This window comes from Eretmochelys imbricata, chromosome 12, assembly GCF_965152235.1.
Source record: "Eretmochelys imbricata isolate rEreImb1 chromosome 12, rEreImb1.hap1, whole genome shotgun sequence".
Taxonomy (NCBI): domain Eukaryota; kingdom Metazoa; phylum Chordata; order Testudines; family Cheloniidae; genus Eretmochelys; species Eretmochelys imbricata.
This window is the reverse complement of record NC_135583.1, coordinates 16,567,850-16,845,582: the sequence shown is the minus strand read 5'-3', so window position 1 is coordinate 16,845,582 and position 277,733 is coordinate 16,567,850. Positions and strand designations below refer to the sequence as shown.

At 41.2% G+C, this 277,733-nt stretch overlaps 3 protein-coding genes across 6 annotated transcripts; 2 read left to right on the top strand and 1 right to left on the bottom strand.

Annotated features, from left to right (window-relative positions):
• The first annotated feature begins 28,396 nt into the window (after nucleotides 1-28,396).
• TENT4B (terminal nucleotidyltransferase 4B) lies at nucleotides 28,397-80,866 on the top strand. Of its 2 annotated transcripts, XM_077830986.1 has the most exons (12): nucleotides 28,397-29,004; nucleotides 53,239-53,362; nucleotides 56,553-56,599; nucleotides 60,479-60,599; nucleotides 61,657-61,764; nucleotides 70,361-70,489; nucleotides 73,812-74,025; nucleotides 74,845-74,971; nucleotides 75,070-75,173; nucleotides 75,957-76,144; nucleotides 76,731-76,895; nucleotides 78,149-80,866. In XM_077830986.1, exons 1-12 carry the CDS (start codon nucleotides 28,493-28,495, stop codon nucleotides 78,326-78,328), a joined length of 2,019 nt encoding a protein of 672 aa, XP_077687112.1. In that variant the 5' UTR covers nucleotides 28,397-28,492; the 3' UTR covers nucleotides 78,329-80,866. The 2 variants fall into 2 exon arrangements, with proteins under 2 accessions (XP_077687112.1, XP_077687113.1); XM_077830987.1 differs by lacking the exon at nucleotides 76,731-76,895.
• A 26,631-nt stretch (nucleotides 80,867-107,497) lies between these two features.
• ADCY7 (adenylate cyclase 7) lies at nucleotides 107,498-227,215 on the top strand. 3 transcript variants are annotated; one of them, XM_077831519.1, is made up of 28 exons: nucleotides 107,498-107,541; nucleotides 116,849-116,973; nucleotides 169,788-170,338; nucleotides 171,507-171,716; nucleotides 174,243-174,407; nucleotides 181,930-182,079; nucleotides 186,829-186,977; nucleotides 187,490-187,601; nucleotides 190,443-190,570; nucleotides 192,328-192,486; nucleotides 197,365-197,497; nucleotides 202,312-202,497; nucleotides 203,635-203,678; nucleotides 205,490-205,570; nucleotides 206,649-206,721; nucleotides 208,215-208,312; nucleotides 209,839-209,923; nucleotides 211,991-212,128; nucleotides 213,099-213,161; nucleotides 214,142-214,204; nucleotides 216,590-216,762; nucleotides 218,337-218,418; nucleotides 219,731-219,886; nucleotides 220,838-220,984; nucleotides 221,514-221,621; nucleotides 222,869-222,983; nucleotides 223,695-223,819; nucleotides 223,938-227,215. In XM_077831519.1, exons 3-28 carry the CDS (start codon nucleotides 170,168-170,170, stop codon nucleotides 224,082-224,084), a joined length of 3,261 nt encoding a protein of 1,086 aa, XP_077687645.1. In that variant the 5' UTR covers nucleotides 107,498-107,541; nucleotides 116,849-116,973; nucleotides 169,788-170,167; the 3' UTR covers nucleotides 224,085-227,215. The 3 variants fall into 3 exon arrangements, with proteins under 3 accessions (XP_077687645.1, XP_077687646.1, XP_077687647.1); XM_077831520.1 differs by lacking the exon at nucleotides 213,099-213,161; XM_077831521.1 differs by lacking the exons at nucleotides 107,498-107,541; nucleotides 116,849-116,973 and having other exon boundaries at nucleotides 170,334-170,338; nucleotides 171,510-171,716.
• A 1,617-nt stretch (nucleotides 227,216-228,832) lies between these two features.
• BRD7 (bromodomain containing 7) lies at nucleotides 228,833-257,677 on the bottom strand. Its single transcript, XM_077831523.1, has 17 exons — nucleotides 257,538-257,677; nucleotides 255,178-255,386; nucleotides 251,901-252,030; nucleotides 251,389-251,446; nucleotides 250,207-250,351; nucleotides 247,397-247,507; nucleotides 244,843-245,027; nucleotides 243,355-243,478; nucleotides 242,214-242,289; nucleotides 240,971-241,078; nucleotides 239,598-239,730; nucleotides 237,239-237,350; nucleotides 233,581-233,637; nucleotides 232,232-232,340; nucleotides 231,883-232,026; nucleotides 230,247-230,390; nucleotides 228,833-229,052 (listed from the first exon to the last, which is right to left on the bottom strand). The coding sequence occupies exons 1-17, from the start codon at nucleotides 257,584-257,586 to the stop codon at nucleotides 228,988-228,990; spliced, it is 1,959 nt and encodes a 652-aa protein (XP_077687649.1). The 5' UTR covers nucleotides 257,587-257,677; the 3' UTR covers nucleotides 228,833-228,987.
• Nucleotides 257,678-277,733: the final 20,056 nt, after the last annotated feature.

Sequence of the window (277,733 nt, the reverse complement as noted above, 5' to 3'; positions counted from 1 at the left end):
ACAACTTACCCTTTTGAGTCACTGACACATCATCAGTCTACCTATCCTAAAAAACCCATTTTTATGGTCGCCATCACGTCTGCTACACGAATCTCTGAACTGGCAGCTTATCTATGCAGGAATCCCACTGTGTGTTCCATGACACGGTGGTGCTAAAAATCCCAGAATCGATCTTGCCCACAGGGAATTAGTTTTTCCATGCCTCACAGGAGATCATCCTCCATTCTATCCAAAGCAACAGCCCCAACAGAAAAGCTGTAGCACATTTTAGATGTTTGAAGAGCACTGAAGAGCTGTCAAGCACACCAAATCAACAAAATGACCAGGCTCCTTGTTTGTTTCCTTTCATTCAAAGTGCCAAGGGCTCAGGGTATCCAAGCTCTCACTAGATAGATGGATCAAGCTATACATTGCGAGGCATTAAAGCATTAGGTGCTTCTCTACTAGGTGGCATCAAGGCACACACCACAAAAATCTATGGCGACCTTGTGGGCAGAAAGAGCTTGCGGTTCCACCACAGAAGTCTGTGGATCAGCAACATGGTGATCGGTTAACACCTTTATTAGATACTATAAAATGGCCTTTCTGTCCTGTGCAGAAACCTTCTTTAGCAGAAGGTGCTGCAGGCAGTGATCTAGTAATAGCACTTCCATTTGGGGCAATTAACTCTAGGGGCTTGTGACACAGAGGCCCATTGGTGCTAACTGGCAGAAGGCTCACTGTTCTTTGCAAGCAGCTCCTGTCTCAGACCTGACAAACTCACTGCACCTGTTACACCACTTTCATGGTATTTATCCATGAAGGGTAGTATGTGAGGTCTGCTGAAAGCTTGTAACTTATTGATACCCATAATCATTGCAAGATGTGTGTATGGGTAATATTTAAGGAATAATGTAACTATTTTGACAATTATGCCTGCATGGTCTTGGAGTGCAAGTGAGTCACCAGGGAGTTGTATGTCTTGGTGATGGTCTGTTCAAGCAGGAGGGGATTATATAATGTATTGTTTAATTGCCTACTGTTGCAACAACACAGTAGAGTCAATGGAAAAACATCAGAGATATACTATACCCATGGAAACCACTTGGAAGTGAAGAAGAACAGTATGACAGTGAGGGGATCGCCCTGTCTGTGAGTAAGGACAAAAGGCTGAGTCAGTATATCATGGGGTGGAAAAAGACACTTGAGCCATTTGCTGATTAGGCACCTTGAAACAGTGGGGTGCTTCATGAAAGACTGCCCTGGCTCCTTGGGGCCAGCAAACACTAGTGAAGTTTGGGGTGAGAATCTATTTGAATCTCTATTCTTAAAATACATTTCCTTTTGTTTTACTATGGTTGAACTCGGGTGTTGTGTGTGATGCAGGAGAGGTGATCTAAGGTAAAACTGGCTAACTGGAGTGAATTGTTCCTTTGAGAATAGAAGATCTGGGACTTCTGAACAGGGCCTGGACACACCAAAGGGACACTTTGAAGGGACTCTGTAGCTAGGGTGCATCTCTTGTCAACAGTCAAGACTGGTATAGCTCAGAAGAGAGTGCTTGAATGGTTGACAGGCTGGTTGTGTTAGGGAGCTAACATTCAGCTGGCACAGACAAGATTCCCTCAGTCTACAGGACAGTGGCAACAAGGTGCCCTGAGAAACATCAGCTTTGGGTGCCCTGAGAAACATCACAGGCTCTTCCCTATCTCATTCTGTTTTTCTTATCCATCCCTACTTCTGTTCAGTGCTTGCTGCTTCCCATAACTATCATAATAGTGGGAGATGCTGAGCTTGCAAAATGGTAAATTTCTTACCAGATAATTTCCTTCCTGCTAGCAGTATCTTCCACAATTCTACCCTCTCTGGATGGCTTAATAGCCAAGGAACAGTATTTAATTTGGTAGTTACACTTGTAGGCCATAGCCTACTGTACATAATTTATTACTTGGCATTGAAGTTATTGTTACTAATCACATTGTATGACTTTTTACACAGTTTTGTAATGAATCATGTGGCAGCAGGCCAGAGAAGAGGGGCTTGGCTAGCATTGACTGTGCTATAGGTTTGAACTGCCTCCAGAACCCGCAGATAGGGAAATTGCCAATATGTATCAGAATTATGGGAGATGTTGCTAGCAGAAAGGAAATTATTGAGTAAGAAATCTTACCTTCGAGATCATCACAGTGGCCCCATCTAGCCTTATCTATAAATCTGTTTATAGGCCCCAGCCTTTAAGATAATGCAACTTTGGCCACAAGCCCAGACCCATTTTCTGCCAGGGACTTTGGTTGATGAGCTCCATGCATACAGAAACCCCATCAGGTTACATGGTGCCCAACTGCCTCGGTTTCTTCCACGGTCAGCTGGCTGCAATAGCACGGACAGCAAATTCTTGCCTAATTTTTGTCCATACCCTTGGTGCTAGGTTTTGGTTTTGCAGTTCTTAGCTTAACTGTTACTGGGTTTTCAGGTTTTTGTTTTTTCAGTATCTTTCTGTCATTTAAGCCTAGCAGCCTGTTGTGGCCTTTTCAAGGCTTGATTATGGCTGAGCCTGAAGAATTCATGAGGGAAGAGTGTTACTGAGTTCTTGCCTGGCCTGCGCTGTCCTGTCTTCTACAGTCTGTGAAGATAGAAAGGGTCATTTCAAACTTAAGAGGCTTTGTCTTCAGGAGCTGGTACCCTGGATATTTAGGGCATTGACAAGTAAGATCTGATAGGCCTAAACTGTAGGATGCTAAATCAGCCTTGGTAACTGTCCATACTATGTAAAAGCCCTTAGACATGGAAAATAACATGGCCCTTACAGGCCCTAGGATAGCAAAAAGTTAATTGCCTGTGGTCCATGAACATTCCCTTTAGAGCCAAAACAACCTACCAGTATTATTCCCATGGTCATCTAGGGAGGTCAGGTTACACACCTCAGATGTGAACAAGGTGCTTAGCTCTTTCTTAGCCCTGTAGTGTAGACCTGCCCTAAGTTGACCTAAGTTACACATCTCCAGCTACGTGAATAACATAGCTGGAGTCGATGTACCGTAGGTCGACTAATTGCGGTGTCTGCACCACTCTGGGTCAATGGGAGACTCTCCCATCGACTTACCTTCTGCTTCTCGTTCCGATGGAGTACTGAAGTCAACAGGAGAGTGATCAGTCATTGATTTAGCGGGTCTTCACTAGACCTGCTAAATTGACCCCTGCGGGACTGATTGCTGCACTTAGAGAAGCTATTAGGTGGGAGTGAATTCCTCAGGAACTCAGAAACTCCTAGATTGTTTGTAACATGATAGTATCCAGAAGTGTTATGGGTTAGGTGGTGTGGCTGCAGCATCAGGATTCCAGGCATATTCAGCTAATGGCAGGTCTCCATGGCCAGCTGTTAAAATTAATTAATTAATCAAAAATCACATTCCATGTACAATAACATGTAGATCAGCTCCATGTTGTTGTTTTCAGATTTTACAAAACACTCCCTCCTTGTCTTGGCATCAAAGTCTGGTGTTCAGGTCGGAAGGGCAGTTTTATATTGTTTACTCATTGACCCACCTTCAAATTTAGCACTCTTTGCTAATCTCCCAAAGGTGGGGCTCTGGGAAGGCAATTCTTTGAAAGATTACTACTAAGTGATGTTCCTGTGTCTGTTTCTCCCACTGATCTGCACCTCCTCCTTTCTCTGTTAGAATATAATTTACAGACTAGTTGGAAAGGAGCTGAGGCAGTTGGAAGTCATTCCCCTTCCTAGCCTCCCAGAGGTTTCCATGCAGGTGGGGTTTCATGCACCAACAGTAACTGTTAGCAATTGTTCTGGGCTCACGACCAGAGAGAAGCCCATCTCATAGGTGAACTTCAGTTATTTGGTGTGTAACTTCCTCTTCAGACTGCTGAAGATGGTTTCTGTCATTTAACAGCATTAGACACAAATAAAAAGAAGTAAAATGTATCTAGTTCTGTTTGATTTAATTTTACAATAATAGGCAGGGGAGGTGCTGGATGAATATCTAATGTCACTGATGTTAGAAATACTGTAAAGATGATAAAATATAAGAAGGCCAAGTGTTCACTTGGTGAACTTTAATGACAGCCTTTTCAGAGGTAATCTTACTATTAAATATCCAGACTGAAAATCCACTGATTGATTGGACTTGTGATAAAATAAGGAAATTAGATAATGTTTCCAATTTATCTGAGTGGAAAAAGGAAACGCTAATGAAACTCTCATGCCTCCGACGAAGTGGGTATTCACCCACGAAAGCTTATGCTCCAATACGTCTGTTAGTCTATAAGGTGCCACAGGACTCTTTGCCGCTTCTAATAATTGAAAATTGTTAGTTGGGGTACCTATCATCTCAGTTTAACTTGGGTTTATGTTTATTTCTTCTCTGAGCATGGCATTTAGTCAGTGAGCAGTCTTCCATATTGTACATGACTGCATTATCAGGACTAAATGTTAAAACAGTTTTGCAGTTACATCCATACGTCAGTTAATTTCAGATTGATATTTAATCAGTTTGGCTTGGATAATATCTGAAAGAAAAATATCTAGAATTGTTACTCCCTTGTTTTGATTAGTCTGTGTCACAGCTCATGGCAGAATTGCACTGAAAAGTTTAAAGCCTTTTACTATATGGGGTTAATTAATGTGCATGCAATTTCTGTTCCTCATCCCATAAGGCTCTGTTCAGATATACTGTTATAAGAAATTAGTATTAAATGCATTATTTACAGCCTCTTTAACCCTTCCTTTGCCTCAAAGTTAAGCGTTAACCACTTGAAAAAGATGTTTTTTAACTTCGGAGGTAGGAGTTTGGAGTCTGTGTCCCTGAGATTGTGTTATGTATGTCTTGCTTCTAACCTCTTTTATCTCTGCATTTATTCACCCACCCTTCTCTCTTTCTCTCTCTGATTCACATAATTGTCACTGCTTGGTATTTACTTTTCAGATACTTCTTCGCTTAGTTGGTGGAGGAACATCAACCGAAGTAAGAAGAACAGGAGTACGTGTGGCACATTAGAGACTAACAAATTTATTAGCGCATAAGCTTTCATTTTACTTATCAAATGTATTCATTCCTGTGAATCTATGGCTGAACCATGTTTTTAAATTCTTAAGAGCCGCCATCACCCCTATGAAAGTGTGCTCCTTTCTGAGGTGAGCTTGTGTTCATTTGGGGTTAAAGAGCAGCAAGGTGTGTGAGTTTTCTGAGCCTGGAGTTTGGATTTTAAGTTGTGGCACCCCTGTTCTCACTTTGGCCTCAGCAGTTGTTTAGAGAGACCTGCTTTAGCAATGCAAATATTTCCTAGAAGTGCCCACAATTCAGATGTTAAAGATGCTGAACTCTATCTTATGTCTTAGAAGTTTGATCATAAATGGTGTTTCAGTCAGAAGTAATATCACTTGAATGGGTCTGTAGTTCAGCACAGAATTGGTCCGTAACAGTAAACTTAAGAGAGTTTTTTAATAGTCCGTTTTAATAGTGCGGCCCCTGCGTACTGGTAATTTGTGTGGAAACATCCTTATCTGTCTGTTTTGGGTGTGGAACAGTAGCATGGTTTTGAGGTATGAAGACAGAAGAAAAGGTATCCTAATTTAGATAGCACAGAAGAAGAAACACTATTCCAGAACATGACAAGGAGCTACTATGAAACCAACTACTGTTACCACTAAAAAAAATAAATAAATGTACTACTTTCACAATAGTGTGTTCTGCAGTGTAGTCTGCTCCCTCCAGCCTTTACCTTCCTCAGTCTTTCCCTCCTGCTCTAATATCTGGTAAAATTTCCCCTTTGTCCTTGCAAGACTTGAGCTGCTTGAATTTTTCCTTCCAAAAAGCACTTTTGCTGAGTGAAAATGATCCTTCATGATCCCTTGGACTGCCATTCTAATCCAAGTTGTAAATTACTACTACTTGTAAGTTTTGAGCCCCAATACAAGCTAAAAGAGCTACCTTGTGAATTGCATTGGCAACCCTACAATGGCCTGAGTCTGCAGATCTTTAGTATGTCACAATCATGAGGCAACCAATACAAAAGAGAGGATCATATTTTCCCTGTACTATTAAAATAATTATTTGTACAATCAGACCGCTCTATGACATTTGCATCCATATCTCTGTGGGCCAGGGCCCAAATCTATGTTAAAGGCACAAATGAGGAAGACAGATTGCAGAGGCAGCAGCTTTTGCATTTGATTTCAAACTGTAGCCCTTCTTCTCACTCCCCTGTGGAAGATCCTGCTGCCCTCTTCCAAATCTTCCTTGCAAAGATTATCTATGCTTTTCAGTGTGTGTCCTATACATCCCCACTACTGTCACTTTTAGATCCTTCATATGTTCCCATCATCACCTGCGGACTACCTGAACAGCGTGCCCTGTCCTTCCACTGCAAGTTAAGATTTTTATAATCAGTAACCCTGAGCCTTGTTTTTGATGCTTCACTGAATCAAAAATGTTTTATTTAATCAAATACTAAATTTGTGTTGTGTTGTTTTTGTTCTAATATTAAAGGTTTGAATGTTAGAAAGTGTGGGTACCTTCTTTTGATTGACTTTTCTTTTTAAATTCTACTGGCAACATAGCAGAAAGAAAACAAAATAATCTATATGAAAAATGCTATATGCTTTATTATTTGTTGCCTTATCTGTTAGCATGACCTGTGTACCAAGACGATAACTGGCTACTATATAGAAGGCAATAGAAAACTCACAAGTGGATTTGTGGGATCCAGCAAATTAAAGGACCCCCTGGGAAAGATCAAGGTGTTTTATATTTAGATAGTGCCCTTCGTTCCAATTCAGTTATTGTTGGGGTGGAAGGCAGGTTAAAGAGCTGACTAAATAGTTTCAAAATATATACAAATTTTGTGATTTTTTTTTAAATACTTTGCCAAGTGAGTGAATGGGGTGGAGGAGAAAGTGAATTTAATCCAATGGAGCTGATTACAATTAAATTCCTTTCCTTCCTACTACTATTCAGAGAGTAGGTAAAATGTGCTTTGGGATGCCCCACGAGTGGGGAAAAGGGAGGGAATGAGAAGGTTCCATGGCAGTTAAGAGTGGCAGTTTGAAGTAGGAGGGGTCTGAAGGAAGTGTAATTGACTGAGGAAAGATCATAGAATCATAGAATATCAGGGTTGGAAGGGACCCCTGAAGGTCATCTAGTCCAACCCCCTGCTCGAAGCAGGACCAATTCCCAGTTAAATCATCCCAGCCAGGGCTTTGTCAAGCCTGACCTTAAAAAACCTCTAAGGAAGGAGATTCTACCACCTCCCTAGGTAACGCATTCCAGTGTTTCATCACCCTCTTAGTGAAAAAGTTTTTCCTAATATCCAATCTAAACCTCCCCCACTGCAACTTGAGACCATTACTCCTTGTTTTGTCATCTGCTACCATTGAGAACAGTCTAGAGCCATCCTCTTTGGAACCCCCTTTCAGGTAGTTGAAAGCAGCTATCAAATCCCCCCTCATTCTTCTCTTCTGCAGGCTAAACAATCCCAGCTCCCTCAGCCTCTCCTCATAAGTGAGGCAGGGAGAAAACAATGGGAAGTAGCATAGATTGTGTAAATGTGGAAAATGGAGGAAAGGGTGGACTTGTGTTGAAGGGTATGTCTACACTACGGAATAAGGTCGAATTTATAGAAGTCGGTTTTTTAGAAATTGGTTTTATATATTTGAGTGTGTGTGTCCCCACAGAAAATGCTCTAAGTGCATTAAGTGCATTAACTCGGCGGAGTGCTTCCACAGTACCGAGGCTAGAGTCGACTTCTGGAGCGTTGCATTGTGGGTAGCTATCCCACAGTTCCTGCAGTCTCCGCTGCCCATTGGAATTTTGGGTTGAGATCCTAATGCCTGATGGGGCTAAAACATTGTTGCGGGTGGTTCTGGGTACATATCGTCAGGCCCCCCTTCCCTCCCTCCCTCTGTGAAAGCAAGGGCAGACAATCGTTTCGCGCCTTTTTTCCTGAGTTACCTGTGCAGACGCCATACCACGGCAAGTATGGAGCCCGCTCAGGTAACCGTCACCGTATGTCTCCTGGGTGCTGGCAGACGCCATACGGCATTGCTACACAGTAGCAGCAACCCATTGCCTTCTGGCAGCAGACGGTACGGTACGACTGGTAGCTGTCCTCATCATGTCCGAGGTGCTCCTGGCCACGTCGGCTGGGAGCGCCTGGGCAGACATGGGCACAGGGACTAAATTTGGAGTGACTTGACCAGGTCATTCTCTTTAGTCCTGCAGTCAGTCCTATTGAACCGTCTTATGGTGAGCAGGCAGGTGATACGGATTGCTAGCAGTCCTATTGCATCATCTTCTGCTGGGCAGGCAAGAGATGAGGATGGCTAGCAGTCCTACTGCACCATCTTCTGCTGAGCAGCCATGAGATGTGGATGGCATGCAGTCCTTCTGCACCGTCTGCTGCCAGCCAAAGACTTAAAAGATAGATGGAGTGGATCAAAACAAGAAATAGACCAGATTTGTTTTGTACTCATTTGCTTCCCCCCCACCCCTGTCTAGGGGACTCATTCCTCTAGATCACACTGCAGTCACTCACAGAGAAGGTGCAGCGAGGTAAATCTAGCCATGTATCAATCAGAGGCCAGGCTAACCTCCTTGTTCCAATAAGAACAATAACTTAGGTGCACCATTTCTTATTGGAACCCTCCGTGAAGTCCTGCCTGAAATACTCCTTGATGTAAAGCCACCCCCTTTGTTGATTTTAGCTTCCTGAAGCCAACCCTGTAAGCCGTGTCGTCAGTCGCCCCTCCCTCCGTCAGAGCAACGGCAGACAATCGTTCCGCGCCTTTTTTCTGTGCGGACGCCATACCAAGGCAAGCATGGAGGCCGCTCAGCTCACTTTGGCAATTAGGAGCACATTAAACACCACACGCATTATCCAGCAGTATATGCAGCACCAGAACCTGGCAAAGCGATACCGGGCGAGGAGGCGACGTCAGCGCGGTCACGTGAGTGATCAGGACATGGACACAGATTTCTCTGAAAGCATGGGCCCTGCCAATGCATGCATCATGGTGCTAATGGGGCTGGTTCATGCTGTGGAAAGCCAATTCTGGGCTCGGGAAACAAGCACAGGCTCGTGGGACCACACAGTGTTGCAGGTCTGGGACGATTCCCAGTGGCTGCGAAACTTTCGCATGCGTAAGGGCACTTTCATGGAACTTTGTGACTTGCTTTGCCCTGCCCTGAGGAGCATGAATACCAAGATGAGAGCAGCCCTCACAGTTGAGAAGCGAGTGGCGATAGCCCTGTGGAAGCTTACAACGCCAGACAGCTACCGGTCAGTTGGGAATCAATTTGGAGTGGGCAAATCTACTGTTGGGGCTGCTGTGATGCAAGTAGCCCACACAATCAAAGATCTGCTGATATCAAGGGTAGTGACCCTGGGAAATGTGCAGGTCATAGTGGATGGCTTTGCTGCAATGGGATTCCCTAACTGTGGTGGGGCCATAGACGGAACCCATATCCCTATCTTGGCATCGGAGCACCAAGCCGCCGAGTACATAAACCGCAAGGGGTACTTTTCAATAGTGCTGCAAGCTCTGGTGAATCACAAGGGACGTTTCACCAACATCAACGTGGGATGGCCGGGAAAGGTACATGACGCTTGCATCTTCAGGAACTCTGGTCTGTTTCAAAAGCTGCAGGAAGGGACTTTATTCCCAGACCAGAAAATAACTGTTGGGCATGTTGAAATGCCTATATGTATCCTTGGGGACCCAGCCTACCCCTTAATGCCATGGCTCATGAAGCCGTACACAGGCAGCCTGGACAGTAGTCAGGAGCTGTTCAACTACAGGCTGAACAAGTGCAGAATGGTGGTAGAATGTGCATTTGGACGTTTAAAGGCGCGCTGGCGCAGTTTACTGACTCGCTTAGACCTCAGCGAAACCAATATTCCCACTGTTATTACTGCTTGCTGTGTGCTCCACAATCTCTGTGAGAGTAAGGGGGAGACGTTTATGGCGGGGTGGGAGGTTGAGGCAAATCGCCTGGATGCTGGTTACGCGCAGCCAGACACCAAGGCGGTTAGAAGAGCACAGGAGGGCGCGGTACGCATCAGAGAAGCTTTGAAAACCAGTTTCATGACTGGCCAGGCTACGGTGTGAAAGTTCTGTTTGTTTCTCCTTGATGAAACCCTCCGCCCCTTGGTTCACTCTACTTCCCTGTAAGCTAACCCTCCTCCCCTCCCCTCCCCTCCTTCCTTCAATCACCGCTTGCAGAGGCAATAAAGTCATTGTTGCTTCACATTCATGCATTCTTTATTCATTCATCACACAAATAGGGGGATGACTACCAAGGTAGCCCAGGAGGGGTGGTGGAGGAGGGAAGGAAAATGCCACACAGCACTTTAACAGTTTACAACTTTAAAATTTATTGAATGCCAGCCTTCTTTTTTTTGGGCAATCCTCTGTGGCAGAGTGGCTGGTTGGCCGGTCGCCCGCCCACCACGTTCTTGGGCGTCTGGGTGTGGAGGCTATGGAACTTGGGGAGGAGGGTGGTTGGTTACACAGGGGCTGTAGTGGCAGTCTGTGCTCCAGCTGCCTTTGCTGCAGCTCAACCACACACTGGAGCATACTGGTTTGGTCCTCCAGCAGCCTCAGCATTGAATCCTGCCTCCTCTCATCACGCTGCCGCCACATTTGAGCTTCAGCCCTCTCTTCAGCCCGCCACCTCTCCTCCCGGTCATTTTGTGCTTTCCTGCACTCTGACATTATTTGCCTCCACGCATTCGTCTGTGCTCTGTCAGCGTGGGAGGACAGCATGAGCTCGGAGAACATTTAATCTCGAGTGCGTTTTTTCTTTCTTTCTAAGCTTCACTAGCCTCTGGGAAGGAGAAGATCCTGTGATCATTGAAACACATGCAGCTGGTGGGGGAAAAAAAAGGGACAGCGGTATTTAAAAAGACACATTTTATAAAACAGTGGCTACACTCTTTCAGGGTAAACCTTGCTGTTAACATTACATACATAGCACATGTGCTTTCATTACGAGGTCGCATTTTGCCTCCCCCCACCGCGTGGCTACCCCCTCAACCCTCCCCCCTCCCTGTGGCTAACAGCGGGGAACATTTCTGTTTAGCCACAGGCAAACAGCCCAGCAGGAATGGGCTCCTCTGAGTGTCCCCTGAAGAAAAGCACTCTATTTCAACCAGGTGACCATGAATTATATCTCACTCTCCTGAGGATAACACAGAGAGATAAAGAACGGATGTTGTTTGAACACCAGCAAACATACATTGCAATGCTTTGTTGTACAATGATTCCCGAGTACGTGTTACTGGCCTGGAGTGGTAAAGTGTCCTACCATGAAGGACGCAATAAGGCTGCCCTCCTCAGAAACCTTTTGCAAAGGCTTTGGGAGTACATCCAGGAGAGCCGTGAATGCCAGGGCAAAGTAATCCTTTCACATGCTTGCTTTTAAACCATGTATAGTATTTTAAAAGGTACACTCACTGGAGGTCCCTTCTCCGCCTGCTGGGTCCAGGAGGCAGCCTTGGGTGGGTTCGGGGGGTACTGGCTCCAGGTCCAGGGTGAGAAACAGTTCCTGGCTGTCGGGAAAACCGGTTTCTCCGCTTGCTTGCTGTGAACTATCTACAACCTCATCATCATCTTCTTTGTCCCCAAAACCTGCTTCCGTATTGCCTCCATCTCCATTGAAGGAGTCAAACAACACGGCTGGGGTAGTGGTGGCTGAACCCCCTAAAATGGCATGCAGCTCATCATAGAAGCGGCATGTTTGGGGCTCTGACCCGGAGCGGCCGTTCGCCTCTCTGGTTTTCTGGTAGGCTTGCCTCAGCTCCTTCAGTTTCACGCGGCACTGCTTCGGGTCCCTGTTATGGCCTCTGTCCTTCATGCCCTGGGAGATTTTGACAAAGGTTTTGGCATTTCGAAAACTGGAACGGAGTTCTGATAGCACGGATTCCTCTCCCCATACAGCGATCAGATCCCGTACCTCCCGTTCGGTCCATGCTGGAGCTCTTTTGCGATTCTGGGACTCCATCATGGTCACCTCTGCTGATGAGCTCTGCATGGTCACCTGCAGCTTGCCACACTGGTGAAACAGGAAATGAGATTCGAAAGTTCGCGGTTCTTTTCCTGTCTACCTGGCCAGTGCATCTGAGTTGAGAGTGCTGTCCAGAGCGGTCACAATGGAGCACTCTGGGATAGCTCCCGGAGGCCAATACCATTGAATTGTGTCCACAGTACCCCAAATTCGAGCCGGCAAGGCCGATTTAAGAGCTAATCCACTTGTCAGGGGTGGAGTAAGGAAATCGATTTTAAGAGCTCTTTAAGTCGAAATAAAGGGCTTCATCGTGTGGACGGGTGCAGGTTTACATCGATTTAATGCTGCTAAATTTGACCTAAAGTCCTAGTGTAGACCAGGGCTAAGGCACGGGAATGGATGGGAGGAGTTTGTGTTCCACTCCCAATTTGAACAGTCTTGCTGCTGTGTGACCTTGGGCAAGTCACTCAGACCCTCTGTTCGTCACTCTCCCTATCTATAGCACCTAGCATATAGAGAGTATGTGTTGTAAAGTATCTTGAAGTGCTCCTCATGTCATAAAAAGAAGAGTACTTGTGGCACCTTAGAGACTAACCAATTTATTTGAGCATAAGCATCCGATGAAGTGAGCTGTAGCTCACGAAAGCTTATGTTCAAATAAATTGGTTAGTCTCTAAGGTGCCACAAGTACTCCTTTTCTTTTTGCGAATACAGACTAACACGGCTGCTACTCTGAAACCTCTCATGTCATAATAATTGACATTGTGAAGTGAGGAAAGAAAGAGGCTTGGAGAAAGAGCACAGAGAGAAACACTCAGAAATCCCCATGAATAGATAAGTGGGTTCCTGTTTCTCTCTGGACAGATGTGTTTGAGCACATTGGCCTAGTACCTGCAGTATACTCATAGTTAGAAGTTCAGTAGTGGGACCTGTTTGCAAGATTCTTTTAAACTGCAAAGCAGAACTCTGTTAATGACTTTGCCTGCTGAGCTCCCCATATGTTGCTTCTGTCAGAAATGATTTAACATTTCAGGAAGGTGACCTTCCATAGTAATCACCTCATAAATACTGAGATTAAAACTGTACTACTTAAATTTTGAAATACAGTTAGCACTTTCCACAACACTGCTTAGAAGCAATGCCTGAAGTGGGCCATGTTATCCTTATTCCCCTATAGTACCTTACTCCAGAATCTGACCCTGAACAGTTAGAATGCTTAGCCGAACAAAATCAACATAGCTTTCCCAGAGCATATCACAATCACCATCCTGGGCAGGTGGTCTGTAATATAGTATATTTCTACTGCTATAAGCCAAGTTTTCCTGTTTTCTCCGAAGCCCTCTGCAGTCTACAAATACAATCACAATTTTGTAACCAGGTCATGATATACTCATTTGACGTAGTTACAACAAAATTGTGTCCACACAGCAGCTTTTATCATAATACAACCAAGTGTCAACTGTACTGGGTTTTCCACAGCTCCCATACTACTGAGCACTATTTGTATGAGTGCGTTGGGGAAAACCTGGACAACTCTCCCATAGTGCCTCAGCTGCTGCTGCTATTAGAGAAGATTATGGATGTTCATTCCATGATGTTTCCTCTTGCCCCCCACTTCTCCTATTCAGATTCTGGGACTGATTATATAATCCCCATAATCTTCCCTTCTCACAGATATCAGGTTTACACTTCAGATTACTGAGTCTGTCCGCTTTGGGAGTTTTCTGCTTAAAAGCAAAGCAGGTCAGAAATGCTTATAGAAGACCGAGAAATCAGTGACAAGGGAGCTACACTTCAAGAGGTTTTTGTCCGATTATACTACAGAAGCAAACCACAGAAAAGCCAGTTTCTGGGCTGAGCAGACCCAGCTTTACCCCCAGTAGTGGCCAAGAAACCTGAGAATGACAAAGTTCACTTTCAACTCTGGTAACATTTAGAGCATCAAACCACTCCTGTGAAATAGTATCCCTGCTACTATGAATTGCATTAGTAGATGAGAAGCTGCACAGCAGCACTGACTATTGCTCCCTGGCAGAGCTGTTAGGTGTGGGGAATGTGACGCTGTGTTCATGGAACCCAGAACTGTAAGCCACTATGTTAGCTCTCGGCTTCAGCAAGAGTGTAGTCTGCAAGCTCACGACTCTACCATGTAAAGCCTTTTCTTTGTCTTGCAAGTAACAATACATGAACCCCCCATTCCTGAGTTCCCCAGAGACGTCTGTCTCTAGTGTCCAGTCCCTCTCACTGGCCACTCACAGAATTTGTTAAGTTTGCAGCCTCTAAAGATACACAGCACACATACCATCCTGTTTGTTTAGCTGAGGATTTACTCTTATTTGTAAGGTTATCCATACTGAGATGGTTTACAGTAAAAACTAATCACAAATTTATTCATAAAAAAGAGCTTTACATGATACTCAGCAAGAAAAAACAGGCAGGTATGATTACAAACAAAACACGATTCACTTTCTTTTTAGCATGTTACAATCTTTATTTAAGCAGTTTTTTCACATCAAATTACCAGCAGCTCTAGCCCTCCAAGGCCAAGGGCTCCGACTTTCACAGTTCCCGTTGTTTGCTAAGTGATGGACAACTAGAATGCCTTTTGGTTCCCCTTATGTTTCCCAAAGTCCATTGTCTCTGCCTCAAGGGCCAGGAAGACTTTCTGGGGGTGCAGACTCTGTCCTCCAGTGTTTTCACTAAACCGTCCTCCATCACTTGTTTGTTTGATTGCTTTGTTTATCTATATATAATTGTACTTTCATTGTCCTCTGCCTGCAGTCAAGCTAGTCATCAGACTGGTCAATTCACATTCCTTTGTCTAGGGCAGGCTTACTTTATGCACCACGTCCAAAACACGTTTTATAAATATATTTCCAGCACACATACAGAATTATTTACAAATAATCCATACATACATCACTCAAAGATATGCCTGACCAGCATGTCACCAGATACTTATGATATCTTAAAAGGTATGTTTTGGATACATATTGTGACAACTGTGTGTTGGAGATAGTGATTGTATTAGGTCTGATATGAGTTACAGTATAATGGGCCCTCTGCCCATGGGCGTTTAGGGGCTCTTAGGGTCTTATGGAAGCTCACAGTGAGCGTAATAGAGTTAAGTGAAAAAAAGCCATTTTTGATTTCCATGAGGTCATTGTGAACTCGGGATGAAATTGGAGGGATACCTGGTGAAACCTACCCATTCCATAACAAGTTTTGTTAATTCCTTCTCACCAGTAGTACTCAGCACCTTCCATTACCTGAGAGGATGGGACCCTGGACTGTAATCCATTCTGATTTATATAGGACCTGGCAAGATGACTCTACTACCCCTCCTAGATCCTCACCCTCTGTCATTGATTAGGCAAGTAGTGAGCACAGACTTCAGCTTTTATGCTAAACTCTGTTTTTATTGTTACCCCTCCCTGTTAATCTGTTCCATCCACCTATTATGCCCTCATACCTAGTTTGTAAAATCTCTGTGACATGGCCTGTTGCTTTTGTTACTTCTCTGTACAACGCCTAGCAGAATGCGGCTCTGACCTTTATTGAAATTCCAAGGCACTACTGTAATATAAATAACTAGCCAAGTGTACAGTTTGGAGAGTTCATATTTTTTTTTAAATAAACAAAGCGAATAAGAGAGCTTAATATATCACCTACCTGACCACCCCCACTGGCTGCTGCACTTTTGACCTCATAGAAGAGAGAGGTCATGGGGGAGAATGTGTTAGTGAAAGTGTAATTTAATTAGGGGAGTGTATTCCATGCATACAGGTCAGGGTGGAAAAAAATGTACGCTTTTCCCACTCACACGTCAGCAAAGAGGCTGCTCATTCCTGATGGAGTGACCTAGTGAGATAAGAGACTGGAAAAGTAAGAAGGAGCTAATTTGTAAAGATATAATACGGATTAGGAGTTGGTTTAAAAGAGGGAATGGCACAACTGAACTGATGAGCTAGGGAGATAATTTTTGAAAGTAACCTTTTAAATTGATTTAAAGTGGGGGCAAGATTACAGTAGTCCAGGCTAAGGAGGACAGGGTTGCACTAGTCCAGACAGGAGATGAAGAGGATGTAGATAAGAACTTTGGTAATCTGGATACAGACAAAGCCAGATCTTAGAGATGTTATGAAGGAAAAAGTGGAATGATTTGGATATGGCCTGCAGTGAGGATCCAGAGAGAGGGCAGAGACTATTGTGGTCTAACATCCTGTATCAAGTCATACAGTCACACAGAGTAGATATATTTCAGATGCCTACTCTGATACCATATTCATTTGCTTGTCAGTTTATGCCTGTCACCAACCCCAGTCTGTCATTTTAGATTGTAAACCCTGCAGCCTGGGGGTTGTCTTTTTATCTGTGTTTGTACAACACTCAGCATAATGCAACTTTGATCCCACCTGAGACCTTTGGGCACTCCCACAATGTGTGTTCTTGATGGCTTCTTCACACAATGCATGGTCCATCTGTGTAGCTCATTGCCATGGGATAGTTTGAAGGCCAAAGTATAACTGGGTTCAAAAAAGCATTAGATAAGTTCATGGAGGATGGGTTCATCCATGGTAATTAGACAAGATGGTCAGGGATACAACCCCATGCTCTGGGAGATCCTAAACCTCTGACTTCCAATAGCTGGGACTAGATGACAGAGGAGGAGGGATCACCCAATATGTTTCCTTGTTCTCTTCATTCCCTCTGAAGCATTTGACCTCGGCCACTGTTGGAAGACAGGATACTGGGCTAGATGGACCATTGGTCTGACCCAGTATGGCCGTATGTGTTTAATAATCAGGGATCCTAGAAATCTGCTTAGCACGGTAAAACATGGAATTTGCATTTTTACAGAGAATCTTTAGTTTTTACATTTTGGGGAAAAAAATAAAAACGTATACAGTAGAACCCCAATTATCTGATCTAATTAGGATTGGGGTCAGATCAGATAATCAAACATTTGGCTAATCCAGGAGAAATGGTGGGGCTCAGGTTGTCAGCTTAAAAATTGTAAATATATCAATACAGCATTATGTTTAACTGTTGAGTTGGCTAGGGGAACTAAAGTTCAGCGTTTCATTTTAATTATGGAAAATGTGGATTTGGGGTATTTTTTGTTTTGTTTTTTATCACAGAAAATTAGGATCCCAGTTAACAATAAGTAGGCCCACTACCCAAAAGAAAGGAATTCAGGGAAGTGAACTTCCTGCTTCACTCCCCACTCAGTAACAGTAGGGCAGGCAGTACTTGCTGCTTCTCTGCCTCTTCCTCAGTCTGCAAATTGATGCATCCCAGGTTTCACAAATAAGGAATAATTGTCGCTATTGGCTTTCTTTCACAGATGTAAAAATAAACACCAATCAGAAACATTCAAAAAAGTGTTTGTTAAAATACAGTTGACATGTCATGCTTTGACAAATTCAGAAAATGCCTCACTTATGTACATTAAAGTTAAGGCTTTAACTGATTTAACTGTCCGTTGCTCCAAAAGGCCTAACTTTTAAGCAGTATTGGTTTGTTTGTTTGTAGCATGTGATGTTCTCTCACTTAAGATACAAAAGTGAGAGCAAATTAAAGATGGGATGTGAAGTGAGAGAACACAATATTGTTATAAAAACTATTACATTAAAACCAGGATTTGTATGGAATTCTGCAATTCACTGTTATAGTTGTAAATGAAGCGCACACCTTGTGGAATATTGGTATGTTACATAAAAAAACGTACTTGAAAATTCAGTTTCTCTCAATAACTGATTTTCAGGACTGCTATTCTCAGGGGATTTATAAGGAATATAGAGCCTTGTACCTGTTGTTGCAAATTCAAATCCAGTTCAGGGTAGTACTGAGTTATCTGATGGCTCTTTTCTGGCATATGTGAAATGAGCAGTCCACATCATAAAAACCATGACACTTGACTGGAAACCCTTGTGGCAGTCTCAACAGAGGCCAAGGATTGAGGACTGACCTGCTCTCTCACTCTTAGAGGACTTCTGCATCAGGATCAGAGCTGAGGCACATTGATAAGGCTGTGTGGGAAAGCTTTTATTGTCTGTTTTTGTACTCTGAATGAAACCCTAGGGCTGTCAAGCGAGCTCCTTTCAGAAGTCCTAAAATTCATCCCAAACACCTGAATTCTGCACCAATCAAGAAGTGATTTCTGAAAACTAATTACACTTTAATATCATTTTGCTTCTATATCTTTTCCCCTAATTGGTTTTAATTTTGTCCTGTAATAAACGAGACAAGCAATCAATTACTTTCTGGTAAGGTAGTATGAAATGTCATATGTTTAAGGCCCTACTTAATTCATGATGATATGGAAATTGCAGTGTGACACTGTACCCCATATTCTTCACAGTGATATTATGATATAATTAAGGCATAATTATGATGCAATTTGTACAAGACAGGTTGTGTGTCATTGGAAAAGTTATGATTTGCTGAATATCATTATCCTATTTGTATGCATGTATCATTTTTGTATCTGAAATTATGAATATAGACTAGGGATCTGTATTTCAAATGGGCTTCCTCTGGAAAACACCTACAGCCAGCCTTTCAGGTACAACAGTGAAGAAGCCAGACGGGGCTGATGGCCCATCAGCAAAGACAATGGACCCTGGAAGAACTTAACCTTCCTGTGAACTTTCAAGACAGCCTGTAAGTAATGGCTGCTATAACTCAGCAAAATATGCAAGGTCATGTGACCAGACCACATATCTCTGGATTCCATCTTGGAATGTCAATATTTTTCCACAAACTGGTCTGGGAACCATGTTTTGAAACAAAGGGGTCCCGCCACATGCTAAAGCTATATAAGGCAGGGAGTGACATCATTGATTGTTCTTCACTCCCCACAAAAGAGGACTCCTGGAAATACCTGAGGAACAAAGACTGAGCTGGGGAAAGTGCTGGACCCAGGCTAAAGGGATTTCTAGCCTGTGTGTGAAGACCTGAGAAACCCAAGCTGTAAAGCTAATGCAGCTTGTGCCTTAAAAATCTACAAGTCTGCTTGTACCATCAGGTAGGGTGAGAATCTGCTAATTCATATCCAATCTATCTAGTATATTAAGCTTCGTTAGCGTTTTTGTTTATTTGTTAGGTAATCTGCTTTGATCTGTCTGTCATTTAAAATCTATCTTTGTAGCCAATAAATTTTTTATGTTTTAATCTAAACCAGTGAGTTTGGAGTAAAGTGTGTGGGAATCTTAGCTCAGAGGGGTTGTTGCATATTCCTCTCCACACTGAGGGGGGGAGGAACTCTATGAGCTTGCATTATACAGTTCCATGTGAAGCGCAAGACAATATAATTTTGGATTTATGCTCCAGAGGGGGTGCGTGCCTGGGGAGCTGAGAGTTACCTTGGCTTTAGCCTTTCTACTTTTGGTTTGTGCAGTGGCTAGGCAGAGAGCTTGTGTGTAACTGCAGCTGAGTTTGTCCCTATCTGTGTGTATCCCAGTGGAAGTGTAAAACCGGGAGCAGGTCTGCTGCATGTCACAGCAGCATAGTTTGAGAGGAAGCCCAGGTTGGTGCATCAGAGGGCTCAGTGGTACCCCAGTTCCAGGTGGCACCTCAGGGGGAACCCATCACATGTGGATCCCGCAATATTAGACTTCCACTGCAATTTTGACAGTGGGAGCCCTGCCATGTGTGGGGCTGACAGTGGGAGCAGGGGGGGTTAGCTAACAGCAGGAGCCCCTGCTCTCAGCCCTGGGTGGCCCACAGTGGAAAATTGCAGAAAAGTAATAATGGACCTTATTACCGCAAATAATGTCCATTATTATTTTTCCATGATTTTCCATGGCTTTTCTGCAACTCAGATGCAATTTTTGGACAATCCTCTCAGGATTCAAGTAGGGTCTTGAATATGTTTAATTTGTATGCTGTTAAATAGTTTCCTGATAGACTGTTATTTTTACATCTTGTTGAAGTTATGTTGATAACTAAAATATATATGTAATCAATCAAGAAAAATATTTATTATAGGAATTTTCACATACAGATCTTTTTGAAAGTTTGGCCTGCGTTCCTTTGCCTGTAATATTAAAGAAAGTTTGACATTGTTAATAGTATTTCAGTGACTCAAGTTGTATAACCGGAGAGCTTTGAGTCAGAGACCCTTCTAATTTGTATGAGAAGCATCTTCTATATAAGGCAAGCAAATCTGAGCTGTTTGTTATGATTTCCATAGAGGAAAGGAGCTACTAGTGGCCTGGAGCAGGAGTGGATGTAGAGCTGGGAGAAGGAAGTCCACTACTTGAGAAACAGTAGGAGAGAGAGACAATGGCATCTTGCTTTAGAAAAGTACCAGGAAAATGATACAATCCAGTAGCCAACACTCTGGCACTGCTGTATTATTTATGACATACAGTGCACCACATTTTATTTAAACGGGAGTTTGGGAGCTCCTTGCATTGTGGGATATAAGTACTGAGATGCCTCAGAATAAATCTCCATCACATCTAAACAGCAGACACCATTTTAAGTATTCTAGATACTGTTATAACTTTTGTGATTGCTAAAAGGATTTTGTTACCTCACAGGGGCATTTGTGAAGATAAATCCATGCATGTTTGTGAGGCACTTAATTACTATGGTAATGGGGGGCAGTATAAGTACTTAGATTTATATGGATTGATGGGGATTTCATTGGTGGGAGTTCCATTTTCATGCTACTGATTTGCTAAAAATTCTCCTCTGGGACTAAAACTTTCCATTCTTCGGCTTATCCCTGAGATGAATGGGTTTTTAAAAAACTTTTAAAGAAAATTATACTAGCAATTTTTGAGTTATTGAAGAGTGAAAAACACTTTCAGCATTTTTATTTATTTAATTATTGCTGTAACTGGTTAACTTAAAAATGGCTGATCCAAAAACAAATTCTGCGTGCTATTTTTGCAAGTAAATAATCTTCGTTGGCAGGTTGGCCTTTTACTAGGTTTGAGGGAGAGGTGGAGAATAAAAATTGTGATTGAAAAGTCATTTCTGAGCATGCTCAGTTGGTTTTTTGTATGGGTTTTTTTGGACACCCTAATGAAGTCTGCTCTCTTTGTGACATCACACTTTTCAGACATCCTGGCCTCACTTTGCCAGGCATAAGGATTAGTGCTGGGACACCTTTCAAATGATGGATTTTAAGTGTTTTATTAAACATACACAACATGGTTTTTCAGAAGATTCAAATATGCCCCAGTCCTGCAAAGACTTAGGGCACATCTACACTTGCCAAGTTACAGTGCCGCTCAGAGAGCGCCAAAGGAAAACCGCTGTTGTGTTCACACTGACAGCTGCCTGTGCAATAGCGTGTTCACACTTGCGGTGCTATTCAGAGTGGTACACTCTGGGCAGCTATCCCACAGAGCACTTCTTTCTCTTTTACCGCTAAGACTTGTGGGAAGGCGGAAGGGGTTGCGGGGCATCCTGGGTCCTGTCCCAATGCCCCGTGATGCATTGCTTTGCATCCCAGAAATCCCTGTGCGTCCGTTCGCATTTGGCGCCATCTTTCAACGGTTTGTGTACTGCGCACCCTGCCCTGCCTCTTTCTGGCTGCAGGAACGGATCCCGAGCTGTTGACCAGAATGCTACTCGCACTGACCAACATGTCACGAGTGGCAGTGGAGTTATTCCTTAAACTCTAAAGGCAAGAGGAGTGTGACATTGATCTCGCCACATATACTAGCTACAGCATGAGAATGCTTGTGGCATTCATGCAGGTGCTGACCACAGTGGAATGCCTGGGCTTGTGAAACAAGCACTGAGTGGTGGGATCACATTGTGATGCGTGTCTGGGATGACGATCAGTGGCTGCAGAACTTTCGCAGGAGGAAAGCCACATTCATGGGACTGTGTGATGAGCTCGCCCCAGCCCTGCGGTGCCAGGATACAAGAATGAGAGCTGCCCTGCCGACAGAGAAGCGGGTGGCGATTGCACTGTGGAAGCTGGCTACTCCAAACTGCTACCGATCAGTCACTACCAGTTCGGAGTGGGAAAGTCGACCGTTGGAGTCATGTTGATGGAAGTGTGCAAGGCCATTAATCGCATCCTGCTCCGAAAGACCGTGACTCTGGGCAACGTACATGAGATTGTGGATGGCTTTGCCCAGATGGGCTTCCCTAACTGCGGAGGGGCGATAGATGGCATACACATTCCAATTCTGGCACCAGACGACCTAGTGACCGAGTACATTAATCGCAAGGGGTATTTCTCAATGGTTCTTCAGGCACTTGTGGATCACCGTGGGCGTTTCACAGACATTACCGCAGGCTGGTCCGGAAAGGTGCATGACACATGCATCTTTTGGAACACTGGCCTGTTCAAGAAGCTGCAAGCAAGGACTTTCTTTCCGGGCCAGAAGATCACCATAGGGGAAGTCGAAATGCCCATCGTGATCCGGAGAAACCCCGCCTATCCCTTAATGCTGTGGCTTATGAAGCCATACACGGGTCAATTTGACAGCATCAAATTCTGTTCTGTTCAACAACAGGCTGAGCAAGTGAAGAATGACTGGAGTGTGCATTTGGCCATTTAAAAGCCCACTGGCAATGCCTATATGGGAAGCTGGACATGGCCGATGGCACTATTCCTATGCTTAAAGCTGCGTGCTGTATGGTCCATAATATTTGTGAAGGGAAAGGTGAAAGCTTCACTCAGGGCTGGACCATAGAGGCTCAGCGCCTGGAGGCTGAGTTTGAACAGCCAGAGACCAGGGCTAATAAAGGGGCACAGCGCAGGGCCATCAGGATCAGGGATGCTTTGAGGCAGCAATTTGAAGCTGAAAGCCACTAATATTTGTTGCTATGCTCAGGATTGCAGTGCTCGTAATGCTAGGAGGTGATTGGTGCACATGATGCAAGAAGGGGCCTTAACATAATAGTATGTTACTTTGCAGCGCTCTTTTTGCTTTCACTTAATAGACTAAAGATTGATTTCAAACAAACAATTCTTTTATTGAAAGACAACAACCAGAGGAGAGAGTCAAATGAAAAAAATCATCAGCAGGGAGCGGAATAGGGGAGGGGGTATGGAAAACTTCAAGAGGAGGAGGGGTCCTGGGATGGCTACAGATTTATGTATGTCCAGGGATCATACCCAACCTTCTCCTTTGGAGTACGATGCAGCAGGTGCTAGACTTCAGCAGGGTCAAACTGCAGAGGGATGGGCATTGAGTGCAGTGGGTAGTGGGAGTCCACACTGCTGGACTGTGGGGAGGGAGGAGTGGAATGCTGTGGGTAGAGAGTGGAGCCAGGAGGTTGATAAGTCTGTGTTGGCGGTGTGTATGGAGGGCACATGGGAAAGAGTTTTGCAACAGCGGCTGCTGGGGAGGGCGGGCGCAGAGCTGCTCGGTTTGAAGAGCTAGTATCGCCTGGAGCATGTCTGCTTGGGGCTCCATAACTGTTAAGAGCTGCTCCGTGGCTTCTTTCTGGTGTGCCACGTTCTCCTTTCATTCCCTCTTCTCACTGTCCCGCCACTCCTTCAATTCCTTTTTCTCGGTGGCAGAGTGCATCAAAATCTCATGCATAAAGTCCTCCTTAGTTCTTCTTGGATGCTTCCTAATTCTTCGCAACCATTCTGCCGCCGATAAAGAGGGAGATTGTGCTCCCAAGATCATCTCTGTGAAGTTTAAATGCAACATTTTACAGAAGCAGTATTGTTTGCAACACTCAGAACACTGATTCAGTGCTTTAAAACACATCCAGTACTCCCACACCTGTCACTAACTGGCTGACCCCAGGCAAGTACACATAAGCCACAAGACCCCCAAAATGGTGAGTAACCGCAGGGGCAGGGTAAATCACTGTTCCCGGACCCTGCTGTACACTAGAACGTGGTTCTTGGGCACTTGGGGAGAGCCAGCACTGTAGGTTGAGCCTGGTAATTATTTCTGTCCCCAGACTTTTCACAGAAAGAAGAGTACTTGTGGCACCTTAGAGACTAACCAATTTATTTGAGCATAAGCTTTCGTGAGCTACAGCTCACTTCATCGGATGCATACTGTAGAAAGTATGCATCCGATGAAGTGAGCTGTAGCTCACGAAAGCTTATGCTCAAATAAATTGGTTAGTCTCTAAGGTGCCACAAGTACTCCTTTTCTTTTTGCGAATACAGACTAACATGGCTGTTACTCTGAACACTTTTTACAGGCGGTGATCATTATGGAAGATATCTCACTGCTGAGGGTGAGCAGGGAATCAAGGGAGGATCTTCTCCAAGCCTGCGGTTTTCTCCCTGGCCCCTATGCGGCTAGCCTGTGTGCAGCAATGGTCCCTCCCACCCCCCGACAGCACTGTGGTGTGAGAAAGTTACCGTTAATGGGGCAAGAAACAAAGCAGCTCTGCCGAAGAACCTGCGGCACCGGATTGCCCAGTATCTCCAAGAAAGTTTCCTGGAGCTCTCTGAGGGAGATTCCCGTGAAGTGAGGGAGTGTTTCAACAGCCTGTTCTGCTGCTCAAATTAGGCATGAGGTGGGAGACAAACCTGCTTTCTGCAACCCACTTGCCCCCAACAGCTCTCTTCAGCAATTCACCAAATCAGATCCACTTATCAGAGGCCTCCTCTCCTGTTTGCGCGTTGCCAAGATCTGACTGCTGTGACTGGCTAGGCTCCTCCGGGGTAGAAAAGAGCTCCTGGCTGCATGCATCTCTGGCTTCCCATCCTCTGCCTCTGGTTTACCCCTCCCACTCTTCATCCAAGATTGCCTCCTCCTGGCTCGGTCCACTCTCGACTGGCACGAGCCAATGAGGTATCCACAGGGGCCTTCACAGTGGAGGTGGGGTCACCACCGACTATCACATCCAGCTCTTTGTAGAACTGGCAGCTCGTGGGCACAGTATCTGTGCGGCGGTTTGCCTCCTGTGCGTTGTGGTAGGCGTTCCGCAGCTCCTTCACTTTGCCCCTGCACTGCAATGTGTCCCACTCATGGCCCTTTTCTATCATGCATCTAGAAATCTGTCCATAGGGATCATAATTCCGACGGCTGAAGTGCAGCTGTGACTGCACTGCCTCCTCTCCCCAAATGCCAGTGAGGACCAGCAGCTCAGCACTGCTTCAAGTGGGGGATCGCCTGGTGTGTGGAGCAGGCATGGCCACCTGGAAAGATACCCTGAGACCACTGCACACATCACCGAGCAAACAGGAAGGGGACTTTCAAATTTGCAAAGGAAGGTATGGGGTGGGGATGACGGTTGGTGACCTGAGGGCAGGCCAGTAGAGTTCAAACCAATGGCCAGAGAGGTGAGAACAGGCATTGTGGGACACCTCCCGGAGGCTAACTGCAGCGCTGTAATCACCACGGTGTCTACACTGGCACCACAGTGCTCTACCCCCGGTGCAGAAAGCTCTACGCCTCTCATCGGGGTGGAGCGATGCATCTGCGTAGTTTCTGCGCACTAAATGGCTTGGCAGTGTGTACACCTCAGGAGTGACAGTGCTCAGAGCTGCTTTACTGCACACAAACTTGCCAGTGTAGATGGGGCCTTAGGCACATGCATAACTTTACACGTGAGTGTAAACTAAATCAATTTGGCTTCACTGTTTGCAAGATTGGGGTCTAAGCTGCAATTTGTCATTGTTATTGCTTACTGCCCTCTTATGGGTGACCTCAAATAATTTATTTTTAAATTCGGCTTGTGCCCATCTTTTTTTCTTCATCATATGTAAAGAGGCTGGAAGGAGAAGGCAACTTAAACAAACAAATAAATAAATAAATAAATCCTGCCTCTTTTTTAATTTTTTAAATAATTGAAATACCAGAAACATCAACTCAGATCTTCTGTGATTTTGTTGCAGAACTTGTTGGGGGTCTCCAAAAATGTATATTGTTAGCGCTTGTACCTTAATTAAAGGGATATTGAGTATTTAAAAATGGCTTCCTTTCACCAAGATGTGCTATGCTCAAGTCCCTACACTAGCTTCCAATCAGTTTGTGATGCCAGTTTAAAGGCCTTGGTCCTAATTTTCAAAGCAGTTAATGCATCAAGCCCCAGCTACATCAGACAAAATATTGATCACAGTAGCTGTGCTCCACTGCAATAATGTGGATTGCAAAGCCCAGGACAAAACATGAGAGCTGGGGACAAAGCATTCTCTGTTGAGGGGATCCAGCTATGGAACAATCTTTTAGAGGATATCATGTGAATCCAGAGTCTAATCATCTTTAGGAAATGTTGCAAAGCCTTCCTCTTTGAGAAAGCCTTTCCAGCGTAAGTGACATTCATAATTTAAACACCCCTTTTATCCCAGACCTCTCACAGCCTTCCCACCAAAAACAAAAAAACCCCAAAACCTAACCCAAGCAGAGATCTGAGGGAGAAGTGCCAGTAATTCCATTAAATACACTAAGGACTTTGCTACTGCTACTGATTTTATGTGGAAGGTATTCAAATACTATAATGATCGATGGTAGTATGAAATTCTATGGCAGATATTAAGTAAAAAATAAAAACATACAGTTAAGTCTAATTAAAAACCCTTTCTCCTTCTAATTGCTCAATTTTCATTCTCTTGGCTTTGTGATATTTCTCTCTAATTCTCCAGTCTTTATAGGCCAAGAGAAATTTGGCATCCTAACCATCTTTTAGCCCCCCAAAACATCTGTAGCACACTATATGTCCAAACTAGACATGTTCACAACTATGCACAGACTTTCCAATACAGTTTGGAGTAGATGCTTTAGGGACCCTATGATAGGAACTGTAGTCTAGAAAACTAGAGGGCAGTTGGTTCTTACTCCCATTCTGTTTCCCACATGCAGTTATGCACAGCCATAATCTTACAGGTTAGACAAAACTTGAATTTCTAAAGTAAAAATAAACCAGAATAACCTCTCCAAAAAACGTTCAGGCCTTTTTATATGTCATAACAAAACAAAAAAACCCTATTTCCCTCCCCACTTTTTTGCAGGTCACCTTTAACCCAGTCTTGCAAAGAATGATCTCCAACGAAAAATAACAGCAGCAAAGGTGTGAACTCTACTCTATCTCAGGCCTTATCTATGCTAAGAAAATAATCTATTGCTAACAGGTGTCAGCAACAAGGGCAGTTGAACATGGTTTGGACCATGAAGTAATACTTACAAGGCTTAAGTGAGGGGTCAACTTAATTGCATGGTTGGGACCATTTAATAATAACATGCCTATGCAATGCTCCCTCCCTGCAATTTAGCACTGTAATATTCTGTATCATTAATAAACTGGTTAATTTGTATGTGTTCTTCTGCATGGACTCAGAAGTTTATAGTTCACATGCCATGAGAGGGCCAGATAATTCAATTTCTACCCTCACTGCTGCTGTATAGTCCCATTTGGCCCTGAGTTCAGATTTGTTATAGTATTTTAGGAAGTAGAAACATAGTGCTTTCAAAAATCCACCAATCTGCATGTATTTTATGGAATTTATTATAACAATTAAAGGAAAAATATAATGAAATAACTACCAAAGCACATCTTCCTGTACTATCAAGAATAGCAGGGTTATAACTCAGTAATGAGACTGGACAATAGGAAGGTAAAAGTAAATATTTTAAAAACGATTAAAAACCTTTAAAACAACAAAATACCTCTCGTTACTAATAAGGTAATCAAACTTTCTTTGTACTATTTATGCAGTTTGTTTACTTTTTACATTTCAATTCCTCTTTGTTTTTAGTCCGATTCACTTTCTCATTTTCAGACACTATTGCACACATGGCGGGGTGATATTTAAATCCAAATCAAGATCTTGATGCTGAGACTGGATCGGCCCACGTGGCCCCGCCTGCTCAAGGAGCCCCATTGTGCAAAGAACCATTTGGGCGAATCCCAATAGTGCAAGATTAGGCACCATACCTGTTTTCACTGCAATGAAACGTTTCCTGGAGGGCTTCCTGTTCACGGAATCTGATTTGGCACCTGAACGCCCTAACAATTTCGCGGGTCTCGCGTCAGGTCAGAGGATAGTGGTTTCATGTCTGATGACTGAATATTGAGCGGCTCAAAAACACAGCAATGGGGGAGAGGCTGGGAGAGCAGGGGGCCCGGGGTCGGGGGTAGCGATGGCCTTGCGAGAATGGGGTGAGGGACTGGGAGAATCAACGGGGCTAGGCGCATGAAGATGGGCAGAGCGAAGAGCACCAGGCGGGAGAGGGGAGAGTTGGGGGACGAGGGCTGGGAGGCTGGAGAGTGAGGCGGCAGGGGGCACACAGCCCAGCTTGCTGGAAGGGGGTTTCACGTACTAGAGGGCCCACGAATAACGCAGCTCCCCGCCCCTTGCAGCCGCCACCGCCTCCCCTTTATTACGCGCGGCCCGTAGGCTTGGGGCCCAGGCGGGCCCCGCCTCGCTTCGCCTCGCTCGCCGTGAGGGGCGGGGGCTGTGTGGAGCGCAGGCAGGCAGCAGGCAGGCGCAGAGCTGCCTTTCCATAGGAGCCGCCATTAGCGCTGGGACCCGGTGACAGGGTCTTGGCGACGGCGGCCGGCGCGGAGCGGGAGCGGAGGCAGCCGGGGTTGGTCCCCGTTTGATGGATCCCCGGATCGCCTGGTTCCAGCCAGAGCAGCTCGGCCCCTCGAACCGCCTGTGGATGCAGATCTGGGAGACCACGCAGGGGGTCCGCAACCTGTACTTCCAGCAGCAGCGGCTGCAGAGCGCTCCCGCCGGGGTGGGCCCGGCCTCCCCGCCCGGCATGTACCGCGTCCCCCGGATCGACCCCCAGCCCGACTTCCTGCCGCTCGAGAACGCCAACAACCAGCACAACCACAGCCGCCACCAGGCCCCGCCGCCCCCGGGGCCCACCGCCTGGGCCCGGCCTGCACGGGGGGAGCCGCCCGCCGCCTCGGCCTCGGCCGCCGGCAACAAGAGGAAACGTGACAACAAGGCCAGCACCTTCGGGCTCAACTACACCATCCTCCTGGGGCCCCCCGAGCAGAGCGGGGCCCCCGCCCCGGGGGACGGGCCGGCCGCCAGCGACCAGGCCCAGCCGCTCTTCACCGACACCCCTTGGAAGGGGAGGAACTACAGCCCGGGAGTCGTGGGGTAAGCGCCCCGGCGGGGCCCTGAGGGGAGTGGGGCAGGGGGCGATACGGAGCAACTGGGGTGGGGGAGGGGTTGGTGGGGCAGGGAGAGGCCTAGGGGATCCCAAGGGGGCGGAGGGCCCCGCAGGGCCAGGGAAACACCGCACACGTGAGGAGAAGCGACCCGTGTGGGGCCCAGCCGGCCGGCTCTGTGGGGCATCTGCTCCCATGGCGCCGCCTCTCCTTGCCCTGACGGGACGCACATGGGGTGGGAGGGAGAGCAGAGCATGCTCAGTCCCCATCTCCCGCTGTCACAGACACACATCTGTGGGGGTGGGGTGGGGCCTGTTGCAGGCCCTCCTGCTGTCATTGCACAGACACCCATATTGGGGGAGGGGAGGGGGCACGACTGTTCTATAACCACCTTCTACTGTCACACATCAGGAGCATCTTTCACAGGCATTGCTTCTTGCTGCCGTTGCACAGATGCACGCTCACATGGGAGAGGAAGGGGAGGCATGTTACCTACTCTGGCATCTTCTCTTGCTGTCATTGCCCAGAGGCAATCTCACATTTGGGGGAAGGAAGAGTTATTTCAAAGGCATTTCCTCTTGATCTGTTTTCTCTTACATGCCATGGCAATAGGCTTGTTAGAAATATCTGAGAGAATTATACAAGGAAAAGTGGAGGGGTATATTGCACAACCAACATGCTGTACACCAATGAGCAGGAGTCATTGCCTTTTCTGCTCCCAGACATATGCAGGATAGGACTTTTGGGAAGCATATTGTAGATGTGAGGTTAAGGACCCTAGTGGATGGAAACCTTCTAATTTGATTGCAGACATTAGCAGGGGATAGTATCTAATTTCAGAGTATGTAAAGAAAATCTTCAATTACAGCAAAACGTATGCAGTTCTGGAAATGCCCAGGGAGGTGTCTGTATGAATACTAATGTTGCAGACACGCCTATATGCAGGAGAGAAGGATCACCTTGCAGACTCTTCTTGTTGTCACTGCATGCACTCGTGTTGTGGGTTTCACCCTTGGTTTAATTAATGAATGTCTGCAAAGCACTTTGGAGATGGGCGGGGGGAAGGGAAGCTTTAGTATATACATGTTTATTATTTGTAGAAGCCCTTCCTAATGTCAGTGTGAGTGCACATACACATGGGAGGGGTGAGGCATATTTCTTAGACATCACCTGTTGTGCGTATGGTACATGGTGAGGAAACTGTGAAACAGCCTGCCGTTGCATGCATGTATGTACACTCGCACCAAGGAGATGAGCATGTTTCTCAGAGTTCTGACTCTTCACATATCTTCTACTAAATGTGAACATGTGTTCAAATCCACTTGGTGAGACATTTTGCACCAACCTCTTGCTCTGATTGCTTTTATGTCCTGTTGTATTAATACATCAGTCCATGTACTTCACAGACCTTTCCTTCTGACACTGAATATACTTACATAGAGAGTATATTTTGCTGAGGTCTGATGGTACAGATACAAGGATGTCATTTCTGCAGTGCTCTCCAGCTGACACTGTTTCCCTCTCTGAGAGGCAGAAACACACAATCTGGGGGAATGTCCGTGTGTGGTTTATATAGACTTCTTCTAACTCTGTGTAGTGTGCGTCTGGATGTCTTGTATAAATTGCCTTCTATGCTGTATATGTATACTTGGTACTCTGTCTAACACAGCCCTCACCATCTGGTGACGGGTGAACATATGGTGGGTGGGGTAGATGAACAAACATCACCTGCTGTCATATTCCCATTTTCTATATGAAGGTGACAGTATTTGCATAGATCCACCTAATGTTGTATGTGTGGGTTTAGGGTGAGAGATCTGGGGAGAACCACTTGGACACTTTTTACTTCACGCACCCATTCACATACTCTCTTAATGGAGATTGTATGGTGATGGATGGCTTCTTCTTTTTTTTTTTTTTTTTCCTTTTTAGCTTGTATGTTGCAAAATATAGTATCTGACTTTGGATAATTGTCTTTGTAGTTAGTTGCAAGATAGGAGCATGTCAGTTGGGGAGTGTCTTTGGCTAGTTCAGCGATTTCCCTATTTCAGGTTTCAGAGTAACAGCTGTGTTAGTCTGTATTCGCAAAAAGAAAAGGAGTACTTGTGGCACCTTAGAGACTAACAAATTTGTTTGAGCATAAGCTTTCGTGAGCTACAGCTGCATCCGATGAAGTGAGCTGTAGCTCATGAAAGCTTATGCTCAAATAAATTTGTTAGTCTCTAAGGTGCCACAAGTACTCCTTTTCTTTTTCCCTATTTCAGTTCTTTGCACAAAGTGAGGTTTGGTTGCATGGTTCATGTGCTGGATGTGATGTGAATGGCTTTTCCTGAGGCCAAGTTGCACTTACTTTGAGCAGCCAGCTGTTGAGCTCAGGTATCTTCCAGAGGCTTATTGAGATGGGCCTATATTTTCAGAAATTACTAGTGCTTTTAGGTAGCTCTATTTTTGTGTGCCCATCTTGAAATGTCTCAAAGGACCCTGATTTTCAGAAAGTGGTGAGCATTTGCCTTTTCAAAATTTCAGGGTGACTCAAGTTGGGCACCTAATATTGCTGGTCACTTCAGAAAATAACTGTGTAACCAGAGGCTTCCTACTCTCCTATCAATTCTTGTATTGCCCTCTACTTCTAATTTTAGGCTATTTAGTTAAAATTTTACACTGTAAGGGATCCTGTTTAAAGTTCTGCAGTCCTTACAGAATGAAATCTTCCATAACCGTTGTGAAGAGTTTTAAGTGCTGGATAGTTTTAGCTGGGAATGGACAGTTTTTTAAAAATTATTATTAAATTACTTGGTCAGAACGTGTCAAGTGCTTAATTTTGGAAAATAGCTTTCTTTGCGTTTATTTTCTGCTCTGTCATATGTTTAGTTTGAGATGGGAGGGCTTTTTAAAAATATTTTTCTGCTTGTAAATCCAATGTAACTTTTCCCACTATTGAAGATCCAGAAAACAATGGATGAGCTTCAGTGAGATATAAGGAAGTTATTACTTAGGCCTCATGGGTGACATCAATCATAAGAGCAGAGCTCCAGTTGGATAATCAGTGTCACCAGAACCCCCAGATGGAAGTAATGTAACTGCAACTCAGTGCAGATTGTACTTTTTGTTATATGAATTAGGAGAGTTAGTTGGTTTACAATTTAATTGCTAACTAGATCAAAGGTTTTTTAGTTGCTGTCAGGGATTTAAGAAGATGCTGTCAGAGGGTATACAGGCTCCATGTTGAACCTGTCCTAAAAATAACTCTTTGTACAAAAGGGTTCCAAGATTGAAAAAAATCACAGCTTCTTATTTTAGCAAAGATAACTCCAGTCAAAGCCTGGCCATTGGGTTTGCTTGTGATTATGGTACACAAATTATTGACATGAAATTAGAAAAGCCCTGACATTGATGTTCTAAAAAAGTATATGTAATTTGAAGGTTTCTGTTTATTTTTCACTTTTGTGTTAGTTTACTTAGTGTGAAGTTATGGAATACATAATCATAATTTTCAGAAAGATTAGATCTGAGTTATTTCCAAAACTCCTTTACTTACACAGTTACCACAGTTGCAATGTGATATTTACTTTCCTGATGGGGTGATAACAATTGCATGTGTAACTGTTTGTGCAAAATGGGTGTACAAGTGTGAATACAAACAAACCCGTATGGATCTAGGGTTTCAACATTCTGAAAATCAGGTCCATAGTTCTTACCTTCAAGGACAGTATGGGTAGACACTTAATAGTATGTAATAGTGATCACTGAAGTTTAGAAGGCTAAATTAAATTAAACACGCATGTTGAAATATTGACAATACTTTGGTACACATATTGTTTATCTCTTAGTCATCATGTTCCATCAGGTATATCTGTGTTTCTGTTTTGATCTTGGATTTGGGTTGAGAAACATAATATTTGTGTTAAAATGTTTTACAGATGTAGTGAGTTTAAATGAATATTAAAATGATACACTTGTGACCTGTAATATTAAGATTCAGAAATTATTGTGGTGTGTCTTCAGTGTACATAATTTCATACAATTTTTTGCATTATCAAGGCTTAAATATTAAGCATTCAAAAGTCAGTCAATTCTAAAAGTTAATGCTGCTCTTGCAGAGTTAAGTGAGCTGTAGTATGCATTCTGAGGTATATGGTATATGTTGCTAATAAACAATAATATATTAAAGCTTGCATTTATCAAAGATAAAGGGAATAGAAAATATCACATGGCCACATTCTTTTATTCCTATTTTCTATGCTCTGGAATCCTTAATTTGGCAATTTCCTAACTGATCCTGTAAATTTCTTGACATTAAAGTGACCTGTGAAATTAACAAGTTGCTTTACACCAAAGATTTACCTTGCATATCTTATCTGCTTTTCAGACTTTGCCAATGGTGATGTTAAAAAGAATAAAATCAAAAACCCGATTGAAAAGTTGTAATCCATATATGTGTGAGATTAGTGGCATATACTTGATACTGGCAAATACTACTTAAATGAATTTGCTTTGCCACAGTACCCTTAGCAGAGTAGTATATTGTTTTGAGCTATAGTGGCAAAATAGCACTAAAGTAATCTTAGTGATATATATCTTTTTAAAGTATGAAGAAAATTAGATATATGTTTTGTAGATTTCAGTGAGTTCTAATCAAGACAAGCTAAATCTGGAGTTTCTGGCTTATACAGTCTTAAGTGTTTAAAAAAACCACACATTGAAACATATGAGAAGTGTATTTTCCTATGTTAGCATAACTGAAATGTCTCCGCCAACATTTCAGATGCAAAAGAATGGGGGGAGGGAATTAGACTGATCATGGAATTCATTCTGAATTTCAGAGGCTGCTACCACACTGGCATTCAGTGAAGCCGGTAAAATGTTTACAAAATGAATCTTCTCATCCTTCTAATTCAGTATCTGATGTTATAATACAATGGCATAAGAACTAAGGCAGAGAAAGTAAACGTCTGAGTTGGGCAGAACTGTTAGAGCATATTATACCCATGCTCTACTCTAGATTGACTGAAAATACACTTCTGGATGAAATACAAGTAGCTGGTCTCTATGTATGGTTTAGACTTAAAAAGATAGTGCTCTGTTACAAACGCTGCTCAGTAATGTTTCTCAAAGCTGAAGATTGTGAGCCGAATTTGGACTTCCTCAGTAGCTGTCCTGCGCCTTCAGAATTCACTCTATTCTAAATGCATATAACCCCAAGAGTGGCCACATTTGAGAATGTCTTGCAAGACACATCTTTGTCCAGGCTTTCCACACTCAGTTCTGAAGTTTTGGATGCTTAATTGACTGGTTAGCTTTTTCCTTTTACACACCAGAGGTTTATGGTGTATTGCAGCGTTGCAGGCCTCACCCCACCTATGACTCCTCAGTTGTCTCTCAGCTGATGGTATGAGGGTAGGGACCAGGTACTAGCTTGAAAATCACCTAGTCCTCATAAAAACCAGCAAGTAACTAAACTGAGGTGGCAAATCGCAGGGAGTAGGATGGGTCCTGCAGGAGTCCCAGGATCAAAGGAAAGAACCCAGTTTATGATTCTCAGGTGGATGGCCTAAAGAGCGTAATCCCACAGGGAGCAGGCTAGAAAGGAACAGAGCAGCTCATCCTCATTCCCAGGCAGACAGCATGCAGAGTGTAATCCTGTTGGGAGTAGATCCGTGAAGAGATACTGCATCAAGGGGAAAAACACATTTGATATACTGAATGTATTGTTTGTTTTGGGCAAATAAAACTGAAGCTGTGAAGAGAAGAGAAGTGAAATTTTGTTGCTGGAGAATGTTCTTAGGTGCACAAGCCAGTGACTTATATGGCGTATTTGTTCTTTGTTTGGAAATGTTAATGGCTTTCAATTTAAATGATGTTAAATGCAGTCAGGTAAAATGGAGAGTGACATGAAAATGTGAAGCATAGTAACACTATCAAAAGGGAATAGAATCATAGAATATCAGGGTTGGAAGGGACCTCAGGAGGTCATCTAGTCCAACCCCTTGCTCAAAGCAGGACCAATCCCCAATTAAATCATCCCAGCCAGGGCTTTGTCAAGCCTGACCTTAAAAACTTCTAAGGAAGGAGATTCTACCACCTCCCTAGGTAATGCATTCCAGTGTTTCACCACCCTCCTAGTGGAAAAGTTTTTCCTAATATCCAACCTAAACCTCCCCCACTGCAACTTGAGACCATTACTCCTTGTCCTGTCCTCTTCTACCACTGAGAATAGTCTAGAACCATCCTCTCTGGAACCACCTCTCAGGTAGTTGAAAGCAGCTATCAAATCCCCTCTCATTCTTCTCTTCTGCAGACTAAACAATCCCAGTTCCCTCAGCCTCTCCTCATAAGTCATGTGTTCCAGACCCCTAATCATTTTTGTTGTCCTTCGCTGGACTCTCTCCAATTTATCCACATCCTTCTTGTAGTGCGGGGCCCAAAACTGGACACAGTACTCCAGTTTCCACGGTATGCGTCCGATGAAGTGAGCTGTAGCTCACGAAAGCTCATGCTCAAATAAATTGGTTAGTCTCTTAGGTGCCACAAGTACTCCTTTTCTTTTTGCGAGTACTCCAGATGAGGCCTCACCAATGTTGAATAGAGGGGAACGATCACGTCCCTCTATCTTCTCGCTATGCCCCTACTTATACATCCCAAAATGCCATTGGCCTTCTTGGCAACAAGGGCACACTGTTGACTCATATCCAGCTTCTCGTCCACTGTCACCCCTAGGTCCTTTTCCGCAGAACTGCTGCCTAGCCATTCGGTCCCTAGTCTGTAGCTGTGCATTGGGTTCTTCTGTCCTAAGTGCAGGACCTTGCACTTATCCTTATTGAACCTCATCAGATTTCTTTTGGCCCAATCCTCCAATTTGTCTAGGTCCCTCTGTATCCTATCCCTGCCCTCCAGTGTATCAACCACTCCTCCCACTTTAGTATCATCCGCAAATTTGCTGAGAGTGCAATCCACACCATCCTCCAGATCATTTATGAAGATATTGAACAAAACCGGCCCCAGGACCGACCCCTGGGGCACTCCACTTGATACCGGCTGCCAACTAGACATGGAGCCATTGATCACTACCCGTTGAGCCCGACAATCTAGCCAGCTTTCTACCCACCTTATAGTGCATTCATCCAGCCCGTACTTCTTTAACTTGCTGACAAGAATACTGTGGGAGACCGTGTCAAAAGCTTTGCTAAAGTCAAGAAAAAATGCATCCACTGCTTTCCCTTCATCCACAGAACCAGTAATCTCATCATAGAAGGCGATTAGATTAGTCAGGCATGACCTTCCCTTGGTGAATCCATGCTGACTGTTCCTGATCACTTTTCTCTGATGTAAGTGCTTCAGGATTGATTCCTTGAGGACCTGCTCCATGATTTTTCCGGGGACTGAGGTGAGGCTTACTGGCCTGTAGTTTCCAGGATCCTCCTTCTTCCCTTTTTTAAAGATGGGCACTACATTAGCCTTTTTCCAGTCATCTGGGACTTCCCTCGTTCTCCACGAGTTTTCAAAGATAATGGCCAATGGCTCTGCAATCACGGCCGCCAATTCCTTTAGCACTCTCGGATGCAGCTCGTCCGGCCCTATGGATTTGTGCACGTCCAGCTTTTCTAAATAGTCCCTAACCACCTCTTTCTTCACAGAGGGCTGGCCATCTACTCCCCATGTTGTGATGCCCAGCGCAGCAGTCTGGGAGCTGTCCTTGTTAGTGAAGACAGAGGCAAAAAAAGCATTTTTTTTTAGCTCTAGACCATAGAAGAAGTGATGATTAGAATTCAGACCTTCCTGCTTTCTGTCATAACTAGATAACCCCATCACTGCTGTACTAAAGGATATACCCCCAAATCCCCATAGATGAAGGAATTTTGAACATCTGGTGACATAATTTATGATCCATGATTTCAGAAGATTACTTTGGAAGTTCATTATTATTTATTTTTTGTAGGTGTGCATCCTTTTTTTAGGAAAGGTGACCAGAAGGCTTACAAACTGAATAGTGGGTAGGTGGCTATGATGGCATCATTGATCATAAACAGTTCCATATCTTGTGCAGCTAACGTTTTTAACCAGATGACTTAAAAAGTTGTTGGTGATTAAACATGGTTTGATGTTGGATTAGCTTGCATGTTAGAGGTTTGGAAGTCCTTCATTTTTAGTAGAAAACAAAAATTGTAATAACTTAAAAACCTGTAAACTTTTACAGGTAACTAACTGTTTTTCTCAAATTAAAAGCAGTTGCATTGTTTTGCTGAATGTGTGGAGAAATTGATTTCATAATATGAAAGTTGCAGTTGAATGTACTGCATATGTTTTAATGTATGAGAATAAATTGTTTAAACAAATCCACAAGGAATAATTTGAGCTTCGTAGGAAGGCCTCATCCGTTTTTGGTAACTTGACAAATATGTATTAAAACGTGAAAATGATGGTGAGGGAAAAGAGCAAGAATGTGTCTGGGTCACAAATCCTTTTCCTTTATACATCTGACAAGATCCACCATCACTTTTGATTTTGTCGCTTCACTGCTATTGGAATTAAAGTGAATTATAGCTTGTTTTGACTGTGTAGGCGTCTCAGGGCTTGCCTACACATACAGCACTGCAGCAGCGCAGCTTCACCAGTGCTGCTGTAGGACTTCACTGAAGATACTGCTGTGCCAACAGGAGAGCATCTCCTCTTGGCCTGGTTAATCCACGAGGGAGGTAGGTCGGTATAACTATGTCACTCAGGGGAGTGGATTTTTCACACCCCTAGTGATGTTGTTATACTGATGTAAGTTTTATAGTGTAGACCTGGCCTCAGTCTATTAACTGTCTTTGCAGGAAGTCAAAATCAGAGTTTTGCTCATAACCTCAAGAGGCATGTGGTGGTGGTTCCTCTATTTCAAGAAGTGAGATAAAACAATTATGCTTTGGGGCAGGATTCAAAATGTAATGCTAAAGGCAATTTGAGAGACCTTTTTGAAGTATACTGTAAATATTATATAACAATTTTTTTTGGACATGCAAAATCTTGGAGTGCCAAAATGTTCAACATGTTTATATGGATGACTAAAGGGGACTCTGAGAGCCCTGCAGGTTTCTACATATGCAAAGAAACCATGGTTTTTTTTTTTTTGTTCTTGTGAAAAAGTACTTACTTTTTATTTCTGTTTTCATGACTTAGGCATTTCATCCCCTGGGGATGGTTCTAGGTAAGTGGTGTCTTAGTCTAAAAGAACAACAAAACACCAGGCATTACTTTGTTCTTTTTTCAAATCAACTTTTACATATTAAGCAGTGTTTTAAGGGCACCGCTCTTGTGTACTTTGGTGATTCCTCAGACTCCTAAGTGTGGACTCTTTTTTTTTCCATAGCAATATATGGTCTGGAAAGGGGTTTTAGGATCTTCATTCCTTGAATTCCTTCACCCTGAATCCTCTCTTACTATCATGTTAGGACTGTATCTTTGTCCTAGTTTTCATATGGCACATTAAGACAAAGTCCAGCTCAAAGCCTGTCATATAATTTCAAGCCCAGGCAGCTAAATTAAAATGTACGAACAGGCATACTAATTGCTAAAAATTAAAAATTACCTGATCTTTTCTTAAAGAAAAAGAAACCACTGAAAAATAATTTAACCCATAATCATGTAATATTTAACTCCTATTTAGTTTAGAAATAATAAGGTAAAAGTCAGGACTCACTGGTTCAACTCTGAAGCCTTTTTAAAAGGCATCTAGTAAATTTTAGGAAGATGTACATGTGATTTTTTTTAACTGACAAAACATGCAGTTTTGTAATATTTCATACTTGTTTTTAAACGCTTCTTATCCTCCTAATTAACAGAACGAGAATAAATCTTGACTTTTCAACATTGGATAGTTAAATGTGTTCAAAAACAACTAGTGTGCCAAAAAACCGTAGAGTTGGCTTTGACGTTAGCTTTTGTTTACGTATGCACGTGGTATAGAACTCCTAGCTGTAAGACAACAAAATGAAGACCCTTTATTATATTTAAAAAGCATTATAATAACACTGCTTTCTTGTTCTTAATGTGAAAACTGTTGGAGAGCATGTTTTAAATGCATGATGGGTTCTTAAATTAGATAAAGTCTTGTAATCTTAGATGACATGTCTCAAGTAAGAGACAAGGTGATGAGGTAATATCTTTTGTTGGACTAACTTCTGTTGGTGAGAGAGACAAGCTTTCGAGCTTACACAGAGCTCTTCATCCGATCTAGGAAACATACTCCGAGTGTCACAGCTAAATACAGGATGGAACAGTCTCTCTAATATCCTGGGACCTACGTGGCTACAACAGCAGTGCATACATGTCTAATGTAAGTTGGCTGCAGGGAAGGGGAATTTTGTCGTGCCTGAAAATGGTTTTCTTCTGATTTATTTGCATGTTGCTCTGACTTATTGATTAATCTGCATGGTTTAATGTGTCTCTCCTTGGGAGGGTGGGAGGATATCCTGATGACCAGGAGTGCCGCCTTGGCATCCTTTCTCAAGTTAAATAATTTTACAGGAGGAGCAACTTAGACCTTAAATCATCTTGAAACTTGAACCTCCAGTAGCAATCTTTCCCAAGAATACCATGACTCTTCTCACCTTAGAACAGGGTAGATACCCGGACTGAGGCAGAGGAACTCCTGTTTTTAAGGTAGCATTCCTCCGGTTCAGTACAGGAGTACTAGCACTTACACCACCTGTAGTTACAGTAAATGTTGTATATTGCTGGGCCATGGTCATGCAGGAGCCTTTGCCCCCAAAACGTGCTTTCTGGTGACCTAGATGTTAATCCTGTTAGTAAATACATAGCCTGATTAGAGTGAATCTTTAATCCATGGTTTACTGATCACTCTGACCACCAAGATGTTTCCCTTGGTGCAGTCAAGTGAGCCCTAATGCCTCTGGTACAGGAAAGCCCTTGCTTGGGCAAGGTCACTTCTTAAAACTTGTCACTAGCTTTCGAATCCTTTGTGGAGGCTTTAGAAGCAGCCAGTGCTTTCTTGGATGTTTCAAACAAAACAGACAGTCTATCTTTCTGAACTCTGTAGATGTGTGTGCAACAAATTATCGTATACTTGTATCGAGACAACAATTTTGTTTTCTTTCTATGGTTTTGGTCTAAAATTGATACATAAATTATCTCTGAAAACTGTGTTTAGTTTTCACATGAACTTGGACCTTTATGGTAGAATGATTTTATCCTTGTAGAGTCAGATACTTTTGGTTAACTGAAAATGCATGAAGGTTACTAAAGTATTGAACTCAACCTAATGCAATGGGGAAAACCGTCTTAAGCTGAATAATGATGGTGACTGCAAAGGCTCAGATAGAGTGTTGGGTCAACATTTGAGCTAGGCTTAAAACCATTGGATGTACAGCTGGATTTTTCTCTAATTATTTCTCAGGTTTTTTAGTTGGACTGTTGAATTAATGTATTTCAAGGTGTCTATGCAGAAAACCTCTTATTGACTTAGCTTGATGTTTACTTTGATTGTGGTTTGAACTTCAATATCTGTTCAAGTGTCAGTGCACACAGTGCATATGGGAAACTTTCTCCCTTGGTATACCTGTTGTGCAACTTGGGCTCCTGCTGCTGCTGCATGACACTACATGCAGTCATCAAGGGCAGAGCCCCACTCTGTTCCTTCTTTCTGCCTGTGATTTTTGTCTCATCTATACCAGAATAGTTATTTCTCTCAACCTTTGTGAACTGTATGTAGTTAGTCCTGGTCTTTAGCGTTAAGATAGTAAGTTTTAGCTGTATAAAAATAATTTAAATAATTTTTTTTGGATTTGATTTCCTCTTTTGGAGTTTTCTATTCAAGGTATACCCTGGTCACTGGGTTTCAAGCCTTCTTGCTTCAGTCATGTGCTAGCGAGCGACAGGCACAATAAATGCCTGAAGTGCTTGGGGGAAGCACATGAAGGACCAGTACCATATTTGCAGGGAGTTCAAGCCTTGGACGAAGAACGGTAGAGAGGATAGGCTGAAATTCCAGCTGGTGGAGGTGATGCTCCAGCTACTCTTGGAGCCATCCTGATCTGACTCTATGCCAAGTACTGTGGCTTCAGTGAGAAGTGATCTCCAGCTTTAGTGGAATTCCAGTACTGTTTTACCTTGTCTGAAGAGAGGAAGACATACAAAGCTTCCAGAGGGGCACTGGCCAGGGGAAGGTCTCCACCCTCCAAGTCTGGTAAGAGGGTTGAGGGAGTTGAGAAGAGTGCACCTGAAACCTAACCACTCCTCCAAATTGGTGCCAAAGCCTAGTTGGCTCTGGTTCTGCAAGGGGCACTGGCTCAAGCTCGGTCCTGGAGGCAGCACTGTCAACTTTTTTGGCACCACAGCAAGAGACCAACTTGGTGCCAATTGCCCCGGACTCATTTGTGGCAGAAAGAAACCTGCTCTCCCTCTTGGTGCAGGTGTATCCTTCCTTACAGGAGTCTGGTCCCTCAGGACTGCTGCCACTTGTGCCTGCAATTCAGCCTCCTGTACCACAGGAGGACAGGAAGCTCCTCAGTACTATCAAAGGGAAACCTGATCACTCCCATCACCCAAGACATTGCCCTTGGTGCCTTTGTGGTGGCATTACTCCATTGAATGCCAGGCTCTCAGCACCAATCCCTGGCACTCACTGGATCAGTCCTACCATTGTCAGAGGAAGGGGAATCCTTGTTGTTGGACTCAGAGGTGGGATCTTAAGTATCACAACTGCAAAGCAGGACCCACTGGTCTCCATACAGATTCTCTCTTCCCACTGTGACGCTTCAAGGGACCTGCCATGGGAATGTGGCCAGAACAATGGTGCCCTGCTCCATATCAGTGTTCATTTTGGAGCTCTTAGGGTTTTCCCCCCAGCTTCCAGATCTTTCCCACAGCATGCATACTCAGTGCCCTCATCTAGATGGGCTTAGTCTACACACTGAGAAGCTCTGTCCACACCGTTTACCACACAATTGCTACTGGCAGCACACAGACATTATCACTGCTGTTGAAGTTGCACTTGCTCAGTCCAAGTGTAAATTGTTACATCTCCCAGTACTGTGCCAACTTGTTGATGTAATTGCTGGTTGAACTGCTTCAGCAGTACACTTGCCCGATCCAGTGCAATCTCTCAACGCTCTTGCTTATCCTTCAGTTACAGATTTGGAGGCTTAGAGTACTGGTTCTATCCCATGTCAAGATGACTGCACACAGGCTGAAGAGCAACTGAGGTGATATTTGGCTGGTCTGTCTTCTGCTCAGCTATCTGCACTAGCTCCTGAGCCCCCAGAGCAGCAGAGGACATGGATGGAATGAAAATGATAACTTGTCTGTCTCATGGCATATCAGCTGGAGGGGGGAAAAAAGGGCAAAAACCCAAAGGTTGGTTCGTTGGTTAGTTAGACATGCACAAATTTTTCCAAAGTGTGCGTATTTTATTAAGGTTGCCACAGCTTTCCACTCACTACCTCCAATAGCATCTGAGACCTGAAAAAGAGTAGAAATAGATCACTAACACTACAGTGAGTAACAAAGCTTGCACTCATCTACCGTCTTACTCATCCCCAAGAAGAAGTACATCTCCCCCTTTCTCCCCATGTCCCAACTGCCTTCAGGGGAAAGGGAAGAGCAATCCTCAGTTCAACCATAAAACCAGAATGGAGAAAAAATAATTTTTATTGAATAAATGAGTGAAATGGAGCATCTTATCTTCTCAAAGCACTGGTGCCTTTGTATTGGCAGTGGTCACCAGGTCTTCATGTCCAGATATGGTCCAGCAGTTTGAACAGATGTGTGTGACTTGTTCCTTGTGCACCTGCAACTGTGAGAGTGCAGGAGAGTATATCCCATGCCTTTCAGTGCACGTGTGTTTCTCCCCTTGCAGGATAGAACATCTTGAAGCACCTGTTGGAATAAATAAATAAATGTGAACAGGTGCAATAAGTTTTAGTTTATCGCTGTGTCTGCTTTAGGGAGGCTATTGTGGGAAAATACACAGATCTTGCCTACAGATTCCAGGGTTGCTGAATGTGGATATGATGTGCATATCTGTAATACAGACAAACTGCATTGGTGCAAGTTGCAAAAATACAGTTCTCTGCTATCTGTTTTTATATATATTTTCTAATGTGGCTAGCATAGTGGCGCTGAAGTGTTGTCAGATGATTAAGAAGAGGAAAATAATCTTTGCTTTGAGATTAGATTTTAGAGAGGATCGGCTGACTTTACCTGTTATGTATTAACATTGTAAAGTATGTCTAAATAGAGCACTGGATGCAAATAATATATGTATGATTAGCAGTTCTCGTGTAATAAACAGTTCCAGTGGGGCTTGTTGGTATCAGAACTTTTGCTTGTAACTTAAATTGCATATGGTGCCTTGTTAGATTTGAAACTTCTTGTAAAATCATCTGTGATAGCTTTTAATCCTTTATAAAAATCTTTGACTGAACATTTTAATACAGAGAATCCAATTAGTGATTTTATAGGGACTCTTCTGTAGGTCACTTTAATATTTCAAAATCTAATGCAGAAAACATTTCATAAAGCTTTGACCATTGCCTTGGTTCTCCAAGTAGCAAAACAGTATATCTGATTTTACTTGAAAAGTTTTCATTGGCTACCTGTACAAATAGCTGTTAAAAGGACGTCATACTGAAATAATTGTTTTCCTGCTAATTAAATGTGAATTACTTGTAAGTTTGCCCTAAATTTACTAAAGCTTAAAAGGATCAAAATTGCTGTGACAGTCTTAGTGCAAAGGCTGAGTCTAGTTTAACTTGCTCCACGAAGTAAATGCCGTCTGATGTTTAGTTTTTTGTTGTGTAATCACAACTCAAAACAGAATTCATTAGTGAAGTTGAGACTAGCAGCATTCGTCAAACTTTTGGTCCTTATATAGCTGTAAAGCAGATCTACTACACAATCATACATGAAGCTGTTTGTTAGTATGGGACAGTATATTTTGAGGTATGACACACGTTAATTTATGGTAGTAACCATCAAAGCAATAGCATTTTTTAATAGCTTTGGGAAACGGGTTTTGGCATTTTAATTATGAACAGCCTAACCCCAAGACTGTAGTCACTTACTCATTTCCAGTATCCCAATAGACTAGCATATTTTTGAACAATTTTACTACAGATTCCTATCAGCAGAGATTTCACTGGTGCTACATTTGAGATCCCTTTCCTTGAGGGTAACTGGACCTCTCAAGCTAAACCAGTCATTTGTTCTTGTTTAGATATAATACATGCCAGACAGACTTTGCAGACATGCCAGACAGGCTTTATGTACACTCTTGTGATCAATAATGAAAACACATCTATCCAGAATCTTTTTATTACTAAGCTTGATAAATGGTTTTAAACCACCGCCTCCCACACACTATAAATGTGGAAATGGCCACTAGAATTTACTGGCAGAGCTAGATCATTGGAAATGGTTTGAAGGGTGTCTGTGTTCAGGCATAACTGTTGCAGCATAAACTGAAGTAATTGACAAACTGATCACTGCATTGGGTGCCTTCCTCTTGAGCCTCCAGAACAGATATCTGTAGCTTAGTAAGGGTTATTGTTGCTTTTTCTTGAAATAAGAAAAGGAGCACTTGTGGTACCTTCGAGACTAACAAATTTATCTGAGCATAAGCTTTCGTGAGCTACAGCTCACTTCATTGGATGCATCGATGAAGTGAGCTGTAGCTCACGAAAGCTTATGCTCAGATAAATTTGTTAGTCTCGAAGGTGCCACAAGTACTCCTTTTCTTTTTGCGAATACAAACTAACACAGCTGCTACTCTGAAACTTTTCTTGAAATTTGATGGTGGCTTAAAAGAATCTCTTTAAAGGACGCTGTCAGAAGTAATCCCACCCCATCCTCAATCTTGCTCGTTAAAAGAAAAATGTATATGATGTTCCATTCCACCTTCCAAAATAGGGGCAACAAAAATAACTTCCTGAGTGAGAGTTGTAATGTTACAATAGCAGTTCCTCACTTTGGTATCCCATTCTCAATACATACAAGATATAATAGACCTGCGGTGGACATAGCCTCAAGGAGTGATAGTGAGTCCTCTCTGGGCTTATATAAGCACAATAAGCACAAGTACTGCTTTATCTGTACTGATATAATTTGAAGTATAAAGGTTTGTATACTGATATATATCTATAGCTATTTTTATACTGGAAGGGAAATGAGCAATATGGGCATAAGGCACCTCCTTACCAGTATAGCTGTGTCTACATGCTGGATTCTAATTGTATAACTATTTTGGTGTAAAAAAAAAAAAAAAATCTTAACTGACAGTTTTTATACTTGTACAGAAGCTGCGTGTACTGCATGACGCCCAACTGCAAAACCACCAGGTAGTCTTCAGCTAGGATTTTTAACTGTTCCAGCTCTAGATTTGTAGAGTTGATATTTTTCAGTATCAAGGTAGATCTCTTTTAAAAAGGCATGTCAATTAATTCAACGCCCCTGTTCCCCGCCCTCTGACCGCCCCGACCCTTATCCCCACCCCTGCCCCCTGACCTCCACCCCGAACTCTCCTGGCCTCTATCCAACCCCCAGCACTGCCTGGAGCACCGGTGGCTGGCGGCACTACAGCCGTGCCGCCTGGCTGGAGCCAGCCATGCCACTGCGCAGCACCGAGCACCAGGTCAGGCTGGGCTCTGTAGCTGCGCTGCCCAGGAGCTCGTAGCCCCACCACCCAGAGCATTGTGCTGGGGGTGCAGTGAGCTGAGGTGCGGGGGGGGGGGAGGGGACGGGACAGCAGGGGAGTGGCCAGCGGCTAGCCTCCTGGACCAGGAGCTCAGGGGCTGGGCAGGAGGGTCCTGCGGGCCGGATGTGGTCCACGGGCTGTAGTTTGCCCACCTCTGAGGTACGCCCATATGTTTAGGCGTGTATCTCAGATTGGAATCAAAACGCTGTGCAGTTTTCTTGTTGGCTTTGGAGACTTAAATGTGAAAGAAGGAAGAAAATGAAGGACCAAGAAGGAAGAAAAGAGAGGACCAAAAAACACCTAAGTATGGACTCAGCAATGGAATTTTTCCACTGCTGTATTGAAAGCTTTAAAGATATGTGAAGTTGCATATCATCTACCAAAGAATGTTAGCAGAAGTGATGTTGTTTAGATGAAATGATTTTTAGATTTGGTGATCTGTTTTGTTTGAAACATCAGACTACAGAATAAATTTTAAATTTGACTATTGTATAATTGTTTTCTGTGACAAGACTAGTTTTTATACCCATCAAATCTGTGATTAAGGCTACGTTTTAGTCACAGGTATTTTTAGTAAAAGTCATGGACAGGTCAGGGGCAGTAAACAAAAATTCACAGCCCATGACCTGTCCATGACTTGTACGATATACTCCTGACAAAATCTTGGGTGCTCTGGGGCTGGGGAGGGTCTTGGCAGGGCTGGCAAGCTCCCTACCTGGCTCCACACAGCTCCCCGAGAGTGGCAATATGTCCCTTGGCTCCAAGGCAGAGGCACAGCCGGGGGGACGCCGTGTGTTGCCCTCACCCTGAGCGCCGGCTCTGCAGCCCCCATTGGCCGGGAACTGTGGCCAACAGGAGCTGTGGGGGCAGTTCCTGTGGCTGGAGGCAGCACACAGAGCTGTCTGGCCACGCCTCTGCGTAGGACAGAGCTTAGGGACATGTCACCACTTACGGGGAGCCCCCCAAGGTAAGCGCTGTCTGAGCCCTCACCTCCTCCTGTGCCCCTACCCCAGACCTGAGCCCCCTCCCACACCCAAACTCCTGCTGCTGAGACTGGCCCAGCAGCAGCTGGTGTGGCTGGCTTAGCGGATGCCCAAGCTGCTCAGGCAGCCCCCAGGCCAGCCGCACCGGCAACTGCAGAAGTCACAGATGTCACGGAATCAGTGACCTCCGTGACAGTCTTGCAGCCTTATGTATGATTATTCAGTATTTAATAGAAATTTCTTCTTTTCAAAAAGAAAGCAAGAAAATAAGTTGTGACTTAAGTTTTAAACTCAACTCGGAAATTTTTTCTGAACTCTTTCTAGAAGAGAAAGCAGATATCTTCAAGAATAAGTTTATTCTTATCCTGTCAGTGAAAGATAAGGCTTTTGATTCACTGAAGAAATTTGCCTGCATTCTTGAGTTGAAACAATCCTGAATGTACTAAATGAAGACAACTTTCATCCTGATTGAGGCACAGCTGATTCTAAAATAGTCTGAACAGTACTTCATATCTTTTTCGGAATAAAAATGGTCCTACAGTTCATTTTTTCCCAGGAGTCTTCATTAAAACTCCAGGAATGAGACTTTAGTTCAGATTTTAATCCTATCTCTCCTTGACACTTGCCAAATGCATACCCATCAAGCAGAATTTTTGCTTATTTTGTTCCTCTACCACTTAATTAGTTGATTTGAAAAGTTCTAAAAAATTGTGAATAATTGACTGGTTCATTTTTATGCTGTTTTGGGGGTCATACTACTTGTTCACTAATATTCATGTGACAGCCAGTATACATGAAAACATACCTGCTACAAATTTGTGAATAATGGCAGCCCCCCTCTTCTGTAGTTAAGAGAGAAATGTTCAGTAGAAAGCAGAAAACATACTGAATAACCAGTCACACACCATGAATAGTACATAGTTCATCAGCTGTTCACTGACTATCTGGAATAACTTTCAAAGGGCTCCTAAATCAGTTAGGTACCTCCAAAAATTCTACTTGGTCTGGAAACTTAATCATCTGAACTATTAATCAAATAACATTCTGAGCTGTAAGGATTGTGAATCTCTTCTCCCCCAAAATACCATATTGTAGCCTCTAGCTTTCCCATGAAAAACTGGGTTTCCTTTTTGAGGCATCTGATTTTTCACCCATTTAAATCCATAGTAAAACTTCCTTTGATTTCAGTGGATACAGAGTTGAGCCTTTTGTAAAATCATTCTTAAAGGTACAGCTAGTATAAAAATAATTTTTTAAAAATCCTTGCTTACAAATAAATGTCCCAAGAAGGGACTTTAACAAAATTTAAAAACCTAAATTGTGTCTTTAATTGAATATAGGGTTGGCATTCAGTAACAAGGTATTTCTGCTCCTGTGGATATCACATCGCCCCTGGTTGGTTGGTTTTTGTTTTTCCTCCTTATTCTGCACCCCGAGACTTTCAGCTGGTCTGCTCTTATTGAGGTCCAGAATGAGATGAGTAAATCTGAATCCGGTTACCAGATTTGCATAACTACTTGAAGCTGAAAACTGATAAGGATATGGCTATTTTCTACAAAGTCAACTTAATCTCTTAACAGGCAGGTTTGAACTTTTGCTCAGCCCCAGGATTCTGGTGAAGAAAAAATACTCCATCTATAATCCATATCTTCAGTCGTTTTTCATGAAAACCGTACAGCCCTTGATGTTCGTGCTAACTTTCACTGATCGCAGTGCTGGATTTACAGTACAATTTTAGTAATAGGTGAATTTCTAATATATGTGACTATAAATCCAATTAAAAATACAGTAAACAGTACTGTGAAGAGTGTTTTATTATGGCTATATAGCCGTTTCCTTGAAGAGAAATGTGTCTGGTTGCATCGCCCCTTCTCTGCCCCCTGCTGGAAGCACTGCCACCTGAAGAAAGAGTGGTCACCTGGAAAAAAAGAGCAGTGAGGTGAGACCACTGAACAGACTGTTTTTTGTTGTGCAGGTTAAAAAGACCAGGCATCTGTTTCTGAGTTGAATTTGAGTTGAACAACTAATTATTACTGCATTAGCAAGGGACTTGCTGCACAAGACTCCTTGCTTCCAATGAGTTTTGACAGTATAACAATTATTGTTGCAGTGTAACAATTTATTTTAAAAACAAAAACAACCAAGGCTTTGTTTTATATCCAAAGTAACTTAATGAATGAAGTGGCAATTAAATAGTAAGAAAATACTGTCATATTGCGAGAACTAATTTGTAGATACTTTTCATCTTTAAGCTAAAGATTTAGAATTCCTCGTGAGACACTTGCAAACAAATTCAGCATTCTCTTTAATAGTCCAGTTAGGGTACATCTATACTGCATGCTGAAAACACTATCCTGGCCACTATGGATGTAGAAGCCCTCTACACCAACATTTCACACAAAGATGGACTACAAGCCGTCAGGAACACTATCCCCCGATAATGTCACGGCAAACCTGGTGGCTGAACTTTGTGACTTTGTCCTGACCCATAACTATTTCACATATGGGGACAATGTGTATCTTCAAATCAGCGGCACTGCTAAGGGTACCCGCATGGCCGCACAGTACGCCAACATTTTTATGGCTGACTTGGAACAACGCTTCCTCAGCTCTCTAATGCCCTAATGCCCCTCTCGTCCCCTAATGCCCCCTTGCGCTACATTGATGACATCTTCATCATCTGGACCCATGGAAAAGAAGCCCTTGACGAATTCCACCATGATTTCAACAATTTCCATCCCACCATCAACCTGAGCCTGGATCAGTCCACACAAGAGATCCACTTCCTGGACACTACGGCGCTAATAAGCGATGGTCACATAAACACCACACTATACCGGAAACTTACTGACCGCTGTACTTACCTACATGCCTCCAGCTTTCATCCAGACCACACCACACGATCCATTGTCTACAGCCAAGCTCTATGATACAACCGCATTTGCTCCAACCCTTCAGACAGAAACAAACACCTACAAGATCTCTATCAAGCATTCTTACAACTACAGTACCCACCTGCTGAAGTGAAGAAACAGATTGACAGAGCCAGAAGAGTTCCCAGAAGTTACCTACTACAGACAGGCCCAACAAAGAAAATAACAGAACGCCACTAGCCATCACCTTCAGCCCCCAACTAAAACCTCTCCAGTGCATCATCAAGGATCTACAACCTATCCTGAAGGACGACCCATCACTCTCTCAAATCTTGGGAGACAGGCCAGTCCTTACTTACAGACAGCCCCCCAACCTGAAGCAAATACTCACCAGCAACCACACACCACACAACAAAAACACTAACCCAGGAACCTATCCTTGCAACAAAGCCCGTTGCCAACTGTGTTCACATATCTATTCAGGGGACACCATCACAGGGCCTAATCACATCAGCGCCGCTATCAGAGGCTCATTCACCTGCACATCCACCAATGAGATAATTGCCATTATGTGCCAGCAATGCCCCTCTGCCATGTATGTTGGCCAAACTGGACAGTCTCTACATAAAAGAATAAATGGACACAAATCAGACGTCAGGAATTATAACATTCAAAAACCAGTCGGAGAACACTTCAATCTCTCTGGTCACTCAATTACAGACCTAAAAATGGCAATTCTTCAATAAAAAAAACTTCAAAAACAGACTCCAATGAGAGACTGCTGAATTGGAATTAATTTGCAAACTGGACACCATTACATTAGGTTTGAATAAAGACTGGGAGTGGATGTGTCATTACACAAAGTAAAACTATTTCTCCATGTTTATTCCCCCCCCTCCCCCCTCTCGTTACAGTGTGTATAGTAACACCCATTGTTTCATGTTCTCTATGTATATAAAATCTCCCCACTGTATTTTCCACTGCATGCATCAGATGAAGTGAGCTGTAGCTGACGAAAGCTTATGCTCAAATAAATTGGTTAGTCTCTAAGGTGCCACAAGTACTCCTTTTCTTTTTGCGAATACAGACTAACACAGCTGCTACTCTGAAACCTGTCGGGAGTCCAGAGCACTTCTGACTTATGGTTGTATATCCTTGTGTTACTTAATTTTCTGTCTCTTGGCTTTTTAGCTTGCACCATTAGCAGTTAGCAAAATCAGACATGCTAATGTTTTAGAGGAAAATGGGATGTGGGTATTTTTTCATAATTTGTTTGGATAAATGACAATGTCAAACAAATACAACTACTTATAGAAGGTCCCTGATCAGGGTCAGGTGATGCATCAAACAGTTGTTGTAAATAGATCAGTTGATATTCTGCATATTATTCAGTTTAATATATAGGTGTTCTTACAGAATTGTTGCTACTTGAGTTAATAGGAATGTAATGTCCATTAAGAACTATAGGAGACAAATCTGTAACAAAGTAATCTTATTTTAAAGCATGAGAACCGAACTTTGTCACTCAGTTTACTAATCAAGTAACTGCATTAATGGACTGCTTTTTCCCATAACCTCTGGAAACATTCAATTTATCATTTTTTTCCCCCCCCTTTTTTAAATTACAAACAGGAAGAGTTAAGTTATCGTGCTTTTTTTTTTAAATTCTGGCAGACTGACTGTTTAACTAGCATCCTCTTCCTTTGTCACTGCAGGCTGTACTTAACAGTAAATCTGTACATTAATCTCTGTACTCCTGGCCGTTAGCTCGGAATCTCAGTAGTAAGTGGTAATGTGACCCAATGACTGAAAAATCAGATGTTACCTAAAAAGCTCTGTTGGCCATGGAGTATTCATACTAGAGTTCCCCAGTGTGTGCATCTCACAGAAACTTAATTATCATGATAGGGTTATAGTGCTAGAAGAACTTGTAAAATATTACCAACAGACTGAATTGTATCAGGATTTCTAAGAGGAAATATTAGTGGTAGACTAGGAGACCTTTTGAAAAACCAAATGATTAGGTAAGCAAATACCTCTAAGTAGCAGATCACAAACAGTAAATTGAAGGATGTGTGTTTTGGTCTCATGTTGAAGATTTTTGAGTGAAGAATGCAAGTGGGGAGAGGAGGAAGGAATAAGACAGTAGGAAGACAAGTTTTATAGTAACAACCAAGTGAACACTGAAAGAGCAGATTTGCTGTTAGAAACACTCTGTAGCACTACCTGAGGAATAGAATGTCATGCATAAGCATGACCTAGTCATGCTAGTGTAAGAGACTAAGAAATTAAACTAATTATACAAAGAACATAGATAAATACTAAGTCAAAAATAAAGAAAATATTTGATCCTCTAATCTCTTGTCAGTTTTAGTAATCTACAATGTTACTTGTAACAGAAGAATATTAAAATGTTTCAGGCGGATGAAATTTGAGTTGCATATCTCTTTAGTCATAATACTTACCGTTCTGTCCCTTTCGGATGTCCTTCATCTATTTCATGACACCTGTGGTATAGCTTCCATTGTGTGTGGGGAGACAGGGGCAGTGGGGGAGGCTAGGAAGACTTTTCACCTCCCATCTGAGGACCTCAATTTTGTAAATCATTCCTCTTGGCAGTCCATCAGAGCTTCCAGGAAAGATGCATTTGTTTTTACAAATAACTTTTTTTTTTTTTTAATTTCTCTTTAAAACATCTAGCTGCTATTATAATGGTCACTGTAGGAAACAAGTGAAATAAACTCATCAATCCTATGTCAGGGATTTATTTAATCTTGCAGGAATTCAGTGACTGTTTAAATTTGGTGGTGTTGACAGAGGAAACATGGTGAAAATGGGCTTTAGTTTTCTGGTTAGTCAGGAGGATGTTGCTACGTGCTAGTGCAAATGGATACACAAATTTCCTGGACTTGTGTAATGAGACTTGTGTTTAAACAGCTATACGAAGCATAATTTATTAAAACCCCACCCAAAATGTGGGGGGGGGGGCTTATTTTAAAATAATGCAGCTGATCAGCTGACTGCCAACTTCATTCTATCCTGTGTTCTGTTGATGTGTGTACACAACTCCTTTTTAACGGTAATAGGAGAATACAGTGCTTAGTGTGAACATTTCTGTTTAGCAGTGGGCAAACAGGTACGTATAACTGAGATGACTCTAACTACAGACAACTGTTTGTTAGTTCACATTTGTTTAAATGTCTCAGTTGATTTTGTGTGGATTAACAAATCGCTTGTGCTGACACAGGCGATGACTCAGTGGTGACAAGGGACTAACCGAAAAGGTTAGCTAAAAGGCTTTTGTTTAAATATTTGGATACTGTGCGTACTCTGAACTCCTCATTAGACTTTCTTGAAGATTTAAAGCTTTATATATCACGCTGATGTTAACTTTATTTAGTGGTGCTATTTCTTTCACTTTTAGTGTGAACAAAAACAGCTTTGATTAATTTCCATATTCTTTGGAAACATGATATAAGCATATCCTATATTTTGTAGATTAATGTGTTTGAAATTAAACTTCCATAAATCTGAATTTACTTTTGTTGAAGGCAGACAATAGTCTTGTTTAAAATTAATGTTCAGTGTCCTTGAAATATTTCTAAACCATTTGAGATAATAGCAGCCTTTTTAATTTTCTCTCTTTTTTAGTTAACTTTTATCTTTTTTTCTTTCTTCAGTCTTCATGAAGAAATCATTGATTTCTTCAAGTACATGTCTCCCAGACCGGAAGAAGAAAGAATGCGAATGGAAGTGGTGAACAGAATAGAAAACGTTATTAAGGAGCTCTGGCCAAATGCAGATGTGAGTAGGACTTGGCATGCTCTAACAAAAAGCTTTGGCTCTGGGTCTTTGTAAACAGCTTTTTTTTTATTTGTTACACTATCACTTTTCCCCTGATTACAAAAATAACTTTATGCTCAAATTGTGATATAAAAGATATTCACTATTTCTATGGCACCATACCTGAGCTTAGCACTTTAGATATATATATGAACAAAGGCCCTGGTCAGGGAAGCTAAATTAGACATACTAGCAACAAAGGAAGGGTATGAAATCTAACCAGAATTATATTTGGGTGTGTGTTACTATGCATCTCATTAGTTCTTGCCTCCCACTCTTAAGTAATGTTTAAAAAAAAAAAAGTTAAGGGACGAGTGTAGAAGAACATGACTGATGGGGGAGGCCTACCCGATTGCATTGAGGTGGCTTGTCCTGCTGGAAAAGAGAAGCTTATGTTCATACAGGTATAAGAGATGGTGTAGGAAGGAACATGTGACTTAGATCAGGGTTTCTCAAGACAGTTTTTTTTGGTGGCCTCAGAGTGTGTCCACCAACTCTTGCTCGTGGCCGCTCACACTTTTTCCTAAAATACTTGTTAGCTTTAGGAAAAACAAATAAATATGCACATATACATGTTCAAAATCATTGTAATTTATTTATTGCTAGCTTGTAAGTCTGTGGTTAAAAGTGATATTAACAAACATATAAATATCACTTTTCATAGCGTATTTACTCAGACCCAACAAACCTGGGGACAGATTAAGCCCTGGATTCAGGGGTAGGGGGAGACAACAGGAGCCAGGGGTGATTGGGTTGGGGGAGACAGTTGGGAGCCAGAGCCCAAAGCCCTGTGGCCGGAGGATGGAGCCCGAAACTGCATGGCCACAGCCTGGGGCCTGCCACTGTGCAGCCAGAGCCAAAAGCTGGAGCGCGAAGCCCCATGGCCAGAGCCTGCCACGCCACCATCCCAGGGGTGAAGCCCAAAGCCTGAGTCCCACTGCCCCAGGAAGGTGAGTAACTCACCAACTGCCTGCTTCTCCAGCGTTGTGCCCCAGCTGTCTCCAGAAGGGGAAGGGCCCGATCCCTACTTGCAGCCCTAGCAGCCAGCACCAAGGCAGTGCATCCAGGAGCAACAGTGGTGTAGATGATAGTGTAATGCTGTAGCTCATGACTAAAATTATTGTTGTTGTTCTCATCTTGTAAAATCTTTGCGTGTGCTTTCAAATTTAAACTGTTGACTCTGTTATTTAATTTTAAATAAAGCATTACTACAATAAATTAACTCCATAGAATGTAATTTAGAAATCCAATATCGTTTCACTTGCCCCAAGGATATTAGTTGATAGGTGTTTTACTGGGGGAAGCTTGAGTGATGCCTGGTCTCTGTCCATGGCTCTAGCCAGTGCTATTCACATTAACTTCACATGTAAGTTTGTTTGTTTGGTTTGTTTTTAAAACCCTGTAAGTCTCAGATGTGACAAATCTAGATACAGTGTAACTTGAATTTGAAATTAACTAAGATTAACTGTTCTTGTATACTTTGACACCAAAACATATAACCAGTAAGGTATAAACACTATGAACAAGCATGTGCTGAAACCATTTATGAGCACAAACAATAAAATAAAATGTGTTCCCATGAATGAAACTTTAAAATAAGACATGGCACATACATTGTATGCTTCCCCACAGCAATAAAGAAAGGGATAAAAAGTTGATTGGGTAAAACTATGTATCTTAAATTGTAACTTTATTTATAGACTTCAGCAATTGTCATTTGCTCTCTTATTTGAGGGGGATGTGCTTAGAAGGAAACATTCCTAATAAGTGAGATTTGTTCTTGGCATCAACTGGGTTCCACCATGAGAGAGGCTTTAATTACACTGAAACTGAACAACATTTAGTGATTTTAAGTGAAGGCATTTAAAATAAAATAATTTGACAAAGTGAACATTTAAATCTTGCTAGTATTGTATAAACAAAAGTTGTCATACAATGAAATTCAGAGGAAAGCTTGTCACATTATCCTTAACTGTACTTGGATATTACACAGTCCTCTGCGTTGGTCAGAGAACAGTTGACGTTGCATACCTTGTACGATTATGACAATACCATAGTTGGACACAAGATGGGAAGTAGTAAGCTTAAGTCTATTTAAATTGGCAAACATAAGATTCACTGTTTTAAATGTTGGGGTGGGAGGGGAGAAGAATATAAACTGGCTTGCAAAGGGTTCCTATTTTGCATTAATTGTGGGTGTTGTCAGGATTTGTTTTTGTTAGAATAAATACCTCTGGATACATTGCATGGTAAAGGTTTTCTCAGAAACATTAGCATTGTGTTAATGCAGTGGTTTTCAAACTTTTGTGCTGGTGACCCCTTTCACATAGCAAGCGTCTGAGTGTGACATCCCCCTCTCCCCCCAAATTAAAAACACTTTTTTATATATTTAACACCATTATAAATGCTGGAGGCAAAGCAGGGTTTGGGGTGGAGGCTGACAGCTTGCGACCCGCCCCCCCCATGTAATAACCTCGCGACCCACTGAGGGGTCCCAACCCCCAGTTTGAGAACCCCTGTGTTAATGTCTGCAAAATCCAAGACCGAAGGAAGAAGTCAGTAAGGCTTGGTCTATGCTAGCAACTTGTGTAAAACTGTTGCTCAGGGGTATGGAAAATCCTGTCATACCAGCAATGGTGTTATACCAACCTAACTCCCAGTGTAGTGATGCTTTTCTCTAGTATTATTATTTTTAAAAATAGTTTCTTACACACTTAAGTATTTTAAAATGAGAGATTTGTAATGGAAAAGCTGATGGAGCGAGAACTGTCTCAAGCAGCACTTTAATTAGAAATAATATTTATTCTGATACTCTTCTATCGTGAATATTTTAGGCCTATTGCTGCATTGCTCTATTTCTAATCTTCTTTTAAAGTTAAAGATGTAAATACTTGACTTTGCCAAACTCCTCTGTTTTATGGTCGTGTTAAATATTTCAAAAAGAAAAGGAGGACTTGTGGCACCTTAGAGACTAACAAATTTATTTGAGCATAAGCTTTCGTGAGCTACAGCTCACTTCATCGGATGCATTCAGTAATGCCTAAAACTACCAGTGGAGGGTAGCAGTAGTCAAACTTTACTAGTCTCTCGATTAGATAATTTGTTCAGAAATTTAAAAGGTGCATTCTAATGCCCTATTTCTCTGTTACAGGTGCAGATATTTGGAAGTTTTAAAACTGGTTTATATCTACCTACTAGGTTAGTACCTTTCCAGTAACTTCTTATACATTGTTCAGGCGTGTTTTGAAATCTCTTCCTCTGCTGTTTACCTTTATCCCCCATTGTTATATGCTGCATTTGTTCCACCCCAGGAACATTATTCTATGCTGAGATAGAATAATGTTCCTGGGGTGGGATATGTACTTGTCATCCTACTGTTTTCCTAACTACTGACTTATATCATGTATTTTGTATCAATATATATATTCAAAGCTGACTTGTATACAGGCATTTTTATAGAGTACCTGTTTCAGTGACGTTTAAGATACTGTCGTTTTTAAAAGACTGCCTCATACTTTAAAATGTCTGACCATCCCTGAAAACTGCTCAAGCCTAAAGGAAAATATTATACTTTTATTCAGCCCTCCCAATCAAATACATTGTAAAAATATAAAGAATGGTTGATTGATTATATGAAATAGGACACATCCACCTGTTTAGATCCTGCTTGCAATAATATAAAATTTGACCCCTTTGATAGTATTATCAAGAATAGATTTAGTTTTGTAATTCAGCCTAATTACAGGATTAAATCAAAGTAAAATTTTAGATTTCTCCCACTTCACTGTGATTTTTCCAGCATGTGATACCTTTTAAACCTGACATTTGAGGTCAAGTATTAAGGTATTTATCATATTTCTAGAAGAAGAAATTAAGCCTATTACCTAGTCAGTTTGGTTGACGTAAATGATTGTAGATGTCTTTGCCCATAAAGATAGGGGAATACAGCCTTTTTTAAGAATCCAGGCTTTTTTTTTTTAAAAAAGATGTATACAATGAGCCTAACAAAAGAGTAGGCTATTTTTTAGCTAACCAGTTAAACCAAAAGAACTCTTAAAGCTATCAGCATCTACACTAACCAGATGCTGAAGATGAAGTGTATCTATTTAGTCCCACTCAAGCTTCTATCACTGAGAAATCTAAAGTAGCTAACTGCGGACTTAGTTAAATCCATTACTAATTTCCATCTACAGAAAGTTCATCAGAAGATCGCATTAAGATCCTGTATTAGGAATATAAAATAATTTTGCCAATTAAAAATGTAAAATATAAGTAAGCTTCAAGCCCTAATGGTTACAGGATAAAGTCCTATCAGCAATTCAAAGGCTGTAGTTTATACTTTAAAGACCTTTAAAAACATTTTTTTCCAGGGAACATTTCAGAATGAGTAATTAGTTGATTCCCAAACCTTGCTACAATATTCTTCTCTGTTCACAATTCTTGTTTCTCATCTCCTGTTAGGAGGAAAATGCTTAATAAAATTAGAAACTAAATTAAAGCAACTTCTTCATATAATTAATTGGCTTTGACTTATGAAGCAACAAGAAAGAAATCAAACTGAGTTGTTAAATTTCTGACAAGTAGGCCTCTCAGAAGCACAGGTCCCCCAAGAAAATATGTTGCCTGCTTAAATTTGGCTTTGTTCTTTCTTCAGACTATTTGGATTAATCAAAAATAGATTAGGTGCTGATAATGCAAGAAAAATATGCATCGTTATTCACTTGTCTAATAGACTTAATCCCCTTGCTGTTCCAGTCTTGATGCTTGGATTTGTTCTGAGCCCTTCAGTGGTTCAGATTTTGATTACAATTTGTAAAGTTAGTTTTTATTCACTACCAAAACTCCATTGTAAGAATTTAATTGAAATCTTTCTCAACACTTGATGCAGTGGTCAGAGGCACTTCTGTCTTGCTTGCCTTTCTTCCCTGTTTATTGTTGTTGCTCTGGAGCTTGCCTACTTTGCTATTCAGAAGAACTCCAATGCTTGGAGTATTTGATTTAATAAAACAGAATTTAGGCTAGCATGGTATACTTTGCCTCTTCAATCTACTTTATTAGTCTCTAACAAGCACACCATTTTCTTTTGTTTCTTTAATTTTTTTATTCATGTTTAGTTACACAGTTAGTCTAGATCTGAGGTTTTTCTGATGAACACCCTTTGCTGGCCTTTTTTGATTGTATTGTTCTAAAATAGAATCCCTTGAATATCCAGTTACTTCAGTGCTGAGGATTAATTAGATAATTATTGTTCATCTGATGGGGGTCAAGTAGTGTTGTCCTGCAGGTAATATGTATTCTCAGAGCGTTAATATATATTCTCAGGGTGTTAATATATTGCTCTCTCTGGCCTGGTGCACACTACAAACATTTGCTGCTTCCAATCTGTATGAGCAATGAGTTTAGCACTCATTTAGCTGCAAGCGTAGATCAGAACAAAATAAGTATTTTTTTTCTGAGACGGTTTTAACCATAGTTTTCTGAAAGGTGCTGAATGGTGCTTGTTCCTGGTCAGTTAAACAGTATATAGTTGGACTGGTGTTAAACCTGTCTGTTGCTAACACTGATTGTGTGCAAATTCTAAAGTTCCTAATGTGGTTTCTGTAAATGTACAAAATTCTAAAATCTGCATGAAAATAACTTCTGAAATAAGGTAGATTTTCCCAGTATTTCTCTCCCCCTCCTGCCATAGTTTATTTGGCAAGCCAATTTATTGGTGAAGAATAATCTGTCTAGGCCTAAATCCCTCCCTCTTTACCCAAATCAGGCTGGTCTAGTGATTGGAAAGCAGACCTTAAACTACAAACCAAAAAGAAGTTTGGAAAAATATAAAGCTCAGCTTATTCAAAGCCTCCAAAAAAGTTTTCACTGTTTTTAAATTGTAATGACTCTCTTGGACCCTAATAAAATTACACTGTCATCTAGACATCTTTAAAATTTCGATTAGATGCTCATCAAGGCTGTGATTACCATTGGATGCTATCCTTACTGATTTCTGAAATCTGTTATGTCTGAGGACACTGCTAGTTCATTCACATAAAGAAATAATTGTTTTTCTTTGAAACTTGTAGTGTAATACTGGATAGTTAACAATTAGTGCTATCAGTTTGATCCACTCCTTTTCATGCACACATCAGAGAAAAATAATCCCCTGCAAATCTCATCTACAGCCCAAACTGGGCTCCTGTGGATCTCCTCTCTCTCCTGCAGCTAAAGATGCTCTGACTGTTTAATTCTAATCAGGACTAGCTATCTTCATATTCAAAGGAAAACTACTGAGACTTAGTTAAAACACCTTAAATACTTACTTAACCTTTTTCAAAACTCTGCTTCAGTATTTATTTAGTGAATAGGTATGTAATCTCTCTTGGTGAAGGGTTCCATCTTTGATATTTCTCTGTTCGTTAGGGGCAGGGTAGGGAGGAAGCCAGTTTGATGCAGACGAGGCTGGAAAGCAGTTAAAATCCAGAGGTTTCAAAGTTGTTCTATATACTTAGAAATTACTCTTATTAATGTAGTCATTACATCAACTGTTTTCATACATTAACAGCTCATAGTTCTTCTGAACACTATTTCCATTGTTTCTTAATGGAAAGATAGATTCATTTGTCCCACTTCACATTATCAAATTGTCAAGATGGTAGCTTGCTGTCTGATTTTATTATATTTACAGTGTGGTAACTGTGTTCGTCCCAGGCTATGAGAGACACAAGGGTGGGTGAGGTAATATCTTTTATTGGACCAACTTCTCTTGGTGAAAGAGTTCCATCTGAAACCTGAGGTCACCTGAAGAATAGCTCTGTGGAACTCAAAAGCTTGTTTCTTTCACCAACAGAAGTTGGTCCAGTAAAAGATATTACCACCTTGTCTCCCTTAGTATATTTTAGACATGTAAAAAATAATTACTCTGATGTTGTATTTTAATTCTTATTTTCCTCCTGCTTAAGAGAATTTAGTGAGCTGTTTTACTTATTTTACTTTCTATTGGCGTTTTCCCAATCATACACTTTTAAACACCTCCCAAACCTAGCATCAGTAGGTATTTTAACTTACTATTTTTATGTTCTCTTGTAATTTCAGTGATATTGACTTAGTTGTGTTTGGAAAATGGGAGACTTTGCCTCTGTGGACCCTGGAAGAGGCTCTTAGAAAGCACAATGTAGCAGATGAAGATTCAGTAAAGGTTCTAGACAAAGCAACTGTAAGTCTTTTGCCAATTTAATATCTTCAAGTATACTTCTACTTTGTAAAATAGTATCATTTTACTCAGATTTTGCTTTGTGATGTTCAGAATCAAATCTGCTTATTTAGTGACAATTTTATTACTCATAATGTGTCTTGTAATTTGTTTAATTTATGGACAGATTTGCTGTGATATTTGTGGGTTTGTCTAAACTGCACTGGAAACCTGTGGACCGAACCTTGTGGAGTTGATGTTTGAGCCTGGTCTTAAGCTTCCATGCTGCATTGTAAACCTGGGCTTACAGTTACTAGACTTGAGTCTCACAGCCATACTAATGCATCCATACTTCATTATACAGACCTTCTGACTCGGTCTGTGACTTGAGCTGCATCCACGCTGCAAAACGACAGAGCTTGGACCCCAAACCACCACAAAACTTGGGCTCTGACCCATCCCCTTAGCAGGGTCCTAGAACCTGGCTTCTGAGTGCTTGCTGGCCCAAGACAGACTGATTTCTATGTGGATGTAAAGGGGGCTTGGGCTCAAACCTGAGTGGGAGCCCAGAATTAGTGTGCAGTGTAAACCTACACTGTTTGTCTCTTTCCTCTTCTCATTAAGAATGTTTGCATGAAATCGGGGATCTTTAATTGTTGTGCACTTGTCTCCCTCTGGTGTTTGCTCTTCACAAGAAATTGTATTGTTTTGACTTCACAACTGTTCACTTTACAGCATTTTAAAATGTTTCAGAACAATGTTATGCATAACAGGTTTTTAAATTGAAAATAGTTTTAGTATGAGGTAAAAATCATTCACAATTCAATTAAATGTATAAGAAGGGTTGAGATCTTAAATTCACAGTGCTCCTGCAATCTTTCTCTCCTCTTTCTCTCTCCCTTCCTTCCTTCCTTCCTTCCTTCCTTCCTTCTACAAATCTATAAAACGGTTCAAATTTGCTAGTGTAGGTATTTGCACATCATCTTTTAGTAAAGAAGCTAAATATATCTTGGAAATTTAGTAGATTACTTTTCCCTTTCAGATAGATAAATATTAACTTTATCTCTTGCTCTTTTGTCAGGTACCTATTATTAAACTGACAGATTCCTTCACTGAAGTAAAAGTCGATATCAGCTTTAATGTACAGAATGGGGTTAAAGCAGCCCAACTCATCAGAGATTTTATCAAGGTTAGATAATGCTTTATACTAATACTATGGAGTTGTACATTGATAATTCACTTTATAATAAGGATGGGGTAAAGTAAAATGCAGAATCAAATATTCAAACACTCTACTTCTTTATCCTTTGTCATTCTGGAACCAAAATATTGCCACTCTTAAGGCTCAAAAAAAGTGAAGAACATGTTGCTGTCTAAACAATCTGGAATTAAATATTCATGGAAAGTATACTGAGAAATTCTAACTATATGTTTGCAAGAGAAGGTGCATTAGCATCAATATTAAATGTTGTGTCTCATTGAGAGTTCAGTTTCTTTATTGCTCATACAGCAGATAACCAGGCTCTATTAATCAAAGATAGATCAGCATAATATAGAGAAGCTTATAAATTACCAATTGCAGCAGTTACATCTTCACTCTGTTCCAAATTATGAGCTTAACTGTGCTCATATTTGTTTCCCCTTGTTTACAACACATTGGACACACCTTTTCTTTTTCTAGGTTTGTACATATTTCAGATATTAGTAGACTGTAGAGTACAAGTAGCCTTAGACCATTGAGACATTTTGCAGTAACTGTACCTAGCACAATGTTCATACTTGACAATTTTAACAGAGCACAAATCTTGCTTCTGACGGATTCTGCATGTACAAAGAAAAAAGTTTACAACAATTTCACTGGTAGTGAATTTCCACAGTAAAGCTTAGCATGAGTACAAGACATTCTGGTAATACAGTTCGTAATTATGTAGCTTAACCTAAAGAAAACGTATTCTGGCTAACTGTCTTTACTACTTTAGTTATTCATGCCTGCAATGATTAATACCAGAGGTTGGTGCAGAAAGCCAAAATAATTGTCAGGCTTGTATAGTAGTAGTAAATATGGCATTCATTATTTAATTGAAAAATGACATTTTAAGTCATGAAAATGATGAGAACAAATCTATTGCAGTTATTTTTGTTTTTTGACTTAGTCTACAGAGTCTAACTGTCTGGTAGGTTTAATAGGTTTGTGTATTAAAACCTTGTGCAAAATCTTTGAACTTATTTCCTTTCCCCTTTCTCTTATTCAGACCTTTAGACATACATGGTAAGCCTCTTTTGGTAAAGCCAAAAAAATATATGCTAGCTTGCCTTGTCTGTTCTATGTAGATACACAGAAAGATACACTTCAGTCTCATTGAGTGTTGGCTCTTCCTTCTCTAATGGTAACTGCTTTATTATATTTTCTTTCTTTAATCAAAACTTGTTAACCATGGTCAACAGTTGAAGTGGATACTTTTACAGAGACTGACCTTAAGTATTTGTATGCAGTGTTGTAGCCATGCTGGTCCCAGGATATTAGCGAGACATGGTGGGTGAGGTAATATCTTTTATTGGACCTGCTTCTGTTGGTGAGAAAGACAAGCTTTCAAGCTTATTCCTGTGTAAGCTTGAAAGCTTATCTCACTCACTAACAGAAGTTGGTCCAATAATAGATATTACGTCACCCACCTAGTCTTTTAAGTATTTGAATAGTTATAACCTCAGAGCAAAATTTGTAGACCTTTCAACTCAGTAAAGCTTTTCGCATGAGTAAGGCAAGCAGGATTTAACCCTTTATACTATCAATTTTTAGCATTGTTCTGCTGCAGTAACATCAGGTTGCGAGCCAAATTTTCAGACCTATGGGGTTTCAATAGCTGATGAGAATGTTAACCTTACCTTTCGCTTGCTAAGGCTCCTATTTTACAAATGCTTATGCATGCGCTTAACTCTGAAGCATGTGAATAGCCCCACTGGCTTCCACGACACTATTCCAGTTACTGAAGTTGTGCATGTGTGTTACAAGATAGGGTCCTTGTCTTTAAACTCGGGGAAGAGCATAGAAATGTATTTAAACACCTGTTCCAAAACTGTTCATGATCTTCCACTGGAAGAATTATTCTTTGAGTACAGTATTTGTCCACATGGATCACACTCTTAAGGGTGCATATGCCCCAGGAACACAAGATTGGATTCTTTTGGCCAGCTGTGTCAACTGGAGTTGTACCTGTCCCCTACACATCCTCATACTCTACCCCACCCATGGGCCCAGCTGCCTCTCAGATCCTTCTTAACTCCTGTGGAAGAATGATGGATCTTAGCTGTGTCCACTTAGAACCCTGCAGCTCTCCTCTATTAGAGTTAGGATTAATGTGTGTTTACTTTAGTACTATTTGGCCTATTGGCAAAAACTATTTAATAATAAGAAAATATGAGCATCCTCTGTACTGAGGCACTGACTTCATGGATGAATCAAAATCTGGGCTTTAAGTCCTGCCCTTCCTGTGAGCTGGCTATGGCCAAATGAATGGGCATCCTAAATACCTCTTTTTGCCTTAGAGAAGTCCACGTTCCTGTCAAGTGTTCCTTCTATAGATCTTTCTTCAAATGAGAAGCCTGAGATGCTCACCTGAAATTATTTCTACCAGAGTGATCAATGAAGGGCACTTCTTACTCAGAGAACTGAGAGTCAGAATGTGGTTCTGCTGCTCATAAACATCATTTGACCTGTTCTCTAGGAAGTCAGGGTGACACCTCCAGTACCTGGGTCTCCACAGCTACCAGAAGAACTCCTGCCTTGTCTCTAGGTACTAAACAATCAGTATAGGCCTCTAAGAGTCAGTCAGTTTCTCCTGCTGACCATGGCAGAAAGGGGCATCGTTCTAAGGCCACACCACAGATCGCCTTCCCTGGTACTGTCAAAGAGGAGACCAAAGAGTTGTCATACACCTCTACTCTGATATAACGTGATCCGTGGGAGCCAAAAACTCTTACCGCGTTATATGTGAAACCGCTTTATATCGAACTTGCTTTGACCCCCCTGTTCCTTGTCCCTGACTGCCCCCTCCAGACATCACCCCCAGGACCCCAACCCCTATCCACACCCCCGCCCCCAACAGGCACTCACTAGCAGTGGCGGGAAGCGGAGCAACATGGCCCCAGCCCCCCTCCACTCCGCCAGCTCCCAACTGCGGCGCTCCACTTCCCTCCGCTGGTGAATGCGGGGAGGTTGGGGAAAGGACACCCTTTGCACTCACCGGCGGCGGGAAGCGGAGCGCTGCGGCTGTCAGAGTGGAGTGGGCTGGGGCTGGGCTGCTCCGCTTCTGCTGGTGAGTGCCGGGGGCGGGGGGAGGGGAATCTCTTCCCTCAAACCCCCTCCCCTGAGCGACACGGCTGGGGCCGAGGCGAGGGAAGCAGAGCGGGCTTCTCCCAGCCCCCGACTAATCACCCAGGCCACTCTGGGCCTGCAGGGGCCCCAGAAGTGCCCTCCCCCACAGCTCCTGCCTCCCAGATCCTGGGGTGCGGGGAAGGCCTGCTTTACCGCTTTGTATGTGTTATATCTGGTCGCGTTATATCGGCATAGAGGTGTACTTGTCGCTCTACCACTGCTCTTCCTTCAAAGCCTGATCCACACTGCAGATCAGCTTTACTGCCTGATGCATGCTCTTTTGCACACGACTCATCAGTGTCAATCTTCACAGTATCACTTTCCTCTGTGCGTGCAGTCTCATTACAGTGTACATTTATAATGTCTAGAGACTTAGCTATTAGGGCCTAACTATAATTTTCTTTTCTCAACCTGACTCAGATAACATCTATAAGGCCTATATCTGGGCTGTAAGTTGAAGATTATGGAACATCAGCCTCTTTTGGTACAGATAACCGTATCTCATGAAAGATCATCCCAGGCTTTTCAAAATCCTTCTCTTCAGAGTTTAGCATTTCTATTCATCTGCTTCCTCTTCATCGGGATATTTCAGGAGCCCTTTTCCCAGGGTTATGATTCTCTTCCCTGGATCAGTTCATGAGTGGGAGCCAGAGGAGATTTCAGGACACTCTTCTACCCACTGTAAGAGACATGAGTCAAGAGGGGTTCAACTTCCTGAATCTCTCCACCTTGGCTTCACATGCTATACTACTGTGGTGTGCAGATCTGGCCTTATTGGCTACCATAGAATTATCAAACTCCATTTTTGGGACTCCGATCACCAAGACCCCTTTCACCTAGAAATAAACTGCCTCATTTTGCTGGGCCTCCTAGAACAACACAAGTACTTCAACGGGGTCAACTTCACAAGCTGGAGCAAGACATTCAGAGTAGTGGTGATCATCAAGAGGAATAGGCAAACCCTTCTGTACCCGTGGTGATTTCTTCATCCTTACTGGATAAAGCAGTTGATCCCTTTGTCCCATCCACTGTTGATGATTTTAAGTCCTACTGAAGTGAGTGGCAGACATCTTAGAGATCCCTTCAGAAGCTGTCCAAGAAAAGTCACAAACTGTTTGGTATCTTGCACTCTGTGGCTCCAGGCAGACTAGTGATGCCCATGAATGAGGGCATCCTTGAAATGGCCAAGGATCTGTGGCAGGCCTCAGCCACTTCTAAAAGACAGATGGTCTTTATCAAGTCCCTTCAAAGGGATTCAAGTATTTTTACACCCATCCTATTCCAGAATCTCTGGTAATAGCTGCAGAAAAACAAAATGTGGCTGTCCTAAGTTATTCAAATGATGAAGATCCAAGAAACTGGATCTGGTTGGAAGAAAGATCTACTCTTCTTCGAGCCTCCAAGTTACAAAGCAAATTACTATGCATTGTTAGCAAAGTGTGGTTACTTCAATTGGGACAGATCTTCCAGTTCATGGACAGACTTCCACAGGATTCAGTATACGTGGACTTTAATTCATCTTCTGAGGGTCAACTGATTGCCAAGTCTGTATTACAGACAGCACTAGATGTTTTTGACACAGCTGCAAGGACAGTGGCTATTTCTGTCACCATGCACAGGTCGCTATGACTGCAATCATTTGGTACTGCATACCAAAAGAAGTTGAGACCTCACAATTGAGGACTTGTCATTGGAAGATCATGGCCTTTTTAACGTCAAGACAGAGGAAGCACTCCTCTCATTCAAAGACTTTAGAACAACACTTCAGTCCCTCCATCTCTAGATTCCAGCTCAGAGAAGGAGACAAGGTAGACATCAAACCTTACCTATGCAAACACCAGCCTCCTTGTACTATTACCAGGAACAATCCTCAGACTCTCCCAGGAAAAGACCTTGCTACTGACCTCCTCTACTATTACAAGCCACACAGTATCTAACCAGAAGCAGCAAGTTTGACACCATGGTCGAGTTTTGGACTGAGGTATACTTCTCTGTCCCCCATTTGGCAACCATCTTTCTTTATTTTTGGAGTGTTGGAATGGAATCACTACAGACTGCTGGATCCTGGAACTCATCAACAAAAGCTATGGGTTCCAGTTTCAGTCCTTAACATCTTTTCATCCTCTAGCCCTGTCCCTCCTTGGGGACCCCTCTCATGAAATACTGCTGAAAGAAAAGGTGGACTACTTTCTACAGATCGGTGCAATGGAGAAGGTACTTCCTTATCCTGACAAAGGAAGGAGAATGATGCCTCGTTCTAGACTTCAGGCGAATGACGTATTCATCCGTTTGGTTCAGGATGATCATTCTAGCTTCTATAATACATACCAGTGTTGAGGATGTAGACAGGGTGAGATTTGACCTGCAAAATGCCTACTTCCATGTGTCTAATCAGCCCACAGAAAGTACCTCTATTTCACAGGTGGAAATGGGCACTACAGGTACAGAATACTATTATTTGGACTTCCCACAGCACCAACAATTGTTACCAAATGCTTCTAGCTAGTGGCAGCCTATTTATGAAGACAGAGCCTCCACATTTATCCATACCTCGATAATTGGCTGATTTGGGCTAACTCCTCCAAAATAGATCACCAGAGAGTACAAACAGTTCTCTACCTCTTCTCATTAGTCCTCAAGATCAGTCAGTCTGTTCTCATGCCCACTCAAACAATGATATTCATAGGAGCAGTTTTTGACTCCAGGTCAGTGAGAGCTTATCTCCTGCTGGGGAGATTTTGCACCATGGTGTATTTCATTTCAAATGTATACAGTCAACTGAGAACCGTAGAGAAGGACTCTTGGGTTGTTGGGCCACATGGCATCCTCACACTTGTGATACTGTATTACGGATTTTGCCCTCTGCCTCTTCAACGGTAGTTATAATCAACCTGGCACTTACAGCATGAACATTCAGGTTGTAGGTCCCTTAGAAGTCTTGTCCTCTCTACACTGGTGGAAAGATCCGCAAAAAGCCTACCAAGGCATCACATTCACGTTCCCATCTCTCACCAAAACTCAGTTAACAGATGGTTCTAAACAAGACTGGGGGCAGTCCTAGACAGTCTTCAGAAACAAGGTTGGTGATCCCCAACAGAGTCTCATCTATACTTGGACTGGAATGTGATATATTTAGCATGCATATCTTTCCTGCCCCTTCTCCAGGGGGCTACCATTCAAGTCCTGATGGACTACAGTAACACAGTATGTCAACAGAAAAGGTAGAGTGACATCATCTGTTCTCTGACAAGAAGCGGTTTCATCTACAGGACTAGTGCATACAACACTAAATCAGTCTCATAGCTCTACACTACCAGCTACTCAGAGCAATCTGGCAGACTAACTCAACAGTAAGTGTTTTACAAGTCATGAGCAGACTTCCAAAGACTTGGTCCTCAATCAAATCTTCCTCAAATGAGGTTTCCAACCACAGACCTGTTTGCCATCAACTTGAATAAGAAATGCTTGGCATTTTTGCTCCCAAGGACACATGAATCCAGGCTCCCATTTGGATGCATTCCTGATCCATTGGAACGGACAGTTGATGTATGCCCTCCTGCTAATCCCATTAGTCTCTAGAAGAGTAAGACGGGACAATGGCTGGCTAATATTGATAGTACCAGCATAGGTACATCAGTTCTGGTACTCCAATCATACACATAGACCCCTGGTCTGTATATCTGATGCTAGCTGGTTAAGTGCTATAGTCAGGAGCCGCTCCATAGAGGTACAAGATATATTGATTCAAAGCATAAAGGCTTCTACAAGACAAATGTATATTTCCAAATGGAAACTGTTTTCACTCTGGGATGTTCAGCATGATCTTCAATCCATGGACATCTGTTCCTGTTATGGACTAGTTACCCTTGAAACATTCGGGACATTCAGCCAGTTTGGTTAGGGTTCATTTAGCCACAATATCTGCTTGTCACTCTCCAGTGTATTCTGACATCCATCTAGGTCTACTTTCTTGAAAAGATGTGATCCACACACTTTCCCCAGTAATGGACTTTCCCCTTCCTGGGACCTAAATATTGTATTCCTGGACCTAATTAATCTCCCCCCACCCCTTTGAACCTTTAGCTTCATACTCTTTATGCCACCCTTCTATGAAGACAGCCTTTTTAGTAGCTGTTGCCTCTGCTCAAAGGTTGAGCAAGATTCAGGTGTTAATAGTGGAACCTCCTTATACTATATTTCACAAAGACAAGGTTACTCTTGGACCTCACCAAACATGGTCTCAGACTTCCTTTTGAATCAATACATAAACCTTCCAATGTGTCTCCCTTGACAGCTACAAAAACAAAAACTCATTAAACGCATGAAGGACCAAAACTAGACATGCTCTGTCTTGAGGGCCCTCTCCAACTACCTCCGTAGAAAAAAGCCTTTCTGTAAGTCACCTAGACTATTTGTAGAAACCTGGGGACGGGCCTGGAGGGTGGACTGTTATGACCCAAAGACTTTCATGAAATAGGTATTGGATGGCATTAACATCTCCTCTGAACTAAATTAATTAGCTCCACCCTCTCATATTAAAGTACACTCTACTAGGACCCAAATGATCTCCTTGGCATGCTTGAGAAATGTCCTTATCAAAAAGTTGCAGGGCAGCAATTTGGAACTTTAGTACATACTTCTGTCCAGCACTACTCACTAGTTCCAGGTACTAGATTTGATGCCTAGTGTGCTGGGGGGGGGGGAGTCCTGCAGTCTATTTAGATAAGACCCCTGAAACCCAGCTCCATAGAGAGAGAACTGGTAGCCAGAAACCCAGAGTGGGATCCCTGCAGACAAAACACCTCTTAAGAACCAGTCACTGTAAGGTAAGTGACTGTACTTTCTGAAATAGTTCGTAGATTTAATGGCTTTGTATTTAATAGGTACTTCAATGGGCTACTCCAAAGGTGTTAAGTTATAAGTGTCTGCAGGATCGAGACCTCAGTTTGTTTTGGATATCAGCTGAGAAGTGGGGAGCTTTGTTACCTGTTAAGTGTCCTGCTACACATTGGAGAGACTTTCCCTTTGTTCTCAGTGCATATTTGTCTAATCTTGTAAGAAAAGAAGTATGTCTGTGTGTTTGATTCAAACAAAACCAGCTCATTTCCTCTCTACGGTTGTATTTATTGAAATAGATATTAGTAATAGAAGACCACTTCCCCTCATTAATTTAAATGCAAAAACTGTTTTGTCTATAAGCTGCGTTAAGTCCACCTCTTCTCCGTTACATGTCCAAAAAATGCCAAAAGATGTCTTTTTTTTGGCCATCACTTTACCATTTTATATAGTGAGTCAGTGTTTATATGTTTATCTTGGTCTCAATGTTTATGAACAGCCAATTTTGGTGTAGTTTTCACAGCAAATGTGTACATATGTACAATATTAGCCTAACATCCGTGTTGTTCTTTTTCAGAAATATCCTGTATTACCATATCTAGTTTTAGTATTAAAACAGTTCCTGTTACAGAGGGACCTTAATGAAGTATTCACAGGTGGAATTGGTTCTTATAGTCTTTTTTTAATGGCTGTCAGCTTCCTCCAGGTAAGTTAAATGAAATTATTGATGCCATTAGGGCAAAAAGGATTTGTTTCTTGTTTTAAGTTACTTAAGCATTTTAACTTAATTATTTTTTGTTTTTACATTTTTCCTCAAATTTATAGTATGGTTCTACTCTGAAAAGTGACTGTAAAAATGGCATCATAGCATTGCAGGTCTGTCACTCAGTGATTTGCCGATTAAATTTGCTCAGTTAAAAAGTCTTAAAATAATATAAATATTCCCCTTAACTGCCAGCTGAACCTCGCTCTGAAAATCAAGATGTTCTTTCCTGCTCATGCAACATCAGAAACATTACCAGTGAAGGCCAGACTCTGCACTCTATGCCTGTAGACCTCATTGTCTACAGTTGAGTTGCACAGTTGTAAATGAGGACCGAATTTGGTTCTACAATTGGAATTTAGTTTAAAAACTTGGTGAAAATATGACCGATTATAATCCAGATCTCACATTCATAGCTGTGTTTTGCTTTGGAGGGTTTAACAAGTATAAAAAGTAGTCTAAACATTTTTATCTGAAGTTGGCAGATCTGATTCTTAGTGCTACTACCACATGCATGTGTGCATGCACATGGTTCTGTTGACTGAGTATCTCTTTTTATTACATAGCCACTTTTCAGAATAGAACCACATTCCAGGTAATTTCTTGGCATTCCTTTAGCCTGAAATTCTTTGTTTAAACTCTGGATTCATTCTGAACAGCGGTAGTACAAGAGACATCATGTTGTTCTGTTGGGGACCACCTTAGAGGTATGTCTACACTGTATACCACTAGCATATGCATAGCTACACATGACAGTGAAAGGCTCTGGAAGGTAGCAGGGAAATGTTCCGGCCACAGTGAGCTCCCAGAGCCTTACCCTGCTGCCTCCTTCCTGCCAGAGCCTTTCTCCGCTGCTAGAGTCTTTAGCTGCAAGCAGGGAAAGGCTCTGACAGATCCATCCTGGTGGAGTCTGTCCCTGCTGTAGGGAGCTGCCAGATCCTTTCCCTGCTGCTGGAGTCTTTCCCTGCGATGGAGAAAGACTCCTGCAGTGGGGAGACAGCGGGACACTGTGCTGCTAAAAATAGCAGTGTGGCCATGAGAGTTGCTGCTTGAGCATATAGAGAACCATGTGGAGTATAAACCCTAAGGTTCTGGCATGTATGTATATGCTACTCGCTAAAGCAGTGCCTCACTGTCTACCCTGCTGTTTATACCCATGCTAGGGAGGCATGCAGTGTATGTACACTGCACACTGCTGTAAAGAGTGTGCAGCATAGAGCTGCTCTAAGAGTGAGAGGGTAGCTTAAGTCATGACCATTTCATTTCTCTCTCAAGAAGACGCAAAAGGGAGACCGTTCAGATGGTGAGGTTTTTTGGCATGGAATACAACCATAAATTTCATTAACACAGGTGATTAACATCCATCAAAGGCTAACCATATATCTCACTAAAACCCAAAAACAAATTATGTGGTGAGGGGAAAAATTGTCTTCAGTGGTTTAACATCCTTGATAACTATGAACCTGAATCAATCCAGTGGAATCAGTTTGTGATTCATGCAGATTTATGCTTTAAATTAGATGAAAATTCCTAAGGAATAAAGACTAATGTAGCCACCAACAATGCATATTAAAGCTGTATTCCATTAAGAGGTTTGGACCATATCACAGCCATGAGTAAAGCACAAGTGGTTTGTCCATGTTAAAACCCCCAAGATCTAATAAAAGTATTAATTGTAAATACTTATGGTATTGGCAGGATTAATTTTCTTGTCCGCTTCTCTTCCTTTCCTCGATCTTGTCTTCTCTGTACACGACTTGGGCATTTGTCAGCTGTACGTAAAATATGTAGGTATCTAGGATAATTGTGTACTAATGCTTGCATAATATTATCAAGAGGTTTCAGGTGGCATTTTAATGCTTTGAGTAGAGGAGTGTATTGTAATGTCCCAGAATCCCAAAATGGCAATATAGTATTACTTTTCTAAGTTGCTTCTATATTTCTTTTATTTAAAAAAAAAAAAAAAAAAAAAAAATCCCCACTTCTGTTACAATTTAATTTTCTATTCATTCCTCCCATTTTTCAATCCTGGGAAGATATGTTCTTATACTGCAGTGATGATGTATCTTCAGTTTCCTATAGCCCAAATACTTTTAATCCGATTGAAACTAAAGCATAACATCTTCAAGACTTTTAACATTTGATTTCACACCCACAGATTGAAGCACTTTGGTATATCAGTATCAGATATATCATTCATGGGAAACTAGGCTTACCTCCATACGTTTTATCACTTTTTTATTTAATTAGCACAGCATACATTATCAGATTAACAATTAGCTGCAGATATCTTTATAATACCTGTTCATTTTGGGTTATACTTGCTGTATATTTTCTGTGAGTATGTGACTCATGGTTTTGTTTCCTTTGTCTTTGGTTAGTTATCCCACTTACATGGGATCACCTGTGTTATTAATTTCTAGAGGATTCAGCTAATTGTAATAAAATATTTTGGCACTAATTATATAATGCACAAATATCTGTATAGCAATATTATGGTACTCATGAGAAGTACTGAAGAAATTTGGAATATATCACGTTCTGGCTTTTCCATATATGTTTTAACTTTGAATAAATGATATGCTTTAATAGTAAATATATTTTCATACATTCATAGTAGAAGACTAGCTTGACGATCAGGCTTTTTAGTCTGTTCCCAGAGTTGGAACCCCACAGCAGCTGTGAAATAGTGATCAACTAAAAGAATATTCTGGGTATTAAGCAAATGAGCTGAGCAAGCATACATCGTTTTAAGAACATTTAGTTACCCTCAACCCAGATCTCGCTTTTGATGACTAATGGCATTTTTGTGATCAGTAAAATGCATTGATATCCACTTAAGTTTTTACATATTCTAAAAGGCAACTTCAGCCAGTTACTCATACTTCAGAATCCATACACAGTAGTGTATGGCCCATGTTTAGCCAGCTGGCCAGGCTAAATTATGCTTGTGTTCCAAGCACACAGGTCTGGGAATTGAACTCCAGAGCTGTAATCCATGCTCTGACACAAACTTTTCTGGTTGCCTTGGAAATTCACGTAGTTTCTGCATCTGTAAAATTTGGGGGATGCTTGCTTGCCTCACAAGGATGCTGTAAAATGCTTTGATACTGTCAACTATTAAATACTTTAAACAGCTTAAGTCAAGGAAGATAATTGCATATAGATAGGTTATTTCTGGACCATAAAAAGGAATATAAAAAACTTTTGAAGTCTGGAATCTTTAAGACAAGAGAAAACAAGTTTATTTTTCCTTGTTTAATAGCTACATCCCAGGGAAGATGCCTGTATCCACAGTGCCAACTATGGTGTCCTTTTAATAGAATTTTTTGAATTATATGGACGTCACTTCAATTACCTGAAGACTGGAATCCGAATAAAGGATGGTGGTTCATATGTGGCTAAAGATGAAGTGCAAAAGAGTATGCTGGATGGCTATAGACCATCAATGCTATATATTGAAGATCCACTACAGCCAGGTATCATAGTTTAATATGCAAAATGTCAACTATGGCATACTGAGTAGGCTCAAAAATTTAACCCAAAGGAGTCAAACAGGAAAAGTAATTTCTTTAACTATTTTTTTAAAAAAAAAATCCTCATTCAGTTTTTGAAGACTGTGTTTATGAATTCCAAGAGAAAATGCTCATTTTATTTATAAAGCATTCCAGAAATAGGGGTTAGCCTGTCATCTCTATAGAACCAACAGGATACTATGGCATGAGTTAAAGTGACCTGAATACCTAGTTTCAGAGTAGCAGCCGTGTTAGTCTGTATCTGCAAAAAGATTTGTTAGTCTCTAAGGTGCCACAAGTACTCCTGTTCTTTTTTCTGAATACCTAGTGATTTCACTGTGTGTTGTTACAACATTGATTTTCCATTAATAGGGTTCAGTTTTTGGTATAATTGACAGTGACTAAAGGGTGATTATTGCTATTACAAAGCCTTATTTATTTGAAACCTCATGTGGAAGATGACACAAAAATAGGTGCATTTATTCTTTATACAGTATATGCTTTCTTTTTCACATTGTGTATGGATTTTCCAATTTTGACATCTACTTGTATCATAGATTCCAGTTACCTCTGGGGTTTTAGATTTCTTTGTGTATTTTTCTCAGTTCATTAATGTTTGAATTTTATCCCACACAAGAAATGATTTAAGGTGGGTCAGGATTTCAAAGAAAGCAAATCCTTTTTTTTCTAAAAGCTCATTTTTCTGTGAGCTCTTACTCCAGTGTTTCAAAGTCAGTAAGCATTGCATAGAATTAATGGATTATCTATGTATTTATTTTTAAGGTAATGATGTTGGGAGGAGTTCATATGGTGCCATGCAAGTGAAACAGGCCTTTGATTATGCATATGTTGTTTTGAGCCATGCTGTATCACCAATAGCTAAATATTATCCCAACAATGAAACTGAAAGGTAAAAGTTTAAATGTCAAGTCAAACCATTAGTTACATATATTCCTGTGTATTTAAAACTAATCCGTGGTTTTGCTTTTGTTTTTGTTTTCTTTACAGTATATTAGGAAGAATAATTAGAGTAACGCAAGAAGTGGCCTCATACAGAGAGTGGATATCAAAGCACTGGGGAATGCAGAGTCGGACTGAGTCTTCATGCAATGGTAAGATTTGGCTACCCAGCGTGATGCTTGCTTTGCAAGCTTTTTGCATGGTCAGCAATGTAAAAAAATGTTGCTGCCTTTGACCCAGATCAGTTAAAGGGTGTAGGTCTAAATACGAACAGGGCATTTTACATCTCCTCTTTAACTAAAGAAGCGGCTTCTGTCTATATGTAAGAAACCGGAACAGTTTAGTTTTATACAATAGTGAGAATTGCCTTAACACAGTCTACCCTGTTTTGATGTGGCTGCTTCTCCCTCAACGCTACTCTTGCTCCTTATTTTACCACTTTTCACAAAAACACCCAGGGCGAGATTTTCAGAAGAGCTTTGCACCCAATAATTCCCATTAGGAACCCAAATAAAGAAGCCAGATTTTTTTGGACTGTTGAGCACCCAGGGGATCCCACTGAGGGAAAAATGGGAGCTGTTGGGTGATGAGCACTTTATAAATTGGGTCATTTTATTTAGACTCGTAGATAGCTGAGCATTCTTGAAAATCTATCCCAAAACAATCCTATCCAAGACAAGGAGAGCTAACGGATAGACCCCAAAAATGCTTTTTCCCTTTCGAACTTTCATGTAGTTGGACTATGCATAGTTGGTGGCAGTTTTTCCTCACATACGGTAGTTGGGTTTTTGAGTGTGAGTCCAGTCCCGAAGCTCTGACTCATACGTGCAGTTCATTGACTTCACTGGGACTACCCCTGAGGAAATGCTGTGCTATATTTGCAAAATGCAGCACTTAACAGAAATTAATACTCTTTCTTCCATTTACCCTTCCAGGTAATGGAGTAACTTTGATAGTAGATACTCAGCAGCTGGACAAGTGTAACAATAATCTCTCTGAAGTGAATGAAGCACTGGGAAAATCTAGAAGTAAAACTTCAGAAACACTCAGTAAACATTCTTCAAACTCTTCATCAGGTCCATTGTCTTCCTCATCTTCTACTTTGTCCAGCTCTAGTGATGTAGTAAGTATTAAAAGTTTTTGTTTGAAACTTGATTAGATTTTTTTCTCTTTTTTTGTATATGTACACAGTGTAACAATATAGGCATAACCAATCATTTCCTACATATCTCAGATGTATGTAAGCTGAAGCTCTTCATATAACTCCTATTTATTCTAATAAATTGTTTTTCCAGAAAACACATAACTGACATAATGTACCTCTACATCTCTATGAAAAGTGCTCTCCCTTATATGAGTACAATCACATTCTTTGCCTCCTTTTCATCTGTAAAATACCTGTGTTTCAAAAGAGATAGGTAGAAATAAATATAATGTAGGAAAAATTCCAAAACTACCTGATAAACACTTGTTTGAATACTCTCCATTTTTATTTCTTTAATCTGGTTTAATATACTAATTTAAAGATCTCATGGAATCGGTCATGCATCAATGTATTTGCAAGCCAGCACCCATTTGTTGGTTGTTTTTAGAGTCCTGGATTAAGAGGATTAATATTTAGCAGGACCAGCATGTTTATCTCCTCAATTTTGTCCACTTTAGTTTTATTTAAAAAATATAAATTTACTAATACCTATATTTGCATGAAGGATTCTGACGGAACACCATGCAAAACCTCTAAACAGTTGAGTTGCCATCAGTCTACTACAAACAGAGTGGGGTCACAAGAAATAGCACTGGAATCCTCCCAGTCCAGTGGGAAAAGGCAAAGCAGCCAAACAGCTAATACATCCAACAGCACAAACAAATCGCAGGTTTGTGAAATGTTTAAAAGAAATCTTAAACGTTTTAATTACTTTAATGGTATCTGTTATCCTGAAAGTATGAAGACCTTATGGAAAGGACAGTTTGTGGTGAAAATGTGGAGCCTTTCTTTTTTTTCCTGCTGACTTTCATTTCTATTTTTAAACCACAGTAGAGTAAGAGGGCTATTTTCCTCGTGAGGTATTGCACAAATAGAGTTTTGTGTGATTACCCCCAGAGAAAATGAGCCTGACATGTTAGCTGTCACCTGCATTTAGCTGTACTATAAGGATTTATATTCAAATTTAAGACCTGCCTCCCAAATTAAGAGTTTCTGTTTTTTTATTGGAGAAATGCATATTTAATTAGTTTAGCACAAAGATCAAACTCTCCCCTCCCCCCACCCAAAAAAAATTATGGTAAAAAATAATTTGACTGACAATCTCAAACACCAAAAGGCGAAGTCCCTCTTGTTAAACAGTAGTCCTGTGACAATACAGTAGTCTGGAAAATCATGATTTCAAAGCAGTGTTCGATTTGCACAGCTTCAGTTTATGGTGACGTGTCATTTTTTACAGGAATATAGTTAGAACAGCTTAAATATTAGTCTGGAACTTTATTCCTGAATGGTAGCGTTTCAGAACTATTTTTCTACTTATTTAGATGTAAATATTTTTACAGACATCTGTTAAAGATTTCCAGCGAATAGTAAATTAGACACTTTGCAAACTAGGCCCTATGTATCTCAAAGGGTGAACCATAAAGCACTTTCTGTGCATTGTGATGTGGGTGAATGTTGCCCTCTCCTTGTGCAAGAAATACCATTGGGTGATCCTCATCTCTCCCATTTTCTTGACTCTGAATCTATTCCAGTAAGGTATAGTGCAACTGTTACAGTTCTGGCTTGCATGTAGCACACAAGAAAAAACCAGTCTTATCCTTTTTAAAACACAGGGACTAATACTTCACTTTGTACCTTGAATTAAGTTATGTAATCCTGTCGTTCTTTTAATTGTATTATTTAAGGGCTGGAGCCCAGCATCTTGTTTGTGTCTCTTCTGAGGTTGCTGAAGTGAAAGAGAACTTCTGTGCTGCAGGCTAAGCACAGATGTGATTCTTCCCTTCATGTCAAGCTCTTTTCAAATGCACTGTCTCTTGAAGCTGTAGTGTTTTTATTTATTAACCAGTAATACAAGTGTTGTAACAGCCATATTCTATTTACTCTACTCTAATGTTGATTTACCATGTCCTTTTTCTTTTACAGCATGGATCAGCAAGGTTATTTCGCTCTTCCTCCAGCAAAGGCTTCCAGGGTCCAACAAACGCAAACCACGGTACCTCAGTGACAAACAAACAGCATCAAGGCAGTAAATCACATCAGTGTTTCCATGTCAAAAAGAGGAAACACAAGAGAGACGTGGCCCTTTCTGACCTTTGTAGATAGTTGCCTATTTTATGACTGTTCTTCTGTGTGCAATGATCTCATGCTACAGAATAGTTTGATAGTGACTCCTTGGATCTCTTGTGGAGCTTCAGACTGTTCAGACATTGATTAGCAACTGCATTTTTTTCCCAGCTCGCCACGGAACGGATCGTGAAGATTGATCACTGCAAAAAGAGGAAAAAAGCTGATCATTTGATGTCATATGCTACAACAGGGTCATTTAGCATATAAAATCTTGAATGTAAAATAAATTTATCTCCCATCAGCTCATGCTGAACTGTAGAGGTAGTATTCAGTGTGTTTGGCAGATTACAAACAAAACACAAAAAAAGGAAAAAAAAGGTGAAAAATTGTATTTTGAGGGAAACCCAGCCTTTAAAGATGAAAAAGTAATTCGTGCATGATTTTTTATTATTTTTGCATATACCATTTTATTGTGTGTATATATAGATGACCATATAGGAAAATTGACATTTGTAATAGTGGATTTGTTAATACTTTTTACATAACATTACTGTTTAAATTGTAAACAGAATTTTTCTCAGGATTAGTTTGGAAAATCTGAATTGTCGTCATAACATCTATATAAAGACACTACTAGTTATATTGCTCAGAATTGCTTTTCCTTCACATTGAAATGATTTAATAGAACATTTATGATCTTCAGAAGTTGTTCCTCTAGAAAGAAAAAGGTTTATGGTGGCAAATGAAGTCTCATTTGTATAAAGTGTACATGTACTTTTGTGTAAACACTGACCTTTTGGTCATCTCTGACAAATAACCTTCACCTTATTTTCTAGAGTTCCGTCGTCTTAGGCAGTGGGGGGTTTTCAGTTTGTCTGTCATCCTCTTCCCACCACCCCGCCAGCAGTCTCCCATTTTTAAAGAAAAAAAGCCAACTCCATTTGTTATAAATGTTTGCATTCCTGGGCTGCTCCAATCCCACTCCTTTTGTTTGTGCCTTTTTTCCCTCAAAGTCATTTTTTTTTGGTCTTTAATATATTTTTGCTAAACTCATGTGGGAGAGAAAAACTGTTAAAGCTATAAGTACATTTTCCTATTAAAATATTTTTTCTCATTCCCCTTTTAAGCATTTTTATATTGACACTAATAAAAATTAGTCTTCAAATAATAGAAATATAGTTTGTATTGCCTTAAAGACCCAAACCTTTCCTAGCCTCCTAGTACCACTTCATTGAATTTGTTACCTTTAATCAAAAGTTTTAACACTGTCTGGTTCAGTTACACTTTAAATTTTGGTTGCAATAAATTAATGCCATGAAAGCAAATTAAATGTATGATTACCTTCACGTGTATAGTTTGAAAAAGAAGTTGGGGGCACTTTAATAATAGAATGTTAAGTGGCATTTACTTCAACATTTTTTTCTTTAAAGAGGAAAGAGTTTGTGTTCAGCATACCTGCATGCATTTAATGCAGCTGTCTTGGAGATGATGTTTTTATAAAAAGTACGGTTAGCTTTTAGAACTACTTTTTTTATATACATATACAAAACATTGCAGACCAACCTGACCTTTAATGGGCAGTGATCAGTGCAATGACTTTTTAAATGAAATAATGCTAAAACAAGACCCAAACTAATGTCATCACTGAAATAAACATTTTCAACAACATATTGGTGTTTTACTTCAAAAAGGAAAATATATATTCCAAAAGATGGAAATTCATAACATTTACTCATACAAACATTAAGAGCTTAAAAAGTGATGTTAATTTGACAATGTTTTAAATTTTAGAGTCACATTTTTATTCTGATCAGATAATTTTTATTAACAAGATGTTGCGCTTTTGTTCATAGAAACTAGTACACGTTGTACCACATTATGCATAATCACAGTATTTATTTTGTTTTAGATTATTGTGAATGTGTAGATTTATGTTCACCGCTTAGGGAACAATTATTTATAAATTATATTAATCCAGTATTGTTAGCTGCTATTAGCAAAACTGTTCCAAACACTTAATACTTGCAAAGATCTGTATCGCATTTACCACACTGAAGTGTTTTTAAAAAGAATCACCCTCATTGTTGAAAGCAGATGAACTCTTAGGGTGCAGATATTAGTGTTCCAGTAAGCATGTGATAATTTTAAGGTGGTGGTAGCGGGAAGATAATCTTGATTCCGTTGGGAATCTTAGGATTGCCTCAATTTATGGTTTTCATAAATTTAATGGAAAATAGCTTTTCCAGGACTGCAAGTTTCTTTTTGGTAAACAGTATCTTTCTAAAAGAGAAAAGAAGCATGAAGGAAAAATTGAGGTGTATTTTACATTGCCTCAAATGACCAGCATTGTATTCATAAAATACTGTATATCTTGCAAATCTTTATTTAAACAGAACAGTTGAACTGTTCATTTTTCAATCTGAAGTAAAATACTTTCAAGACCTTTTAGTTTGCCTGCTCATTTGTCTTGTATATTTCATCTCTGTATTTGATTCAAGTCTAGTTCCTTTTTGAGTTTCAGTACTTTTGTGAAGATTTTGTGAATATATGAAAAAAATAAATGTTTAATCTAAATACTCTAGTTTATCAGCATTCTTGACGTTCACACATTTTTTTTCTTCTGCAATATTGTAGATAGAACAGGTTATTTAAAAGCTCCTGTTCATAGTATGATTTTTTTTCTCATTCATTTTTCCTGATGTACTTCCTCTTTGTATGACTGCTTCTTCTTTGAGTGATTGTATATGTCCATTCCACTTCAGGTGTGTGCATGCCCAGTGCACTAGCATCGGAGACTTCCATCTGCAGCACCTGATGGTGGCACACGCAACCCCTGCTGCTTCATGCTTGTGTGTGATGGTTTAAAGGGCAGAGCCCAACCCCCTTTAGTTCCTGTTTACTGCCCAGGACTGTTGTTGAAGCATTCTGCCTTACTGTTACAAGTTTTACCTTGTTCTTAGTGTTACTAATTGATAGTTGAGTATGAGGATATTTTTAATATTAGGTTTCCTTTTACTGGAGTACTTTGTGTACTTTTCAGTTCCCGCTGTTTGGGTACTGGTGCCTCAGACTCCAGACTTCAAGCCTTGCGATGGAGGCCAGAAGCCAGTGCTGGTTAATGACACACTCCAGGTGCCTAGGAGCAACTCAGATCTGGGACAGGTGCTAAATCTGCAGGAACTTTAAACCAAGAACTAAAAAGGACAGGGAGATCATGCCAAAGCACCTTCTGATGGAGGCAACCCTATGTCATCCTCAGAGCCTCCTTGTTTGGGGCACACACTGAGCATGTTTGCTTTGATTAGGAGCACTCCTCCGGTCTTGGCAGAGGCTCAACATCAATCTTTTCCAATACCGAAGAAGAGGCACCGGAAGACAGCATCAAAGAACACAGCATCCAGAACATTGGGTCCCCAGCACTGAAGTCCAGCGAACATGCTGGAAAGGAGGGTAGAGTGCATTCGATGCTGACCAATAGCACCTCAGACAGGATAGCTGACTCTGGCCTTTGTATCTGTCTTGTTGAGATCAACCTCTACGGTGAAATCATTTGGCTCAGCCGTGCCATCTTTGTTAGCTCAGCAACAGCAAGAGACTATGCCAATGCATTCAACCCCTGAGGCCATATACCATAGCATGCAATCTGCCAAGTTTCAGTACCAGCAATGCTGGTGAATCAAGAATTGTTTAACCTGCTTTGGATGGTCATTCACGAGGATTTGCAGACTACTGGAGTTCAGCACCTGGTACCATGGGCATCTCTGGGCACTCTAGTAGCCTTATACAGTGTTGCTGAAAGGCAAGCCGGCAGTGATTTCACCAATGCCATCCTCTCTGGACCGCGGCATCAACAGGAGCTGCACTTCCTTGGTCAGATTAATGTGGTTCATCGTCAGAGTTGGAAGTTGGCACTTGTGCCACAGCTGCATCACATTAGCCACGTATTTCAGTAGCAGCAAGAGACCCTAGTCAGGACTGGTGCTCTGCTGTGCTAGGTGTTGTACAAAGATATAATACAAATACAGAGATGGTCCTTGTATCAGAGTTTAGTTTTGATTTGAAGCTCTCAGTTGCCCTGAAACAGATCAATGTATTGTACCAATGCATGATCCTACAATTTTAAATACAAAAAGAGGGGAAAACCAACCAGTAGGTAGACACATACATACTTTTTGAAGATACTTCAATGCCTGTTCTTTTATGAACCTTTCAAAATCCAGAATAACAAAGCTCTTTCTGTTTTCTTGCTGCTTCAGCTACCAAGAACAGCTAAAGTATTTAGAAGAAAAAATAAGAAACATTTAAAAAATATTCTTTCATAGGATGTCAGACTATTGTTCCTTTTAAGTTTAACTTCCTTACTGGTTGTTTTAAAAAAAGTTTGAGTATTTTTACAAGGATAGAACTTATATAAGCTGTTTGTTCTCATACTCGTACCACTCTTGTAGTGTTTATAGGAAAAAAGCCTGATTCTTCTCCATACAGAGTGCTTATTTTATAAAGAAACAAATTAACCAGCCAGTAAACAAAATTTCATTGAGCGATGGTCCTTGTTGTCTTCCACTGAGGATATTATGAATGTGCACAATGTATTCTGAGCTGGAGAACTTGAAAGTAGCATCCATTGGTCTGCACATGCACCCTGGATTGCCTCATGGTTTTGTCTGAGCTGATAAAAGGGTGGACCGACTGCGTCTCCAATTTCATCTCACCACCGCATGGTTTGGATCAGAACTTTCAATGTCCTAGTCTGTGACTCACTTTAAAAAAAAAAAAAATTAAAATTGTACCTAGTTTTAGAATTTTGCAATTTATAGTGTTTTATGGTAGTTTTACTGAGTAGGATAGATAGTTTGGGTTTTTGTTTTGTTTTTTTTCCCCTGTAACCCCTGCATCCATGCGGACTATGCTGAAGACCCCAGGCTTTAAAATCTGTGCCTCCTGCCCAGGTTCCTTCTCGGTCAGCAATGAACATCAACGCTGCCTCTACTGCTTGGGAGAAGCCCACATTGTATCCAGGTGCTATATCTGCCAGTCCTTCCCTAGCTGTACCCGAGAGTGCCAGGCTCTCCACCTCTGGAACTGTGGTGCAAGATACTGTCTTCCCGAACTTCACTTTCTATGCAGGCTCCTGAGGATTTACAAGGCTTGCTTCTTATTTTAATGATTTTTTTCTAACACTTCTTTTTGTTAAACCTTGTGGGAGGTAATTTGTAGAAAAACAAATGACTTTAGAAAATATCCATGTGTCAAGTTCTTTGCTACATCTGATATTTTAAAAATGGACTCTTCCCACTTGTATGTGTGGCATTCCTTGTGATCCTGAAATAGATCACACAATTATGTGATCAGAAGTTACTCAGCCACATCCCAGTGATAAACTGGAAATAAAAATACCCAGTAATTTAAGATGAGGATTGACATTACATAAATAAAGTGTGTTGACTCCAGCTTTAGTCTCAATAGATTGACCCTTCTGCATAAAAGTGGATAACTAACTCTAGAGCCAAAGGTCTTCAACTGATAATTCTGCATTGCCCTTCCACTCTGTTCTGTGCTATCTGTACAATACTATGAAATCTTTGGTTGACATTCTATGCTACACTTTGTTTTTCCATAGACTGCTTTATTTTCTGCTTTTCCATTTTAGTCCCATCATCTCTTATTAGTGCGTCACTCTCCACTCCTACAGCTTACTCATGTCTGCCAACCCCACTGTGGTTACTCTGAATCTAGTCAGATTGAGAGGCAGAAGCATACCAACCATTTAATCTTGGGTTGCCTTAGACCATTGCCAGATCTTTCTGCAACGAGTGGACAGGTCTAAATCTTCTGTATTTCAAAGTCCAGCTATTGTAATTTATTCTTAAGAGGGGCGGATGACTTTAAGTTTCTAAATGATCTTTTGGTATGGGGTGTGGGTGTTGCATTTCTGAGAAACCTCCGTGGATATGTTTGGCAGGCTCCCAAATGGCTGCTAAGACACACAAGTAAGTGAAGAGACCTAAGCAGCACCTCAGGAAGAGTTCAGCCTGCAGAATCTCCTCCATCTATGTAGCTATGGCTTTAAATCACAAAGTAGGAATGGCAGCCAGGCATATGCTGGGGAGAGATTTGCGTTACTTCATGATTTTTCTTCTAATGTGCAGGTTTGGCCCACGTGCATATTTTCTGTTCAACTTGCATTGCTGTTGGAATAGCTGGATAGATCTTCAAATGCTCTGCTCTGTGAAATCATAAACACCTAGCATTTATTTACTTAGTGTTGTTATAGCTCTGGGTGTATTCAAGAAAGAATCTAAAGAAGCATGGCTGAGTCCCGAATTTGTCTGGTTGTGCTCCCAAATCTATGTGAAGGGGAGAGTGGCTACATCTGTTGCATCTTGGGCAGAGTTGGAGACTTGGAGAAAATTATCAGGTAAGGCACGAGTTTTGTTTTTCAATCCTGCTGTCAAAGCTTTTAATCACTGCATGTTGGAAGGGAAGTCTTGTGTGTCACAACCTAAAGAAGCTACGTTACATGGCACAGGCCTGTGCTTTGGGAGCCAAAGGTTATGAATGCTATTCCCAGTGCTACATATGTGGTTTACATTACAGGATGTCTGAGAATGTGTACGTTATGCAGCACTGGCTCATTAAAGATTACTCTGGGCAACTTCCAGCATAAATTTAGAATACAGGTCAATGATGAGGTATGCACCCCACTGAGGCCCTGAATGGGTTAATGTGGACCTTGGAGGCCAGTTGTGTTACCTGGCTGCACTTGAAGGGAGAGCCATGCTTACCTGGGGCATGAAGCCCATCTGGGTAGGAGCAGGCTAGTTATTGTAAAGAGAGTAAGTTTGTAGCAGAAAGGAGCTGCAGGGAGAGTGTCTGCAGTCACTCTTTGGCAACAGAGAGGTGGGGAGGAGGAAGCCCAGGGGAAGGAGAGGAGAAATAAGTTCAGGGAACCTAGCCCTGAAAGAAGTGTCAACCTAGGGAAACTGCAGGGAAGAAGGCTTGAGAAAGTCTGGGTAGGAAGGAGCCCAGGGAGTCTGCAGCCAGGAGTGGGACCCACGACAGTGGGAGGGCCTGGGTTCCCCTATTTGCCACTGGCAAGGTGGCATGAGTCTGGAAAAAGGGACAAGGACACTAGAAAGCCCCGAGGCAAGGGTCTGAAGAGCAGAGACCTAGAGTTGGGGTCAAAGATCCTCTGATGAGGACATTGGACTGTTTTTGTGTGAGTGTTCTGTTACCACAGAAGAGGTGGACTAAATTGTGACCTGGCTGGTAGCCCAAGTTACTGAAGAGAGACCATCGCAGTGAAGGAGTGACTGTCACCAAGGGGCACCTGAGTTGAAGACAGCTGCTATGCAACACCTGGCCAAGAGGAGATGCTCCTGCAGTGAGTGAATTCCTTTACAAGGCTATTTAGGATCATGGCAAGTGATCAGAGATCTTCAAACAATGGTGAATGGCACATGAAGAGCTCTTATGGTAGCCCCTCTCCTGAGCCCATGGTGTGCTGTCCAAATTTTCCCTCTTCGTCTTTGTTTAAGGATATAATGCAGGTCAATATTTTTAATACTGGTGTGAGTCTTATACTGCAACTCCCTTTCCTCATCTGTTAGATTTAATTGAGGATTATCATTATTTTATTACTGTTGATTCTCTCAGAGTATTTTAAATATGAAAGGTCTGAAGTACAACAAAACGGGAGTTTTTCAGGGTAAGTACAGAGGCATTGAGCAATAGGGAAGGCAGACTTCTTAATGAAGAATGTAACATAATTTCTAAAACATTGGAGATGCATCATTTCTTCAAGCCACATCACTGGGCACTGATAGTGCACAGACCTTTTGCTTGGTCTGTAAGCTTCATTTTGTAGCCAAATAGTGCTTCCACAGAACGTAAATAGCGTATCTCAAGAATGTTTTCCAGTTATCAATGACCTAAACACTGGAGTTTTTTACTGTATTTCCATGCGAGTCATTTTTCAATGGTTCTGATTCATAGTTTAGTCTATAAGTTTAAAGTTCTGGTGCCTTGGTGGTTTTTAAATATAGACCTAGGCAAACATTGAGAGTGAATTGGCTAGGATTTAAAATCCAAATAGCCTTCTTTACTCTGTATCCCATTGTACCTAATCAGCTCAGCCCAATGTTTGTGGATCCAAGAAGATCAAAATTGGGTTGTCAGCAAAAAGGGGCTGTGAGCTGCTAGCTGTACTGCTTAGCATTCCAATCCGTTTTAATTTGAACTGATGTCTGTGGTAGCGTACGTTAACTAGTAGAGTACGAGCAGCAGAAAGACCCTCAGCCTAGACGCCAGTCTTCTTCATCATTGGCAACTTTTCTTTGTCAACTGCCATCAAAGCTGTTCAAACTAACAGGCGCACTCCATACCCAGGCAAACTTGCCAAAGAACCACATACCGGGGGACTCTGAGCAACCAATCTGCTCATTTCCCAAACCAATTGGAAAGTTCCCAAATTCTGCAACAGATTCAAGGAGCTGGAAGTTCCTGCCATAAATACCTTCTCTATAGGATTGGCAAAGAGCCTGAAATCATGATTCCCCTCCCCAATCCCTCATCTGAAGAGTCCTTTTAAAAGATTTTTCTTTATAAACTCAGGCAGTCAAAGTATTCATTGCCCCAGCATGACCTCTCTGGTCTTTGGTATTACAGCCTCCAGCACTGTGCATCAAGGCCTCAGGTTGCCCGGCTTACTCCCTTCCTTCTAACTCGGGGTCCAGGCCTTCACCCTAAGCCAGAGAAACATTCTCTAATGGCCAGGAGACTGAGAATCCAGACTTCAGGACCATCATATCGACTAGGTATCTAGTCACTTCCCAGAAGTCTGGGATGGGGTGAGGGAGAGTTTGATTGTGCTCTGATAGAAAATCTCCCCCCACTACAACTCCAATCACCTCTGTCTTAGAATTTTTCAGGCAGATTTTGAATTTTGGGTTGTAAACTGGCATGCTCAAGGGACAAACTTCTGCTCTTGAGATAATATCTCTCAGGACCATGGTCAGCTACTGCACCCGAACCTCAGATCCCTTCACCTCACAAGCTGGAAGCTCCATGGCTAAATCTCGGAGAGCTGGTTTGCTCAGAGCAGGTTCATCAAGTCCTGTTAGGTAGCAGGAAGCTCTCCATCAGGGCTACTTACCTCTCCAAGTGGAAGCGGTTCTCTCTCTCTGCTTCCCAATATGGAGTCTTCTTGCTTCAGGACATCCTTGAGTACTTACTACATTGAAACCTCAAGGTTTAGCTGTCTCCTCAATCAAGGTTCGCCTTGCAGCAGTATTGGCTTTCCACCCTCAGCTGGACAACCAGTCAGTTTTTTTTTTTCAATGAGGTGTCTATCCGTTTCCTCAAGGGCCTAGAAAGATTATACTTCCCAATGCAAGAGCCTGCCCTCTCTGGGACCTAAACCTGGTCTTATTGAAACTTATGGGTCCCCCATTTGAGCCATTTACAATCTGCCCCTTATACCTTTCATGGAAAGTGGCTTTCTTAGTGGCCATTACTTAAGCTAGAAGGGTCTTGTAAATCCACGTCCTCATGTACAGTCGTCTTTAAGAATAAGGTTTAAATACGTCCGCACGGTAGCTTCCTCCAGAAGGTGGTTTCCCACTTTCATAGCAATTGGGCAATCTTCCTACTTGTTTTCTACCCGAAACCACATGCAAATAGGGAAAACAGCAGCTTGATTCACTGGGCATTGGACGTGCCCTAATGTTCTGTATAGAAAGAACCAAACCATTCCATAAATCCACCCAATTGTTCATAGTGGTAGCTGACAGGATAAAAAGTCTCCCCATCTCAGCTCAGAGAATTTAGTCTTGGATCACATTGTGCATTCGCACACGTTACGAGCAGGTGGGTATTCCGCCACCAGCCATCCTGACTGCCCACTCCACGAGAGTGTAAGCATCATCAGTGGCATTCCTAGCACAGATCCCTGGTCAGAACATTTGCAGAGCAGCAAGTTGATCATCAGTTCATATGTTCCCTGCTCCTTATGCCATCGCTCGACAGTCTAGGGACGATGGCAGATTCGGTCGAGCTGTTTTGCAGTCAGCGTATCCATGAACTCCGATCCCAGCTCCTATGCAACTGCTTGGGAGTAACCTACAGTGGAATGGACATGTACAACACATCTTGAACAACAGTTACGGAAAGGTACATAATTTTGTTTGTTTTAATAGGGCCGTGCCTGCATCACAACCTGAGAAAAGGCTTCCACAGAAAAGCTAGGTAAGGCTGCCACTTTGTGGACTTTATGCATCTTATAAGGCATGTCAGCCTTGCTTGTGGCAAGTGGGTGCTGAGTACTGATGCTTTGTAAAGGCCTTTGCCTCCAGAGCTGAGAAGCCAGTGAGTACTGTTCATCCGGGGTGTTAAAGGAGTAGGAGTTGGAAAGGGAAGCCTTTTTAAAAATTTTTATTTATTCATTTATTTTTACAGTCTATATTGAATGATTCGTTACAGAAGCTAAATTTAATCTAGAACCTCCCCATGCCTTTATAGCTGGATGCTGTTAATTAGCTGTTAGACTTATTATTTAGAGGAACATTGAAAAACTCAGTCTATATTCTATAGATCTGTTTCTGTATCTAATTGAGGTTTCTCAGAAGGAGAAGAAATCAACTGAAGAATGTGCAGAAACTAGCTTGTAAAAGGGGGGCAGCTGGGTGGTGGTAGAGGAAATCTGAAAAGTTGGTCACTCTGTCTGGCAAGTACAAACAGCAGAGGGAAACCCATTGATCCAGACTGGTTAATGCTTTGTTTGTAGAAAACCAATTTACAGATAGGAAAATGTCCTTTTTGTTCAAATTTATGGATGGGACAGGGTTTGACTCTTCACCCCATGGGTGCTTAACTAATCAAACAGTTCTGATAAATTCTTACATTAAAATAATCAACACTCTACTGCAATTCTCTTCTTCTCTGGTTCAGAGTTTATTCACGGTAGTAGATTATTTTCAGCTCTTGCTATTGCCAAAACATTCTTGCTAAATTGATTGATTGTTTATGCAGACTTGCAATCTAGCACCCGAATTACCTCTCTGACTCAAAAGCTCCTTCTCTTTCTTTAATTTCTTTTGATATCTGCATAAAGGAGATTGCTGTGTAAGATTACTGTGCAAATACTTTCTCTTGCTTTTGATTAGAACATGGCTGCATTTGATATTGTATATTGTGAAGTAAAAGACCTGAATTAATAATTGCTGTTTATATTTCCTTTCCCCCATTTATAACTTCCCAAATCTGCCATTTCTTTGCAATTCTCCTTTAACAGCCTATTCTCAAACAAAGCATTTGTTCAATCCCACAATATCTAGGAGACTGTTAGGATTTTTTCTGTTCACTGGAGTGGACCTTCAATCAAAATCAACTGTGGTTGCCTGGCAATCAGTAGGTGTGAGAAGACCACAGCATGTTAGAAAATCTATAGATGGCTAATTCAGCAGCAGCTGGAAAACTCGACTATATTTCTTTCCTCCACCAGTAACTGTGTATGCATTTTCTTTTCAAACCCTTTGGTAACACATTATCATAAATTAGCATTATTTCTGTTATAATAAAATAACTTTTCCATCAAGATTTCATTGACCTTTCTTCCTATGCTACATGTTATCAACTCATGCTAAGATCATTTTATTATGTTACCTTGTTTTCTATAATAAAGTCATGGGAATCTATTTATCAGTCTAAATACACATCATTGGAGCACCCTGACACCTCTAAATGAGTTAAAAACTAGATCAATAAAAAGCTACTTATGTACAGATACAGAAAAAAAACTACTGCATAATCTTATGATACAGTATTACCAACTGCAAGCATTCAAACATGAGTCAGGCCCCCAACAAATCATGAGATTTTTAAATCTCAGGATTTTTAAACCAAACAAGAAAAGAAACACATTTAAGGATTTTTTCTTTTCTGCTTGTTTCTGAGGTTTACGATGCACGTTCATTCATATTTTCAAGCTATGCTGTGTAACCATGATGGCTAGAACTTTCTTTTAATGAAAGGAGAGTCTCTCCTCAAACCAAATGCTTCCAGGAGTTGCAGCCTTGTGGAGACCATCAAATATTATGAGACTCTCTTGATAAAAATCAGAGGAGTTGGTGACAGCATGAACACAGCACTATTGCCAATTTTAAGGGATCAAAAATTGAGAGTCAGACCCCCCCAAGATCATGACATTAAAAATATGTATATTGTGGGCTTTTTTTAGGCCAGTCCCTTGTTTCTGAACAATTAGTGTTGTCCATTTTTTCCCACATGTATTGGATAAAGTGATTTTTGGCTCCTGCTGCAGGAGCTCTCACCCCTAACTCTGCCCGTCTCCTGCCAAGCAATTAATCCTTTACCTCAGTCCCCTACTTGGTTCTGTCCCCACCCAGCCCCTCCTCAGTTCAGTTGCCCAGCCCTCATCAACTGCTACTGCCCTCAGTTCACCCTCCCAGTACTCACCCCATCTTTCTGAGTTTTTACATGATACCTTACAAGGCATACTTTGTAAAAAGATTATTACAATGGTGTGTAGGGTGTGAATGCAGGGGTATATTCTGTTACACTCGGCCAATCTTAACCATGAGGAACTGGGATTTTCATGGGAAATGTAGGGTGCCTTGCGGGGCTGACAGCCCAAGTCCCAACTGCCCAAACTGACAGCACAAGGCCTGCCACGCCTAGGGCTGACCACGACCCTCACATAATACCCTCACAACCCCCAGTTTGAGAACCCCTGTGTATTAGAGCCCGCTCCTGTATTCCTTGCACATTCAAACATCCCTGTGATGAGGGGTTCACCCCACACTTGTCCTGAAGGGGTTAATTAAGCTAAGAAAGGGGACAATTAACCAGACAGGCCACAGCGGTTGAGAGCATGGAAGCTGAAGAGTTAAGAAATACAGAGGTTGAGAGCATGGAAGCTGAAGAGTTAAGAAAAGGGAAGGAACTTGGTTTTTTTCCTGTTACTCATGAAAAAGTCACCGTCTGCTTATCTTCTACACGCTGGTAGTTTAAGTTTAAAAAAAAAACCAACTTGATGCGATGATAGCATTTAAAAATTATTTCTGTTGAGTAAAAGAATGAATGTTTTACACTACAATGGCAATTTGAGGGTTATTTTTGAAGTACAAAACAATAGAAAATAACTGATTCTTGAAATAACACTAGTCTCATAGCTTTTCCTGCATTATTAATTTCTCTTGTTATCAGCGCTTAGAAGTAAAATCTCTGTGGAAAAAACAATACTTTACCCATGTTCTCCACACTAATTAGACTATTTGTATCTTTAAAGAGTCTGTGCAATGTTACTTATTGAAGAAAAATGATCACCATCTATTTTGGAGAGCAGTCGTGGTCACTAGAAGAATTATTAATTAGGATATAGTGTTGCAGTTTAATTTTATGGTCCCATTATTAGAAAGTGAGTCTCCTTTCATTTTTTGTCCGTACTGAAATCCTGATTGTTTCCCCTTCCCCACCCACTTCAAGTCTTCATGGAAAATCATATTGTTCACACTCATGTTCAAGCTGGCCATTGGGCTGTGCTTCGACCCTCAGAGAATATGCAGTTTCGACCTCATCACAGCTGGATGGAAAACAAGAATTCAGTTTTGCAAAAAATCTTGGGGTTTAGACAATTGTTTTAAATTCAAAGTGGAACAAACCTAAGACCTTTTCAATTTTGGGAGGGTAAGGTGAAGGAGAGAAACACCCACCCCACGTTGATCAGTAGCACGTTGGTGAGGGCAGTCACCTGGGCTGTGGGGAGACAGGTTCAAATCCCTGCTCCAAATCAGGCAGGGCACCCTTTTTAAAACCTCTCCGTCAGTTTAGACGAAACTTTCATCTGGAAGTTCTCACTGGTTTTGACCAGAAATTACATCCTAGACCTGAGAAAGAGACCACCCCCTTTCCCCCAAAATAAACAATATTTCAGCAGTTAGGGCACTCACCTGGGCTGTTCCAGTATCTGCTCCAAGTCAGGCAGAGTGCAGGGACTTGAAAACACCCCGCCCACACACACACCTGCCCCCACACACACACTTCCATTCTGCACCTCAGAAAGTTTATTTGAAATCAATGCTTCTGTGAAAAGTTTTGGTTTCGATGAATAGGTATATTCCAACAAAAACATTTTGTTAAAGTTCTACATCTTTAAACAGCTGTTCATGAACTGGAAGTATTTATGCCTTGATCTTACTTCCAGCAAGACCGTTCCACCCCCAGTTTCTCCTCCTCCTTATGCCTTGTCCAAATAGGAAAGTTCTACCAGTTACACCAACATAGTTACATCATCATAACCCCTCATAGATACTCTCTTATCCCAGTATAAGAATAACTTTTTTCAGATGATCTCAGCCCCTTTTTTTGCACAACATAAGATAAAACCAAATAAAGACACTTTTATATTGGAATAAGAGTGTCTATGGGTGAGGGTGGTGGTGATCATATTGGTAAAATATCACTTTAAATTCACACCTTAGGTTATATATAAACACCTTTCCTATGTAGACAGGGCCTGTGAATCACCTCTTTTAGAATTGCTTTGCACACACAAGATACACCGAAGAGCCAACAACACCTTTCTTATCAGCTCAATGCCTGTGACTGTAATTTCAGAGACACCTAGGCCCTTTTCTTTCTCAAAGAACTAAGTGTGAAATCCTGGCTCTGTTGAAGTCAATAGGAGTTTGCCATTGATGTCTATGGAGCCATGATTTCATCTGGGGTTTTTTTTTTCTGGCATAATTTTTCAATCTCTGTTTTTCAGTGCTTTGAACACTTGTAATTTGTTGACAAATACAACTTAATGGACAGTAGGAGGAATAATTTGAAGTACTCGTACACATTGGTGGGTTCTACATGAACCATAACCCTTCAGGAAAGAAGACTTGAGGTGTCATAGACTGTTCAGTGAAAACTCAGAAAGCAGCAGTCTAAAAGCAAATAAAAGATCAGAAGCAAAACCAGAGTCAGGAAATGAAATAATCCGAGGCATAGAAAGATGTCCATATGAAGAGAGGATGGAAAGAGTGTGCTTCAGTAAAAGCTAGCGATGCTAAGTTCCTCAGGTTAATTCTGTATTGTATACATTATTTTTTATCAGTATTAAATTCTATGCCCTTCAGTTATGTGCCCTTGCTTTTGTATTATAGAGGAGGGTAAGTAGAAGAGGCTGATTTACCTCATTCATAGTATTAATCTTTTTGTATATCTCTATCCTATTCCCTCTTATTCTTGGTTGTTGAGATTTTTAAAACAGTGCAGGAGATTTTGTCGCACATCTTCCATGTACTGCTGAATCTCTTCCCTGGCTTTGAAATTAAAATATACTTGGGCCTCCAGCATCTCCTCCTTGCCCACAAAAATCACAAAATCACCTCATTTGGCTCCTTTTTGGCAGCATCAGAAAAAAGACCAAGGGCTGAATGGAGACTGAACAATCCTCTTATCTTTGGAAGTGGTCTTTCCATTGGGTCTAGGATACTTCAGTGTGTTTGACGATGGACATGGCACAGAGCAGGGGCGGGCAAACCTTTTTGCCTGAGGGCCGCATCGGGTTTCAGAAATTGTATGGAGGGCCATTTAGGGGAGGTTGTGCCTCCCCAAACAGCCAGGCGTGGCCTGGCCCCCGCCTCCTATCCCCCACCCTGCTTCTCGCCTCCTGACGGCGCTCTCCCCCTTCCCCCACCAGGACTCCTGCCCCATCCATCCCCCCTTCTCCCTGTCCCCTGACTGCCCCCAGCCGCCCCATCCAACCCCCCTTCCTGACTGCCCCCCCAGGACCCCTGCCCATCCAACCCCCGGTTCCCTGCCCTCTGACCGTCCCAACCCCTATCCACACCCCTGACCATCACCCCAAACTCCCCTGCCCTCTATCCAACCCTCCCCCCCGTCCCCTCCCGCGCTGCCTGGAACACCGGTGGCTGGCGGCGCTACAGCCGTGCCATGCCACCACGCAGCACAGAGCACCGGCTCAGGCCAGGCTCTGCAACTGCGCTTCCCCAGGAGCTCGCAGCCCCACAACCCACAGCATGGCGCCCGTGGCACAGTGAGCTGAGGTGCAGGGGAGGGGGGCAGCAGGGGAGGGGCTGGGGCCCAGCCTCCCGGGCCAGGAGCTCAGGGGCCGGGCAGGAGGTTCCCGCGGGCCGTAGTTTGCCCACCTCTGGCATAGAAGCTATAGAGTCCCTGCTTCAACAGAGGTTGGAGAATAGGTGCAAGCCTGCACCTTGTTGTATGGACTATTATCTTTTGGGATTTTTTTTTTAAACTGTGAAAGTAGAATGAATTATATTGAATTATAATTCATTAAAGAAATGCTGCTTGAAAGGTTTGTTGAAATATAGTTCTCAGGAAGAGAAACATTAAGGAGTGTGAGACAATGGGTCCTCAAACTAATTAACTTAGAGCTCCTACTGAGCTAGGAGATTGGTAAACATTAGTATGCAAATAAGATATGTATGTATATTTGTCAGTTTCTGCTTCCTTTTGTCTCCTATGTTAAATTGGCTTTAGCTTATCTGTATAAATAAGGTTTCAGAGTAACAGCCGTGTTAGTCTGTATTCGCAAAAAGAAAAGGAGTACTTGTGGCACCTTAGAGACTAACCAATTTATTTGAGCATGAGCTTTCGTGAGCTACAGCTCACTTCATCAGATCATACCGTGGAAACTGCAGCAGACTTTATATATACACAGAGAATATGAAACAATACCTCCTCCCACCCCACTGTCCTGCTGGTAATAGCTTATCTAAAGTAATCTTCAGGTTAGGCCATTTCCAGCACAAATCCAGGTTTTCTCACCCTCCACCCCCCCACACAAATTCACTCTCCTGCTGGTGATAGCCCATCCAAAGTGACAACTCTTTACACAATGTGCATGATAATGAAGTTAGGCCATTTCCTGCACAAATCCAGGTTCTCTCACTCCCTCACCCCCCTCCAAAAACCCACCCCCATACACACACAAACTCACTCTCCTGCTGGTAATAGCTCATCCAAACTGACCATTCTCCAAGTTTAAATCCAAGTTAAACCAGAACATCTGGGGGCTAACTTCATTATCATGCACATTGTGTAAAGAGTTGTCACTTTGGATGGGCTATCACCAGCAGGAGAGTGAATTTGTGTGGGGGGGTGGAGGGTGAGAAAACCTGGATTTGTGCTGGAAATGGCCTAACCTGAAGATTACTTTAGATAAGCTATTACCAGCAGGACAGTGGGGTGGGAGGAGGTATTGTTTCATATTCTCTGTGTATATATAAAGTCTGCTGCAGTTTCCACGGTATGCATCTGATGAAGTGAGCTGTAGCTCACGAAAGCTCATGCTCAAATAAATTGGTTAGTCTCTAAGGTGCCACAAGTACTCCTTTTCTGTATAAATAAGTTAGCCTGAGCTTTTGCAGGGGGCTCACATATATCTGGGCGCATTGGCAAAGTGCTTTGCTAATAAACAGAGTGGTCTGACAAATTCAGTGAGTCTTGTATCTGACTTTGACAATTTAGACTCACTGAATATGTCAAAACCAAAAATGTCTAAATGAATCTCCAAGAAGCCAGAACCTTTCATGAGCACTATAAATTCACACACAGGGCTGGACTCCTTGCCGATATAAAATCAATGTCATTCTGTTCATTTGATTTTTGTAATGGAGCTATGTTGAGATATACCAGCTGAAGATCTGGTCCACTTTTTTTTTTAATGATTTAAAATAAACTAATCAAAGCTTGGTAAGTTCACATTATCTAGTAAGGAGAGATTTCACCAAGAGTTTTCTGCAATATGCTAATTAGATCTAGGTTCCTACAGCTCATCTGACTCATTATTAAATAAAGGTATTTTCCACTGGAAAAAATATAGATAACCACGTTGTTTCTGATTATTCTACATAGCTGCAAAAAACCCAGTGTCTTGTTTTAGTTTCTATGATGTGTTTCCAGCTGCTACCTCAAAGAAGATTTTAGAAGTGTAAATCAAAAACTGTTTGCAGTATAATTTTGTCATTCTGTGTGAAAATAAAGAAATCTGTTCTGTTCTTTCTGTTGCTTAAATCCACAACTTCTTTCATTTTGTCATAAATTTTGCCTCAGTGTTACGGAGCCAAATGGAAGGTTAATTTTTCTCTTCTCATTTCTTCCTCCTGTGTCTGTGTCAATTATTCTCTTGTTTAACATAGGCTTGTTTTAAGGAAACTAAAAAATATCCTTCCATAGGACTGCATAAGAAGGTTGGGTTTTTTTGTTTTTTTTTTTAGGACAGGGAAGGACTAGTTCTTCAGCATTTAGCATTGCTGACAAATGTTCCGATTTCAGAAGAAAATGTTACATTTTAATACAGTCAAAACAGCTTTAGCGTAGTCAATTACTGCCAGAAAGGGATGACATACTATTTGCAAGTCTCTCTATAGAACGAATACTAATTAGGGATCACTTTGGATCAAATTATGTAGTCCTTACTCTGGCAAAAATCACATATACATATAAAAATAGAAGGGATTATTCAAGTAGCCAGGCAGCCTCTCTCAAGGTACAGCCCATGAAAGAGCAAAGAACTAGTTCAATTGTTTTACCTTTTAGCCTGTCCATGAAAAAGAATGTTAATGAGTAGGAGGGAAGATAGGGAGAGTTTCTGGTTCTTAAGTCCAAGAAAGTCAAACAAAGCATCCCAGTCAAGGACACTGTTAGAGAACAAAATATTAAGATCCAAACATGACCCACATGCTCAACACTGTCTCATCCACTTAATGGTGTGAAAACTGATTCTTTCTAATCAACGCTATAAGTGTGTCATGTTGTCTTGCTGTAATAATCCATTAGTGCACCTTTGCAGCCTCGAACAGATCCATCATGCCAATGAGGGACAGCAGGGGCATGTGTCCCATCTATCACTCTTCATGCTACTAGGTGCACTACAAAGAAAGAGTGGGGTAGGACACATCTTTCCTAGCATGTTCTGCTGTGATGCTGCATGACTTCAGATGAACACTACAAAGAGATGTCTTGAAAATGCATTGTGCAATTTAAGAGCACATTATTGTACTTATTTAATAATAAACACCCCCACATGCAAAATATTTCAATGCACAATGCATTTTCAAATCCCCTCCTTGGATCTGAAAACATATGCTCAGAAATTGCAACCCTGTTCCTGCTGTGCCAACGAAGGGCTGCAGCAGAGCAGTTTGCAATCGAGGAACATTGCCCATGTTTGTTTGCACAGCAACCCTTTTCAAACTCCTGTATAGATCTGTTTGTAGAGCCATCAGAATAATCTAGGGGAAGCACTTTAAATAAAATCTGCATACAAACAAGTGTGCAACTAAAATAATGTGGAAGTGGACTTGTTGGGACCAAATTCTCCTCTCAGATAAGCACTGATTACTTTTACTGAAGTCAATACCAGAGCTGTGCCTGTTCTGAAGGCAAACTGAACCCACGGTGATTTAGTAGGAGTAGAGGTTTCCTTTTGACTTTTGATGATTAATATATTTTTCCATTTCAGCTGCTTTTTAAATTATGGACCTTTGTCTCTTTCATGTTTTAATCTTTGGTGTTTGGCATTCCAGCAGTTTAAATTTGAACAGAAATGTCTGTAAAACAGAGACTTTCTGTATTTTTTTCATTCTTACATTTTTTAAGTGACATAATTTGCATTTGGAATAAAACAGCATCACAAGAAACCTAGTCTGAATTTTAGAAAGTAAAACTTGCTGGTGTTTGATAATTTTATTTTATTAGTGTATTACATTAAATGTAGCAATTTCAAAAAGCATTTTTAAAGGAATTCTAATTTTAAAAATCATAAGTTAGTTACAGTTGCTTTTAATGAACTCTGAAAACATGAACATTAAATTTGTCTATCTCTTCCATATGCACTCTGATTTAATTATTGTAAAGTTGTAAATTTTTAAGATACTTGCTTAGAGAAACAAACCTTGCCAATAATAACTTTGTTCACAGAGGCAAATTAAAAACTTTGTTCACAGAGGCAAATTAAAAACACACACACACCACTCTGTCCAAAATTTGGCCCATGTAATTTCTGATGAGTTCTGGTGACTAAGGGCCTGGTTTTTAAAATAAACACCTAGGGCCAACAACTGCACTTTGCACACTGAAATACAGTTACACATTTATACGGCTGTTGGGGGTGGAATGCTTTTCCTATGCAAACTAAAGGCTAGACTCCGCCACTCTGATTCATGTGGGGTAGTCCCTTATTCTGAGTTCAACAGGACTACTGTTACCTGTCAGCTCTGTGTTCTTGGGGAACCAGGGTGCAGTATCCAGCATGTCTGACTCACAACTCATGAAGGCCCCTCCACCTCTGCTTGGACCAAAACCGATCAGAAGAAAGACTTACAAAAAGCAATGAAAAGGCAGTGGGAGACACACCTAAACCCCTCTGGATAAGGGTGACAGGATTAAGACAGCTCCCCTAGCCTCATTTGCATTGAAAATGGAAGAGGGAGGCATCGCCATTAGCATACCCAACGGAGAACAGGGATTCCAAGGCAAGAACCACACGGAACTCTGGGAGCAGAAAAGCAGGGAAGCACTGCATGATGGGGGATCTTTGCTCCAGCTCAGTAGTTTTCAGACCAATTCTAGTAATAAATCCTTTATTGGTATTCAAAATACTGAAGCTGCCTAATTGTATTGTGAGCTCCCTCAAATGAAGACCGCCCGTAGCCAGGAATGATCAGTTCCTTTAGTCTAGTCTGAACAAAACAACTTTGGTATACTCCCTTGAGACATCAATTTACCCATAAACACATGTAGTGTTCTCTCTTGAACCACGGTTGTTTCCCTACCCTACCCAAACTCAACTAAGTGTTCTGATGCCTGGATCCAAAATCTGCATCAATTCGATTGGGACTTCATCTTCTCCTGACTGATGGTGCTGGGGCCTCTGCCTGTCTCCAGCACTCCAGACCCTCCGCTATAGTGGTGAGAACCCAACTCTGTGTTTTTTTTCCTACTCTAGGTATAGCTTTCTAACCTTGACTTCTGTGATCAGGTGTAGTTTTCTAAACCTGACTCTTGTAATCAAATTTAAGCTAGATTTAATATTGTAATTGTTTTGTTTGTTTGGCTCTCCTTGTATGGCTATTACCTGGTGTAACGATGCTGCCTTTGGTGGGACGTTTCTGAGAGTATCCGGACAAATTGCTTAGAGCAGGGTAGTTACAGCCCAAGGCTGGGGTTTCTCCACTTCTAAGGCACACCAGACCAGCCAGACAGAGGGGACTTTGGTTTTAACCTACCGGCTAACCATAAGTCATACAAGTACTTCCTTAGACACTCTAGTTTCCCAGTATCATCACCAGTGCGACTTGTTATGGAGATGAATGGTTATGAAAACCAATACCCCAGTAAAAGAAAAAAGGTTCTTCCGATCCCAAAGGACCAAGCCCCAGACCTAGGCCAATATACAAGTCAGATCTTACCCACAAATCACGCTGTTGCCAATCCTTTAAAATCTAAAGGTTTATTCATAAAAGAAAAAGGATTAGATGAGAGCTAGAATTGGTTAAATAGAATCAATTACATACAGTAATGGCAAAGTTCTTGGTTTACGCTTGTAGCAGTGATGGAATAAACTGCAGGTTCAAATCAAGTCTCTGGAGTACATCCACAGCTGGGATGGGTCATTCCATTTTTTGTTCAGAGCTTCACTTTGTAGCAAGGTTCCTCTAGAGGTCAGAAGCAGGATTGAAGACAAGATGGATGAGATGCAGCAGCCTTTTATAGTCTCTTGCCATGTGGCCTCTGCTTTCTTTGTCCCAAAGACAAGCTATCCAGCACATGGCACAGAAAAACCTTAGAGTTTTGTCCATAAGCATGTCCCTGCATGCCTTGCTGAGTTACAAGGTGTATCTGCCTTCTCTCAATGGGTCAGTTGTATGGCTGATGGTCCTGAATGGGCCATCAAACAGGCTAGGCAGTGCTGATACCAAATTGTCTGGGGTGTCACCCAGAAGCATAGCACAAGTTTGAAATACAGACAGTACAGAGCCAATACCTACAACTTTAAATACAAAAATGATACATGCATATAGATAGCATAATCATAACCAGCAAACCATAACCTTGTTTTAGACACCTAATCTGACCCCTTTATACAAGATTTGGTGCCACTACAGGACCTTGGTTGCAACAATGTTCTATACGGTTCATGTCAATAACGTCACACCTGGCAATAAATAATTTTTATGGTTAAGCTGGTTGCTTCTCTCCCTCCCTCTCTCCGGCTTCCCCATTTGCTCTGCAGCAATGCTCCTCTTACCTAAGCTAAAGATCCCTGTAGCGGCCAAAAATCCTGTGGGGTTTGCTCATCCAGTGGGTTACTACCAGAACAAGTGTACGGTGAAAGTGGGGACAGGGACGTGCTGAGCTTGTGGCATAGGAGGGTGGCAGCTTGGAAATGCTGCTCGACCCAGCCTGCTGAGTCCAGGGGCATGTAAGGGTGGCAGCTTGAAAGTGCTGATTGACCCGGTCTGCTCAGACATGCTCTGTTAATATGTGTGTGTGTCAGGGGTGAAAGTGAGCCGGTACGGACCGTACGCAACCCACATTAAAGTGCTGTTCCCTGCCCCACCCGTTGGTGGCCCCGCAGGTACAGACCCTACTGGCAGGGCCGCCAATGGGGGAGGCAAAAGGGGCAGCAACGTTAAAGTGCTGCCATGGCAGCGCTTTAAGCAGGCTCCTTAAAGCAGGGTCCTTTTGCGCCGTTGGTGGCCGGGGGGAGGGGAGGGGCAAAGGGAGCAGCTTCCCCGGGGGCCAGCGATTTAAAAGGGCCCAGGGCTCTGGACACCGCTGTTGCTACTGAGGCAGTGGCTGGAGCCCCAGACCTTTAAATCGCTGCTGGAGCCCCGGGTGGCGCAGGCCAGGCAGCGTGGAAGGGCTGGCTTGGGGTCGCTCACTCCCCGCAGCCCTGCCCCTTCTGCCCAAGGCCCCGACACTTCCCGGGGCCGGAGCCGGGCCTGTACTGGTAAGTCTTCGGAGTTACTTTCACCCCTGGTGTGTGTGTGTGTGTGTTCATCTGATTCTGGGGCTGGAGGACTCCAGCCCTGGGGAACCTAAATCCTGCAGGAGAGCTCCATTGGGAGGGACCTTGCAGAAGGGAGAAGTAGAACTCAGTATGAAAACACAAGTGACACAAGCAGTATACTGACTGATAGAATTACAGATATCCCCCTCCCCCTCGAAGAGTAACCCTACTAAATGAGCTGTCATAAATATAAAGAGAAGGGTTAACCCCTTTAAAATCCCTCCTGGCCAGAGGAAAAATCCTCTCACCTGTAAAGGGTTAAGAAGCTAAAGGTAACTTCGCTGGCACCTGACCAAAATGACCAATGAGGAGACAAGATACTTTCAAAAGCTGGGAGGAGGGAGAAAAACAAAGGGTCTGTGTCTGTCCGTATGCTGCTTTTGCCAGGGATAGACCAGGAATGGAGTCTTAGAACTTTCAGTAAGTAATCTAGCTAGGTATGCGTTAGATTATGATTTCTTTAAATGGCTGAGAAAAGAACTGTGCTGAATAGAATGACTATTTCTGTCCGTGTGTCTTTTTTGTAACCTAAGGTTTTGCCTAGAGGGATTCTCTATGTTTTGAATCTAATTACCCTGTAAGGTATCTACCATCCTGATTTTACAGAGGTGATTCCTTTACTTCTATTTCTATTAAAAGTCTTCTTGTAAGAAAACTGAATGCTTTTTCATTGTTCTAAGATTCAAGGGTTTGGGTCTGTGGTCACCTATGCAAATTGGTGAGGATTTTTACCAAACCTTTCCCAGGAAGTGGAGTGCAAGGGTTGGGAGGATTTTGGGGGGAAAGACGTGTCCAAACTACGTTTCCCAGTAAACCCAGTTAGAGTTTGGTGGTGGCAGTGGATATTCCAAGGACAAAGGATAAAATTAATTTGTACCTTGGGGAAGTTTTAACCTAAGCTGGTAAAAGTAAGCTTAGGAGGTTTTCATGCAGGTCCCCACATCTGTACCTAGAGTTCAGAGTGGGGGAGGAACCTTGACATGAGCGTACCCCAAAGTAATGAGCAAATCTGGTAACACTACTCATCGCATGAGGTGCCAACCACTAAAATTGGCAGAATGTTGCCATTTGAAAATCAAGCCCTAAATGTATGTCAAGTATAGTGACCTTTGCCTGGAAGATAAGTCAGCAACAATAAACAAGCAGAAAAAAATGCATGAGGGGACAATCTCAGAGTAACATCTACAGTGAAATGGCGTTTGCATATTAACTAGCATGACTCCATGTTTAGCATTTCCTCTTTTATATTTGTCAGATCTGTCTGGCTAGCACACTTTCTTATGGAAACTAGTAGTAGCCACACTCAACAGTTATGTGTATATATAGTTTTTGTTTGTAGAATGGTTTAGTACCAATGATAGAACTACCCAAAGACAACACTATATTGATTGCATTGGCATTTAGAGCTGAGTTTACGATGGTGTATGAAGACAGTATTTATACATATGTATATATGGCACTGAATAGTCTGTCCACTCTCAAGCGCCTCAGAATTTTGTTAAAGTGGTAAATGAAGTCCATCTGTTCTGAAATAAGGCCACTTATGATCTCAGCACAGCAGTATACTTTCCATTTCCTGCATTTCTTTAATCTTGTAATCTAATCCAAGTTTCAGTAAAAGAAAGGAGTTCTTTTTAACAACGTCTTCACTGAGATTTTATTTTTCCCTTGCAGTGACCAGGAGACTATAAAATGGATATTTTTCGTTGTTATTGAATAATACTGTGCACTTATATAGCTCCTTCTGGCTGAAGGTTTTAATCTTTTTCTAATGCTTTTTCGACATGATGTATGGAAGTATAATTAATCTCATTTTAAAAATGGGGAAGCAAGATACAGCAAGGTTAAGTGACTTACTTCAGCTTGCATATGAAAACTGTAGAAGAGCTGGGAATATAACCAAGCTTATTAATGCCCACTCCTGTGCTTACGCCACACAATCACTCTTTCTCCTCTATATCATTTTTAATATTCCCCTAAATAGGTAAAAGTGGATCATAATTTCTTTCCAAGACTAATTTAATTCCAGAAATGTTTTAATCATTGGGCAGCCTCAGAAAATCCCTGGCTCTTTATTTGCCCACCAACTCTTCAATGAGACTCAGAGAATTCAGTCAAAATGTTGTGTGTGTGGTATGTGAGTTCTGTATTAGCAGATTCATACTTTTGATGATAAGCTCAGATACATGATACTGGCCTACAGTACTTTTATCTGCTGGCTAACATTAAGTGTACTTTTCAAGAATGCATTACTGAGAAGCCCAACTTCTGCAGCGTGGGAAGCATAAACAGAAGATACCTTATGCACCAAAAGTACAGTTTTACCTTACTAACATAGTTTTGCAAGTATCGGGGGTAGCCGTGTTACTTTGTATCCACAAAAACAACAAGGAGTCCGGTGGCACCTTAAAGACTAACAGATTTATTTGAGAATAAGCTTTCGTGGGTAAAAACTTCTGAAGAAGTGGAGTTTTAACCCACAAAAGCTTATGCTCAAATAAATCTGTTAGTCTTTAAGGTGCCACCAGACTCCTTGTTGTTTTTATGGTTTAACAAGTCCCACTGTGTTTTGTGGTTTTCTTCTTATCTCTGGTGGGGGGGGGGGGCGCGTTGTCTATACCTTTTCTGCAGCCTTAGGCAAACTCACAAGTATCCACTTTTCACAGTCTGAGAGCAATCACTCCTGACTCGCAAACATTTTGAGATAGCTAATATTTTGCTACTCTGTATGCCCCTTAAGGGTCTGATCCAATGCCCAGCAAAATCAGTGGAAAGACTCCCAGTATGGCAGAGCCAGCCTTGCTCTGAGTCAGTTACCAGATGTCCAAAGTCTAGCTAATTAGGGCTGCAAAATCCACTGGAACACCAAAATAGTGCCCACTGACTGGACACTTGCATAAGAGCCTTGTGAATGAACAAGCACTCCTTTGGTCACTAAAATAGAAAAGCAGGCTCTGATTTCATCACAACCCACCCTGGTGACTTGTTCTAATCTCTCAGAGAGATCCCAGAGGATAGGTTTAGCTAAATTGCTATTCCACATGGATGGCTCTCATCATGAGAGTCTTATGAAGGGTTCCACGCCTCCTCGTCAAAGTTTATATATGGAACTACTAGAATGGTTAGTGAGGAGGCATGGTTTAAAGTGCTTTCAATATACTGATTATACTTGCTCTATTTCTTCATTTTGTCTGATTCAAAGAGTGCATTTGAACACCATTCTCAAATGTCTGGAGGAAACTGGGGACTGGCAAGACCATACTGGCTGAGGCTCAGTCCAAAGACTGAGGTGATGGTAGATTAAGAGAAGCAAATAGGGGACGTGGCAAAGATTGTCACTCTCTCTTAGCAAGAATGTCTGCCCACAATTAGTCAGTTGAGTTTGCATTTTAGGCACCGAGTTTGTCTAATAGCAGATTGAAGTCTATTGCATAGCAGTAGTTACTAGAGCTGCTTTTTTCCTTCTGCATCTAATCAGGTGTTGTAACCCTTTCTCTCCAATGCTGACCTCACTAGAGCCATCCATGCTCTGTCACTTCAAGTTTAGGTTGCTACAATATGCTCCAAACAGGGCTACTCCTTAAATCAATTCAAAGCTGCTGCAGAATGTGGCAGTCACTTGACAGGAGGTATATTTTACAGAGCACATGTCAGCGCATCAATGGTTTGCACTGGCTGCCTGTTGGTTTCCAGGGAGGTGGCCCACTGATTTCAATGGGCTTTGGATCAGGCCTTATACTGGAGATTAACAACACAGTATAACTATTATTTTATTACTCGTAAAGCACAGGCAACGTGATTAGCCCTATGCAAGACAAAATGAAGAGTCCCTGTAAATCAATATTGTTTCAAAAAAATGGGAAAAAAATCATGAAAAGAAATAAAAAGCCCAATTTAGAAAGGTTTATTTCTATGATCCTTCAAAAGTCAGGAAGCATTGCGTTGCACAAGGGTAGGGTGACCAGATAGCAAGTATGAAAAATCTGGACACTTTTTTTTTTTTTTGGTGGGTTATAGTTGCCTTTCTAAGACAAAGCCCCTTAATATCAGGACATCTGATCACCCTGCACAAGGGCCCCAGAGGCTAACATGAACAGTAACCTTCCTGTCACTTTTGCAAGCCCAGTACCCCCAGACTATACAGAGGAAGGTGGTATATAAAGAGTCACATTTGTTATTTTGCAATCACACGGCACTTCCTGGGGCCCAGTCCCCTTTTTTATTTTCACGGTAAAATACATACCTTTCCTTTGGGAATCTTCCCTGGACTGCTATGATGTCCAGGTGCAGGGAGTGTGTTAATTTAAAAGAAATGCAGAAACATTTACAGTTTGTGGAGCAACATTAAATTGGTAAGGGATCAAATGAATATGTCCTTTTTCAGGGTTTTGTTCCCCGCTCCCACACAGACTCACTGTGTGGACTCGAGCAAATCTCTGAGGGCAGCATTTTCACTCCTCTCTAAAGTTAATTATTCTACCTGAGCTTATTTCAAAGTCACTGTGCATCTTCCTCCAGCTGAAACCAATGGGAGCTGTGGGTGCTTAGCACTGCTGAAAAAGTAAGCACCATGGAGTCTGGGCATGCACAATCAGTGGCCAGTTTTGAAAACATTGGCTGTAAAGTCTCTGTGCTTTCAGGGTGTGATCCTGTATTCAGTGGGAGTGAATGTGCCCAGCCCTGGACAGCCCTTTGTTTTCCCAGCTGTAAAAGGGGAGAACAAAATATTCAGTGTTTTCCCAAGGGTGTCATCTAATTTATTGGTAAAATGCCTTGAGACCCTCAGCTGGATATCACTAGAAAGGGGCCGTGTTACTGTTTCCACCTCTACTTTCTGTGACTTTGGGCATGTTTCCTGAGCCAGCTGACTTCTGTAATAACAAAGGAGTTTTTGAGAAGCCCAGGTTGATGAAATTATATATCTTATCAGCCCCAGTAGAAGAGTTTGCAGAAACAGGAGAGTGAGAGCAGGTTGCAAAGGTCTGTAGATAAAGGAGCCTGTGTTTAATACACTCTAGCGGGGGGCGGGGGGAGACAGAAAACAGCATGAAGGCACTTCTCCTTTTATGTGTTTTTAGAATTGAAGCAAATCAAAACAGAAAACAAAGCGTTCGGATGCATAAGGAATAGGACAGTAAATAATGCTGAAATAGAATACCCCATATAAATCCAGGGAACACTGTGCTCAATTCTGGTAACCCTATGTCAAAAAGGATACAGCAGAACCAGAGGGGATTCAAAGACTTGCCACAGACGCGATTCGAAGCCTGGAAAAACGACATGTGAAAAGGCATGGGATTGTTTAGGTTCAGAAGGCAGCTCATAAAAGGAAGATACGATAAAGGCATACGGGAAAGAGAACGGCATGGAGGCGATGAATTGGGTGGCCCTGTTCGCTCCATCCCCCGTGAACAAAGGTCAGCGGGTGTAACTGCAAAGCCGCACGCAGCCGAAGAAGGAATGGCTCTTTCACAGCCAGCCTGCGGAATGCCTGGCAACCCGGCATCGCCGCCTCAGACCAAGAATGTAGCCGGCTTCCAGGGCAGGCCACTGGCAGGGAGAACAAGGCAATGCGGGGGAGGGGGAGAGAGCCCGGCGGTGCACAGCCAGGGTGAGCCAGAGAAATCTCTACCCACAAACCAGCGTCTCCCGCAGCCTGCTGGGGCCGGGCGGGCACCCCCGCGGCGGGCAGGCCATTTGTCAACGTCGCGCTGCTGGCTTCCCTGCGACTGGCACTGGCTGAAGCATCTGGTGCCGGCCCGGGGGCACGGGACAAGCTGGCCCCGGGATCTGAGCTCGGGCGGTGAGCCCGAGGTTGCTAGGAGCTATGCCTCGAAGGAGGCGGCTCCAGGGACTTCAGTCTCCCCCCTTAGCAGGCCCCCAGCCCGCCCCTGGGGCTGCCGCCGTGCCCCGCACCCCTGCCGGCTCCACCCGTTCCCCCCGCTCCTCCAGCCCCCGGGACGCCCGCTGCTCTTCGCACGGCACCGGGCGTCCGCCTCCCAGCGGCCCCCTCCGGCTCCGGCTCCGGCCCCGCCCCGGGGGCGAGCCCCTCCGCCCGGCCCGGCCCGGCCCGCGCCGCGCTCACCTGGCTGGCGGCGGCGCCGCTAGGGGGCAGGGAGCGCGCGGCGCCTTTCCGCCCCGGCTCGCCCAGGAGCCAGACGGGAGGCGCGACCCGCTGCAGGTGAGTGGCCGGCGGGAAGGGGCCCCCGGGTCCCCAGGCAGCGCAGCCCGCCGCGGGCTCGCCGGGCGGCAGCGCCCCGCAGCTTTCGTGGGCGCGGGCAAGGGAGCGAAGGGCAGGCTCCGGAGCAGCCAGCGACCCTCGCGTCCTCAAGCGCCTGGCTCCGCGCCGCCGCGGGCAGCCGGCCCCTGCCCCGAGCCCCTGGGGCTGCCCCGGGGGACCTGCCCTTTCACAGCACCCCGCTGCTGGTCCACAAGCCGGCTCCTGGCCACTGATCGCTCCGTTGGGCCAGCCCCCGGGAAGGGGTTTGTAGCACCGCCGGCTGGAGCCGCTGAAAGGGAAGGCGAAAGGGTCTTTTTTATCCTCTGCCAGCTAAGCGGCGCTCGGAGCTGTGTGTTTCCTCCGCTTTACCTGCCCCCCTCCCTGGTGCAATATCTTCTCTAAAACTCATCCTGGGGAATAGAAGTTACTTTTGGGTAATAGGGCGAGTTGCTAACTGGACAGAAAGTCAGCCTCTTCCTAAAGCAAGTTCAGTTTGCGACAGTTGTGTGTGTATCCCTCTAGTCTCTTCCATTCTCCTGTTCCCCAAGTGTTGAAGACAAGTCCTCCAGTTCTGGGCCCGGGTTCTCCAAACACACCCAGGCTTAATTTTACTATGCTGAGTAGTCCCTCAGTGGGAGTAAAGGTAAGCAAGTGTGTAAGTGTTTGTAGGATCAAGGCTTTAGAAATGAGACTTTGAGCTGACCTAGGTCAGAATCCCTTTGAATTTCATACAAAGTTCTAAAAGTGGTAATGACCGAAATATAAAATATTTTAAAAGAACTTATAGCTTTACAGTAACCCGGGCACACATGGAAGTTAGTGAGTCAGGATGTGTCACCATATGACAAATAGCAGACAAACTGCACCCAAGGAATCTGAATAGAGATGATGTAAGACTTGCCAGAACCTGTTTCTGAAGTTGATGCACTTGATGTTAGCAAATTATAGTAAAACCAATTGTGACAAAAATATGTGGCGAAGCATGATTGAGAACAGAAAAATGGAGTGAGCCAGATCATACGTTCCAATATGCATGCACAACTCCCATTGAAGTCAGTGAGAGTTTTACATGCATACTGGAGAGCAGAAGTTGTCCTGTGTGTTTAAATATTTTCTGTGTTAGAAATTCTCAATCCATAATCAGTGATGGATGGGCCTTTCTCTGTAGAAGAGGACAGCAGCAGACAAACAGTATTATCTCAGCATCTGAGAGTGGAAGTTATGGTTTAGCTGGTAAATCTTACTTGGGTCAGGAAGTTCTAATAAAACACTGAAGATACAGAACCTTTTGGTCCTGATCAATGTGTGTTTGTAAGAGGTTTATGTTAACCGAATGGAGATATTGAAATCTATAGCAGGAAGTTCTACAGACTACTTTCTGCAAAGACTTACACGTGTGCTTAACTTGATTGTATTGTGAGTAGTTCTATTGAAACTGCTTGCAGTGTGTGAAGCTAAACAGCTGTGTAAATCTTGACAGGATCAGGGCCTTAGTTAATGTTGACTCATTTAAGGTATAAATGATTTTCCATTAAAAGCAGTTGTCTTGAGGGGAGATACCACTAATTACATTTTTACAAGCTATAGCAGCTTCTGATAATAAAAATGCCCTGCTTTTGTAGATGTGAGGAAATCTGGTAAACTCAGGGGTTGATGATTGTTCCTTGATTACATAGGCCAGATGATTGAAAACATAACTTACTGGCCTTGTGTTTTGCACAGCAGAACAACATGAAGCCAGGAAGCTGTCTTAACAGTAGTGGAGTGTTTGGGTGCCTTTTTCTAATATTTCCACATAATGTGGCCTGACACATCACTGAAAGGGGTATTAGGAAATCAGAGAGAAAACTTGCAAATGTTTCTCAAGAGATTGGTCAATGTTTGGTAGGCCAAAAGAATCATACATCTGTGATTCACTTCTAATTTCAGTGGGAAAGTTTTACACTATGGAGACTTATGTGACTTCAGCTTAATAACTGGCTAAAAACATTCCAAAATGTTTACCAGGGCAATCAGACTCTATTATTGGTACTTTTTATTTGTTTGAGATAAATCAAGTACAACATTTTGTAATGTCATATTGTCATATAGTTAATACTGAAAACAGGGATCTCTCCAAAATCTATGAAGCCTAATGCTTATTTCATAAGTAGGTCTCTTTACAACTTTATGGTCTTTGGAAGTAATTTAGAATCTATTGAAGAAGCCAGGACTTGGTCAACAGGAGTGCTGACAATTGGAAAATACATTTGAAAGCAATTTTGAACTGTTTTAAAATAAATACTAACTACGGTATTTGAATTTGGCTCAGTAAGGAAAAATCTGCTGTTTTTCAGTGAGATGTAAATACTAAAAACATTTAGACAGTGTTTTCTGATTATGATTTGCTACAAGACAAAACACTGTTTTTTCCTGTAACAGGGACACTGGAAGATGAGCAAGCATTTTGAAGATAATTGATTAGAAAGAGAAATAACCAAAGGTTTTATTGTGTGTACACACACAGTCTAGCAGTCTTAATACCCTGTTCTGTAGTTCAAAATACTGAAGTATACTCTAAAGAAGGGATATGCACTTAAGGCCAGCACCAAAATACAAATTTAGAAGACCTACAGCTATTATGATAAAATATCTTTTGAAGATAGGTAGACACTGACAATATCGTAATATTCTTATTTATGTTTTAATAACAAATACTGAGAAAGAGAAAAGAAACTTTCTAAGAGGCTTAAATTATGACCTAAATCAAAATGCCTTTTATTTAAGGCATCCTGGTCTAAGAGTATTGGCTTATGAACTTTTTATTTATTTAAGAGTATTGGCTTATGAACTTTTTATTTGCTCTTTCCATCTCCTTTAATCATAAGATTAGATTGGTATGATGTCTGCTGTTAAAACCCATGATGGATTACACTTTGTGTGTGTGGTGACACAAATGGTTAGGTTTTGAAGATATTTACTTTGCAATGGTTGCCATTAAAGTCAACAGGGGCCAACAATCACCATGTGTGATACTGCAATTTTCCATTGTACTCAGAATGGAAAATAACAGTGATATCCAGAATGCCACTGTCTGGGCATAGTAGGTTCATGTTGACTTCCACTGTATGTCATGTAGCATGCCAGAGGCTACTGAGAACAGAAATCAGGATCCGTGGGCATTCTTGTAAAACAGCCATTGCATTTTTAAAATCGTTCCTAATAGGGCTGTTTATTAATCGCAGTTAACTCACGCGATTAACCAAAAAAAGTAATCATGATTATTTCCAGTTTTAATTGCACTATTAAACAATAGAATACCAATTGACATTTATTAAATATTTTGGATGTTTTACAACATTTTCAAATACATTGATTTCAATTACAATGCAGAATACAAAGTGTACAGTGCTCACTTTATATTCTTATTACAAATATTTGCACTGTAAAATGATAAACAAAAGAAATAGTATTTTTCAATTCATCTCATACAAGTACTGTAGTGCAATTTCTTTGCCATGAAAGCGCAACTTACAAATGTAGATTTTTTTTTTTTTACATAACTGCACTCAAAAATAAAACAATGTAAAACTTCAGAGCCTACAAGTCCACTCAGTCCTACTTCCTGTGCAGCCAATTGCTAAGACAAACAAGTCTGGTTACATTTACAGGAGATAATGCTGCCTTCATCTTATTTACATTGTCACCTGACAGTGAGAACAGACATTTGCATGGCACTTTTGTATCCAGCATTGCAAGGTATGTAAGTGCCAGATATGATAAACATTCATATGCCCCTTCATGTTTTGGCCACCATTCCAGAGGACATGCTTCCATGCTGATGATGATCATTTAAAAAAAAAAAGTGTTAATTAAATTGTTACTGAACTCCTTGGGGGAGAATTGTATATCTCCTGCTCTGTTTTACTCGCATTCTGCCATATATTTCATGTTATAGCGGTCTCAGATGATGACCCAGCATGTTGTTCGTTTTAAGAACGCTTTCACTGCAGATTTGACAAAATGCAAAAAAGGTACCAATGTGAGATTTCTAAAGATAGCTACAGCACTCGACCCAAGGTTTAAGAATCTGAAGTGCCTTCCAAATCTGAGATGGATGAGGTGTCAAGCATGCTTTCAGAAGTCTTAAAAGAGCAACACTCCGATGCGGGAAAGATGAAAACCGAACCACCAAAAAAGAAAATCAACCTTCTGCTGGTGGCAGCTGACTCAGATGATGAAAATGGAGATGTATCGGTCGCACTGCTTTGGATCGTCATCGAGCAGAACCTATCATCAGCATGGACGAATGTCCTCTGGAATGGTGGTTGAAGCATGACTGGACATATGAATCTTTAGCACATCTGGCACATAAATATCTTGCAACGCCAGTAAAAACGGTGCCATGTGAACACCTGTTCTCACTTTCAGGTGACATTGTAAACAAGAAGTGGGCAGCATTATTTCCTGCAAATGTAAACAAACTTGTTTGTCTGAGCGATTGGCTGAACATGAAATAGGGCTGAGAGGACTTGTAGGCTCTAAAGTTTTACATTGTTTTATTTTTGAATGCAGTTATTTGTTGTACATAATTCTACATTTGTAAGTTCAACTTTCATGATAAAGAGATTGCACTACAGTACTTGTATTAAGTGAATTGAAATACTGTTTCTTTTTTACAATGCAAGTATTTGTAATAACAAATAGCGAGCACTGTACGCTTTGTATTCTGTGTTGTAATTAAATCAAGATATTTGAAAATGTGGAGAACATCCAAAAATATTTATATAAATGGTATTCTATTATTGTTTAACAGCATGATTAAGTGCACAATTTTTTAATCGCAAAATTAATCGCATGATTGAGTTTTTTTAATCACTTGACAGCCCTAGTTTCTAGTGAAGCTAATGACAATGGGATTAATAGAAAACAAGAAAGATACTTAGGGACTGAATTATGGACATATTGATACCCATATGGCGTGTGCTAAGTGAAAGACCAGGTGATAATTTGGAGATAATTAATTTAGATGCTAGCCTAAATAGAAAACAGATAGCAGTGTCTCCATTTAATACATATGTTTGTGTGACTGGGAGTTATACATTCATCAAAAAAGACACTATATCTTTGGGAATTACAGAAAATCCTGGGGCTTCCCACTCTGCCTGGCTACAGATTTATTTCTTGAGTTATATCTTTGATTTAGGAATAATATAATAGATTTTAAGGCCAGAAAGGACTATTATGATCTAGTCTGACCTGTATAACACAGGCCATGGAATATCACTCAGTGATTCCTTTGTCAGTTGCATACTCCTGGCTGAACTGCAACATTTCTTTTAGAAAGCTATCCAGTCCATTTTGTAGTTGGGAATGTTTATTTTGTTTGCTTGCTTTGGGGTTTTGGATTTATATATAATGTATATAATATATATAAATATATAATGAATGTGAGACTTCACTAAGCACCTAGGGAACTTTTATGTTGAAAGTCTGTTGTGGTGGTTTTAGATTAAATGCTTGTGTTTTTACTCTGATTTTATTTTTAAAAAGATTGTTTTATTGATTATAGGTGTCCAGGTACCTGTCGCTGGGGAGGGATATAAAATTATAAATAAACCGATACTGGAGAAACAGGTTTCTTTTCTTGTCATTTGCTCTTCAGAATATCAAGGGCTGTCTGTGCTGCACAAGCACGTAGACTGATTAAGAAGTGACAGTAGTATATAAGTAAGCCCCTGCGTTTGCAGATTAAACCAATTTTTTAAAATAAAAATTCCTGGGTTTTGTTTTTCACTCTACTTTTGTATCATTCAAATATATAAAAATACTTGTTTTATTAGGAAATCACAATACATTGCATGAGATAGTGTAGGGCCTTACCAAATTCACGGCCATCGAAAAATGCATCACGGACTGTGAAATCTGTGTCGTTCTTTCCCCCCGCCCATGAAATCTGGTCTTTTGTGTGCTTTTACCCTATGCTATACAGATTTCACGAGGGAGATCAGTATTTCTCAAATTGGGGCTCCTGACCCAAAAGGGAGTTGCAGGGGGTCACAAGGTTATTTTAGGGGGGGTTTCAGTATTGCCACCCTTACTTCTGCACTGCTGCCTTCAGAGCTGGGTGGCCCGAGAGCGGTGGCTGCTGACTGAGAGCCCAGTTCTGCAGGCAGCAGCACAGAAGTAAGGGTGGCAACTCCACACCAGGCCAGCCTTACTTCTGCGCTGCTGCTGGCGGCTCTGCCTTCAGAGCTGGGCTCTTGATCAGCAGCTGCCGCTCTCCAACTCTGAAGGCAGCGGCGCCGCCAGCAGCTGCTCAGAAGTAAGGGTAGCCGGACCGCAATCCCGCCGACAATAACCTTGTGACCCCCGCCCTCCCCCACAACTCCTTTATGGGTCAGGACCCCTACAATTACAACACTGTGAAACTTCAGTTTTAAAGAGCTAAAATCCATGAAATTTACAATTTTTAAAATTCTAGGACTGTGAAATTGACCAAAATGGATCATGCATTTGGTAAGGCCCTAGATATATGTATTATGATAACACATTAGTCTGTGTGTATATGCAAAGCTGCCTGTTGAAGTAAGGCTATGTATTAATCTAGAACAGAGATGGGCTAACTTTTTGTCCAGAAGGCTGCATCGGGTGCGAAACTGTATGGAGGGCTGGGTAGGGAAGGCTGTTCCTCCCAAAACAGCCTGCCCCCCCCATTCGCCCCTCCCACTTCCTGCACCTTGACTGTCTGTCTCCCTCAGAACCCCTGCCCCAAACCGCCTCCCCCCAGGATTCCCACGCCCTATCCAACCCCTCCTGTTCCCCGACCCCTGACTGCCCCAGAACCTCTGCCCCATCCAACCGCTCCCTGTCGCCTGACTGCCCCTTGGGACCACCCCACCCCTAACCGCCCCTGCTCCCTGTCCCCTGACTGCCCCCCGGGACCTCCTACCCAACCCCCCCACCCCACCGCTGCGTGCGCCGCTGCTGCCCCCTTACCATGCCGCTCAGAGCAGCAGGAGCTCACAGCCCCGCTGCTCATGTGGCTGCGTGGCTACGTGGGAGGGGGAACAGCAGGGGAGGGGCCAGGGGCAAGACTCTTGGGCCAGGACTCAGGGGCCGGACAGGATGGTCCCGCGGGCCGTAGTTTGCTCACCTCTGGTCTAGAAGATTCACACAATAAACAAACAGGCACGCACGCAAGCTCTGAAGCGTGTGTGCATCTGAACATACTGATGAATCTCACGCCCACCACGTACGCTTTTCAAGCTGTAAGCAGATAACAGTTTAAAGATTTGACATACTAAAATGGGAAGAAAATGAAAATCTATGTCAGAATACGTTTCAGAACACAAGGAAGTATTCAAAAGTTTAAAAAAAAAAAGGAGAAAAGGATGAAGTTGAGTGTATGCGCTACAAATGGTGTGACCCAATTATTACATGTAAATATTTATAGGCTAATAGTTCGATGTCTGCAACATTAAACTGTTTGGTCAAATGAAAAGTTTCATTTGGGATTAGAGAGATATTGTTTTATTAAACTCAGAGGTGGCATTGTGTTTTGAGTTCTGATTTAGTTCTGCCACAAGCCACATTGATGAACAGAATTCAGAGCATTAATCTACTGAATACTCCCCTTCCCCTGCATCTTTCCGTCCACCAAAATAAATCCTGATATTGACCCAGAAAAATTATTAATAGTTTTTTGCACTGATTTTTTACATGTTTTTGTTGTGGTGGTAATAAACACTGATAAATCCCTGGGAAAAATTAAATAAAATTAAAACTGAAAATGAAGGGCCCTATGAATGAGAAGTACCGCATACCAGCGGTGGGTATTTTCTGGCTCTCCTTAACTAGTATTGAAAATGGTTTGGTTATTGTGGAGACGTAACACCTGACACAACCCTCATGCTTCATTCTGGGTTGACAAGGAGCAAGGTTTTCCAAAGGTGGGTTATTTTTCTATCCACATGGGGATGTGGATCCAAGGGAGAGAACATGAGTAGAGATGCAATAGTTAGGATTTTCAGAGGAGATTTTAGGTGGTAGGTGCAATTCCTTGAGGCTTCTTCTGAAAATCCCAGTTTATGGGTCTGATTGAGCACAACTTTACTTCCGCGCATAATGCTTAATACTGCTACTATTATTTAGAACAAGATTTTGATACCTGTACTCTCACTCAGTTGCACCTTACTTCATGAATTGTTCCATTGACTTCAGTGTGGTACACTTTTTAACATGGGTTAAGATATTAGAATCTGACCCTTAGTGACTAGTCCCATTTGAAGTCACATGAGGACTGGACTCTCGTTGATCTAAACTAGCTTTACTATCCTCCCCACCTTCCTTGAGAAGGTGCCCAGTCATTACTAAAGTTCTTCAGGAAAGTTCTTTAAACATCTCAACAGTAGTATAGTTTCAAAAACTGAGTATTTCTTCTAGGGATTATAAGTGGTGGACAGTAAATATTAATGAAAGAAACAAAGGATCTGTATTTTAAAAAAGATAAAAGCTACAAAGATTCAAGATGATTATTTGGTAGGTTGACAGGATATTACAGCTGATAAGCTTGTATTTTTGCCTGTTAGTCAAATCGGATCATAATCTATTAAAATCAGGAAGTGCACATTCATCCTCAGCTTAATATATTTTCAAAAATAGAGTAATTTGTAAGTAATACCTCCATGAAACCCTGAAATCTAGTGTTCACTGATACATACATTTTACTGTTCGAAATGGGGAAAAAAGAGGAAACATTTTGAGTATTTCAAAACTATTCAGTAGGGTTCTTAATGGGAGATATGTAGCAACATACGTTTAAAAATTCACCATTGTAGCTTTTCCTGTGCATACAAGTGATACTGAAGATACTAAATCTTTATCATACTTGAATTTATTGATCTTGCTGCTTAGTAACCATATTGTAGGAATCTTTTTTTTCAGGAAAGTGTTAAAATCTGTATCAAGTTTGGATATTTTTGTAGGTTTTAGATCCAATCCTGTGAAGACTTATGAACTGCTTAACTTTGCGCTCATTGACTTGATGTGGCCAAACTAAGCACGCATGCAAGTCTCTGTGTGATTGGGGATTTATTAGGAATATATCTGTATTTTGAACTCCATCTTCAGCTATATTGCTTATCTTCTTTCTAACTGCGAAGAATGGAGCTTTAAGTAGGTGAACAATTTGCTGTACGCTGACTTTGAAATATGTGGGGAATTGATGTAAAGACATTACAAGCACTCATCTATTGAATGTAAGAATCCTTTACGCAATGTTTTGCAGATCCAGGCAGCTGCCTGTGCAAGTTACGACTTATGTTGGTGGACTGTATTCAGATGGAATTTAACTTCAAAGTTAAATTGTTTAAAAAAAACAAATTTTCAGTCACAAGCCAGTGAAAGTTCATGGTGAGTTTCACATTCTTTTAGTATTATCCTAAGTATTCAATTTTTTTTTTTAAAAAAGTGGCACAACTTAAACTTGACTGTGCCGCGTACACTAAAACTGATATTTCAAAATATTGGACACATTTTCTGTTACGTAACATAAAAGGCTGAGCTGTTGAACCTTATAATTCAGGTGAGTGGCTTTTTGATTGAAATTTTATTTGGGTTGCCTATATTGTTATCAGTTGTTTTGTTGAATTTGAGCAGTAAACTTCCTTTATTGAAATTTAAAATGTAAGTGGTTTAACATACCTGAGGTATAAATGAAAATATGAAACTGTGGCCCTGATTCTGCAGTGAGCTGTGCATAGACAGAAACCTCTGCTTATGCAGAGACTCACTGAAATCACTGGGGAGTATATTACAGGATCAGGGCCTTTTATCTGTAAATAAAATACAAAAATAGACTCTCTTCTGATTGATAAAATGCTGTGAAGGTCTTTGTGATCTGGTTTAGCACTGAAAATTAACTTGTGGCAGTTCTTAGTTAATTTTCAGTCTCTTGTTGCCTTAGCTAAAAGAAAAGAGCTTCCCCCCATGCTTACTGGGTCATTGTGGTTAATTTCTTGATCAGTTTGGAAGTTCATTGTTAAAGTTCCATATGCGAACTTGTACTTTTCTGTCATTGAAGAGTTCCAAAAGAGGTACTTCCCAAAACATTTGGAGAGGGGCATGTTTCCTATGTTTTTGGAACATATGGAATGTAAATGGAAAATAATAGCGGTGTTACCATATGTATCACAGTAGAATTATAGACAATAAACAACTGGTACTGGTTAGATACATGTGGCAAGTCAGTATTACTGTTAGGATTAATATTTTTGTTTGTTTACACCTTTAAAAAAATTAACTCAAAACTGCAAACTGTGCAGTTAACTTGTGTACATAGCCACAGGTTCCTATTGCTGTGGCTTTTCTTCTAGCTCCCTTCTTTTTGGGCGGGAATATACTTAAAAAGCTGCAGCTTCACCTCTGTCATGCGTTAGTAAAGATTCTGCTATGCCAGCGGGAGGGCTTCTGTCTGCACTAGGAGTTGTGCTGATATAACTGCATCGCTCCAAGGCATGGATTTTTCACATGCCTGAACGACGTAGTTATACTGCGATAAGTTTGCTGTGTAGACCTGGCCTTACTAAGCCCACCTGTTGCATTGCCTTAAATTGGACAGAACGCTCTTCAGAATATAGACTCTCTCTCGTGTGTAGGGCCCTACCAAATTCACGGACATGAAAACGGGTCACAGACCATGAAATCTGGTCTTTTGTGTGCTTTTACTCTAAACTATACAGATTTCATGGGAGAGACCAGTGTTTCTCAAATTGGGGGCCCTGACCCAAAAGGGAGTTGTGGGCGGGGGGAGGTGTCGCAAGGTTAGTTTAGGGGAGTCGCAGTATTTCCACCCTTACTTCTGTGCTACCTTCAGAGATGGTCTAGAATTCATCTATGGGTCAGATCCCTAAAATTAAAACACTGCGAAATTTCAGGTTTAAATAGCTGAAATAATGAAATTTACGATTTTCAAAATCCAATGACCATGAAATTGACCAAAATGGACCGTGAATTTGGTAGGGCTCTAATTATGTGGTTGTAAGAGCACTGATTTGGGCCTTTGGGCGATGATGCTATAGGCACATTGAATATATACTAATGTGCCTGATGAACACACAGCTGTGTGACTGGTATAATTGTTTTGTTCAATAATACTTCTAACACTTTTCATGTGTCGATGATTACCAAGGCAAGTATCCTCTCCATTTCAGGCATAAAAAGTTAAGTAACTTGCCCACAGTCATGCAATTATGAATGGCAAAGTCAGGATTAGAACTTGGGTCTCCCAGCCCTCAGTTCTTGCCCTATCCACAGGATTGCTCTGTCTCATAGCTTGGTAATGGAGTTAAGATATGTGTGTTTATGTTGCAGGGTATCCTTCAAACCTCCTTTGTTTTAATACAAACCAAACATTCTCTTCCATAATAGTTACTGCAATCCAATTGTCATAGGCTATCACTGGGTTATATTGGAATCCTAATAGTTTATTGTGCATGGGTTTTTCAGTGATTTCAAACAAACAAAAAGCAGCCCGATTCAAGGTACTGTTTCCTTCAGGATCAATGGCAAAAACTCTTCCCTCCCCATACTACTGTGCACTGGCTGCTGTCCCCTGAGTCAAGAGAGAGCTGTGTTTCATTGCTACTACGTGTACGTATGAGTAGCTGTAAGGCATTTCAGGATGCATGTAATTATTATTCTGTAACTAGAAATGAGGATCAAAGACTGTGTTTTATATGGCCCACTTTCTTTTCTTATGTGAATAAATGGCAGATTCTGGGTAAAAATAAAAATGACAAAGGCCACCAAAATTATAATGAAACAGTTAAATAACAGATAGGAACTTTTTGTTCCTGTGAACCTGACTGAACATACTCCTGGCAATGAAGAATCAATGTTGCACTGAAGTTTCCATATGCTGGAGGTTTATAGGGTATATTTGCTGGTCATACTTAAGCAGCTTTCTGTACCCTTCTACTAACAAGTTGCTGAAGCTGAATTCGAAGATGACCTTGCTATGTATTCAAATGCTCAATAACCTATGTGTTATGTATTACTTTTTGCTAAAAAGTAATACAGTCCCTTGTATCATTTTCTCTTACAAGAGCAATGTAGATAACTGCCGTTTAGCATGTGACCTGTACAAGTCAGAGTTTTCTAATTTGCAAGATTGTTATAACACTTTCTGCAAGGGAATCACATCATGGCTTTGTCAGTAGTTGAACAGGACAACATTGAATCTTTTCCTATGCATCTAGATATATTGAACACATCAAGACACCTAGTCTTGTTACCCTGCTGTATAGCCCAGCCAAACCCGTGTGGGCAGAGCTGGCAGAGGTGTGCCTGGAAATTAAGGGTATCTGGTGGTGTGTAGGGACAGCTGCATTGATGGATCTATTCTGTCATGAATCCACTGTATAGTTACTCCTGTGGAGTGGGAGCATACCAACAGCAGGGGGTTTTAAAGTACTTCCTCTGCTGCTCCTCAGCCAAAGTGGTGGGTTAAAGAAGGATTTTTTCATGCTGCTGTGCAGAACACCAGTGGAAAGCCTGGTCCCGCTGGGAAGTGGTTTGAAATATCTACCATCCAGTATACTTGTTATAAATTTACTGAAAAAATATCCCCTAAAATGGCTTGCCTAAATTTCTTAAGACTTTACAGAAAACGTCTCCTGGGACCTATGACAGGCCAAAAGTAGTCTGTGTGTTGGGGTCAGAAACAGGGCTTGAGTGTATGAAAGAGTACAAAGGGTCAAACAGCATAGCAAACTCAATCAGCAGCCATGTAAGAACAAGAACACTTTCATGCACACCAAAACGTTGGACTTTTTTCCACTCATTGGAAGTGTAAATAAACTGAAAGGCGGTTGACTAAACGAGGCACGTTGTTAGCGTTTCCTCAGCGACATTGTATTGTCAGGAAACTTGCCAGTTGCCTCTTGGCAATACGTTGTGGCATCATTGGAATAGCAGAAAGTGCTACTGAGTCAGACATGTATCAACAGCCTTTTGCAGGTGTGTGAGTCACCATGGGACTGTCAAGAATTTACCAAGAGTGAAGGAATCATCCAATGCCCCACAAAACATTCTGTATTTCTCTGAGACACTTAGTTAATAAAGTAATACATTCCTGTTTATAATACTCCCTTTGTAAAAGGCTGGTGTTCAGAGCCAAGGGCTTTGGATCTAATAGCAATAGAAGTAATGTAAAGAGTATTTTGTAAAAGTGACTTTGATTAAGCTGGGAGGTCTTAGAGTACATGTCTTGTATCAGGAGCAGCCTTATCGTAAATGCCTAAGATAGGCTGATAAATTTGAGACTACATGTGACTGATGATTATACTGGTCGTGATTTTAATCTCTCTTTTTTAACCAGTTCAAGGGTTTATTGTAATGGTATTTAGCAGCTCATGGTCTTCATTTGCACTGTATTTGCTGGATGCTGGGAGTTTGTGTCCAAATTATTGTTAGTTGTGCTTTTATATAGAATTTATTTTTGTTATGCTGGAGGCTTATTTTCAAAGAACTTTGGTGAATGATCAGATCCCACCTAGTGATGAGTCACTTTAACTCAGACATACAGTTTTCCATCCATATAACCTGCATGATGAAGAAAAAAACTAATTCCAATAAAATGGTAAGGTAAACCACAGAAGATTGAATACAAGTAGGCAGAAGTCGGAGGGCTGGATCCAAAGCCCACTGAAGTCAACGAGAGCCTTTCCATTGACTTCAGTTGGCTCTGGTCAGGCCTTATGGTCCTGATTCTTCAAGGTGTTGAGTGCTTCATGCAAGGTGCCAAACACGGTTAACTCCTTCAGCATCAATTGGAGTGGAGGGCACTCAGCACCTTGTACAGAGTGAGCCTAACAGCTCACAGGATGGAGGACTTTAATGCTGAAGCAAACTTGAGTTGGAGGTAGTGAGAGGAGAAAAACATTTATACAGAGAGAATAGTTGGTGGGTTGTGTGTATGTGTCTCTCCCATCAACCACTGCTGTAGTTAGGGTGACCAGACGTCCCAATTTTTAGGTCTTTGTCCCGCGTCCCGACTGATGCACGATCGGGACGCAATTTGTCCCGATATTGCAGCTTTGGCTGCTCCGGCGTTTTCTTTTTTTTTTTTTTTGCTTCGGCAACTCCGGTTGCTTTTTTTTTTTTTTTTTGCTTCCCCATGTGTCCCGATATTTTCTCAGTTTCATCTGGTCACCCTACCTGCAGTTGAAGTTAGATGGGGTTTAATAAGAAATATGTCCTAGCAGCAAAACACAGATCCAGCTTGAATTTCCTCAGGTTGAGTGGGAGTTTGGATCTGGGATTTGGTTTACAAGCCTGTTTCTAGCCTAATAAGATGCCTGCCTGGTTTTGCACTTTAGCCCTATTTTATAATGGCTTCAGTCTATTGCAACAGCGTTAGTATTTAGCAAATATGCAAAGAGAAATGTTGAAAAACATGTGATGGGTGCATATATTTGTTTAAATATTGATAGATTTGAAAGTTTTGTTCCAGGGTGAAAGCCCTTCTTTAAAACAGCTTTAAAAGAGGAAAATCAGATGGATTGATTCAGGTACTTTTTATTTTAATCTATGTAAATGCTTAGCATCTTGTTATATTAACTATAGGCGAAAAATGGAGTATTTTCATAGGTAGTCATCAGACATGACCCGTGCAGTTTCCAACCGGGTAATCAATTTAATGGATTGACATTTGAGATAGACGATTTCTGTGGAATAAGGTGTTATAGGTTACTGGCATGACTCATTTTAGTTAGACATCTGGACGAGAGGTCAGTGTGTATAGATAGTGTGCGCACTTGGCACCTGCTGGGAATACGAGCACCTCTGACAATCTGGCTCTCAATGGGGGGAAAATGAGTTCATGAGAAAATGATTTCAAACAGTTAATTTTACAGTAAATTAAAATGTTGGCTCTAATCTCCTTCCCCTTTTCCCTCCTGATGCTGCCTATGAAAGAGGACTATGTCAGGCATACATGGGGTTGTGGGGTCAGTATGTGGGAGGACAGCAGCTCTGTGGTATGTTCCCCCTTACTCACAGAGGGGTTCTAGAGGACTGAGGATGCTGGTCCAAAGAGGCCTGTTAGAAGCAGCAGTAAGACCGAGTTAGCTGAACTGAGCAAAGCCCATCTCATTTTTGTCTACATCTTGGGATCAACACCGGTACAGCTACCCCCACTGATGGCTGAATTGAGGCTATTTCTGAGCACAGTATCTCTTCCTCTCTGAAAGTGGAACCTGAATGTGAAGAAATTCAGTTTTTCCCCTAAATCAGCACGATCTAAAAGTAATTTCAGATGTTCATGAACTTGTTTAAGTTTGGCCTCTTGGGGCCCAAGTCTGCTCTTTTATACATCTGATGTCAAGCCATGTCCACACTACCACCTTTGTCAGTACAATTTCTCTCTCATAGGTGTGAAAAAAACCACGCCCCTGAGAGACATAAGTTACACAGACAGAAGCGCCGGTGTGGAATAGCTACCGCTGCTCATGGCAGTGGCTTTATTATGTCGACGGGCGAGCTCTCTCCTTCTGACATAGAGTGGCTATGTGAGCAATCTTACAGCAGTGTATCGGCACAGCTGTGCTGCTGTTAGCTCGCTAGTTGTAGACATGGCCTCAGTCTCGCTGAAGTCAACAGGAGTCATGCATATGTATGAAAGGGCAGAACTGGTTCTCTTTGGAATAGCCTAGAAGCATAAATGTGGTTTTGCTGTGAGAAGTGGCTCTGTAAAATGGCACCTTTTTTACTCCGGGTTTGTATTCAGAGGCACAACCAAATGAGGTTTGATGTCTGCTGGCGCTGCAGAAATGCCATTCTGAGCAAGTGGAAGTGAACCGGATTGTATTCCGGTTCAAGTATCATCAACAGAATTGTCAGCAAAATTCCAATTCTTTTCACAGATGAAAGGGTTTGTGTATTTAACTCTGCCTGTACAGCAGGAAACTAAATGTAAAAAATATTTCAGTGTAGCCTTTTTAAACTGATCTGTATTTTTTTTGACAAGTTCCTGATGAGCATCCTGTTTCAGATTTACTCATTTTTATTTTTAGACTGTGCTCCGCTTAGCATGTGCATAGTAACAACTGCCAAAAAAACCCCTAACCCCCCCCACCCCTTAGGATATTACAAACAAAAAAAACCCCCTCTTTGTCCCACTGCAGTGACAAATGTGTTGATTCATAATTGTGCTGCAGGTTAATGAAATGCATTGTGTTTGGATGTAACATTCAGTTTTTCAGTGTTCTTTGCCTGCATGCGTTTGAGATTTCTACATTTTGTAAAGTAATTAAATTTAGGAGTTACTCTGAGATTGTGATTTAAAAAAATATATATTTTTTTTAGCTTCAGCTTCTAAGGGAAGTGGAAAACAATGCAACTATCTGAAAAATCAAAATGAGATTCAATGGAATATTTGTATTTATAGTCCAACAAACGTGCATAGTGCTGGACAGACAAAAGGTCCATTCGCCAGAGAGCTTACACGTTGTTAAATTACGTATATATTCAGAACTCACTTACCGTTTTAGAACACCCTGTGGCAGTATGGGTAGATTCCTCCAACAGCACTGGTTGAGGGGATTAGCTGGATGATTCTGGTATGATGATGACCAGTGAGATAGTTTCCATGGTGGTATATAAATTGGCTTACAGTGGAATTCACAGATAATGTACAGTAGAACCTCAGAGTTATGAACAGCTTGGGAATGGAGGTTGTTCGTAACTCTGAACAAAATATTATGGTGGTTCTTTCAAAAGTTTACAACTGAACATTGACTTTATACAGTTTTGAAACTTTATTATGTAGAAGAAAAATGCTGCTTCCCCCCACCCCTTTTTTTGTAGTTTTCATTTAACACAGTACTATACTGTATTTGCTTTTTTTTGTGTGTGTCCCTGCTGCTTCTTGATTGTGTACTTCGGTTTCCAAATGTGGTGTGTGGTTGACTGGTCAGTTCCTAACTCTGGTGACAGTAACTCTGAGGTTCTACTGTACTGAAAAGGATGGTTGGGGAAATCTTGTTTTTCTTCATGTTAGTGTTGCAAAGCTCTTGGTAGATTTAAAACACATTGTTGATTGATTTGCACTGGCCTTGGCTTCACTTGCTATGAGCGTTTACAAACCATATCCAGCCAGAGTTCAAATGTGGTTGCAGCCAAACTGTTTTCTCAGACTAGCCCTAAATACTGTTTTTGAACATGGGATTAACCTATTTTGGTCTCCATCCACACAGCCTGGCCAAACCATTTTATAAACTGGTTATTAAATAATGTCTAACCGTAACCAAGTGTTCTTAGAACAATTAGAATAGCAGAATAATTAGACAATTAAGGAAATAGTAATATTGACACAATAATTGGACAGATAACTCATTCAGGCTTTAACCTATGTTCTCTATCCAGTGATATTCTTAAAAAATAACTCTAACATCTGGATATCTTGGACTGGTTCCTTTGTGCATCTAACATATTGCTCTTGTACATGTCCTTCTAGCCTGAAATCGTGCCAGTCCCCCTGTATGTAAAACTAAATTTTTGGAACCAGATTACGTTTTTGGAGTCGTGTTGTTCCAAGGTGCCAGGGATATTTCATTGTGCTCCCCTAGTTTTGTATAGATGAGTAGCTACTGCAAAGTCCCTGTACTGTGAAAATATAGCCTTGCAGATTTCAGGGCAGAAAATTAGACAACAGTAATTTAGTATTGGTTATTTATATGTTTTTCTATAATGGGGGAAACTTTTTACAAAGCAGTGACCTGGGAGGAGAGAGAGTTTTAATTACTGTGTTGAAAAAATCATGAGTCAAGACCCCAAAATCATGAGTGTCTTAAAATCCACAAGATTTTAGAAAAAATAATGTTGGTACTTATTTACCTTCTCATTTTTTGAGCCTTTATATAGACTCGCTCAAGGTTTTCTCCACCCCTCTGAGACCTAGAAACTCCCCCCCCCCCTTTTTTTTTTTCTTAAGTAAAAATGTCATCTTTAAATAATCACTCCAGGAGCTGGTGCTGTAAGAAAACTACCACATATTGCAAGACGCACTCTAAAGCCATTGGCGTCTCCAGCACTGCCCTTGTGAACGATGTTGATGAGTTTGTGTTGGCTCTTTTCTTTCTCCACAGAGAAGTCAACTGATTTGCAAGACATGTTGATGTGACACAACGCTGCTCCATCTTCCAGCCTATGAAAATATCTATGCAAATGTATACAACTTGAGTGGTGCATGAAACAGAAACATTTGGCAAGGGCCATGTACTGTAGCATGTGAGATGTCTTTGTATGGGTACTGCTACTCTTTTGTACTCGTAACGTAGCGCATAGTGGGAGTAGTTTGAGTGTATCTGAGCTCTGAACAGGAACTGGGGCTGTGGCTGGTCATGGGTTGTGGTGCAGAAACAAACATCTGTTTGTGTCAGCGCATTTCATATCTAGCATTTTGCAGTAGTTCCTGCCAGCGTAGTGCTATTCTTTTATTCTGGATTTACCAGCCTGAAACAGTGAAGTTATTCTGGGCTCAAAAAGATTTCCATGCACTCTGTTTTCTTTAATATGGCTTCTACTGAATCCTCCCCAGCCTCACTGTGCTTGTACCAAAGATAATTGCAGAAGTCCTTTCAGTTTGTACTGTGGTAGATCAGGCCTACTCCAAAACCCAGAAGCCCACACAGAGGGATAATGAAAAGGTAAAATGGGAACTAGTTCCATTGTTTTCAGTGGGGCTGGTCATGGAGCAAGGTTCTGCATAAAGCTAGGAGGATCAGAACCTAGGGCCTGGAACTTGCACTGGATAGTGAGAGGTTGGATGTTACTCATACTATGAGGAGCCCTGTTGAAGTCAGTGGGCCTCTGGAGGGGTTCAGTAGTAAAAGTTGCAAGATCAGAGCCTAAATGTCCATTCCTCATGGCACAAACCACATGCAGAGACTGGAGTTTACAGTTATCTACAGGTGTTTGTAGCTGTGAGCACAAATGCCTTTTTTTTTAAAAAAGTCTGTGTATATATATATATTATTAAATACTATATATATATAGTATTTAATAATAAATGATATATCATTTATATTATTGTTTTCTGCTCACCTCACTCAGAGAACAGATTTCTTGTATTTTCAAAAATATTTTCCTGTGGGCTGCGATCAAGCATGGAAACACCAACACAAAAGGAGAGGGTTTTCTCTTTAATAAAGAAAACAAAAAAACACAAACAAATGAGCAAACAAAAATTAAGATGAAAGTTAATTTGCTCCCTTAACTATAACATTTACTACTGTAAAGGTTATGTCTGTAAATCTTCAGTAATTCTGTATTTGGTCTGGATCATTAAAGATGTTGATTTGTATTCATTGTGATACAGCATGATTAATTTTTAACCATGACAACTGTCGTGTGTCATCATTATCTAGTGTCCACAATCCATGCAAATATCTGTGTGGAAATTTACCTTTATCTTTTGTGCTTGGAGATGGGAGGTTGCAACACAGCTTTTACTATCATGCTATCTCGTAAGTAGGGTTGCATATATCTATTTTTGGAGTGGAGATCCCAGTTTGATTTTAGTTATATATAAAAACTTATTTAGTTTATTTATATATATAAACTTAATTTTTATACAACCAATAATGATACCATATATAAATAAAAATATGGTACTATTATTGGTTGTATAAAAATTAAGTTTTTACTTCAAATGGCTTCCTTTGCATTTAATATCCTGTGCTGATGTAGTAGAGAGTTTTTCTCTTTTTCAACATCCCAAGTTTACTCTACTGGTTTCTGTAATATTGCCATTGCTTTCAGTAGAGTAATTCTTTCAGATCTTCTGCATCTCATTTTTGGCTTCCATCTCCATCTGACAGTCTTGTGTGAAATAAAATATAAATCTTTGGTTGTCATTGAGCACATTCAGACATTTTAGTGTTTTGCTTTAAAATTAAAACCTAGTCTTAAAAGCATTGAGTTCTTTGTAATTTTTATATAGTAAAACAGGTTTTGAAAGTCCAGTTGGATTTAATATCCATTTATTTTTTTCAAATGTTTCTTGTGCCTCAAAAAGCTTAAATGGATTCATAAACATACCTTCATGAGGTAGTAGCGGCATGTGTGTATGCATTTGTGTGTCTATGTACGTATAGCAAATGGCAACCCACTTTCAGTCACTTGAAGAGCTGGTCAGACACCATCAATTTGACTATTACATTTTCCCCTGAAATCTTTTACATTCGTGTGTGTGTGAGTTCAAAACAAATGACATTTCAATTTGATGGAACTATAAATGACATCTCATGCTAGGCTGTGAAGTACATGTAAAATTCTTGTAACTTGATGCTTACCTAGGGATGCTATATGCAAAATAAATGCTATAAGTTTTGAAATCATGTTAAAAACTGTTGATAACTTCCACTTTGTTTGTGGGCAAAACTTCCATTAACTTAAATGAGAGAATGATGTAGACCAGCATTTCTCAAATGCGGCCACCGTGGCTGCATGCGACCACCAGGGGCTTTTCTTGTGGCCACAACCTCATGGGCTCTGATAGAGGGTGAGGGGCAAAGTAGTGGGCACTCTCTTCCCTGTTGTTTCTGGATGCATCGCCTTGTGTTGGTTGCTGGGGCTGCCAGCAAGGTGGCTCTGCCCCCCTCTGGAGACACCTGGGGCACAGTGCTGGAGGAGCAGGCAGTTGGTTAGTTCCCCACCTTCCCAGGAGTGTTGAGACCCAGGCTTTGGACTCCAGTCCCGGGGTAGCTGGGGTTTAGACTCCAGGCCCTGGCCGTGCAGCTTCATGGTCCGTCCCCATGCCCCATCCCCAGCTGCAGGGCTTCGGGCTCCAGCCCCCTGGTGCCTCGCTTTGCCTCCCGCTTCCCCATTGCCCCTAGCCCCCGCTGCTTTCCCCAACCCCCCATCCAGGGCTTAATTTGTCTCCAGGCTTGCCAGGGCTGAGTAAGTCTGCTGTGAAAAGTGATACTTGTATGTTTGGTAATTCGCTTTTCGTAACTGATTTACTAGCTAACAATAAATAAATTAGAATGATTTGGACATGTTTATGGGCACATTTATTTGTTTTTCCAAAATTTTATTAAGTATTTTAGGAAAAATTTTAAGAGCGTTGACCAGCAAGAGTTGATGGCCACACTCTGAGGCCTCCAAAACATTTGTCCTGAGAACCCATGAGTTGAATAGCACTGTTTAGCTCAAAGAATCCCAAAGAAATTTTATGAACTAAACAGGGATCTCTGTCTCCCTCCCACTTCCCTCCCTGCACTGAAATGCAAATACTTCTGGGATGCAACACGTGGACAATTTAACAGGTCATACCGTCATACTGCAGTTTAGGCCTGGAAGTGAAGAACACTCTCCACTTGGAATTGCAAGTGTAATTTCAGGTAGGCAGAAGAGAGAAAACATTATGTAGAGGTGAAAGCATAAACCTGGCAGTCAGGAGACTTATATTCTGTTCCTGGTGTGACTTAAGGCAACTCAGCCTCTTTGTGCCCATGTTTCCTTATATTAAAAAATGGGGACAGTAATTCTTTATTCACTGATCTTTGGGATCCCTGGATGGAGACAGAAGGTGTTATAGAAATGAAAATATTATAATTTGCCAGAGGTGGAATTTGTCCAGGATACTGGCATCGTGACCTTATTCTTTATGAAAAGTAATGTGGGTTTTTAAAATAAGCACAAGTGGTTAGGTGAAGTCTCAGCTTTATGTGCCATGTGAAAGTCACCACCTACAGCAGGACAGTGCCTCCACTCTAAGGCACTGATTCAGTACCCATTCAGAAGGAAGAGAGCTACTTCCAGAATCACGGAGACCGCTCAGTGTAGAAAGATGACCTAATTCTGATTCTGCCTCCCAGACTGTGGATTATTCTAATTCACTGCCCCAGCATTCACAAACTGAGGACAAGCTATTCTCCATTCAGGAGCTCCCTCTGTTCACTCCCCTTTCTGTGCTGCGTATATCCATCAGATGCTAGCTTGTTTTCAAGGCTGTATGCAGCGACTTTTCATTTGACTCTGCTCATCTCTGACTGTTTTTTTCCCCATCCCTTTTCCATCATCTCTCGTCATTTAAGTTATTTTTTCTTTTCCTTTCTTTGGCAGAGCGGTCGACTCTGTCTGAGTCATTGAGTAACCATTTATGTTCTGAGTTAAAATAGGGAATTGCAGAACTACCCTGACTGCATGCTTGGCAAATCCATAATACTGGAGTTTTCTCGGGGGGCCTGGTCCTTGTTGCTGGTCTTTGTCCAGCAGCTTTTTGAACGGTATCTGGTCTCATAGGGTAAACAAGATCTGAGGAACTGGTAGACAGATTTTCCTGGAGAAAATCAACTGAGGGGGAGGTTACAAGGGTTTCCTCTTTAGATTTCTGTTGAAGCTTGTGATTTGAACTTTTTAATTTATTTCCCACCTTAATCACTGAATCACCATGCATTCGCCACAGTTTGAATACTACTTTTGAATTGAATGTCCATACAAATGAAACTGTCTCTCACTTTGCCAGAATGTTGCTTTTAGTGTATATTTGAGCAGCGTAATTGCCCTTTATAAAGGGATGAATTCTTGATGATGATTCATGTGGTGGCCAGAATTGTACCTAGCAGGCCCGCTGAAAGCAATTCTGGGCCCCAGGGCAGAACAGTCAATGGGTCCCCATGCATGCACAGGCTGCGGATGCGGTCCACCTGACATTTGGGCAGTGCTGCGTCTGCGCTGGCTGGTGCCCAGCGAGGTGCTGGGCGCACTGTTCTGGCATGGCCAGGGCTTCCACATGCCCGCCCGATAGGGTTGGCAACTGTCTAATTGCACAAACCCAAAGACCCTTGCCCCGCCCCCGCCCCATCCCTTCCCTGATACCATGCCCTGTCCTACCCCTTCTCCGAGGCCCTGCCCCCTGCTCAGTCCATCTCACTCTCCCCTACCCTCACTCACTTTCACCAGGCAGGGGGCTGCGGTGCAGGAGGCGGTGCGGGGTGCAGGCTCTGGGAGGGGGTGAGGGATGCGGGGTGTGGGCACTGGGAGGGGGTGAGGGAGCAGGCTGTAGGTTGGGGCAGGGAGTTGGGGTGCAGAAGGGGACCAGGGGGGTCAGTGCTTACCTCGGGCGGCTCCTGAAAGCAAGCAATGGGAGCTGCAGAGACGTGCTCGGAGTGGGGGCAACGCGTGGAGATCCCCTCCCCAGGGGTTGCAGGGACAGGCCTGACGCTTCCGGGAGTGGTGCAGAGCGAGGGCAAGCAGGAAGACTTCCTTAGTCCCATTGTGCTGCCAGAGGCAGCCGGGTGCCCCTGGGCACTTGCCCCCTTTGCACGCCCCCCCCTTTGGCAGGCCTGGTATCTAAAGAAGTTGTGGCTCCCTTGTCATAAGGTTGGAAGGAAAGTCCTAATTGTATCCCTCACCCCAAGCTACACATCCTATTAAGTTGTACTGATTTGCTTTACTGTTGCAAAACCAAACTTTCTTTTCCAAAGCACTATGTAACAAACCCCAAATGAAAGAACTGATCTGTCCTGTAATAGCATTTTTGATGTAGGCTCTGATATGCTGCTGTTCCATACGTAAACTCCCCAGCTCTTGATGTCAACAGGAGAGCTGCATGCCCAGTAGGGATAGCAGAATATCAGTCACAGCCTAGGTGTGGAATGTTTTAATTGTTATTTCACATGGTATTTTAAAGACCAGAATTGTTTTTTCATAAATTTTCCTCAAGGGATAATTTGTGAGACAAAGTAAGACCAATTGAAATGCAGTCCAATGGAATTATGAAAATGCCAAAAATTATGTTTACTGTTGTGTTAAGAACAGTCTAAATTATCTGTGCATAATAGGTAATTATTCGAATTTCTATACCCCTCAGAAGTGACTTATGAATATTAAGCTCACCTGTCAACACCATTTTGGAAAAAGTGGTGTTATCCCCATTTTACAGCTGGGGGAAAAGGAACACTGAAGCTGGGACATGCCCAAGGCCACACTTGAAGTCTGTGGCACTGGCAGGAATTAGAACACAGCTCTCCTGAGTCCTTTGCTTTAACCACACGGACCATTCCTGCTCCATATGGTCTGGTGGCTTCTGAGGTTGGTAGACCTCATGTGTGTGCCCAGAATGGAGAGATTGGATTACCAAGAAGTTCATTTGGGAATCAGTTACACTCTAACCACAGGATGTAGTTGTTTAATAATTCCTTGAGGCGTGCGTGTGTGTGTGCGCGATTGTTTTTGGGAAGGGTGGTGGTTTAGGATTTGATCCTGCATGGTACTGAGCAGTTTCAAGTGGGACATTAAATTATGTACTTAAACAGTGTCCCCTTTCATGAGAGGCTGTAAGGTGTAGTGGATAAGGCAATGGACTAGGAGTTTTGAGAGTGGGTTATGTTCCTAGCTCTGCAACTGATCTTATGTATGACTGACTCTCTGTGCCTCTGTTACCCCGCTCTTTGTGTTGTCAGTTCAGACTGTAAAATCTTTGGGTCATAGCTTGTCTTTTAGGAACATAGGAATTACCACACTGGATCAGATCTGAGGTCCATGCAGTCCAGTATCCTGTTTCTGACAGATACTTCAGAAAAAGCAATAAGAATCTTGCAGTAGTCAGATGTGGAATAATCTGCCATCTACGTTAGGCCACATCCTAATCTTTTAATGATAAGAGAGTGATTTAAGCCTGAAGTTTGAGGTTTAATATCCCTTCCAGAATGTTTGTCAAGTAATAACTATAACTCTGAGGCCTTGTCTACACTATGAAATTAGGTTGAATTTATAGAAGTCGGTTTTGTAGAAAGCGTTTTTATACAGTCGATTGTGTATAAAATCCCCCACACAAATGCTCTAAGTGCATGTAGTCGGCGGAGTGTGTCCACAGTACCGAGGCAACCGTTGACTTCCGGAGCATTGCACTGTGGGTAGCTATCCCACAGTTCCCGCAGTCTCTGCTGCCCATTTGAATTCTGGATAGAAATCCCAGTGCCTGATGGGGCTAAAACATTGTTGTGGGTGGTTCTGGGTACATATTGTCAGGCCCTCCTTCCCTCTGTGAAAGCAAGGGCAGACAATCATTTTGCGCCTTTTTCTTGAGTTACCTGTGCAGATGCCATACCACGGCAAGCATGGAGCCCGCTCAGCTCACCGTCACTGTATGTCTCCTGGGTGCTGGCAGGCGCGGTACTGCATTACTACACAGCAGCAGTTTATTGCCTTTTGGCAGCAGACAGTGCAGTATGACTGGTAGCTGTCGTCAACGTAGTCCAGGGTGCTCTTTTAACTGGGCGCCTGGGCAAACATGGGAGTGACTCAGCCAGGTCATTTCCCTTTGAAGTTTCGTCTCATGGCGATTCAGTCCTACCGGCAGTGCACTGTCTTTCAATCTGCAGCCAGCAGAAGATGATGGCCAGCAGTCATACTGCACCGTCTTCTGCCGAGCACCCAGGAGATGACGATGGCTAGCGGTCGTACTGCACAATTTGCTGCCGGCAAGATGTATAAAGATAGATGAAGTGGCTCAAAACAAGAAATAGACCAGATTTGTTTTGTATTCATTTTCTTTTCCCTCCCTCCGTGAAATCAATGGCCTGCTAAACCCAGTTTTGAGTTCTATCCTGGAGGTTTTGAGTTCTATCTTTGAGGGGGCCATCCTGTTTCTCAGAAAGCCACCCCCTTTGTTGATTTTAACTCCCTGTAAGCCAACCCTGTAAGCCACGTTGTCAGTCGCCCCTCCCTCTGCCAGAGCAAGGGCAAACAATCGTTTCACACCCTTTTCCCTGGATTGCAGGAGCAGACACCATAGCACAGCAAGCATGGAGCCCGTTCAGCTCACCACAGCAGTTAGGTAAACACCTTGCGCAGTATTGTGCAGTGTATGCAGAACCAGCACCTGAAAAACCAGGCGAGGAGGCGACGGCAGCACGGTGATGAGGACATGAACACAGATTTCTCTAAAACCGCGGTCCCCTGCAATTTGGAGATCATGGTGTTAATGGGGCAGGCTCATGCTGTGGAACGCTGATTCTGGGCCCGGGAAACAAGCACAGAGTGGTGGGACCGCATAGTGTTGCAGGTCTAGGATGATTCCCAGTGGCTCTGAAACTTTCACATGCGTAAGGGCACTTTCATGGAACTTTGTGACTTGCTTTCCCCTGCCTTGAAGCGCAAGAATACCAAGATGGGAGCGAGTGGCTCACAAGCGAGTGGCAATAGCCCTGTGGAAGCTTGCAACGCCAGACAGCTACCAGTCAGTCTGTAATCAATTTGGAGTGGGCAAATCTACTGTGGGGGTTGCTGTGATGCAAGTAGCCAACACAATCATTGAGCTGCTGCTATCAAAGGTAGTTACTCTGGGAAGTTTGCAGGTCATACTAGATGGCTTTGCTGCAATGGGATTCCCTAACTGTGGTGGGGCTATAGACGGAACCCATATCCCTATCTTGGGAGCGGACCGCCAGGGCAGCCAGTACATAAACCGCAAGGGGTACTTTTCAATGGTGCTGCAAGCACTGGTGGATCACAAGGGACATTTCACCAACATCAACGTGGGATGGCCGGGAAAGGTTCATGACGCTCGCGTCTTCAGGAACTCTGGTCTATTTAAATGGCTGCAGGAAGGGATTTACTTCCCAGACCAGAAAATAACTGTTGGGAATGTTGAAATGCCTATAGTTATCCTTGGGGACCCAGCCTACCCCTTAATGCCCTGGCTCATGAAGCTGTATACAGGCACCCTGGACAGTAGTAAGGAGCTGTTCAATATTGGCTGAGCAAGTGCAGAATGGTGATAGAGTGTATATTTGGACATTTAAAGGCGCGCTGGCGCAGTTTACTGACTCGCTCAGACCTCAGCGAAACCAGTATTCCCATTGTTATTGCTGCTTGCTGTGTGCTCCACAATCTCTGTGAGAGTAAGGGGGAGATGTTTATGGTGGGGTAGGAGGTTGATGCAAATCGCCTGGCTGCTGAATATGCGCAGCCAGACACCAGGGCAGTTAGAAGAGCACAGCAGGAAGCGCTGCGCATCAGAGAAGCTTTGAAAACCAGTTTCATGACTGGCCAGGGTACTGTGTGACACTTACGTTTGTTTCTCCTTGATGAAAACCAGCCCCCTTGGATGACTCTAATTCCCTGAAAGTCACCCGCCCTACTGCCTTCGATCACAGCTTGCTTGCAAAGGAAATAGTGACTATCCTTTAAAAAAACATGTATGCTTTATTAATTGATTATAAAAATAGGGAGATAACTCACAAGGTAGCCCGGGTGGGGTGTAGGAGGAGGGGAGAAGGGAAGGAAAAGGCCACTTTAAAACTTCTTGAATGACAACCTTCTGTTGCTTGGACTGTCCACTGGGGTGGAGTGGTTAGGTGCCCGGAGCCTTGCCCCCCCCCCCACGCCTCCCTCGCGTTCTTGGGCATCTGGGTGAGGAGGCTATGGAACTTGGGGAGGAGGGAGGGCGGTTAAACAGGGGCTGCAGCGGCAGTCTGTGATCCTGCTGCCATTCATGAACCTCCACCAGACGCCGGAGCATGTCCATTTGATCCCGCAGTAGCCCCAGCGTTTCCTCATGCTGCCTCTGATGTTCCTGCCGCCATGTCTCCTCATGTTAATCAGCCACCGTCCTGTACTCTGCTATTGTGTCCCTTCACACAGCTCTTATCAGTGCCGGACGACTGCATGAGCTCAGAGAACATTTCATCGCGCGTGCGTTTTTTTTTCACTGCCTTATCTGAGATAGCCTTTGGGATGGAGGAGGGAGGCTTGAAACATCTGCAGCTGCTGGAGGGAAGAAAGGGAGTGAAGTATTTTAAAAGATACATTTTACAGAACAATGGCTATACTCTTTCACAGTCAACAGCACTATTCACATTACATAGCACATGTGATTTTAGTACGAGGTCGCATTTTGCGTCTTATATTGAGTGCCTGCGGCTTTGGGGTTAGCGATCACACACGCCGGGCCGGGCAACAGAATTCGGCTTGCCGGCGGCCATGGTAAGCCATCGTCTTTCGGCTTCTGCAACCTTCATAACAGCAGCGCCCTCCTCTCCCATACCAATCAAAGCCTGTTGAGTTGGCCATTTAGTGCTGCGGTTTTCCTGTTAACGTGCAGCAGCAGAAACCAAACTAACCCCCTCCCCCATCCAATTCTCTGGGATGATCGCTTTTCCCCTCCCCCCACCGCGTGGCCGGTATCAGAGAAGATCCCTGCTAGCCAAACGCGAACAGCTCAGCGCCAATGGCCCCCCCTCCCACCGCGTTGCTAACTGCGGGGAGGATTTCTTTTCAGCCACAGGCAAACAGCGCAGTAGGAACGAGCACCTCTGAATGTCCCCTGAATCAAATTCCCCTATTTCAACCAGGTTACCATGAACGATATCACTCTCCCGAGGATAACACAGAGAGATAAAGAACGGATGTTGCTTGAATGCCAGCAAACGCCGGGACCATACGCTGCCAGGCTTTGTCATGCAATGATACCAGATTACTTGCTACTAGCATGGCGTGATAGTGTCCTACCATGGAGGACAGAATAAGGCTGATCTCCCCAGAAACCTTCTGCAAAGGCTTTTAGAGTACCTTCAGGAGAGCTTCATGGAGATGTCCTTGGAGGATTTCTGCTCCATCCCCAGACACGTTAACAGACTTTTCCAGTAGCAGTATTGGCCACGAATGCATCCCAAGTCCTCAGGGCTACTTAATCATTAAAAAACGCTTGCTTTTATAACATGTATTATATTTTAAAAGGTACACTTACCTGAGGTCCCTTCTCTGGCTTTGTTCGGTTGGTTGGGTATTTCAGTCAGGGTGATAAAAAGATCCTGGCTGTCGGGGAGAACGGTGTGCTCTCTCCATGCTCGTCGTCCTCCTCCTCATCTTCCCCATTTGCAAAATCCTCAGCCATGGCAGAGAGTACCCCATCATTGGAGTCCACGGACAGGGGTGGGATAGTGGTGGCGGCCCCCCCCAGAATTGCATGCAGCTCAGCGTAGAAGTGGCATTTCTGGGGCTCTGTCCTGGAGTGTCCATTTGATTCTTTGGTTTTCTGGTAAGCTTGTCTGAGCTCCTTAAGTTTCACGTGGCATGTGTGTTGCGTCCCTGTTCTAGCCTCTGTCCCTCATGGCCTCTGAGATATTTTGAAATGTTTTGGCATTTCATCTTTTTGGAACGTAGTTCTGATAGCATGGATTCCTCTCCCCATACAGCAGTCAGATCCAGTACCTCCCATTCGGTCCATGCTGGAGCTCTTTTTTGATTCTGGGACTGCATGGTCACCTGTGCTGATGAGCTCGCCTGGCCAAACAGGAAATGAGATTCAAAAGTTCCCCAGGGCTTTTCATGTACACCTGGCCAGTGCATCTGAGTTCAGAGTGCTGTCCAGAGAGGTCACAATGGTGCACTGTGGGATAGTTCCCGGAGGCCAATACCTTCGAATTGCATCCACACTAATCCTAATTCAAAATGGCAATGTCGATTTCAGCGCTAATCCCCTCGTTGGGGAGGAGTACAGAAATCTGTTTTAAAAGCCCTTTATGTTGAAAAAATGGCTTCATTGTGTGATGGGTGCAGGGTTAATTTGGATTTAACGCTGCTAAATCCGACATAAACTCATAGTGTAGACCAGAATTTAGTATTCTTGTTATCCACAAAAATGTCCAATCTGTTTTTGAAACTTGCTAAGAATGTACTATGAAGTCTTAACTACTTCCTATGGCATTGAGTCCCAGAGTTTAATTTCATACCATGTGATAAAGTGTTTCCTTTCATAAATTTTGAATTTGCCATCTTTTAATTTAATTGAATGTTCCCTTGTTCTTGTGTTGTGAGACAGGAGGCCAAAACTCCTTATCTGCCTTCTGTTATACCCTTCTTATTTTAAATTCTGTAATAAGGACCACTGTTTTGGTAAACAATCCTGATCTTTCTAATTTTCAGATGATAGATTTTTTTCCTTAGTTCTAATAATTCTTGTTGCTCTTCTCCATCTGATTCTGCAGTATCCTTTTTGAAATGGTGGGGGTAGGGAGTACATTACACAGTACTCAAAATGAGGGGAGAGCATTGGTTTATATTATGGTATTATAATACTGTTAATTTAGAGTTTTGTAAGGAGTATGACTACTTTAATCTTTCCTTCTGGTGTGTATTACTTTTCATATATCAACATTTAACTTCATTTGCCACCATATTACCCAATGACCTAGCTTGGTTAGGTCTCTGAAGTTCTTTACAGTCCTCTCTGATTTTGGACAACATAAATAAGTCTGTATCATCTCCAGATTTTGCTAACTCATTACTCACTCCCATTTCTAAATTACTAATAAACATATTAAACAACATCGGACTTGATATGGAACTTTGAGGTACCCTACTGGTAGCCTTTTGCCATGGTGAAAATTGACCATTTAATCGTACTCTTTATTTTATCTTCGAGGTGGTTTTTGATCCATGACAATACTTAGCCTCTCACCCCATGACTGCTTAGTTTCTTTATTAGCGTCATGTGAGAGACCTTATCAAAGGCCTTTTGAAAGTCTAAATAAATTATGTCAACAAGTTTTTATCCACTAGTCTATTGATGTATTCAAAACAACTCTAATAGATTAGTGAAATTTTTTTATTTGCAGAAGCCATGCTGGTTAGATCTTATCATAATCTTCCAGGTGCTTCATTATTCTATTTTTAATTATTATTTCAACCAGTTTGTCAGGTACAGATGTAAAGCTGGCTAGTCTGTAATTCCCTGGGTCACCCCTTGTGTCTTCTTTTAAATTTTAGGGACAGCATTTGCAACCTTCCAATCCTGTGGAATAGCAGGTGATTTTAATGAGAGGCTATATTGTTAGCAGCTCAAATAGAATCATAGAATATCAGGGTTGGAAGGGACCTCAGGAGGTCATCTAGTCCAACCCCCTGCTCAAAGCAGGACCGATCCCCAATTAAATCATCCCAGCCAGGGCTTTGTCAAGCCTGACCTTAAAAACTTCTAAGGAAGGAGATTCCACCACCTCCCTAGGTAACCCATTCCAGTGCTTCACCACTATCCTAGTGAAAAAGTTTTTCCTAATATCCAACCTAAATCTCCCCCACTGCAACTTGAGACTATTACTCCTTGTTCTGTCATCTGCTACCATGGAGAACAGTCTAGAGCCATCCTCTTTGGAACCCCCTTTCAGGTAGTTGAAAGCAGCTATCAAACCCCCCTCATTCTTCTCTTCTGCAGACTAAACAATCCCAGTTCCCTCAGCCTCTCCTCATAAGTCATGTGTTCCAGTCCCCCAATCATTTTTGTTGCCCTCCGCTGGACTCTCTCCAATTTTTCCACATCCTTCTTGTAGTGTGGGGCCCAAAACTGGACACAGTACTCCAGATGAGGCCTCACCAATGTCGAATAGAGGGGAATGATCACGTCCCTCAATCTGCTGGCAAAGCCCCTACTTATACATCCCAAATGCCATTGGCCTTCTTGGCAACAAGGGCACATGGTTGACTCATATCCAGCTTCTTGTCCACTGTAACCCTTAGGTCCTTTTCTGCAGAACTGCTGCTAAGCCATTTGGTCCCTAGTCTGTAGTGGTGCATGGGATTTTTCCCTCCTAAGTGCAGGACTCTGCACTTGCCCTTGTTGAACCTCATCAGATTTCTTTTGGCCCAATTCTCCAATTTGTCTAGGTCCCTCTGTACCCTATCCCTACCCTCCAGCGTATCTACCTGTCCTACTTCATACCTGAAGTCTTTCAGAATTCTTGGATGTATACCATTTGGCTCAAGTGACTTATTGCTTTTTAAATTTTCAGTTTGTTCCAGTGATTCTTCTTCTGATAGCTCAATCTCTGATGATACCTCATCTTTATTTCTGGAAAAGATCAGGTCCAGGGTGGGTATTGTTGTTAGATATTTGGTTGCTTGTGTGTATTTTCCCTGTGTGCTGCTCCAGCTCAGTGCAGACAGCCAGCACAGCAGACCTCGAGTGAACTGCCCAATGACCCCAAGATCCGTTAAGGTACGAAGGCACCAGGCTAGGTTTATTGTCGGCGAAGCATGGTAATAGCACCTGGCAGACTATACAAGGATACTAAGACCTCTATGCCGTGACAATGGATGCAGCTCGGTGAATGGTGGGACTTTCCGTTCCCATGTCAGCTGGACAAAGATAGTCCCTCTGAGATAAATCTTTATACACTGGCCTGATACAAAAAAATTACGTACTGCCTTTGCCGTAGTTACTGCCCCCCGACGTGGCTGGTTATCACCCATCACCTTGTACATGTTGGTTCAATAAAAACATTTTTATTACGTACTGTCATCCTGACTTTATCCTTTAGGAGGGGTCAGTGTGTTCCTGTTATCCTTGGGGAATGTTTTTGTACCACCTTTGATATTGAGATGTTGTGGTACCTCTTGATATTGGGCAAACTGGTTGAAACAAGAGTAAAGAACAAAATTGTCAGACACATAGATGAACATAAATTGTTGGGGAATAGTCAACATGGTTTTTGGTGAGGCATGATTTCCTTTACAATCTACTAGCATTCTTTGAGGGGGGTCAACAAGCATGTGGACCAGGGGAATCCAGTGGATATAGTGGATTTAGGTTTTCAAAAAGCCTTTGACAAGGTCACTCACCAAAAGCTCTTAAGCAAAGTAAGCAGTCATGGGATAAGAGGGAAGGTTCTCTCACGGATTGGTAACTGGTTAAAAGATAGGAAACAAAGGGTAGGAATAAATGGTCCGTCTTCAGACTGGAGAGAGGTAAATAGTGGTGTCCCCCAGGGGTCTTTACTGAGCCCAGTTCTATTTAACGTTCATAAATGATCAGGAAAAAGGGATAAACAGTGAGGGTGGCAAAATTTGCAGATGATTCAAAACTAATCAAGATAGTTAAATCCCAGACAGACTGCAAAGAGCTACAAAAGGATCTCTCAAAACTGGGTGACTGGGCAACAGCACATGAAAGCTTATGCTCAAATAAATTGGTTAGTCTCTAAGGTGCCACAAGTACTCCTTTTCTTTGTGCAAAATGGCAGATGAAATTCAATGTTGATAAATGCAAAGTAATGCACATTGGAAAACATAATCCCAACTACATATGTAAAATGATGGGGTCAAAATTATCTGTTATCACTCAAGAAAGAGATCTTGGAGTCATTGTGGCTAGTTCTCTGAAAACACCCACTCAGTGTGCAGTGGCAGTCAAAAAAGCAAAAAAGAAAGTTGGGAATCATTAAGAAAGGGGTAGATAATAAGACAGAAAATACCATATTGCCTCTATATAAATCCATGCTATGCCCACATCTTGAATGCTGCATGCAGAATGGTTGCCCCATCTCAAAAAAGATATATTGGACTTGGAAAAGGTTCAGGAAAGGGCAACAAAAATGAATAGGGGTATGGAATGGCTGCCGTATGAGGAGAGATTAATAAGACGGGCTTTTCAGCTTGGAAAAGATATGACTAAGGGGGGATATGATAAAGGTCTATAAAATCATGAGTGATGTGGAGAAAGTAATTAAAGAAGTGTTATTTACTCCTTCTCCTAACACAAGAACTAGGGGCCACCAAATGAAATTAATAGGCAGCAGATTTAAAACAAACGAAAGTATTTTTTCATACAATGCACAGTCAACCTGTGGAACTCCTTGCAAGAGGATGTTGTGAAGGCCAAGGCTATAACGGTTCAAAAAAGAACTAGGTAAATTCATGGAGGACAGATCCATCAATGACTGTTAGCTAGGATGGGCAGGTTTGGTGTCCCTAGCCTCTCTTTGCCAGGAGCTGGGAATGGGCGACGGGATGGATCACTTGATGATTACCTGTTCTGTTCATTCCCTCTGGGGAACCTGGTATTGGCCACTGTCGAATCTCTGTGCCTTACTGTAATACAAATAATTAACAACAACAGCATGTTAGGTGAGGGAGGGTTGGGCTTCAGTAATTCTCACGCTAAATTTATACAAAATGCTTCCATGAAATCTGTGAGGGTAAATCGTGTGTGTATTCTTTAAAATAGCCTAGACTGACAGTGTTGCTTAATTGTTGGTGTTTCTTAAATAAAATCATAGCAGTTCATAACCTTTGGAATGTGAGCTAAGTTTTGCTCACTAAAGGATTAAAAATGAACTCTCCAGTATCTAACCTTCGACATGAAATTGCAAACAGTAGGTTGAGTGTAAACAAGGCTCTGATTTCAGTTCTTGTGCCATGTGGAAAAGCAGTAGACACTGAGATTTAAAAGCATGTCAGCAACGCTGGATACGTTGAAACCTATCAATGCACTAGAGATAATACGAGAAAATCACGGAGTGTTTCTGGTGTCACTCTGAGGTTGACTGTAAAGGAAAAAACGCACATTCAAATTTAAACTTCCTCTGTTTAAGAGACTGGATTGACAAAATATTGCTCCCAAGTGATCTGTACTCTGTTCAGGGAGTCAGGTAATGCAGATGTATCTAGGAGATGAGCGTATAATATATTACATTTGTGGGCAGGAAGCTGAATAGCTCAAGGAGTTCAAATGGAACAAAAAATTGAAATGAAGCAAGGAAGATATTGAAGCTCAATGAGTTACAAGAAGCAGGAGCTGGATTGCTCCATAATGCTGTGCTTTGGTTCTTTTTAAAATAGCTTAAATTATAGAATGTGATGGTCCTTTAACTTCTCTTGTTCTCTCTCGTGTGCATATGGCGTCGAGAGAGCTGCTGGCACCCCAAACCCGTCATCCCCGGCCCCACCCCAAAGACCTCACCCCCCACCCTCTGCCCCAGTCCTGAGCCCCCTCCCACACACTGAACCCCTCATCCCAGTCAGAGCCTCCTCCTGCACCTTGAACCCCTCCCTTGAACCCCATCCCTGGCCCCACCCCAAAGCGCTCTGCCCCAGCCTTGAGCCACCTCCTGCACTCCAAACCCCTCATTCCCAGCCCCACCCCAGAGCCTGCACCCCTAGCCAGAGCCCTCACCCCCCCCGCAGCGCTGCAAGTTTCAGCACTGTAAAGTGCCAGTGTAGACAAGCCCTGGGTTTTTCTTTTCAGTTTCAAGTTGTTTCAGTGTTTTCCCATTACCTTTAATGGTCCACCATTGTCTGTATCTGGCTGGACAATGCTAAGTTCTTGGAGCTGGTTTTGTGTAAACACCTGGCCTGGGAGGTGCCTTCCCTGCCTGATTGCCTCACCACACTGCTGTGAGGTGATGATGCAGTTGCACTATAGTTAAAATTACAATTTTCTACATCTATATACATGCATACATTCATGGCCATAACCTGTATACATCTCTCTTAATGATCTCAAGTTCAGGGCATTACAAGCTTTCATAAAAGATCTTACTTGGCATATGATTATACACCATAACATTGTCTACCATCGGTTGACTCAGTTGCTTATTTTTAGGGTTCAGACCACCCTTTTCTCCCATTGGGGTGGCTGGACCTTGACTGTCACACCTCCTCTTGTGAGTTTGTTGGTGGAGTTTTGTTCATTGGCCATGACGTAAACTTCACCTCTGTCCCCTCTTTTCTGGACAGGGTGTCGGGTAGCTTGTTCTCCAACCCTCAGTATGATTGATCTCCATATCATATTCCTGCGAAGCTATGCTCCAGCGTGGCAGTCTGAAGTTTGGTTCCTTTTGTTTCATGGAGAATTCTTTTGTAAAGTATTTACAATTACTGTTGCTGAGAATATTTTGTATCGATAGTTGAATGGGAAAGTGTATAACTTTATCAGGATATGGAAAAAGTATGTGTTTGAGGACCTGCTTTGGATGTTGACCAATGATGTGTCATTAATGTGCATATTTAATTTTTTTTATTTTCCAAAATGTTTTGTGGTGTGTATATATTTTGAAAATACTGCTGAAAGAATAGCATTTATTTTTGTTCAGCATTAAGCTTGTTATGGTAAAATATACTACATATACACATGTGCGCACACACAACATTTACACTTGATAAGAACACTATGCCCAGCGCTGTTCCCGATAAACCAAATGAAAAACCACGTTTTAGCACGTCGAGACAGACATAAGGTAAATATCAACATTTCTATTCAGAGTCATTTTTAGTGAGCTCTAGTTTAAAAGTGTTTCTTCAAAGACTAAAGAAAATCATTGAACTTTGTGTAAACGTAACAAGTCTCAAGCCAAAGTTATGGGGGTGCTAAAATAGGGATTTATCACAGAAGTTGGCTGAAACTACAATTATACAGAGGCAGCTGCCTCTCCATAATACTGAAGATAGTATTCAGTACGGGAGTCATGTTATCGTACTATGCCAGTCCTATGTAAACTGCCCATACATACTTTCTTCATGACTCCATCCCAACTTTTGTATAGACTGGTTTAAAAAACAAACAAACTCGTAGAACTGAGATCAGTTCTGAAGTAGGCTTGTGGGGAGCTGTCATAAATATAAAGGGAAGGGTAAACATCTTTAAAATCACTACTGGCCAGAGGAAAAACCCTTTCACCTGTAAAGGGTTAAGAAGCTAGGATAACCTTGCTGGCACCTGACCAAAATGACCAATGAGGAGACAAGATACTTTCAAAGCTGGAGGGGGGGAGAAACAAAGGTTCTCTTTGTCCGTGTGTTGTTTTTGCCAGGAACAGAAAAGGAATGGAGTCTTAGAACTTAGTAAGTAATCTAGCTAGATATGTGTTAGATTCTGCTTTGTTTAAATGGCTGAGAAAATAAGCTGTGCTGAATGGAATGTATATTCTTGTTTTTGTGTCTTTTTGTAACTTAAGGTTTTGCCTAGAGGGATTCTCTATGTTTTGAATTGGATTACCCTGTAAGGTATTTACCATCCTGATTTTACAGAGGTGATTCTTTTACTTTTTCTCTTCAATTAAAATTCTTCTTTTAAGAACCTGATTGTTTTTTCATTGTTCTTAAGATCCAAGGGTTTGGGTCTTTGTTCACCTATGCAAATTGGTGAGGATTTTTATCAAGCCTTCCCCAGGAAAGGGGGTGTAGGGTTTGGGGAGGATTTTGCGGGGAAAGACGTTTCCAAGCGGGCTCTTTCCCTGTTATATATTTGTTAGACGCTTGGTGATGGCAGCAATAAAGACCGGGGGCAAAAGGTAAAATAGTTTGTACCTTGGGGAAGTTTTAACCTAAGCTGGTAAAAATAAGCTTAGGGGGGTTTTCATGCAGGTCCCCACATCTGTGCCCTAGAGTTCAGAGTGGGGAAGGAACCTTGACAGGGGTATGCTTTGAACTAATTGGAAGATTCCACAGCTGGTAACCATGCAGTGCTTGAGTAATTCTCTTTGTATTTTTTTTAACATTTTTAAACAGTTATTACAGCAAGTATCTTTAAAGTATCATTCATGTTTTGAATAAAAAATAAACTTACAGGTCAGGATAGCAAATACATCTCATAACTGGTTTTGTTTGACTTGACTTTTTCCTTTTTGTCATTTCCTATTCCCTTTTTCTTCCCTCCAATGTATTGTTAACACTATTGACATAAATACCATGTAATTAAATTTGTGTTTCCAAAATGTAGTTAATACCATGCCACTGAAAGTTCAGTCAATGACCCGATGTCTTGATTAGATCTGGTAAGGATCAAATAAGTTTGGAAATGTGTATTGTGAATCAGACAGATGTTACAATTGGTCCAGTATAAGCCTAGGGTTTATTAATACAGACACTATCTATCCTGTATTCAGTATTGTAGCTGTGTTGGTCCCAGGATATTAGAGAGACAAAATGGGCGAGGTAATATCTTTTATTGGACCAACTTCTGTTGGTGAAAGAGATGAGCTTTTTAGTTTACACAGAGCTCTTCTTTAGGTCATCTACACAGTTTGGGATTTCTATAGATTTGGGATATTAATGGTTATATAAAATTTGTTAATTTCTGTAGCTAGTAAAATATCCCTAAAGTTAACACTTAATTGCTGTGTTGTCTTGTTCTTTTGCTATCTAATCCGATTCTCAAATCTCGTTGGACAAAGGAAAGGTTTGCTCTAATAAAGTAACAGACTAAATGTGCTGTTGAAGAATAAAGAGAAATCTGCTTTATATTAAAACTTGGCTAAACAAAGTTTGTGTTTTTTAACGTTACTGTTTAATATGGATTAGTCACTTCTATTTGTAATTTTTTGTCTTAGGTTCTGTAATTGCAGCAAAGTATTGGCCCATTCAATACTACGTAAATAACATTTGGGTAAGTGTGAAAACCAGCTGCTGTTACAGCACCAACGTGCAGTGCTCCTTATGTAACTTGTTAAATGTTCTTCAGTCAAAGTGAAATTGGCCTGCAAACTGTTGCTAGGGAAATAGGTGCCTGTGGTTAGTGCTGAATTCAGAGTGGTTTGTGTGACTTGCAGATCAGAAAGTGGTTTAAAGTACACAGGCTGCATGTCGCTTTATTTCCTGAAACTCACCTCTCTTGATGAGCAGCAAGACACAGAATGCTAATGTTCCTTTGTCTCTTGAAAGCTGTTCTTCACAAACATACATAAAACCATTTTTTTTGTTCTGTCCTGTAAACTAAAATATTTTGTATATTTCTCACACTTGCTACTTTTTTCTTTTCAGTGTCTTTATTTGCTGTTAAATACTTGTTGGGTCTGATCCTGCAAACACTTTTTTGCACATGAGCAACTTCCCCATTTGAACATAAAGTTGTTCACATGCATAAGTGTTTGCTAGAGCAGGGGAGCTAGTGAACGTTGTACTTTCAGTTCATCATATGTACTGTAATGAGACTGGGTGGAATCTTGGCCCTACTATCACTGAGAGTTTTGCCACTTATTTTAATGGTACCAGGGTTTCACCCAATAATATCCTTTTCCTAGAGGCAATTTAATGTTACAAGTAGAGGTTGCTGCATTAGCTCCCTTAGGAAACTTTGAATGTCTCAACCTCGGGCTTGGTCTACACTACCAATGTATGTTACGTTGGTATAACTACGTTGCTCAGAGGTGTGGAAAATCCCCACCCCGAGTGATGTAGTTATACCGACCTAACCCCTGGTGTAGACAGCGCTCTGTCAACGGGAGTGCTGATGGGAGAACCTCTCCCGTTGGTGCAAATAGCATCTTCACTAAGTGCTGCAGCAGCGCAGCTGCTCCAAGCTGGGGCGCTGTAAGCATAGACAAATCCTTAGACACCCAGCTCTTTTAGGATGTTTTGGAGAGCCCACACTGAAGTGTTACATTGATTTGGAAAGATTTCTTGTTCCTGGAATGACCGAGAAATCTATCACTGAAGCGTTAACAAAATGCCTGAAATGTGGTCAGCCAAATAATGGCCACTTCACCTTGAATGGTCAGTTGAAATGTGTGTTAACTACTTATGCTAAACAATCTGTTCTACCTTGTGTGTCATTGTGACACTCTGAGGGCATGGCTACCCTTGCAGATGTAGAGCGCTGTGAGTTAAACCCGCCTTCGGAGAGCGCAGTAGGGAAAGCGCCGCACTCTGTCCACGCTGACAGCTGCAAGCGCACTGGCGTGGCCACGTTTGTGGCACTTGAAGCAGCATTGGGAGCGGTGCATTATGGGCAGCTATCCCACAGAGCACCTCTTCCCATTCTGGCGCTGTGGCTTGTGGGAAGGGGGCGGGGGGCATTCTGGGTCCTGTCCTAATGCCCCGTGATGCATCGGCTTGCATCCCAGCAATCCCTGTGCTTCCGTCCATATTTGGCACCATCTTTCAACGATTTTTGTACTGTGCGCTCTGTCTTCCCTTTCAGTCTGCGGGAATGGATCTCGAACTGCTGAGGAGTATGCTGACAAGTCTTGCCAGCACGTCACGTTTGGCAGTCGAGTTATTCCTTATCCAAAGTGACAATGAGGGCTCCGATGATGATATCGACTCAAGTAATGCATATGACACGAGATTGCTTGTGGCATTCATGGACATGCTCACCACCGTGGAACGCCGCTTTTGGACTCAGGAAACCAGCACTGAGTGGAGGGATCACATCGTCATGCAAATCTGGGATGACGAGCAGTGGTTGCAGAACTTTCGGATGAGAAAAGCCACTTTCATGGGACTGTGTGAGGAGCTCACCCCCGCCCTGCTGCGCGAGGACACGAGATTGAGAGCTGCCCTGATTGTGGAGAAGCGGGTGGCTATTGCAGTCTGGAAGCTGGCAACTCCAGACACCTACCGATCGGTCGCTAACCGGTTTGGTGTGGGGAAGTTGACTGCTGGAATCGTGTTGATGCAAGTTTGCGGGGCCATTAATCGCATCATGCTCAGAATAACTGTGATTCCTGGTAACGTGCATGACATTGTGGATGGCTTTGCACAAGTGGGTTTCCCTAACTGCGGAGGGACGATAGATGGCATGCATATTCCAATTCTGGCACCAGCCCACCTAGCCTCCGAGTACATTAATCGGAAGGGGTATTTCTCTATGGTTCTCCAGGTGCTTGTGGATCACCATGGGGGTTTCATTGACATTAACGCAGGCTGGGCCGGAAAGGTGCATGACGCACGCATCTTTTGGAACACTGGCCTGTTCAGGAAGCTGCAAGCCGGGACTTTTTCCCAGACCAGAAGATCGCCATAGGGGAAGTCGAAATGCCCATTGTGATCCTTGGAGACCCCACTTACCCTTTAATGCCGTGGCTCATGAAACCCTACACAGGGAGCCTTGACCACAGCAAGGAATGGTTCAACAACAGGCTGAGCAAGTGCAGAATGACTGGAGTGTGCTTTTGGCCGTTTAAAGGGCCACTGGCGCTCTCTGTATGTGAAGCTTGACCTGGACGATGACAGCATCCCCACAGTTATATCCGCTTGCTCTACCCTCCATAGCATTTGTGAAGGGAAGGGTGAACGATTCACTCAGGCATGGAACTTGGAGGCTGAATTTGAACAGCCAGAGAGCAGGGCTATTAGAGGGGCCTAGCGTGGGGCCACAAGGATTAGGGATGCCTTGAGGGAGCAATTTGAGGCTGAAAGCCACCAGTAACGTCTGGTCCCCTGCACAGGAGTGAAGTGCAGTGGTTCCAGTGTTAGTAGGAATCTGTTTTTGCTACGCTGACTTGCAGTGCCTGTTTCTTTCCTGGGCTAAGGTATCTTTTACTTTATGCAATAATAAAGAATGTTTTCAAAGCCAAAAAATCCATTTATTGAAAAGGAAATTCATTTATTGAAAAGAAACACATCTGCTTGGGAAAGAGAAAGGGCAAGGGGGTGGGGAACGGATTTGTGTATGTCCTGTTATCGTACTCAGCCTTCCTGTCTGGAGTGCTGTGCAATGAGTGCTGCACTTCAGGATGGCTACACTGCATGGTGATGGGGGTTGAGGGCAGAGGGTAAGGTTCGTAGTTTTCAGAGCTGGGTGGTGAAGCTACAGGTGTTGGGTTCTTACTGCCACCAGCTGCCTCTGAATGTTGGAGAAAGTGGGTTGGAGGCGACATGGGGGCACAAGGGAAAGAGTTTTGGGACAAGGGCTGCAGGGTGGGGTCGGGGGCGGTAGTGCCTGGCTACAAGTGCCTGGATCGAGTCAGCTTGGCGCTCCATTATGCTTATCAGCTGATCCGTGCTTTGCTGGCAGAGCACCGTGCTTTTGTGTATCATGGGACTCGATATTATGAGTTACTGGAAACATGGGGGAGCCACAATAGTTGTTAGAGAGACAAGGGGGGGTTGAAGTAATATCTTTTATTGGGCCAACTTCTGTGGGTGGGAGACAGAAACTTTTTGAGTTTACACAGGTGTAAACTTGAAAGCTTCTCTCCCACCCACAGAAATTGGTCCAGTAAAAGTTTTACCTCATCCGCCTTGTCGCTCTAATATCTTGGAAACCAAACAGCTGCAACAACACTGCATACAACAATAGTTACCATTCAGATGCATATTCAAAGTGTCTGAATAGCTAACCGAAGTCTGAGAGCCAAGGATCTAGTCTATGGGTATAATTAGCATTTGAGTTCTTTGGCTGCATAGATGGAATTGGCTTTTACACACTATCGAGTAGCTTAGCAGCACAGTATTTTGAGATTTAGAATAAATCCCTATGGGAAAAAGCCAGAAGTGGGGAATGGTGAGAGTTAGTGTTTGGTAGAAGGGTCTGTCTAACTTGTTCAGTGTTAAGTGTAAAATTGCAGGGACGATGTTTGGCAGCATTGCCTTCACTGATCCTACTAAACTGTAGCCGGAGGGGCCCCGGGGACCACAACCCAAAAGGGGAAACGGAAATGTCGGTGTCCTATGTGGTGCATGTGTTCCAGTGCTACGTGGAGTTTAGGGTGAGACGCTGCTCTGGAACTGGGGACTGACAACTTCTCGGTGAGGATCTCTCCACCTTAATCTTGGCCTTGCCTGAGCATGTTGCTGTCTCTCTCCTATTGAAGAAGAAACTGGGGCTCCATCTTCAGTTTCATTAGCTCTCTTTGTAAATATACCTGCCAGTTCTAGGCACGTTCTTTGTTGCCTCTTCAGTTGTGCTTGCCCAGCTGGCATAGGAGTTTGTAGCTGCAGTGGGGCAAAGCAAATTGTATATTAAATCCAGATCTCGTAGTGACTGGCCCAACCCAATGGATACAGTGAGGGCTCCAGAGATTCTTGAGCTGCCTGGATGTTTAAATAAATCTAAAAGATGTAAGGACACCTCATCATTTTGCATACGGTATCTATGCAAGGAGAGGTGGCCATATACTGGGTTTACTACACAGTTGCAGGAAGAAGGAGCAAGGAGAGGCAGAAGGTAGTTTTGTTATGGCCACCGACCCTAAAACAACAGTGCCATTAAAAGAATGATGCCAAAGAGAGAGTGTATTCAGTTATTGTGGAATTGGGATGGGTGCAGGGCAAGTTATAACACTCGGTGTCTCGTTGAAACAATGTCATTTAAAATGAAGAAAAGCTAGAATTAGAAAAGAAGAGAGCGGGCGCATGGATTACGTTGTGGTGGATGTGTGAATACCCACCCTTAGCAATTATATGTACTTTTAATGTCTCTTTGTTGCTAATTCTAGCATTTCTCACTTTAACTGGCACTTATGTACACCTCTGCATTAAACTAACACTAGTGATGTGCCGCCATGTAAAAATAGCAATATGACCAGAAAATAAGTCATATACAAAGCTAGTGCTTGGCTACAGTGAGATACCACTGTTTGTTTCTTTCTTTCTTTAAGTATAGGAAATGTAGTCTCTCAGATACCCCTCCTGGTAACTGTTGGTAAATACTTTTGAAGACTTACGCGCTATATTTCTACTACCTTCAGAGTAACTAAACTTGGGAATCTAATCCTTCAGCGAGAATAGTGTTGTTGCCAGAAAGACTAAGTGTTGTCAATAGAAAGTTCTTCCAGTTCCCAAATTAACATCAGTTTGTAAAGTGAGGAAGTATTTTGAAATAACACTAAAGTTAACGTTTTACTGTAAATCTTCACAGCTATTAAGTTTTCCTGAGAAAATAGGAAGTGCACAGAGCTTTGTGTCCTGTTGCACCTATTGTGGGGAAAATAGCCCTCCAAAATCACATGTTGTAAAATTTTAAAATCGATCATGCTGGTTTGTCTGTTGTGTTATGCTGTGAAATCATGTCTAACTGCAAAACTTCTGCTCCTTAGCAGAATGGCTCATGCAGGAAAGCGCGCTCTTGTGCCACTCGATTTTTCACCTCAGAAGAGAGAGAAATACTTGCTTAAGCAGAGGTTGTAGTTTTACTTTTACTTTAGTTTTGACTATAGAGTACAGATGTTGTGGTGTAACATATATTGCATGGTTGTGCTTTGACAAAGGAGCTTGAGGGGGGAAAAATTAAAATGTCCCTCTAAATAAACGCTACTCCATTACAAAGCATGTTAAAACCACACTTGAAAAACATTTACTTCATTTTTTGGCCTTTGTAACAGTTCACCTCAGAGGTGAATGTGTTCCATGCTGATGGAAGGATTCTTTTCGTATATTGGAGTATCATTTTCTTTCTTGTTTTAGGACTGTATAAACAGTGAGCAGGCTTTTTCTATCTGGAATTGGAAGGTATTTAATACCTGGATGATACAAAATATGTATCTGAGGGCTTCCTTATGCTAGGAAGCTTTTGGGTCCCTGCCTGCAAAAGCTTACAATCTGATTTGAGATAAGATGCAACTAGGGCCAATTGAGGAGGTGGGGGTGGTGGTGGTGGAGAGGAGGGGCGGCAGGAGGGCCATTTGGCCTGGGCCTCAAGCTCAAAGGGGGCTTCAAATTTAGACACTCGTTAATTTTTTGGTATTTGATAAGCTTCGCAACTTGTTTTTATGCGCATCCCTATTGGACCAGAAAAGCATTTGTTAAACAAAAAAATATTCAAATTATGTCTCACTCTTTTTTTGGTGCCTTATTTTATTTTCATGTGTTGTCATTTTTTATTTTTATTATGGCTAGGGGCCTCAAAAGCTGGAAGAGGCTCTGGCCTCTCTGGACCGCTGAGAGGGCCTGGATGCAGCAAGTGAGTGTGACTGGAAGTAGGATGCTGCTGATGTGCTTATGGTTATTCACTACACAATGTGGTGGCTTCAGATAATTCAAAACTACTTTTAAAGATGAGAAGTAATCCCAGTCAGTCTCCTTTCTCAGCAAAGTGGCACTTCCTTGCAGACACAGTAAAGCCATGTTATATTGATTTACCATGATGTCTCTCTTTTGGGGATGTCTTCACTGCAGCAGGGAGCAAGCCTCCCAGCCCTGGTAAACAGAATAGCGCCCGTGGGGCTGGAGCTAGCATGTTAAAAATAGCAATGTGGCTGTTCCGGTTGGGGCTGGAGCTTGGGCTCTCAAGCTATGGGGTTGGATGGACTTGACAGCCTGATCTTCCGCTCAAGCCTGAATGTCCACACTGCTATTTTTAGTGCACTAGCTTGAGTCCTGCTAATGCGAATCTGTCTACCTGCCCTGGGAGACTTGCTCTCCACTTCAGTGCAGGACATACCCTTTATGGTTTATGGGAGTTGTTGATTCATCTCACAGCTGACTCACGATTCGTGCTACATAAAAACATTCAAAAATCAAACTGTGGGGTCAGGCCTCCACAAATAGGAAAACCATGGAATTTAAAAAATAAATACATTTTGGGTTCTTTTTATTTATCTACTCGTTTTTGAAACTTTAGGGTGCACGTGGTCATGATTTTCTTTGCAACCATGAAATTCACCTTATTTTTCATTTGAAAAAAAGGTTGTCATGCATTCACATTAGTCCGGGAGCTGAGGCTTTATGAAAAACACCAAATATCATGATACTTGTGTTTAAAGAGTGAGAATTGGCAACAGTTTTTCAGTACAAGAGGCCAGGATCTGGACAACCCAGAAATTGGCTCTCTTGGGTAAAAAATAGCTCAAGTAGACATTGCAGCAGCAAATGAGTGTCCCTTTTCTGTTGTCTACTGTATTGACTCTTGGCTATGGCTGATTTCCATTCGTGAAACTGCCAGCATAACTTGTCTCATCAGGTTCCTCTAGCTCAGCGGCTGGTGAAAGAGGGTGCTTTGCTGTAGTACAGATACGGTGATAGTGTAGCCTAAACAGACATTTAAATGGAAAGAACAATTTTTGCCTTTGGCAGTAGGCTTGAACGCTGTTGCTATTGCATTATGGCTTATTGTTCAGCTTCGTTCTGTTTTGTTTTGCTCGTTAAATTTAATTTATTGTGCCTGAAAAATGACTTTTAAAAATGCTTGGTTCTGCTGTAGCAGTTGGTGCAGCTACAGAGATGAGATACGTTGCTGTTTTACACCCTGGAGTAGTGGCCAGATTAGGCCACTTTACTCCTGAATGAGAGGGTCCATGTGGGCAGGGAGGTGGTGCATTGACTTCACATCTTTAGTTGATTCACCTTAACTTTCCTGAGCATCCCCATGTTAACATGCCCTTTGTATTGCAGCCTCAGTGATCAAACGCCTGCTTTTCAATGTCTGTATCACCTCCCCTTCCCCTGAGTCTCCTTCCTTTCAGTGTGCCTTCTCCCTTCATTTTGCTTTCCAATTATCTTATCCCAGGGGTGAAAGTAACTTAAAGGACTTACCGGTATTTCAGAGTCCTGAGCAGGGGGCGTGGCCTCGACCGGAAGGGGTGTGGCCTTTAAAAACCCTGGCCCTTTAAATCAAGATTTAAAGGCCCCAGGACTCCGGCTGCGGCTGGGAGCCCTGCGGCCTTTAAATCATGCCCAGAGCTACCAGCTGCAGAGGCAGCTTGGAGCCTCGGGGCTCAGGGGCAATTTAAAGGGCCCCGGGCTCTGGCCGCCGCTACCACAGCGGAGCTCCGGGCCCTTTACATTATGGCTGGAGCCCTGCCGCCGCTACCCTGGGGCTCCAGCAGCGGGGCTCAGGTGGTGCTTTAAAGGACTCGGGGGCTCTTGCCCCTGCGGGGAGTCCCAGGGGTTCGGGGGGTGCTTTAAAGGGTGCAGGGCTCCCTGCAGCGGCCGGAGCCCCTGGCCCTTTAAATCAGCACTGGAACCCTGCTACCGCTACCCTGGGGCTCCAGCAGCGGGGCTCAGGGGGTGCTTTCAAGGGCCTGGGGGCTCTGGCCGCTGTGGGGAGCCCCAGGGGTTCGGGGGGTGCTTTAAAGGGCGCAGGGCTTCTCGCAGTGGCCAGAGCCCCTGGCCCTTTAAATCAGAGCTGGAGCCCTGCTGCCGCTACCCTGGGGCTCCAGCAGCAGGGCTCAGGGGGTGCTTTCAAGGGCCCAGGGCTCCGGCCGCTGCGTGGAGCCCGGGGCCCTTTAAAGCACCAGCCTGGGGAAGCCGGTCCGGTCCGGCACGGCGTACTGGCTTTTACCGGCACGCTGTACCGGACCATACCAGCTTCTTTTCACCTCTGTCTTATCCCCTCCTAACTAAAGCCACCTTTTAAAAAAGAAACTTGGCACTAACACGACGTTTGCTTCCATCCCATTGTTCGCTGGGCCTGTGTGTTCTACCTCTGCTCTCTGTCTGTCTTGTCTGTTTTCGCTTGTAAGTTATTCAGGGCAGGGACTATCAACTACTCTGTGTTTGTATCATGTCTAGCACAATGGGGCCCCATTTTTGGTTGGTCCTTAGGCCAATGCTACGGTATTTCTCCTCTAATAAACTTGGTCGTTAATAATAATGAAAGTCCACCTGCGGAAATTTGGGGACAGATGTTGAGGTGCCAAGCAACTGCCCTCCGAAGTCATTGTGAGTTGTGGGTGGTCAGTTGTGGACTATATTGCTATTTATTTTGATAGCCTGGAGGTATTGTAGACAGAGAGAGGAGGTTTTGCATTGGAGCACTTCCCTGTTCTCTTGCTCTTTTCAATCAGGCCAACAATAAATGATCTCTAATTTGCCTCAGGATAAGATTTATCTTCTCACTCCCCTGTATGTACCCCTATTCCTCTCCCACATTACAACCACACTTCACTGACTAAATACCTAGTAAATACCTAGTCCCACCTGAAGCTGCAGTGGTTCTCCAAAAATAGCTGAAATGTAATGAGAGAGTTGTGTGTGGTATGCGCTGCACTCTGGCTCATGGAGACTTTTAACTTCCCAGCCATGCTCTCATCCTCTCTTCACAGGAGGAAGAGTCAGGTTATTTCCAGTTTGCCCGGGTCTCTTATGGTAGAACAGTGGTCCCCAAACCTTTTCTCATGTCCCCCCGACTCCTGTCCGCTCCCCCTCCTTGCCCCCGGAAGCCAGGGCCAGTAGTAGGGTTGCCAACCCTCCAGGATTGTCCTGGAGTCTCCAGGAATTAAAGAGTAATCTTTAATTAAAGATTATGTAATGTGATGAAACCTCCAGGAATACAGCCAACCCAAATTGGCAAACCTAGCCAGGAACGGGGGCCATGGCTCTGGGAGGGGGGAATGTGGACAGGAGTAAGGGGACTGAGGCATGGGCCGTAGCTGGGGGTGGGGTCCCAGGTGTGGAGCCGGCAGCCAGGACCCAGGCCAGTAGCGGAGCTGGGTGGCGTTCCCTCCCTGCCCCCACAACCTTCCTCCGTGCCCCCCTAGGGGGGTGCGCCCCACAGATTGGGGACCTCTGAGGTAGAAGGTTGTGCTTCCTGTTTTCATTGCTGAGAGAGGGAATCCTAAAGCCTGCTTAGAAATCAGGATGGGGTTGGGATTTACTGGAGCAGTATCACATGAGAGAGAAAGAGAGAGAGATTTATTCCAGATGCATTTTGGGACATTGTATTACATTAGTCTTAATAATTTTCTGGTTTGCTGTACCCCTAACACTCAGGCTGTGTGTACACAGCTGTGCCTCTAAAGCCTTGCCACTGTAAGGCACGCAGTATAGCTGCTCTTTGTCGGCTGGAGAGAGCTGCCGCTGGCAAAATAAAACCACCCCCGATGTGGGGTGGTACTTTTGTCGGCGGGAGAGCATCTCCTGCCGACATAGCGCTGTCCACACCAGTGCTTTTCATTAGTAAAACTTTTGTTGGTCAGGGGAGTGTTTTTTCACACCCTTGAGCGACAAAAGTTTTACTGACGAAAGTGCGGTGTAGACATAGCCTAGGGCTTGGTCTATGCTAGCAACTTATGTCAGTATAACTACGTCATCCGGAGCAATGCAGTTATTTGGACCTAACTCCCAGTGTAGAGAGTGCTACGTTGACAGGAGGGCTTCTCCCCCAACCTAGCGACTGCCTTCGGGGAGGTGGAGTGCCTATGCGGATGGCAGAAGCCCTGTCGGCATAGGTAGCATCTTCACTGAAGTGCAGCTGTACCTTCTAAATATAGACAAACCCTAAGTGTACAATGTGCAAAACCACCATTTTTTTGTCTTGTTGAATATTCCTGTCCCAAAGTAATTTTTACTAATTAATGTTTCTAATTTAGGGGGAAATTATGTCAGTTCTCTCCTAATAAATGCAGTTTTTCATATCAGGGATTATCAGGTGGTAGGTGGTTTGTTTTTTTTTTTAAAACCAAGAATTTTCTAATTGAATCTTGGCGCCACAGCGCACATTTCTTCCCCCCCGCGGAAGTAAGAGATTTTTTTCTCACATCTTTCCACTTCAGTGTGTTCTGTATTTCAGAGTTCAATGAAGGGAGTAATTGTTTTTTTTATTAGACTGGTTGATCACCAATATAAGGCTGATTTACTATAATTGGCCAAAGTGGCATTAAAACCAGCAAGCAAACTTGTGAAGAGAGTCTCTGACAGCAGTAACTATTAACTTTTATAGGCAGTGATTGAGGGCACAGTGTTCGACTTGCGTCTTTGGGCCCAAGCATTCTGGAATATTGGACCAATGGGAGAGTAAGCAGGAAGGGGCTTTGCGAGTTGACCTCAGTTTCTGACAGCGTCTCATCTTCATTACCTGAAAAGAATGGAACTGAGGTGGATATTTCCCCAACATCCTCTGTTGTGTGAACTGATGCAAAAACTCGTTTGCCTTCTCTGTGATATCCTTATCTTCCTTAATTGCTCTCTTTACTCCCAGCTAGTCAAACAAATCCAGCAATTCTCTCTCAGGCATTCTGCTTGGGATAAATTAAACTATGACTAGATTTGGAAAAATCTATACAATGAAAAGTTGGCTAACTATTCAGGACACTGTGTTTGAAGAAGAGAATTTTAAATAGGTCACTGAAAGCTTAAAAGAATAAATGGGATATTGATTTGTACAGTGGTAAGATCAGTTTCAAACTGGCTGTGGACAGAAAAATCTATCCATAAGGCATGATGGGAAGTCTGGTAATCATGAAATAATCTCACCCCTTGGGCTTTGAAAGACAAAAAGCATAGCTGAATTTCCCCTTTGGTATGAAGTTTCATGGCAGCCTAGAGTTTGCTTCTTATCAAAATCAGTATTATGAAACGGGTATTTTTCTGCTGGGATAAAAATTGAAGTTAATTGTAAGGCTGAACAGACTTTATCATTTGAATTGTGAAGTTTATGCCCAACAACTTGCTTTAGATTACATGGATTCTTCCAGTAATCCATTCCAGTTTGGTTTGTAAACTAGTTGTAGATTACAGGTTTTCTTGGCAGTTTCCTGACCCACCCTCTAACTAGTATTCCGTCCTGCTTACACTTTAGAAATGTTCTCATGACTGTTTGGTTCACCTCCCACCCAAGCACATCACCAGCTTTGTCTGTAATGAAGCTGTGCCATGGTTCCCCTCTATATTTCTTAAGAAGCTTTCCAACATGGTAGTAATGAGGGAATTGTGACTGAGGCCCTTGGTGGCAGATTCCTGTTGAAATTGAGATTGAATTCTGCTTTCCTTAACTAAAATGTCCCTATTTTTCTTCTCTCATTGGAAAACATTTGCCACATAAAGGCACTGTTTCTCCCCCCTTCCTGTCCCCCCCCCCCCCACCTCCACTGCTGACCCTAAGCAGATGATCAAGTTTAGGTCCAGTACAGGCGCATAGTCCCTTCTCCTCCCCTTCCCCTTTGTGGGTGTGAGGAGGAGAACACACAAACTTGGATTTGTGATGTCCTGGAAAATCCTTGTGAGGCATTGGATGTAATGTTTCCCAGGATCACTGTGTAAAAACTGAGTCCGAGCAGTGGGGGTCTTATTAGCTTGGTTTACACTAGCAACTTACGTTGGTATAACTACGTTGCTCAGGGGTGAAAAGTCCATTGACTTCAATATTGTGGTTGCTTCCTAGAAATCTCTTCCCTTTCCCCTGTCTGATAATAATTTATATCTACTTCCACCAAGGAACCCCCATACTCTATTTTTGTCCCTTATTCATAATTATCAGTTTATTTAAAGCCTATGATGGTAAATACAAAAATTAGGAAGTGGTTTTTAAGTAAAGATCATATGCAAGAGAGAAACTGACCATTTTTGGGTTAATGACCATAATATATATTTATGTAACTACTGTCATCTGGAATGATCAGAACGTTTTGTATAAACTACTGTACGTAAGAATACAAAAAAATCATTTCACTCATTATCACTCTGGTATGTAAAACAGTAGATGTTAATAGCACCTAACACAGTAAGGAAGAGAATAAAAACAAATATCTTATCTATTTGAGTACTACAAACTCATGAATGCTTTAGATTTGCTGTGTAAATGCTTACAAAAACTGCATAGGACAGAGTACAGTCTTTTTTTTCTTAGCTATTTTTAATTTTATTTCTACAAGCCTGTAGTCATCTGCTTCTGCTAGTTGCTAACGGAGCAATTTTCAATTAACACTATATATAATTTGAATACTTCCGATTTTAAGAGGTATATGGACAAGGGTCTCGAGTTAAACAATTTTTTAGAATTACAACTGTGAATATCCACAAAACCAAGTTATATTACATGTGAATGTTTACTTGTAACGTGTTTAGTAGTCTCACAGTTGTGGTTCTTAAAATTTAAACACATATCCTAAGAATCTTGAAAATGTCCCATGATGTTTCATCCTGTCCTTTAGTTCACAGGCAATGGTGGTCTCAACTACACTTGTTTTGTCTACACTTCTGCCTACTTGTGAAATATTAAGTTTAATTATAAGACACACAAATATTTTGTAGTACTTGGACTTTTGAAAGGTATTTGTTTTAAAAGGTGGTACGAGGAGATGAATATGCTCTTAATGTGTAGGAAAATAGAAATAAATACTGCGTTCCCTAGGTTTCAGAGTGGTAGCTGTGTTAGTCTGTATCAGCAAAAACAATGAGGAGTCCTTGTGGAACTTCAGAGACTAACAAATTTATTTGGGCATAAGCTTTTGTGGGCTAAAACCCCCGCCTGATGAAGTGTGTGTCCACGAAAGCTTATGCCCAAATAAATTTGTTAGTCTCTAAAGTGCCACAAGGACTCCTCGTTGTTTTTGAGTTCCCTAGGAATGCCTTCTTTAATGAGTAATTAGGTTTGCTTCATATGTGATTGTGAAGTGTCACGTAGGTAGCCATTCTGAAGGAATGAAGCAGGTTAACTTTTTTTAACAAAGCTTCTTGTCTGCACTACTGATAGCAGGTAGCCACTAAATACAAAATAGGTATTCCTCACTACGCAATTTCGGATATGATTACTTAGGGTTGAGGTAACTGCAGGATGGGGTGCAAATGATAACTCTAAAAGGAGGAGCACATCCTGTTGTGAAGTCTTTTTAACACAATTGTTGCTTTCTGTGATGAGCTGCTACTAAAACAAATTCTGTATTGCAAAAATAAATTTTCATAAACTGATTCCGTTGTGGGTTTTAATAGCTTGTAGATGGTTACTTTTTCCTGAGGTTCACAGTTCATGTATTGATGTTCCTTTTCAATTAATTTTATTACTGCCTGTATGGGTTCCTGGATTTCTTTTGCTTTAACATCTGCTTGTGAGTAATTATAGTAGATAATCTTTATTATGGAAATAAATAGAAATTACTAAAGACGTTTCAGAAACACTGTAGTCATTACATTTGGACAAAACAAAAGAAAGGAGGAATGGAAATTTAAAACCATACTGTCTACCTTTTGAAACTATGGCAGCTAAAAATGGACAAACTGGTTCTGCTTTCTTTTGTGTTGTAGCTATTGAAAAAAATAGGTCAGCAAATCCTGCTTTACTTTGGTTCTTGTTTTCCTCTTTCAAAGATGAGATTTCACAGATTAGCTTTTAGAACACAAACAGAATAGTTTTGGGTGAGTGGGAACAAATTCTCAGCGGGTAAAGGCCCAGGCCCAGATGAAACAATGTGTGCACAGAAGTACATGTGTGATTACCCAGGCAGTTACTGTGAGTATGCACACAAACCATTCAGTGACTTCAAAACAAAGAACCAAACTGAACCCTTTTCAGGCTCCCATTCTGAAGAGAGTTAGTTTGGCCAGTACCTGTCCTGTGTGTGCAGCTCAGGTAGGGAGCTCTTAGCCCTCCCCTTGTCTGCAGACAACTGCCTCGGGGAGGGAGAGAAGAAATACCACCTCATGCCCAGCTCCTCTCAGAAGGGGCGGATGGGATTCTTGACCCACCTGCACGTTGTGCTTCATCGCCAGGGGAGCAGAGGTAATGTGGTGGTGCCCCTGACCACCAGGTCTCTTCACTATCCTTTATTATGGAGTTGGAGGTAGCACCTGGAAAATGCCACATGCTCTACAGACACAAGGAAGGAAGTCAGAGTCCCTGTCCCTAAGAGCATTCTGTTCTTGCCTGATCTTACTCTGATTTTCCACCCCACCAACCCTCGCTCTCTGTCTTGCCTTGCCCTGCATGTTTTGTTTTGGGAGAAGCTTGTGAGGATCCTCATTGCTGCCACAATCCAAGAGTAGGCTCTTCTGGGGTAGGCAGCCACCCATCTCCTGGTGTGACAGCACCTTAAATACTCCTTCCATTCCTGCTGTTCCTTTTTGGGCACTATGTGAAGGCAGAGATTCTGGAGTTTTCCCTTAGCTCAGTGCCGTGTGGAGTGTATATGTATATAGTGCTTAAAGTGACAGTGCAGGGAGACTGGGAAGAAGGTTTTCAATGGGCCTTCTGTTGCTGGATTTGGGGGGGAAGGGTGTGTGTGGGGGGGAATGGTGGGCCTCCCACTCACTCCCAAACAAGATGTGAGTGAGAAGTGGGTAGCTTGCCTGCCCCCAGAAGATAATGGAGGCTGGTGAGAGTAGACCACCAGCCACTGCTTTTGACCTCAGATATGTCTGATAAGGTGGGGAGCCCAAGCCCTTTTGGGGTCTGGAAGGCATCTAGGGAGCAGAAAAGGATGAAGGGGAAATTGGTGGATGGACATCCTCACCTGTCCCCTTGTGGAAATAGCTAGGGGACTTGGATGGAGCCTATTCAATTATTGTTTTAGAATACTGGCTTGCACAAAATGTGAACTCATCTTTGTTAGTTTCAAAACAATATCATGAGAGGCTGCTTGAGAAACCTCAAATCCCAGGGAGTTCACCCTTGACGTTGTGTGAGGGAGGTAATAATTCCAGGGTCAAAGGAAACTAGAGATAGCTCAGGATGGCTGACCAGACACACAAATTGATATTTTAAGGCACTGAATATAATCCTAATCTCATTGATTTCAGTAAGGCCAGGATTACATCCACTTTGTATAGACTGCTTCATTTATGCCGGCCATATTATATACACGCAAGGCAGTGCATTTCATAGTTGGAGGTGGCTGAACCCACCCCCTGTCCCCCCAAACGTTTTCTTGCTAGAAATGAATAAGGGGGCAGAGAGGGTCAAGAGCCACATGAGTCCTTTCAAGGTTAGTCACGCTAGCTGGGAAGAATGTTTGGTGTGCAAAATTTGGTGCAACAAATTGATCAGCTCAGCACACATCTGAATCTATCTGAAACGCTGTATGGATCCACTTAATGAAATATTAGACTGTCTTGGAAAATAAGGCTTCAGGGGGGAAGAAGCACTATGTTCAGTAGCTCACCAATATTATGAGAGGTGGCTGCTACCTGCAATATAAGTATTGTTCAGTAATAAATTGTTAGCTAAAAGAAAAGGAGTACTTGTGGCACCTTAGAGACTAACCAATTTATTTGAGCATAAGCTTTCGTGAGCTACAGCTCACTTCATCGGATGCATGAATACAGTATGCATCCGATGAAGTGAGCTGTAGCTCACAAAAGCTTATGCTCAAATAAATTGGTTAGTCTCTAAGGTGCCACAAGTACTCCTTTTCTTTTTGCGAATACAGACTAACATGGCTGTTACTCTGAAAATTGTTAGCTGTTAATTGGTTACATACTGAGCATTTTGTTCACTTTTGATTTTCACCAGGCTAAAGAGAGACAAGGGGTAAGAGTTCTTGCTGCTTTGGAGGAACATCAGTTAAACTCCTGAATCATGTTATCACACCATAAATTGATTCTGCTCTTGTCTCAGCCAAACTTTCTGCTTTTGCATTGATAAATGAATTGATCTGCATGGTATGTGTTCCATACCAATTTTCCCTGTGAAGTGGCTCACATTTTCCTATATTTCTTGCAGCTCATTTAAGATGAGTAAAGAGGCCTCTTTTCATTTCAGGAAATGACTTGCTGAGTATTGTCCTCAATTTCACGTTTCTGTTGGTCTGTCCATAACTTTTGCTACCCATGCTCTGCAGTGTAGTCAGTCTATTCTGTGACTGGTGAGTCCAGGCCCAGGCTTAAGAAAAATTTTGTGGTGACATGAAGCACTGTAGATGGTTTTAATAAGTCTGAGAACAAATGGGATTCAATCTGTACCCAGCAGCCTGATTATAGTTTTACCTTTCCATTTGTTGCAACAGACCCCTCCGTCTTTGTAACGTGGAGACGCTACAGAGTTTCAGAGTTGGCTATTCTGACTTTGCCTACGCTAGAAGTGTTACAGTGATGCAGCTATAGTGCATCTGGTGAAGACGCTCTATGCTGATGGGAGAGCGGGATAATTACTCCACCTGTCCAAGTGATGTTGGTGGGAAAGCGTCTCCCACCGATGTAGCGCTGGTGTGGACAGTTCTTAGGTCGCTGCCACTTGCCTTGCTCATGGAGGTGGCTTTTCCCACCCTGAACGACATAAGTTAGATCAACGTGATAGTGTAGACCTGCCCTGTGAGTGAAAATGTAGGCCAGTCCGGAATAATCAAACCTCCATACTGAGTGAGATACAAAGATTGCAGATTACCGAGACTAATGTTTTAAAATATGAAAAGAGACTAAAAGAATTTCCTTTTAAGAACTTAGGTGAGCATCCTACAAATGGAACCTTAAAAAAATCAGGAGAACTACACACGCTCAAGGTTCCTCCTGCATGTGTTTACTGTGACTCTATTTAGTGTGCTTGTTGCTGTGTCAATCCCAGGATATTAGAGAGACAAGGTGGGTGAGGTGACCTCTTTTATTGGACACACTTCTGTTGGTGAGAGAGACAAGCTTTTGAGCCGCACAGAACCCTTAGACTATGTGCTGCCTACTTATGCTAAACAATCGTTCTATTTTGCATGTTAGCTGTGACTCCCGGAGTACCTTTCCCAGACTCAAAGAAGAGTTCTGTATGGCTCGAAAACTTGTCTCTCTCACCATCAGAAGTTGGTCTAATAAAAGATATAACCTCATCTCCCTTGACTCTCTAGTATGGCTCTAGTTGAAGCAAACTGGTTTCCATTAAAAATTTAGTCTGATGCTACTTGTATTGGTTCCCATTGTAGACTCGGAGCCGCCAATGTGATGTGGCCGTGAAAAAAGCGAATGCGGTCTTGGGATTCATCAGGCGAGGTATTTCCAGTAGAGCTAAGGAAGTGTTAGTACCGTTGTACAGGGACCGATGAGACCTCATCTGGAAGGGCTACTAGGATGATCTGAGGAATGGAATACCTGTCTTATGAAAGGAGACTCAAAGAGCTTGGCTTGTTTAGCTTAACCAAAAGAAGGCTGAGGGGAGATATGATTGCTCTCTATGAATATACCAGAGGGATAAATACCAGGGAGGGAGGGGAATTATTTACGCTCAGTACCAATGTAGACACAAGAGCAAATGGATATAAACTGGCCATCAGGAAGTTTAGACTTGAAATTAGACGAAGGTTTCTAACCATCAGAGGAGTGAAGTTCTGGAACAGCCTTCCAAGGGGAACAGTGGGGGCAAAAGACATATCTGGCTTCAAAACTAAGCTTGATAAGTTTATGGAGGGGTGGTATGATGGGATAGCCTAATTTTGGCAATTAATTGATCTTTGACTATTAGTGGTAAATAGGCCCAATGGCCTGTGATGGGATGTTAGATGGGGTGGGATCTGAGTTACTACAGAGAATTCTTTCCTGGGTGTCTGGCTGGTGAGTCTTGCCTACATGCTCAGGGTTTAGCTGATCACCATATGTGGGGTTGGGAAGGAATTTTTCTCCAGGGCGGATTGGAAGAGGCCCTGGGTTTTTTTCACCTTCCTCTGCAGCGTGGGGCACTAGTCACTTGCTGGAGGATTCTCTGCACCTTGAAGTCTTTAAACCACTATTTAAGGACTTCAGTAGCTCAGACATAGGTTACGGGTTTGTTACAGGAGTGGGTGGGTAAGATTCTGTGGCCTGCATTGTGCACGAGGTCAGACTAGACGCTCATAATGGTCCCTTCTGACCTTAAAGTCTATGATTCTATTAATCCTTCCCCCACTAACTTAGGGAGCAGGTTCTATGGATGTAGCAAGCTTTACTCTTCTGTTCTGGATTGGAAAGAATCTTGTAGCCTTGTAAAGGGAGTCTTTCTTTTCCTTTCATTATCTGTGCATCCATTATGTGCTATAATCTCAGTGGCCTAGTTTCTTTACTTGGCCTAAATTATCACCACAGTAACTGGCATATACAGCTGACTACAGAGCACACACAGGTCTTGGCCAAGTCGCTGTCGCTGGTACTGTAAAGATTCTCTTGCACTGTTCTATGGTGTGACTCCTAACCCTCCCTACTGTTTTGTTTTTTTTTTGTACATATGTATTAACCTAGAGGTTAGTAACAAATTATTCCTGCTCCAGTCCAACCCATTTAAATACAGCTTTTCTATCAGCTGCTACTCTTGTGATGGAGGAATGGGACACGCTCAGCAACGTGGCTTCTTCTCAGTGGCCTGGTGGTCAGGATTTGGCACGTCAGCTGCAGTGGAGCTTGGGTTTGATTTACCATCAAACAGCCAGTGGTGCTGCTGGGAGGTTGGTTATTTGTGAATATTTTACTGTGACGCAGGTCCCAGGTTCAAGTCTGCAGAACCATGGCTGGAAAAACGAAAGTTTGTAACATGAGCTCTCAAATTGATGCTGATATACAAACATCCTTGGATGTATAAACAAGGGTGTAGTGAGTGGGAGTAGGGAGGTGATTTTACCTTTTTGTGTGCCATTGGTGAGACCAATAAAGGAATACTGCATGCACAGTTCTTAAAAAGGTGTTGAAAAACTGGAGAGGATAAAGAAAAGAGCCTCAAAAATGATTCAAGGACTGGAGAAAATGCCTTACGGTGTGGGACTTAAAGAGTTCAAACAGTTTAGGTTATCAAACAGCAGATCGAGAGGTGACTTGATGACCGTGTATAAGAACTTTCACAGGTGAGTAAATTCTGGGTACTAAATGGCTCTTTAAACTAGTGGAGAAAGACCGAACAAGAGTGACTAGCTGGAAGCTGAAGCCAGGGAAATAAGTAAGGCACAGATTTTTAATAGTGAAGGTGTTGAACCATTGGAACAAACTATCCAGGGAAGTGTTGGATAATTGACCTGGATGCTTTCAAATAGAGACCGGATGCATTTCTAGAGGTTATACTTTAGCCAAACCCTAGTTATTGGGCTCAATAAAGTGGTAATGGGGTGAGATTTAATGACCTGTGATATACAGGAGGTCAGACGAGATGATCTTATGGTCCCTTCTGTCCTTTAAAGTCTATGAAACTATAGGTGTAATTTACTAGACAACTGTGTGTGTATATGTGCATATGTGATAGGAGGATGCGCAAAGGAAGCAATTAGGCCTTTGATCAGCAAAGCACTTAAGCATCTGCTTAATTTCAAGCTTATGCTGAAGTCCTATTGAGTGGGAAAAGCTGTTTGTTTGTTTGTTTGTTATTTCCTGGTTCAGTAAGTTCGAGAAAAGAATCATAAACTGAAAATATAGGAGGACTGATGAAGTGCCCAGCAAAGAAACATAACCAGACCTTTGAAAATGTGGAGCATCCAGGTGGATTTTTTTAATACTTTCCATTGGGCTTTAAGAGGGATTATTGTAAGTAGCCATGACATGATATGTAGGTAATTTCCTAGTGTCAGGGCTGAAATTGGGATGAATAATGCTAGGTCAACAACTCATTACTTTTAATTTTGTTGAGTGGAATCTAGTGTTTACTGTAATTATCTGCGCAAATTCCACATTTCTGAATGGGAGAAACCTCCCTCAAAATTTAGTGTGAAGTACAAACCACTCTAACTAGAGTGGTACCTATAAAGGATTATGTATGAGTCATTACAGCAGGGTTTATGTTGTATTTCCTCAGATACTAGAGTAATTACTGAAATTATTGTACAATAAACCTGCTTATTTTGATAGTGCTTTACAGCCCCATTCCACAATCTGGCTGTTCAGTAAAACTAATTTATCACCTGTACCTGTAGCGAGTGTGTATTAAAATGTTATTCATTCCATGCCAGCTGTAGTGTTCTGAATCATCAAAATTATACTGGAAATTTTAACAGATCTCTGTAGAAAAGTTGACATAAGCTGCTTACCATTAGCAGAGAGAGAGAAAAATGTAAAAATGATAGAACTTTTTCACAGTGTGTACAATCTCTGTCACATTTGCTGTTCAGAGCACATTTTATCAAAGCATGTAACCTAACAGAATTTTTTTTAAAAAGGGGGTAGGGTGGGGTTTCGATGCGCATGAATAAAAATAGTATCTGCTGTATGCTAACAGGCATTAAAAACAACCAGGGCTATCTGTACTCAAGCTTCAGATCATAAACTGATCACTAGCAGTTCAGAACACATTGTGTGGGAAATTTCTGTCAGTTCCATTATAGGAATTGTCACCTTCACTGAGAAATACAGTATAAGCTATAGTTGGAGAAGGCATATTGGAGTAATTGTATATTGCATCTCTTCTAACAATTGCGAGACTCACAAATGCACTTAGCTACTCTCTTGTGTTGAGAAAAATCTGTTACCATATTTCAAAATATTTGGCCTGATAAATTGTCGTTCTTTGACAATACCAAAGGAGGGCAGGGGCAAGGCACAAGACTCAGGGCTGAATTACCCATTATCAGTTTATTCTCAAAACCAGTTGTGCTGTCATTATTTATTTGGTAGCTCAAGAAAAAGTAGATGTGCATTTACAGATTTATATTTATAGATTACGACTGTGAGAGAGTGAAATGTGGCATCGTGTGCATATATAAAAAAATCACTTCCCTGCCCCTCTTCAGTTTGATTTTGAAAGATGCCTTCAAAACTACGTCCACAGAATTTGCAAATGGACCAATGTGTATATGCAAATAGGTATCTGTGAGCTTACTAATTTAGAGGCTTTTTAAAACTTGTCCCTTATAGTAAACCAGGTTTTGACAATTACAGTTAATAAATGTAATTTGTTTTTTCGTAAAAATGACTTCCTTTCATTTGCAAAGTGTGTGTATAAATGTTGTTGTTTTATGATGTTTGATAGAAATCACTTTTTTTATTATTCACAACCATTCACAATCCAATATATTCTGTTCTTCTACCTTGTCCTCTTGTTTTGTAAGTAATGCAGATTTACAGAACATTGTGGGCAAGTGCTCAACGTGTTTGTCAATGGGAGTTTCATACTTGCTACAGTTGCAGGATTGAGCCTTCTGCTTTCACCTGAGGCTAATGTCTGGAAAATTCACTTGTTAATGGGGAACGTTCTAGAATTTCGTTATATTGGTGTAGTCTAAATCTTTTGGTATGGTTTAAAAATAGAAAAAAGCCCCAGCACCATCTCCAGTTGTAATGTGTCCACTGTGTCTGCGTGTGGTTAAACAGTTTGTCACTTGAAAGTAACTATTTAAGTTAGCTTTTCAGCAAGTTTTCTTGTATCAGGCCATACCTTTTGGGAGAAAAGCCAAGATTAGAACACCATGGTGATGGTAATCTAACAGTAAGAAAGCTGTAATTATTTTATCAAGTCCTAATAAAACATTTTTTGAAATCCTGTTTCTCACACTTCACTGGCTCTTTTTAAAAAAGTCTCCCCTGTCATAGAATGAACTATATTCAAGCAGCTATTTGAAAATCATCAGTCATTACTAGTTAACAGTGTAACTTATCCCTTAATGTTCATTGTTACCTTAACATGGCTGTTGCCATAGAAATAGTATAAATTAGATGTGAAAGACCTTTTTTTTGGTTTCTGTTTTTAAACAAATCTGTGCTTTAAATATTACTGTAGTAGGTTTTGGTTTTGACAGCTATACTTTGTTCCTATTTTATTTTTTGTTTCATATTTTTAAGGAGGTAAATTTAATTTAAAGAAAATTTAAGTTAGGGTTTTTTTATTAGGTTGCAAAAATCAATGGATTACCAACAAGATAGTGTGAATAAAAATGAAATTGTCTGTACGTGTTGGGCCATATCATACTGTCAGTTTTAGGCAGAAATTTCCATTGATTCAGGGAGCTCTCCTTAAAAACTGATAATCTAGTATGTCCTGTAGCTTTAAACAAGAAGAAACAAAGCTGCTTCAGTCTGAGTAAACTATTACATATTTAAGGTTCCAGGGAATTTTTCCTGAATAGGAATGCAGGATTGGGTCCTTCAATTAGCAAGAACTGAAATCAGTTCTTAGCACTGATCAGGAATATTTTAAAGTACTGATTTCAAATGACCACCACTCTTATATTGAGTAGTTGCTTCCTCTACGAGCTGTTAAATCTATTCTAATGGGACTGCGAGAGGAGTAAGATATCACTTGTAAGCGTGGCAAAATCCAGCCCAAACGGACTGTGCGTTTTACTTATTTGTGCTCTTTCTGCTATTTAAGTGAAGGTACTGTGATTTATGCACACATCTTTAAATCCATGTTATGCAGACTTGTAAAATGGGGAAACTCTCTGCAAAGAAATCATGGTAGTGTTTTGGAAAGTAAGTAATCTGATCCTTGGAAAGACCCATTTTGTTAGTTTTGTGTGGGAAGAAATAATTTGGGGTACAGAGGCGAATTTCAGTCATTGTTTTGGCTTTAAACAGCCAGTTTTTAAACATGAATAGATTATGTTCCTCATTTTTTAGTATGACCAATACATGATTCTGTTATATAGTTAATATCCTTTTGTAACTGAATATCAAAGTCAAATATATTAGCCTATCAAATATTAAATATGCAAGAGTAGTATTCTACTGCACTGTTCAATTTATTCTGCCTGTTTCAATCTCAGAAGAATTCTGCATGTCTGTATGTGCAGTCAGTTTCAAAATTAAGCTTTTATTAGAGGTGGGCGGGGGGAGCAAACTTCTACATAGCGTTGGTCACTTCTCTTGCCATTTTTGATTGCTTGGACCATCTTCCCCTACCATTCGCAATTGCATAATGTGCCTGTGGCATCTGCAGCAATTGCTCATGTGGGAATGTAACATTAGAAAAGTATTAAATATATTTTTACCTTCTTTTAAGTGTTTCAATGGCTAGAAAAAGGTGAGCCAGCAGCATATGTCCAGCTTTAGCAAGTGCTCCATGGATCGTTTGAGACCCACTGCTTTAGAGTTTTTATGTTATGTTAAATAGAAAGTAATAAATGTTGCAGGACTGTTATGCCTAATTCTCATGGCCAAGGAATATTTTTTATCCCCTTGTTAAAGGTCATTTACAGTGAGGCTTTCTCAGAAAAAAAATCCATCCACTTAACTGAAGCCTTATTTTTAATCATGCTTTCTCTCCACAGAGTTTATCCCATGAAAAAGCACCCGAAGGGAATTGCTGACAGCTTGTGGAAGGGAGTTACAGTGATTGTAGCAAAATAAAACCTCGACAGCAGCAGCACAAGTATCAATCTAGCTAGAAAAAACTTGTATGGAGCTGTTGAAGAGTAGGATGTGGCTCTGCAAAGGAGAGCTCTTCCCTTTCGTTTATATTGAGATCTGAACTTTATGCTCATGAGGAGACGCGCAAGTGCAGAATGTGAGTCACTCAGTGTGGTCAAGCAAGTCAGAACCAAGGGCTACCTTAGAAGACAGAAGTGCTCTTGAAAGAAGGATAGATCTATCTTTGCTTTGTTGTCATCACTGGGAACTGAGAGAGAAGTCAAAGCCAAACTGGAATAAAATGCCAGCTAAGGGCAAATACTTCTTTAATGAAAATGAAGACTGCAAGATAACAGATCCACTTTATGAGAAGTATCGCTACACGAGCCAGCAGCATCCGATTCTTCTCCTGCTGCTCTTCATTGCAATTACTTTCTGTATTACGCTAATTATAATATTCTTTGTCATGCATGTGAGTATAACCAGGGTTCTTAGTTTGTACTGTACATTGTGTGAGGTCAGAAGGAACTTGTATCAAACTTCACAGAAACTCACTGGGCACATGTTTCATTGGGCTAGAATAGTGTAACCCTTACTTCAGGTTAGTGGTAGCTGTGTCCATGGGAGTACCAGCGTTTTGTGTGTGTGTAAATTCTAACTTCAGATTCAAGAATATGAATGTTTTTAAAAGTACAGCAAACTAAAATGTGAAATAACAGATGGGTTCCCTGGTTATGATTTCTAGTGATTGATTTTGTAGGTGGCAGTTTTTAGAGTTTAATTGTTTGGAAAAAAACTATTATGGAAATTCTTTTGGGATGGAAACAGTAAAATTGTTAAGTTAGCTGGGAGTGAGATCACTTTGCTATGTGATAGATCCAAGTTTATGGAATTACTGCTTGTGGGGGGTTAGGAAAAATACACTGTGCCAAATTCTATATGTGAACAGGCTACCAGAATCATTTGCTGGCTAATTAACTAAATAGATGTAGGGTTTGGAAAGACTGTCTGCTTTTCTTAAATAGAACCAAAGAGTCAAATTCACAGGTAGTAAAAAGGAAAAGATGGGTGATAAAAGGGCTGGTAAATCTCCCTGTCACTTTTTAACACTCCTCTTCAAGTGCAGGTTGAATCAGGTCTTCAGAACTGAGGACCTAGACAGCGTACCCATGATTTGTTGTGCTTCTAGAGGGAAGTTTGTTGAATTTTTCCAATCATACTCTCCCTCCCTTCTTGTTCTTACAAATAACAGTAGTAATGACTTAACAATTTTCTTTAATTTTAACATAATTTAATAGAAAAACTATGCTCTGTAAGTATTAGATATTAATAAAAAATGTTGGTGTAATGGATGGCATTCCCCGATATTAGCAGGTGAAAGTGCAGAAATAAATTGGGGTGTTTTTTCTTTTAGTTTTAATAGGGATTTTTCTGTTCCTAGGATTTGAAAACCTGCATGGTCCCACATATAACATGACAGAAAGGACATCTGCATAAACATTGCTGTAGGAATAGCTTTTCATCTCTAATGTAATATGGTGACATCATAGTGGCATGGGTGACATTAGACACACAATTCGGTTTTGCACTTATTAAAAGGAAAGTACAGTACTAATATAACACTTTTGTTCTGCTTTTAGCAGGGACCACGTCATCATCTTGCTTTCATTATTACAGTATGTACTGCTCTTGTAATATTTGCAGTCATGTACTTGCTTGTATGCATTGAATCCTTATTTCGGAGATGGCTGAAATTATTTGGGATTTTGATTTGGATCTGCTTCCTGACCATAGGATACGTGTCAGTTTTTGGAAGGGGAGATAGCTCTTCAGTCTATGCATGGGAACAGGTATGTACTTCCAGTTTGATGCACTTACATTTAGAAGTGGTAATCAGTATATATTTGTTCTTAAAATTGCAATTCTATAATATTTATTCAATTCGTTTTAACTTTACTTCTTCCCCAAACCAGTTATATTGGATTACAGGATAACACTTTTTGTTAGTCTGTCTGTCCCTGATCCTGCAAAGACTTATGTGCATTCACATTGGCTTCACTGGGACTACTTCACACAGTGTGTGTAAAATTAAGCATATGCCGAAGTCTTTGTAAGCTCTTGGCCTTATGCTTTTAATTTAAATTACCCAAATAAAAATGTTTTACTTGTCATGAATGTACCTTAAAAGTAAATTATTTCTTCCATAATTCTCAGTGTTTTGATTCGCAGGGTGCTGATTGGGGTCCTGACTACAAAGTGGTGTTCAAGTAATTTAAAAAAAAACAACCCCTTTCTAGCTGGGTGTGCTGAATGAAAGTGTTTTAAAATCCAGTAGAGAGGGTGAAGTGAACAATAAGAACTAATGACCCATCCGGGCATTGCGGGGTGCGGCTGGAGTTGATGACTTGGTGTCTGCGACCAGAAAACTGACAATTTTATGAAGCCAAAAAGTCATAACCTGTAGGAAACTCCTCCTAAGCTCTGATAACATAAGCAGAGCAGGTTTTTTTTTTTTTAAGAAATGAAAAATGACTTTTTATCTAATGATACTGACCCTTCCCACCCGCCCGTCCTTTTCTGAATAATGAAAAGTAGAAATGATCTACTAGACCATCAGAATGTGACTTCCATTATGACTGATGTCCAGCCCAATGATATGTTGACTGCAGACTTCAGCTACTGCAGCTGTACAAGAGTTAAAGGTAGCAGCATGTATACCAGGGGTGGGCAAACTTTTTGGCCTGAGGGCCACGTCGGGGTTGCAAAACTTTACGGAAGGTCGGGTAGGGAAGGCTGTGCCCCCCAAACAGCCTGGACCCCACCCCCTATCCGCCCCCTCCCACTTCCCGCCTCCTGACTGCCCCCCTCAGGACCCCCGACCCATCCAACCCCCCACGCCCCCACTCCTTGTCTCCTGACTGCCCCCTCCCGGGACCCTACCCCCTATCCAATCCCCCTGCTCCCAGTCCCCTGACTGCCCTGACCCCTATCCAGGACCGGCGGGCTAGAGCTCTGGCGGTGTGGCGAGGTGAGGTGATGCTGTGGTGGAGGGGGGAACAGCAGGGGAGGGGCTAGGGGTAGCCTCCCCAGCTGGGAGCTCGGGGCCAGGCAGGACAGTCCGGAGGGCTGGATGTGGCCTGCGGGCCGTAGTTTGCCCACCTCTGATGTATACTATAAAGCCATAGATCCTCAGGTTTATTGCTTAAATTGCCTCTGGTAAGACTTGGCCTTCAAAATCATTCTACTTAGTAGTGAAATTTTAATACAAAATTTGTGTGTGTGTGTGGGGGGGAATCTCATCTTAGACATGGGGGAAATTATTTTAATTGTTCAGGGTTGTTGGGTTTTTTTGCTCCTGTAACTAAACAAGGGTCTGGCTTTGCTTCTTTAAATGCTGCAAGACATAATGTGGGTTGATATCTTTGACTTTTTTTTTTTCTTTTTTCAATGTGAAGACCATATTATAAGAGGTCAGCTGGAACAGTAATTTTCTGCCTTTCACCTTCCGATGTGACTTTAAGTAGTATCTTTGGTCACAAGTGAAGCTTGTGTGTTTCTGGTCTTCGTTTGTCCATGTTACAAAACCATCATATGGTATTTAGAATTTGCCATGAGTGAGAATCTCCCCAAAGGAGGCTGATGTCTGGAAACCACAGGAAGCTGGGGTTGAAGTGAAGCAGGAGAGCTGAGTGGGTAGTCTTGCAGTGTGTCTGTCACAGTACTTGACTCAAGTATTATGAGGCCCCATATATAGGTACCACAGGCTACAACAGAAATCCATAAATATGGATATAATGATAGACTTTAATAGTGCCTTCTGAGCCATTATGCTTTAGCAGGCCAATGGACATTTGTAAACTCTTTAACTGTGCCTTCAAATGTATGTTTATATGCAGTAGTGATTACTCTGTTGTATCAGCTCCATGAAGGATTATTTGATTTTCGGGTCAATAAAATATCAAGCAAATAAACACACGCAAGCTGTTTTGGTATTAACATTATAATAAGAACTTAAAGCACTTGGGAAGTTTGAAATTGAAGGAGGTGGCTCCATCCTTGCTTTGTACTGTTCTTGATATATAATTCAGATGTAAGTTATGTCATATGATGTCTGCAGTATATCTGCAGCTTTACCAAAGGAGAATAAGACAAATTAAGGGTCAAGTGTCCTCTTTAAGCAACTGGTTTGGCTACATTTGTATTATAACTTTATCCAGTTTCCTCAAAGCTTTTATGAACACTACACTCCTTGTGATTTTAACTGTTCCATTGAAATGCCAGTGCTAGAGGATGCAGCCTGAAGAAAAGTCAGAATGCTTATGTTTTCCCCCTTGCTCTGGCACCTAATAACAGATTTGCCCTTTTTCTCTTTAAAGGTGCCATTCTTCCTGTTCATAATCTTCACAGTTTACACCATGTTACCCTTTGGGATGAGAGATGCTGTCATCATCAGCATCCTTTCTGCAGTGTCCCATATTGTAGCCCTAAGCATTACAGTGACACGAAATCCTGACTCAGGCCAACAACTCATTACATTTCAGGTAAGGAAATGCTATTTGTTAGAATATTCAAATGTCATAGGCAGCATTTCCAGTAGAACTGGGCACAAACCGCAAAGTTCAGCTATGGATGCAAGCTTCTACTTAGTTCAAGGGTTTGGGTCCACCTCGTACACAAGGAAAACTTAACTTCGGTATAGCTACGTGAAAAAATCCACACCCCTCAAAGCCATAGCTATACTGATGTAAGCCCCGGCGTAGACAGCGCTAGGTTGACAGAAGAATTCTTCCATTACCTAGCTATCACCTGTCAGGGCGGTGGATCATCTACGGCACTGGGAGAAGCCTGCCCGTTGACGTAGGTAGTGTCTACACTGAAGTGGTACAGCAGCGGCGCTGTATTATTTTGAATGTAGACATGCCTTCCTTTGCACGCTTCACTAAAAGAAATGGCAAATGATACCCATTAGTAAATACTTACTTTTTATGTACTATGCATATCTATTTTTTCAACACAAATGAGGAGACAGAAAACGAAAAGGATGACCAATTTTAAAAAATAATCTTGGGACAACATTAAGAACAACATTTTAAAAAATAATGAAAGGTATTTCTGTTAGCATTATGATTTCCAGACTATTATGAAACAGCATCATGTTTAAGGTGTCTTTGATCATAGACCCTCGGGAGATAGGAAAAGTACAACTTTACGTGTAGTTTAGTTGCTTTCATTCCATGGTTTTAGAAAGTATGCTGCAGCCTTCAGGGAGGATTTTACATTTGAAAAAAAAAATCACTCAAGTTACTTGAGTGTATTTAGTAGCAGAACAAGTCTATCAAATGAAATCCCTTTTTGAATGAATGAAATATTTTTATTAGTGACTGGAACAAATGCACTGGCGTCCCCTAAAACTGAATGCTGTACCTTTTTTGTGATAAAATTGTATCTAGATCAGTGGTTCTCAAACTGTGGGTCAGGACCCCAAAGTGGGTCACAACCCTGTTTTAATGGGGTTGCCGGGGTGGCTTTAGACTTGCTGGGGCGGAAGCTGAAGCCTGAGCCCCACTGCTTAGGGCTGAAGCCCAGGTTACAGGTTACCTGGGGCTGAAGCTCTTGGGTGTTGGCTTTGTCCCCCAGCCCGAGGTGGTGGGGCTTGGGCTTTGGCGCTGTTCCCTGGGTGGCAGGCCACTCCTGGGGTCATGTAGTAATTTTTGTTGTTAGAAGGGGGTCGTGGAGCAATGAAGTTTGAGAACCCCCGATCTAGATCACTCTGAAAAAATGTGGAGTTCTAGAATCACTGTATTCATGTCCTCATGTTGCACACTTCTCCAAAAGGAAATAGCAATTTGTTGAATAAACGTGTGACATATATTAGTCACATTGCTTAATATACTACTGGAAGTCACTCTGATACCATGGTGATGAACACAGTATAAGAACAGTAGAATAGAATATTAGCACTCAATACTACATGTGATTGGCTGTATAGTATAGAATACAATAGTATAGTAAGTGGCACCATTTGACTAAAAGACACAAGATAGACCTGTAGCCAAAAGGCAGAACTGTGATGTCAAAAACTGAAGAAAATTTTGGTAAGTTTCATTCTGCAAATTACTTTTTGTGTTTTTTATAAAGGTAACTCGTGAAATTCTAGAATTTCCCGAGATATTTTCCATGAGAGAGCTAACCCATATAACAAATTAATATGAGAAGCAGTAAATTAGCAGATGAAATAAGTATGTAGTAGTAAATATAAACAAGATATCAGATTATCCTCAAGTAATCTAATGTAGTTATAACATGGACATCTGTGATTTGCAGCTGTCCTTTTGTAGATCTTTTAAGAACAATCTTTTTGTTTGCAGTCTGCCTTGGCTATGCTTATCAGTTTTTCCCTGTGATCTTATCTCTTACAGCTGCAATATGTTTTCATGCATCCTGTGTTTTGATTATGTTTTAATTTTCACAAACAAACATTGTTATAGTCCCTCCCCCCCACCTCCATTGCTACTTTATGCATATTTTCCTTTTTGCCCCTTTTAATTTAATTTAAACTTGATTAGCACAGTCCAATGCTAGCAGCTTTGTTAGGATTCTAAGCACATCATCCTTGTTTCATTATTGCATTTAAAAATAATTAGATTTTCTATTGCCTCTCACAGCAGGGGGAAACATTAATTATTGGCAGAATGTCCTACTGCTGTAACCTTTTGGCTATTTCATTGTCAGGGGGACATACCATTTGAGTTTAGCACAGTCATCCTCTATTGAAAGATAAATTAAGTCTTTATGGGGCTGCCATTTAGGATATTTTCAGTTACTAAGGGAAGGGATGGTCTGTTCCTTCTAAAGGAAAAGTTTTTTGATTGGTATTTATTGTATTTCCCCCGTCCCCCCCACTCATGAAACACGTGAGCCTGGTGGGGATTTTGCACGAGTGAGGGGGAGTGTAGTTCAGACAAAAAGGCATTTTGGAAATTGACAAGCTCTTTTCGCTTAGTCATTTTACATGTCTTAGGGAACTATATGGGAAAACACTTACTACAGTTTCCTTCAATTTATTTGCCTTGTGGATGACGTGTGCTTTAGATATCAGACTTGTTTACAAGAACATGCGTCACATATTGTTAAACTGAATTGATTATTAAAAATATATTTCTTTCCATTTGTACTTTATACGGTTAAATCACTATGTCAGTAATACTAGTGGCCTTCATTCAAGGACTTGAAGTGAATATAACTAATTTGGGGGCACCCTTATCAAACAGTGAAAACCCCTATTAGTGCACTCCTTCCCGGCCACTTTCTTTCTATTCCAAAGCCAGGAATCTACTGTCCTGTCACAGTTTTGGAACAAAGGTACTGAAATGCAGCCCTGCAGCTGCACATGATCACTCTACTGTAATTAAAGAGAATGTAAAACACAAACCTGAATTTGTTTCAACGTACTCAGAAACAAGCCAGTGCTTAGCACCGCTCCTTTCCCTCGCCAGGAGGAGCAGAAATCTTTTATAGTGTATTTTTGATTAAGTGCCAGAATAAAAGTGGGTGTGTGCATGTGTCTGTTTTGGAAAGTGAGGGAAAAGATGTGTGTTCCCTAAACTGCTGGGTTGGTGGGGTGGAAGAGGTAACCATCTGACAGTTCCTAACAGCATATGGTATGTACCAGCCCCACCTTGTTGGTGAGTTTCCACAATCATTTGGCAGGCGCCACCTCCAATCTATCCTTCCACTTTGAAAAAAAGATAAATAGCGAGAATAAGGAGGGCAAGCGCTGTGATTCAGGCTCTCTGAATATTTTATACATGCATGTCATGTCTCAGTAAATGAGGTAACTCATGACAACCTTATTTCCTTCCCGGACAAATGCTTGTGGTAGAGTGAGGTCACTGCTCTTTCTAACATTTGATACTCATTCCATTGTTAGCAGCAGATCTGTTTTCAATACACTAATCACAGTCCAGAGCAGCCCCTGTGTATTAAAAGCTCCCACAGTAATGGAATCAGAGTCTAATCTAAATGACTTCACTAACTGTACTTGGCATATGTTTTCAGAAGTGGTAGTGATTTCAGGTGGCTCAGGCCCTGTCTACACTTGAAATGCTGCAGCATCACTGCAGTGCTTCCTGGAACTCTGTAAATCCAGGCTATTTCAGAGCAGGGATCGAAGGGCATTGGAGAGGCCCAGAACTCAGCCTGCCAGCTGCCTCTTCTCTATTATTTCAAGGGGAGTTTAGTGGCCCCGCAAACTGCAACTGTGGCAATGTTCATAGGGAGAGAGAGGATCTCACCCTTGAATAATTCCCTGGCCAGCATCTGCTGCAAGCCTTGTAGCTTTCCCATGTTGTAGCAAAATAAAATAGACATGATTGATCCTGTGGCTTCTGCCCACACTTTTCTGAATAGCAGCAGTGAAAATTTACCAAACTTTTGTTAATTTCACAACCCTTAAAGGCTAGACAATTTAAAAAAAACAAACCAAGATGCTTGCGTTCTGCAAAAATTATTGGTTTAGCCCTATGCTCCTGTTGCAAGCATGGAGTTTGGGGGGAACGTTTCCCACTTGTCATTGGTTAATGGATTTTTTTCAAGTCCAATCGGTTGGATTGTACCTGTCCAAGAGGCAAGTGTGGTCCAGTTTCAACCTTATAGCTTGCCATCAAGAGGATTTGTCTGTTAGCTCCTATTGTTGGTTCAGTATCCTCCTAGATAGGCCAGTTGCTCTTTGATCTTTAGATGTTACAATTAAAAGTGTAATTGCCTTTTTCTTGAGTCATGATACCTATTAATTCTTCATCAAAATGCATCCTCTTGACATGGTTAATTTTCTTTTATTAGTTATTAAATCATGCCCCTGTCAAACAGGGTCTCTTGACCTTCAGATATTTTGCCAAAATAAACTTACCTATGATTTCCTTTATTTTTCCCTGGTACCTTCTGTTCAGGTAAACACGTAATTTTAAATTACTACCGCTCTGGTATTGCTAAAGGAGTTCAGGTAACACCTGTCCCAGAAAGGGCTTGTTCACATGCAAATAAAGTCCATGCTGGGAGACCGTGAAGAGTTCTTAGTTTATAGATTGGAATAGGATACAAAATTAGATAAGTACATATACTGAAAGGATTAAACCTGCTATAACCTGTCACATGAGCTTTGGTTACTTAGGGCACAGTTACACTAGAGAGTTTACCGATGCAGCTGTGCTGCTGTAAGCTCTCTGATGTAGCTGCTCTAAACTGACAGGAGAGAGCTTTCCCGTCGGCTTAGCTACTCCAGCCCCCACAAGCGCCAGTAGCTGCTGGTGGGAGAAGCTCTCCTGCTGGCATAGTGCTGTCCACACCGGCGCTGATGTCGTCGTAACTTATGTCGCTCAGGGGGGTGATTTATTCTCCCCCCCATAGCGACATAAATTATGCCGACATAAGTTGGAGTGTAGACCTAGGTGAAGGCATATTCTGGTATTGTGAGACTGATTCATTTGAGAAGAAGAAATCAAGGCACGCATTTTCAGACTTGTACACCTAAGTGTATGACTGGACAGAGAGCCAGTAGCACCTTTGTGCCCTTCCCCCCATATCTCTCCCTCCTAAACACCGTGAACAAACATGCTGTGTTGGATCAAAACTTGCCTGCTTCCTGAGGTTTGGCTTTATTAACCAGGTAGCTCCGGGGGTTTTGGGGGGTGTTGTGAGGGCTATAGTCACCTCAAAATGTCCCTTAGATCTTCTGTAGCCACCCTGTAGCAGCTGCCGCTCTCCCGCTGCCCATCTCTGAAGGCAGAGCAGAGAGAGGTGGCTGCTGGCCTGGCGCCCAGCTCCAGCAGCAGAGGAGAAGAAAGCCTGGGCGGGAGGCTGGGATGCCTGAAAGCACCCCCGGCCCATGTCTCTGCCCACTGGGCAGGCGGAGGGTCTAGTGTTCCCCACAATGGCCCAGACTGACCTGCTCTAGCCCGGACTCCTGGGCCCTGCCCCCAGCGGTCGCTGCTCCCTGAGGGCTCTGTGGCCCCAGAACTGGGTCCCCCTGCCTGGGTGGCTCTTGCTGGCTGCGAGCAGCCAGTGCCCCACACTGCTCGGCCATGGCCATGGGGTTGGACCACAGAGGGGCAGAGCCATGGAGAAGGGAGGGGCCTCATGGCAAGGGGGGAGCAGACCACTCAATTTTCTGATCCACCTGAGCGCCCCCCCCCCCCACCGGGAAGTGGCTGACGCCACTCCTGGGGTAACTCAAAATATAAAAACAAACTGTAGCCCAATCCCTGCCCCCAGACTTGGCTGTTGTTCCAAGGGTTCCTTTCAGACCCAGACCCTAGATTCATCTCTCAAAAGGGCGACTTCCACTTCTCATCAATCCACGCTGGAGTTAATGAGCCACGGCTGTTACAAGGAGTCAGCAGCATTAGTCTCTCCTTGTTTGAACGCTTACCAGGGTGCATTCACAGAAGAACGCAGCTAGTCTGAACAGTTTCTGGTGTGTCCATGTCTGATGAATACATACATCAGGGTGGTAACTTGCATGTGCATACATGCATTTACTTTTGGCAGAGGTATGTGCCCATGGAGTTTGCTGTGCCTAAAACAGAGTCATAGTTGACAGCCGGAAGGGACCATCAGATCATCTAGTCTGACCTCCTGTATATCACAGGTCAAAGCACTACCCAGCACTTGCACACTAAACCCAGCAACGGAAATGAGACCAAAGTATTACAGCCCGCAGGAGACTAGACTAGTATGTGCCACAGGGAGAGACTAGGAGTGACTGAGGTGTGCTGAGGCCGCTGCAATGTCACGAAAATGATTGAGATACACCCAGATCATGCTGGCAAGTGACCTGCACCCACATACAATGGGAAGACCAAGACACTGCAAGGTTACTACTGCCCGTCTGATCTCGGGTAAATTCCTTCCCAACCCCACATATGGGGAACAGTTAAACCCTGAGCATGTGAGCAAGAACCTGAGCGTGTGAGCAAGAGCCGGCCATGCAGCTGAGAGAATGCTTGGTGCCACCTCGGAGCCCGGGCTCATTCTGCCTGATATCCCATCCCCAGTCAGGGCCATTGTTGATGCTTTAGAAGAAAGAGACCACCCTCCTGCCCCCCTGCCGAGTGCATTGTGGGTATAGGGAAATCCCTGCCTGATCCTTGCAGTAGTTAGCTGAAAACTTGAAGCATGAGCTTTTAGGAATATAAGATATAAACTGGAAGTGATCCCTAGGGCTGCCTGCCCCCTACTATTCTGAGCAACCTTGTCATACAATTGAACTCATAAATTTGTCCAGCTCTCTTATAACTAATGAAGTTAGCCCCCAAGCTGTTCCAGAACCTCTCACCTCTGATGATTAGAAACCTTCTTCTAATTTCCAGCCTGAATTTGTTCATACTAGTTTGCTTCTCTGCTAACTTTGCCCTTTGGCTTAAATAGCTCTTCACCCCCCTGGTGTTTACCCCTGTGATGTACTTAGAGAGAGTAATCACATCCCTGTGTCAGCCATCTTTTTGTGAGGTTAAAGAAGATATACTCTTTCAGTCTCCTCTCATAAAATAGGCCGTCCATTCCCCTGACCATCCTAGGAGCTCTTCTCTGCATTTGTCCAGCCTTTAACATGGGTGACCAGAATTGTACACGTTCTAGTATTCTAAATGAAGTCTTATCAGTGCCTCGTACAATGGCATTAATACCTCTCTCTCTACTGGAAATGCCTCGCCTGATACATCCTAGGATCAGAGATGCCTTTTTCACAGCTGCATCATATTGGGCACATGTGCCCCAGAGGCAGGCACATGTCTGCAAACATGAGCCTTAACTTATGTGACTGAATCCCTCTTGTGTTTTAACGGACTAACATGAATGAGTTAAATAGAAGTACTCATGTTATTGAGTTAGCGTGTATTTAACACACGCAAGTTGGCTAACACAAAGTTTGGTGGTGGTTTGAAAAAGCTTATGTGAAAGGATGGGAAAAACGTGAGCTTTTTCTTATGTTCTGGGCAAAAACATTTTAAGTTTCTTCAGTATAGAATACGAATCAAATTCTTCTGCGGCACTTTTCTTCTCTTGCAGTTACTTGCCAATGCTGTAATTTTTCTTTGTGGTAACCTGATGGGTGCATTTCACAAGCATCGGATGCAAGATGCTTCATGGGATTTGTACAGATACACTTTAAAGTGCATTCAAGTCCGAATGAAACTGAAGATTGAAAAGAGGCAACAAGTGAGTAAAAGCCTCTATTACACGAGTTATGTGTTTTCTTTTGGGTGATGTGTGTCTTTTTTTCCTAAGTTTGTGACTGATGCATACTGAAAGGCGTGGTCCAATCTCTATGAAAACCACCTAATGTCAAAAACAACCATGCCACTGACAATAGAGAGGGGGAAATTAAAGGGAGAAAGCTGCTTTGTGTGTGGTTTGTCTTAGTCCAAAAACGTAGAAAAAATGACAAATCTGTACATACTAGACGTAGTATTTGAAACCAGAAGTTGATTATCAATCATTTACCTATTTTCCTAAAATAATAAAATGTAAAATAATCTCAGACAATTCAGAAGAAAAGTAATTCTTAGTCTTCAGATTTGTATTGATGAGAAACCTTTTTAATTAAATTCAACAACGATCCTGCCTTCTTTATGCAGATGTTGGATGTTTGAAATTCTGTAGTCTTATTCTTTCTTGGAAGAGCACTTGAAGATGTTCTTCTTCTTCTGCTAATGCAGAGACGATAGAAATCTATTTTTAAAGTAGCCAACCAAGTAAACAAAAATTTTGCAGTATTATGTAAAATAAATACACTGAAAACATCTTGTGAGTGCCAAATAATTACTTGCTTTGCATTGATAGAAGTGAATAACATTAAACACTATGAAACTTTGACATTCATACTGATGTAAGATGTAATTTTGTATAATTCAGTTGTAAACTAGCATTGATGGCTAGTTACTGTAAAGCTCTAACAGCAGGAGCAACCCCTTATGATAGGCAGAGAATTTTTTTTTCTATCTGGGTTTGGTGTTTTTCTACCTTGATCAGCTGCTCTAAAGGCTCTTTCGTTCCTACCTCTGTGTGCCCATTTTACTTACCCAGACTCAGCTGTTGCAGTCTCCTCTGGCTACTTCACCAAGCAAAGACCATTATTGCCAGACTGTTAGTCTTATGCACAGCACGCTTTCTTTTCCCCTCTTGTAGGCTGCTTAACAATGTTTTTGTGTTTGTTGCATATACAGTGAGGCCAATCCTGAAAACATTGATCCAAGGAGGGCTCACTGCTGACTCGTTTTTAACAAACATACCCAAGTGGTTTTTTTTGCAAACAGTGTTTCAGGATAAAATGAGGGTTTCGAAATTGCAGATGGGGGAAGAAGAAGAAAACCTTTTGAAATTTTATAGCAATGGTTGGATTGTTGGGGTGTTTCTTTAAATGTGTGTGGGAAGAAATGATCTAGAAACACGGGTTTTCCCCTTGGGGGTTGCAACCGTTATCTTGAGGTCACAACTATCCTGCCTTTCCCATATTGCTAAGTGGAAGGAAAGGTCCCAGTATGGAAAAGGTTGAGAACTGCTGATCTAGAGCAGTGGTCTCCAAACCGGGGTGCGCGGCAGCAGGAGTGCCACTGGACGGCACTCTGCCGTTCTTTTTCTTCGGCGGCAGCTCTGCACGTCCACGGCTGGTGTTCCCCTCTGGCGGCGTGCCTGGGGCAGGTCTTCCGGTCTTCTTCCATCAGCGGCGCGCCTGCAGCAGGTCTTCCGGTCTTCACCCTAGGGGAGCACGAGCCAAAAAGTTTGGAGACCACTGATCTAGAGTGCTGCATGTGTATGGTGATCTCAGCTCATAAACTGTGAGCTAAAAGGAGAAGGCTGAAAAGACAGGGTTGGCTGAATTGGAAAGAAGACACCACATTACTAATGTCCAGTCTGCCCTTTATTGCCTATCTTACCAGATGAGATGACAAAGCCCTAAAAAAAAAAATCTTGCTATAAATGCTAATTTTTTTTCCACAGATAGCTAGGGAAGCATCTAATCAGCTTGCACTAGTATCAAGCTTTCTGTAACCCACTTGACTGAACCTGCTGTGGTAACTTGCCCTTTTCTTTTCTTTTTTTTGTCCTGGTGCCCTACTTGTAGTTTTGCAGCCTACATGTAGTTTTCCTTGCCACCTACATTGTTTGTCAGATTCCCCACTTTCCATTTTCCTTGCCCCACCAACCAGGAAGATGTGAGAAGGGCAATTTAATTTCTGAACAAATGACATCGACCGGTAAAGTAACATTATCTCACATTAAAGAACTGTTCTGTCATGTTCAGTATGGTTCTGTTGTCACCCTAATTGTTCACTAACCTCAAGTCTCCCAAAATACCAGGGAAGGGAGACTTTGGCTTCTTTTTCCTTGGGGAGGCAGTGGAATGTAGGTTTCTCCGTAACAAGATCAAACTATATTTCTGTCTAATCCTCCTGCACAGCAGAAGGAAGAGGAGTTCTTGATGCTTCAGAAATAAGGTGACATTTTCCCCACCACCCATATTCATCACATACACATAACTATTTATGCAGTGTTGTACGTGAGAGAGAATCCTTCTCCCTGCACAGGCTACAGATTGGTACCCAGAACCATTTGTCAGCCTCCTAAACTCCCACTGCTATGGCTTTCCATCTTCTGCTGTATTTTCTCATTTTAAAAATGAAAACAATATTTTAGTGAAATTTGACTATATTTTCAAAGTGATGCGGTGCAGTAAGAATTCCTGGTCATCGACCTTGGTCTACCAGGCCAAGGAGGCTTACTTAAATCCACCCTTTAATTGCTTCAGCAAAGGGATTTCTGCAGTCTGTGGAGAAGAATGTTGGATCAGTTCTGAGTGTGCTCATTCTTTGAAGGATCTTATGATCCTTTTTATTCCAGGTAAGCTCTTCAGAGTATTGTTGGTTTCATTCCTCTGCAGGGAGCAGCAGATGACTTGAAAGCAGTGATACACCTGCTTTTCTTTTATTCTTGTCCACTGACATTTGTTCCCCGGTCAGAGGTGTAATTTCATTAACGTGTGTTTGTTTGGGCACATGGGACAAAGCTTTATTGATCTCCGATTAGCTGAGCAACATTAGTAATTTCTGAGGAAAGGATTCCATTAAAAGGCTCTACCTCAATAGCCTTGAGTAACTCAGTTGTGTTAGCATTTTGGCAGTAGACTTTTCTATTTAAAGTCTCCTATCCAGGATTTGAATTAATCAGGTGCTTCCTCCAGCAAGGAAGGCAGTTTGAACTCTTAGCACATGATGTGAAGAATTTGATGGTTTGAATATTTTATAGTCTTACTTCTACAGAGTGAGCTTTTGAGTCTGAACGTCTATCGAAAGATGCTGGAAGCCTGCTGAGGAGAGGGAGACTGCAAAAAATTGAGAGAAGAATGTTTGTTTCACACTGACTGGGCAAGCTGTGCTAGAGACCCTGTTTAGTCCGTCTTGAGTGCATACCTCAGGTGATAGGTCTGGCTTCCTGCATCTCACTCTGGGCGGAGCCATGTGGTTCAACCACTCTGGGACTGGATCTCTGGACTGCAGCCCCTATGCCCCCACTTCCCAACTGTATTAAGCTAACAGTATAAGGATTTGCGGGTCTAGACTCCAGGTTTGTGGGGTCCTGGGCAACTGATGACTCTACTGGAGAGCCAGGCAGAGCAGCATCCCAAAATTGCTGCAAGGTTAGGCACAGCAGGAAGCTCTGCCTGAAGGGATGAGCGACAGAACCCTGCAGCTGTCTGATTGGTCAACACCAACTATTTAAACAAGAAATCTGCCCTAGGGAACCATCTGAGCAACAATGTAGACTCTGGCTTCCTACTGCTAAAGATCTCTCCTTTTTGCCTGATTGTGCTCCCAACTCCTGCCTTTTACCCTGGCCCAGCTTGACCTTAGTACCTGACTCAGCTTGGTAACTAGCTTGCCTTCAACCCTGGCCCAGTGGACACTACTGGGCCAGCCACCAAACAAGCCCAACTGTGAGCGGTATCTGTAAGAAATTTCCCTCCAGAAGCCTGTGACAGAATAAGGTTGCAAAAAGAAAAGGAGGACTTGTGGCACCTTAGAGACTAACCAATTTATTTGAGCATAAGCTTTCGTGAGCTACGGCTGCATCCGATGAAGTGAGCTGTAGCTCACGAAAGCTTATGCTCAAATAAATTGGTTAGTCTCTAAGGTGCCACAAGTACTCCTTTTCTTTTTGCGAATACAGACTAACACGGCTGTTACTCTGAAATAACGTTGCAGTGACACAGAAGCAGCTTCCTCACACAAAGCATTTGTTCACCCAAAGGTACAAAGCACACAGAGCAAATGTATAAAACAAAACAAATGTCTAAAACAAAAAAGGCCTATACATGCATATCCCCTTACTTACCCTGAATTTTTCCTTGCAAGCTTTGGTAGGCTCCACTCAGCCCAGTTACCTCCATCTCCAAGTTAGGAAAAACAGACAGCTTGATGCTGTTTGTGTCTCTTTCTGTCAGTATGGGTCTCTGTCAGCATGTTGACGGCTCACTCAAACCTCCTTTCTGCGTAGGCCATCATCTTTAAGGGTTTAGTATACTCGTTGGTGGAAGAGTAAACTTTTGTTAACCTGGAGGGAGCCAAGCAGGGGCATTCTCCAATTAATAGCCGCCCACGTTGTTCCCTTTGTCATTGTTTCAGTTGCTGTTTGCTTCCCCCGTAAAGCCTCCTTTGTTGCCTTCAGGCAGGATAATGTCAAACGGGTAAACTGAGGTGCATGTAATATTTTAAAAAAAAATGCATACACTCATAACTCTCGAGAGCAGAAAAAAGAATCCTTTATTGAAAGCCTGAACTGCAACACTCAGAAACTGCTAAATTAAGGAGACTTCTTTTTTAATCTTCCCCCAATAATTTTCTAACACACTGAGATTCCTAACATGGCATTTCAAATAACTTTACATTATTAAATCTTTTTTCTTCTCAGGAAAGCTTGCTTTTATCTATACTGCCAGCTCATATCTCAATGGGAATGAAACTAGCCATCATAGAGCGACTGAAGGAAACCAATGACGATAGGCAAATGCATGATAACAACTTCCATAGTCTGTATGTGAAAAGGCATCAGAATGTTAGGTAAGTAAAGAAACTTGACAAATGGCTGCATTAAGACATGCTTCTGCTTTTTAATACTTGGTCTATTTACTGATGGTGAGGAGTGTCATGGTTGGGATTAGACAGGCTGAATGAAGAGTTTATGTTCAGATGCTCTGAACACATCTGCCAAGGTGAGAGGAGGGAAGAGAACTGGTTTGAAGTTATTTTGCCAGATTTGGGATTTCTTTTTTTCATTGTAATGGTAAAAAACCCCAATTACCTACCCTCTTTAGTTGTCCAAATCCACATCCTGGACTGGGTAAAGTCAGGTGTTTTTTTTTTAATGTGTTTTCATGCCAAAGTGAGCTTGTTTGAAGACTGTGGGCCCTAGACTAGCATGCTGTATTTTAAACTTAAATAAAAACAAACCCAGAGAGAGAGGTGCTCTGTTAGAGATCTTTAGTATTGAACCACAGTGCAATTAAATCTCCATATTATTATGAGAAAACAAAGATCATTAAAATGTGACTAAATAGTGTGTCCTTGTCCAGCATCCTGTATGCAGACATTGTGGGATTCACTCGTCTGGCTAGCGACTGCTCTCCAAAGGAGCTGGTAGTGATGCTGAATGAGCTCTTTGGGAAGTTTGATCAAATTGCAAAGGTAAGTGTTGCTCTTCATTATGTGAATGAGGGTAAATGCCACTCTTAGAAAACTACTAGTTCCAAGTTCCTGGGAGTGAGTCCTCCTGCGCTGGGAAGTCTGGGTGATGCAAAACACAGGATAGGAAGTATTCGCTGGAGATTCTGCTTGGCCTGACTTTCAAGCTAATAAAAATCCCAGCAAAAGGCAAAATTGATTTAAAAATCTCTAAAAGAACCAGGAAAGCTATTTGAGTGCCAGGAGGAGGGTTTGTGGTATGAAACCAGGATAGTTCTCTGGGATTCTACTTTTCAGCTGTTCTGCTGAATCACTGTGGATTTCTGGGTGAGTTCCCTAACTCTTCGTGTTTTGGTTTACCCACCGGGAAAATGGGAGCAGTAATACTTATCTGCAAAACCTCACAGGGGGTTGCAATGCTGAATTCCTTAACATTTCTAAAATGCTTTGAAGTCCTCTAAAGAGCACTGTATGAAGTGCAAATATTGGGATATTTTAGTTATGTAATACAGTAATAAAATTTGAACATTGGGAACTGTACAATATAAAACAATGTCAGAGACCACGTAGCATGAAAAAGGGGTTTGCGCTATTTGATTAATTTTTTTTGGAGTGGAATTATATTTGCAGTATAATGTAGTGATTGAGTCACATTATAGAATATTTTGTCCTGTTTTCCCTGTAATTAGTCATTTGCGTATATACAATTTGACCTTAGGCTGGCAGAATGAATCATTTTAACATCTGCTTTTGATATACTTTTATGAAGCAAATGGGTAAAGAATTTCAGACCAATCTACCTTTGACTATTGTGCCAAAAACGTCAAATTAATATAGCTAAAGGGGAAACTATGTTGGTAAAAATACTGCTTGTGATGGCATGGGCTGTCTGCCAATGTTCTCAAAATTACTTTTGTCTGTACCTATGATAAATATGGAACAAATTATAAAATGTGGATTGCAGTGTCCAGCAAGAACATGCCTATTAAAACTGAAGGCTCAGAAATCTGGAGAATGTATGCAAATGACTTCTTGCCCTAACTTGCATAGTTGATAAACACCTCTTTATATACAGACGTGATCTCAAACGTCCTGATGACCAGAACTTAAGACTGTAGCATAGAATGAGCTTTACGTGTTTAGGAACTGCTATGTTCCTGGCTAGCTCTGGCATCTCCCTGGTTTGCTATTCAGCTAACTCGGCTACTCCTTTAAAACTGTTCCACTTGCATCTCCTTGTCCTGGACTGGGTGGAAGGCTGTTGAGAGTCCTATGTAATGATTTTCCAACTGTCCGTGTTATGGAGCTAATATAGCTTCAAAAGAGTAAAGCTGCATTTTATTTTGTCCTGTAATGTACAAGAAGTAAATGCCAGCCACGTTCTGGTTCTAGAAATTTATTTTTGATGAAGAATAAGGAAAGACCAAAGTCTGGCTTTCAGAACTTCCAATCCTTGATTTTTTTAAAGATTGTGGTTTGATTTATAAACTGAGCATATTTGGGTATATGTAACAAACTGAAGCATAGTTAGAAGAATTTAATGGGGTTGGAAAAACCTCATTTAGTTTGTAAAGTTCTAAAGCTTTCCAGGAAGTAAACAGGAGAAGTTGTAAATTCTAGAATAGGGGATTATGCTGATGTTAAAGTATTGTGTAATTATGCTATAAATAATTGAAAGAGAAGAATCCTTAACAAAGTAATTAAATTAAATCTTGATGGATGTGGGTAAATTAGATTGTTGAATGTACTGTATCCCTTGTGCTAAAATAGCACACATTAGAGCCTTGTAAACAATAAATGATCTTTTCCCCACACTTCTAATTTTTCATATAGTATTTCCAGGAGTTGAGTTGTAATTACAGCTTTGCAAGCTCTGGAGAATACTAACCTTCTTATTAGAGCTATATTTTTGTATGACAACCCTTATGAACACATGGCTTGATACAACTGTTACTTCAGTTGCGTGGGTTTTTTATGCCGCAGGATAAAAATATATAAAATCAGTAAAATAAGCATAGATTTTTTTAAAATTAAAATGAATTGAAAGGATAACTATGGGCATTGTTTGTAATGGTTCTTTAGGTTCAGAAAAAGTAACAGCTGAATTGCCTTTATAAAACAGAATAATTTATTTTTGTATAATAAGTTGATAAACATCTCAAAATACTCTACAGCTGATTTATTAATATATTTTATAGGTTACCTTATGTCCTGTGATTCGCATCTGTCGATATGAAGGCTCAGCTGAATACATATGTATTTTGGACTTCACAAAATTGTGGAAATGTTTCAATTAAACTTTCTCCAGTGTTGTTTTGCCTGATTGCATTCAAACATTGCCTGAAGTTTTTGTGATATTTTGTGAGAGCAGTAATATGGATGCATAAACATTCCCAAATCAATTTTTGAAGCAAAACCTATTTTCTTACAAAATGGTGCAGAAATGTCAGGAAAATAGGAGTGATTTTAATTTCATAAAGACAGGTTTCAGAGTAGTCGCTGTATTAGTCTGTCTCCGCAAAAAGAACAGGAGGACTTGTGGCACCTTAGAGACTAACCAATTTATTTGAGCATAACCTTTTGTGGGCTACAGCTCACTTCATCGGCTGCATAGAATGGAACATATAGTAAGAAGGTATATTTATACATACACACAGAGAAGGTGGAAGTTGCCATACAAACTGTAAGAGGCTAATTAATTAAGATGAGCTATTACCATCTCCTGCCTAACTTTTCTCAAAGTGACATTAACAAGTGATGTCTCCTGTTACGTACTCTGGGTATGTACTGATGCATATAAGCAGTGCTTTTTTCCTGTTATGTTTCTTTCTCCTTATTTTTCAGGAAAATGAATGCATGAGAATAAAAATTCTGGGAGACTGTTATTACTGTGTCTCAGGCCTACCTGTGTCCTTACCAGTTCATGCCCGGAACTGTGTGAAAATGGGACTCGACATGTGTGAAGCTATAAAGTATGTATTCTGTAAAAAGGACTTTTTAACCTATAGACACTCAGAAAATAGACAAGCACCTTAGAAATGTAGGGCTGGGATTTTTTTTTTTTTAAAAAGGTCATGAAGCCATTGGGTAAGATCGTTCTTAGTCTTTTGTGTGGACAGTCTAGAGTGGATTCACTAACTATTGTATCACTTACACTATTTCATTTTGCATGTGTCAAGTTCGAATGGCTCCAGCCTCTTTTCTATAAACAAAGTATGTATTATGAGAGCAGAACATCATGGGTCTCCATGGCTTATATAGGAAGGAGATGAAATCAGAAGAGAATAAAATGCTGAATGAAATACTTTAAGGCCAATTTATTATTTTTAGTTATACATGATTTATCATAAATCCATAAGACCAAAAATAGCAAAGTCTGCTTGATGATGATAGTATTCCTTTGGGCTTGCCTGCCTGGTGCAATCAGAGGGGTGTAATTTATAAAGCACTTTGATGTGTTGTGCTTAAACTGCCCCATGTAGACCCTGCTGGAGGGTCTACATTAGCATGAACTAGACACCTTTTAGAGCATGCCAGCAGGATCTACGCAGTGCAGTTAAAGCACTCTGATGTGTTGTGCTCTACAAATCACACTCGTATAATGCACTTTGACAGTGCTATATAGACAAGCCCCCTTTATTTTTGGTTTAAAAAGAGTTGTTTCCACATATCTAGAGCAGTCACCATATCTTTTATTATTTCTATTGCTTAGCACACAAAATGTATTGAGGAGGAGAAAAGGGTAGTGTACCAGGCCTGGTCTTGCATTCCTTGTGTGCAGAAGGAATGCAGATTTGGATGCACAAGGAGTGCAAGGTCAGGTGTCAAGGTGGTAATGCAAAGGTATGGTTCCCTTCCCACAATAATGTGGGATTCTGTAACGTTTCATTCTAAGGTTACACAGTGAGAATGGATTGACTAGTTATTACGATTACGTTCCAGCACCATCTTATGTTCAGGCTTAAATTTCAGCGGTGAAGGTAATTAAACTATGTTGTTGCTTATATTAAAGAGAAGAAAGTTGGCTAGGACAACTGAAGTTACTGCCAACTCTTTCAAATACTGCCATGAGACCACCTACAACCTCTATTAACCCCAGCATGAATAGAAAGGACATGTGTTTAAGAACACTTCACAACATTTAAACTCTAGCAGCAGCCTAACATCCACATAACACAAAATGTTTTTTTTGGGTGTAAATTACATTTAAGTTCCTAGGATTTAATTCTCCTTTCTTGTATATTTTAGCTGTGACAGTGCCAAGGGGTAGCCAAAAGTTGGCTTAACATTGTACCCATTGACTTCAGTAGGAGCAGAGTTAGACCACTTCCTAGGGCTTTGACAATCCCATCCTAAGTGCATGTTTCTTTTCATTATGAAAATGAGCCTTGTGTGTATTCTAATCTTAATTGCTGTTCTGAATCGCTGTGCTGTGAGCTGAGAATCAATCTATTTGTCTACCCTGTATTCGGGAGACCATAGTAACGGTATTATTCTATACAATAAAATTAGAAAAGCTTCAGATGCACAAATCAGAGGAAGTCTCCATAAAATCTTTGGATACTTTTAATAAATCACCACATTTTTTCCCCCTCCTGTCTTCAGCAATTCTAAGTTTCACACCTGCTTTTTAGTGAGTGGAGGAAATCAAACCCGAGTAAGTAATGTATATATGTGGGGCAGATAGCTTATATTCTGATTTTTCTCCCCTCTGCCCCTTTCCCCCAAGACAAGTGAAAGAAGCCACTGGAGTGGACATCAGTATGAGAGTTGGTATCCATTCTGGGAATGTGCTTTGTGGCGTGATTGGACTCCGGAAATGGCAGTATGATGTGTGGTCTCATGATGTTTCCTTAGCTAATCGTATGGAATCCTCAGGAATACCTGGGTAAGAATATTTGTTTTGGCTGTTTCTTCAGTTCTACAGTGATCATTTTTATATTATTTCAATATTTCATTATATTGTGTTGGGGTGCTACACTTATTTTAAATAATGAAGGTTTGAAATCGGCAAAAATGTCTGTCCAGTTCTACAGTGAAAAATGTTTGTCTCTAAATAATTTCTCACCTAATCCATAGAACTCTGATCTTATGTGAGATATAATGCTCTTATATAGCTCTTGACCTTTCTTGAATCCCTGAAACTGTGTTTTATTATATGCTAACTGACTTGATTCAAGTTGTACATTAAGATATATTATATCTGTATTTGTGAATTGAGATGAAAACACATACACAGCTTCTGTAGGCAATACAAGGCTGTATATTTACTTAGTGTTTCTACTGATGATTTAAATCAAGTGTGAGTGATACATTTATCTAGAGAGAGATCCAGAAAACCGAGATAAAAATGCAGCCTTATGATGTATAAACAGTAGGTTTGTGTGTAGTTTGTCTATAATAATTAATAATAATAATTAATAGCACTTTTGATCTATAGATCACACAGCACTTTAATAAAGAAGGTAGTAAGCATGTTTATATATTTTTATAGTTGGGGGAACTGAGGCAGAGGTGTAAAGTGACCTGCCTGACATCACCCAGCTGGGCAGTGTGGAATTTGGGAATAGAACGTAGGTCTCCAGACTCCCAGTGCAGTGGTCTATCCATTAGTTCAAGCTGCCTATCTGAGATACTTACTAAAAATAACATGAAATGTAAATATTCTTTAAAACACAACCATTTAGTATTTCCCTTATTCAGAAAGAATACCAACTTAGTGTTTTTCTGTGTTGCAGTGTATGTAATATTTGAAATTGTGATTATAAAATACCCCAAATTCTGTTTTTAAAAAACAAAACAAATAAAGATGTCCTGGGCTTGCACACACTCGTATTATTAACTGTTTGAATTACAGTAGGACCTAAATGCCCCAACTGAGGGCTGGGCCCCTTTGTGCTGGGCTCTGTACGTACATGTAGTAAGAGACATGCCCTGCCCAAAAGAGTTTAAAGTCTAAACAGACAAGAGAAACCAATATTGAAGAGGGAACAAAGGCATGAGGAAGTGCAGTGACCTGTCCAAACTACACAGCAGGTGTGTGGGAGGGCTAGAAATGAAAGCCCGGTCTCCTGGCTCTCAGCCAGCGTCCTAGCCATTGAACCATGCTACTTCTGTCTAAAATGGATTAGAACAGCAATTTTATTACCTTGAGTCAGATGCTTGTGTAATCTAGAGATACACTTATGGGGTTTTAGTTTTGTAATTTACAGCATTATCTCAGAAGATGATACTTTATAGCTGCTGCTTTCAAGAGAGAGTGAGAGATAGAGCATGCACTATGGACAGGATTTATCAAAGAAACCTGTTTTTGTTTTCTGTTTTTTTTCTCCAGCCTGTACAGGACCAAGGAAGTTGATTCTGTCCCTTCCCTCTTCCACCCCAAATGATTCTGTAATTTTCTGGGGCTTTCATAGCCTGTGCAAATCTATCAATGTTTTGTGGAATGACAAGTATATAAATCTACGATTGCCATTAAAAAAACCCTTAAAGCATAGCTCGGTCTTGAGGGGTGGTTCCTTGTTACCACCTGCCTGAGTCACTACAGATTGCTCAGCTTAGAGTAGTAAAATGGGTTTACTAATGGAGAAAGAGCCCTGCAGACTCAACAGGGAATCTGAAAGTTGAGTTGTCTACTGGTGAAGGTGGCTGAGCCAGAATGTAAAGTAATTGCTTAGTTACCAGTTGTGGCTGTGATGTGCCAGCCGCAGTAGAATCGAGCACACTGCTTGTGTGCTCTGTTGACTCTGCAATGCTAACAGGAGTACAGAATTGTAAAGATTTTTTTTTTTTTGCCTGTAAAGCAAGCTAGCATGACTCCAAATACAGTGAGGGAGTCAGAAGGTGCATTTTTACAGTCCATTTTAGGACCATAACCACATCATAAAGCTTTGATGGCTCTGTTCCCTTCTACAAGCGTATGTTTAATTCTCTGTTTAATATTACGACTGGTTTGGGTTGGCCCGCTGGTGCTGAAATAGCACCGTGTAATACTGCACTTTCTACGTGTGCGTAGCACTGGGTCATCATGGGGTTCAAAATTTACACTACTTGACAAAAGGGGACATTTTGTGTCACAGGGGTTATGGCGTAGCCTCACAGGGAGGCTGCTTGTTACACAGCTCCTGTGAAGAAAATACAGCGTGAGTGAGATTCCCATAAGCACACAGTGTTTGCTAAGTTTGCTGTCACTACAGTCAATGGAAGTTTTATTTCATGGGGAGTAGCTAGGCAGACACTGAGCACTATGGAAAACCCCACACTATAACAGAATTATATGCCAAATTGACTATGTTTGTTCATTTTACTGTAGGGTGTGGAGTTTCTTTTTTGCTTGCTATCTGATTTTTTTCTCTGTACAATGTAATAGCTATTGCAAATGATCTGCAGGTGTATTTGGTTATTGGTTTACTGGTGAATTTTTTTTTTTTTAAAGTTCTCAATTTTCAGTGTCCCTGTACAAATGCAGCCAAAAATACTTTGAGGTGTACCCAAATAGCCATTTTTCTATGGAAACATGAGCTTCTGACCTAGAGCAGAGTTATTTGTATCATAGTAATGTGACCTCCTTTCTTTTCTGTGCTTCTGAATGATTTTTTGAAAGCTTTTGGTGTTGCTGAGCTGGTTACTGATGGCCATTTCTGCATGTGTCTGAAAGATCAGAACGTGTTTTACCGTAACCTTTGAAACGTCACTCTTGTTGTAATTTAGCTTAATAGCTTTTTTTGTTCATCTGAAGACCAGGCTGACTTAAAAAACATTGACTAGTTTAGGCCCAGCCCTGCAATCCTTACTGCAAGTAGCCTCTTTGTCTTCAAGGCTGGGTGAGGAGGGGAGAGTATATTTACCCTTTTGTGGAAGTGACCAAAAACGGCATTGAGGCTGCAGTTGGCATTATATGCCTGTCCCTTTTTCAGTGAGGCTCAAGTAATGTCCATGAGCAAATAAAGCTCCCTTAATCATTTCAGAAATTGTCTAAATATTTCCTTTCTTGTTTCTAAATATATAGAAAAACTTTTATGACCAGCTCTTGTTGTGACCTGACAATTGTAATCTTATAAACAATATAGTCCGTATGATACTGACCTTTACTTTACAATGGGAGTTTAAGTGAAGGACAGAAGACATACTTGCATCAAGGTCTGAAGTGTGCTGCATTTATTCTGTAGGCTTTAAAAAGCATCTGATGTTGTTAATCGTCATATGCAGCTGAGCAAACTCTTCAGTCAAGATACTGTCTAACAGATGTTGCATTTGAATGCTTCCAATCTATTGGAAATCCCTAAAGAATTTGCTGAATGGGAGACTGAATCTAAATAAGCCCTGGTTAATTTTGGGGTGTCACCTAGCATTTTACAATTGCTACTGGACACACATAATGATTTAGGGCATCTTATAAAATTTCATTTTAGAAAGTCCTCTTAGGCTGGTTAAAGCTGAGGTAAGAATTGCAGCAAAATAGTCTCATAGGCCAGTTACCAGTAAATAAAACAGAAACATCTCTAGTCGCTGTGGGGTCAGGTGCAGTTAGGGTGACCAGACAGCAAATGTGAAAAATCGGGATGGGGGTGGGGCGTAATAAGAGCCTATATAAGAAAAAGACCCCAAAATTGGGACTGTCCCTATAAAATTGGGACATCTGGTCACCCTAGGTGCAGTCAGGACTGGATTCAGCCCTCCCTGCTCCAAGGCATTCTCACCTATTGACTCCCAAAGAGCTACCTTTCCTCCTGGGAAATCTGATTGGTCAGCAGTCTCCAACCCTTCCATTGAGCACATGTGCAGGGAAAGGGAGTGGGGAACTGCCCTTAACCTCCTCCTTGCTGTAATCGGGTAAGCCATCAGAACCCTCTCACAAACTCCATTTTAAAGTCAGTGACTGGGTTCTCTTCCCAGCTCTGTATTTGATTCATTGTGTGACCTTGGACAGACTATTTAACCTCTCTCTGCCTAAATTACTCCATCTATAAAATAGGGTAAATCTGTAGCTACAGAGAAGCATATAAGTGAAAGGATCATAATTGTTATTTTATTATATTAATACATTTAATTATTTGGAATGTCTTTTATTGTGCAATTCTATAGAAGGGGGTTGCACAAACACCTGATTCCATGTGATTACCTGGTGCAACGAAATATTCAAGACAAGGCTCCTGTGATCAGAATGAATGCATGGGAGTATTAGCAGATCCTATTCAGAGACCTGCACTGTTGCTGCTGTGCTTCTGATTTCTCTCTCCAGGAAAAAAATACATGTTCAGAATTGCCCTCCTTGTTGTTAAACCTTCCATGGATTTACTTCAGTCCACTTTGCTGATATTCCTTCTGCCTGTCTAGCACAGGACTCATCCCTCCACACAGTTTTAACTATTGTTTTGTTTGTGAGAGAGAGAGAGAGCGCATTCTCTGAAGCTCCTGTCATCTGGAACAACCTTCCTTTGTCTCTTTGCCTTGTCAGTCATCAAATCTTCATTGATGATATTTCTTCTACCTTGCCTGCACCTCTTAATTTCTCTATCCCTCTGCTATTTACTTTCATGTATTACTTAGTACCAGCACGTGTTTTGGGATACACATGGTATGAAAGATGCAACACAAATAAAGTTGTATTGTATAATGTACCATGAAGGATCATAAATAAGCAATACTGTTTGAACTGCTGTCAGGATCCTGGAGTCATCTGCCAAAGCTGTTGAAATGTAAATGAGTTGCTTAAACTGACCTTTCCGTGAATGTTTAGGCCTTTTGTTCTTTTTCCCCACTCTAGTCGTGTACACATCACTGAAGCAACGCTAAATCACCTAGGCAAAGCTTACGAAGTGGAAGAAGGGAATGGACACCTGAGAGACCCATACCTTAAAGCAATGAACATCAAAACCTACTTGGTGATTGACCCAAGGGTATGTGTCTACATTTAAAATGTGTGTGTGTGTGTGTGTGTGTTTTAGTTCAGGAATATTATTTGTGTGTGTGTGAGAAAGAGAGAATATGGGTCATCTGTGTGGTTTGAATGTAGGACCTCTGGATCTAAAAGCATGTGCCTGTACTGTTTGAGTTAAAGGTCCAGTAGCTTGAAGGCAATAGCTGACTTACAAATGTCTTACGTGGGCCAGCTACTAGAGAGGGACAAAAATGCATGCGTATCTATTATTTGATGTGTGTGTGTCATGCAAAGCAGTTTCAGGATAAAGGCTTTGCATAAAGCTAAACTATATAATAATCCTGAATTTCAAAGGAAAAACTCTGCCATAAAGTCCATCTCAAAAATGTCTGAAGCTCCTAAAGCAAATAATTATGAAATTGATCTGCCTGTTCTCTTTGAAGGAAAGCTTGTTTTAAATAGCGTTCAGTGTAGGACATACAAGTAGCTTCACCATAGATGTCTCAGTAGCCAAATGTTAACCATTCATTTATTACTGCTGTCCCCAGAAAGGGATGTTCAAGGGTGATGGTCACACATGAATACTTGTTAACTACTGAGACTGTCTGCCCAACAGAGATCCTCTTTGTTCCTTAAAGCCTTCCTCAGTCCTCCTCTTGTGTGCCAGAAGTGGAAAATAATCCATATCTACAAGGGTTCTCTAGTGTGATTGATCTCTGAATTAGTGCCAAGCTGGGGCTTCATCACCATTAGCCCTTCCTCAATAGTTCACGCTATTCACTATCTTTCATTATTACCCCAATACACTCCATTGTCGGATGAAGTGCTAGCGTTACAAATGAGACAAAAGGATGCATCTAATTCTCCTCCTATAGTTCATGCTTTTCGCTGGCTATCTGTAAACAAGCAAAATAAGCCACTTGGGTGTTTAACAGTTTTGAGAGTTTTATGATGAAAAGCGAATAAAGACTCAAAAGAAGAGAATCTGGGGCACTCCTGTAATACCAGCTGAGACTGGGCTCTGCTATGTCACATCCAGAGCTTGGCTTGTGAAGTTTATTGCAATGAAACCCAACAGTTCCTGTATTTCATTGGGATCCCCGAGCGTGGATTACGTGCCCTTGCAGTCAATCCTGAGCTTCCCTGAGTATGCTAGTGCAGTCGGGGCTGGCTCAGCACTGCAGACAGAACAGACATCCATCTAGGGTAGCAAAAAGTTAATTAACTGTTGATAGCAAAACTGTTAATTAACTGGATGACTGTGAGTGAACATTTGCCATTTTGCTTATGGAAGTAATATGCCTAGAGCTTGGCTTCTGTAGCTTTTTCTTGTACACAGACCCTGTTGACTGGTACTACTGATCCTTCTTTGTTATGCCCTCGGAAATATGAAAGTTTTGTTCCTGTTGAAACCCAGCTCTTGCTGTTCTTATGTTCCCCCGATAGGAGTTCTGTGGCTCAGGTAGTAGAGACTCTGAAGAAGATTTTGTTATCTTTGTTGTTTTGATTAGGCTTTCTATCTAGGATGCTTTTATATAACCTCCATGAGTAACTCACTCATTTCTGTATTCTGGGTCAATAGCCCTGGAAGCCATTCTTTAAACACTGATCATACTGAAGTGCTGCAGTTTGCTATTAAATTCCCATTTAATAGATAGAAGTAAGAAAAATGAATAGCCAGACCAGAGCATGCAGACACTTAGAGCATCCGTCAGAAACTTTCTAAATCTGCTAGGAGCCACCTTTCTCCCCTCCACCCCCACCCCGCCCTTCCCCCAGCTGTTGTTTGTTTTTAGGTCCTCCTGCTCTGGTTACTTCCCCTCTTTTCTCCCCCACATTCCTCTAACTCAGCTGAAATCTACATGCACCTTGGGGTGGAGTTACCACTTGGTGTATCTTGTGGTTGAGCTGAGTACCTTGGGAGCAAGAAATTTATGCTGGTGAGTGAAGCAGCTGCCCGAGTCCCCAGCCAGGTCCCATGAGCTACTACTGTGGCTAGCTACATTAGGCATTACTACTGGAGCAGGGAGGGAATGTAGGCAGCTTTAAGGAGCTCCTCTCACTGCAGAATGTGTTTGCAGAGAGTGTGGGAAGGGTGGGTCTGGTGGAGCTCTCTCACCGTATGTTCTATCAGTCTTACTGGCTGCATCTTTCAGCCAGGATCTCTCCCCAGTCCGATGATGTTTCCTTTATCTTTCAAGTGTTGTCGTCGATGCTGTGAGTAGAAATGAAGAGAGAGATCTGGGGAGTTTGCTCCCCTTTCTTATAGCAATTCTCTTCTCTGAAAATCCTCTCCAGCTGCGGCTCAGGAGACAAAGTCTGATTGCACGGGAACTTCCAGCTGTTCCTTTGCCAAGTTGTACATTTCTTGCTCACACCCTTTTTCCTGCCAAAGAATGGCTGCTTAGCTGGATGGTAGTCCATTTCATTTTGTTGACATTTTGTTGGCTGAGGCGTCAGTTTGCCTTTTGTCTCTGAGGAACTGGTTTGTGCCTGCTTTCTTGAAATGGGAACGTGTCTCAGGAATGTCATACAGTAGACATGCAATTTTACATACAACATTGTCATACACATTTTACCAGGACAATAATGATCAACAGATTATGAGTTTTCAAATGATCTCTCATAAGGCATTTTGTACAAAATCATTTTACAAAAGAGTTTTGTAAAAATGGTGAATGTGGGGATATGAACTGTCATGGGCCATTTTTCAAATTTGTCTCTTCAGCAATACTGCCAGAACAGGCCATTCAAACTGTTTGTAATTTAAAGAATATGATCTTTGCCACCCACCGTGCAGTTAAACTGGTATTCTGAAAAGCGTTTTGGGGGAAAATAAAAACGCACCATAGAATGTTCCAGGTTAAATTTTCTCAGTCTAGACAAGCCCCAAGTGAAAATATATTTTTGTTTTTTGTCCCTAAACTGCTAGTCCTGAAAAATCCACTTGAGATCTAAAACCAAGCTGGGTCCTTTCTCCCTTATGCGTCATCAGTAGTAAAGAGTCTGTAGTTAAAATTTAGTTTACAGTTAATACCTCAGCCAGAATAGAATTGAACTCCCTCTTCCATAGCTCTAAATTATATCCTTAGTTCTGCTTGTTTAAGTGCTATTAATTTCTCTGAAGGTGGTACTGAGAGCAGAATTTTATCTTGGTCAGTAAGGCAAACAGATAGGACTATGAATATACAGAGCTGGATGACTGCTCTATTGGGTAAGAAAGGTGCCTTTTTCACAGATCACATTTCTGACCATAATCATGCTTTTTTACGGAGACCAAAATATCAGTGTGTGTTCAGCGAACAATTGAGAGTTCGAAATTCTATGAAATGTTGAATAAATAACAACCTGCTTTTTCTCTTGCATGCTTGGTGTCTAGTACTTATTACCATACCTAGATACACCTCCCGACAGACATGTTGTATACAAATACAATGCAGTTGTCAGATGTGCTATTTTTTTAAAAGGTACATAACATTTCTAAGGTAATGTAATCTCTTTCTCTCCCCCCCCCGCTACCCCCCCCCCAGCTTTATGGGGAGGTGAAGTTGTTTGTGTGGTACTTATTTTTACAACTTCCAAGTAATCACAAGATAATCACATAAGAATGGCCACACTGGGTCAGACCAAAGGTCCATCTAGTCTAGTATCCTGTCTTCCGACAGTGGCCAATGCCAGATGCTTCAAAGCGAATGAACAGAACAGGGCAATCATCAAGTGATCCCTGTACAATCTCATTGATTAATAATAGCTTGAAGCAGTATGCAAATTTTTATCTCCCTGTAATTAGTAACTATGGGGCCACGTAATTCCCTTTAAATCCAAGTATCCAAAGATTGGAAAGAAAAAGAATTAGCAGAAAACAAATCAAATGATCTTCTTTAGCTATTTTAAATTACAGACTGGATACTACAAAGACATGCAGGTGATCGGGTGCTTTACGCTATTCTGTGATTAGATTTTTACTGGCATACTATGCTGTGTGTATACTCAGCGGGATCTGATATACCTCCATTAAAATGGGTCTTGCACTCCTGGAGATGCCTAAAATGTGAGGATATGCTTATTCATCAGTGCACTATCTGAGATCTGATGCTGTTATTACACCAGTTATTCCTAATGTGTTAGCTGCTTTTGGTCACATGAAAGGACGTTATGAGGCTTTATATGTTCCTTTGCTACACGTCCATGGCAGAAGGACATAATCTCTGTTGCAATCCAGGGCTGAGCTTCATAGAACTCTGTCCAGCTTCCTCCCAACCATTGTGTGGGTCCCTCTGTGTCATGTACCCAAGACCTCGTGCTTATGGTCTCATTCTACCTTGACTTTCCTCTGACAGTGAGGAAACCCCTTCATCTGTCTGCAAGGCTCTGTGATCTCTGATGATGCTACACATGGTCCAGAAAGCGAGAAGGTTGAATCAGAGCAGTTTTCAAAGCAGGGAACCTCAGGCAATTCAAAGACTAACCAATTTATTTGAGCATAAGCTTTCGTGAGCTACAGCTCACTTCAGCTCACGAAAGCTTATGCTCAAATAAATTGGTTAGTCTCTAAGGTGCCACAAGTACTCCTTTTCTTTTTGCGAATACAGACTAACATGGCTGTTACTCTGAAATCAGGCAATTCAGTTTGTTATGATTTGCTTAAACTAGAGTTAAACGAGACCGGGGATGGGGAATCAAGGATGGCACTCTGGCTGATGTATGTAGTGCCATGTCCCTGGAAACCAAGGTCCTACGTAGTTGTGTGGCTCTCAGGTACAATCCAACAGAGCTTCAGAGTGCTGTGTACTTTTTTTTTGGTATGTAAATGTGTGTGTCTCTTACTTTTAGTCAAAACAGCAGACGTTGAATAATCATCTCCCTAAAACACGAGTGAACGATGGGCTGAAGATGCGCGCCTCTGTCCGTATGACACGTTATTTGGAGTCCTGGGGAGCAGCCAGGCCCTTTGCCCACCTGAACCACAGAGAAAGTGTCAGCAGTGACTCCTCAGCTCCAAGTGGGAGACGAAGAAAGGTGATGGTTGGATTGGCACTGCATGGTGTGTGGGTGGGTGGGTGGGTGGGAGGGGGGTGTGACGCCCAGTGCAATGCATACACACCCACAGCCTTAAGCAGGAATAGAAACACTGAGTTCAGGGAGAGGGCACCAGAAAACAAAACAGGGATAGGGAGTAGGAAGCAGGAAGGCAACATACACATACACCAGTGATCATATAACCACACCATGGAATCAACCCAGAAATGAATGGGCCAGTGCAGATAACTGAGCACAGGATGAATGGAACGGTTAATCATGTAACAAAAGGATTGCTGCATCCTGCACCAGCTTCAGTTTCTGGATCAGTTTAAAGCGTAGCCCCAGTCTGGAGGGGGCCACGACTGCTTTTCCCAATGGGAACCTTAATTATCTTGACAGTGCTAACGTGAAAGAATAAAACAGGATTTATTCTCCTTTTCGTACTCCTGGAATTTCAGAGAGGATTTTAAAGGTAGCAATTTAGGCCCTGATTCTGCCAAGTAATTAAGCCCCTGCTTAACTTTAGTGCACATGTAAATTCTATTGATGTCCGGCTTTATTTTAATTAAGTGCTTTGCTGAATCCGGGGCCATGGGAGTGCAATGACTGTAAGTAAATAAATCAACCAACCATTAAGCTCATCTTACTGAGAGAGGTGATATTGTCTCCAGTGCATCACAGTTATCCTCTGTCCTTTTTGTATCTTAACTTTCACTTGAGGACCCAGTAGACCCAAAAGAGATCTCACTTTAATGTCTCCTCTGAAGGATAGCATCTCTAACTCTGCAGCATCTCCTTTCCCCCTCACTGCTTACATAACACCAAGTTACGGTATGGTGTTTGAATCTTTGGTCTTCTGGTGCTGAAAAGTAAATGAAAGAGATGCATCTTGCTCTCAGCTAACCTATATTTATATGCTAATCAAATACCATGTAATGTTGTACACAACACCTCTGCAGCTCCTCTGTGTCTGCTTGCCTACTGGGGAACAAAGTGCTGCAGTATGAGTTGTCAGTTGAGTTCCTCCCACTTGTGCTGTATCACTGTGTCAAACTAGCTTTCTCTTATCAGCCATGTAAAATATTTTTTCCAGTTTATGAAATGTATAACTCACTCACAAATCCTCTTGTTTAGGAGATACCTTTGCATTCTACAGGTCGTCAAAAGACTTCAGATAGGTAAGTCCAGCACTGTTATTATGTACTGTGTGGTCCCATTACAATTTGACATACTGTAATTATGTGACTTTATTAAAACAAAAAAAAACCAAAAAACCCTAGATTGGCAGGAAGACCTATTGTGGTAGGCACTGTACAAAGAAGTAATAAAACAGTACCTGCCCCACTCTTTCACTCTAGATCAATTTCAGATACACTGCACCTGCTTCTGTTTAGCAAGAAGAATATTGGATCTTGGTTGAAGAATAACTTGGTTGTAAATTAGACGTGTTTAATCATAGAATCATGGAATATCAGGGTTGGAAGGGACCTAGGAGATCATCTTGTCCAACCCCTGGTCAAAGCAGGACCAATCCCCAATTTTTGCCCCAGATTCCTCAGTGGCCCCCTCAAGGATTGAACTCACAACTCTGGGTTTAGCAGGCCAATGCTCAAACCGCTGATCTATCCCTCCCCCCAAAAGTGACACGGGAGGGGGTCTCTGGGAACTGAACTCAGGTCCTAGGCTAAATATCTAACCGCTGGACTATCCTCCCTCTAATACAGTGGTTATATGAGCCTGAAAATCCTAAAACTAGTTTTGAGCTCTGCATGGTTTACTTGTTCCCGACTGGTTGCCCTACTTGTGTTCTGGTGTGACCTAGTCATCCCACAAACTTGTCAGTGACAGAATTTTTCCAGGCAGTCATTCTATACCCCCTCTTTATTCTCATTCACAATAGCAAGCTTTGGCCATTTCTTTATACATACTCTGTTAGATGAAGTTATTGTATGGTTATCCAGCTTGCAGGGTACATCATATTAAGATGAACTGGTGTCTGAGACATTTAAAATATCTCATGGTTGCATATACAGGCCGCATATTCATCTTCAGTAGAACAATTCATAAAGTACAATTTTTAAATGTTGCATTTAATCACAAGATGCTTCTTAGCTGCACTTATGCTTTATTAGGTTAGAGCTGACTCTTTTTGAATGATGGATATTGCAGCTAATGTCTCTCATGAATAACCAACCACACCAAATTTGGCCTTTGAGACTTCTCATGAAAACTTCTTTAGGAAGAGATTTTTCACCTTGACAAAAGGCTGCCTTCAAAATAATTTTTGTCTTGAATGATTAATTTGATTATTGTTAATCTGCTAGAGCTGTTGTATTACATTATGTGTGTTACTCTCTGTGTTAGTCTGCATGGATCTAGACAAGAACAGTTATGTACCTCTTCACTTGTAAACTATAAGTGAGTTCCTTCTTTCTCCTTTTACTTCTGTACTTGTTCTGTCACTCTGGATGCCCATATTTCCTCACTGACTCCATATCCTTCTTTTTACAGGAAAGTAAGTGAGATGCTGTTTGTGTAAGGAGGGAGGGTAACTTTAGAGAAATTTATACTTTTGTGTGCCGTTCCTTTTTGATTTTCGTATTCGCAGTAATTGAGAATATTCCCAGTAGTTTTTAAAAAGTTTTGTTTGAAAATTTTCAGAAAATTGACATATGGTAATTGTATTTTTGCTTTGATAAGCCCTGAGTTTGGCTTCAGTGTGTAATAAAGTATTGGAATTATTTATATTTGTTTTAATAGTTTCTTGGGTTTATTTTGGAGATCATGTTGTTGTTCTGATATAGTTTTGAGGATATTTGTAATTAAGTGACAATGATGAATAACCTTTGCAGTATGTGACAGCTACACTGTGCATATATTCTACAGCATGTTTTGGAAGTCTGAGTAAAGATACATCACATTCATAAGCCAGAAATTGATTTGATGCTTAATATCTTCTGTCTCTCTCTCTCTCTCTCTCTCTATTTAGAAATACGTCCCAGAAGGGAAGGATGGAAGAAGATATTTATGATGAAATGATGTCGACCATTGAGGGTCTCAGTTCGACTAAGTATGTACTTTTTAAAATTGTTTTTCTAGGTTTTAAAAGCAGCTCTCCTTTTCTCCAGAGAGAACCTGCATTGCCAATTTTAAAGCTACATGTAAACATCACCTTTCAAAATTTTTTTTGTTTGCTTGTGTGCCGTTTGCTTGTTTTTAACTTGAGTACAGTGGGAATTCTTTTGCATTAAAGTACAGCTTAATAATATAGTTCCATTGTGAAATTCTCAGCCAGGTTACAGAAAAATGTTCATTTGTGAGAAAACAAGAAATTGTAACATTTTAACTGTCCCAGCACATTACACAATAGTGGGCTGAATACAGGTCACAGGAAATGTGGGAAGGTCAGAGGGGTGAGGCAGCTGGGGCACACATGTAGGCAGAGGTCAGGAGCACATGGGTAACTGCTGGGAGCACTGCAGATATGACTCCCATGGCTGGTTCACTGAGGGTACATGGAGTATCAGTGCTAATAGCAGGCCCAGCAGTTGGCACAATATATCTGTAAAAAGCATATGAGGGCTGCATTTTATATCTTTTAAAATGAATTTTAGCATAGAAATCCCTATGAGCTATACAAACACAGAATGATTTCAATTGGGAGGGAGCCATCCATCCCTTCCTCTGGGTTATGGCAAGGCTGATATACTTGTACTCAAACCATCCCCAATAAATGGCAGGTATTTGCAGGGTGAAGGCATGGGTGACTGAGTATCTCTAATCCATCTCTAACACCTCTCTTTACCCTGTCGTATTTATGACAGGGTACCCAGCCAAGAAGGTTTCAGACTGGATTCCTTTTGTACTGATGACTATACTACCAAAGGGATAACTAAACTGGTGCAAATCCATGAGCTGCAACCATGAGATAACTAAACTGGTGCAAAACCACTAGTGCAAAACCAAATAGTCGAAATGTAAAGGCTCTTAAGAGTGCTTTGCCAGCTGTTCAGAAAAACATTATGCCATGCTAAACAAGTCATTAGCTATGTGAACAATGGAATCCAACCTGAAACATATGATTTTTGCATTCTGTTATGTTAGTTTATTGCATACATTTTGTAAAACCTATTTCTATTTTAATGCAGACCATGGTGTAGTAACTCAGATGACTTCTGTGGATTCTCACTGTTTTTTGTAGAATCTGGATTGGAAAAAGAGGTTAGTAAGAGATTAAGTAATCTTTTTTGTTATCCTAAGTTACCGTTAAAGAACTATGCCTACATAGGAGCTGGGAGCATGCTTCCCAGTCTGGGCAGACAGACATGCACTAGCTCTGCTTGAGTGTGCTAAAAATAGCAGTGTGGATGTTGGGGCACAGGTGCTGGCTTGGGCTAGCTACTCATGTCCGAGCCCAAGCTCTGGGTCTGAACTTGGGTAGCTAGCCTGGGCTGCCATGTCCACATGGCTATTTTTATCACATGCGTGTCTATCTGCGGGGACTGGGAGCTGCAGTGTAGACGTACCTTCATAGAAACGTGAAAGGACAATTGAAACTGAAAGTATGTTCGTTCCTATATTGGGATTCCTGAGGTGACTGCTGCCCCAAATACATCTTAGGTGACGTGATGTAATGGAGATCTCTTGGTTCACTTGGCTTATTCCCTCCTTCTTGGTAATGTTGTTAATATGGACTAAATGAATTAGTAAATAATCTAGGGTTAAACCTTGGCCCTTTAAAGTCAATGGACGTTTTGGCAGTGGGTCCAGCATTAGTCTGAACATCTTCATTATAAAAAAGCAATGAGGTATTTAAAAAGTGTCTTTACATACATTGTAGCAAATAGGACTCTGCTTTCCATGATCATTTCTTTATGCATCAGTATGATATTTGGTAGGTACCGTATATACCCTATATGAATGGTAACATTATCCTTGATCCTTAAAACATCCTGAGTCATAGCTTAAATGGAGGCAGGATTAAATTTCAAATACCCATATGTATACGGTATTTTACCATTCTAGTCCTCGCCCTTTCCCAAACTCAGGGGGACCCACAACCCATCCCCGTACCCCCGAAAAAGAAGAGCCTTCACTGAACCACTCCAGTCCGAGGAGAGCCCTGGTTAAACCCAGAGTGATTGACGCATATGGACACATTCATGAGGCATATGTGTATATATAGTAAAACTTGCATCAAGAGCCTTCTCAGTTTGAGGCTGCTGTCAGTGTCCTCAAGGTTTCAGTTCAGTTTTGGGTAGCATTCAGTTAAATGAACTTCTCCTAAAAGTTTTTCTTCTGGTATCTTGTGTGGTAGTTCAAAACAGATTTCACTGTGTGTGTATTAATCTACTCACATAGGACGGGGCCCCCAATCACTATGATAATATAAATAGTCATATAATCAACTCTTATAGTAAGTGTTAGTTTGGAAGCTGTGCTGATTTACATGTTGTGTACAGATCCGTTGTGCAGTTACTGCACCTTGTTAGGTGTCCCCAGCTGGTTAGAAACTGATTCTTTTGGACTGGGGTCTTTTTCTTCAGTGATGCCTAACTGTACATTTTATCTGGTTGATTGGTTTCTCTTCACATTCTTTGCTTAATAGTATGGTGCAAAGATACTTTTGTGGTAGAATTAAAAAATACAAGTAGTAGATTACAAAAACTAACTCTAGAATTATCCTTATTAAATGATTACAATCTTTGTTTCAGTATCGCACCATCCCCATCCCCAGACTGAGGAGTTACTTTGTCTGTGCCGGTATTGTGTTGCTCTGTATATTTGTGATACAGATGTTTGTCATGCCAACGTAAGTGTGTGGTGTTTTGCATTTCTTTACATTTTAAATGGATTCTCTGGATAAAACATTGCTTGCATGTGAGCAACACCTTTAGCTCTTACAGATCATCCTGAAGGGCTGAAGCTAAGGCTGTCTACACTTAAACCGCTATAGTAGTGCTTCAGTGTAGACATGCACTACTGTGACGGGAGGGGTTCTACTGTTACTGTAGTTAATCTGCCTCCCTGAGCTAGGTCAATGAAAGAATTCTTCCATAAACCTGGAGCTGTCTATGCCGCGGGTTTGATAGGTTTACGTACATCTCTCAGGATGTGGATTTCTCATATCCCTGCATGATGTGGCTGGGTTGATCTAACTTTTTAGTGTAGACTTGGCCTAATAAGTTACATACACAAATACATATTCATTCTTAATTGTGACATGCTCTTTGTTAGTATAGTGCATTCATAGGTAGTTTTGCACCTGAGCCAGGACAGCTGCATTAACCTAAGTGCACAGTGTTTCCTTAGCAGTGTGTTTTAGCTGTGCTCAGTATACAGAGAGAGAAGATCTATTAAGTAAAGAAGTGCATTTTAGATTGTTTTTCTGATCATCACCTTAATGACTGAGGATGAACAAAGGAGAGTAGGGTTAGGCAGTTTAGGAGGGTTTGAAGCCTGAATCTGATGTGGAAGGAAAGAGAAAATCAATGAAGGCGTTTGATTATGTAAGTGACTAGCTCAATGATACAGTGTAATCTTCAGGGACTACTGTACATTCACATTGGGAAACTACTAGACGTTCTTATTGTTGTATTCATTAGAAGAAATTAGTTGTAGCAGTGGCATCTTGTGTAGACTGGTGATAAGATTTGCGGAGGCTAGAGAAGACGCAGTAGATCAGTAGAGATGGCCCAAATTTTGACAAAGATTTAAGCAGTCAGGATGGAGACACCTTCAGAGATGCCTGGAGGAGGAAGACCAGATTTGGTGAGAGTCTGGATGATGGGGGAGAAGGGCAAGACACGTGTAATTGGCTGTGGAGCACTAAGGAAACTCTCACCACAAATATTTCTTGTAATGATAATGTCAGGATTATGAATTAGGTTAGTAATATTAGCTCTAGTATTCCTATCCGATCGTGGATACCATTATAATATAGTTGCTTAATCTGATTCTAAGGCCAGAGAAGATTTGTTAAATGACTCTTTGTCACAGCTTGGAGACAGCTGACTTTCCCTGGTATTTTAAATTTTCTGCCGTATCTGTTTTTCTCTGCTGTGACACTAATGATGGTGGTGTGGTTTATCCATGGGGTAATAGCACATGATTTGAATGAGAGAGTGGAACACCTGAAAGTGAATCTTTGCCAAGAGAGGGCAATAAACGTCCACGGAAGGCCCTTTCTCATGATCATGTAATGCCAAAAGAACAGCAACAATATTTATTTTAGTTATGGGAAACTGCATTAGTGAGTGTTGCTTGGTTAGTTGCAATTTGACTATGACAATATGCATAACACTTCCATTTAACTTTGTTCTCCTCTCTCTGATTTAGAACCGCAAAACTAGGACTTTCATTTGGAGTTGTAGCAGTCATAATTGTGCTTATTTTGTGTGTGTGTTTTGCTGATAAATGCCTGGTAAGTAAAAACATAGGCCAACATTTTCAAAAGTGGATGGCTAAAGTTTGGCATCTAAATATAAATTACCTGTTTTTTAGAGGTGCTGAACTTTCGTAAGGGTTACAGATACTCAGCACTTCCCACAGTGAGGACATTCATATTAGGTGCCTAAAATATAGATTTAGGGACTGAATGTCCAGCACCCGCATTTGAAAATTCTGATCATAATTCTTACATGCTGTTATACAGCTGTAAACACACTTTTAACTGGATTTTTAAAAAGTCCTTTCTGTTCTTGCAGTCATATTTTCTGGGGTTTTTACCCTATGTAGTGGTAATCCTGGGTATGGATCCTGTAGTTTTCTGTGCTGAAACTGACATTCAAGTGAAAGGGAGTTTTGAGTGCATATTGATTTTAGGACTTGATTGACTATAAGAATTCATAAGCAAATAAGAAAAATGCAAATTCATGCATGTTGTAAAGGTGGTGATTCCATAGCTGGCTGAAGGGTAACGCTCTTAAAGTTGGACCTAAGTAAACCAAGAATTCTAGAAAGTAAAATGACTAGTATTTGAATTGACTGTGTTGTGGTGCACAGGTACATTACCAAATGTATGCAAACAGTGTTTTTAATCAAATTAAAACTGGCTGCACAAAAACAGAGTGCAAGTCCTATGATGTACAAAAAGAGACAACATCCTCCAGTCCAGCCTCCCCATCACCCACCCCCAAATCAGCTCTCTGATTTGGAAATGCCTGGGAGAACAGGGGAGCATTACTGTGTGTCCATAAGGTCACTAAACTTGGCTGTGGTGGACCAAGGAAGGAAGTGAATTTTAAAGCTTTGAGAATTTCCTGCCATCAGCCACTCCCAGCATGGCAGATCTCAGCTACCATGAAAACAGATGTGGAAAGAGATGGGTCTCTTAGGTACCCAGGGCCTAAGCCAGTTAGGGTATGTCTACACTGCAACTAAAACCTGTGGCTGGCCAGTCCCAGTTGACTCAGGTTTGCAGGGCTTGGGCTATAGGGCTGTTTAATTACAGTGTATAGACCTTTGAGCTCGGGCTGGAGTCTGGGATCTAGGACCCTGTGATGTGGGAGAGTCCCAGAGCTTGGACTGCTGCCTGAGCCTGAACGTCTGCATCACAGTTAATCGGCCACTTAGCTGAGCCCTGCGAGCCCCAGTCAGCTAGCACAGGCCAGCCACAAGTGTCTAATTTCAGTGTAGACAAACCCTTAGGCCAAAATACTGCATTCACTGCACCCTGATACATGAATGGTAATTTTGTTACAGGATTAAGTAGCAGACCCTTCTTGAATTGCACATGTTGTATTATATATTCTGCTGAGCCACAGGAGGGAAGAAAAAGGAAGAAATCCATAACCAACATTGCATTAGGCTTGATTTTGGCAGCCGAGTACTACAAAAGGACAGTTTGGATTCAGTATCCCAGAATAAGAAGCTTTTGCTACATTGGCATAATGTTTGCATTCTGCATAGATGTATGTGTTAGCAAAGAGATTTTTTTTCCATAATAGGAAGTGCCGGTCTGGGGTGTGTTTGGTGTATGATTGGTTTATTTTATTTGGTCTCCTTTTAAGTTGTTAATTTTTCTTTTATACTTAAAACTAGCAAATTTTAGTGTAAACATTTTAATAATAATTTCTCTAGCATGTTTCATTAGGTGACATCAGGCTGTTTTGAAAACATAAATTAACTGAGTCACAGAAAACATCCCAAGTGGAATAAGAAAGTATTTATCTCCATTTTATTAATGGGGAAACTGAGGCACAGTGGTGATTTTTGTCCAGTGTCTTTCAGAGTCAGTTCTAGAGCTGGGAATACAACCCTAGTGTCTTGGCTCTCTGTCTCTTGCTCTAACCATTAGAGAACAACACTTCTCTGTTTAAAACAGAGATAATATTTTCTTGTTGTGCTCTGGTGATTGTTTAATACTGTAATGAGACTTTTGTGTGTGCAATGGACAAAATGTTTTTTCTTGTATCTAGAATTACGACTCTTGGCACACTAAAGCCTATATGTAATGCATCTTGTTAAAACAAACTTGTTTCCTTTACAGAAATGCTGCTCAGAACAATGGCCTTCTATGCGCCACCTTCGTGCTATTTCGGATAAGGTAGAAACAATGCCTCTAGTGAGACTCCCTTTAGCAGTCATCACTATAGGTGCGTTGCTGATGATAGCCATTTTTAATTTGGTAAGTACTTGCATTTTTCTTCATTCTATGCATTTCTTTTCTTTTATAACCTTTGCAGACTTGACCACCCCACCTCTCCTATCTACCATGTTCTTGGCCCTGTTTTCTGATGTTTAACTCTTCACTACTTGCTTTTAACATTGAACTGATGTATGTTGAGCAGAGCAGCATGCTGAGGAAAGACACCCAAACAATTTGTAGAACCAGAAATCCATATATCACATCACATTCTCTTTGTTTCAGGCTGCCAGTTTATAGTATCGGCTGGTTATAATTACTATTGTTGTAAGAGAACTGCAGCTTTTTTAAAACACTAAATTATTTGGCATGAGTGGGTAGTGGTTTTATGAAGTAGAGGCAATACAGCACGTCTTCATTTTACTAGCTAAGGTCACTGAGGGGGAAACTCAAGGAACATATGAATCGGAGCCTGTTTTAAAAAAAGCCATTATGGTATATTGATGGTCCTATTCAGGAGTGTTTACTCAGTCGTTACTCCCATTGTGGGAGTTCAGCTTAAGTAAGGACTACAGGATTTAGGGTCTGATTCAATTCTCATTGAAATCCGAAGCGAGTCTTTTTATTGACTTCAGTGCACACGTTGTATTGGACTTTCGGCCCATAAAACTGAAAAGCAAAAACCTGTTTAGAAGTCACCAAAATATTCATTAATAACTTTTCTCGCTTGGTCACCCAGCTCTGAAAACAGGTTCACTTTTGAAAAATATGTGTCAAGTTTTGACATGACCTTTTCTTGCAACCCCAGATCACTTTGACGGTGTGCCACGTGTGTACAGGGCATCCTCATTGATATTTGATATGTAACATTTATGGTACAGTAGGGCCCAGAGGGCAATCAGACCAGGGCCCCAGGGTGCTGGTGCTATTATTTGTAACAAATGACCGTCTCCCCACTTTCCCGCCTCCGCCCACTAATCAGCTTTTATATTCTTTCTTGGCAATGAATCAGCCTGCTGAAAAAAGTAGATCCATAAACGCAACTGGATCAAGTGATGAGGTTGTCACCTTCGTGGTGAGTAGAGCACCACTTCCATTTCCTAGATAAAAACAGAGACCTGGAATGCTCTGTGTAATATTGACAGCTAGCAGGTTCTCTGTAACTTCCCTTCCCTTTATGAAAATAGAGCTTTTAATGATTGACAACACAAAGGTTAACTCCTGTCAGTAAGCATTTCTAGCTGCTCGCTCTGACAGATGTAATTCCCTGCATTACAAGGGACGGTTTTGTAGTTCATCTTTCTGGAACTACCAGAAGTGTAGAGCACTCCTGACGCCAGTTGAAGTCGTTAGTTGTGGGCATTCACCACCTTTTGAAATTCAGGTGTTCTTAGGGGACCAGTTTGATACAGTACAACAGAGTGTACTATTACTATCTGTTAAACTTTACATAGAATCCTATTGGGCAATTTAGTTTTTTCACAGAATCATAGAATATCAGGGTTGGAAGGGACCTCAGGAGGTCATCTAGTCCAACCCCCTGCTCGAAGCAGGACCAATCCCAAATTTTTGCCCCAGATCCCTAAATGGCCCCCTCAAGGATTGAACTCACAACCTACTGAACTATCCCTCCCCCCGAGGGACTTTTGTTTAGTCTTGTAGATTTTTTCAATTTATAGCCCAAACAGACAAGAATGTGCTTTAAAGGTGGGAAATATTTTAAAGAATAGTTAGCACTTACTTAAGAACTGACCCAATTCCCATTGACCTCCAAACGGAGTCTGTTTATTGATTTCAGGGGCATTGTATTCAGCTTTTGGCACTTAATGTTCAGAAATGAAAGTCTATTGAAGAGTCACCAAAATGGTCATGAATAAGTTTTATCACTTGGTGGCCCAGCTCTGAGCTAGGTCCATTTTTGAAACATATGCTGCAAGTTCTGACATGACCTTTTTGTGCAAGCCCTCATCGCTCTAATGATGTGCTGTTTGTGTACGGGGCACATCCCATTCTGCTGCTAATCAACTTTTCCATTCTTTCTTGCCTGTGAATCAGGCTACTGAAAAAAGTACAACTGTGAACTCTACTGGATCCTGTATTAAGAATGTCACCTTGCCGGTGAGTAGAACACCTGTTTTCTTCCAAGATTAAAACACACACCTCTCAAATGCTGGGTTTAATATTGACAGCTAGCAGGTGCTTGGTATCTTCCCCTTGCTCTTTAAGAATATAGCTTTTTAATTATTGAGTGCACAAAGCTTCACCTCTGCAAATCCAGCTGTCCTGTCTATGATCGATCATACTTTTTGCCTGCATTAGGTAGAATCTAAAGAAGATGCTTTTATAGCTTCTCTTTCTGGAAATTTCAGACTTTAGAAAAGCAAAGCTGGCATTTGAGAAAAGTAGTAAGAACACAAATGGTGGGTATAACTGAAATATTGATTTAGGCTCATTTATTGCACTGCAAAGTGTATTTGGGTATCCTGGTAGCATCCTGGGAAAGGGTTTAAATGGTACATGGATATGCACTGACCTCTTGCATATATGGTGTGTCTACACTGCAGCTGGGAAGGTGCTGCCAGAGTACAAACCAGTCAAGAGCCCCTGGTACATACTGGGCACCTAGCTTACCCCCAGCTACGCTGCTACTCTTCGCATGCTGGCTCAAGCAGAGCTGGCATGTGTCTGTCTTCCTGCACGGAGAAGTACTTTCCCTGCTGCCGTGTTGACATACCTATAGTGAATTTCACTCTTAAAGGCCTAATGGAAACTTTGAGCGCTCAGCACCTTTGAAAATGTGATCCTGGGATGCATAAACAGGGGAATCTCAAGTAGGAGTAGAAAGGTTATTTTACTTCTGTATTGGCACTGATGCGACTGCTGCTGGAACGCGGTATTCTCAAAGAGCTCAATCTGTTTAGCTGAACAAAAAGAAAGGTGACTTGATTACAGTCTGTAAGTATCTACCCGGGGAACAAATCATTTACGAATGGTCTTCAATCTAGGAGAGAAAGGTATAACACAGTCCAAAGGCTGGAAATTGAAGCTGGACAAATCCAGACTGGAAATAAGGTGTACATTATTGTCAGTTAGGGTAATTCTCCACTGTAACAATTTACCAAGCATTGTGGTGGATTCTCTATCACTGACCGTTTTAAAATCAAGATGGGATGTTGCTCTAAAAACGATCTGCTTTAGGAATTATTTTGAGTTAGTTCCGTGGCCTGTGTTATACAGACGGTCAGACAAGATGATCACAATGGTCCCTTCTGGCCTCTGAATCTACGAAAATCAGGCCCAAGGTCTTTTAAGGGGACACGTTTGGCCCAATCAGTAATCACATGCTAGTGAGCAGATCCTCAGTTGGTGTAAATTGTGATAGCTCTATTGATCTGCCCCTGTATCTTTGTTATACCTGCACTGTTATCACCGTTACGGTACAAAGCTCTTAGTAATTTGTTCAGTGCCTTGTACATATTTTTTTCTTTTATACTCAAAAGAAACAAAGAATGTGATTGTAAAACTGGTAAATATTTTGAAAGTGAAAGAATACTTAGGATTTGCCTAAAGTCTGCTCTAAGGCCCACTGCAGTGAATGGGAGTTTTTCTATTGACTTCACTGGGTTTTGGATCAAGTCATCAAAATTCTTTACAACGTTAATTAAGCCCCCAGCAAGTAGGTAAATAAGTAGAGGTAGTATCTTTATTTCACAGATGAGGAAACTGAGACACTGAGAGACTGTGACTTGCCCAAGGTAGCAAAGGGAGTCACTGTCAAAAATCAGATTAGAACTCTGAGAGTACCTCTGCATTGCACAAACCCCACACCGCAGTGAGTCTCAGAACCTGGGTCAGCTGAATCAGGTTTGTGAGGCTCCTGCTATGGGGCTAGCAATAGCAGTGGAGATGTACTTGCTCAGGCTGGAGCCTGTGCTCTGAGACCCAATGCCTTGCTCAGTTTTGGAGCCCAGGCTTCTGCCCAAATGGCAATGTCTAAAATGCTACTTTTAGCTCCAAAGCACAAGATAGAGTCAGTTGACCCAGGCTCTGAGACTCACTGCTGTGGGGTGTTTTTTATAGTGTAGTTGTATCCTGAAGTTCCTGGTTCCCAGCCTTGTGCTTAAGTCACTAGACTACATTGTCTCTCTAAATTAGTCTTGATATTCAAAACATTAATAGAAATCCATTTTTAAAACTAATAAGTTATAGAAAACAAAGCCTCTTGTCAAAAGCGCTTCGCTTTCATTTGTACCAGGTGTTGCTTAACTGGTTTTTATATAATGATGTTTTATGTTGGATAAATCAAAGGGTAAATTGGTAAAAGCCTAAATTCTGTGTTTTAGTAGATTTTTCTAAAAAACAGATTATATCTGACAACTGCTTTAATTCTTTACTTGATCTAAATTATGATAGCCATGAAATTCCTAGCCTTACAAGCAGTAAAATATACTTTGTCCTAAGAGTGTGAATTATTCAGCATCTCATTAACTTCTTCTGTTACAGTATTATACTTATTGCTGCATATTAGGGTTTATTGCTTGCTCTGTATTCCTTCGGATGAGCTTCGAACTCAAAGTTTTCCTTCTGTCCATCGCTGTTACTGTGTACATCATCATCTTTAATACCCATCACAGCTTGAGTGCAGGCTGCTCCAATTACAGCGATCCCACTCAAAGGTATGCTCCGAAGTCCCCAGTAATGGACAATAAATCTCTGGGAAAAGGGTTGGTAGATTCCTTCACTTTCATTGGAATTTTGAGGTACTGCAACACTTTGAGCCAGAAGCCATTAGGACATTTTTTTATACATCATAATCTTAGAAAAAAATTATTTTACCAGACTTCCCATACAAATTGTACCATGCATGAGTTGAGATGTGGGACGTGAAATCTCTGGGAGACTGGTTTCATTTTGGAGATTTTAGAGGGGAGTTTGAAAACTGAGCTTATAAAGGGAAGCTGGCCTCAACCTATAACTATGAAGAAGACTGTTCTCCTCCATAAAACTGCGGTATTCTCCATAATACTGAGTTATTCAGCCAATAGATCTGCTTTAGCTGGTTTTTAAGTGAGCTTACTATAGCTGCTCATTTCACACATTTTAAAATAGTCTTTAAAAATAAACTTCACAATGTAATAACCCTAAGATGTGTGTTACTTTGTACTCCACTTTCCATAGGGAAAGAATGGCGTGGCAAAGTCTAGGGCACTTTGTCTATATTGTACATGAAAATGGTAGGACATTTATATTCATGGAATATTCAATATTCGTCCGGAGCTGATGGGGAATGAGTATTTGTGGAGAACGTGTGTTTGCCAAAGCAATGCTAATCATACCACTTTTATCAGCACAACAGTTAACTGTTGTTAAATTACTTTCCTGATTCCAAATACTTTTAAAAACCAAACATTTAACTCCTCCAGTCTAACTGAACAGGGCAAAGCCATAAAATGAATTGCGTGTATCATAAATTGCGGGTACCACTGGTGTGCTCATTTGCAAATCTTCTGGGTACAATCTCACAGTTGTTTCATAGCGTGGCAGTTATCTGAGCTGTGGGATCAAGCCAAAAGATAGCTTGAGTGTGCTGAGACTTCAGGCTGGTCTAACACACAAACTGGAACCAAAATAACTAAACCACTTGTAATTCACACTTGTAATTCACATCCGATGAAGTGAGCTGTAGCTCACGAAAGCTCATGCTCAAATAAATTGGTTAGTCTCCAAGGTGCCACAAGTACTCCTTTTCTTTTTGTGAATTCACACTTAGTTATTTCAGTGAGAATCTGTGAGTGGATGGGAAGTGTGACATGGAATACCCTTATTCCAAAATAAGTGTGTCCACTCAGACCTGCACTGAAATATCTAAAGGTGTGAACTACAGCAGACTGATTGATTGATTGATTTCAGTTCCAGTTTTCTTGTAGAGAAGCTCTTAGTCTCTTTGCCCATCACAAGCAAGGAAGCTGTTTCCTACTTTAAGCCTCTGTGGTTAGGTCTTGCTGGGCAAAAACGGGTGTGATTTTCAAATGTGTTAGCTCAATATGATTGAAAAGCCCCATTAAGATGCAGGCGAATAGCTATGTAGACAGGACCCATAAGCAGAGGGGCTATGTTAAAATTGGGGGACTGTCACTTGTGTTATTTCTGTTAAAGAGTACTTTGGAACACAAGGGGGTTCTGTTTCGAAACATCCAGAGATTCCAAAATATTCAAAACGCCAATTGTATGTTGCTTTTCTGTATTCCAGGCTTTTCATGAAAGATCCAATACTGATGACTAACTTATACCTGGCTCTGTTTTACGTAACTCTGATCCTATTTTCAAGACAGGTATGGATAAAAAAAAAAAAACAAAACAAAAACCCCACAGTCCTTTTCACTCAATGATAATTGAGTTAAATAAAAGACATCTCTTTTCTATCTCTGTAGTTAGTCCTAGACACCAAAAAATCATTTTTATAGTGTTTGGGAAAGGAGGGAAAGATTTTTACACATTTTTCAATATTTTGGATTCTAACTCTGAAGAGACAAACTTTTAAAAGTGGCTTCTGATATTGCACTCACAAAATTGGGCACCCAGAATCTACATTGTCTAGTCACTTTTAATTGTATTTATAAATCATCTTCCACCCTTCTGGCAGGGTGGTTTGGGACTCTGCAATATTCAAAATAAATATATTTCTTCAACTAATTGAACTATAATTATTAAATTGAATTATAATGAAAAAAATTCAGATGTGCTTTACAATGATTTAGATAATGTTTAGTATCAAGTGACAAGACCACCTGACCTAGTAGTGTCACAGTTATGTCCCAGGATGCCTCCCAGGAGGGGGAGAGATTAGTATCTTCAAAGTCTTGTTGTTCCTTCCTAATGGCCCATCAAATCTGGTGGCCCGTCATCTGGTGGGTGTCTTCCAAATACACACCCAGTTGTAATTGTTACCTAGTCCATATTCCTAACTTTAGATACAGAAATGGTACATGCATACAAATTGGATAATCCCATTCAGTAAATCATAACTTTTCCAATGATATCTTACATGAGTCATCTTGCATAAAATACAGATATGACATAACGGAGATGTATCATAAGGATATTTGCGTAAAGGCTATTGAGTGTAACATCATAAGGACAAGAAGCAGTGGGCTTAAATTGCAGCAAGGGAGGTTTAGGTTGAACATTAGGAAAATCTTCCCATCTGTCAGGGTGGTAAAGCACTAGAATAAATTGCTTAGGGAAGTTGTGGAATCTCCATCATTGGAGATTTTTAAGTGCAGGTTGGACAAACACCTGTCAGGGATGGTCTAGATAATATTTAATCCGGCCATGAGCACAGGGGACTGGACTAGGTGACCTCTCGAGGTCCCTTCCAGTCCTCTGATTCTATGTGCAAATTGGACTAGTGTACATCTGATGCCAGTTGAGTTGCATGCACAAATTGCTGTTGGCTTGTGAAGATGTGACTTCTGTTTTCACAAACAGGTGCTTGTGCAGGTTTTAGTGACAATTTCAGTGGCCATTTGGGTCCGAAGTGTCCTGACAAAACTTGGCTGTCACTTTTGCACTTGATTTGAAACCTGTAAACTCTTACCTCAGAGCTCTGCGGGTTTATTTTACTGTATAAATTCTTGTTTGCAGATTGAGTATTGCTGTCGACTAGATTGCTTGTGGAAGAATAAATTTAAAAAAGAACATGAACAATTTGAAACCATGGAGAACGTAAACAGGCTCTTGCTGGAAAATGTTCTTCCGGCACATGTTGCTGCTCATTTCATTGGTGACAAATTAAATGAGGTATATTTAATCTACTGTACTCGTAGGAAGGATGATAAATGAGACTCCTGTGAGAATGGCACCTCACCGCCCATGAATGGGTTACAAGCTACTGCTTGCTTCCTCTGTTCCTCCCTCTTCTTGGCTCACAATACGAGAATCCCATGGCCTTCCCAAGCCCAAGGAGCTGCTACCCCCATGGCATTAAGAGGACTTCAGTTTAAATGAATGCTTTGCTTTTAGCACTGGCAGGAGTGGGGCATGGAAATCCACATCAGAAATTATCATTGGCTTTGGCACTGATAATTGGTTCAGAAGTGACGTTAGGACTCCCAAAGACCCCATTTGACAGAGCTGATTCATTTAATTCCTATAAGGAGCTAGCTGAGGGGCAGACAGCATCCACTTGGCAGCACCCTGATGGCAAATGATAGCGACGCTTCTTAGACCCTGCACCTCACTCTGCCAACACCTCCATAGTGAGTCACTGGATTGACTGAGCTGGCAGGATTGGAGCTATTGTAGCAGAGAGGGCAATCACTGTGCAGAATGCAGTTGGGGGTATCTGACTGGATTTCAATTCTCAGCACTTAAAATTCTGATTTTTCTAAAAATAGGAAAATATGGTCCTCTTGTTAATTTTGCTGAGTTCCAGTGGCTTAGCTTGGTTCATTTCTAGTCATAGTTGTATTTAAAGGTACTAAAATCTGAATGCAATTTTGGTTACACACTGTGGGGTTACAGGGTAACTGTGAAATTACTTGTGACACCTTAGAGACTAACAAATTTATTTGAGCATAAACTTTCGTGAGCTACAGCTGCATCTGATGACGTGAGCTGTAGCTCACGAAAGCTTATGCTCAAATAAATTTTAGTCTCTAAGGTGCCACAAGTCCTCCTTTTCTTTCTGTGGATATAGACTAACATGGCTGCTACTCTGAAACCTGTGAAATTACTATTGCTTTCCAACAGGATTGGTACCATCAGTCTTATGACTGTGTGTGTGTCATGTTTGCATCAGTACCTGATTTTAAGGTGTTTTATACCGAATGTGATGTCAATAAAGAGGGACTGGAGTGCTTGCGGCTGCTGAACGAAATCATTGCTGATTTTGATGAGGTATTTCAAGTTTCAGGCAAACCTAGCTTGGATTTACATGATTACAATATACAATGTCTTTCTAGAGCGGTGTTTCAATGTAGGAACCATGAAAAGTGAAAAAAATTTAGTAAGATGAACCAGGATTCTCAGTTCAGCCTTAGTCTTGGAGAGTGAAATTCTAATCATTTGCATCTGATGTACTCATGTAGTTAGACCATCTAACCCTTTAATAGTACAGTATAAACAAGACAGTGTTTTTCCTCATGATGCAAATACCGATCTGTCACAGATTTTATTACTGGTTTGCAGGATTTACTACATTTCTATAATGTGTGCCCAAAAAAGGGGATGGGTGGAGGGAAACAGCAGTAAAAGAAATCTTCCACGCTTTGTTATTTAAAAAGTATGTTTTCTGCAATAGTGACATAGTGTATCCGGAGATAAATCTTATGAATGTGGTAGGGAACACAAGATCGCTGGTGAGAACACATGGGGATATAAGGCATTAAGGTCTCAAATTATAATTTAGTTTCTTTCTTCCAAACAGCTATTGTTAAAACCTAAATTTAGTGGTGTTGAAAAAATCAAAACAATTGGAAGCACTTACATGGCAGCAGCAGGCCTTAGTGTTGTACCAGGCCAAGAGAACAACCAGGTATGATACCCTTTGGAAATATAAACACATTTAGAATTCTAATTGTCCATATCTATGTAGGGGACAGAGTGTAGTGAGATGGAAAGGAAGATGAAAGTTATCAGCAGTCATAATCTCAGGTATGGAAGAGGAGGATGGGAAATATATTCTGAGGCTGTATTTTGTATCACATTATAAATAATATTTCTAAAATGTTCCAAAATTAAGGCTATAATTCCAATATTTGGGTTCTGGTGTCGAGAACAAATACTGTGATTTAAAATGTCACCAAGATGTCATATGTGATGGAATTACAGCCCTTAATGCCAGACCAGTGAAGCTGGTTTCAGCTTATTTCCTTTAAAATCAATTTGCTGTTTTCTTGTTTACAACTGCTTCTACATTAGTCTGTGATTCAAAGCACTGGGAAACTTGTTATTTTGACTAACTTTCATTTATCTGTGGTTCTGGTCCTAGACAGCAGATATTAAATCCAAAACAAACATAGTTTTTCTTTAAATTCTCAAGAATCTTTGCACTTGAACATTCCTGGGGACGCAACAGAATAGCTTGAATGGTGGGAGTATCGAGGGGCTATTGATACCAAAGAACTAACAACCTCAGCCATGTCTGATTTGGATTCAGGATTTGATCGCAAATTGACTAATATAATTGTTATCTATGTAGAGAACATGATATAACAAACTCAGGTAGCAAAAATCAGATCTAAATTTCAAACACTCTCTAGCTAAGAGGTGTTTAAAACCAGGCTTTTGGTTCAGGCCTATCACCAGGAGGTTTTGGTGTGAGGAGTGAGAATACATGTGCTGTACGTACAGGGCACTTAATTTTAAATCTGCACTAAAGTCTGGAAAGAGATGTAAAGAGCCAGGTTTATGAATACTAAGCAGAGCAGGCTCTCCTTTTGCCAGCCAGACCCAATTTACTTTAATAATCATTTTAATTATTGTGCATGTACATCTGAACTGAGCTGTGATTGTGCCATGGTATCTTATTTCACCTGGGGCTTGACATGGATTTGGCCTCCAGTCTTTATAAATGGATATGTAATTAATTGATAGTACTGGACTTCATCAGAAAGCAGCATTACAGTGACCACTCATGCTGCAGTAGAACAACACACAATAACTGAACTGCTTTGGTGCTTACATCATTGTTCTTTGAGACGGACAGTTGCCATTCATTACACTGAGAGCTTGACATGGTCTTGCATATTAAGGCATTAATATCCATTATAAATTACCTAGGACCAGGAGAGACAGCATGCTCAAATTGGGATCATGGTGGAGTATGGAATTGCCTTGATGAGTAAACTAGATGGCATCAACAGACATTCCTTTAACAATTTCCGCCTACGGGTTGGTAAGTTCAGTTTCATACAGGATGTGAATGCTACAAGCTTTGCAAAAACTAGAGCTGCAAAAGGATTATTAGATGGTCAAGCCACCAGGCAGTGCTGAATTATTCTTGACACTGAACATTATGAATATTATGGTAATAAGCATAATATAAATACTAAGAGACAGAACACTGTCTGGTCTAGCTTTTAAATGCGCCAAGCCGTGAGGTTCCACATCTAACCTTGGACTGTGGCCGTAGTCTCATCATCCTGATATTCCTGCAATATTCAGGGATGTTTCTGGTGCTGGGTGTGGGAAAAGGGGAAATAATGCTGCAGCTGCAAACAGGGAGGAGAGGGAGAGTATGGTATGCTTGCTGGTTGGATATGGGGGTGATGAGAGAGCTGGATAGTGTGCTGCTGTTGGCTCGTTACATGGCAATTCTAAGATTGTTGTTAGACTGTTAATGTTCTACATGAAGTGCAGGAAGGGTGGACTTTTGCTTAAAGCACAGGTCGGTGAGATAGGAGATCTGGACGACATGCCAACTCTGCCACAAACTTCCCGTTACCCTGGGCAAGTCACTTCCTCTCTGTGCTTCCTTATCCCCAAAGGGTGCAGTGAGGCTATATTCATTGCTGGTTATAAATCACTAAAGTTGTCCTCTGCTGGAAGGAGTTACTGAAGTGCAAAATTATATTAACTCTAAAGGCATGTACTTTTATTTCTGTAGGGATAAACCATGGGCCTGTAATAGCAGGTGTGATTGGTGCTCGTAAACCCCAGTATGATATCTGGGGCAACACTGTCAATGTCGCTAGCAGGATGGAGAGTACTGGTGAACTTGGAAAAATCCAGGTACAAAGACGGGCATTCAGATGTTTGTAGAAAACTACTTTTACATTTTTATTGATTAATGCTCAAAGTTAATTTCCGTGGTGTTTTACAAGAATTTCACTATTTCTGTTTCACTCAGGTTACAGAAGAGACGAGCAAAATATTACAGGAACTGGGATATTCATGTGAATGTAGGGGACTCATTAATGTCAAAGGAAAGGGAGAACTAAGGACTTACTTTGTGTGTACAGATACAGCCAAATCCCAAGGTATTGGACTGAACTGAGTCTGTAACGAGGTTTGTCAAAATGTATTTTGAGCCACCACTTCCCTTCTGTGAAGTCTTAAAATTTCCTTCCTTATGTAAAGGAGATTATTCCAAATGTATGTGTACTACTAATGGTCCCTCTGCATCTCAAGGTAGGAGAGTGACTTTAAAAGAAGTCTGAAAATGCCTAGAAGCAATTGTGGACTGCCTGTTTCTGGGATAATTTCAGGATTTTTCTGGAACTGTCTTGCAGCATTTCCTAGTATTTCCTTTCCTACATTCAGGGAGATTAAAGGTCTTAATAGCACATGCAGATGCACTGCTGAACTAATTTCCCAGTTAGAACAGACATTAGGAAAAACTTCCTGACTGTCAGGGTAGCGAAACATTGGAATAAATTGCCTAGGAAGGTTGTGGAATCTCCGTCATTGGAGGTTAAGAACAGGTTAGACAAACACCTGTCAGGAATGGTCTAGTTATTATGTGGTCCTGCCTTGAGTGCAGGGGATTAGACTTGATGACCTCTTGAGGTCTCTTCCAATCCTATGCTTACGATTCCACTGCCTCATTCTCTGTTAGATCTGCTAGCAGTGTTGCACTTGTCAGAGACCTTAAGAAAAAGTGACAGTACATTTGGAACATTGATATATGCATGGTCTTCAGTGCAAAGCTGTTTTCATGACAAAAGACTGCTGAATAAGGGGCGGGGGGAGAGAGACACAAGCAAACTACAGTTTAATATATGGTGATTATACTCTAGCTCCTTTTGGAAAGAGTAACTGTGCAATAATTCACATTCCCCTGTCCCTTGATGACTTTTCCACAAACTCATGCCTCCCCCTACATTATGTAAAGCCTTTCTTGATCAGCAGTTGTACAGGAAATGATTTTTGTCTGAAGTTGGTTCAAAATACTGCTATTATGGATACAACCCATGTTGTTCTCTTTACCCTGCTTTTCACTATACCAAGGGACAAACCATATTTCATTTCTTAGATGAGATGAAAACAACTGTTTTAGTATGTACTGGAAGTAAGCCACTTTGACCTTCAGAATTAGTCTTTTGACTTTGAAGAAATCCAGACTATTTCCAGAGAGTGAAAGCCCATTTAGGGATGTGCATGTAGCAGTGAGACAGTAAATGTGAGTATTGCATTCACTGCAATCATGCCCTTTGACTGTGTATATTTATACTGTGTTTTGCGATGACTCGTTTCTGGGTAGCAGCCGTGTTAGTCTGTATTCGCAAAAAGAAAAGGAGTACTTGCGGTTCTCTCATTTGGTTTCCATTGCCTGGATGAGGCCAGTCCCTCAAACTGCTGACTTGTTTCTGAGGCATACAGAATTGCTATCCCAACTTTCTTCTTGTCATTAACAACATTTGCATTTAATATATTAGTCAGGATCTGGTGCTTATGAAGGTGAAGTATAAACTGCATTGGCCAGTCAGGCAGGATACCAACGGCTGATGTGCAAACTTCCCTTAACAGATCTTTCAATGCACCTTAATTCTGGCCTGCCAGCTATTCTCCTGCTCAGACCTTCTCTTGACAAGAAACAGCCACTCAAATTGTGTAGTGTTTCTGTGATAAAGGCAAATACAAGACCAATTCTCACCCCACCCCCCGAATTTGTGACCTGAGGCAAACTTGAACGTAGGTGGCACTTCCCCCTTTGACAACCCTTCCGAACTAATCACCTATGCCTGTGTTCTCAGAGCTGTGCATGTTTCTAAACATTTGACATGTCTGATATTTTCAGAAGTTTGTCAATGTTATCAATGTTCAAATTTTTCCTTTAAAGTTTATTCAGGTGAGTGTAATTAGCTTTAAATTTTAACTAACAACTTTCTACCATACATAATCATGTCAAGACATACTACTACAAAATTTTGGTTATGAGGAAGATAGTGTCTCAGAAGGATATCACCTGGTGTTCAAGTATAAACATTTATCAGGAAAGGCTTTTTTTCCTCCATTCCCTGTATATATTGTGACTAGAAAGTGAAGTGGTTAAAATAAATTCAAGTATTTATTTTGTTCAGTATAAAGTGCTATGTTCAGATAATTTTACACCACACACAAAGCAGCATTTGCTAATATTTCAATTTTAGTATGAGGGCATATGACTCCAAATTGTCTCTAACAATCGTTGTTGCCTGCACCACTGCTGTTTTCTAATTACTGTGTAATTTCTTGGAAAGTGCCTGTGCTTCATGACAGGAACAAATCTGAGTAATGTCCTACTGTGGATTAAAAACTTAATTTTTAAAGCCTTACTGAGGGTGGTTGGTCAAAACTGCTTTTGCTGCAGTCTCCTACAAAAAATAGTATATTAGACAACTTTAGTTTGAGGTTGGCTGTTTCCTTTCTGTCAACAGATTCATAATATATTTAATACTTAAACTTTGTGCTAATAAAAAAAGGTCAGTGTAATTTAGTATCCTTTTGTATATTTCTGTCAAATAGTTTTCAGTTCCCTATCGCTTTTATATTGTTTGTGATAGTAGACATTTAACAAGCATGAGTTTTGAGATGTTAATTTATTTTGTTTTTATAAGAAGCTTGAATGCTTCATTCAGTGGCCTTTGCTACAGTACTTCAGTTTGACAGACCATACTGCCTCAGTATTTTGAATCATGAAGTTTGCTTATGGACAGAGCCAGTTCTGAAATTATGGCACTGTCCACAATAGTGCTAGAGATTTAGATGTAATTAGGATTGTGGAACTAAACCATATCTAACAACATTCTGAACTGCTTTGTATTGCCATTAAAGCTAATATGCTGCTTGGTCTCAATTATGGAAGTGGTGTAAAGTATTTTTCAGTAGCTTGTAGCTCTTGGGCTGGATGAAGTAGGGTTGTCTTTCTGCTACCAGTTGTATTTGCTATATGATCTTAAAGGGACATTATCAGTTTAAACTCTTTGAAATTTTGTAGAGTATTTAACAGCACTTTGTATCCTCAGTTCACCTTGTTATATGAAAGACTCACCCACAGAAACATTGAAAAGTGAGTGTAAGGCCATGAATATTGGCGGGGGAGGCGTGCGACACCTTGAGCGACTTAAATACTTTTTTAAATGATTAGATTGCGTGCATGAAGGGTCATTTCTTTGGCTAAAGTCTTAAATGGAGCCTTAGCAATACAGAATGCTTTTACCAGAACTGTGAAACTTACCTATTAGGACTTTAAAAACAAACAGTCAAGTCTTTAAATACAAAATGTCAATTTATCTAATTTACAGTTGATTGTATACTGTAACTTTTAATGATGGAGTAAGTTATCTACTGCACAGAAAGAACAAAACTTTTTTTTACTTTAAAATAAAGACTTTTCTGAAACTTGCTTTGTAATTATTTAGAATATAACATCTAAAGCAGATTTGTACATAAGCCTTCATTTCTTCCTTCCATATTTCATTAACCTGTTATGCAACTTAAGCCTAATTACAACTAGACTCTTCTCTTAAATGCACAGAGTTCAAGATAGAAATCTTCACTTGAAAATATGTAATCATGGTTGATCTTTTGAGAACTGGAGAGTAATTTCTCTAATTTATCCAGAATGGGCTGATGCCTCTATCATCTCCTAATTTAGAGTATTTTCATAGTGCAATAGAACATGTATTAACTGCATGTCTAGCCATACAGCATTTCTGGTAGAGCTGTCAAAGTAAATTCACACAACCACTTAACTTCAACCATCTACCAAGTCACTTAGATCATATGCAGCCCATCTCCACTAACTGCATAATTGCTGATTAGGTGCAGTTCAAGCATTTCCTTGTCAACATGGTAGGGGCTGCTGGGAATCTGAGAGGACAAATTGTATTCCCAAAGTAAAGGGGAGTGGATAGTGGAAATAAGAGAAACGAGCTTGGTTACATTCAAGAGAAGCTATGGAAGAAAGGGGCTTGGGAAAAATCTGGTGGCTGTGAGGAGTAGGCCCATGATATGTGGTGACAGTGCAAACCTACCTTGGGAAAGGAAATGGGACATGCTTAATCAAAGTGATGCTGGGGGGCTTGCAGGTCTCACTCATCCTCAACTTAGTCACCAAAGATAGAAGCAAAGTAGACTAAGGATCAGTAGAGAATGGCAGCCATTAAAACAGTACTTTTCTTGTCTTTCTCCTACACCAGCTCAGCTATTCCAACTGAGTTAAAGCTCTCCAGCTTAATTAGCAGGTATTTCCTAGGTGACTATCTGAGCTGGGTCCACAGTCGGGGAGTTTGAAACTTCAAGTGGTCAAGCCCTCTTAAAGGTTTATGGAACCTTTAGGCAAGAGATTTGTTAATGTCACTGTTTAATTACCTTACTCAGAAGAGTAATGCATCTTGGCTAGGCATTCTTAACCAATTGTCCTGCAATAATTAGCAGCAACATTATAAAAACTCTAGTTGGTTGAAAGTGATAAACAGAGCAAGGTCATGAAAGAAGCCTAGGCTACATTTATACAGCCTCAATATAGCATCTTCCACTAATTTATCAAATTTTATCGGTTTCTATTTAGAAAGCTGTTTTTCCTTTGCACCCATAAAGGCTATATACTTATTTAAAAGAAAGTCTGCATGCATTCAAGTGCGCCAGATCTGAAAGTTAGTAAATGGCTTTGGAATACTGCTGGATAAATAGTGGTACAGACAGATTATGTAGCACAATTATGTTGGGCCTGACATATCCCTTGAGTTAGTCCATCCAAATTCACGATTAGATGTGTATGCATTAGAAGTAACTGACCTCTAACATGAAACCATCATGACCTTTGATTTAGTTTAACAAGTTCCAAAATTTAATAGACAAAATATTTCCTCTAACTCACAATGTACAGATGTTCAGTGAATACATCCTGAACAAAATTTAAATCTAGTTCTTTAATAGGACCAAATACAAATATATAACTTAAAACAACTGAAGTTTCAAATTCCAATTGGACCAGATTCATTTCCACTGAACATGGCAGCCTTTTTAGATTCTTGACCATCTGAAAAAAAAAGTTATTCCACACAGATTGGTCAGTCCAGTTATCCCATTCAACTTCCCTTAAAGTAGTATATATACAATCTAATTCCCTTACTACTCCTGAAGTCAATTTCCTATGTCAGCATGAATCAATTTATGCAGTGAATCCACTTGTATTAAGGAGCTAGTAATTATACTAGGACATATTTCTTGCTCTATTCCTGTTAATTAACCAGATAGGGCATTACTCTTGCAGTGTACATCACCATAAATATCTTTTATAAATGTACTGATCTCAGAAGTATGATTAATTGATGTCAGTTTTTCATTTAAGAAATATGCAAAACTGCCTGAAAAGTTTGCTTCAGAATAAAAACTATCAAGAAATGGTTTTACTCTGTCAGTAGCACAGCTTAACTAAAACCTGTTACGAACGAGAGGGATGGCGTGTACGGTATTGTACGCTATAATACTTTACGTTATTCACTGTTTTTTAAACAAGACTGAACTAAAAGTACTAAATGAAATTGAAAAGCTAGCATTTAATGCAGTGTACATGTTGAAACATCTGCTAATTCAAAAGAGTCAGTTTCTGTTGCAGTGTCAATATCCATGTTACCTTGTATAGCCTAGGCCATAAAAAGGGATGTATTTAAGGCAAACAAATGCAAAATAGTATAAATACAAACATTGCAGTAGAAAACTTAGTCATTTCATGACTGACTTGCCAAACATAAAATGACATTACTGAGGCTTAAATCCTTAATTCCCGTTCTTTTCACTATTTTCAATATGTGGCAGCTTCATAACTGAGCACCCTTAAATGGAAAGCTTAAAAAAGGAAAAATTCTAATGCATAGATGCCAAATTAATATTAAAAATGCTTAAGAGAGTCAATGCATTTTTTTCTACATGTGTTTTCATCTTCAGTCAGATGTGCAAATGCAAAAATTGCAACATACACAGACAGGGAAAACTTTTTTTTACTCTACTAATTTAAGTGGTTGTACCAATTCTACACACTTCTCTAAACAACAAAGTTACCTTTGGGCTGAGAATAACCATGTCAAATTTCCACCCAAAAAGTATTTAAAAAAGGGAGAGAGACCAGCAGTTGGGACTCCACCTTAACTTCTGCAGTTGCTACCAACAATACTACAATGACTTGCAGATGTAGTTTTGCTCTACTGCAATGCTAAATACACTCTATACTCACCATCTGTTAAATCGACAAAGCTGGCTTCAGTGTCAGGTACAGGAACTGAAATTCCCATTGCTTTTCGTATTCCATACGTGCTTACAATGTCGCCTGGAGTCACTTGTTGCGCAAGTTCTTTTAAATTATTGGTCACTCTCTCCGCTAGAAAGTTAGAATACTGTAAATTAATTTGTGTTTTTACAAATTGCCCAGAAGAGTTGAAGTCTGACTTTCAGCACAGCTGTAAATAATATTTAGCTTTGGTGAATTTGTAGTTATATAAAAACTAAATAAGCTCCTATAATAGCAGAGACATCTTACTGTCACTCAGACAGTTAAATCTAGTGGCTCTTTGCTTCTCCTGTGTTGCACTTGGCATTGCAGGGGAGCAGATGGGCATTAATCACACAGTAAAGGCACTAGGAACCAGAGGGAGAGAAAATGCAGCATTTTCCTTGCACATTCCAAAACTGTTACTTACCAGCAGAGAGTGGGGTGAGCTGGAGAAAGGAGGAGGAGATGAAACAGCTCCTTACTAAGACCCCTTTGAGAAGCAACAGAAGCTAGACAGATTTAAAGCACACGGTAATGCTGCTGCAAGCATCATTAACTTGCTCCATATCATAAGGGTCACAATGTAAACAGCTGGTGGAAAACCAATGACGAATGACCATGTGGCGCTCAGGGCACTGATCTTTGGGTTTGAGTATTTTGCCTTTGGTTCTCAATCCTGCATGTGAACAAGAGGCCATGGCTATTGCCCCTTTTCACTTTAAATGCAGTAGTTCTCAGATCCCACAGCTGTAAAGTACATCACATCAGCTATTTTTTCCCCCTCAGGAAAGGGAGGATTTGGTCTACTTTAGACTTGCATGGAATTGGTAAGATGTATGTGGCTAATGGAAGAGGAAATGCAGTAGGAGAATGCACAAAAGCTAAAAGCCTCTCAAACTGACATGACGTTTTAGAATTAAGCTATAATTCTCAAATATTTACTTGACCTTAGCTGACAAACAGAATGCTTCACATTGTACAACTGTTTAGATACATCGCACACAATCACTCAAGAAGGGAGTTACTTTTACAGATTAGTAATTTCCAAATAGGGAAATGAAGCAGAGAGAAAGCTTGCTTTAAGGCAATATCAGAGTTTAGATTAGTACCCAGGCCCTCTATTTTGTGCTTATAGCACACTGAGAATTTCATACTAAAATAACTCAATCCTCAGATGTACAAGTCTTTAATAGTCACCATAAGCAACTAAAAGTTAGAGTTCTATCATAACTTGTTAACATCCAACAATCCAAGGTGGTGCACTGCATATCAATTACTATCTCAGCTGAAGGAGCTGGAATGCCACTGTCTGAGACAGTTATTCAGAAAGAAAATCAAACAGAAGCCACCTGATTCATGTGCTCCTTGGCCAGAATTGACAAGTGGGGCCTCCAGTTGTTCTGACTGTCCTATTTTAACACAACACTCAACAAATTCACCTCCAGTTTCACACTAAAGATAACAGTTTAACCAAAAAGTCACTCTTAACAACCTTCACCCAATGTACAAATTTACTAGGAAGTTCTTAACCTGTAATAACTTTATACAAATTCCAACTGACCTAATTGTTTTCTAAACATCAATTAAATGTTATACTCACCCAGATGCATTTCTTTGTAAGATGGACCCAAAAGACAAATCATATTGGGAGGTGGTTTTGTACTCAGTCGTTCATTTTGAGCATCTTGGAGCTCTCTGAGTAACTTTGTGGTTTCATCAAGTTTCTTCTGGAAGATTTCAGCCTCTGATTGATAGAAAAGCCCGTGTCAGTGAAAGGAGGAGATTTTATATATATATATATATATATATATATAGAGAGAGAGAGAGAGAGAGAGACACACACACACACACACTCATTCACATGCTACAGCAAACCAATTACAGGATAATACAAAATACAATGTGCCCAAAAATAGCACTTGCATTCCTAATTGCAATAGATTACTCACCTTCAGAGTCAAATTCCTCTACATGAATTCCAAAATTTGTTACTGCTTTCAGTGCTGTAAGCCTATCATTACTAGAGTCCAACTTGTTGGCCGCATCTGTTTCTATAATCTGCAAATAAGTGTTTAAATGAAGGTTTTAAAAAATGCTTTTGCAGTCGTCTTCGTGTATGCACAAGTGCCTCAGTTGGCATCTGACCAGGATTCATCACCTAATTTGGTCTGCTGGTTGTATCAGTAGCTTTCCCGGCTTGGGCTGGGTACTGACTGGGAGTGCAACGCAAACGCTGATGCATGCCACCGCTTTTGCAGTGTGTAAATTAGAAAACTGTCAGATATTGGGGGACTGACTAATTTAGATTTACCCCATTTGTTCTTCACTTCAAAAGCAACAACAATCTTTTACTGTTTTATAGTTAACTATTCCATCCCATTTATGTATTTTCAGAGTTGCAAGTATCCAGAGCTCTGGGCACACACATAAAAGTAATGTAACAAACACTAATTATGACCAGCCTCCAAATATAAACTCCTCCTGAACCCATCCCAAACCAGGACTCTCCCACAACCCGCATTCCCCCCTAAAAGCCATTAAGCAAATAAGCTGAAGATCAAACAATTTGGGCTCTGGAGCACCAACAGATGATGAAATTCCAAAGTACAGTCCATTCGCTGAAAATACTGGCTCCAGCCCCCTCCCAACTGAACATTGGGTGTTGAGTTAATTGGTTCAGTAACGCAAGACGACAGGCAATTTGAGATAACCAGGCCCTAAGCAATTTGGGTCACTGGAGGTTTAAAATCTGTATCTTAAATGACACACGTTGTACAAAATTACTGTAGTATGTTGCAGGTACCGGAAAATATTGACTCCTGTAATCAAAGTTCTGAATGACACACAGTAACAAATATAAACTTGTACATGTCTCATTCTGTGCATTGTAAACGTGGAAGATTTTACTTAAGAATAAATGCTTCAGGTTTTTCTGTCACACAGATTGATATCAAAACCAATCAGATCTACATTCTGATGTGAGATTTACCTTTTGGACTTTATCCTCACAACTTGGAATACAAAACAGTTACAAAAAAAGCATGCAGTTTTGAATGGTGGTACACAACATCTGTTTATATAACTGCACACATTTCTCCAGCATTTCTCCAGCTTTATTTTGCAGTTAGGAGCAATGTTCCCTCTAATTTTTGACAGGCTGTGTGCGCAAAAAATTTCTTCTGAGCAAATTTTTGTGCACGCAGGGTTTAGGTTCACACGCACAGCTTAGAGGGAACAGGGGTTAGGGGTTAAAAATGCCTTTTGGAGTAGCTGCTTGGAAAAAGATAGAAAATATCACCTCCACATCTTTTGTTGCATCGCTTCTCCCATGCTGACCTTCTGCATCCACCATTGGCTGAAATTATGAGAAAGTATTTAGTATGACATTTAAAATGAGTTCCTATTTTAAAGTACAAAGCAAAACCAGAACCTTACAGTGGGATATTCATAAATGGAGGGAGACAAAACAGTGTTATGGGTTTTCATTGGTAACAAAAACTACACAGCAGTTTTTAACGGAGAGAACATTCCTTATTTGTCTTGTACAAGAAATTAGCAGTAAGGGGTTTTCCTTCTATTAAGTTGTTTGGAGCAGGCTAGTGTAATTACTATAATGAGAATCACTTCAGTAAATATTGCAAAATGCCTTCCATTATCCTTTTTGCAAATGTTTCCTTTTTGAACCAATATTTTCAAATTTTCTTTGCATGCATGAAAGTTTTTTGTTTTGGGGGGTTTTGTGTGGAAAATTCCTTTCTAAGTTAGAGACTGAAACACATGTTCTAATCATATTTTTCTTTAAGTCTAAAGCAAAAGTGACTGAATCCTGTAAGTGGTCTTAAGATAATGTCTCTGGGGTTAAAGAAAAAATTAAAACTAAATAAATAGTACTTCTGGGCAGAGGTTCACTGCCCAGTGTCCATGAGTATGAAACTGACTAATTTGCAGCCAAAAATTATCTTCAGTTATAAGGGCAGCCAACAATTTTTCAAATGTTGATCAATTTGTTAATATCTCAGAGCCATGAACTCCCCATTCCTTTCAATGGTGTGAAACTCTAAAACCTAATACTTTAAAAATGGGAACATAGTTAACTAGACCAATTTTTTTATTTTATTTAAAAAGGCTTTCAGCTCACTCTGGGACTGTGGGCAGCATTTTGTTACCACACTTCCTTCCTGCCAAATCAGCCCTTCTGCTTGGTGAGAACATTCAGCATGAGCACTTGCTAAAACTTCACAGGGATCAAGGAGGATTAGATGGGTAAATAACTAAGTATTTAATTAGCATAATAATAATACCCTACCCTTTTATTCACCTCAGGAAAGACTCATTCTCCTAGGCTAATCAGATGGGCTGCTGCTAAGGGTACACTAAACTTTTAATGAAAATTGAGCAAAAACCTCCTGCTCCCAAAAATGAAAAACTTTACTCCCTTACCAGTAAAAACAAAAGAAAATTGTGGGCCGACTCTACAGAGACCTTTACAGTAAGGAGGGGGCAAGGACATGGTTCATTTTGCAAGTTTTCACTTTGTTACAGAACTTGAGGGCCAGATTGTCTCCTAGGTTGGAAAGAAGAAGAAAAAAAAGCACAAGGAACAAAAGACATGCCACTCAATTTCCACCTCAACCTTTTATCAAGAGAAGGTGAACCTATCAGTGGGGTCAATTCCTGACTCTGCTAATATCATTGGTTCTAGGGCACAATGCCAGAATGAACAGCAGTCTCAGAGTCTTTCCTGTCTGCAGAGCTGAATACCCCCAGAAGAGCTTCACTAGATCTGGGGATGCACCACAATCAGATCCATTATCCTGATTATGGAAATGGAAGTGACAGTGATCTAGTCCTATATTTTCCTATTCTAAAGACACAGTTGTCATAATATAAAGCTGCGATAATGGCTAGTTAAACCCTGCAAAAAACTGTTTCCAGCCATTCACCAACAGCAAAGGCAAGAATCCTCCCCTCCCATTCATCTCAGAGGTTTGTGCTTAACTGTGACTATTTAAATATTATAAGGAAAGGACAATCTTTTTCTTTAGAAAAGTAGAATTTAAATTCATTAATAGTTACATCAATGCAACATTAGGGCTCAAAGTTACAAAACGAGAATGCACTTCCTGCATGTTATGACATATATTAAATACATTCAACTGCCCATTTGCAAAGCAACAGTTGCACATCTGTACTATTTCAAACATGGCCTAAGTTAACATTGTTACAGGAGCCTTCCCTTCTGCATTTCCTGGCTTTTATTTTAACTGTCTGACTTAATGCTGCATTAGATCTTGTTGTATAAAAATTGTGTTTGGAATGACTGCATACAAGTGGCAAAATACACAGTGTGTTTTGCTTGTGCCATAGTTCACAGAAGAGCAAGTTTAGTTTAAATCATTGGCTTTTTGTACTTTCTCTCTGTAAAGCCAGGTTCACCTTAGTACCATGAATTGAACCACACAGACAGAGGGACGAATAAAACTAGAACCGGTAAGTTGTCAAAGCATCTAGAACTCCTCTAATTCCTTTTCTATATGTCCTAATGATCAAATTTTAAAGTTCTAAACATCATGGGAAGAGACGAGAACCATATTGTATATTTAATCATCAGCTAGCAGGCTCAGTTCTTCAAAAGTTGTTATGCATACAGAACAGACTACACCTCTGCTTGGTGCCCATCTTCTGCACTCAGGAACTATTCTGCTTATGGTAAGTTACTACTACTTGTAAAAATTAAGTTTGAAAATGCTCACCTGCAGAGTTTCAACTGTTCACTGTGGAATTATTTATTTAAAAAAGTAATTGACAAGTCTTGTGTCAATTTATGCTATGAAGCCATGTTTTAGGAGTCCATCATGTGGTTTTATATAAAGTTGGGTAATAGTTACATACTATAAGGTTATAAAAGTTACTGCGTACAACAATACATAAAGCTGAATCAATTTTTGCAAATCAAGCTGGCATAACTGCATTTTTGCCTTTGGAAAGCAGTCAGTGTTTGCTACTATCTCTTTCCAGCTTTTTTGCTACAACTATCTTCTGGAAAACCATACCAGTTGTCAAACTTATGAGATTTGCTTCAGAACATGAGTCTAATTGCACAGTCAGTCAACTTTCTGCTTCAATCTACTTAAGTGACTTTGCTGGACAATACCCCCAACTATTACACGTTGACTGTTTTTCCCTCCCAGTATTCTCTATAACAAAGAGTTTAAAAATGCAAAAGCATAACTAGAAGTATATGAAATGATCTGAAAGTGAATTTCTTACATCAAATTATATTCTCGGCTTCACTTTCAGTGGAGAATGAAAACCAGATTAAAACATTTCATTCAGTCTATGAATTGTTTTTGAAAAGATTAAATCTTTTAATAATTGTAACTCATTGCCTGTAATGGGATGTGTTGTGGGGACCAATGGGAAACTCCCAAGCCCTGAATATGTAGGGTTTTATTCCAAGGACTTGTGTATGAATGTATGAGAAAATATCCTTTTTGAGCTTGAAAGGCAGAAAACTTGAAGCTACTCGAGGTGAAGTCCTTTATTTAATCCTTAAATCAAACAGTTTGACAATTGCAACAGCAACATCCAACCACAAAAAAAATCTGCACCATATCCTGGCAGAACTACTTTAAGGCCTTATCTAGCCTAGGACAATAGATCATATTTAACAATGGGTTAACAAACATGTTTTAACAGTTAGGACATACAGGGTTTAACACATTTCAAAACCCATTCATTTGTCAATCATCGACTTGAGGGTGGACGCATGTTAATTAAAACGTGATAGGATCTAACTAGACTAGGAAAATGGGTCATGTTCAAAAAAACATTAGTAAGAGTTAGAAATGCCAGTTTCTAAATCACATCAGCCCAACTGGCTTCAGAACTTTTAATTTTCGTTCTCTTCTAGAGATAAACCAAGCACCAGAAAGTTCCCAAATCACAATTCTTACCGTTTCTAGTTCTTTCAGAGATCTAGAATATCCCCCTTTAGTTAAAACATCCAGCAAACCATCAGCCATTACACATGGGTAGTCTTGAGACTTTGCCAAAAAATTCTGAATACTGAAAGGTAATTACAAAGAAATCAATTTCACATCAAGCATGGATGACAGAAAAAACCCTGTAAATGGTTAGTATGTCAAACCAACATATTGAACTTTGAAAACGCTGATATTAGAAGATTGGCAAGGGATTCAGTCTAATAGGTTTACTTTTTGTTTAAATAGCCAAGGCTTTTGTGGCCTGTGGACTAACTTAGAGTCCCAATGTAGCCTACAATGCAACTGAATAGTGCTTTAAGCAGCAAGTTCTCAAACTGCAATTAGTTTTGCATGTTTGATATTCATTATCGCTGTTGCACTTGTTTAAACAATTCAGGTATTTGAAATGAGCTATAACATGGAGTATTAACAACACTAGAAAGTTTTCTAATTTTCTTTCAGGAGATGCTTCTAAAGCACATCAAGACAAAGGTGTATTCATAACTGTATCAAATAAATGCTCATGGAGTAGAGGCATTAGAATGGAGGGTGGTTATAAAAGACGTGAGACAATTACAGTAATTTTGCTCAGTATAATAAATCTGATCATCATTTCAAGCACTATATACATTATATTTGAAACTGAAGTTTGTGTAGCACTGAGATGTCCCATAGCTACCACCATGGTTCATGAACTGACATTTGACACCAGTAGTAAAGGTGCCTCATGTCTAACACAATAAAATCAGGTTCCTTAGAAGTACTAAAAAGTACTCTATCTAAACATCCCTAGCCATCAACACTAGTCTTCAGTTTCTGAACAGTATTAAAGCAGGATGGCACACTTTTTAAGATTTCAAAAACGCAATGGTTTCACCAGGGAAATAACTGCAGGGGAGTGTATTTTCATTTTTTGTGAACATCTTTGTACACTAAGCAACTATCTAGGGACTTCTACCAAGCATATCACCATTGCATCTGAGTGCAAAAATACCTTTAAGTATTTAACAATATAAGCATACAGAAATATAGTTAACTGAAAGAAAGCTATTAAGTTCTGATGAAAGTGAAACCCAGATTATTTTTGAAGTCACTCATTAACTATTTTACATATACAATTGTGTGTGTGGGAAATTAAGTAGTATTTTAAAATTAAACATGCAGATCCCCCTCAGATCTTCTGCATATTCATATACTTTGGATAGACAGCTTTAAAGATCAGCTCTTAGAAAAGAATTTTTTTTTCCCCAGTAAACCACACTTGCAGTCTTATTTTAAAGCAGTTGTGGAATTACACAGTGTTGGATTATGGCAACGGCAACTAAGCAAGTCAGTACAAAGATGACTCATTTATTTGCACAGAGCAATCAAACTGGTTAAAACATGTGAAAACCTATCATAATTTATGGCAGTCATTAAGAGCCTGAAAAATACAGTTTTCCAGTATCAGTCAGTGCTGTTTTTGATTTCATGCACTTCATGGATCAAGAGTATCAAACTCCCTAAGATTGCTCTTCCCTTGCTAATGTCACAGGTGCATTGTTATTAAAGGAGCTGTGTCTTAAAATAGCACCAATTTTAAAAGGTAGAGTAGGTGAATTATGAGTAAGTACCAGAATCTTGTTTGGTTGCATTCAATATGCAAGACACAGCCTTAACCATCAATATTTGACTACCACAACTGTTTTATTGAAATTACTTCAGAAACTTTAACTTAAGATTAGTTTGTTTTACTGCTAAAGGTAAGCATACTAGATGAAATGGGATCTCTTCATCACAAAGGAGAATTAGATGCTGTAACTGCTACTGATAGGGAAACAGGCAGGGGTGAAACTGAGCCAGTACCAGCCCATATGCAGCCCACGTTAAAGCGCTGCCTTTCACCTCCCCCGACAGCATCTGGGGGGGGTCTGTAGCAGCAGGGTCGCCCACAGGGAAGGCAGGAACATTAAAGCACTGCTGCAGTGTTTTAACATCGTTGCCCCTTTTGTCCCCTCCACCCCCCGGGCCACAGATGCAGGGGGCCAAAAGGGCAGCTGTTGGAGCCTCGGGCCCTTTTAAATCGCTGCTGGAGCCCTGGGCAACAGGGGCCAGACAGCACGGACGGGCTGGCTGGGGGAGACTGACCCCTCAGCCTCGCCTGAGGCACCGGCCCCCAGAACCGGTAAGAATTTATTATTACTTTCACCCCTGGAAACAGGTATATTTACTTTTTCCTAGATATGCATAGGTTACGATAAACAATATTTAACGAAGTCTGTACAAACTCTACTTACTCTCAGACAACTTCAGTAATTGTCAAACTGGAATACAGATCTTTCTTACTTACCTGAAACATTCTGGATTAGAATCTTCCCCGTACGTTGAATAGATTAAGTCAGAATCATCCTTGCTGATGTTTGCAAATGTGGAGTCATAGGCTGGAGCATAGGAACTGTAGGGCCCATAATTCAAGTATACCACTGTTGAATAATACAATATCACTAATTAGTCTTATCTTACATGTGCACAATATCAGATTCTAACATTAGGAGTAACATTCAGTGTTCTAAAGTTGTCCCAAACAGGGAACCTTTAAGCAATGCATTTCTTACAAGTTTTTACTAATTTGTTGCATCAATTTAATTCCAAGAGTTTCTTACATACAAACATTTTATCAACTATATCTGGTTAAAGCACTAGAATACATACAGAAGTACAGTCCTGCACTGGCAGGTATACAGACCAAATGACTTAAAAGGGATTTTCCATCCCATTTCTTCGTTGTGTAGAAGTTATTTGGCTTCTACGTGATACAGTCCCTACATAAAGCTGAATTCTCCAAACATTAAGGGCATGATTTTCTAAAAAGCATGATGTAAAAAATGCATGCCATCACTGAGTATGTACAAATCTGTATTTCCACATAGACTGTAAGGCCAGAAGGGACCATCATGAGCATCTAGTCTGTCCTTGTGTACACTGAAGAGCACAGAACCTCTCCCGCCCATTCCAGTAATAGACCCGTAACATCTGGCTGAGTTACTGAAGTCCTCAAATCATGGTTTAAAGACTTCAAGTTAAAGAGAATCTACCATTTACACTCGCAAGTGATGCATGCCCCATGCTGCAGAGGAAGATGAAAAACCCCAGGGTCTCTTCCAATCTGATCCAGAGACCTCAGGGTCTCTTCCAATCCTCAAATACGGTGATCAGTTAGACTCTGAGCATGTGGGCAAAACCCACCAGCCAGACACCTGGGAAAGAATTTGTTGTTGTAACTCAGAGCCCTAACACTTTTCTATCTCTAATGGGAAATACCTTGCCTGATGCATGGTAGGACTGCATTAGCCTTTTTTCACGGCCACATCACATTCCAGCTCATAGTCCCGTGATCAACCAATACACCCAGTACACATGAAAAGGAACAACTGTGCCGACCTAATCATTTGCATCTGTGCATGTAAGTATGTACATTTTTGCACGTGCAGTTTTGAAAATATTTTAGATCTGCTTAAGTAGTTGTTTGATAGATAATATATGAAGAGGATATGTAATATTCTGCTTCAAAGAACAATTGAAAATACTACGGTTTTGCTCTAACAGCTGCATAAAACCCAGTTCCAAGCTGTTTGGCTGGCTGTCGTGAGGTTTAAATACCTAGCTTAGATGAGCTACTGCTGTTAAGAAAATAAAGGTTTAAAGAAAATATGTGGCATTCACCTGGAGTAACTTTGTTCCTTTTGTCTTCTTTGAACCCCTGTAATGTATTAACTCCTGACTGTAGTCTTCCAGCTGTCATACCTAACTTCACAGGGCTGTAACCTGGTTCTACAATACAGCACATCACAAAACAGAAGTGACCAAGGAATAGTTAACAACATTAAACAGATGCAAAATGTCCAACTTAATATGGGAGTTCAGAGCACAAATTCTGTCAGTCTGCAATTTCCAAAGATTTAAGATCAAACTATACAGATACCAAAAAAATAAAAAAAAAAATCAGGTGTTCTCAAAATTGCATTAACTCCCTGTTTGAGTGAGGCCATTGTGAACAGATGCACATCTGCAAAAATTTAAGTACGACAGACCCAAATAATACCAGTCTCTGATTATGTATTTAATGTTAAATATGTTTAAACAAACATTTATATATTTACAAGTAATACTAGAAAGAGTTGCTGGGTAAACAATTACCACCACCTTCCATAGAAAATTCACTGCTAATATAAAGTTCTTTCCCTCCTCCCCATGCTACACTATCTGAGATAGCATAAAAAAAGAATTCACATAGAATATAACATAACTTGGATCCCAATTCTTCATCCTTGCCAAGTTCTGCTTGGTGCAGAAACCAGGGGAGGGGAAGGGACAGCGTTATGTCACCTTTATACTTCCTCCCATTCTGGGGTAGTTGGGGACTACTGCAGCACTGGCACAAGTTAGAAATAGCCAAAAACTCTAGCTATGCCCCCTTTTAGCTGGAAATGTTCCCTAAACCACATGGCAGGGAGGGGAATGGCACTGCACATCTAAGCGCAGATCTACACTATAGCGGGGACTGACACTCTGAGATCAATCCACGATGGTCAACTAAGCAGGTCTAGTAAAGACCTGCCAAATCGACTGCAGATCGCTCTCCAGTCAATCCCTGTACTCTACCCTGACGAGAAGAGTAAGCTAAGTGGACGGGAAACACTCCGTGGTATAGAACCCACAGTAACTCGACCTAAGGTACATCGACTCCAGCTATGTTATTCACGTAGTTGGAGTTGCGTAGTATAGGTCGACTTACCACATTAGAGTAGACACAGCCTAAGTTATCTAAGGATTCCCTAATGGCTTGTTCCAGCAGGTTTGCAGCTCCTCTACACCAATGGAGACATATAAAATTGGTGGTAACTGAAGCACACACCAAGAGTAGGTCTAGCCATTGATAATTAACATGCTCAACAGACAAACATACCTCCTGCATTAGGGTCAAATGGATTAAGAAGTCCCAGTGTTGTTGTACCGTCTGGTTTTCTTCTTTCAAACTCACACTGAAATCAAATTAAATTATTAAAAATATTTGATTTTACAAACAACTTTGGATTCATAATATTTGAACTGATAGGAACTTAGCTTTTAAGAGTTTTAGATGGTATTATAGGGAAAAATTTCAGTGATGCATATTTGTAGTGAGGAGTATTAAGAGATCAGATTTGACCCACAAACTTAAATGTTACAGTAGCTTTGCTATGCTTACACTTACTCTTCAGTTCATACCTTCACAGATGGCCTAAACCCAGGGTATTCAATCATTTAAATGGTAAAATGTCAAAATTCAGGCTTTTTTTTTAAAAAAATTGTCTACAATTTGTAATTCCTCCAGTTACCAATTTGTGAAAATTTCTAATTTCATTATTAATAGGGCAAATAGAAATTATTGTTGTGAAAGACTGAACAGATTTATTGCGTTAGATATGACTAATATTCACTTGAAAAAGAGCTCTGTATGGCTCAAATGTTTTTCTCCTTCATCAACAAGGTACAAGGGAATAATATATCTATGAGGCTGCATTCAAATATTTGGTCACAAATGAAATGGGCTGTTTGTGTTAGTCTAGTGTCTTTAACACCAGTCTTCAGCACAAGATCCCTGTATCATTGGATGCAGTTAGCAGTCTTTGCTTAGAATGGACTATTCTGAAACAATGGTTTTTGCACGCTAGGGTTAAAATGTTTAGTGGTTCTGCACTGTACCATTTACTATAAACATCAAGTGACTCAAAGTTTAATCTTTGATTAAAACTGTTTCTAGCAGTCTTGCATGACTGAGCTCTAGAATTCATTCAAAATTTTATTTCAACTGAAGTCAAGAAGTGTAATGGCCCACAGTAGAGATCTTATTTAGTTCAACAAGTTCAGGAAATGTTCAGCTAAAAAGTACTTTTTTTTAAACTTCCTGTGTTTAAAATGTTAGATTTAAATCAAAATTAGACATGAGTAAAACTCAATGCAAATTATAGCATTGTTATACCCAGAATTTCAAATGCTACACAATGTTAAATGGGCATTTCCCAAAGAGTAAACAAATTGGTTTCAAAATCCACCGAACTATTCACCTGACTGTTCGCAAGTCTTCTTGTTAACTTTCCTCCAGATTCTCTAACGATACGATCAATCTGCTCCTGCTCCCTTTCTAAGTTATTATTCCTTAATTTTTCTTCGAGTAGATCTTTGTCTTTCCTGCAAATAAATACAGTTCCTCACATTATCTGCCTCAAAACGAGTGAAGTCACTGAATCACAAGTATTGGCAAAGGTTCAATGGAGAAACAGTCTGCGTCAGACTATTACAGCAGAATGTCAAGTACCTGGTACATACAAAGGAATTCAGTATGAGCAGGTTTAAACAGGAGAAAATATGCATTAGAAAGCTATCTCTAAAGCTGGTTGGTAACTTTTCGCCAAAATGTTTTTTCACTGAAAAATGTCAGTACATCAAAATAAACTATTTGCAGGAAAGGGTCCATTTTGACACATTTTCCGACTTGAAAAAGTTGAAAAAAGTTTCAAAATTGTCAAAGGGGCCCATTTTGACATTTTCAAAACAAGAAATCTTAGGAGTTTGGTTTGGATTGAATTTATACTAAAAAAGTTAAAAGTCAGAATTGAAACAAAATGTTCTGATTGATCCAAAATGGAATTTTTTTCAGGTTGTTGGATTGTAAAAAAATGTTGAAATTAACTTTGTCATGATCCAGTACGGAAAATGTTTGAAACCTCAAATTCTTGCTGGATGGGAATACTTTTTCCCGCCTGCTCGATCTATAGGCCAGAGTGGACTTATACAAATAATGTGGTTCTCTGTGTGCTAGTCTCTCTACAGCTGTCTTCACACATGGGTTTCTCCAGTTAGAGATTTGCCAGTTTGGAGCACTGCCATGCTTTGCAGCTGCATTCCTATAAACTAAAAAGAATCATTTTGGTACATTTATTACAACAGTCTAAACTCTGATTTCCTGGAGCTATGTTGTCATATCTTGAGTACCAACATTCATAAGAATGAAGCCGCTGATTGGCAAATATTTTGAAGTATTTGAAGATATTTCAGTGTAGCAGAACTGCTGCTGTTACACGCACTCTCTGCAGCGTTTAAGACCTATCTGACAGCAAAAATAGCTAGTAGTTGCCAGCTGAAATTCTCAATAGACTACATATTGTTAAGTGCATCAAAACGTTGAAAAGTCATGCTTGCCAGCTTGCACCAAACTGGCATTACTTGAGTGAGAACAATTAGACACAAGAAAGCCCACAAAATCTTGAAATAAGTTAGTCTTGGTGCAGAATTACCTTGATAATGCAAAATGAAGACCTTCTATAAAAAGAAAAAAACATATTCATGATTATTTTGGCCAAAGGAAAGGGCTAGAAGAAAAAGGAATGGAGATAAAAAGCAAAAGTAATTTCCAGGAGTCTAGGAATCAGAGTTTCTTGGTGCATAAACAGTGCCAGAAATGCAACAGGCCATGTCTACGGATGTCTAAAAGCACTTTCTTTCAATGGAATTAGAGTGGGTAACTTTAAATCATTAGTTAAACAATACTTTACTTTTTATGTTCCTTGTTGGGGGTTTTGAATGCTTTGATGTCAGCTTCCATAGATTCTTCTTTGCCTTTCCCGAGAACATTGTCATCCTCCCCATTTGGCTGTAATTCCATCTTATCTTTTTGCTTTCTGCTCTGCTGCAGGTCTGCCATGAAATCTATACTCTGTTTTAGGCTCTGTATTCTCTCCTAAAAATATACAAGGCATATTTTCATTTCACATCTCCAATTAACCCTTTCATAACTTGTTCACAAAGATTTAAGTTAAATGCTTTTCTTTCAACACTATCAACTAGAAAGGACAACTTGGGTCATTAGATGGTTAATAGTTTAATATGGACACTGTGTTTAAGAGGTGATCTGGCACCAATACTGAAGCATGACACTTAAAATAATGGAGTGAGACTCAGGCAGGGTCAGGCTTCGGTCCCCTCTCCCGGGGTCGTGTAGTAATTTTTGTTGTCAGAAGAAGGTCGCAGTGCAATGAAGTTTGAGGACCCCTGCTTTAGAGCAATCTGCAGAGATATCAAATTGTTTCACTGGATCCTGTGAAAAACATTACTTCTAGCTCTCTCATCTTGTCTTCCACAAAATTATTGATTAAAAGGGATGTGTGTTACCATCACTAATGACACTGTTTGACATCCTTTCCTCCCTTCCATATCCTACCCAGTAGTGTCTGAATTTCTCTCCTTTCATGCTGCTTGTTAAGTCGTGTTCCTGTCTTATCTCACTTTTGCTCTTTATTCCTCCTTTTTTTGAAAGGAGCAAATAGCATTTTACATTCAAAGGCTACAGAGGAAAACCTGCATGATTCTAACGGATTTCCTTTTGTGGTCACCTTTATATGTAAACAGCAAATGTACCAACGTGCTATTTTGAATGCTAACATGAGATCTGAGGGAGGAGGGGCAACACTGTAGCTAGAGTAACTGCAAGATCTCATGTACACTCTAGAAAACTGAGTATGAGATATTATCAATAGTTAAAATCAAATACATGTAGAGTGCCCCCTGCTGTAAATAAGGAATTCTCTCCTTTAACATGTATCAAAGTTAATGGATTTTTTTTGTATGAAAGATACTGTACTTGTCAAATTAATGCCTGTTGTAAATTAAAACGGACAAGCACTATTTCAGCACAAATGGTTTCAGAGTGTTTAAAATTTTTCATCCATCTTTTACAGTGGTAAATAGCTTTTGGTGGCTTTGGGAACTCTGTATTCTTCTAAATATAAAAGTGAAGTAGATACAAAGCAAAATAGCTTTTCCTAACTATTCTATATGCAATGCACTTTGTCCTTTATTATATGAAATACAGAAGTACAAATAGGGGAGTCGGGAGGTAACTTTACCTCTGTATTGGTACTGCTGAGATTGATACTAAAATACTATACACTTCTGGTTTCCCCATTTTTAAAAGAATGTTGAAAAAAATGGAGAAGGTAAAGAAGAGAGCCACAAAAATAATTCTAGAGCTGGAGAAAATGTCTAATGGTGAGACCTGAAAAGCTCAATCTGTTTACCTTATTAAAAAAAAAGGGGTGTGTGTGTGTGACTTGATTATAGTGTATAAGCACTTTCCCAGGGAGAAAACAGTGAGTACTAAGGGCTCAATAGTCTAGTGGAGAAAGCACTACAAAATCCAGTGGTAGGAAGCTGAAGCCAGACAAATTTAAATTGGAAATAAGGCACAATTTATATATATATATTTTTTAACAGTGAGGGTGATTGACTACTGGAACAAACTACCAGGAAAGTGGTGGATTCTCCACCCCTTTGAGTCTTCAAATCAAGATTGGATGCCTTTCTGGAAGTTATGCTTCAGTCAAACATAAGTTATTGGGCTCAATACAGGGATAACCAGGTGAAATGTAATGGGCTGTGATATACAGAAAATCAGATTAAATGATATAGACCTTAAACTCTAAGAAAATGGATCCCATATTTAAAAAAAAATGGATCCCACATATTTCACAGCAAAAGCAAGACTTCTCACTAAGTTCTGACCAATGAAACCAACATTTATCCAGGATTTAGTATTTGTGTTCCATATACAAATTCCCTACAATTGGAGTGCCTTATGAGAGAACAGTAAACGGTTTTCACCAAAAAGTAATAACGGAGAAATTATGTCAAAGAAATACTATGGTTCCTTCCTCACTGTATCAGGCCCCAAATGACAAATCTTACACCCTTTTACAATATTATTCCTGTCCATCTTGAAAAGAAAGTTTGAGGATCTTCATGCAATTATTAAAGTACAAAAACACACTTTACTCTTTCAATACACTTAACATCCATATATCTCAATGTGCTTTACAAAAGATGGTAAGAATAGTTTCACCACTTTACATATGTGAAGACAGAACAGTAATAAACCAGAAATAGAATCCAGGTTTTAAGTACAAGTCCAGAGCCCTATCCACTACTCCTTAATGTTACCATGTTTACTGTTCCAAAAACCAAATAAATCAGATGGAGTGCAACCTGTTCTGTTTCCCAATTAAAGCCAAAAAAACCCAGGCCAAACAAAAATTTATTTAAATTTTTCATTACCTGGCTAAGTATTTTCATCCCTGAGTGCAATAGTTTCTTTGCAGCTTTGTAATAAATAGTCTCTGGTTTGTTGTAGATCATGGCATTAGTGCACATCAATCTGAAGTTATCCTGTACAAAAAAAATTAATGAATTTTGAATGAGAGTTAAGTTAGACCATACAGGATGCTATATTAAAATAACTGGCTGTAATACAAGTGGTGTCTTGAGCTGAAGGTAACAAACAGCTTCAAAAAAAGCCTGTAGCAATTTCAAAGATGTTTAAGTAATTAAATATTAAGGTCAAACTTTTCAGAACATATGGATAAATGGTCTAGATCCATATGTTGACACCCACATAAGCAGTCTGATATGAGATTTGTTGGGTGCTCAGGACTTCTCAGAAAAGATCAGGCCATTTATTTAAGTACTTACTTATTGATGTAGGTCTCCATTTTTAAAAATCTTGGTTCAAATCCTTAAAACAAACTTTTAAAATATATAAATACTCAACTGAATTGCACTTAGTCATTGAGGTGTCAGTTGTGTCTTAGTATTTCAATGAGAAAAAGAACTACAGAATCCTAAGCTTAGGAAAGGGTATCCCAAAGACTGTTTAACAGAAAGGATGAACTATGTCAGACTTTCTCTACATAGATGTGCTAGACCTCCCATTCAACCATCTACACAGAATGTCAAAGCTGAAATGAAAACTGAAGTTTTGGCACAAAATATCTTCCACTATTAATCAGTGCAGTTATGTGTGAAAGGCGAAGAACCCAAAAAGGCAGGGAGAAATAGATTCTGTAGATCTGTGTGCCAGACTAATCTGAAGCAGCTGAAACAACAAAGGAATGTTTTCTTCAGCTTCAAAGCTCTGAGTGAGAACATATATTTGGAAAAAAAATTAAAAGTTAACAGTAATCCAGATATTAGCTGCACAAATTGCAAACATGTTATAGCCAGAAATTGCAACTGAGGGCTGCATTTAAACCCAGTCAGGCAGGTGAAGGGCTACAGCGTATTTCTTCTTACCAATGAGCAAAAAAACTCTGATTCTGCCTATATTGTTTTCACATCTTGATGAATAAAAGATGTTTTATATCCTCAAAATTTTCCAGGAAAGGGGCACAAACTGAAAAGTTAGCAGATCTTAAAGGTGATACGTAGCTTAGAGTTTTGGAACCCAAACTCGCATTCCTCATTTGCCCTAAACTGCTGGGAGTTTTGGTGTGCACGGAATACACAATCATGCCCTGAGGGCTCAATTTTGTCAAATTTAGCTTCAATGACTGCTGGCTCCTGGAAACTAATTACAATTCCTCAGAGGAAATTCTCTTTGGCAGTAACAGGAGACCTGAAGAGACATCATAGCACTATAACCCCTTCCCTAGAGGTGGGTTCAACTTTGCTCACCCCAGTTATGTCAGATTTATGGCTATCTGTCCCAGGTGTTTTGGATCACTGATATTCTTTGGGGGTGATCCTATGTACCACAAGCAATTATTCTGGGACATTTACGAACGCCATATTTACTCTGAGAAGCCATGAAATATCAGTATGTCAATGAGGCCCCTGAGTTTAACATGGACTATCAGAAGTAGCATCTTTAACCAATTTCTTGATAATTGTGAATTCCACTGAGCACGAGAGTTCCCCAGATATACCAGTAAAAGGGCAGGTTCTTCCCTAACTCACTAGATACCTTCAAAGACACCAAGGCCTGCAGATTGGAGCTCACCTCTTCTTGAGATGACAGGTTTGCTCTTGAGGCCAAAGCACTTTGACAGACATTTGACTACCTCTTTAATATTAATGGGAAGGTAAAGGCAATGCCAGGCATAGACAGCTTTCCCTGGAGATCACACGGTTATACTTGTCAGACAGAAAACAGCAGTAAAAGGGCCATATGTGTATTATGTTTTTCTTTTAAAGACTTGCCATTTCGGGGGGTGGGGGAGGTGGGGAGGGGAGTGGGAAATCTGATGGAGTAGTAACAGGTAGGCAAGGATGACAAGTTCATTCATCTCAATCCTTACATTTTCTGTTTATATTCAGTCCATTGTAAATTTTGCAGTTTTATTCTGAAATAAAGACGTCAAATGGAATGGTTTTCTTCTGACTTGCACATTTTTTGTTTATAGGACTATATTTTGGGCTGAGACAAGGTGGGTGATTTAATATCTTTTATTGGAGCAACTTCTGTTGGAGAGAGAGAGAGAGAGAGAGAAAAAAACTTTCGAGCCACACAGAGTTCTTCAGTTTTGATATTCAAAGTACCTTTCCCAATAAAAGATATTACCTCAACCACATACTCTCTCTAATATCCTGGGACGAACATGGCTATAACTACATTACATATTTTGGGTTCTAGAGGAGCTGTAAATATTTAACCCAATTAGTACAATTCTGAAAATTCATTGGGTTACACCCTACAAGCAAGCAGTAAACATCAGAAGGGGAAAAAAAGTCCACTCAGACCAATGGGCAATCATTCATGAAACTGGATTCCAGTTATACCATATTAAAATACATATAACTTGTTTCTATATTGTATTCTAACCAATACTATACGTATTTGTTTTTGTCATCCAGATTATTTTTTGAAAACAGGAAGTAATTTATTTTTTATTTTCAGAACTTGTTTGCTCAACAGAAAATATTGCTAAAGGCACATGTGGTGATTTCTGCCAATTTCATATATTCATAGAATATGAACATTTAAGGAAAACTGAATAAAAGAGGGAATAACCCTGTACAATGCAATTGCTCGTTCCTCCAAGTGTCATCATTTAATCCCTCTCTGTAGCAAAAATATAATTTATAAGCACCTTTAATTCTTCTATGGACTGGTAACCATTGTTCTTGATCTTCTCTTTCATGGTACTAAAATCCATTGGGTGTTTAATGATCATGGAGTAGCCAGGAGCAATAAAGTCAGTCACAGGAAATGAAAAGAAAGCATTTGGATCCTTTCTGTTAAGATATGAAAAGATGCACTCTTTATATTTTATATTTATAACAAAGAACATATTGAGCTTAGAATTAAATAGAAGAGAGAAGACTAAATTAGATATACTGTATATCTAAATCTGAGTTTGGAAGAGTGGGAGAAAACCTGAGAATTTAGGGTGGTTAACAAAGCTCTCTCTTAACCTGATTCCCCATCATCTGCTATTTGTATGCCAGGCAGACAGTGAACCTCTCTCCCAAATTCAGAGTTAGATGGAGAAGGCTTAAATTAAGATGATTTATGCTTGATTTGGTCCTTCCTGCAAAACTGTAACCAAAAAAACCCCCAAACCCACTGTCATCTGGAAATCTGAATTTCTTATTCAAAAGATGCTCACTGTATGCTTTAGAAAGTAATTACTTTGTATGTGCATTTACCTTTTTACTTTAAAGACTAAGAGAGACTACACAAATTCATATTCGGTTAAATGAGGTTGCAAATTTGACAGAATGCTAATTAAAAATTGTTGCATTTCTCCGACAGCAAATATTTTATGACATACAAAAGACACATTTTTGTTGAGTTCAGTATATTTGCCATGCTGTTTCCTTTTAATAGTCTTTAAAACTTAATAATTGGAGGTATTAAAAGGAAGTGTAGGTCTGAGGAGAAATTACCAAGCACTGTGACATTCTGCTATTGGTAGTTAAGTTTATAAAATAGCCCTGTAAATTCCCCTCACTTTTGATTATTTGTATGCAGCTGTAACCCTAGAATGCATAAGTAATATTACCAACAAAAAGAGGTTCACTGTCAATTTATGTCATCTTTATAAAATATCCTACAAATTGCCAGCGAAAACAAATAAAATGCTGACATTTGAATGCTTGATAGTTTGTAGTTCTGCTGCTGCCAGGCAAAATATTTATCAAGCACTTTAAAATTGACCAAGCTTGTTAACAGGCCACATAGCTTAAAAATGTTCAAAGCTACTGCTATACCCTTTAGCAACTAATGTTATCAATTTCCTTTTCACAGTCCTGCTAGAGCAAGTACTCACCTCTGCAACTGTCTAACGAGTTGATTCAAAGCTTCTTGAAGTGGTGATTGTTCCACTTCTGGGGGGAAAAAAGTAAGATGGGGAAAAAAGGAAACAACTACAAAAAAAACCTGAAACCCCCACACCCCAAGATCTGATTTTACAAAACTGCTGTACATTAGAGCATTCTGTCAAATATTAACTTTACTACCCTAAATGCACTGCAGCAAACAGAGTAGGGGTTACCTTTCTAATTAGCTTTTATTAAGCATTGTAGTGATGCCTGTATACAAGCAACGAGCCTCTTTTTGAAAATGCCAACATAGTAGCAGTATTTCAAAGTTCAGCTACTTTTGGATAGTATCAAAGGTCAAATCATTTGATATGAAGATGAGAACAAGTAAAACATTCAAGAAAATTGGACTTTACTAAAGCTGAATACTAGCCACCATTTACAGGACATTGTATTTAACGAACCAATTTCAGCTTTTAAAGCATCTCAACAAAACCAATTAATTCTTAATGATTTCTACCTTCTTGTTTTGCTAAACTACTCGCCAGTGGTTTCTCTGGTGGCAATTCCAGTCTCACAGGAGTCTGACATTTCAGTTCTCTTTCTCCCTCGCTTTCAGCATGTTCCCGATCTCGCTTCTTTTTATCTTCCTAGAAAGAGAAAGTAAGCAATTTCAGTGATGCTGTAGAAACTGCATTATTGTTGACTGACTAATGCTTTGTTCAGATTACTTAAGACAGGAAACAAAGGACAGGAATGCCAAGACTTCACATTTCTAAAGGCACTGTCTCCACCTGCTGGAAGATAGTTATTCTGCTATCTGAATTACTCTGTCATTTAAAGAGTCTTTTTACTGAGTGACAGGAGCAACTTTCTACACAGAGAATTCTCCCCAGGGTACCCTCATCAAAACATCCCCCTCTCCCCCCTCACAAAAAAACAACCAAACCTTTAAAGCTAAGATTAATGTTAAGAATACAGAAACTGTTGGGAAAGAACACACTAGTTTATTACAAGCCATTAGAAAGCCAGAAAATTGAGTATTAGTTATACTCAAATCCCCCGGCAACCTTAAATCTGCTTCCGTTTCAATATCACCTGTGCAATCATGCATATCTGGGATGTAAAGTTACTTGTCTATTTGAATTCCACAGTCTGGCAACAAACATTTTATAATACTATGAATCCATTCCTCTGATCACTTGTGCAAGGTAAGGGTAAAGTGAAACTGGAGTAACTTTTGGATATGGAGTAGAGCCCTTCAGCAGTACTGGGATTCCGTGGGTTCCATAGGACTTGCTGCCATAATAGCATGAGTGGGTAAAATGTAATTTGTTGTGGGTGGGATTGGGTGGGGAAAAAACACAAAACAAAACCCACAGATTGCGGTAATTTGAGAGAAAACCATAAATCTCTCATCAGTTTACCACATAAAAATTGTGTTTGAATTCTGTTTATATTAAACCATAGGCTTTTTATTTTTTTAGTAGCATAGGGGAAATTTCTCTCTTTTGTGGGATCTAAGATTTTTGTGAGTGGGAGTGGAATAAAAATGCAAGAAACAATGTGGGAGTGGGTATTGCAGGGTAGGACAGGAGTAGGATTAAAAGAATAGTCCACCCACAGGGCTCTAATATGACGGACCAAGGAACACCTTTGCATCATGTCAAAGAAATGGACTTCAGTGAGGCAAAGTACCTTCAATTTATATTAGTTCATCAGTATCTGCAACTCATTCTGTTGAAATGATTTTGATCTCAAGTTCTATAATTCAAGAATTTAGGTAGATCAGTGGGTCTCAAGTGTTTCTCTACTGGTACCCAAAACAATAGGGCTAAGATGTGGACTGCCCCTTGGCCTTATAACCAGGATCCCTCCCACCAACTTAACAAAAAGGGCATGGCAGGATGCTTGACAACACAGAGGATGTGGGGCTCTGTATTAATTTATGAACACTAAATATGCTATGCTACATGACTGCCAGATTGCTGTAAGGGAGTTGTTTTTTTGGTCTAAGGAGTTAAGTAAAAAAAAGGGGTTAGTAGGAAAAACAAGCAGGAAACGAACCAGTGACTAAAGAAAAGAAACCTAAGAGGAAACCTACCTAAAGGTCCTCAAGGCAACGAAGGCTGGACTATGAATTGACTATTAATTGCCTAGCTGGCTCCCACAAGATTAAAAGATTTATTTTGCCAGGGTGGGAGACTAAGATCAAAAGGACACCAAACAGCTAAAAAGTTCTCTAGACAGGGAGGGGGTAAGTTGTCCGGGGATGTCAACAGGGACACAAAGAGAAGATGCAGAGGGAGTATGAAGAAGTTGGATCTATGTGGCTAACATCGGGGGATGTTAAACTCTAGGTATAGAGACTTGTATATAGATTATTTTATTGTTTTAAAATCCTTGTTCTCTTATACTGTGAAATGATCCTACTGGGAAGATTAAATAATACTGTGTTTTGAAAAGGCTGTATGGTCACTCTGTATAAACCACTGACCACACGCCCTGGGGGGCAGAACTGCAGGTCCTGAACCTAAGCTGGGCCTGCTGAGGTAATCATGGTTAATATGCAGGGGTCTAGAATTCAGATCCAAGAATGGGGGAATCTCATGATTTCACCCCAAGAGAGATGCAAACTTGAGGCATGTCACCTGTGATGGACCACTGACCCAGAGAGGGGATAGCATTGCAGCTTGCCCTATACCATGACAGATAGGGCAGCTGACCCCTGTAGTGGGAAGCTAGAGAGCAAGAGGAAAGTATAAAGAGATCCCAGCAGAGCAATGAGACAAAACAAAATATTGTGTCCCTGGCTGCAACAAAATGGCAAATTCTGTGGCCACAGAACTGCAGTTGACAGGGTCTTGATTAAGATGAACGATGCAGTTCACTTCTCCTGGCCCTGGTCTACACAGGGGTGGGGGGGTGGGTATCTCGACCTAAGATACGCAACTTTAGCTACGTGAATAGCGTAGTTGAAGTCGGTGTATCTTAGGTCGACTTACCTGGCCATGAGGACAGCGGTGAGTTGACCACTGCCACTCCCCCGTCAACTCCGCTTCTGCATCTTACGAGCTGGAGTTCTGGAGTCGATGGGGAGCGTGTTCAGGGATTGATTTATCGCATCTAGACAAGACGCAATAAATTGATCCCCGATAGATTGATCGCTACCCGCCAATCCGGCAGGTAGTGAAGACCTGCCCTTAGAGTGACTGTTTCAGGCTGTCAGCAGATTCAGACAGGCATAAATTCATCAGTTTACAAACTGTTCATATTTTCTATATTGTCCACAACTATAAGGGCTAAAAAATTTTTTTAAATGAAAGGTGTAAAGACTTGACCTTTCAGGCTGAGTACCCCTAGAGCAGATGGTATTTTCCCTTGTTTACTACATGTATAGTTTAATAAGGTCTTTATATTGCTTTGGATTTACTCATTAAATGAAAATGAACAAGAAATCATGCTTTGTTTCATTGTTATGCCAGACAATATTTTAATGCAGATGAGAAAAATAATTTCATATATCCAAGACCCATATTCTTCTGATCTAATTAGTTTGGGAATTGGAGGACAAATCAGCAAAACGTTCATGTTTTGAAATTTAAATTACTCAGATTGAAGCACACATGGCATTCCACCTTTGTCCAAATTACTAATAATCTAGAGGCCCTGATCCTAAAAATCTCCCAAAAGTGGCAAGTCATTTCATGATTTAACTGTTCTTACACCTTACTGACTTAGATATTTGGGCAAGGTGAAGCTTTTAGCACTAAAGTACATAATGTAACATTAGCTACCTTTACTTTTCTCTTTCTTTTTTCTTTTTCCTCTCCAGGAACCTGTTTTTCTCCTTTCTTTCTCTTTTTCCTTTTCCTGTCTTTGTGTTTTTCATGTTCAGTTTTGTCTTCATAGAGGCTTGAATCATGTCCTGAGCTTCCAGTAGAGAGTTCAGTGACTTCATTTCCACCCACTTTTAGTACCAGCTTTAAGGGTTTTTCTACATATTCTTAAAGCATCAATGAAATGAGAAATATGATTAAAGCATAGAAAACAGAGAACATACTCTTATTTAGTCAATTTGGATAGTGTTCCAATATTTATTTCTGACATTACAAAACTACTCCTGAACAGGTCTATAATTAATCAACAGGAAATTACAATTAGAATCTGTCAAATTCAGTATATGGACCAAGGCTAATCAAAGCTCATGTCCAATGGCTTCTATGAGAATCAGTTTACACCAGGAATGACCCCCTCCTCCTGCCAAGTATTGCACAGTTGTCTCACATTGTGGATGTTTTCCCTTTTCTCATACTCACAAGGTGTTGGCTACTGACAAAGGCAAACTAGATCCCGGAGAAGAGTTTGGTAAAACTGGCACTCCTATCGGTCTTTATTAAAATTGTTACATTTCATACATATTAGGCCAAACCAAAAATAGTTCCAGATAAAACTTACTAGAGTGTTTTACAGTAGAATCATTTTCAGATAACACATTCCAAAACAAAAATGCATTTTTCCTGAGTCTAAGTCCACTGAAGTCCAAGGGCAGACCTCCCATCAAATTCAATTGGAGTGAAGGTACACAGGCCCAGATCAAAAGTAGTCAGGCACCTCTCACACCTTATTTCCATGTGGTTTTTTTCCCCCCTCTCTTTTCTATCTCTTCAGTGAGAGTCTTTACAACTACGGTTATGTCTACACTGCATACCCTACAGCGGCATAGCTGTGCCGCTACAGCAGTACTGCTCTAAGGTACGCATTGTAGCCGCTCTTTGTCAGCAGAAGAGAGCTCTCCTGACAACAAAATAAAACCACCCGCAACAAGGGTTAGTACCTTTGTCGGCGGGAGAGCGTCTTTTCATTGGTAAAACTTTCGTTGGTCAGGGGTGGGTTTTTTCACATCCCTGACTGACAAAAATTTTACTGATGGAAGTGTGGTGTAGGTGTAGCCTTACAATGCTACAGTGGTGCAGCTGCTTCAGCAGAGACATTACCTACCACTGTAGCGCTTCGGCACAGACACTGCCTACACCAATGGGGTATGGAGGGGGGGAGGTAGAGGGTTCTCTCACTGGTGTACGTAATCCACCTCCCCAAGCAGCACTAGCTAGATCAATGGAAGAAAATGTTTGTATTGTCCCTATTCAATGCCTAAGGTTTGCGACCCTCCAAAAAGGTTACGATGTACTTGCTATCAACCTGAGCAGGTAACTAACTTCCTTGGTGGCGTAAACAGGCTGCTCTGTAACAAAACCAGGACATCTACATTTTTGAGCTGTCTAACCTAATACACAACACATGGAAAATCTGTTCCCTGTGGTATTTCTTCAAGGCTTTTTAACAGAAATCCAGACCTTTTCAACCCAGTCCAGGCACCCAGAGCTCCCGAGGGAAGATGCGCTGAACCCAGGATATTACATGTATCTGCAACGTGGAGTCTGAATGAATCCACGAACCATAGAGAACAGACCAGCCACCCCAGTATCTCCCCCCATCACAAACACACTCCCCCACCTCCCCTCTTACTACCCCCACCAATTTCACCCCCCACACACTCCCCACTTCCCCCCTTACTCCCCCACTCCTACTCCCCACTTCCCGCACCCCCACACACTCCCCATTCCCCCCCTTACTACCTCACCCCTACTCCCCACTTCCCCCACCCCCACACACTCCCCATTCCCCCCCTTACTACCTCACCCCTACTCCCCACTTCCCCCACCCCCACACACTCCCCATTCCCCCCTTACTACCCCACTCCTACTCCCCACTTCCCCCACCCCCACACACTCCCCATTCCCCCCCTTACTACCCCACCCCTACTCCCCACTTCCCCCTTGACAAACATACTCCCCCACCTCCCCTCTTACTACTCCGACCAATTTTCCCCCAAACACACTCCCCATTTCCCCACCCCCACTTACTACCCCCCCCACACTCCCCCTTCCCCTCCACTTACTACCCCCCCAATTTCACCATCTCCCCCCCAAACACACTCCCCATTTCCCTTCCCCTCGACTTTCTATCCATCCCCCACTACTCCCCCAAACAGTCCCCCACCCCCTTACTCCCCCCACCTGTGTCCCCACCCGGAACGCTCCTGTCTCCCTTAGACACCGCCGGTCTCGCTCCCCGGCCCCAGGCGGCGCGTCACCTTCATACGGGTGCTTGTCGGACTTGTGCTTCTTGTGCTTCTTGCCCATGGCGCCCCGCGGCCGGCCCAGCGCCCGCACCCCAGCCAGCTCCCTCCGTCACCCCGGGGACGCCGCCGAGCGCGCCCGCCCGTCCGCCCACCCGCGCGCGCGGCAAGAGGGTAGCCGGCAGCGGAGAGCAACCGTGAGCGGCGCCCCCTGGCGGCCGCAGGGCGCAGCGCCCTCCCTGTGCTCTGTATGCTCCGCCGGCCCAGCGGCTGCCGTGGGTGCGAGGCAGCGGATCCCGCCGGCTGCGGGGTGCACTCCCCTTGGGGTAGTAGGCGGGCCCTGGCGTCGGCTGAGTACCCCTAGAGTAGATGGTACTATTCGCAGATAGGTGCCAAATTTCTAATGGCCCAGGCCCTGCACCCCAGGGACGGCTCTGGTCTGGGGGAGGTGGATTAACTATGCCCAGGGGAGAGAACCCCTGCTGTTGGCACTGGTGCCGTCTACACTGCAGCTGCGCCACTGTAGTAAACAAGCCCGAAATGTGGCTTGGCTCCTGTCAACATTTATCTATGTGCTGAAATTACACAGGTGAGTATTCCCAGTGAGCTCCAGGCCATCAGCAGACAGGTCTTGCCGCCCATCAGAGTTCAACAGTGTCTATGTCTTCAGTGATTCCTAATTCCTACTCCTGCCTCTCTTTTTGCTATTCCTCTCCCCCAAAATATTATAAGGTTCTATTCTGTGCTTTTCCCTTCTACAGTACTTGCTTTTATTGCTGTTGGCATTTCACCCTCTCATTGATCCCGCTCATGCTGCCACCGTAGCTGTGTTGCTGGATCTACTCTCCAGTGCCACCTGGAATTTGAGTTAGGCAAGCTACAGGGAGGTGATCATAAAGGTGTTGCTAAGAAATCGATTCTGTTCCACCAGGAAAAACCTTTCATTCTGAACATTACAAACTGGTCCTATTAATGCTCATCAGATTTGTTAGATCATGTACCACTTTTTATAGACGAAGGGATTATTTATTTTGATTTTAATTAGACATCTGTGGGTGGGTGACAGAGCACCAGCAAATGGTTAATTTTTAAAGCCTGCAGCTCTGAGGAGTTATAAGGTAACAATCCTGGCCAGAGGCAATGAGAATTTGGTTGGATGATGTGATACTTTTGTGTTTCACTGGCTAAATTTGTTGTTATTCAATATTCTACCAGGAGAATTGTGTGGGTGGGGACCTGGAATAAACCACAACTTCCCTGCTTGATCTTATTCCAGTAGTTTGAAATTTAGCTCCAATAAAGGCAGTTGTTTTTCTAATTCACATCTGGACTTTTTAATACTCTTATTACAAACACAACAATATGTTCCTAAGTATATTTCTGTGGGAGGCAGAGAGTTTTTGTCTGGGTATAAGGCCATATGTAAAAATACAAGTCTAGTAAATGTTTAAAGGACATGTTTCATAAAATGCAAACAAAAATGTGTCTGTATCCTCTGTTCCCCCTAAGGGACTGGTAAACTTTCCAAAGTTTTTTTCATGTTACATGGCAAGAACATTTGTACAATTGTTCTTCTGAATTTTACTGACTAACCCTGTCCTGAATCTACTGAAATTTGAGAGAATTATAGCATAGCCAAGTAAGTCTGACTTGTTGCCAGCCTTTGAGAGTGCAGTATACCCTTTTAGTTGTCAGTTTTATTGACACATCCTGCATCTTACAAGTAGAAATTTTATCTGTTGGCGCAGACACTCACAGCCCGAATAAACCTTTGCTTCCCTTTATCTCCAGGTCACCTTCACACTCTCAGCGTAACATTCCCTTTCCTCTCCAAAACACTGAGAGCTCAGTAGTGCCTTTAAAGCACAGTCCCACTTTGTGGGGATGTGGAAGAGCTCCAGGATGGAGCGTGTGTGTCAGAAATCCCTTGTGCCAACCATTTACAGGAAGCAGAATGTGCTCCCCTTCATAACTCACTGCGTGTTGGTTGTGTGGAAGCAGTGGGGAGTGAAGGAAAGGAGTTATGGTCCAGCATCCTTCCCACACACTATGCCTTTTCAGGTGGCTAGTAATGCTAGCAGTGCTAGCTAGAGAGTAGTCTTTGCCGTCTTTGCCGTCTGCTGAGAATGGTTGTGCTTGGCTGGTAAGTTTTGTTGCAGAGAGAAAGGGGAGAGGATCCGTGACCCCTGCATGCCAACATAGAGGCTGGGCATGATCTGGAACAAAGCATTCAACAAAATGCTAAGAGGGTGGCTTTTCTCATTGAATTGGCATCTATCCTGCTGAATATAGACTCTGTCCAACCGAAGGCTTGTCAGATTAAATGCCCAAAGCTGTAAGATGCTGAGCAACTCCAGTTCCATCACATAATTGGTAAAAGTATGTTTGGTTTCCCTAATGAGAAATGAAGGCTAGGTGGTCAACTTGACAGTTGGAGATGGTTAGGAGACTGACTAAAGATCTCTTACACTTAAAAGAAGGAAGGGATCTATATTACTTCTTGTTTTGGGGACAGGAAAGGGTAAATGTAGCCTTGGGTTTCATTGGAAAGTCCCTCATAGTAGTACGGTTGTTATATCAATGGGCCTCAAGGGACATGTTTTCTTCGACTCAATCTTCAACATCTCGTCCTTTGAAAAGCCATGACATTACAGGACAGTTGCCTGCATTCTGATATAGCTTTCTTAGAATACTCTTTGTGGTGGTTTTGTTGGACAAATGGAGCAGCAACTTGAGGAATGATTTCTACAAATCTGAAAGGATCTTTTGAAATTGATGGCAAGGTTTAATAGCCCAGCATAACGCACTGAATTAGGTGATTAGGATTGGTCCCCAAATAAAAGCTCTGGATCTGAATCCCCCAAACTCTGGGTGTGTTAAGAGTCCATATAGGAAATTCAGATCTGGATTTCTATCTTTATACTAGACAGATCCAAAACTCTGGGAGTCTGCTTTTCTGTTGACCTGCTCCTTATGTATCCACCACACCAGTGCAAAGTGGGGACACAATGCTAAGTTCTGTTTTGAAAGTGTTACATGCACCTTACACAGGTGTAAGTGACTACATAAGATGCTGGGTAATGGAGAGTAAGGCCTAAACTCAGCATTATTTAAAACTCTGGAGTATTCACAGTTTTGCTAGCTCTTGCAGTTTTATTGCAAGTCTCACATTATCTGGGTGCTCGGCAGTGGTTAATTAACCCAGAAACCTCAGGAAGTGTCAACAGCTTTGGGCTGATGAGCACCTGAGGAGGATAGTGGAACCCTTGATGAAGGAAATGCCATCAAAAGGCGGATGAGCAAATTCACTCAGTGTTTTTCACAACGACATCCACGCAGGACAAATTGGGTCTTCCAGCTGTGGCTGATAACCAGTCTAGGAGTGGAACCATGAAAGGCAGGCAGATGGAAGATGTCTGCTGCTCTGGCAACTCCTGCAGCATAGCTGGTTCCAAATGTATTAACTCCCATCCTTTCTTTGGTCCAAACCAGTGATGTCAAGAAGGGGACGCTAACACATGGGCAAAGCAGCGCCTCCATATCAACTTCCCAGGCTATTGCAGTCACATCACATGGAGAGGACACTCCATCCTTGCTGGCAACATGGACACAACACAGAAGGTGGCAGTTATGGATTATAAGCTCTCACTTGATTGGCAGAGAGGAGGGCACCATAGGTCACCTTCGACGGTGGGAGGAATCACTGTGTTCCATTGGTCAGCTACCACCCGCCACAAAGCCAGGCAGCCCCCGGACGGTAGGTCCTGACCCGTCACAGTCTGCCTGCCTCATGGGGTGCATGGGGCTAGACTAAAAGTTGAATGGCAGATGGAAACCTTGCACCTGGCAAAAATAAGAAACCAAGAACTTTCTGGCTTGGCAGCTGGAATGTCAAGACCATGTGTCCGGGATTGGCAGACGATGACGATCTACAGTCCACAAGCAGCATACAGAAGTCAGCTTTGATAGACTGTGAGGTGTACAAACTCAATGTTGACATTGCAGCACTTCAGGAAACAAGACTTGCAGATGTTGGTTCTATCCAAGAGGCTAATTACACCTTCTTTTGTGAAGCAGTGAAGAAAATTGTCTGCACGGTTTCGGTTTTGCTGTGAGAAACAAGTGGGTAAAGCTCCTATAAATATCTATTGGGAAGTCACAGAAAAACATCTCACTTAAACTTCAGACGACCGTCGGCTCTGTGAACATCATTAGTGCCTATGCATCAACACTCAAATCTAGCCCTGAGGAAAAAGATACATTTTACAACTCTTTGCACCAAGTCATCAAAAGAATACCATCAACTGAGCTACTTTTCCTCCTTGGTGACTTTAATGCAAGAGTTGGTGCAGACAACAACTCATGGCTAGATTGCCTAGGACATTTTGGCATTGGCAAGATGAATGAGAACGGCCAACGACTTCTTGAATTCTGCGCCTAAAACCAAATGTGCGTTACCAATTAATATTTTACAGGAAAAGATCGTCACAACGTGTCATGGCAACATCCACGATCAGGCCACTGGCACCAATTAGACCTTGTTATCATCAGGAGGAAAGACCTAACCTTAGTGCAGAACACTAACATGTTCCACAGCACTGATTGTGACACTGACCACTTCTTGATTATTAGTAAAGTGAAGATTCCAGCCAAGAAACTACATAGAGCAAAACCTAGGAGCAAGTCCAAAATCAATGCTATTAACACAAAAAAACAGAGGAAATGCCAGGAGTTTGTGCAGGCTTTTGAACTTAGCATGCATGGGAAGTCATTACCAGAGAAGGCAGAGGAATTTTGGGAAGATTTAAGAACAATAATCCATGAAACAACTTTAGTTATATTTGGGGGAAAGAGACCATCAAAAAAGGACTGGTTTGAAGAAAATGAAGTGGGATTTTTACCTCTCATCAACATTAAGAACACAGCCTATCTGGAATGCAACGAGAAGCCAACAGAGAGTAGCAAAGTAAGACTTTGACATACAAAAACCGAGATACAGCAAGCAAGCAAATGCTGTGCAAATCATTACTGGATCAATCTCTGTGAAGAGATACAGACAGCCTCAGACAGAGGAAACCTCAAAGTCATGTATGATGTCCTGAAGAAAGCTCTAGATCCTGCTGTTGCCCCTCTCAAATCGCACAGTGGTGAAATCATTACAGATAAAAGCAAACAGTTGTCTTGTTGGGTTGACCGCTATTCAGAGCTATACACACAAGAAAGAAACATCACCAGTGAATCACTGGACCAAATACCAACTCTACAGGTCATGCCAGAGCTAGATGTGGAGCCCACTGTAGAAGAGCTAAGCAAGGCCATTGATTTGCTATCAAGTGGCAAGGCTCCTGGAAAAGATGGCATCCCAGTGGAAATCCTCAAGTGTGGGAAAGGCAGCCTGTTGCCATATCTTCATCAGCTGCTACTTAAATGCTGGAAAGATGGTGGGGTACCACAAGAGATACGTGACACAAACATCATCACTTTGTATAAAAATAAAGGCAAAAAGAGCGACTGCGACAACTACAAGGGTATCTTGCTACTAAGTGTAGCAGGAAAAGCTTTCACAAAAGTCATCTTAGTGCCCCTACAACAGCTGGCGAATCATATCTACCCTGAATCACAGTGCAGATTCAGGGCTGGAAGATCAACTATAAACATGATATTTTCTCTGTGTCAACTCCAAGAAAAGTGCAGAGAGCAAAACCGACCATTTTACATCGCCTTTGTGGACCTAACCAAAGCATTCAACACAGTCAGCAGATACTAGAAAAGATAGGATGTCCAACAACCCTTTTAAGTCTTATACGTTCATTCCACAACAACATGAGAGCAACTGTCCAGTTTGATGGGTCCACTTCAGTCAGCTTTGAGATGAAAAGCAGAGTGAAGCAAGGATGTGTTCTTGCCCATACACTCTTTGAAATCTTCTTCTCAGTACTCTTGAACTGTGCGTTTAAGGACATGAAAGATGGAGTATATCTCCACACAAGATCAGATGGCAAACTCTTCAACCTGACCCGATTTAAGTCAAAGACCAAAGTCAAAAAGGTGCTAATCAGGGAACTTCTATTTGCTGATGATGCTGCCCTCATAGCCCACAATGACGATCTATTACAAGAACTCATGGACTGCCTTTTAAGTACCTGTCAGGCATTTGCTCTCACCATCAGCATCAAGGAAACGGTTATATTAGGCCAGGGGGTTCTACAAGATCCTTAAATTACCTTAAATGCAAATCAGCTAGAAGTAGTCCAGAAGTTCAGCTATTTAGGTTCTACAGTGACCATCAGCCTCTCACTGGATGAAGAACTAAATGTTCACATTGGAAAGGCTGCCACCACCTTTAGCAGACTAACTAAAAGAGCATGGAACAACTCTAAGCTTACCATCAACACCAGAATGCTAGTGTACCAAGCTTGCATCCTCAGCACTCTCATGTATGGTGGGGAAACATGGACAACTTATGCTCATCCAGAGAAAAGGTTGAACAGTTTCCACCTACGTTGTTTACACCACATACTCAGCACCAAATGGCAAGATAAAGTCACCAACACAGAAGTTCTTCAAACAGAAAATTTACCAACTATGATAGCCCTGCTCAAGCAAAGGTGACTGCGCTGTCTGGGCTGTCTGAGTGAGTTGGAAGACGGACCCATACCCAAGGACATGCTATATGGGGAGCTATCGGAGGGAACAAGAACAACAGGACGTCCCAAGCTTTGCTATAAAGACACGTGCAAGCGAGATATGAAGGAATTTGGAATTGATCCTGACCAATGGGAAATCTTGGCAAGTGACTGTAACAAGTGGTGCTATCATCTCCATCAGGGTATCAAAGTCCATGACAGGAGCTGGCTCCTACAGCTTGAGGAGAAAAGAGCCCGTAGGAAGCAACCAAGACACAGACATTTGCAATAACTGCCAAAGAGCATGTAAATCTCAGATTGGCCTCTTCAGTCACATGAGACATTGCCAACCATGTACATCATAGGCTGCAGTTCCCACAGTCTCTTGCAGATGAAAGGATGCCAACACATTATCTGGTATTTTTTCTTAAAGCCCCAGCTGCATTCATGTGATTGCATAGGAATTTCAGTTTTCATTTAAAAAACAAACAAACAAACAAAAATGTGTGTAGTCCTTATAGTTGTGGGGGAAAGCTTGAAAACATGAGCCAACTGCATCCTAGAGGCTCAGATGTCAAATAAAATTAATCCAGGTTTTATTTTATTAAATCTCATGCTTTTTAAGCCAATCTAATGATTTGGGGGGACTGACTCATGAGTTTTCGTTACATGGATTGGTAATACTGTTCACAATCCGCGCCTTGTGACTTGGGCCCACCTGTACAGACAATGTATGTTTAAAAATTTCCTTTATGTAGCAATAGTCCTTGAAGTGTCCCGCCATCCTGCTTCTTCAAATTCACACAGCTAGTAAAATCATTTAAAGATTGTATTGGTTCAGAATATGGAGCACTCCATTTTTATTCTTTGCTTGATGGTCTTGAGTAGATCCCCACATGCCAAGAATAGATGGGTTAAAAATATACAAAGGTACAAAACCTCTGACATTGTCTTTTGTGGTGGTCTTCCTCTGGACTCCCCTTGTCATGTGGCTGTGCCCTAGAGAAAGTGAGCCCTAACCTTGCAGGTTTAAAAGTTTTAGAAAATGTTTGAATATTGGGGTATTGGTCCAAACTGAACTTTGATTTTAAAAAAAACATTCCCTCCCCTGCACATTGCTCTGAATCTTTTTTGTTAAAAAGCTTAAATCACAAAAGGGAAAATGTGTTAATCTCTGCAGCACATCTCTGCTGATAATCATAACACAAGTCTTTGTTCTCCTAGCTTTGCGATTTAAGTTATGTCAGCATGCAAGGGTTTGATTCAAAATCTTGGTTTTGATCAGATGCAGATCCATGTTCAAGTGCTGAAGGACTTTCATTTTTCCTAGCAAACTTTGCTTGACAGGCAAGATGTTTGAGTTTGCACATTGATTTTTTTTTTTTCAAAAAGAAACATTTATTGATCTGTACTTGCACTGAAACTGACAAACCTGAGAGAGGCTGAGGGCATTTGTAGTGTACAGTTTTTTAACAGTGAAAAACAACTCTGTTTCGTGAGAAGCATGCTTTGACTCCAAATTCAGTAAGACTTAGTGCTGAGAAGTTTTCGAATCTACTGTCGTTAATCAATATTGAGTGCAATCTGGATTGTAATATTGTATCATGCCACTTCTCTATTACTAGTAGAAATACCGTTCTGTAATTTGCTAAGTCATTAATTTCTGCTTGGCCAAATGTCATGGATTCTTCTAATAATCTCCTTTTACCAATTAGTTATTAATTACTTTAAGATTTTTTATATAATTTGTGCAATATACTGGCAAACACGAAGCTTGCCCTACTCCCATTTTGGCAAGCAGTTGTGACATGTTTGTCCTGTGACATTCCTCACTTGTATGCAAAAGTGTCTGAGAATGGTAATTACAAAATGAAATTACTGAAATGCCGTGTTCCAAGGCATGTAACCACATACAAGATAATTATTACTTTTAAAATGGGTTCAGTGGCTGTAAAGGATGTTTGAGTATGCTTTTTTGGTGTGCATGAGTTACTGAACAATATTGCCTTCTCGTGACTACCCCATAAAAAGGCTAGAGGACCTACTGCTGTTCCTACCAGCTACAGAAACTTTCCTTTGGTTCAAGCTGTAGGAGTTCTGGCTCCCGCTGGTTTGATTTATATAGCAATTGTGTCTATCTACAACATATGTGTGACAGGTGTACAGTACTAGGCCCAGAGGCCACCTACCACCCTCCATCCCAGAAAGAAACAGTAGAGAAGTCCTCCAGGCTGCCTATAGTGGCTGCAGGGGAAGCACCCAATTGGAGGGAGGCTGCAGGGAGAAGCCAATCAGGGCCCCACAGGGATATCTAAAAGGAGCTGCAGTATCAGAGGAACTGGAGGAGTAAGGACTGTGTTCCTGGCTGAAGCAGTGGCAGGATGATGGACAGATCAGTTGCTGGCAGGGACTATGGGAGCAAGAGATAGCCCTCGCTCCCAGGTAAGCGCCACCGCACACCCTAACCCCTGCCCAGCCCTGAGCCCCCTTCCACACACCCAAACTGCTGCTGCTGGCTCAGGGGCTGCCTAAGCCAGCCCCTGAGCCAGCACCGGCTGCTCCAGAAGTCACAGAGGTCATGGAAAGTCACGGAGTCAGTCAACCTATCCTGAAGGGTGACCCAACACTCTCACAAATCTTGGGAGACAGGCCAGTCCTTGCCTACAGACAGCCCCCCAACCTGAAGCAAATACTTACCAACAACCACATACCACACAACAGAACCACTAACTCAGGAACCTATCCTTGCAACAAAGCCCGTTGCCAACTGTGCCCACATATCTATTCAGGGGACACCATCAAAGGGCCTAATCACATCAGCCACACTATCAGAGGCTCATTCACCTGCACATCCACCAATGTGATATATGCCATCATGTGCCAGCAATGCCCCTCTGCCATGTACATTGGTCAAACTGGACAGTCTCTATGTAAAAGAATAAATGGACACAAATCAGATGTCAAGAATTATAACATTCATAAACCAGTCGGAGAACACTTCAATCTCTCTGGTCACGCAATTACAGACGTGAAGGTCGCTATCTTAAAACAAAAAAACTTCAAATCCAGACTCCAGCGAGAAACTGCGGAATTGGAATTCATTTGCAAATTGGATACTATTAATTTAGGTTTAAATAGAGACTGGGAGTGGCTAAGTCATTATGCAAGGTAGCCTATTTCCTCTTGTTTTTTCCTACCTCCCCCCTCTCCCCCCCGACGTTCTGGTTAAACTTAGATTTATGCTGGAAATGGCCCACCTTGATTATCATACACATTGTAAGGAGAGTGGTCAGTTTGGATGAGCTATTGCCAGCAGGAGAGTGAGTTTGGGGGGGTGGTGGTGAGAAAACCTGGATTTGTGCTGGAAATGGCCCACCTTGATTATCATGCACATTGTAGGGAGAGTGGTCGCTTTGGATAAGCTATTACCAGCAGGAGAGTGAGTTTGTGTGTGTGGTTTTTGGAAAAAGGGGTGGGGGGTGAGAAAACCTGGATTTGTGCTGGAAATGGCCCACCTTGATTATCATACACATTGTAAAGAGAGTGGTCACTTTGGATGGGCTATTACCAGCAGGAGAGTGAGTTTGTGTGTGGGGGCGGAGAGGGGCGGAGGGTGAGAAAACCTGGATTTGTGCTGGAAATGGCCCAACTTGATTATCATACTCATTGTAAGGAGAGTGATCACTTTAGATAAGCTATTACCAGCAGGAGAGTGGGGTGGGAGGAGGTATTGTTTCATGGTCTCTGTGTATATAGTGTCTTCTGCAGTTTCCACAGTATGCATCCGATGAAGTGAGCTGTAGCTCACGAAAGCTTATGCTCAAATAAATTGGTTAGTCTCTAAGGTGCCACAAGTACTCCTTTTCTTTTAGTGACTTCCATGACACTCTGTGACAGACATGCAGCCTTACTTATAATCACTTAAAATCTATCCTTTGTCGTTAATAAACTTGTTTTGTTTTCTAAAACTCAGTTTGTGCATTCTTAACTGGTGGGGGGAGAGGGCAAAAAGCTGTTCATATCTTCCTCCACATTGAGGGAGGGGGCAATTTTCGTGAGTTTATGCTGTACAGATTTCTGTGCTGCTCAAGACAATACAGTTTTGGGTTTACGCTCCAGAGGGTGTGTGCATTTGACTATTGGGCAATCGCTGAGCTGAGTCTTCCTACACAGAGCTGATCTCAGTGTCTGTGTCTTTCTGCAGCTGTGTGTGTCCCTACCTGTGTGTGTGCTGGAGGCGGCTTGAGGGACTAGCACAGCATGACAGGGTGAGGGAGCCCAGGCTGGTGGAATGGGCAGGCTCAGTGGGGGATAACCTGTCACAACCTTGATTGTAGAAGAACCTGCACACAGACTATTGACTAAATTGTTTATAACAAGCCAGACATTTGTTAACTTGCTGGTGAAAGAATGGCTATGCATTTTCTATAACCTGGGTATAAGAACTTGATTGCAGAATTCTGAGACAGTTGTTATGGAAAAGCAAAAGTGCATTTAACAAATGTAGGTTTTTGGCCTTCTTAAGGGAACGTGAAATTCAACTAAGAAGGAAAAAGAGAGATCTTTGAGGGTCTTGATGCCTCAAAGTGTGGTTGAGAGGATGGGGAGTTTAGTAGGACTCCTAAGCATTGTTTTTTGTTACTTCAAGGCTTGATTTACACTCAGTCTAACTATGTAAATTGAGAGAGGGTTTTTTATTAACCAATATAGTTATAATGGTATAACCCTTAGAGTGGAAGCAGTTATAAGTGTGTAAATGTGATAATACTGGTATAGCATGTTTATAGTTTCTTTCCCAAACTAGAGTATGTTATACCAGTGTAAGCACATTTATACCAATATAACTGTGCCCACACTAGGGCCGTTGTATCATGTTAACTATACCAGTATAGTGTGTGTGTATATATACCAAACTAGCAGTATAGTCAAAGGGGTACAACTTTGTATTTAGACAATGCCCAATAAAGTGAAATAATCTAAGGGGTTAAACTACTGAGTTTTCCATGTGTAAAGGTGAGCCTTTGCATCCTCCTGCTCTTGAAATATATAGTTTGCCTTTTCCACCTGCCCAATGGAGAACATATATAACCTGGTTACTACTAATGAGCTTGGTAACCAATGTAAGCTCTCATTCTTGTTAGTTTTACTATGCTGTGGCAATAATTTCAATCTGGTGCATATTTTACAGAGCTTTATGTTCTTTAGTTTAGTCGGTGTCATAGCAACTAGTGTGAGAGTACTAGATAATAAATGAGTCGTTATCCTTCTTTAAATAGAGCTGATGTTTGAAAATATTAAATAAAATCCAGGTATATCCTTGGACAGCCTCTTTTGCCCTTGGATTAAGTGAGATTATTTTGTATTAAAAACTATGGATAACCATAATTGGTTTTGATATATTTTAGTATATATTTATTTAGCTAGACATCAGATAATGCATATTATATGGGGTTAATTAATCATTACACATGCTTTAAATTGCTCTTAAGTCTTCTAAATCAAGAAGAAAAAAACCCCAGTGGTTCAGCAGTTTGAGTCACTGGCCAGTGTATGGAATGTAGCTAATGTAATTTTATGAGTTAGTACAAATGTGAACAACTTTACCAAAGTTACTTTTGCCTTACTTACACAAATAGACCCAATAAAATCTCCTTGGACTATACAGGGGAACAAAATGTGGTGGCTGTTCTCTGCCCTATCCCCTGATAACCTTTAGCCGAGTGATTAGGCCATTCAGCTGTGATGTGGGAGATGCAAGTTGAATCCCTACTCTGGAACAGACCTGAAATGGGCTTATTTGATTCACTGAAAAGTTCCATCAGATTTAAATTGACTCCAAATGACATTTTTCTTTTTTGGAACTGCCATCAAACCAAAAAATCAGTTGTTTGCTAAGCTCTACCAGGTACTGCAGCCCCGGGTAGGGAAGGGAATTCAGTGGAGTTCACGCCGCTCTTCTAGCATCCCCCCAGACCCAGAACTATGCAGGGGAGTCTCTTTCCGGGGTACTAGGATTCAGGTGGCATCCCAGCTCCCTCCAGCCACGTGGCAGTGAGGAATAAGCCAGAGACTGAAGCTGGTAGAGCAGTTGCAGACAGCAGTTCAAATAGGGACCAAGGGATACTGACCGATGCAGTCATCAGACTGCTTTCTGCAGTTTGTACGCTGAACATTCTATCCCCTGTGCTGATTGGCTCTTTGCTCCAACCCCTCCCTCACTCTGTCTCTCCCCTACCCCGTCCCTGCCTTTGTCTCTCCATCTTGCTAATCCTCTTCTAATATAGCCTCAATGAAAGGGAAAAAATTGGAACTCCATTGCATTGTTCACTCGGCTTTCTGATAGACTTTCCCCCAACCATTGTCTGTCTTGTCTGTTTGGATTGTAAACTCTTATTTTATGTTTGTGCAATGCCTGGCACAATGGGGTCCCAATCTCAGTTGGCCTCTAGTCTGTACTGTAATAATCATGATAACAAATTCCTCAAACTTGGCTTGATATTTAACTTTCAGTGAGATCTTCAAACATGACATTTTAGCTGTTTTTAGAATACCAAAATTCTGATCCAGACATATGGAAATACTGAGCTCGAACCTCAGTTAGTGCAAATTGTCATAGCTCCATTGCGCAATGTCTATTTATACCAGCTGAGAATTGGGCCTATTATATTTTTCCTCATGCTCAAATAATTCTAAAATTCTTCAAGGTATGCTACTCAAATTTTCCAGGAAAAAACAATATGAAAAGAGGATTAATTATTTTTTAAAAACCCATGCCCCTCTCCAGTGAGCTTATTGTTTTATGCAGTGATAAGAACCTATTGTTTTATGCAGTGATAAGATGGACCTCCAGGCTCATGGACCATTTGTGTGTATGTTATTTTCTTAGAAAGATAACAGTTCAGCTTTTTTCTTTATTTATATTTGCATTCTGTCATTAAAGGAGGAAAGTGTCCCCATGTATCCAAAGAAAACACATGGTAAACAGAAGGAAAAATGAAGAGCTATTAGGCCACTTGGTGGTGTAATATGCAAAGGAAAATGGATTTGTCATGTGCAGCATAAACTGAGTTAATGAAATGTAGATGAGAAACTTGGCTTTTTATTTCATTTAACTCATACAATAATAACGTTACCTTATTTTACAAAGGACATGGTGCTTGTACAAACAATTATTTGGTCAGGAGAAATCATTAGCTTAGAGTTTATTCAAAAGCAACATACAGTTGAGGTAAGATTAAAGATCAAACTAAGATCTGTCATTTAGTACATTGTACACTGTGAGTTCTCTGAATCTTCAACTGCATGACTTTCTTCTGTCCTTAATGATGATGACTAGTTCTTGAGTCCTTACCCACTTTGGTCTCTCTGTTTCCCTTTACTAATGGAAGTAACAGGTCTACCAATAGTCACTGAAATTACTGGATAGTGAACACTATTATGTGATAGTGAGTCCTACCCATTTGTAATGCTGACTCAGGTTAGGTGATTAAGGTTAGGAAATTAAGACCATCCTCTCACTCATCTGTCATGCAATGATTGCAGAGAAGAGCAAAGTAGAGTTGAGGTGCGTGGAAGGGAGGAGCAGCAATTTTGTAGCCTATTTCCCTAGATCCTAGGAAAACCCACTACAGCCCTAATCTGTGAGTGTTTGTAAACAATTTGAGACAGGAAATATGTAATACAATGTTTAGTAGGGGTGCCAAGCTCAATTGGGCTGCTGAGTATGTCTGGCTAGGAATAATAGTTTGCAATACTCACTGTAATAGGTCAAATTCTGCCCTCACACAGGTGTGTGTGTATGTGTATGTATCCCTTGACTAAAATAGCAATTGTGCATATGTATCTGAGGGCAGACTTTGGCCTCGTTTGCAAAAGTCTTGCAAGTGTTTAAAGGTGTTTGTTCTCCTCTGCCTATGTGTTTTAGGTTGCTTGAGATAAGCTGCTTTCTATTCTACAAAATGGAGTGGTATTGTAATTGCGTCCCCTGACCCATTTGTAATTGTAGCATAGATGGGGCTTTCATCATTTAATGGGAGTCTTGTGTTGTAGCAGGATTTTGACTGACAATGAGTCTTGGAACGGATATGGTTTTCCTTTAGCGTTGTACCCAAATGTATTGGAATGCTGTGGGTCTGTAGAGTGCCTTGGAATTTTCTATCTGCCATGGCTTGCTCTCTCTAGCCCTACATATGATACAGATTTATTCAAGTTTTTTGTTCACAGCTTGGGGTTCTGATGCCATGAGCTATTTTATTTAGCACCACTCCATAAAGGGTTTATATTGTCCCCCAAGACTCTCATTGCAAATAAAGGCATATCTTGTAGTCAAGCAGCTTGTGAAAATGGAGCTCACCTGCATCAAGCTCAGAGGTGTTGCGCGGGTTGAGGAGGGCTGGACTTGTGCCCCAAATATCTATTTCATATGTCCAAGATCTGATATTGCAAATATGGGAGTAGGATGTCCTTTTAAGGCACTGACATTTGGAAATTAGGCTCTATGTCTCTCTCTTTGTAATGCTGAATATAACTAATAGGATTAAAGAAAGGGAGCCAGGATGGCCTTGTAGTTCAAAGTACAAGATATATGGGTTCTGGCCCAGTTTTTGCCATTATTTGAAATGGGCCACCTTGATTACATTGAACTCATTAGCACTACAATAATGATTTTTTTCCTCCCTTTTTGTCAACTGTTGAGAATAGGTCACTTGCACCTTAATGAATTGGCTCGTTAGCACTGACCCCCCCACTTGGTAAGGCAACTCCAGTCTTTTCATATGCTGTGTATTTATACCTCTCTAGTGTATTTTTCACTCCATGCATCTGATGAAGTGGGTTTTAGCCCATAAAAGCTTATGCCCTAATAAATTTGTTAGTCTCTAAGGTGCCACAAGGACTCCTCATTGTTTCAACATTTCAGTGTTAGCCTGGACATATCACTTCTCCATGCCTCGGTTTCCCTACCTGTAAAACAAGGATGATTTTGGCTTTATAGATATTCAAGCCTTTGCTGTTTGTGTTGTATAATAGTACAGCACTTCAACATCCTTGTCTGGGAGGTGCAGCAGAAATGCAAAATACTATTCTGAACACTCCTCCCCACATTTGGCTGGGCTTGGAGCTATGTTTATCATTTGGAACCAACCCCATTTATTATCATATGAATACCCCAAAACAGATTGGGTGAGACTGGGAATTGGGAGGTAGTTGCAGGCACTAAATAAGAAGAAAGGATGAGAGATGACCTGGCAGACTTGCTGTCTAGGACACCCTTTTGATTTCTGCTCCCCAAGATATCCAAAGATAACTTGTCTGGTATGAGCTGGTAGGGAGATACATTTAGTCTATGCGGGAAGTAATAGGGCTATCTACATTGATCTTACAGTGCTGCATTGTGGTTTATCTATTGATAGGCTCAGTGCAGTCCATGATCTTTGGTATTGTGGTCCCTGTGCTGACCAGGAAAGCAAAGTCACTTTTGCTCTGCCCATGCTTGGTTTGATGAGGGCTGTCAACAGAACTGTAATAAATAACAAACATGTGATTTGATTTATCTGGCAATATTTTGAGGGGAAAGTCACCCCTCCTCCCTCAAAAAAGATTGAGCCCCTTTAGGAGACACAACACTGTTCAGATGGGTATATGAAATCTGTTTGGTTAGACCTAAATTCCTTATGTCATTGCTGGTTAATGTTGTTGTGCCGAAGTATTTAATGTCTGAATGTCTGAGAAGATCTAGATTTGAACAACTCAAAAGGGCCTTGTCAGACTGTATGAAATGTATGAAACAATCTAAAATGACAGGTTTCAGAGTAACAGCTGTGTTAGTCTGTATTCGCAAAAAGAAAAGGAGTACTTGTGGCACCTTAGAGACTAACCAATTTATTTGAGCATAAGCTTTCATGAGCTACAGCTCACTTCATCGGATGCATGCAGTGGAAAATGCAGTAGGGGGATTTTATAAACACAGAGAACATGAAACAGTGGGTGTTACCATACACATTGTAACGAGAGTGATCAGGTAAGGTGAGCCATTACCAGCAGGAGAGAAAAAAACCTATTGTAGTGATAATCAAGGTGGGCCATTTCCAGCAGTTGTGTTGACAACACCCACTGTTTCATGTTCTCTGTGTTTATAAAATCCCCCTACTGTATTTTCCACTGCATGCATCCGATGAAGTGAGCTGTAGCTCACGAAAGCTTATGCTCAGATAAATTGGTTAGTCTCTAAGGTGCCACAAGTACTCCTTTTCTTTTTACAATCTAAAATATGTATGGAAGTACATGCTTTCTGATTTAATCTGACAGGATACTCACATTGCTTCTTTAAGTATTACTCAATATTTTTCAATGTTGGTCAACGAGGGCTTTCCTTCTTTGTTTCCTTTAAAACATGAAAACTAAAGCGTACAAACTTCTCCAGCGTTTTAACATTTATATTTCATATATATGGGAATTGCCACTGAATCAATTCAGGAGTTCATCTTGTTGATCATAATGTATCTGACAGTGAAAGATCAGAGGAAGGTGTGAAAAACCATGCAGTAGACAGTTAGGGGTTACATGCTACTAGGGAGAGTTTCCTGCTAATCCCCAGTAGTTGGAGGTTAGTTTATGCCCAGATCCATGAAGATTTACATTCCTTAAATTTTTTTTGTCTGTCTTAATATTTACTGTTATTACCTAGGGCATACTTATTATCTATATAAACAGCCAATATTTATTTGAATCCTACTGAGCTCTTGGCCTTGACACTATCTTGTAGTGATGAGTTCCATAGGCTGGTTTGTGCAATGTGTGATAATGTATTTCCTTTTTATCTGTTTGAAATTCACCCTCTTTCATAATACAAGACCAAGAGAACATTCAATGAAACTGAAAGGGGGGGGTAAATTCAAATCAGACTTATACTAGTGCTACATAACAGTAAACTCTATTCTTTTAGAGTGTAAAAGAGGTAGATCAATCAGTGTTTCCAACGCTTATGACTTTATAGTGAATACTGCAGTATTTGGTGCTTTTTTCCTCAAATCCCAGCTCTTGGAGTCCTACGATTGTCAGAATCTTAGCTTTAATTTTTCTAAGAAAGTAATTTCTGGCCTTCATGGTTGCAGAGCAAAGCTTGAAAGTATGAACGAAAGAGACTAAAAAATCAAAAGGAAATTAAAAGAACCCTAAATATATTTATTAAGCCAATCTCCGTATTTTTTGGGATCCTGACTCATGACAGGTGACAATATTGATAATTTCTTTAAGGTACCTTTTCCTACTTCCATTGAAATAAATGAATGTGAGCTACCTCCAAACATACCTCCTATGCAGTGGTGAAGTAACTGATCTCAGTCTACTATAAGCATGGTTGGTCCGAGTAAAAGCCTGTATGGGAGACCCCTCAAGAAACACCTATCTGATTATACGGTAGGTTGCACTTTAGAAGTCATTGTTGAACCAATGCTCAGTTTCATTGTTTGACACTGCTGCTGAGGTATGTATTTCAGATTAATTTTAAATCACTATCTCAAACACTTTTTTGCTCATTAGAAAACCCATATGTAATTTCCTAAAAGAATGGGTCCTAGCCCAATAGTAGTTACGGTCTTAAAGAACACAGTCCTGTTTCTAATGAAGACATTGATTAAACTCCCTTGATTTCAGTGGAAGCAGGATTGGGCCATTATATTTACTCAAATGAAACCATAAGGAGATTTTATTTTATCATTACCTCTCCAGAATTCTTGTTTAATAGCACAGAGCAGCATAGACTCTTAGTTGCCAAATTTCATCCAAAAGGCATCTGCGTTTCACGAGGGATGTGATGATGATCTGTGCGTGAGCTGTAAATTGCTTTGTGATGCACGGTAATGTATAAATGTACATTGTTACTGTACTACTCATAAGTGTAGTATAATATGGCTTTCAAATTATTAGCAAATATCTCTTCTGTAAGTGTGATCATGTTAGGGAAAATTGAAGGCATTTTGTAAATCTCAAAAATTGCTGTTTATTTGACACGTTGTGATAGCTAGTTCTATTGTAAGCAAACATTATATTCAAGAACCAGAGGAAAAAGTGAGATGAGATTTTTGCTGTGTTCATTACTCTGTTTAATGTGTTGATTTCAGTACTACTTAAATCCTTCAGAAAGCCAGAAGGATAAGCGAAAGTAATGATTAATGAAGTCTGTCAATACTTATTTGAAATTAATACTGCTCATTTGCTTATAACCACAAATATATCGTTCTATATTTCTGTTCTATAACCACACACAAGTATAAGAAGACAGACGATCAACATTTTGATTTTACACATCTACGGGTGAAGTTGAACAGCACAATAAATTATTATATATTATTATTCACAAAGGGGGAAAACATTCAATTTAAAATTCAGGCATATACATTGGGGAAACAATATTTATTATACCCTCTTGGTTATCTTGAGGCTTGTTTTTTCTCCCCCAACCAAATAAACTTGATTTTTCAGTGGGAAAAACCCCAAATCAATGAGATCATCATTAACATGAATTTAGCACATAATTTGAACTGCCCAGTAAACCAAAAAGATTATATCCAATTTTCATCAATCTGTATTGGGTTTTGGAAAATGTTTGAATCTTGATTAAGGCCACAAATAGAATGTATCTGAAGAGCTGTAAGAACTTGAAACTACTAGTTAAAACAGCATGTTCATGTGCTTAGAATGTCTTTAGTAAATTTATTTTAGCTGGGGAGGAACAGAAGTAAACAGGAGAGAATCAAACAGGAACTGGTTAGGGAGGAGGCACGTGGATAGGGAGGAGCTGCAAATTTTTACTTTGGGCAGGAAGGAACTGATTGAAAAGTAGGGAAGAGGAGAGGAAACATCAGGGATTATGAATATCTGTTAGGTGTGAGAGAATCAGCAGGCAGAGTTGGCAGGGGGAGGGGAAAACATTATGGTTCTAACTAATGGCATAAGACATCAATGGTTTGGAGAAACTTTTGTCTGATCATCTGAATTTCTAGCATGTACCACATTGTTTCATTCTGTGTTGAAATACTCTGCATTATAATGTGTTCTTGCACTTTTTCAAGTATAATACATGAAAGGCAACCACACATATAAATGAATGATGTATTATGCATGAAATCATACTTGCAAAAAAGCCCAAACCGAATCTCATAAGAAGTGTTTTTGATATCTGGTAAACAGACTATCACTGTGTTTCGATTTGATATATAACAAATGATGTCAGGATAAGAATGTAACACAAAAGAAGAAAATAATTGTAAAACAGCAATGCACACTCTTGGAAGAAAAATGAAAGATTATGACATTTTCCAAGAAACAGACCTACTAATCTAGTATATCTGAAGGGGGATGGCTATCAGTAAACTCTCCACAGTAAATTCCTTACTCAAACACAGAAAAGAGGAGAGCAGAAGTTACATTTTTTTAAAAATCTGGTTCGCAGCAAGTTGTCATGTCTGTTTTTCAATATCCTGGTGGGAGCAGCAGTGACTGCTCTAGTTAAGGTTGTGTAAAAGTTTCTGTCTTAACATAGGTTTCAGAGTAGCAGCCGTGTTAGTCTGTATTTGCAAAAAAGAAA

What these genes read in the sequence shown, in the direction of transcription:
- TENT4B (XM_077830986.1), top strand. Translation starts at nt 28,493, where the DNA reads ATGGATCCCCGGATCGCCTGGTTCCAGCCAGAGCAGCTCGGCCCCTCG. An exon ending in TGTCCAGCTCTAGTGATGTA is followed by an intron (nt 76,145 to 76,730) that starts GTAAGTATTAAA and finishes ATTTGCATGAAG; the next exon opens with GATTCTGACGGAACACCATG. An exon ending in ACAGCACAAACAAATCGCAG is followed by an intron (nt 76,896 to 78,148) that starts GTTTGTGAAATG and finishes TTTCTTTTACAG; the next exon opens with CATGGATCAGCAAGGTTATT.
- BRD7 (XM_077831523.1), bottom strand. Translation starts at nt 257,586, where the DNA reads ATGGGCAAGAAGCACAAGAAGCACAAGTCCGACAAGCACCCGTATGAA. An exon ending in TAGTTTAGCAAAACAAGAAG is followed by an intron (nt 251,447 to 251,900) that starts GTAGAAATCATT and finishes TTTTCCCCCCAG; the next exon opens with AAGTGGAACAATCACCACTT. An exon ending in CTTTGTCGATTTAACAGATG is followed by an intron (nt 229,053 to 230,246) that starts GTGAGTATAGAG and finishes TTTTTTTTTCAG; the next exon opens with ATGGTCAAGAATCTAAAAAG.
- ADCY7 (XM_077831519.1), top strand. Translation starts at nt 170,168, where the DNA reads ATGCCAGCTAAGGGCAAATACTTCTTTAATGAAAATGAAGACTGCAAG. An exon ending in CAAGTGGGAGACGAAGAAAG is followed by an intron (nt 202,498 to 203,634) that starts GTGATGGTTGGA and finishes CCTCTTGTTTAG; the next exon opens with GAGATACCTTTGCATTCTAC. An exon ending in GTGAACTTGGAAAAATCCAG is followed by an intron (nt 223,820 to 223,937) that starts GTACAAAGACGG and finishes TGTTTCACTCAG; the next exon opens with GTTACAGAAGAGACGAGCAA.